The 288,358-nt window shown below is 43.8% G+C and overlaps 3 protein-coding genes and 1 pseudogene across 4 annotated transcripts; 1 reads left to right on the top strand and 3 right to left on the bottom strand.

The window, feature by feature from the left end:
* Positions 1-46,538: 46,538 nt before the first annotated feature.
* LOC106613861 (uroporphyrinogen-III synthase-like) lies at positions 46,539-58,846 on the bottom strand (annotated as a pseudogene). The gene is made up of 10 exons (XR_014394395.1): positions 58,574-58,846; positions 58,364-58,447; positions 55,790-55,873; positions 54,645-54,741; positions 54,385-54,459; positions 49,179-49,241; positions 47,519-47,602; positions 47,301-47,386; positions 47,075-47,173; positions 46,539-46,957 (listed from the first exon to the last, which is right to left on the bottom strand). The product of XR_014394395.1 is annotated as a uroporphyrinogen-III synthase-like (transcript).
* Positions 58,827-69,277, top strand: bccip (BRCA2 and CDKN1A interacting protein). The gene is given in 6 exon segments (NM_001140316.1): positions 58,827-59,589; positions 59,966-60,121; positions 60,372-60,464; positions 62,963-63,150; positions 64,267-64,435; positions 68,577-69,277. Coding segments are annotated over 6 exon segments (1,002 nt in total). The 5' UTR covers positions 58,827-59,364; the 3' UTR covers positions 68,748-69,277.
* On the bottom strand, positions 69,019-89,349 carry LOC106591983 (putative pre-mRNA-splicing factor ATP-dependent RNA helicase DHX32). Its single transcript, XM_082978773.1, has 13 exons — positions 88,702-89,349; positions 85,787-85,980; positions 83,413-83,542; positions 82,937-83,018; positions 82,461-82,624; positions 81,338-81,592; positions 81,068-81,161; positions 79,913-80,062; positions 76,352-76,543; positions 74,848-74,988; positions 71,069-71,259; positions 70,392-70,582; positions 69,019-69,738 (listed from the first exon to the last, which is right to left on the bottom strand). The coding sequence occupies exons 1-13, from the start codon at positions 88,987-88,989 to the stop codon at positions 69,546-69,548; spliced, it is 2,265 nt and encodes a 754-aa protein (XP_082834899.1). The 5' UTR covers positions 88,990-89,349; the 3' UTR covers positions 69,019-69,545.
* Positions 89,350-92,043: 2,694 nt separating this feature from the next.
* Positions 92,044-231,308, bottom strand: LOC123724405 (uncharacterized). The gene is made up of 4 exons (XM_082978772.1): positions 230,567-231,308; positions 221,403-221,476; positions 98,071-98,435; positions 92,044-97,846 (listed from the first exon to the last, which is right to left on the bottom strand). Exons 1-4 carry the CDS (start codon positions 230,595-230,597, stop codon positions 97,777-97,779), a joined length of 540 nt encoding a protein of 179 aa, XP_082834898.1. The 5' UTR covers positions 230,598-231,308; the 3' UTR covers positions 92,044-97,776.
* Positions 231,309-288,358: the final 57,050 nt, after the last annotated feature.

Genomic DNA, 288,358 nt, shown 5'->3' with positions numbered 1-288,358 from the left:
AGATAACATTCCTCTAGTCTGGGTACCAGTCCTCTAGTCTGGGTACCAGTCTGTTTAGATAACATTCTAATTGTCTGGGTACCAGTCTGTTTAGATAACATGCCACTAGTCTGGGTACCAGTCTGTTTAGATAACATTCCACTAGTCTGGGTACCAGTCTGTTTAGGTAACATTCCTCTAGTCTGGGTACCAGTCCTCTAGTCTGGGTAACAGTATGTTTAGATAACATTCCTCTAGTCTGGGTACCAGTCTGTTTAGATAACATTCCTCTAGTCTGGTTACCAGTCTGTTTAGATAACATTCCACTAGTGTGGGTACCAGTCTGTTTAGATAACATTCCACTAGTCTGGGTACCAGTCTGTTTAGATAACATTCCTCTAGTCTGGGTACCAGTCCTCTAGTCTGGGTACCAGTCTGTTTAGATAACATTCCACTAGTCTGGGTACCAGTCTGTTTAGGTAACATTCCACTAGTCTGGCTACCAGTCTGTTTAGGTAACATTCCACTAGTCTGGGTACCAGTCTGTTTAGGTAACATTCCACTAGTCTGGGTACCAGTCTGTTTAGGTAACATTCCACTAGTCTGGGTACCAGTCTGTTTAGATAACATTCCTCTAGTCTGGCTACCAGTCCTCTAGTCTGGGTACCAGTCCTCTAGTCTGGGTACCAGTCTGTTTAGATAACATTCCACTAGTCTGGGTACCAGTCTGTTTAGATAACATTACACTAGTCTGGCTACCAGTCTGTTTAGATAACATTCCACTAGTCTGGGTACCAGTCTGTTTAGATAACATTCCACTAGTCTGGGTACCAGTCTGTTTAGATAACATTCCTCTAGTCTGGGTACCAGTCTGTTTAGATAACATTCCACTAGTCTGGGTACCAGTCTGTTTAGGTACCAGTCCTCTAGTCTGGGTACCAGTCTGTTTAGATAACATTCCACTAGTCTGGGTACCGGTCTGTTTAGATAACATTCCACTAGTCTGGCTACCAGTCTGTTTAGGTAGAATTCCACTAGTCTGGGTACCAGTCCTCTATTCTGGGTACCAGTCCTCTAGCCTGGGTACCAGTCTGTTTAGGTAACATTCCACTAGTCTGGGTACCAGTCTGTTTAGATAACATTCCACTAGTATGGGTACCAGTCTGTTTAGATAACATTCCTCTAGTCTGGGTACCAGTCCTCAAGTCTGGGTACCAGTCTGTTTAGATAACATTCCTCTAGTCTGGGTACCAGTCTGTTTAGATAACATTCCACTAGTCTGGGTACCAGTCTGTTTAGATGACATTCCACTAATCTGGGTACCAGTCTGATTAGGTAACATTCCTCTAGTCTGGGTACCAGTCCTCTAGTCTGGGTACCAGTCTGTTTAGATAACATTCTATTAGTCTGGGTACCAGTCTGTTTAGATAACATGCCACTAGTCTGGGTACCAGTCTGTTTAGATAACATTCCTCTAGTCTGGGTACCAGTCTGTTTAGATAAAATTCCTCTAGTCTGGTTACCAGTCTGTTTAGATAACATTCCACTAGTCTGGGTACCAGTCTATTTAGATAACATTCCACTAGTCTGGGTACCAGTCTGTTTAGATAACATTCCTCTAGTCTGGGTACCAGTCCTCTAGTCTGGGTACCAGTCTGTTTAGATAACATTCTAATTGTCTGGGTACCAGTCTGTTTAGATAACATGCCACTAGTCTGGGTACCAGTCTGTTTAGATAACATTCCACTAGTCTGGGTACCAGTCTGTTTAGGTAACATTCCTCTAGTCTGGGTACCAGTCCTCTAGTCTGGGTAACAGTATGTTTAGATAACATTCCTCTAGTCTGGGTACCAGTCTGTTTAGATAACATTCCTCTAGTCTGGTTACCAGTCTGTTTAGATAACATTCCACTAGTCTGGGTACCAGTCTGTTTAGATAACATTCCACTAGTCTGGGTACCAGTCTGTTTAGATAACATTCCTCTAGTCTGGGTACCAGTCCTCTAGTCTGGGTACCAGTCTGTTTAGATAACATTCCACTAGTCTGGGTACCAGTCTGTTTAGGTAACATTCCACTAGTCTGGCTACCAGTCTGTTTAGGTAACATTCCACTAGTCTGGGTACCAGTCTGTTTAGGTAACATTCCACTAGTCTGGGTACCAGTCTGTTTAGGTAACATTCCACTAGTCTGGGTACCAGTCTGTTTAGATAACATTCCTCTAGTCTGGCTACCAGTCCTCTAGTCTGGGTACCAGTCCTCTAGTCTGGGTACCAGTCTGTTTAGATAACATTCCACTAGTCTGGGTACCAGTCTGTTTAGATAACATTACACTAGTCTGGCTACCAGTCTGTTTAGATAACATTCCACTAGTCTGGGTACCAGTCTGTTTAGATAACATTCCACTAGTCTGGGTACCAGTCTGTTTAGATAACATTCCTCTAGTCTGGGTACCAGTCTGTTTAGATAACATTCCACTAGTCTGGGTACCAGTCTGTTTAGGTACCAGTCCTCTAGTCTGGGTACCAGTCTGTTTAGATAACATTCCACTAGTCTGGGTACCGGTCTGTTTAGATAACATTCCACTAGTCTGGCTACCAGTCTGTTTAGGTAGAATTCCACTAGTCTGGGTACCAGTCCTCTATTCTGGGTACCAGTCCTCTAGCCTGGGTACCAGTCTGTTTAGGTAACATTCCACTAGTCTGGGTACCAGTCTGTTTAGATAACATTCCTCTAGTCTGGGTACCATTCTGTTAAGATAACATTCCTCTAGTCTGGGTACCAGTCTGTTTAGAAAACATTCCTCTAGTCTGGGTACCAGTCCGTTTAGATAACATTCCTCTAGTCTGGGTACCAGTCTGTTTAGATAACATTCCACTAGTCTGGGTACCAGTCTGTTTAGATAACATTCCACTAGTCTGGGTACCAGTCTGTTTAGAAAACATTCCTCTAGTCTGGCTACCAGTCTGTTTAGAAAACATTCCTCTAGTCTGGCTACCAGTCTGTTTAGATAACATTCCACTAGTCTGGGTACCAGTCTGTTTAGAAAACATTCCTCTAGTCTGGCTACCAGTCTGTTTAGATAACATTATTCTAGTCTGGGTACCAGTCTGTATAGATAACATTCCACTAGTCTGGGTACCAGTCTGTTTAGATAACGTTCCTCTAGTCTGGGTACCAGTCTGTTTAGGTAGCATTTCTCTAGTCTGGGTATCAGTCTGTTTAGATAACATTCCACTAGTCTGGGTACCAGTCTGTTTAGATAACATTCCACTAGTCTGGCTACCAGTCTGTTTAGATAACATTCCACTAGTCTGGGAACCAGTCTGTTTAGATAACATTCCACTAGTCTGGGTACCAGTCTGTTTAGATAACATTCCTCTAGTCTGGGTACCAGTCCTCTAGTCTGGGTACCAGTCTGTTTAGGTAACATTCCACTAGTCTGGGTAAAAGTCCTCTAGTCTGGGTACCAGTCTGTTTAGATAACATTCCTCTAGTCTGGGTACCAGTCCTCTAGTCTGGGTACCAGTCTGTTTAGATAACATTCCTCTAGTCTGGGTACCAGTCTGTTTAGATAACATTCCACTAGTCTGGGTACCAGTCTGTTTAGATAACATTCCTCTAGTCTGGGTACCAGTCCTCAAGTCTGGGTACCAGTCTGTTTAGATAACATTCCACTAGTCTGGGTACCAGTCTGTTTAGATAACATTACACTAGTCTGGCTACCAGTCTGTTTAGATAACATTCCACTAGTCTGGGTACCAGTCTGTTTAGATAACATTCCACTAGTCTGGGTACCAGTCTGTTTAGATAACATTCCTCTAGTCTGGGTACCAGTCTGTTTAGATAACATTCCACTAGTCTGGGTACCAGTCTGTTTAGGTACCAGTCCTCTAGTCTGGGTACCAGTCTGTTTAGATAACATTCCACTAGTCTGGGTACCGGTCTGTTTAGATAACATTCCAATAGTCTGGCTACCAGTCTGTTTAGGTAGAATTCCACTAGTCTGGGTACCAGTCCTCTATTCTGGGTACCAGTCCTCTAGCCTTGGTACCAGTCTGTTTAGGTAACATTCCACTAGTCTGGGTACCAGTCTGTTTAGATAACATTCCTCTAGTCTGGGTACCATTCTGTTAAGATAACATTCCTCTAGTCTGGGTACCAGTCTGTTTAGAAAACATTCCTCTAGTCTGGGTACCAGTCCGTTTAGATAACATTCCTCTAGTCTTCTGTACCAGTCTGTTTAGATAACATTCCACTAGTCTGGGTACCAGTCTGTTTAGATAACATTCCACTAGTCTGGGTACCAGTCTGTTTAGAAAACATTCCTCTAGTCTGGCTACCAGTCTGTTTAGAAAACATTCCTCTAGTCTGGCTACCAGTCTGTTTAGATAACATTCCACTAGTCTGGGTACCAGTCTGTTTAGAAAACATTCCTCTAGTCTGGCTACCAGTCTGTTTAGATAACATTATTCTAGTCTGGGTACCAGTCTGTATAGATAACATTCCACTAGTCTGGGTACCAGTCTGTTTAGATAACGTTCCTCTAGTCTGGGTACCAGTCTGTTTAGGTAGCATTCCTCTAGTCTGGGTATCAGTCTGTTTAGATAACATTCCACAAGTCTGGGTACCAGTCTGTTTAGATAACATTCCACTAGTCTGGCTACCAGTCTGTTTAGATAACATTCCACTAGTCTGGGTACCAGTCTGTTTAGATAACATTCCACTAGTCTGGGTACCAGTCTGTTTAGATAACATTCCTCTAGTCTGGGTACCAGTCCTCTAGTCTGGGTACCAGTCTGTTTAGGTAACATTCCACTAGTCTGGGTAAAAGTCCTCTAGTCTGGGTACCAGTCTGTTTAGATAACATTCCTCTAGTCTGGGTACCAGTCCTCTAGTCTGGGTACCAGTCTGTTTAGATAACATTCCTCTAGTCTGGGTACCAGTCTGTTTAGATAACATTCCACTAGTCTGGGTACCAGTCTGTTTAGATAACATTCTTCTAGTCTGGGTACCAGTCCTCAAGTCTGGGTACCAGTCTGTTTAGATAACATTCCACTAGTCTGGGTACCAGTCTGTTTAGATGACATTCCACTAATCTGGGTACCAGTCTGATTAGGTAACATTCCTCTAGTCTGGGTACCAGTCCTCTAGTCTGGGTACCAGTCTGTTTAGATAACATTCTGTTAGTCTGGGTACCAGTCTGTTTAGATAACATGCCACTAGTCTGGGTACCAGTCTGTTTAGATAACATTCCACTAGTCTGAGTACCAGTCTGTTTAGGTAACATTCCTCTAGTCTGGGTACCAGTCCTCTAGTTTGGGTACCAGTATGTTTAGATAACATTCCTCTAGTCTGGGTACCAGTCTGTTTAGATAAAATTCCTCTAGTCTGGTTACCAGTCTGTTTAGATAACATGCCACTAGTCTGGGTACCAGTCTGTTTAGATAACATTCCACTAGTCTGGGTACCAGTCTGTTTAGATAACATTCCTCTAGTCTGGGTACCAGTCTGTTTAGATAACATTCCACTAGTCTGGGTACCAGTCTGTTTAGATAACATTCCTCTAGTCTGGGTAAAAGTCCTCTAGTCTGGGTACCAGTCTGTTTAGATAACATTCCTCTAGTCTGGGTACCAGTCCTCTAGTCTGGGTACCAGTCTGTTTAGATAACATTCCTCTAGTCTGGGTACCAGTCTGTTTAGATAACATTCCACTAGTCTGGGTACCAGTCTGTTTAGATAACATTCCTCTAGTCTGGGTACCAGTCCTCAAGTCTGGGTACCAGTCTGTTTAGATAACATTCCTCTAGTCTGGGTACCAGTCTGTTTAGATAACATTCCACTAGTCTGGGTACCAGTCTGTTTAGATGACATTCCACTAATCTGGGTACCAGTCTGATTACGTAACATTCCTCTAGTCTGGGTACCAGTCCTCTAGTCTGGGTACCAGTCTGTTTAGATAACATTCTATTAGTCTGGGTACCAGTCTGTTTAGATAACATGCCACTAGTCTGGGTACCAGTCTGTTTAGATAACATTCCTCTAGTCTGGGTACCAGTCTGTTTAGATAAAATTCCTCTAGTCTGGTTACCAGTCTGTTTAGATAACATTCCACTAGTCTGGGTACCAGTCTATTTAGATAACATTCCACTAGTCTGGGTACCAGTCTGTTTAGATAACATTCCTCTAGTCTGGGTACCAGTCCTCTAGTCTGGGTACCAGTCTGTTTAGATAACATTCTAATTGTCTGGGTACCAGTCTGTTTAGATAACATGCCACTAGTCTGGGTACCAGTCTGTTTAGATAACATTCCACTAGTCTGGGTACCAGTCTGTTTAGGTAACATTCCTCTAGTCTGGGTACCAGTCCTCTAGTCTGGGTAACAGTATGTTTAGATAACATTCCTCTAGTCTGGGTACCAGTCTGTTTAGATAACATTCCTCTAGTCTGGTTACCAGTCTGTTTAGATAACATTCCACTAGTCTGGGTACCAGTCTGTTTAGATAACATTCCACTAGTCTGGGTACCAGTCTGTTTAGATAACATTCCTCTAGTCTGGGTACCAGTCCTCTAGTCTGGGTACCAGTCTGTTTAGATAACATTCCACTAGTCTGGGTACCAGTCTGTTTAGGTAACATTCCACTAGTCTGGCTACCAGTCTGTTTAGGTAACATTCCACTAGTCTGGGTACCAGTCTGTTTAGGTAACATTCCACTAGTCTGGGTACCAGTCTGTTTAGGTAACATTCCACTAGTCTGGGTACCAGTCTGTTTAGATAACATTCCTCTAGTCTGGCTACCAGTCCTCTAGTCTGGGTACCAGTCTGTTTAGATAGCATTCCACTAGTCTGGGTACCAGTCTGTTTAGATAACATTACACTAGTCTGGCTACCAGTCTGTTTAGATAACATTCCACTAGTCTGGGTACCAGTCTGTTTAGATAACATTCCACTAGTCTGGGTACCAGTCTGTTTAGATAACATTCCTCTAGTCTGGGTACCAGTCTGTTTAGATAACATTCCACTAGTCTGGGTACCAGTCTGTTTAGGTACCAGTCCTCTAGTCTGGGTACCAGTCTGTTTAGATAACATTCCACTAGTCTGGGTACCGGTCTGTTTAGATAACATTCCACTAGTCTGGCTACCAGTCTGTTTAGGTAGAATTCCACTAGTCTGGGTACCAGTCCTCTATTCTGGGTACCAGTCCTCTAGCCTTGGTACCAGTCTGTTTAGGTAACATTCCACTAGTCTGGGTACCAGTCTGTTTAGATAACATTCCTCTAGTCTGGGTACCATTCTGTTAAGATAACATTCCTCTAGTCTGGGTACCAGTCTGTTTAGAAAACATTCCTCTAGTCTGGGTACCAGTCCGTTTAGATAACATTCCTCTAGTCTTCTGTACCAGTCTGTTTAGATAACATTCCACTAGTCTGGGTACCAGTCTGTTTAGATAACATTCCACTAGTCTGGGTACCAGTCTGTTTAGAAAACATTCCTCTAGTCTGGCTACCAGTCTGTTTAGAAAACATTCCTCTAGTCTGGCTACCAGTCTGTTTAGATAACATTCCACTAGTCTGGGTACCAGTCTGTTTAGATAACGTTCCTCTAGTCTGGGTACCAGTCTGTTTAGGTAGCATTCCTCTAGTCTGGGTATCAGTCTGTTTAGATAACATTCCACTAGTCTGGGTACCAGTCTGTTTAGATAACATTCCACTAGTCTGGCTACCAGTCTGTTTAGATAACATTCCACTAGTCTGGGTACCAGTCTGTTTAGATAACATTCCACTAGTCTGGGTACCAGTCTGTTTAGATAACATTCCTCTAGTCTGGGTACCAGTCCTCTAGTCTGGGTACCAGTCTGTTTAGGTAACATTCCACTAGTCTGGGTAAAAGTCCTCTAGTCTGGGTACCAGTCTGTTTAGATAACATTCCTCTAGTCTGGGTACCAGTCCTCTAGTCTGGGTACCAGTCTGTTTAGTTAACATTCCTCTAGTCTGGGTACCAGTCTGTTTAGATAACATTCCACTAGTCTGGGTACCAGTCTGTGTAGATAACATTCCTCTAGTCTGGGTACCAGTCCTCAAGTCTGGGTACCAGTCTGTTTAGATAACATTCCACTAGTCTGGGTACCAGTCTGTTTAGATGACATTCCACTAATCTGGGTACCAGTCTGATTAGGTAACATTCCTCTAGTCTGGGTACCAGTCCTCTAGTCTGGGTACCAGTCTGTTTAGATAACATTCTATTAGTCTGGGTACCAGTCTGTTTAGATAACATGCCACTAGTCTGGGTACCAGTCTGTTTAGATAACATTCCACTAGTCTGAGTACCAGTCTGTTTAGGTAACATTCCTCTAGTCTGGGTACCAGTCCTCTAGTTTGGGTACCAGTATGTTTAGATAACATTCCTCTAGTCTGGGTACCAGTCTGTTTAGATAAAATTCCTCTAGTCTGGTTACCAGTCTGTTTAGAAAACATTCCACTAGTCTGGGTACCAGTCTGTTTAGATAACATTCCTCTAGTCTGGGTACCAGTCTGTTTAGATAACATTCCTCTAGTCTGGGTACCAGTCTGTTTAGATAACATGCCACTAGTCTGGGTACCAGTCTGTTTAGATAACATTCCACTAGTCTGGGTACCAGTCTGTTTAGATAACATTCCTCTAGTCTGGGTAAAAGTCCTCTAGTCTGGGTACCAGTCTGTTTAGATAACATTCCTCTAGTCTGGGTACCAGTCCTCTAGTCTGGGTACCAGTCTGTTTAGATAACATTCCTCTAGTCTGGGTACCAGTCTGTTTAGATAACATTCCACTAGTCTGGGTACCAGTCTGTTTAGATAACATTCCTCTAGTCTGGGTACCAGTCCTCAAGTCTGGGTACCAGTCTGTTTAGATAGCATTCCTCTAGTCTGGGTACCAGTCTGTTTAGATAACATTCCACTAGTCTGGGTACCAGTCTGTTTAGATGACATTCCACTAATCTGGGTACCAGTCTGATTAGGTAACATTCCTCTAGTCTGGGTACCAGTCCTCTAGTCTGGGTACCAGTCTGTTTAGATAACATTCTATTAGTCTGGGTACCAGTCTGTTTAGATAACATGCCACTAGTCTGGGTACCAGTCTGTTTAGATAACATTCCTCTAGTCTGGGTACCAGTCTGTTTAGATAAAATTCCTCTAGTCTGGTTACCAGTCTGTTTAGATAACATTCCACTAGTCTGGGTACCAGTCCTCTAGTCTGGGTACCAGTCTATTTAGATAACATTCCACTAGTCTGGGTACCAGTCTGTTTAGATAACATTCCTCTAGTCTGGGTACCAGTCCTCTAGTCTGGGTACCAGTCTGTTTAGATAACATTCTAATTGTCTGGGTACCAGTCTGTTTAGATAACATGCCACTAGTCTGGGTACCAGTCTGTTTAGATAACATTCCACTAGTCTGGGTACCAGTCTGTTTAGGTAACATTCCTCTAGTCTGGGTACCAGTCCTCTAGTCTGGGTAACAGTATGTTTAGATAACATTCCTCTAGTCTGGGTACCAGTCTGTTTAGATAACATTCCTCTAGTCTGGTTACCAGTCTGTTTAGATAACATTCCACTAGTCTGGGTACCAGTCTGTTTAGATAACATTCCACTAGTCTGGGTACCAGTCTGTTTAGATAACATTCCTCTAGTCTGGGTACCAGTCCTCTAGTCTGGGTACCAGTCTGTTTAGATAACATTCCACTAGTCTGGGTACCAGTCTGTTTAGGTAACATTCCACTAGTCTGGCTACCAGTCTGTTTAGGTAACATTCCACTAGTCTGGGTACCAGTCTGTTTAGGTAACATTCCACTAGTCTGGGTACCAGTCTGTTTAGATAACATTCCTCTAGTCTGGCTACCAGTCCTCTAGTCTGGGTACCAGTCCTCTAGTCTGGGTACCAGTCTGTTTAGATAACATTCCACTAGTCTGGGTACCAGTCTGTTTAGATAACATTACACTAGTCTGGCTACCAGTCTGTTTAGATAACATTCCACTAGTCTGGGTACCAGTCTGTTTAGATAACATTCCACTAGTCTGGGTACCAGTCTGTTTAGATAACATTCCTCTAGTCTGGGTACCAGTCTGTTTAGATAACATTCCACTAGTCTGGGTACCAGTCTGTTTAGGTACCAGTCCTCTAGTCTGGGTACCAGTCTGTTTAGATAACATTCCACTAGTCTGGGTACCGGTCTGTTTAGATAACATTCCACTAGTCTGGCTACCAGTCTGTTTAGGTAGAATTCCACTAGTCTGGGTACCAGTCCTCTATTCTGGGTACCAGTCCTCTAGCCTGGGTACCAGTCTGTTTAGGTAACATTCCACTAGTCTGGGTACCAGTCTGTTTAGATAACATTCCTCTAGTCTGGGTACCATTCTGTTAAGATAACATTCCTCTAGTCTGGGTACCAGTCTGTTTAGAAAACATTCCTCTAGTCTGGGTACCAGTCCGTTTAGATAACATTCCTCTAGTCTGGGTACCAGTCTGTTTAGATAACATTCCACTAGTCTGGGTACCAGTCTGTTTAGATAACATTCCACTAGTCTGGGTACCAGTCTGTTTAGAAAACATTCCTCTAGTCTGGCTACCAGTCTGTTTAGAAAACATTCCTCTAGTCTGGCTACCAGTCTGTTTAGATAACATTCCACTAGTCTGGGTACCAGTCTGTTTAGAAAACATTCCTCTAGTCTGGCTACCAGTCTGTTTAGATAACATTATTCTAGTCTGGGTACCAGTCTGTTTAGATAACGTTCCTCTAGTCTGGGTACCAGTCTGTTTAGGTAGCATTCCTCTAGTCTGGGTATCAGTCTGTTTAGATAACATTCCACTAGTCTGGGTACCAGTCTGTTTAGATAACATTCCACTAGTCTGGCTACCAGTCTGTTTAGATAACATTCCACTAGTCTGGGAACCAGTCTGTTTAGATAACATTCCACTAGTCTGGGTACCAGTCTGTTTAGATAACATTCCTCTAGTCTGGGTACCAGTCCTCTAGTCTGGGTACCAGTCTGTTTAGGTAACATTCCACTAGTCTGGGTAAAAGTCCTCTAGTCTGGGTACCAGTCTGTTTAGATAACATTCCTCTAGTCTGGGTACCAGTCCTCTAGTCTGGGTACCAGTCTGTTTAGATAACATTCCTCTAGTCTGGGTACCAGTCTGTTTAGATAACATTCCACTAGTCTGGGTACCAGTCTGTTTAGATAACATTCCTCTAGTCTGGGTACCAGTCCTCAAGTCTGGGTACCAGTCTGTTTAGATAACATTCCACTAGTCTGGGTACCAGTCTGTTTAGATAACATTACACTAGTCTGGCTACCAGTCTGTTTAGATAACATTCCACTAGTCTGGGTACCAGTCTGTTTAGATAACATTCCACTAGTCTGGGTACCAGTCTGTTTAGATAACATTCCTCTAGTCTGGGTACCAGTCTGTTTAGATAACATTCCACTAGTCTGGGTACCAGTCTGTTTAGGTACCAGTCCTCTAGTCTGGGTACCAGTCTGTTTAGATAACATTCCACTAGTCTGGGTACCGGTCTGTTTAGATAACATTCCACTAGTCTGGCTACCAGTCTGTTTAGATAACATTCCACTAGTCTGGGTACCAGTCTGTTTAGATAACATTCCACTAGTCTGGGTACCAGTCTGTTTAGATAACATTCCTCTAGTCTGGGTACCAGTCCTCTAGTCTGGGTACCAGTCTGTTTAGGTAACATTCCACTAGTCTGGGTAAAAGTCCTCTAGTCTGGGTACCAGTCTGTTTAGATAACATTCCTCTAGTCTGGGTACCAGTCCTCTAGTCTGGGTACCAGTCTGTTTAGATAACATTCCTCTAGTCTGGGTACCAGTCTGTTTAGATAACATTCCACTAGTCTGGGTACCAGTCTGTTTAGATAACATTCCTCTAGTCTGGGTACCAGTCCTCAAGTCTGGGTACCAGTCTGTTTAGATAACATTCCACTAGTCTGGGTACCAGTCTGTTTAGATGACATTCCACTAATCTGGGTACCAGTCTGATTAGGTAACATTCCTCTAGTCTGGGTACCAGTCCTCTAGTCTGGGTACCAGTCTGTTTAGATAACATTCTATTAGTCTGGGTACCAGTCTGTTTAGATAACATGCCACTAGTCTGGGTACCAGTCTGTTTAGATAACATTCCACTAGTCTGAGTACCAGTCTGTTTAGGTAACATTCCTCTAGTCTGGGTACCAGTCCTCTAGTTTGGGTACCAGTATGTTTAGATAACATTCCTCTAGTCTGGGTACCAGTCTGTTTAGATAAAATTCCTCTAGTCTGGTTACCAGTCTGTTTAGATAACATGCCACTAGTCTGGGTACCAGTCTGTTTAGATAACATTCCACAAGTCTGGGTACCAGTCTGTTTAGATAACATTCCTCTAGTCTGGGTAAAAGTCCTCTAGTCTGGGTACCAGTCTGTTTAGATAACATTCCTCTAGTCTGGGTACCAGTCCTCTAGTCTGGGTACCAGTCTGTTTAGATAACATTCCTCTAGTCTGGGTACCAGTCTGTTTAGATAACATTCCACTAGTCTGGGTACCAGTCTGTTTAGATAACATTCCTCTAGTCTGGGTACCAGTCCTCAAGTCTGGGTACCAGTCTGTTTAGATAACATTCCTCTAGTCTGGGTACCAGTCTGTTTAGATAACATTCCACTAGTCTGGGTACCAGTCTGTTTAGATGACATTCCACTAATCTGGGTACCAGTCTGATTAGGTAACATTCCTCTAGTCTGGGTACCAGTCCTCTAGTCTGGGTACCAGTCTGTTTAGATAACATTCTATTAGTCTGGGTACCAGTCTGTTTAGATAACATGCCACTAGTCTGGGTACCAGTCTGTTTAGATAACATTCCTCTAGTCTGGGTACCAGTCTGTTTAGATAAAATTCCTCTAGTCTGGTTACCAGTCTGTTTAGATAACATTCCACTAGTCTGGGTACCAGTCTATTTAGATAACATTCCACTAGTCTGGGTACCAGTCTGTTTAGATAACATTCCTCTAGTCTGGGTACCAGTCCTCTAGTCTGGGTACCAGTCTGTTTAGATAACATTCTATTAGTCTGGGTACCAGTCTGTTTAGATAACATGCCACTAGTCTGGGTACCAGTCTGTTTAGATAACATTCCTCTAGTCTAGGTACCAGTCTGTTTAGATAAAATTCCTCTAGTCTGGTTACCAGTCTGTTTAGATAACATTCCACTAGTCTGGGTACCAGTCTGTTTAGATAACATTCCTCTAGTCTGGGTACCAGTCCTCAAGTCTGGGTACCAGTCTGTTTAGATAACATTCCACTAGTCTGGGTACCAGTCTGTTTAGATAACATTACACTAGTCTGGCTACCAGTCTGTTTAGATAACATTCCACTAGTCTGGGTACCAGTCTGTTTAGATAACATTCCACTAGTCTGGGTACCAGTCTGTTTAGATAACATTCCTCTAGTCTGGGTACCAGTCTGTTTAGATAACATTCCACTAGTCTGGGTACCAGTCTGTTTAGGTACCAGTCCTCTAGTCTGGGTACCAGTCTGTTTAGATAACATTCCACTAGTCTGGGTACCGGTCTGTTTAGATAACATTCCACTAGTCTGGCTACCAGTCTGTTTAGATAACATTCCACTAGTCTGGGTACCAGTCTGTTTAGATAACATTCCACTAGTCTGGGTACCAGTCTGTTTAGATAACATTCCTCTAGTCTGGGTACCAGTCCTCTAGTCTGGGTACCAGTCTGTTTAGGTAACATTCCACTAGTCTGGGTAAAAGTCCTCTAGTCTGGGTACCAGTCTGTTTAGATAACATTCCTCTAGTCTGGGTACCAGTCCTCTAGTCTGGGTACCAGTCTGTTTAGATAACATTCCTCTAGTCTGGGTACCAGTCTGTTTAGATAACATTCCACTAGTCTGGGTACCAGTCTGTTTAGATAACATTCCTCTAGTCTGGGTACCAGTCCTCAAGTCTGGGTACCAGTCTGTTTAGATGACATTCCACTAATCTGGGTACCAGTCTGATTAGGTAACATTCCTCTAGTCTGGGTACCAGTCCTCTAGTCTGGGTACCAGTCTGTTTAGATAACATTCTATTAGTCTGGGTACCAGTCTGTTTAGATAACATGCCACTAGTCTGGGTACCAGTCTGTTTAGATAACATTCCACTAGTCTGAGTACCAGTCTGTTTAGGTAACATTCCTCTAGTCTGGGTACCAGTCCTCTAGTTTGGGTACCAGTATGTTTAGATAACATTCCTCTAGTCTGGGTACCAGTCTGTTTAGATAAAATTCCTCTAGTCTGGTTACCAGTCTGTTTAGATAACATGCCACTAGTCTGGGTACCAGTCTGTTTAGATAACATTCCACTAGTCTGGGTACCAGTCTGTTTAGATAACATTCCTCTAGTCTGGGTAAAAGTCCTCTAGTCTGGGTACCAGTCTGTTTAGATAACATTCCTCTAGTCTGGGTACCAGTCCTCTAGTCTGGGTACCAGTCTGTTTAGATAACATTCCTCTAGTCTGGGTACCAGTCTGTTTAGATAACATTCCACTAGTCTGGGTACCAGTCTGTTTAGATAACATTCCTCTAGTCTGGGTACCAGTCCTCAAGTCTGGGTACCAGTCTGTTTAGATAACATTCCTCTAGTCTGGGTACCAGTCTGTTTAGATAACATTCCACTAGTCTGGGTACCAGTCTGTTTAGATGACATTCCACTAATCTGGGTACCAGTCTGATTAGGTAACATTCCTCTAGTCTGGGTACCAGTCCTCTAGTCTGGGTACCAGTCTGTTTAGATAACATTCTATTAGTCTGGGTACCAGTCTGTTTAGATAACATGCCACTAGTCTGGGTACCAGTCTGTTTAGATAACATTCCTCTAGTCTGGGTACCAGTCTGTTTAGATAAAATTCCTCTAGTCTGGTTACCAGTCTGTTTAGATAACATTCCACTAGTCTGGGTACCAGTCTATTTAGATAACATTCCACTAGTCTGGGTACCAGTCTGTTTAGATAACATTCCTCTAGTCTGGGTACCAGTCCTCTAGTCTGGGTACCAGTCTGTTTAGATAACATTCTAATTGTCTGGGTACCAGTCTGTTTAGATAACATGCCACTAGTCTGGGTACCAGTCTGTTTAGATAACATTCCACTAGTCTGGGTACCAGTCTGTTTAGGTAACATTCCTCTAGTCTGGGTACCAGTCCTCTAGTCTGGGTAACAGTATGTTTAGATAACATTCCTCTAGTCTGGGTACCAGTCTGTTTAGATAACATTCCTCTAGTCTGGTTACCAGTCTGTTTAGATAACATTCCACTAGTCTGGGTACCAGTCTGTTTAGATAACATTCCACTAGTCTGGGTACCAGTCTGTTTAGATAACATTCCTCTAGTCTGGGTACCAGTCCTCTAGTCTGGGTACCAGTCTGTTTAGATAACATTCCACTAGTCTGGGTACCAGTCTGTTTAGGTAACATTCCACTAGTCTGGCTACCAGTCTGTTTAGGTAACATTCCACTAGTCTGGGTACCAGTCTGTTTAGGTAACATTCCACTAGTCTGGGTACCAGTCTGTTTAGATAACATTCCTCTAGTCTGGCTACCAGTCCTCTAGTCTGGGTACCAGTCCTCTAGTCTGGGTACCAGTCTGTTTAGATAACATTCCACTAGTCTGGGTACCAGTCTGTTTAGATAACATTACACTAGTCTGGCTACCAGTCTGTTTAGATAACATTCCACTAGTCTGGGTACCAGTCTGTTTAGATAACATTCCACTAGTCTGGGTACCAGTCTGTTTAGATAACATTCCTCTAGTCTGGGTACCAGTCTGTTTAGATAACATTCCACTAGTCTGGGTACCAGTCTGTTTAGGTACCAGTCCTCTAGTCTGGGTACCAGTCTGTTTAGATAACATTCCACTAGTCTGGGTACCGGTCTGTTTAGATAACATTCCACTAGTCTGGCTACCAGTCTGTTTAGGTAGAATTCCACTAGTCTGGGTACCAGTCCTCTATTCTGGGTACCAGTCCTCCAGCCTGGGTACCAGTCTGTTTACGTAACATTCCACTAGTCTGGGTACCAGTCTGTTTAGATAACATTCCTCTAGTCTGGGTACCATTCTGTTAAGATAACATTCCTCTAGTCTGGGTACCAGTCTGTTTAGAAAACATTCCTCTAGTCTGGGTACCAGTCCGTTTAGATAACATTCCTCTAGTCTGGGTACCAGTCTGTTTAGATAACATTCCACTAGTCTGGGTACCAGTCTGTTTAGATAACATTCCACTAGTCTGGGTACCAGTCTGTTTAGAAAACATTCCTCTAGTCTGGCTACCAGTCTGTTTAGAAAACATTCCTCTAGTCTGGCTACCAGTCTGTTTAGATAACATTCCACTAGTCTGGGTACCAGTCTGTTTAGAAAACATTCCTCTAGTCTGGCTACCAGTCTGTTTAGATAACATTATTCTAGTCTGGGTACCAGTCTGTATAGATAACATTCCACTAGTCTGGGTACCAGTCTGTTTAGATAACGTTCCTCTAGTCTGGGTACCAGTCTGTTTAGGTAGCATTCCTCTAGTCTGGGTATCAGTCTGTTTAGATAACATTCCACTAGTCTGGGTACCAGTCTGTTTAGATAACATTCCACTAGTCTGGCTACCAGTCTGTTTAGATAACATTCCACTAGTCTGGGAACCAGTCTGTTTAGATAACATTCCACTAGTCTGGGTACCAGTCTGTTTAGATAACATTCCTCTAGTCTGGGTACCAGTCCTCTAGTCTGGGTACCAGTCTGTTTAGGTAACATTCCACTAGTCTGGGTAAAAGTCCTCTAGTCTGGGTACCAGTCTGTTTAGATAACATTCCTCTAGTCTGGGTACCAGTCCTCTAGTCTGGGTACCAGTCTGTTTAGATAACATTCCTCTAGTCTGGGTACCAGTCTGTTTAGATAACATTCCACTAGTCTGGGTACCAGTCTGTTTAGATAACATTCCTCTAGTCTGGGTACCAGTCCTCAAGTCTGGGTACCAGTCTGTTTAGATAACATTCCACTAGTCTGGGTACCAGTCTGTTTAGATAACATTACACTAGTCTGGCTACCAGTCTGTTTAGATAACATTCCACTAGTCTGGGTACCAGTCTGTTTAGATAACATTCCACTAGTCTGGGTACCAGTCTGTTTAGATAACATTCCTCTAGTCTGGGTACCAGTCTGTTTAGATAACATTCCACTAGTCTGGGTACCAGTCTGTTTAGGTACCAGTCCTCTAGTCTGGGTACCAGTCTGTTTAGATAACATTCCACTAGTCTGGGTACCGGTCTGTTTAGATAACATTCCACTAGTCTGGCTACCAGTCTGTTTAGGTAGAATTCCACTAGTCTGGGTACCAGTCCTCTATTCTGGGTACCAGTCCTCTAGCCTTGGTACCAGTCTGTTTAGGTAACATTCCACTAGTCTGGGAACCAGTCTGTTTAGATAACATTCCACTAGTCTGGGTACCAGTCTGTTTAGATAACATTCCTCTAGTCTGGGTACCAGTCCTCTAGTCTGGGTACCAGTCTGTTTAGGTAACATTCCACTAGTCTGGGTAAAAGTCCTCTAGTCTGGGTACCAGTCTGTTTAGATAACATTCCTCTAGTCTGGGTACCAGTCCTCTAGTCTGGGTACCAGTCTGTTTAGATAACATTCCTCTAGTCTGGGTACCAGTCTGTTTAGATAACATTCCACTAGTCTGGGTACCAGTCTGTTTAGATAACATTCCTCTAGTCTGGGTACCAGTCCTCAAGTCTGGGTACCAGTCTGTTTAGATAACATTCCACTAGTCTGGGTACCAGTCTGTTTAGATAACATTACACTAGTCTGGCTACCAGTCTGTTTAGATAACATTCCACTAGTCTGGGTACCAGTCTGTTTAGATAACATTCCACTAGTCTGGGTACCAGTCTGTTTAGATAACATTCCTCTAGTCTGGGTACCAGTCTGTTTAGATAACATTCCACTAGTCTGGGTACCAGTCTGTTTAGGTACCAGTCCTCTAGTCTGGGTACCAGTCTGTTTAGATAACATTCCACTAGTCTGGGTACCGGTCTGTTTAGATAACATTCCACTAGTCTGGCTACCAGTCTGTTTAGATAACATTCCACTAGTCTGGGTACCAGTCTGTTTAGATAACATTCCACTAGTCTGGGTACCAGTCTGTTTAGATAACATTCCTCTAGTCTGGGTACCAGTCCTCTAGTCTGGGTACCAGTCTGTTTAGGTAACATTCCACTAGTCTGGGTAAAAGTCCTCTAGTCTGGGTACCAGTCTGTTTAGATAACATTCCTCTAGTCTGGGTACCAGTCCTCTAGTCTGGGTACCAGTCTGTTTAGATAACATTCCTCTAGTCTGGGTACCAGTCTGTTTAGATAACATTCCACTAGTCTGGGTACCAGTCTGTTTAGATAACATTCCTCTAGTCTGGGTACCAGTCCTCAAGTCTGGGTACCAGTCTGTTTAGATAACATTCCACTAGTCTGGGTACCAGTCTGTTTAGATGACATTCCACTAATCTGGGTACCAGTCTGATTAGGTAACATTCCTCTAGTCTGGGTACCAGTCCTCTAGTCTGGGTACCAGTCTGTTTAGATAACATTCTATTAGTCTGGGTACCAGTCTGTTTAGATAACATGCCACTAGTCTGGGTACCAGTCTGTTTAGATAACATTCCACTAGTCTGAGTACCAGTCTGTTTAGGTAACATTCCTCTAGTCTGGGTACCAGTCCTCTAGTTTGGGTACCAGTATGTTTAGATAACATTCCTCTAGTCTGGGTACCAGTCTGTTTAGATAAAATTCCTCTAGTCTGGTTACCAGTCTGTTTAGATAACATGCCACTAGTCTGGGTACCAGTCTGTTTAGATAACATTCCACTAGTCTGGGTACCAGTCTGTTTAGATAACATTCCTCTAGTCTGGGTAAAAGTCCTCTAGTCTGGGTACCAGTCTGTTTAGATAACATTCCTCTAGTCTGGGTACCAGTCCTCTAGTCTGGGTACCAGTCTGTTTAGATAACATTCCTCTAGTCTGGGTACCAGTCTGTTTAGATAACATTCCACTAGTCTGGGTACCAGTCTGTTTAGATAACATTCCTCTAGTCTGGGTACCAGTCCTCAAGTCTGGGTACCAGTCTGTTTAGATAACATTCCTCTAGTCTGGGTACCAGTCTGTTTAGATAACATTCCACTAGTCTGGGTACCAGTCTGTTTAGATGACATTCCACTAATCTGGGTACCAGTCTGATTAGGTAACATTCCTCTAGTCTGGGTACCAGTCCTCTAGTCTGGGTACCAGTCTGTTTAGATAACATTCTATTAGTCTGGGTACCAGTCTGTTTAGATAACATGCCACTAGTCTGGGTACCAGTCTGTTTAGATAACATTCCTCTAGTCTGGGTACCAGTCTGTTTAGATAAAATTCCTCTAGTCTGGTTACTAGTCTGTTTAGATAACATTCCACTAGTCTGGGTACCAGTCTATTTAGATAACATTCCACTAGTCTGGGTACCAGTCTGTTTAGATAACATTCCTCTAGTCTGGGTACCAGTCCTCTAGTCTGGGTACCAGTCTGTTTAGATAACATTCTAATTGTCTGGGTACCAGTCTGTTTAGATAACATGCCACTAGTCTGGGTACCAGTCTGTTTAGATAACATTCCACTAGTCTGGGTACCAGTCTGTTTAGGTAACATTCCTCTAGTCTGGGTACCAGTCCTCTAGTCTGGGTAACAGTATGTTTAGATAACATTCCTCTAGTCTGGGTACCAGTCTGTTTAGATAACATTCCTCTAGTCTGGTTACCAGTCTGTTTAGATAACATTCCACTAGTCTGGGTACCAGTCTGTTTAGATAACATTCCACTAGTCTGGGTACCAGTCTGTTTAGATAACATTCCTCTAGTCTGGGTACCAGTCCTCTAGTCTGGGTACCAGTCTGTTTAGATAACATTCCACTAGTCTGGGTACCAGTCTGTTTAGGTAACATTCCACTAGTCTGGCTACCAGTCTGTTTAGGTAACATTCCACTAGTCTGGGTACCAGTCTGTTTAGGTAACATTCCACTAGTCTGGGTACCAGTCTGTTTAGATAACATTCCTCTAGTCTGGCTACCAGTCCTCTAGTCTGGGTACCAGTCCTCTAGTCTGGGTACCAGTCTGTTTAGATAACATTCCACTAGTCTGGGTACCAGTCTGTTTAGATAACATTACACTAGTCTGGCTACCAGTCTGTTTAGATAACATTCCACTAGTCTGGGTACCAGTCTGTTTAGATAACATTCCACTAGTCTGGGTACCAGTCTGTTTAGATAACATTCCTCTAGTCTGGGTACCAGTCTGTTTAGATAACATTCCACTAGTCTGGGTACCAGTCTGTTTAGGTACCAGTCCTCTAGTCTGGGTACCAGTCTGTTTAGATAACATTCCACTAGTCTGGGTACCGGTCTGTTTAGATAACATTCCACTAGTCTGGCTACCAGTCTGTTTAGGTAGAATTCCACTAGTCTGGGTACCAGTCCTCTATTCTGGGTACCAGTCCTCTAGCCTGGGTACCAGTCTGTTTAGGTAACATTCCACTAGTCTGGGTACCAGTCTGTTTAGATAACATTCCTCTAGTCTGGGTACCATTCTGTTAAGATAACATTCCTCTAGTCTGGGTACCAGTCTGTTTAGAAAACATTCCTCTAGTCTGGGTACCAGTCCGTTTAGATAACATTCCTCTAGTCTGGGTACCAGTCTGTTTAGATAACATTCCACTAGTCTGGGTACCAGTCTGTTTAGATAACATTCCACTAGTCTGGGTACCAGTCTGTTTAGAAAACATTCCTCTAGTCTGGCTACCAGTCTGTTTAGAAAACATTCCTCTAGTCTGGCTACCAGTCTGTTTAGATAACATTCCACTAGTCTGGGTACCAGTCTGTTTAGAAAACATTCCTCTAGTCTGGCTACCAGTCTGTTTAGATAACATTATTCTAGTCTGGGTACCAGTCTGTATAGATAACATTCCACTAGTCTGGGTACCAGTCTGTTTAGATAACGTTCCTCTAGTCTGGGTACCAGTCTGTTTAGGTAGCATTTCTCTAGTCTGGGTATCAGTCTGTTTAGATAACATTCCACTAGTCTGGGTACCAGTCTGTTTAGATAACATTCCACTAGTCTGGCTACCAGTCTGTTTAGATAACATTCCACTAGTCTGGGAACCAGTCTGTTTAGATAACATTCCACTAGTCTGGGTACCAGTCTGTTTAGATAACATTCCTCTAGTCTGGGTACCAGTCCTCTAGTCTGGGTACCAGTCTGTTTAGGTAACATTCCACTAGTCTGGGTAAAAGTCCTCTAGTCTGGGTACCAGTCTGTTTAGATAACATTCCTCTAGTCTGGGTACCAGTCCTCTAGTCTGGGTACCAGTCTGTTTAGATAACATTCCTCTAGTCTGGGTACCAGTCTGTTTAGATAACATTCCACTAGTCTGGGTACCAGTCTGTTTAGATAACATTCCTCTAGTCTGGGTACCAGTCCTCAAGTCTGGGTACCAGTCTGTTTAGATAACATTCCACTAGTCTGGGTACCAGTCTGTTTAGATAACATTACACTAGTCTGGCTACCAGTCTGTTTAGATAACATTCCACTAGTCTGGGTACCAGTCTGTTTAGATAACATTCCACTAGTCTGGGTACCAGTCTGTTTAGATAACATTCCTCTAGTCTGGGTACCAGTCTGTTTAGATAACATTCCACTAGTCTGGGTACCAGTCTGTTTAGGTACCAGTCCTCTAGTCTGGGTACCAGTCTGTTTAGATAACATTCCACTAGTCTGGGTACCGGTCTGTTTAGATAACATTCCACTAGTCTGGCTACCAGTCTGTTTAGGTAGAATTCCACTAGTCTGGGTACCAGTCCTCTATTCTGGGTACCAGTCCTCTAGCCTTGGTACCAGTCTGTTTAGGTAACATTCCACTAGTCTGGGTACCAGTCTGTTTAGATAACATTCCTCTAGTCTGGGTACCATTCTGTTAAGATAACATTCCTCTAGTCTGGGTACCAGTCTGTTTAGAAAACATTCCTCTAGTCTGGGTACCAGTCCGTTTAGATAACATTCCTCTAGTCTTCTGTACCAGTCTGTTTAGATAACATTCCACTAGTCTGGGTACCAGTCTGTTTAGATAACATTCCACTAGTCTGGGTACCAGTCTGTTTAGAAAACATTCCTCTAGTCTGGCTACCAGTCTGTTTAGAAAACATTCCTCTAGTCTGGCTACCAGTCTGTTTAGATAACATTCCACTAGTCTGGGTACCAGTCTGTTTAGAAAACATTCCTCTAGTCTGGCTACCAGTCTGTTTAGATAACATTATTCTAGTCTGGGTACCAGTCTGTATAGATAACATTCCACTAGTCTGGGTACCAGTCTGTTTAGATAACGTTCCTCTAGTCTGGGTACCAGTCTGTTTAGGTAGCATTACTCTAGTCTGGGTATCAGTCTGTTTAGATAACATTCCACTAGTCTGGGTACCAGTCTGTTTAGATAACATTCCACTAGTCTGGCTACCAGTCTGTTTAGATAACATTCCACTAGTCTGGGTACCAGTCTGTTTAGATAACATTCCACTAGTCTGGGTACCAGTCTGTTTAGATAACATTCCTCTAGTCTGGGTACCAGTCCTCTAGTCTGGGTACCAGTCTGTTTAGGTAACATTCCACTAGTCTGGGTAAAAGTCCTCTAGTCTGGGTACCAGTCTGTTTAGATAACATTCCTCTAGTCTGGGTACCAGTCCTCTAGTCTGGGTACCAGTCTGTTTAGATAACATTCCTCTAGTCTGGGTACCAGTCTGTTTAGATAACATTCCACTAGTCTGGGTACCAGTCTGTTTAGATAACATTCCTCTAGTCTGGGTACCAGTCCTCAAGTCTGGGTACCAGTCTGTTTAGATAACATTCCACTAGTCTGGGTACCAGTCTGTTTAGATGACATTCCACTAATCTGGGTACCAGTCTGATTAGGTAACATTCCTCTAGTCTGGGTACCAGTCCTCTAGTCTGGGTACCAGTCTGTTTAGATAACATTCTATTAGTCTGGGTACCAGTCTGTTTAGATAACATGCCACTAGTCTGGGTACCAGTCTGTTTAGATAACATTCCACTAGTCTGAGTACCAGTCTGTTTAGGTAACATTCCTCTAGTCTGGGTACCAGTCCTCTAGTTTGGGTACCAGTATGTTTAGATAACATTCCTCTAGTCTGGGTACCAGTCTGTTTAGATAAAATTCCTCTAGTCTGGTTACCAGTCTGTTTAGATAACATGCCACTAGTCTGGGTACCAGTCTGTTTAGATAACATTCCACTAGTCTGGGTACCAGTCTGTTTAGATAACATTCCTCTAGTCTGGGTACCAGTCCTCTAGTCTGGGTACCAGTCTGTTTAGATAACATTCTATTTGTCTGGGTACCAGTCTGTTTAGATAACATGCCACTAGTCTGGGTACCAGTCTGTTTAGATAACATTCCACTAGTCTGGGTACCAGTCTGTTTAGGTAACATTCCTCTAGTCTGGGTACCAGTCCTCTAGTCTGGGTACCAGTATGTTTAGATAACATTCCTCTAGTCTGGGTACCAGTCTGTTTAGATAACATTCCTCTAGTCTGGTTACCAGTCTGTTTAGATAACATTCCACTAGTCTGGGTACCAGTCTGTTTAGATAACATTCCACTAGTCTGGGTACCAGTCTGTTTAGATAACATTCCTCTAGTCTGGGTACCAGTCCTCTAGTCTGGGTACCAGTCTGTTTAGATAACATTCCACTAGTCTGGGTACCAGTCTGTTTAGGTAACATTCCACTAGTCTGGCTACCAGTCTGTTTAGGTAACATTCCACTAGTCTGGGTACCAGTCTGTTTAGGTAACATTCCACTAGTCTGGGTACCAGTCTGTTTAGGTAACATTCCACTAGTCTGGGTACCAGTCTGTTTAGATAACATTCCTCTAGTCTGGCTACCAGTCCTCTAGTCTGGGTACCAGTCCTCTAGTCTGGGTACCAGTCTGTATAGTTAACATTCCACTAGTCTGGGTACCAGTCTGTTTAGATAACATTACACTAGTCTGGCTACCAGTCTGTTTAGATAACATTCCACTAGTCTGGGTACCAGTCTGTTTAGATAGCATTCCACTAGTCTGGGTACCAGTCTGTTTAGATAACATTCCTCTAGTCTGGGTACCAGTCTGTTTAGATAACATTCCACTAGTCTGGGTACCAGTCTGTTTAGGTACCAGTCCTCTAGTCTGGGTACCAGTCTGTTTAGATAACATTCCACTAGTCTGGGTACCGGTCTGTTTAGATAACATTCCACTAGTCTGGCTACCAGTCTGTTTAGGTAGAATTCCACTAGTCTGGGTACCAGTCCTCTATTCTGGGTACCAGTCCTCTAGCCTGGGTACCAGTCTGTTTAGGTAACATTCCACTAGTCTGGGTACCAGTCTGTTTAGATAACATTCCTCTAGTCTGGGTACCATTCTGTTAAGATAACATTCCTCTAGTCTGGGTACCAGTCTGTTTAGAAAACATTCCTCTAGTCTGGGTACCAGTCCGTTTAGATAACATTCCTCTAGTCTGGGTACCAGTCTGTTTAGATAACATTCCACTAGTCTGGGTACCAGTCTGTTTAGATAACATTCCACTAGTCTGGGTACCAGTCTGTTTAGAAAACATTCCTCTAGTCTGGCTACCAGTCTGTTTAGAAAACATTCCTCTAGTCTGGCTACCAGTCTGTTTAGATAACAATCCACTAGTCTGGGTACCAGTCTGTTTAGAAAACATTCCTCTAGTCTGGGTACCAGTCTGTTTAGATAACATTATTCTAGTCTGGGTACCAGTCTGTATAGATAACATTCCACTAGTCTGGGTACCAGTCTGTTTAGATAACGTTCCTCTAGTCTGGGTACCAGTCTGTTTAGGTAGCATTCCTCTAGTCTGGGTATCAGTCTGTTTAGATAACATTCCACTAGTCTGGGTACCAGTCTGTTTAGATAACATTCCACTAGTCTGGCTACCAGTCTGTTTAGATAACATTCCACTAGTCTGGGTACCAGTCTGTTTAGATAACATTCCACTAGTCTGGGTACCAGTCTGTTTAGATAACGTTCCTCTAGTCTGGGTACCAGTCTGTTTAGGTAGCATTCCTCTAGTCTGGGTATCAGTCTGTTTAGATAACATGCCACTAGTCTGGGTACCAGTCTGTTTAGACAACATTCCACTAGTCTGGGTACCAGTCTGTTTAGGTAACATTCCTCTAGTCTGGGTACCAGTCCTCTAGTCTGGGTACCAGTATGTTTAGATAACATTCCTCTAGTCTGGGTACCAGTCTGTTTAGATAACATTCCTCTAGTCTGGTTACCAGTCTGTTTAGATAACATTCCACTAGTCTGGGTACCAGTCTGTTTAGATAACATTCCACTAGTCTGGGTACCAGTCTGTTTAGATAACATTCCTCTAGTCTGGGTACCACTCCTCTAGTCTGGGTACCAGTCTGTTTAGGTAACATTCCTCTAGTCTGGGTACCAGTCTGTTTAGGTAACATTCCACTAGTCTGGGTAAAAGTCCTCTAGTCTGGGTACCAGTCTGTTTAGATAACATTCCTCTAGTCTGGGTACCAGTCCTCTAGTCTGGGTACCAGTCTGTTTAGATAACATTCCTCTAGTCTGGGTACCAGTCTGTTTAGATAACATTCCACTAGTCTGGGTACCAGTCTGTTTAGATAACATTCCTCTAGTCTGGGTACCAGTCCTCAAGTCTGGGTACCAGTCTGTTTAGATAACATTCCACTAGTCTGGGTACCAGTCTGTTTAGATAACATTACACTAGTCTGGCTACCAGTCTGTTTAGATAACATTCCACTAGTCTGGGTACCAGTCTGTTTAGATAACATTCCACTAGTCTGGGTACCAGTCTGTTTAGATAACATTCCTCTAGTCTGGGTACCAGTCTGTTTAGATAACATTCCACTAGTCTGGGTACCAGTCTGTTTAGGTACCAGTCCTCTAGTCTGGGTACCAGTCTGTTTAGATAACATTCCACTAGTCTGGGTACCGGTCTGTTTAGATAACATTCCACTAGTCTGGCTACCAGTCTGTTTAGGTAGAATTCCACTAGTCTGGGTACCAGTCCTCTATTCTGGGTACCAGTCCTCTAGCCTGGGTACCAGTCTGTTTAGGTAACATTCCACTAGTCTGGGTACCAGTCTGTTTAGATAACATTCCTCTAGTCTGGGTACCATTCTGTTAAGATAACATTCCTCTAGTCTGGGTACCAGTCTGTTTAGAAAACATTCCTCTAGTCTGGGTACCAGTCCGTTTAGATAACATTCCTCTAGTCTGGGTACCAGTCTGTTTAGATAACATTCCACTAGTCTGGGTACCAGTCTGTTTAGATAACATTCCACTAGTCTGGGTACCAGTCTGTTTAGAAAACATTCCTCTAGTCTGGCTACCAGTCTGTTTAGAAAACATTCCTCTAGTCTGGCTACCAGTCTGTTTAGATAACATTCCACTAGTCTGGGTACCAGTCTGTTTAGAAAACATTCCTCTAGTCTGGCTACCAGTCTGTTTAGATAACATTATTCTAGTCTGGGTACCAGTCTGTATAGATAACATTCCACTAGTCTGGGTACCAGTCTGTTTAGATAACGTTCCTCTAGTCTGGGTACCAGTCTGTTTAGATAACATTCCACTAGTCTGGGTACCAGTCTGTTTAGATAACATTCCTCTAGTCTGGGTACCAGTCCTCAAGTCTGGGTACCAGTCTGTTTAGATAACATTCCACTAGTCTGGGTACCAGTCTGTTTAGATGACATTCCACTAATCTGGGTACCAGTCTGATTAGGTAACATTCCTCTAGTCTGGGTACCAGTCCTCTAGTCTGGGTACCAGTCTGTTTAGATAACATTCTATTAGTCTGGGTACCAGTCTGTTTAGATAACATGCCACTAGTCTGGGTACCAGTCTGTTTAGATAACATTCCACTAGTCTGAGTACCAGTCTGTTTAGGTAACATTCCTCTAGTCTGGGTACCAGTCCTCTAGTTTGGGTACCAGTATGTTTAGATAACATTCCTCTAGTCTGGGTACCAGTCTGTTTAGATAAAATTCCTCTAGTCTGGTTACCAGTCTGTTTAGATAACATTCCACTAGTCTGGGTACCAGTCTGTTTAGATAACATTCCACTAGTCTGGGTACCAGTCTGTTTAGATATCATTCCTCTAGTCTGGGTACCAGTCCTCTAGTCTGGGTACCAGTCTGTTTAGATAACATTCTATTTGTCTGGGTACCAGTCTGTTTAGATAACATGCCACTAGTCTGGGTACCAGTCTGTTTAGATAACATTCCACTAGTCTGGGTACCAGTCTGTTTAGGTAACATTCCTCTAGTCTGGGTACCAGTCCTCTAGTCTGGGTACCAGTATGTTTAGATAACATTCCTCTAGTCTGGGTACCAGTCTGTTTAGATAACATTCCTCTAGTCTGGTTACCAGTCTGTTTAGATAACATTCCACTAGTCTGGGTACCAGTCTGTTTAGATAACATTCCACTAGTCTGGGTACCAGTCTGTTTAGATAACATTCCTCTAGTCTGGGTACCAGTCCTCTAGTCTGGGTACCAGTCTGTTTAGATAACATTCCACTAGTCTGGGTACCAGTCTGTTTAGGTAACATTCCACTAGTCTGGCTACCAGTCTGTTTAGGTAACATTCCACTAGTCTGGGTACCAGTCTGTTTAGGTAACATTCCACTAGTCTGGGTACCAGTCTGTTTAGGTAACATTCCACTAGTCTGGGTACCAGTCTGTTTAGGTAACATTCCACTAGTCTGGGTACCAGTCTGTTTAGATAACATTCCTCTAGTCTGGCTACCAGTCCTCTAGTCTGGGTACCAGTCCTCTAGTCTGGGTACCAGTCTGTTTAGATAACATTCCACTAGTCTGGGTACCAGTCTGTTTAGATAACATTACACTAGTCTGGCTACCAGTCTGTTTAGATAACATTCCACTAGTCTGGGTACCAGTCTGTTTAGATAGCATTCCACTAGTCTGGGTACCAGTCTGTTTAGATAACATTCCTCTAGTCTGGGTACCAGTCTGTTTAGATAACATTCCACTAGTCTGGGTACCAGTCTGTTTAGGTACCAGTCCTCTAGTCTGGGTACCAGTCTGTTTAGATAACATTCCACTAGTCTGGGTACCGGTCTGTTTAGATAACATTCCACTAGTCTGGCTACCAGTCTGTTTAGGTAGAATTCCACTAGTCTGGGTACCAGTCCTCTATTCTGGGTACCAGTCCTCTAGCCTGGGTACCAGTCTGTTTAGGTAACATTCCACTAGTCTGGGTACCAGTCTGTTTAGATAACATTCCTCTAGTCTGGGTACCAGTCCTCTAGTCTGGGTACCATTCTGTTAAGATAACATTCCTCTAGTCTGGGTACCAGTCTGTTTAGAAAACATTCCTCTAGTCTGGGTACCAGTCCGTTTAGATAACATTCCTCTAGTCTGGGTACCAGTCTGTTTAGATAACATTCCACTAGTCTGGGTACCAGTCTGTTTAGATAACATTCCACTAGTCTGGGTACCAGTCTGTTTAGAAAACATTCCTCTAGTCTGGCTACCAGTCTGTTTAGAAAACATTCCTCTAGTCTGGCTACCAGTCTGTTTAGATAACAATCCACTAGTCTGGGTACCAGTCTGTTTAGAAAACATTCCTCTAGTCTGGCTACCAGTCTGTTTAGATAACATTATTCTAGTCTGGGTACCAGTCTGTATAGATAACATTCCACTAGTCTGGGTACCAGTCTGTTTAGATAACGTTCCTCTAGTCTGGGTACCAGTCTGTTAAGATAACATTCCTCTAGTCTGGGTACCAGTCTGTTTAGAAAACATTCCTCTAGTCTGGGTACCAGTCCGTTTAGATAACATTCCTCTAGTCTGGGTACCAGTCTGTTTAGATAACATTCCACTAGTCTGGGTACCAGTCTGTTTAGATAACATTCCACTAGTCTGGGTACCAGTCTGTTTAGAAAACATTCCTCTAGTCTGGCTACCAGTCTGTTTAGAAAACATGCCTCTAGTCTGGCTACCAGTCTGTTTAGGTAACATTCCACTAGTCTGGGTACCAGTCTGTTTAGATAACATTCCTCTAGTCTGGCTACCAGTCCTCTAGTCTGGGTACCAGTCCTCTAGTCTGGGTACCAGTCTGTATAGTTAACATTCCACTAGTCTGGGTACCAGTCTGTTTAGATAACATTACACTAGTCTGGCTACCAGTCTGTTTAGATAACATTCCACTAGTCTGGGTACCAGTCTGTTTAGATAGCATTCCACTAGTCTGGGTACCAGTCTGTTTAGATAACATTCCTCTAGTCTGGGTACCAGTCTGTTTAGATAACATTCCACTAGTCTGGGTACCAGTCTGTTTAGGTACCAGTCCTCTAGTCTGGGTACCAGTCTGTTTAGATAACATTCCACTAGTCTGGGTACCGGTCTGTTTAGATAACATTCCACTAGTCTGGCTACCAGTCTGTTTAGGTAGAATTCCACTAGTCTGGGTACCAGTCCTCTATTCTGGGTACCAGTCCTCTAGCCTTGGTACCAGTCTGTTTAGGTAACATTCCACTAGTCTGGGTACCAGTCTGTTTAGATAACATTCCTCTAGTCTGGGTACCATTCTGTTAAGATAACATTCCTCTAGTCTGGGTACCAGTCTGTTTAGAAAACATTCCTCTAGTCTGGGTACCAGTCCGTTTAGATAACATTCCTCTAGTCTTCTGTACCAGTCTGTTTAGATAACATTCCACTAGTCTGGGTACCAGTCTGTTTAGATAACATTCCACTAGTCTGGGTACCAGTCTGTTTAGAAAACATTCCTCTAGTCTGGCTACCAGTCTGTTTAGAAAACATTCCTCTAGTCTGGCTACCAGTCTGTTTAGATAACATTCCACTAGTCTGGGTACCAGTCTGTTTAGAAAACATTCCTCTAGTCTGGCTACCAGTCTGTTTAGATAACATTATTCTAGTCTGGGTACCAGTCTGTATAGATAACATTCCACTAGTCTGGGTACCAGTCTGTTTAGATAACGTTCCTCTAGTCTGGGTACCAGTCTGTTTAGGTAGCATTACTCTAGTCTGGGTATCAGTCTGTTTAGATAACATTCCACTAGTCTGGGTACCAGTCTGTTTAGATAACATTCCACTAGTCTGGCTACCAGTCTGTTTAGATAACATTCCACTAGTCTGGGTACCAGTCTGTTTAGATAACATTCCACTAGTCTGGGTACCAGTCTGTTTAGATAACATTCCTCTAGTCTGGGTACCAGTCCTCTAGTCTGGGTACCAGTCTGTTTAGGTAACATTCCACTAGTCTGGGTAAAAGTCCTCTAGTCTGGGTACCAGTCTGTTTAGATAACATTCCTCTAGTCTGGGTACCAGTCCTCTAGTCTGGGTACCAGTCTGTTTAGATAACATTCCTCTAGTCTGGGTACCAGTCTGTTTAGATAACATTCCACTAGTCTGGGTACCAGTCTGTTTAGATAACATTCCTCTAGTCTGGGTACCAGTCCTCAAGTCTGGGTACCAGTCTGTTTAGATAACATTCCACTAGTCTGGGTACCAGTCTGTTTAGATGACATTCCACTAATCTGGGTACCAGTCTGATTAGGTAACATTCCTCTAGTCTGGGTACCAGTCCTCTAGTCTGGGTACCAGTCTGTTTAGATAACATTCTATTAGTCTGGGTACCAGTCTGTTTAGATAACATGCCACTAGTCTGGGTACCAGTCTGTTTAGATAACATTCCACTAGTCTGAGTACCAGTCTGTTTAGGTAACATTCCTCTAGTCTGGGTACCAGTCCTCTAGTTTGGGTACCAGTATGTTTAGATAACATTCCTCTAGTCTGGGTACCAGTCTGTTTAGATAAAATTCCTCTAGTCTGGTTACCAGTCTGTTTAGATAACATGCCACTAGTCTGGGTACCAGTCTGTTTAGATAACATTCCACTAGTCTGGGTACCAGTCTGTTTAGATAACATTCCTCTAGTCTGGGTACCAGTCCTCTAGTCTGGGTACCAGTCTGTTTAGATAACATTCTATTTGTCTGGGTACCAGTCTGTTTAGATAACATGCCACTAGTCTGGGTACCAGTCTGTTTAGATAACATTCCACTAGTCTGGGTACCAGTCTGTTTAGGTAACATTCCTCTAGTCTGGGTACCAGTCCTCTAGTCTGGGTACCAGTATGTTTAGATAACATTCCTCTAGTCTGGGTACCAGTCTGTTTAGATAACATTCCTCTAGTCTGGTTACCAGTCTGTTTAGATAACATTCCACTAGTCTGGGTACCAGTCTGTTTAGATAACATTCCACTAGTCTGGGTACCAGTCTGTTTAGATAACATTCCTCTAGTCTGGGTACCAGTCCTCTAGTCTGGGTACCAGTCTGTTTAGATAACATTCCACTAGTCTGGGTACCAGTCTGTTTAGGTAACATTCCACTAGTCTGGCTACCAGTCTGTTTAGGTAACATTCCACTAGTCTGGGTACCAGTCTGTTTAGGTAACATTCCACTAGTCTGGGTACCAGTCTGTTTAGGTAACATTCCACTAGTCTGGGTACCAGTCTGTTTAGATAACATTCCTCTAGTCTGGCTACCAGTCCTCTAGTCTGGGTACCAGTCCTCTAGTCTGGGTACCAGTCTGTATAGTTAACATTCCACTAGTCTGGGTACCAGTCTGTTTAGATAACATTACACTAGTCTGGCTACCAGTCTGTTTAGATAACATTCCACTAGTCTGGGTACCAGTCTGTTTAGATAGCATTCCACTAGTCTGGGTACCAGTCTGTTTAGATAACATTCCTCTAGTCTGGGTACCAGTCTGTTTAGATAACATTCCACTAGTCTGGGTACCAGTCTGTTTAGGTACCAGTCCTCTAGTCTGGGTACCAGTCTGTTTAGATAACATTCCACTAGTCTGGGTACCGGTCTGTTTAGATAACATTCCACTAGTCTGGCTACCAGTCTGTTTAGGTAGAATTCCACTAGTCTGGGTACCAGTCCTCTATTCTGGGTACCAGTCCTCTAGCCTGGGTACCAGTCTGTTTAGGTAACATTCCACTAGTCTGGGTACCAGTCTGTTTAGATAACATTCCTCTAGTCTGGGTACCATTCTGTTAAGATAACATTCCTCTAGTCTGGGTACCAGTCTGTTTAGAAAACATTCCTCTAGTCTGGGTACCAGTCCGTTTAGATAACATTCCTCTAGTCTGGGTACCAGTCTGTTTAGATAACATTCCACTAGTCTGGGTACCAGTCTGTTTAGATAACATTCCACTAGTCTGGGTACCAGTCTGTTTAGAAAACATTCCTCTAGTCTGGCTACCAGTCTGTTTAGAAAACATTCCTCTAGTCTGGCTACCAGTCTGTTTAGATAACAATCCACTAGTCTGGGTACCAGTCTGTTTAGAAAACATTCCTCTAGTCTGGGTACCAGTCTGTTTAGATAACATTATTCTAGTCTGGGTACCAGTCTGTATAGATAACATTCCACTAGTCTGGGTACCAGTCTGTTTAGATAACGTTCCTCTAGTCTGGGTACCAGTCTGTTTAGGTAGCATTCCTCTAGTCTGGGTATCAGTCTGTTTAGATAACATTCCACTAGTCTGGGTACCAGTCTGTTTAGATAACATTCCACTAGTCTGGCTACCAGTCTGTTTAGATAACATTCCACTAGTCTGGGTACCAGTCTGTTTAGATAACATTCCACTAGTCTGGGTACCAGTCTGTTTAGATAACGTTCCTCTAGTCTGGGTACCAGTCTGTTTAGGTAGCATTCCTCTAGTCTGGGTATCAGTCTGTTTAGATAACATGCCACTAGTCTGGGTACCAGTCTGTTTAGACAACATTCCACTAGTCTGGGTACCAGTCTGTTTAGGTAACATTCCTCTAGTCTGGGTACCAGTCCTCTAGTCTGGGTACCAGTATGTTTAGATAACATTCCTCTAGTCTGGGTACCAGTCTGTTTAGATAACATTCCTCTAGTCTGGTTACCAGTCTGTTTAGATAACATTCCACTAGTCTGGGTACCAGTCTGTTTAGATAACATTCCACTAGTCTGGGTACCAGTCTGTTTAGATAACATTCCTCTAGTCTGGGTACCACTCCTCTAGTCTGGGTACCAGTCTGTTTAGGTAACATTCCTCTAGTCTGGGTACCAGTCTGTTTAGGTAACATTCCACTAGTCTGGGTAAAAGTCCTCTAGTCTGGGTACCAGTCTGTTTAGATAACATTCCTCTAGTCTGGGTACCAGTCCTCTAGTCTGGGTACCAGTCTGTTTAGATAACATTCCTCTAGTCTGGGTACCAGTCTGTTTAGATAACATTCCACTAGTCTGGGTACCAGTCTGTTTAGATAACATTCCTCTAGTCTGGGTACCAGTCCTCAAGTCTGGGTACCAGTCTGTTTAGATAACATTCCACTAGTCTGGGTACCAGTCTGTTTAGATAACATTACACTAGTCTGGCTACCAGTCTGTTTAGATAACATTCCACTAGTCTGGGTACCAGTCTGTTTAGATAACATTCCACTAGTCTGGGTACCAGTCTGTTTAGATAACATTCCTCTAGTCTGGGTACCAGTCTGTTTAGATAACATTCCACTAGTCTGGGTACCAGTCTGTTTAGGTACCAGTCCTCTAGTCTGGGTACCAGTCTGTTTAGATAACATTCCACTAGTCTGGGTACCGGTCTGTTTAGATAACATTCCACTAGTCTGGCTACCAGTCTGTTTAGGTAGAATTCCACTAGTCTGGGTACCAGTCCTCTATTCTGGGTACCAGTCCTCTAGCCTGGGTACCAGTCTGTTTAGGTAACATTCCACTAGTCTGGGTACCAGTCTGTTTAGATAACATTCCTCTAGTCTGGGTACCATTCTGTTAAGATAACATTCCTCTAGTCTGGGTACCAGTCTGTTTAGAAAACATTCCTCTAGTCTGGGTACCAGTCCGTTTAGATAACATTCCTCTAGTCTGGGTACCAGTCTGTTTAGATAACATTCCACTAGTCTGGGTACCAGTCTGTTTAGATAACATTCCACTAGTCTGGGTACCAGTCTGTTTAGAAAACATTCCTCTAGTCTGGCTACCAGTCTGTTTAGAAAACATTCCTCTAGTCTGGCTACCAGTCTGTTTAGATAACATTCCACTAGTCTGGGTACCAGTCTGTTTAGAAAACATTCCTCTAGTCTGGCTACCAGTCTGTTTAGATAACATTATTCTAGTCTGGGTACCAGTCTGTATAGATAACATTCCACTAGTCTGGGTACCAGTCTGTTTAGATAACGTTCCTCTAGTCTGGGTACCAGTCTGTTTAGATAACATTCCACTAGTCTGGGTACCAGTCTGTTTAGATAACATTCCTCTAGTCTGGGTACCAGTCCTCAAGTCTGGGTACCAGTCTGTTTAGATAACATTCCACTAGTCTGGGTACCAGTCTGTTTAGATGACATTCCACTAATCTGGGTACCAGTCTGATTAGGTAACATTCCTCTAGTCTGGGTACCAGTCCTCTAGTCTGGGTACCAGTCTGTTTAGATAACATTCTATTAGTCTGGGTACCAGTCTGTTTAGATAACATGCCACTAGTCTGGGTACCAGTCTGTTTAGATAACATTCCACTAGTCTGAGTACCAGTCTGTTTAGGTAACATTCCTCTAGTCTGGGTACCAGTCCTCTAGTTTGGGTACCAGTATGTTTAGATAACATTCCTCTAGTCTGGGTACCAGTCTGTTTAGATAAAATTCCTCTAGTCTGGTTACCAGTCTGTTTAGATAACATTCCACTAGTCTGGGTACCAGTCTGTTTAGATAACATTCCACTAGTCTGGGTACCAGTCTGTTTAGATATCATTCCTCTAGTCTGGGTACCAGTCCTCTAGTCTGGGTACCAGTCTGTTTAGATAACATTCTATTTGTCTGGGTACCAGTCTGTTTAGATAACATGCCACTAGTCTGGGTACCAGTCTGTTTAGATAACATTCCACTAGTCTGGGTACCAGTCTGTTTAGGTAACATTCCTCTAGTCTGGGTACCAGTCCTCTAGTCTGGGTACCAGTATGTTTAGATAACATTCCTCTAGTCTGGGTACCAGTCTGTTTAGATAACATTCCTCTAGTCTGGTTACCAGTCTGTTTAGATAACATTCCACTAGTCTGGGTACCAGTCTGTTTAGATAACATTCCACTAGTCTGGGTACCAGTCTGTTTAGATAACATTCCTCTAGTCTGGGTACCAGTCCTCTAGTCTGGGTACCAGTCTGTTTAGATAACATTCCACTAGTCTGGGTACCAGTCTGTTTAGGTAACATTCCACTAGTCTGGCTACCAGTCTGTTTAGGTAACATTCCACTAGTCTGGGTACCAGTCTGTTTAGGTAACATTCCACTAGTCTGGGTACCAGTCTGTTTAGGTAACATTCCACTAGTCTGGGTACCAGTCTGTTTAGATAACATTCCTCTAGTCTGGCTACCAGTCCTCTAGTCTGGGTACCAGTCCTCTAGTCTGGGTACCAGTCTGTTTAGATAACATTCCACTAGTCTGGGTACCAGTCTGTTTAGATAACATTACACTAGTCTGGCTACCAGTCTGTTTAGATAACATTCCACTAGTCTGGGTACCAGTCTGTTTAGATAGCATTCCACTAGTCTGGGTACCAGTCTGTTTAGATAACATTCCTCTAGTCTGGGTACCAGTCTGTTTAGATAACATTCCACTAGTCTGGGTACCAGTCTGTTTAGGTACCAGTCCTCTAGTCTGGGTACCAGTCTGTTTAGATAACATTCCACTAGTCTGGGTACCGGTCTGTTTAGATAACATTCCACTAGTCTGGCTACCAGTCTGTTTAGGTAGAATTCCACTAGTCTGGGTACCAGTCCTCTATTCTGGGTACCAGTCCTCTAGCCTGGGTACCAGTCTGTTTAGGTAACATTCCACTAGTCTGGGTACCAGTCTGCTTAGATAACATTCCTCTAGTCTGGGTACCAGTCCTCTAGTCTGGGTACCATTCTGTTAAGATAACATTCCTCTAGTCTGGGTACCAGTCTGTTTAGAAAACATTCCTCTAGTCTGGGTACCAGTCCGTTTAGATAACATTCCTCTAGTCTGGGTACCAGTCTGTTTAGATAACATTCCACTAGTCTGGGTACCAGTCTGTTTAGATAACATTCCACTAGTCTGGGTACCAGTCTGTTTAGAAAACATTCCTCTAGTCTGGCTACCAGTCTGTTTAGAAAACATTCCTCTAGTCTGGCTACCAGTCTGTTTAGATAACAATCCACTAGTCTGGGTACCAGTCTGTTTAGAAAACATTCCTCTAGTCTGGCTACCAGTCTGTTTAGATAACATTATTCTAGTCTGGGTACCAGTCTGTATAGATAACATTCCACTAGTCTGGGTACCAGTCTGTTTAGATAACGTTCCTCTAGTCTGGGTACCAGTCTGTTAAGATAACATTCCTCTAGTCTGGGTACCAGTCTGTTTAGAAAACATTCCTCTAGTCTGGGTACCAGTCCGTTTAGATAACATTCCTCTAGTCTGGGTACCAGTCTGTTTAGATAACATTCCACTAGTCTGGGTACCAGTCTGTTTAGATAACATTCCACTAGTCTGGGTACCAGTCTGTTTAGAAAACATTCCTCTAGTCTGGCTACCAGTCTGTTTAGAAAACATGCCTCTAGTCTGGCTACCAGTCTGTTTAGGTAACATTCCACTAGTCTGGGTACCAGTCTGTTTAGATAACATTCCTCTAGTCTGGCTACCAGTCCTCTAGTCTGGGTACCAGTCCTCTAGTCTGGGTACCAGTCTGTATAGTTAACATTCCACTAGTCTGGGTACCAGTCTGTTTAGATAACATTACACTAGTCTGGCTACCAGTCTGTTTAGATAACATTCCACTAGTCTGGGTACCAGTCTGTTTAGATAGCATTCCACTAGTCTGGGTACCAGTCTGTTTAGATAACATTCCTCTAGTCTGGGTACCAGTCTGTTTAGATAACATTCCACTAGTCTGGGTACCAGTCTGTTTAGGTACCAGTCCTCTAGTCTGGGTACCAGTCTGTTTAGATAACATTCCACTAGTCTGGGTACCGGTCTGTTTAGATAACATTCCACTAGTCTGGCTACCAGTCTGTTTAGGTAGAATTCCACTAGTCTGGGTACCAGTCCTCTATTCTGGGTACCAGTCCTCTAGCCTGGGTACCAGTCTGTTTAGGTAACATTCCACTAGTCTGGGTACCAGTCTGTTTAGATAACATTCCTCTAGTCTGGGTACCATTCTGTTAAGATAACATTCCTCTAGTCTGGGTACCAGTCTGTTTAGAAAACATTCCTCTAGTCTGGGTACCAGTCCGTTTAGATAACATTCCTCTAGTCTGGGTACCAGTCTGTTTAGATAACATTCCACTAGTCTGGGTACCAGTCTGTTTAGATAACATTCCACTAGTCTGGGTACCAGTCTGTTTAGAAAACATTCCTCTAGTCTGGCTACCAGTCTGTTTAGAAAACATTCCTCTAGTCTGGCTACCAGTCTGTTTAGATAACAATCCACTAGTCTGGGTACCAGTCTGTTTAGAAAACATTCCTCTAGTCTGGGTACCAGTCTGTTTAGATAACATTATTCTAGTCTGGGTACCAGTCTGTATAGATAACATTCCACTAGTCTGGGTACCAGTCTGTTTAGATAACGTTCCTCTAGTCTGGGTACCAGTCTGTTTAGGTAGCATTCCTCTAGTCTGGGTATCAGTCTGTTTAGATAACATTCCACTAGTCTGGGTACCAGTCTGTTTAGATAACATTCCACTAGTCTGGCTACCAGTCTGTTTAGATAACATTCCACTAGTCTGGGTACCAGTCTGTTTAGATAACATTCCACTAGTCTGGGTACCAGTCTGTTTAGATAACGTTCCTCTAGTCTGGGTACCAGTCTGTTTAGGTAGCATTCCTCTAGTCTGGGTATCAGTCTGTTTAGATAACATGCCACTAGTCTGGGTACCAGTCTGTTTAGACAACATTCCACTAGTCTGGGTACCAGTCTGTTTAGGTAACATTCCTCTAGTCTGGGTACCAGTCCTCTAGTCTGGGTACCAGTATGTTTAGATAACATTCCTCTAGTCTGGGTACCAGTCTGTTTAGATAACATTCCTCTAGTCTGGTTACCAGTCTGTTTAGATAACATTCCACTAGTCTGGGTACCAGTCTGTTTAGATAACATTCCACTAGTCTGGGTACCAGTCTGTTTAGATAACATTCCTCTAGTCTGGGTACCACTCCTCTAGTCTGGGTACCAGTCTGTTTAGGTAACATTCCTCTAGTCTGGGTACCAGTCTGTTTAGGTAACATTCCACTAGTCTGGGTAAAAGTCCTCTAGTCTGGGTACCAGTCTGTTTAGATAACATTCCTCTAGTCTGGGTACCAGTCCTCTAGTCTGGGTACCAGTCTGTTTAGATAACATTCCTCTAGTCTGGGTACCAGTCTGTTTAGATAACATTCCACTAGTCTGGGTACCAGTCTGTTTAGATAACATTCCTCTAGTCTGGGTACCAGTCCTCAAGTCTGGGTACCAGTCTGTTTAGATAACATTCCACTAGTCTGGGTACCAGTCTGTTTAGATAACATTACACTAGTCTGGCTACCAGTCTGTTTAGATAACATTCCACTAGTCTGGGTACCAGTCTGTTTAGATAACATTCCACTAGTCTGGGTACCAGTCTGTTTAGATAACATTCCTCTAGTCTGGGTACCAGTCTGTTTAGATAACATTCCACTAGTCTGGGTACCAGTCTGTTTAGGTACCAGTCCTCTAGTCTGGGTACCAGTCTGTTTAGATAACATTCCACTAGTCTGGGTACCGGTCTGTTTAGATAACATTCCACTAGTCTGGCTACCAGTCTGTTTAGGTAGAATTCCACTAGTCTGGGTACCAGTCCTCTATTCTGGGTACCAGTCCTCTAGCCTGGGTACCAGTCTGTTTAGGTAACATTCCACTAGTCTGGGTACCAGTCTGTTTAGATAACATTCCTCTAGTCTGGGTACCATTCTGTTAAGATAACATTCCTCTAGTCTGGGTACCAGTCTGTTTAGAAAACATTCCTCTAGTCTGGGTACCAGTCCGTTTAGATAACATTCCTCTAGTCTGGGTACCAGTCTGTTTAGATAACATTCCACTAGTCTGGGTACCAGTCTGTTTAGATAACATTCCACTAGTCTGGGTACCAGTCTGTTTAGAAAACATTCCTCTAGTCTGGCTACCAGTCTGTTTAGAAAACATTCCTCTAGTCTGGCTACCAGTCTGTTTAGATAACATTCCACTAGTCTGGGTACCAGTCTGTTTAGATAACGTTCCTCTAGTCTGGGTACCAGTCTGTTTAGATAACATTCCACTAGTCTGGGTACCAGTCTGTTTAGATAACATTCCTCTAGTCTGGGTACCAGTCCTCAAGTCTGGGTACCAGTCTGTTTAGATAACATTCCACTAGTCTGGGTACCAGTCTGTTTAGATGACATTCCACTAATCTGGGTACCAGTCTGATTAGGTAACATTCCTCTAGTCTGGGTACCAGTCCTCTAGTCTGGGTACCAGTCTGTTTAGATAACATTCTATTAGTCTGGGTACCAGTCTGTTTAGATAACATGCCACTAGTCTGGGTACCAGTCTGTTTAGATAACATTCCACTAGTCTGAGTACCAGTCTGTTTAGGTAACATTCCTCTAGTCTGGGTACCAGTCCTCTAGTTTGGGTACCAGTATGTTTAGATAACATTCCTCTAGTCTGGGTACCAGTCTGTTTAGATAAAATTCCTCTAGTCTGGTTACCAGTCTGTTTAGATAACATTCCACTAGTCTGGGTACCAGTCTGTTTAGATAACATTCCACTAGTCTGGGTACCAGTCTGTTTAGATATCATTCCTCTAGTCTGGGTACCAGTCCTCTAGTCTGGGTACCAGTCTGTTTAGATAACATTCTATTTGTCTGGGTACCAGTCTGTTTAGATAACATGCCACTAGTCTGGGTACCAGTCTGTTTAGATAACATTCCACTAGTCTGGGTACCAGTCTGTTTAGGTAACATTCCTCTAGTCTGGGTACCAGTCCTCTAGTCTGGGTACCAGTATGTTTAGATAACATTCCTCTAGTCTGGGTACCAGTCTGTTTAGATAACATTCCTCTAGTCTGGTTACCAGTCTGTTTAGATAACATTCCACTAGTCTGGGTACCAGTCTGTTTAGATAACATTCCACTAGTCTGGGTACCAGTCTGTTTAGATAACATTCCTCTAGTCTGGGTACCAGTCCTCTAGTCTGGGTACCAGTCTGTTTAGATAACATTCCACTAGTCTGGGTACCAGTCTGTTTAGGTAACATTCCACTAGTCTGGCTACCAGTCTGTTTAGGTAACATTCCACTAGTCTGGGTACCAGTCTGTTTAGGTAACATTCCACTAGTCTGGGTACCAGTCTGTTTAGGTAACATTCCACTAGTCTGGGTACCAGTCTGTTTAGATAACATTCCTCTAGTCTGGCTACCAGTCCTCTAGTCTGGGTACCAGTCCTCTAGTCTGGGTACCAGTCTGTTTAGATAACATTCCACTAGTCTGGGTACCAGTCTGTTTAGATAACATTACACTAGTCTGGCTACCAGTCTGTTTAGATAACATTCCACTAGTCTGGGTACCAGTCTGTTTAGATAGCATTCCACTAGTCTGGGTACCAGTCTGTTTAGATAACATTCCTCTAGTCTGGGTACCAGTCTGTTTAGATAACATTCCACTAGTCTGGGTACCAGTCTGTTTAGGTACCAGTCCTCTAGTCTGGGTACCAGTCTGTTTAGATAACATTCCACTAGTCTGGGTACCGGTCTGTTTAGATAACATTCCACTAGTCTGGCTACCAGTCTGTTTAGGTAGAATTCCACTAGTCTGGGTACCAGTCCTCTATTCTGGGTACCAGTCCTCTAGCCTGGGTACCAGTCTGTTTAGGTAACATTCCACTAGTCTGGGTACCAGTCTGTTTAGATAACATTCCTCTAGTCTGGGTACCAGTCCTCTAGTCTGGGTACCATTCTGTTAAGATAACATTCCTCTAGTCTGGGTACCAGTCTGTTTAGAAAACATTCCTCTAGTCTGGGTACCAGTCCGTTTAGATAACATTCCTCTAGTCTGGGTACCAGTCTGTTTAGATAACATTCCACTAGTCTGGGTACCAGTCTGTTTAGATAACATTCCACTAGTCTGGGTACCAGTCTGTTTAGAAAACATTCCTCTAGTCTGGCTACCAGTCTGTTTAGAAAACATTCCTCTAGTCTGGCTACCAGTCTGTTTAGATAACAATCCACTAGTCTGGGTACCAGTCTGTTTAGAAAACATTCCTCTAGTCTGGCTACCAGTCTGTTTAGATAACATTATTCTAGTCTGGGTACCAGTCTGTATAGATAACATTCCACTAGTCTGGGTACCAGTCTGTTTAGATAACGTTCCTCTAGTCTGGGTACCAGTCTGTTAAGATAACATTCCTCTAGTCTGGGTACCAGTCTGTTTAGAAAACATTCCTCTAGTCTGGGTACCAGTCCGTTTAGATAACATTCCTCTAGTCTGGGTACCAGTCTGTTTAGATAACATTCCACTAGTCTGGGTACCAGTCTGTTTAGATAACATTCCACTAGTCTGGGTACCAGTCTGTTTAGAAAACATTCCTCTAGTCTGGCTACCAGTCTGTTTAGAAAACATTCCTCTAGTCTGGCTACCAGTCTGTTTAGATAACATTCCACTAGTCTGGGTACCAGTCTGTTTAGAAAACATTCCTCTAGTCTGGCTACCAGTCTGTTTAGATAACATTATTCTAGTCTGGGTACCAGTCTGTATAGATAACATTCCACTAGTCTGGGTACCAGTCTGTTTAGATAACGTTCCTCTAGTCTGGGTACCAGTCTGTTTAGGTAGCATTCCTCTAGTCTGGGTATCAGTCTGTTTAGATAACATTCCACTAGTCTGGGTACCAGTCTGTTTAGATAACATTCCACTAGTCTGGCTACCAGTCTGTTTAGATAACATTCCACTAGTCTGGGTACCAGTCTGTTTAGATAACATTCCACTAGTCTGGGTACCAGTCTGTTTAGATAACATTCCTCTAGTCTGGGTACCAGTCCTCTAGTCTGGGTACCAGTCTGTTTAGGTAACATTCCACTAGTCTGGGTAAAAGTCCTCTAGTCTGGGTACCAGTCTGTTTAGATAACATTCCTCTAGTCTGGGTACCAGTCCTCTAGTCTGGGTACCAGTCTGTTTAGATAACATTCCTCTAGTCTGGGTACCAGTCTGTTTAGATAACATTCCACTAGTCTGGGTACCAGTCTGTTTAGATAACATTCCACTAGTCTGGGTACCAGTCTGTTTAGATAACATTCCTCTAGTCTGGGTACCAGTCCTCTAGTCTGGGTACCAGTCTGTTTAGATAACATTCCACTAGTCTGGGTACCAGTCTGTTTAGGTAACATTCCACTAGTCTGGCTACCAGTCTGTTTAGGTAACATTCCACTAGTCTGGGTACCAGTCTGTTTAGGTAACATTCCACTAGTCTGGGTACCAGTCTGTTTAGGTAACATTCCACTAGTCTGGGTACCAGTCTGTTTAGATAACATTCCTCTAGTCTGGGTACCAGTCCTCTAGTCTGGGTACCAGTCCTCTAGTCTGGGTACCAGTCTGTTTAGATAACATTCCACTAGTCTGGGTACCAGTCTGTTTAGATAACATTACACTAGTCTGGCTACCAGTCTGTTTAGATAACATTCCACTAGTCTGGGTACCAGTCTGTTTAGATAGCATTCCACTAGTCTGGGTACCAGTCTGTTTAGATAACATTCCTCTAGTCTGGGTACCAGTCTGTTTAGATAACATTCCACTAGTCTGGGTACCAGTCTGTTTAGGTACCAGTCCTCTAGTCTGGGTACCAGTCTGTTTAGATAACATTCCACTAGTCTGGGTACCGGTCTGTTTAGATAACATTCCACTAGTCTGGCTACCAGTCTGTTTAGGTAGAATTCCACTAGTCTGGGTACCAGTCCTCTATCCTGGGTACCAGTCCTCTAGCCTGGGTACCAGTCTGTTTAGGTAACATTCCACTAGTCTGGGTACCAGTCTGTTTAGATAACATTCCTCTAGTCTGGGTACCATTCTGTTAAGATAACATTCCTCTAGTCTGGGTACCAGTCTGTTTAGAAAACATTCCTCTAGTCTGGGTACCAGTCCGTTTAGATAACATTCCTCTAGTCTGGGTACCAGTCTGTTTAGATAACATTCCACTAGTCTGGGTACCAGTCTGTTTAGATAACATTCCACTAGTCTGGGTACCAGTCTGTTTAGATAACATTCCTCTAGTCTGGGTACCAGTCTGTTTAGATAACATTCCTCTCGTCTGGCTACCAGTCCTCTAGTCTGGGTACCAGTCTGTTTAGATAACATTCCACTAGCCTGGGTACCAGTCTGTTTAGATAACATTCCACTAGTCTGGGTACCAGTCTGTTTAGATAACATTCCACTAGTCTGGGTACCAGTCTGTTTAGATAACATTCCACTATTCTGGGTACCAGTCTGTTTAGATAACATTCCTCTAGTCTGGGTACCAGTCTGTTTAGATAACATTCCTCTCGTCTGGCTACCAGTCCTCTAGTCTGGGTACCAGTCTGTTTAGATAACATTCCACTAGCCTGGGTACCAGTCTGTTTAGATAACATTCCACTAGTCTGGGTACCAGTCTGTTTAGATAACATTCCACTAGTCTGGGTACCAGTCTGTTTAGATAACATTCCACTATTCTGGGTACCAGTCTGTTTAGATAACATTCCTCTAGTCTGGGTACCAGTCTGTTTAGATAACATTCCACTAGTCTGGGTACCAGTCTGTTTAGATAACATTCCACTAGTCTGGGTACCAGTCTGTTTAGATAACATTCCTCTAGACTGGCTAACAGTCTAGGATGATCTACTTCCCATCCAGATCTTCTCTTTTATTATTTATTATCTAAATTGTCTACTTCCCATCCAGATCCAGAGGGTCTGATGCAGTCGCTAGAGGAGCTGCATTACCTCGCGGCATTGGACATCGATGGGAACCTATCAGAGGTCGGGATCATAATCTCTGAGTTGTCATTGGACGCTCAGATGGCCAAGGCTCTGCTGGCGTCCTGTGAGTTTGATTGTGTGAACAAGGTGGTGACCATAGCAGCTTTGCTATCAGGTATGTAGTTTACACTCTTATGACCTTTGGCCCATTTTAGTTTGATTCTATTTGATTCACTCAGGGTGGATTGCACCAACATGAATTAACTCTTAAACTGGGTTTAATCAAGGTTTATCTAGTCATGTTGTTGCACTGAACTTTAAACCTTGTTTTCAATAATCATAGTTCAATCTAATACTTCTTCTACACTGAATTTAATTTAGAAATCAAACCAAGATCAAATTTAATGTTGTTGCTCCATTGTTTTAGAAACAAATTTAAATTCAGTTTTGGGATTAAATCTAAACTGCCACTGTTTAAAAGTCATTTGTATGTCCTTTATTTTCTTTCTGATTAACCATTTTATCTCCTGTGGTTTATCATGTTCATTAAAGTCATTTGACAGAAAAGTGCAATTAATTTCATCCTTAGCCTGAAGTGAAAAGTCACTTTGCTGGCTAGCTAGCAATGACCAATTCTGGTTTGTTTCCATAGAATTACAACATATTGCTATGGTGAATCCATTAGGACACGTATCACTGATCATAGTTTAGTGCTTTAACCTTTAGATTAACTAATCCAGTCTTAAAATTAAGTGGTGCAACACATATTTGATGAACTATAAACGTATAGATTTACAAAATCTACATTAGGTCTAATCTAAAATGGATTTAAACCATGTTGGTGCAGAACACCCTCCATGTCTTGTAATGGGGTTAAACTCTCACACTTATGTTAACATCCATAAAGCCTTTATTACCGCTACTGAAGATATTAGAATATCCATCATAAGCAGTCCTAACAATTATGGACAACTACATCTGCATCTCTGACCTTGTGAATGTATAATCTGCCAGACAGTATGATCTGCCATATATTGAATAACTGAACATCACATTTGCACCTAATAAAATACTGATCACTTGGAGAGAGAGAGAGAGAAAAACAGTTTTACCTCAGCAGTATCCTTGTCTGTTATGAGCTCAGCCTGGTGAGAGGAAGGGATCTGTAGATCTGAATGATCCCGACTGTGGAAGAGTTTCTCTGCATCAGTGGAGCCAATGCTGGTCAACAATAATACATTTATCAGCTGGAGTAAAATCAGCATCGTAGTTGTTGCGGTGTGGTCTTGAAACGGGTCAGTTTGCTGGGGTGAGAGAGAGATAATGACCCACTGAAGAGCTAATCTTAAACCTCAACTAAATGTAAGGCTCCTTTCCAAAGTTACGCCCTTTTAACGTGACACACTTTGAAGTTTACAGAGTATGGACACTTTAATAAAGTACACCTATAGATGGCCCTTTGACTCGCAATACGCACTCAGCTGCGAAAGGTAAACACGGGGCTGCTAAATTAAAATGTCGGCCAAACGTGTGAGTAACGCTTCACTGGTTACTAATGGATACCGGGCGTTTTAACTGTTGGCCTTTCATCCCGACAGTAAAGGGCGGGAAAACAGCCGCGCGACTCCCGCCCAGGAACACACCTGTTTGGAACGCATGGCGCGCATCTCTCCTCCCAGCTGGATTTAAAAAAAATAACGGCCATAAATAAAAATCAATAATCACCATTTAAACATATTGTTATAGTCGTGGACTAATTGTTCACTATTTATTTTCAATAATTAAATTCATCATGCTCAATTCTCAAAGTATGCACCTTTTTTTAAATGTATTTAAAATGTATTTAACTAGGCAAGTCAGTTAAGAACAAATTATTATTTACAATGATGACCTACCTGGGAACAGTGGGGTTAACTGACTTGTTCAGGGGCAGAAGGACAGATTTTTACCTTGTCAGCTCAGGGATTCAATCTAGCAACCTTTCAGGTTACTGGTCCAACTCCTCTAACCACTAGCCTACCTGCCTCTAACCACTAGGCTACCAGCCTCTAACCACTAGGCTACCTGCCTCTAACCACTAGGCTACCTGCCTCTAACCACTAGGCTACCTGCCCCTAACCACTAGGCTACCTGCCCCTAACCACTAGGCTACCCGCCTCTAACCACTAGGCTACCCGCCTCTAACCACTAGGCTACCCGCCTCTAACCACTAGGCTACCCTCCTCTAACCACTAGGCTACCCGCCTCTAACCACTAGGCTACCCGCCTCTACCACTAGGCTACCCGGTCTAACCACTAGGCTACCTGCCTCTAACCACTAGGCTACCTGCCTCTAACCACTAGGCTACCACTAGGCTATAAATAATAAAATAATTGTCTCAATTTTTTACCATAAAAACAATACTTCTATCAGCTCAGTGTATTCACAAGTTTATAAGAGCATGATTTGATACATTCAGTGTCAACAAATAGGCATAAAGCATTACAATATCTCTGTGGTGCACAACAACACATGAGAATATAATAAATATACAGATGGTTACCGGGATCAAAATATGACATAAAAAGCCACAAATAATAGCAAATACTTCAGAGAGATAAAGCAATCCCAAAGGCTGCAATACCACAATCCATTTCAGAAGCTGATTGAGAAAGTGATGGGGGACGGATCAAGTTTTCAGGTTGGTTTGTGGTCCGTCTCGTCAGTCTGTCACTGTAGAGCCTTTGCTATCCCTGTGGCTAGGTGCTCAGCTGTAGGTTTGTATGCTGAGCAGCTAACCGATAGCCCCTCTGCTATCATGGCATCTGCTGTGGTGGGTCCTATGGCTGCAAACTGGAAGACAAAACAACACAACATTAAGTTCAGTTGTATTGGCAGTATAGTATCACAAGCTCAAAGAAGATATCCACAGTCACTTAAAGTTACATCGAAAAACTAGAAACGTTTTACCTTTATCCGCTTAAGTTGTTCACCTGACAGTCTTCTCACAGTTTCCAAGCAGAACTTGACTCCCGATGGGCTGAAGAAAGCAATGCTGGCTGGAACACCCTGTGTGTGGACAGAGCCCAAACCATGATGATTAGTGTATAACTGTTTCTGAACGATAACAACATCACAGCGTATATATCGGATAGTGTTTTGAGGGGAAAGTCCCGCTTGTTGATGCTTCCTGTACCTGCTCTGTAAAATGGTTCTTCAGGTTCTTCTCCAGGTCTGGATGTTGAGCTGTCTGATAAACCATCAGTGTGTCTAGAGGAACTCCTAAAAAAAAAACATCATGAAATGAATGTCACCTATGGTATTAGATACTACCTTGTAAATAGTACAGTATTCATGGGTATTACAAATATTAGTTATAATGCATTTAAGTAAGTCGTAATAGAGGAAACTTACCGTTTTCCCTCAAAGCAGTAGGTAAAACTTATCTTTTAATAGAACCACAGGGGAAGAAAAGTGGTAATATATTGGTGTCCTCTCCTATATCAAGCCAGAATGTAGGTATAGTTAGCCAGCTCAATATAATACAAAAATAAAAACGCAACATGCAACAATTTCAAAGATTTTACTGAGTTACAGTTCATATAACCAAATCAGTTAATTGAAATAAATAAATTTATGGATTTCACATAACTGGGAATACAGATATGCATCTGTTTTTCGCAGATACCTTTAAAAAAAACAGTTAGTGGCGTGGATCAGAAAACCAGTCAGTATCTGGTGTGACCAACGTTTGCCTCATGCAGCGCGACACATCTCCTTCACATAGAGTTGATCAGGCTGTTGATTGTGGCCCTTGGAATGTTTTCCCACTCCTCTTCAATTGGTGCGCGAAGTTGCTGGATATTGGTGGGAACTGGAACACTCTGTCGTACACGCCGACCCAGAGCATCCCAAACATGCTCAATGGGTGTCTTGTCTGGTGAGTATGCAGGCCATGGAAGAACTGGGACATTTTCAGCTTCCAGGAATTGTGTACAGATCCTTGCGACATGGGGCCATGCATTATCATGCTGAAACATGAGGTGATGTTGACTGATGAATGGCACAACAATGGGCCTCAGTATCTCATCACGGTATCTCTGTGCATTCAAATTTCCATCAATGAAATGCAATTGTGTTCGTTGTCCGTAGCTTATGCCTGCCCATACTATAACCCCACCGCCACCATGGGGCACTCTGTTCACAACGTTGACATCAGCAAACTGCTCGCTCACACAACGCTGTCTGCCATCTGCCCGATACAGTTGAAACCGTGTTTCATCCGTGAAGAGAACACTTCTCCAGCGTGCCAGTGGCCATCGAATGTGAGCATTTTCCCACTGAAGTCGGTTTCGACGCCAAACTGCAGTCAGGACAAGACCCTGGTGAGGACAACGAGCACGCAGATGAGCTTGTGAGGCCGGCTGGACGTACTGCCAAATTCTCTAAAACAACACTGGAGGCGGCTTATGGTAGAGAAATTAACATTCAATTATCTGGCAACAGCTCTGGTGGACATTCCTGCAGTCAGCATGCCAATTGCACGCTCCCTCAAAACTTGAGACATCTGTGGCATTGTGCTCTGTGACAAAACTGGCTTATCGTGGCAACGGAGAAATGTTCACTAACAGGGATGTAAACAAATGTGTGCACAAAATTTGAGAGAAATAAGCTTTTTGTGTGTATGGAAAATTTCTAGGATCTTTTATTTCAAGTCATGAAACGCGGGACCAACACTTTGCATGTTGCGTTTATATTTTTGTTCAGTGTAGTTGCAGTCAAAACTGTTCGCTGCTCTGGCACCCCAATGGTGGAACAAGCTCCCTCACGACGCCAGGACAGCGGAGTCAATCACCACCTTCCATAGACACCTGAAACCCCACCTCTTTAAGGAATACCTGGGATAGGATTAAGTAATCCTTCTAACCCCCCCCCCCCATAAAAAGATATAGATGTACTATTGTAAAGTGGTTGTTCCACTGGATATCATAAGGTGAATGCACCAATTTGTAAGTCGCTCTGGATAAGAGCGTTTGCTAAATGACGTAAATGTAAATGTAAATAACTGTCATACGTTCAAGGATGAGGCGCGAGAGAACGTCTGCAGTCCCAGTGTCCTCTCCCAGGGGGACCAGACCTAGGAAGAAAAACAGACAACTGAAATATAATACCAAACAGAAACCTACTTTTCATCTAATGACATGAATACATGTAGTAGTTTATGATATTAATACATGAAGTAGTTTATGGCATTAATACATGTAGTAGTTTGATATTAATACATGTGGTAGTTTGATATTAATACATGTAGTAGTTTATGACATTAATACATTAGTATTCATTATGACAGTAATACATGTAGTAGTTTATGACATTAATACATGTAGTAGTTTATGGCATTAATACATTAGTAGTTTATGATAGTAATACATGTAGTAGTTTATGACATTAATACATGTAGTAGTTTATGACATTAATACATTAGTAGTTTATAATATTAATACATGTAGTAGTTTATGATAATACATGTAGTAGTTTATGACATTAATACATGTAGTAGTTTATGACATTAATACATTAGTATTCATTATGACAGAAATACATGTAGTAGTTTATGATAGTAATACATGTAGTAGTTTATGACATTAATACATGTAGTAGTTTATGATAGTAATACATATAGTAGTTTATGATAGTAATACATGTAGTAGTTTATGACATTAATACATGTAGTCATTAAGCTACACATGAATGAACACCCTAAACATTCTTAGAAAGTGTTTTGGTGCAGATAACAAACAGTTCAATACACTCAAACTTTAGCTGAAACGTTAACAGAACAACCCTGTAATTCCTCCCCAATAATCAGAGGTAAACGGAACAGTACAGATACCAAGAGAGTATTGCACCTGCCACCTGCCCTCTATAAAGACAAGGCAGCAAGATGTCAGTAAACTGTCACTTGTGGAAAAGTCATTTCCAGCTGAATGCAGGCTAGTGGATAACATGGTCGACACGTTACTGTGACATCCAGGTGCCTGCCACACATACTATATCTAGTTCCATCTCATTAAAGGCTCACTCTGTGATATTTACATTTTTTTTATTACACTCAGCTGCCAGTATATTAGGTACACCATCCCGTTCACAAAAATGGTTCTCTCGTTACAGACAGTGAGTCGCGTGGCCGTGGCTTGCTATAATAAAGCAGGCAGACAGGCATCGATGCTTTCAGTTACTGTTCGATTGAACGTTAGAGTTGGGAAAAACAAGTTGCCTAAACGACTTTGAGCGTGTTATGGTCGTTGGTGCCAGACGCGCCGGTTCCCGTATCTCAGAAACGGCCGCCCTCCAGGGCATTTCAAGCACTACAGTGACTAAGGGTTTACCGACAATGATGCAACAAACACACAACATCCAGTCAGCGGCAGTCCTGTGGGTGAAAACAGCTCGTTGATTAGAGTTCGGAAGAGAATGGCAAGAATGGTGCATGCTAACAGGTGGGCCTCAAACAGGCAAATAACGCCGCATTTCACAACAGTGGTGTGCAGACCAGCATCTCGGAACGTGCAACTCTCTGTCCTTGTCACAGATGGGCTATTGCAGTAGATGACTAGGACTGTTGCAGTGACCTTATTACTGCCACACTGGCAGTCATGAGTCATGAACGCAGTAAATTTCCACGTGACCGTTGATGGACATGCTTTAGTAGTACCCAACCTGCTAACAGACCATCAAGGTCCTAATGGCCTGGAACTCAGGGCTCTACTGTCCCTTTATCAGGTCCTAATGGCCTGGAACTCAGGGCTCTACTGTCCCTCCATCAGGTCCTAATGGCCTGGAACTCAGGGCTCTACTGTCCCTCCATCAGGTCCTAATGGCCTGGAACTCAGGGCTCTACTGTCCCTTTATCAGGTCCTAATGGCCTGGAACTCAGGGCTCTACTGTCCCTCCATCAGGTCCTAATGGCCTGGAACTCAGGGCTCTACTGTCCCTCCATCAGGTCCTAATGGCCTGGAACTCAGGGCTCTACTGTCCCTCCATCAGGTCCTAATGGCCTGGAACTCAGGGCTCTACTGTCCCTCCATCAGGTCATAATGGCCTGGTACTCAGGGCTCTACTGTCCCTCCATCAGATCCTAATGGCCTGGAACTCAGGGCTCTACTGTCCCTGCATCAGGTCCTAATGGCCTGGAACTCAGGGCTCTACTGTCCCTCCATCAGGTCCTAATGGCCTGGAACTCAGGGCTCTACTGTCCCTCCATCAGGTCCTACCGGCCTGGAACTCAGGGCTCTATTGTCCCTCCATCAGGTCCAAATGGCCTGGAACTCAGGGCTCTACTGTCCCTCCATCAGGTCCTAACGGCCTGGAACTCAGGGCTCTACTGTCCCTCCATCAGGTCCTAATGGCCTGGAACTCAGGGCTCTACTGTCCCTCCATCAGGTCATAATGGCCTGGTACTCAGGGCTCTATTGTCCCTCTAACCACTCTGACATCAATGCAAATGGAATCACATCCAACACTTATCATTAAAACAGTTGGCCTATCTTACTTTTAAAACTCACCTCACTGTGATGATCAATTTGAAGAAAGAAGTTCAACAGTAGGTTGAAACAGAGTAAAACATGATTGTTGTGGATGTTGTTTCAAAGCTTAACACAACGAAAATGGACAGCGCTTTCTAAGGATATAAATTATTCAAAACATCCATACGCATATTAGAGCTTATGCATATAGGATTATGAATTTGTATTTGATTTTGAATAGCCTAGTAATGGGGATTTTAAAAATATTTTCATAATTAATTGGGCGACACATTACCTTTATAGCGTTACAGATTATCCCACCGGTATTCGTTTCCATCTCCTCCTCTCTCTCCTGTACTCCTTTCTCGAGCACGCAGACAGGCTGTCAACACTACAGACAACCACACCACTACAGACGACCACACCACTACAGACGACCACAGACGACCACAGATGACCACACCACTACAGACGACCACAGACGACCACAGATGACCACACCACTACAGACGACCACAGACGACCACAGATGACCACACCACCACAGACGACCACAGACGACCACAGCCCTACAGACGACCACAGCCCTACAGACGACCACAGCCCTACAGACGACCACAGCCCTACAGACGACCACAGCCCTACCGACGACCAGACCACTACAGACGACCACACCACTACAGACGACCACACCACTACAGACGACCACACCACTACAGACGACCACAGATGACCACACCACTACAGACGACCACACCACTACAGACGACCACACCACTACAGACGACCACAGCCCTACAGACGACCACACCACTACAGACGACCACAGCCCTACAGACGACCACACCACTACAGACCACACCACTACAGACGACCACACCACTACAGACGACCACACCACTACAGACGACCACAGACGTCCACACCACTACAGACGACCACACTACTACAGACGACCACAGACGACCACACCACTACAGACGACCACACCACTACAGACGACCACAGACCTACAGACAACCACAGACCTACAGACGACCACACCACTACAGACGACCACAGACGACCACAGACCTACAGACGACCACACCACTACAGACGACCACAGCACTACAGACGACCACAGCCCTACCGACGACCACACCACTACAGACGACCACAGCACTACAGACGACCACACCACTACAGACGACCACAGCCCTACAGACGACCAGACCACTACAGATGACCACACCACTACAGACGACCACAGACGACCACACCACTACAGACGTCCACACCACTACAGACGACCACACCACTACAGACGACCACAGACGACCCCACCACTACAGACGACCACAGACCTACAGACAACCACAGACCTACAGACGACCACACCACTACAGACGACCACAGACCTACAGACGACCACAGACCTACAGACGACCACACCACTACAGACGACCACAGCACTACAGACGACCACACCACTACAGACGACCACAGCACTACAGACGACCACAGCCCTACCGACGACCACAGCCCTACAGACGACCACACCACTACAGACGACCACACCACTACAGACGACCACACCACTACAGACGACCACACCACTACAGACGACCACAGCCCTACAGACGACCACAGCCCTACTGACGACCACACCACTACAGACGACCACAGCCCTACAGACGACCACAGCCCTACAGACGACCACACCACTACAGACGACCACAGCCCTACAGACGACCACAGCCCTACAGACGACCACAGCACTACAGACGACCACAGCCCTACAGACGACCACACCACTACAGACGACCACAGACGACCACAGCCCTACAGACGACCACACCACTACAGACGACCACACCACTACAGACGACCACACCACTACAGACGACCACACCACTACAGACGACCACACCACTACAGACGACCACAGCCCTACAGACGACGACACCACTACAGACGACCACAGATGACCACAGCCCTACATACGACCACAACCCTACAGACGACCACACCACTACAGACGACCACAGACGACCACAGACGTACAGACGACCACACCACTACAGATGACCACACCACTACAGATGACCACACCACTACAGATGACCACACCACTACAGATGACCACAGACCTACAGACGACCACAGCCCTACCGATGACCACAGACCTACAGACGACCACACCGGGTTCTCCTCCAATCAGCTAAAAAAAGGAAGAAGCAGTGGGCACTTCCATCACCAACACTGGACAAATGAGGAGTGGAACAAATTGCCTGGTTCAACGAATCACGGTTCCTGTTAGGTCATGCTGATGGCAGAGTCATGATTTGGTGTAAGTAGCGTGAGTCCATGGCCCCCATCCTGCCTGGTGTCAACGGTACAGGCTGGTGGCGGTGGTGTGATGGTATGGGGAATGTTTTCCTGGCACACGTTAGGTCCCTTGATACCAATTGAGCAACGGTTCCATTCCCCGGAGAATTCAGGCTGTTCTGGATGCAAAGGGGTGTCCTATCCAGTACTCGATGGTTGTACCTAATAAACTGGCCACTGGGTTTACAGTATATATCCCTGGTATTATTATTTTTTTTTATATAACTAGGCCTCCAAGTGACATATGACAAGATCCTCTCAGTGAAACAAAGGAGAGACATCACTTTAGAGACATGAAGGTGTTGTAAACTACAAAGAACTCCATGCTGAATAGAAGTGTTTAATGCCAGTAAGTTTACACAATGTTGGTGATCAATTACTCACCTAACGCTGCAGTAGCCTTCCCAACAACATAGATGGACTTGGCATTCCATTTGTCTTTTATGTCATTGTTCCACTCTATAATAGAAAACAGAAATTAAAACGAGTAGCTTACATACACTAACGCGTGTTGACTTTTGTCCATCTGAAAACGCATGAGACTAAGGCACAGGAGACCTATCCTCTCCTGACAATGACAATTTGTTGATGGGGCGGCATTTACAGTACATAGTTTATTAAAACTTCACATGACATCTACTCACGTTCCCTTCTTTCATCATCTTCAAGAGACATTCTGACTGCCTCCACTGCCCTCGGGCTGGTAAAAATCAGGCCGCCATGTTGTTCTGGCTGAAACAGCTGCAGTAGTAGAGAGAACAGCTGTATAACGACTACTAAACATAAACCAAACAGTACAAGGTTCAGTAACACTTTACTTGACACCCCCAGTGTCATAACACGTTATGACGCTGTAATAACCATATCATAATATGTCATAACAGCTGACTCATAACACTGTCATGACCCTTATATAATATATATATATATATCACACACACCTGTTAAATATATTGCGTTATTTTATGGATGGTTATAACACCTACATCAGAGTGTCAAAACCCACATTTATTCAAATGTGTTTTTCCCCGCCAAGAAGTTTCTTTTCGTTTTGAAAGTTTGTTTCGTTGTTGTTGTTGTAATAATTAATTTCTTTACAGTCGTGTTTTTTTTTCCCATCATATTTTAAATAACTTGCAGAAAATACACTATGACACTGTCAAGAAGCATTATGTCCATCATAATCCTACAAGCCAATAAAGCCAGGTAGGCCTATCACGTACACGCTCTTACGTCAATCAGTCAAAAAGGTGTCTTGTCCTGCTCCTGAAATCTGCTCCTGCGTTCATCCCAGTCATCAACAATAGAGAATTGTGGGGAGGTGCATGTCTGACTTCAATTTGTATGTAATTATAAAGATAATTTAATATAGTCAATTTCAGAAACTATTATATAACATAAACATACTGTTGACCAGTAGGCTATGGTGGAATGGAATGTTCTACCTTGTGTGGTAGGTTTAGTCAGTGTCCTAACCAGCCATAAAGTAACTACCTTGGTAGGTTTAGTCAGTGTCCTAACCAGCCATAAAGTAACTACATTGGTAGGTTTAGTCAGTGTCATAACCAGCCATAAAGTAACTACCTTGGTAGGTTTTATGGGTTTTGACACTCTTATGTAGGTGTCATAACCAGCCATAAAGTAACTACCTTGGTAGGTTTAGTCAGTGTCCTAACCAGCCATAAAGTAACTACCATGGTAGTTATGACGCTTGGTGTCCCAGTAAAATGTTACCAAGCTTTCGATCTTAAAAAATCAACACTTTGATGTATATATAAATGGTATTCACCTTGTCTGACAAAGTGTTCAAGGACACAAATGTAAAAGACAGCACAGGAATTAAGGTTGCTTTGTGTCCACGGGATGCCAGCTCCTGTAAATACAAAGTTGAGAGTTCTGTAAATCAAATCAAATCGATTTCACTGTTACACAGTCACCCATTATACATTTTGGTTATAACGTCCGAGAAGCCGGTGTTTCGAGGTTATATTGTGACGGGTGTTGTTATTGGCAAACCGTTCCAGTATACCCACCAAAACACCGGCTTTGAGGGAATTATCACTTTTACACAACGGGTTACCAACATATTCAAATAATGATTGACATATTTTCATTAAAAATATATATATTTTGATGAATTTATTCATACTATTTCATCCTTCCACAAGATATAGTCCTGACAGAAATCTAGGGTTGCTACCCGAGCCGGCTGGTCGTTCGTTCTATCGGTTCGGTTGCCAGAGACGCGACCCAGTCGTTCAGTCTTTTTGTTCTGTATCTATGGACGTGACCCAGTCGTTCAGTCTTTTTGTTCTGTATCTATGGACGCGACCCAGTCGTTCAGTCTTTTTGTTCTGTATCTGTGGACGCGACCCAGTCATTCAGTCTTTTTGTTCTGTATCTATGGACGTGACCCAGTCGTTCAGTCTTTTTGTTCTGTATCTATGGACGCGACCCAGTCGTTCAGTCTTTTTGTTCTGTATCTATGGACGCGACCCAGTCGTTCAGTCTTTTTGTTCTGTATCTGTGGACGCGACCCAGTCGTTCAGTCTTTTTGTTCTGTATCTGTGGACGCGACCCAGTCGTTCAGTCTTTTTGTTCTGTATCTGTGGACGCGACCCAGTCGTTCAGTCTTTTTGTTCTGTATCTGTGGACGCGACCCAGTCGTTCAGTCTTTTTGTTCTGTATCTATGGACGCGACCCAGTCGTTCAGTCTTTTTGTTCTGTATCTGTGGACGCGACCCAGTCGTTCAGTCTTTTTGTTCTGTATCTATGGACGCGACCCAGTCGTTCAGTCTTTTTGTTCTGTATCTATGGACGTGACCCAGTCGTTCAGTCTTTTTGTTCTGTATCTATGGACGCGACCCAGTCGTTCAGTCTTTTTGTTCTGTATCTATGGACGTGACCCAGTCGTTCAGTCTTTTTGTTCTGTATCTGTGGACGCGACCCAGTCGTTCAGTCTTTTTGTTCTGTATCTATGGACGCGACCCAGTCGTTCAGTCTTTTTGTTCTGTATCTATGGATGCGACCCAGTCGTTCAGTCTTTTTGTTCTGTATCTGTGGACGCGACCCAGTCGTTCAGTCTTTTTGTTCTGTATCTGTGGACGCGACCCAGTTGTTCATTCTAAATGGTCCATTGCCATACTGGCTGGCAACGTTCTTATCCCTTGCTTGCTAGCTAGCCAACTACGGCTAACTTACAGTCACATCCAAAAGCGCAGACAGAATAACAGCAAAGTAGCTGCATTTGCATTTGTTTAAGCTGTTTTCTAGTGACATTTATTTGTATACATCCATAACAATGAGGTAATGATCCACGATTTCACCTGGCATAGAAAATGTGCTCTCTCGTCAGGACACTGTTGTTCAGAGGAGCTAGCCAACAACACAGCTAAACACAATCACTTCATACTGAAGCTGGAAAGACTGCAAACTAGCTGCATTTCGTTTAGTTTTACCTGTTTGTACAGTATATATCCATAAAAATTATGCCAGCTGATTCATGATTTAGACTGGCTGAGAAACGCTGCATGCGAATCTACCTACCTCATCCCCATATTGTTTTTGTTACATTTTTTTGCTCTTTTGCACACCAGTATTTCTACTTGCACATCATCATCTGCACATCTATCACTCCAGTGTTAATGTGCTAAATTGTAATTACTATGGCCTATTTAATGCCTTACCTCCTCACGCCATTTGCACACACTGTATATAGACTTTTTCTATTGCGTTATTGACTGTACATTTGTTTATTCCATGTGTAACTCTGTGTTGTTGTTTGTGTCACACTGCTTTGCTTTATCTTGGCCAGGTCGCAGTTGTAAATGAGAACTTGTTCTCAACTGGCCTACCTGGTTAAATAAAGGTGAAATAAAATAAATAAATAAATAAAATTGCCTGTCTGTCTCGTTCCGAATCCCAACAAGTTCATTACTATGGGACAGCTGGAGATTGAATTTTGAAACAATGTTGCAAATGTCGGAAAGACAGACAACAAGGTTTATACAAAACATCCGCTGTTGAAAACTAAATGTTAGTCTAAAAGTAATGTGAGATAATGTCTAGATGCTTTTTATAGTGGAGATCAAGTTTATAAATTGCCTGGCTGGGCTGATGAGACAGTGGATTGCAGCAGTCAGATGGAACAGAGTAAATAGGCATTTTAACGTCATAGATTTAACCTGTTGGTAACTTGTGGAACAGACACCAGCGCTAAAATGCGGTTTTAACCAATCAGCATTCAGGATTAGAACCATCCGTTGTATAATGGATTATAACAGGTGTAGAGTATAATAGAATAGGATTGAATAGAACAGAATAGAATGCATATATCAATACAAAAGATGTTTCTCTACTGTACCTTGATGTAAGGATCTGGTCCAGAGCCTCCCTCTCTTGGTTCTTTCAGAAGCAGCACATGCATTTCGACAGATGACTCAGAGCCCTGTGGAATACAACTGAAATGTTAGTCAGCAACGAGGTCAATGATGAAAATCGGGAACACATTTAAAAAAAATCCACTCAATGCAGATTTACTGTATTTAGTAAGATTATAAACTGAATGACTGACCCTGTGTAGTAGTTTCAGAACAGAAGGTTGACGAGGGGTGTAACCCATAGAGGGCTAACGTTACACCCAGCGAAAGTCATATGTCGCCTACTGATAACAATGCTGTTGAGCCATGAATCAACTGTTTTCATTGCTTGGGACCATTTATCATTTAGAGGCATGCGGTGTTATTCAGTCAGCTGTAGAGCTCAGCTATTTCATGCATCAGCGTACTGTACGTCTTATGTACTTGCAATGCTGTTATGTTATGCAACACAATTCAAATATGGAGCTGTCACTTCTTGTGAGCGAAGGCGACACATTTACTTGGCTTCGTTGGCGCAACCATAAAACAATAACAACTGCACACACAATACTTATCATGCTTTAACTATTGAGCTAACTAGTTTTCGTTTTCAAGTCAACAGAAAATCAACAGAAACCGTAGACAATCAACAAAAATTGGATGTACACAAGCTCTTCCTCCAGCTGGCTTCATGGCTACTACTAAAAACGAGGAAATAGGGGACAACAAAATAGTCATGTTTTGTTAGGATAATACTTGAGTAATAACAATGAATGTTATCACTACAATTACAATTAGAGAAAGTAATCGTTTTTTTTCTTTCTTCTGGAACAGTTCAGTAAACAATATTCTAACATATTTTAAATATAATTTATATACAATATATATCCCTTTTTCATCAAAATGGTTTATTCCATTCTGCTGTCAGCATGAAGAAACGGGACGCCATTGCGGTTCTACACATGGACGTTCCAAGCATAGCGAAGCATGCAGCAATTGATCCAATATGGCCGCTACAGTGTCTCAGTTTCGCAGTACTCCAACTCCACTTTTAATCCTTCGCCGCACGCGTGGTATCTGTTTTGGCAGCATGGCTTCTTCAGCGAAAAGACGAGCAGTTGGAATGGGAGAAAATCCAGTTGATAGTGAGGATAACAGCTCTGACGAGGGATTGGAAGACGACGGTGATTCAGGAGAGAATGACAGCGGATCAGAAGAGGAGATTAATGAAGTACGATATATGTCTGTAGCGAACTGGCTACATTCCTGGCCTAGCAGGCTAGCTAGCACTGCCTAACGTGTTTAGAGGGGTTAGCAAGCTAGCTAGTTAGCTTTTTTAGCAAACAACTGTTGTTTATATCAAGCTAGCTAACAATGTTAAGTATGTTAGGGACATGCTGAACATAGCCAGTCGATAACTTCAGAGTTTTTAACTAGCTAAATAGTACAATTCATGGACTTTTACACACTTAAAACCATAAGAGTAATTTAGACAAACAAACAATCGATACTGTATTGACACTAAAACTGGCAGCACATTCCCCCTCCAGTCCAAAACATTGTCTCGGGATTCGGGACTTGTATTAAAAACGTTTATTTGTTTCCAGGAGGTCATTGTAGACTTTGAGGCCCATACCATTACTCACAATGACTACAATGGGGTGAAGAAACTCCTACAACAGCTGTTTCTGAAGGCTCATGTCAATACATCCGAGTTGACCGATCTCCTCATCCAGCAGAATCATATCGGAAGCGTCATCAGGGTAAGAAACAAGACGTGGTGCATCTTTCACATATCAGACCATCAGTAAATATGCGACATATTAAACTCCCGAAATATGCTCTCTTCAAATCAAAATGTATTCCTCACCTACATGTTTAGCAGATGTTATTACGGTTGTAGCGAAATGCTTGTGTTTCTAGCTCCAGTTTCCAACCCCACATCCAATGGAGAATAATTGTATATGAATTCAGTAGCATCATGTATGTCTTTGGCATGTTTTGTGATGTCAGCAAGCAGAGGTGCCAGAGGACAGTGATGATGACGAGGATCCAGCTGATGAAGTGTTTGGTTTCATCAGCATGCTCAACCTCACTGAGAGAAAGGTAGGTACGGTCAGATATAGGTTATCTATTTGGGGAGGCGGGTAGCCTAGTGGTTGGAGGCGGGTAGCCTAGTGGTTGGAGGCGGGTAGCCTAGTGGTTGGAGGCGGGTAGCCTAGTGGTTGGAGGCGGGGAGGCTAGTAACCGAAAGGTTGCTAGATCGAATCCCCGAACTGACAAGGTAAAAATCGGTCATTCTGCTCCTGAACAAGGCAGTTAACCCACTGTTCCCCGGTAGGCCGTCATTGTAAATAAGAATTTGTTCTTAACCTCTATGGGCTAGGTGGGACGCAAGCGTCCCACCCGTGGTGCACTCCATCAACAGCAGGTGCATTTCAAGAGCGGCAAATTTGAATCCAAATAAATGTCAAAATTCAAATTTTTCAAACATACAACTATTTTACACCCTTTGAAAGATAAACATCTCCTTAATCTAACCACGTTTTACGATTTCAAAAAGGTTTTACGGCGAAAGCATAAATTTAGAGTATGTTAGGACAGTACATTTACAAGAGTTGTGTGTAATGTTGTGCCAATTCAAAGACAGGCGTCACCAAAACCATAAATCAGCTAAAATCATGCACTAACCTTTTACAATCTCCAACAGATGACACTCCTAGGACATTGTGTTAGACAATGCATGCATTTTTAGTTCTATCAAGTTCATATTTATATCCAAAAACAGCTTTTTACTGTGGCGTTGATGTTCAGGAAATCGTTTCCCTCCAATAACCGGCATTAGAGTCAGCACCACAAATTAAATAATTAAAATTAGAAAACATTGGTAAAATATTATATTGTCATTTAAAGAATTATAGATTTACATCTCTTGAACGCAATCAACTTGCCAGATTTAAAAATAACCTTACTGGGAAATCACACTTTGCAATGATCTGAGCACTGCGCCCAGAAAAATACGCGTTGCGATACAGACTAGCCGCCATGTTGGGGAGATCTAAAATCGAAAATACTATGTAAATAATCCATTACCTTTGATTCTCTTCATCAGATGTCACTTCCAGGTATCACAGGTCCATAACGAATGTAGTTTTGTTCAAAAAAGCTCATCATTTATGTCCAAAAATCTCCGTCTTGTTAGCACATGATCTAAGCCCGCCGGACTTCACTTCATGAACGAGGGGAAAAAATATATTTACGTTCGTTCAAACATGTCAAACGTTGTATAGCATAAATCATTAGGGCCTTTTTTAACCAGAACATGAATAATATTCAAGGTGGACGAATGCATTCTCTTTTATAACGTATTGGAACGAGGGTACCCAACATGAACTCGCGCGCCAGGTGTCTAATGGGCCATCATCGTTCCATGGCTCTTGTTCGGTCAGATCTCCCTCCAGAAGACTCAAAACACTTTGTAAAGGCTGGTGACATCTAGTGGAAGCAATAGGAAGTGCCAAAATATTCCTCAGCCCCTGTGTTTTTCAATGGCATAGGTTTAAAGGTAATACAACACATCAGGTATCCACTTCCTGTCAGAAAATGTCTCAGGGTTTTGCCTGCCAAACCATTCAAACAGTTTTAGAAACTTTAGGGTGTTTTCTATCCATATATAATAAGTATATGCATATTCTAGTTACTGGGTAGGATTAGTAACCAGATTAAATCGGGTACATTTTTTTATCCAGCTGTGCAAATACTGCCCCCTAGCCCCAACAGGTTAACTGACTTGCCTAGTTAAATAAAAAAAATGTTTAAAAAAAATATATAGATAGATAGATGGATAGATCGATGGGAGGGGAGGCGGGTAGCCTAGTGGTTGGAGGGGAGGCGGGTAGCCTAGTGGTTGGAGGGGAGGCGGGTAGCCTAGTGGTTGGAGGGGAGGCGGGTAGCCTAGTGGTTGGAGGGGAGGCGGGTAGCCTAGTGGTTGGAGGGGAGGCGGGTAGCCTAGTGGTTGGAGGGGAGGCGGGTAGCCTAGTGGTTGGAGGGGAGGCGGGTAGCCTAGTGGTTGGAGGGGAGGCGGGTAGCCTAGTGGTTGGAGGGGAGGCGGGTAGCCTAGTGGTTGGAGGGGAGGGGAGGCGGGTAACCTAGTGGTTGGAGGGGAGGGGAGGCGGGTAGCCTAGTGGTTGGAGGGGAGGGGAGGCGGGTAGCCTAGTGGTTGGAGGGGAGGGGAGGCGGGTAGTCTAGTGGTTAGAGTGGAGGGGAGGGGAGGCGGGTAGCCTAGTGGTTAGAGTGGAGGGGAGGCAGGTAACCAAATTTAGTGATTTCATATATATATATATATGAAATCACTAAATTTGACACTTTCTCAACCAATGAGATGTTAAGAGATAAAAGATATTGTCGTTCACTCTTCTCTCTGTTTGAATCTGATATTTTAAAAGGTCGACCTTGAGGAAAGATCTGTTTTCCATAGACTTCAATGTAGTAGCCTACTTCCTCTTCCAGCCTACTGCTCTAGCCTGCATTTTGAACAATCACGGCAGTCTGGTGAATAAGGTCTATGGTGCTATGTTAATAACTGTGTTATGATCCGTTCACAGGGTGTCCAGTGTGTGGAGGAGGTAAAGGATCTGATCCTGGGTCAATGTGAGAAGAGTTGTCCCCATAGTGTGACGGACGATCTGGAGAAGGTCCTCAACGACACCAGTAAGCCTGTAGGACTGCTGCTCAGCGAGAGGTTCATCAACGTGCCCCCACAGATTGCCCTGCCCCTTCACAAACAGCTACAGTGAGTCTCTAACTCTAACCCCCCACATATCATCCTGCCCCTCCAAACAGCAGAGTCCAGTTACCTCCCCTTTCTCTCTGTTATCCCACCTGGGTCATGTTCATTAGGTCACAAAACCAAAGAAAACGTACTGAAACAGGGATGGACTACCTGGAGTTGTCCAATAAGAAACTATATATTTTTTTTGTTTTAGATTTAATAATGTTACAAAATGTTCTGTTGCATACCCTGCACACTGTACTACCAGCAAAACATGCTCTCAGATTACTGGACTGTCAGCAAGACATGCTCTCAGATTACTGGACTGTCAGCAAGACATGCTCTCAGATTACTGGACTGTCAGCAAGACATGCTCTCAGATTACTGGACTGTCAGCAAGACATGCTCTCAGATTACTGGACTGTCAGCAAGACATGCTCTCAGATTACTGGACTGTCAGCAAGACATGCTCTCAGATTACTGGACTGTCAGCAAGACGTGCTCTCAGATTACTGGACTGTCAGCAAGACGTGCTCTCAGATTACTGGACTGTCAGCAAGACGTGCTCTCAGATTACTGCGCTGTCAGCAAGACGTGCTCTCAGATTACTGCGCTGTCAGCAAGACGTGCTCTCAGATTACTGCGCTGTCAGCAAGACGTGCTCTCAGATTACTGCGCTGTCAGCAAGACGTGCTCTCAGATTACTGCACTGTCAGCAAGACGTGCTCTCAGATTACTGCGCTGTCAGCAAGACGTGCTCTCAGATTACTGCACTGTCAGCAAGACGTGCTCTCAGATTACTGGACTGTCAGCAAGACGTGCTCTCAGATTACTGGACTGCCGCTCAGGCGATGTACCATTGTGTTCACTGTCAATAACCTGCTAAGCATTATGGGTGTGCTACTGTAGATGAACCCTTCTAATCATGGTGATTTAATATGGACCTGCAATTATGTAACTGCTTGTCTCAGATATGGGTCACTTTGCACCGGATAAACAAATGCTAAAAATCATTGACATATTTATTTTTGTTTGTACAAAAGTAATTCCATGTATGTATTATTGTCTATGGAAAGAAGACAAACTGTGTGTCAGTACACTACCATAAAAACATGACCACATCATTGAATGTTCCAGGGAGGAGATGGCAGAAGCCCAGAGCAGCAACAAGCCCAGTGGGAAGTGTCATTACTGTCTGATGATCAGCAAGACCTATAAGGATCCCTCCAAGACCATCCCTGCCAGAGGAGCGCCGCCTAAAGACGAGCTCACGTTCCTCAACGCAGAGGAGGAGTTCTTCTATGAGGTACGTTTCTAACTTTTTTAAATTTATTTTTTATTTAACTAGGCAAGTCAGTTAAGATCAAATTCTTATTTACAATGACGACCTAGAAACAGTGGGGTTAACTGCCTTGTTCAGGGGCAGAACAACATATTTTTACCTTGTCAGCTCAGGGATTCGATCCAGCAACCTTTCAGGTTACTGACCAACCCCTCTATCCACTAGGTTACCTGCCACCCCTCCACTCTAACCACTAGGCTACCTGCCGCCCCTCCACTCTAACCACTAGGCTACCTGCCGCCCCTCCACTCTAACCACTAGGCTACCTGCCGCCCCTCCACTCTAACCACTAGGCTACCCGCCTCCCCTCCACTCTAACCACTAGGCTACCTGCCGCCCCTCCACTCTAACCACTAGGCTACCTGCCGCCCCTCCACTCTAACCACTAGGCTACCTGCCTCCCCTCCACACTAACCACTAGGCTACCCGCCGCCCCTCCACTCTAACCACTAGGCTACCTGCCGCCCCTCCACTCTAACCACTAGGCTACCTGCCTCCCCTCCACTCTAACCACTAGGCTACCTGCCGCCCCTCCACTCTAACCACTAGGCTACCCGCCGCCCCTCCACTCTAACCACTAGGCTACCTGCCTCCCCTCTACTCTAACCACTAGGCTACCTGCCTCCCCTCCACTCTGTCGTGACGTTGTATTAGTTAATGTGACGACTGTTGCTCATCGAATGATTAACGGTTTATAATTGCGTGATTAAATGAATTAAGCAATGAATCAAGCAATTATTAACTCATCAACCTGGGGCACCATGGGAACAGTATTTTGATTGAGTTTCTATTTCCCAAATTAACTCAAAGGATATCAGAATATCGATTTTACAACAGTCGCTAAATTAATCAATTTCCTCTACAGTCTCATTCTGAACGTCGCATAATCCGGGAATCTGCACGGACCCGGGCTTCACCAATGAGTTTACCACACCAATCTTAGTTGATTATTTATTTACTAGCAAGCTAAAATGATGATAAAAATACACATACACAAAACACAGTCTAGCTATTGATTAGGACTTAGTATAACGGGCCAACACACTATGGCGCATGTTACCCAAAATGGGGATTTAAAAGAGAGAGAAACCAAGAAAGTACACGAGAGAAATATACATTTGGGTTCATTTGTCAGCCATGCTTATTTAAACCTAGCCTTGCCCCGAACTGCTGCTCTTATGGGTCAGAATATAATGATGTAATTACGTGTTGGAGGTCTCAGGTGGGAAGCTCCGCGTGTGTCGTTTAGGCTTCTCAATGACGCACTTCTCCGGCGCAACTCTCTGGTTGTCCTCACGATGTCAGTGTCCTTCTTGGCTAAGTGGTCTGATCCCTCGCCCTTGATCTGAAAGGGGTCTTCTGAGGACAGACAGCTCTGTAGCTCAGAGCTCACAGCTTCGGACTCGAACGGTGTAGATACCACGATTCAATGGAGAGTGGAGGCTGGGTGGTTCGGCTTGAATTCACCCGCTTAGACACAGCTACTCGTCCGTAGCTCGTGTAGAAAAAGATTTCTTTGTCTTCAACCTTGTGTTTCGTTTTGGGGTTCGTTGACTTTGTTAGACCTTCGCTGCAGCTTGGGGTCAATTAGTCTCATATGTTAATTCTTCACTCTCCTGTCTTATACCATAGGGTCAGAAGTGGGCGTAACCGCCTTTAGGGCACTTCTCTGGGCGGACCAAGTTAAGGGGCAAGGCCTAGATTTGACTAAAATCCTATTTTAGACACTACCTTCACATCTCATCTTTACCAAAACATTCTCTTGATTTGGATATTTTCCACACAACGTACAATGTATAAACATCAGGCATATACTGGGAAAACTCTTAAAGGTACAATGTTTTCATAATAACGTCATCTCTTAACCTTTAATAACAATTCAAAAGTTACATACATTTTCATATTCCACCTCTCGTCATGACCACCGTTGTGGCTGACGGAAACCATTGTTCCAAAGTCCCTTTATTGCATGTTTTAATGTTCTGAGGCCAGTTCTCCATAGTGAGAGGACAAAGGAATTTCTCAGTGGCCTAAGGTTTATTATGGGCGTGAGGTGTCATAAAACCCCCCACATCTTCAGACCCCTAGATCTCTCCTCCTCTGTTGGGGGTTTGGGAGATAATCTGTAGGGTGGTGGTCTCCTGTACCCTGACCTGATCAGGACAGTCATGACAACTCTAACCACTAGGCTACCCGCCTCCCCTCCACTCTAACCACTAGGCTACCCGCCTCCCCTCCACTCTAACCACTAGGCTACCCGCCGCCCCTCCACTCTAACCACTAGGCTACCCGCCGCCCCTCCACTCTAACCACTAGGCTACCCGCCGCCCCTCCACTCTAACCACTAGGCTACCCGCCGCCCCTCCACTCTAACCACTAGGCTACCGCCGCCCCTCCACTCTAACCACTGGGCTACCCGCCGCCCCTCCACTCTAACCACTGGGCTACCCGCCGCCCCTCCACTCTAACCACTGGGCTACCCGCCGCCCCTCCACTCTAACCACTGGGCTACCCGCCGCCCCTCCACTCTAACCACTGGGCTACCCGCCGCCCCTCCACTCTAACCACTGGGCTACCCGCCGCCCCTCCACTCTAACCACTGGGCTACCCGCCGCCCCTCCACTCTAACCACTGGGCTACCCGCCGCCCCTCCACTCTAACCACTGGGCTACCTGCCGCCCCTACTTTAAGTATAATAATATATGCCATTTAGGTGTGCTGTTGGATTGTTTAAGGTACTTTTTGAAGTGGTAGGGTTTTAGATGGTTTTTTTTTTCGGAAGATGTGCAGGGACTCCGCTGTCCTGCCACCCTGCTGTCCTGGCACCCCAATGGTGGAACAGGCTTCCCCCCCTAAAGCTAGGACAGCGGAGTCCCTGCACTCAGAGAAGAGCTTGGACTGAGCTGAGTGAGAGCTGCCCTCCCGTACGGCCAAGAGACCAGAGGTGGCAGAACGGAGTACTCAGGTTGGGGTGTAGGGTTTGAGCAGAGCCTGAAGGAAGGGAGGGCCAGTTTCTCTTGCTGCTCCGCAGGCCAGCACCATGGTCTTGTAGTGGATGGGAGCTTCGACTGTACGCTAGTGGAGTGTGTGTCTGTGTGGAGGAGCAGGGTGACATGGGAGAACGTGGGAAGGTTGAAAACCAGGTGGGTTACAGCGTTCTGGATAAGATGCAGGGGTTTGACACAAGCAGGGAGCCCAGTCGACAGAGAGTTTCACTAGTCCAGGAGGGAGAGGACAAGGTATTTTGTTTCCACCCCACCAGCTTCCTACTGGTACTAGTCTTGGTGCCGCGGACGCTCCTTCACCTCCTCTACTTGGATCTTACAATCAGCTATTCAAGCAAAAGCTGGAACGTTCTCGTTTTCCCATCTTCCACAGCGGAGCACCACGAGACCTGGATATATCACTGTCAGGGTTGGGAGTCAATTCCATTTCAATTCAAATCAAAGTTTGTCACGTGTGCCGAATACAACAGGTGTAGACCTTACAGTAAAATGTTTACTTACAGGCTCTAACCAATAGTGCAAAAAAGGTATTAGGTGAACAATGGGTAAGTAAAGAAATTAAAAGACAGGCTATAAAAGTAGCGAGGCTTCATACAGACACCGGTTAGTCAGGCTGATTGAGGTAGTATGTAGATATGGTTAAAGTGACTATGCATATATGATGAACAGAGAGTAGCAGTAGCGTAAAAGAGGGGTTGGCGGGTGGTGGGACACAATGCAGATAGCCCGGTTAGCCAATGTGCGGGAGCCCTGGTTGGTCGGCCCAATTGAGGTAGTATGTACATGAATATGCATATAAGATAAACAGAGAGTAGCAGCAGTGTAAAAGAGGGGTGGGGGGGGCACACAATGCAAATAGTCCGGGTAACCATTTGATTACCTGTTCAGGAGTCTTATGGCTTCAGAAATTAAAGCCAATTATCAAATGTCCCAAATGAAGAGAATTGGCGCATTTCAACCCCCAACCCTGGTCACTATTCATAACTTCCTCTATTTATACTCGTTTTGAAGACTACTCAAGCTACACTTGGAGAGTTAAATGGCCCGTTTTTACTTGTCCCTTTCACTGCCTTAACCATTTGTCCATGTCTCCACTACAGCAAGCCACCATGAAGTTCCACTACTCAGTGCAGGAGGAGACGGACAGTGTTCTGAGTGGGCGGTGGTCCTTCGACGACGTCCCCATGAAGCCGCAGCGAACCGTGATGCTCATCCCAGCAGACAGGATGTCAGCCATCATGGACAAGCTCAAAGAATACCTGACCGTGTGACCAACCGTACTACGACACACACAGAATAAACTCTGGTAAACCACAGGACTGATGTCTTTTAAACAGCCCCTCGGGATCATTTTTTTTTTGCAAATGTAAAATTCAATACAAAACATCGAAAGGAAGGGACCACTGGAATAATTTTTGTTAAGCGGAGAATAATGTCAAGTCAATGTCATTGTTGTAACGGTTCCCTTTAGCCCAGCGGTTTTTATCTAGCTGTTTTTAGAGAAATGTATCTTTTGACAAAATAAGTCACGTTAGACATTGGTCATAGTTCAAAGCACTGTATTTACAGATTCATGTAAACATAGTGATGTTTTAACATTAACATTTCAGTGCAAACAATTTCTTGCAAAATGAAGTTGTGCATTTTTCTGTAAAGGAATATCAGATGTTTTGAGTTAAAACTGACTTGACTCTCTGGATTCATTTATATTCTATTAGAATATAGGCTAATTACGTACTGTAATATCAAATTACCAAGGCAGTTACCACCTGACTGAATTAAAGAAATGAAGAATACTGTACAGCAAGTCAGTCATTTGGCAGTTGATCTAACCCAGGGGTTTTATCACACCTCTCCTTGGTGACCCCTCCCTCCAGCCGATCCATATATTAGAACTATTCCACAGCTCACACACCTGATTCGGCTAATCAGTAAGTAAATCGGGTGACATAATTTAGAGCTACAACAACATTGTGAAAAGTCTGGGGGTCCCCCTGAGAAGCGGTTTGAAAACCACTGTTCTAATTAGCTGTGAAGGTCAGCGCAGCACTAAAACTCTCCACCAGAGGTCACTGTAGCACACATCTGTCATAAGACTGAGCCACTGTACTGCAGTCCTTATCCGCTTTACTGTTGATTGTCAGGGTCTGTTTCTTGTCTTTACGGCCAGATCTGTCCCGGTCCAGGATGTGCTGTAGTAGGTCTTTACTTTCACTAGGAGGCAGGTTGTAATAGAAATACTGTGGGGCCGTCTGGATGAACCTACAGAGAGAATACAATGCTAATATTATAGAGATACGGTGGGGTCGTCTGGATGAACCTACAGAGAGAATACAACGCTAATATTATAGAGATACGGTGGGGTCGTCTGGATGAACCTACAGAGAGAATACAACGCTAATATTATAGAGATACGGTGGGGTCGTCTGGATGAACCTACAGAGAGAATACAACGCTAATATTATAGAGATACGGTGGGGTCGTCTGGATGAACCTACAGAGAGAATACAACGCTAATATTATAGAGATACGGTGGGGTCGTCTGGATGAACCTACAGAGAGAATACAACACAACACTGACTGAACCATTGGGTGAGAAGGTTAGAGGGGAGGGGCCTCGGGGGTCATTGGGTGAGAAGGTTAGATGGGAGGGGCCTCAGGGGTCATTGGATGAGAAGGTTAGAGGGGAGGGGCCTCGGGGGTCATTGGATGAGAAGGTTAGAGGGGAGGGGCCTCGGGTCATTGGATGAGAAGGTTAGAAGGGAGGGGCCTCGGGGGTCATTGGATGAGAAGGTTAGAGGGGAGGGGCCTCTGACCTCATCCAATGCATTTTGAAAAAGAGGACATAAGAACGGACATGAGGAGTCAAAGGAAAATGCATTGAGAAAGAGCCTTGGTTTGGCCCATTGACTTACACTGCAGGGGAGATTTCAGAGACTATCCGGATACAGTTGTTTTCCGAGAGAGAATACTCATGGAACAGCACCCACTCTGGCAAACCCAATTGATGTGCTTTGGCCCCATAGCTGGAGGCAGGGTGGACCTGAGCCATGTGCCTGTTGGTCAACATGAAGTAGTTTCCTGAACCATCCACATCACAGGCAATCTAAAACAGGGATAAAGGAAGTTCATATTTGCCATTAAGCAAATTACTTCATGGAAAGTGACAGGACAGTGACTTCCATACAGGACACTGACTTCCATACAGGACACTGACTTCCATACAGGACACTGACTTCCATATACAGGACACTGACTTCCATATACAGGCCACTGACTTCCATACAGGACGGTGAGTTACAGGACAGTGAGTTCATTCAGATGTTTAATGTGTATGTGAGCCGTTCGGGAATTGAACCTCGGTGTTGCTAATGTAGCAGATTAGGATCTGCCAATTGCGCGGCCGAAAAAGCTAGCTTTCAATGGCGTGACCCGCTTCAGGAGGGCGGTCACGTATGCGATCCCTTCGGGAATTGAACCTCGGTATTGCTAACCTCGGGTTTGGAAGTGGAACCGGGAGGAAACGGAACACGCTTAAGCGAGCAGTGGGACGTCCTCTACACTAGCACAACAGTCTCCATTGTCCACCGACCTGCATAAAGAACCCTGCCAGCAGAGCTCTCTTGATGTTGAGTGTGTTGGTCTTGGTTCCGAAGGACGTCTCTGAGATGGGCAGCTCTATTCTCTTCAGGATGTCAGTCAACTCTGACCTGATGGCGTCTGCTGTCTGAAGGGCACGGTGGTTTAGATGGTAGTCCTGACACCACTTCTCTACGCTGAAGTCTGAGGGAATATTAGAATGACAGGAAGAAACATTCAGCTAGAAGTGAGGAGAAGAGAATAGAATAAAGTAGAATAGAATTAAATGTATACATACATATACAGTTAAAGTCTGAAGTTTACATACACCTTAGCCAAATACATTTAAACTCAGTTTTTCACAATTTAATCCTAGTAAAAATTCCCTGTTTTAGGTCAGTTAGGATCACCACTTTATTTTAAGAACGTGAAATGTCAGAATAATACTAGAGAGAATGATTTATTTCAAGTTTTATTTCTTTCATCACATTCCCAGTTGGTCAGAAGTTTACATACACTCAATTAGTATTTGGTAGCATTGCCTTTAATTGTTTAACTTAAGTCAAATGTTTCAGGTAGCCTTCCACAACCTTCCCACAATAAGTTGGGTGAAATTTGTCCCATTCCTCCTGACAGAGCTGGTGTTAACTGAGTCAGGTTCGTAGGCCGCCTTGCTCGCACACACTTTTTCAGTTCTGCCCACACATTTTCTATAGGATTGAGGTCAGGGCTTTGTGATGGCCACTCCAATACCTTGACAGTGTTGTCCTTAATCCATTTTGCCACAACTTTGGAAGTATGCTTGGGGTCATTGTCCATTTGGAAGACCCATTTGCGACCAAGCTTTAACTTCCTGACTGATGTCTTGAGATGTTGCTTCAATATATCCACAAAATTTCCCTTTCTCATGATGCCATCTATTTTGTGAAGTGCACCAGTCCCTCCTGCATCAAAGCACGCCCACAACATGATGCTGCCACCCCCGTGCTTCACGGTTGGGATGGTCTTCTTCAGCTTGCAAGCCTCCCCCTTTTTCTTCCAAACATAACAATGGTCATTATGGCCAAACAGTTCCATTTTTGTTTCATCAGACCAGAGGACATTTCTCCAAAAAGTACGATCTTTGTCCCCATGTGCAGTTGCAAACCGTAGTCTGGCTTTTTTATGGCGGTTTTGGAGCAGTGGCTTCTTCTTTGCTGAGCGGCCTTTCAGGTTATGTCAATATTGGACTCGTTTTACTGTGGATATAGATACTTTTGTACCTGTTTCCTCCAGCATCTTCACAAGGTCCTTTGCTGTTGTTTTGGGATTGATTTGCATTTTTCAAACCGAAGTACGTTCATCTCTAGGAGACAGAACGCTTCTCCTTCCTGAGCGGTATGGCGGCTGAGTGGTCCCATGGTGTTTATACTTGCATACTATTGTTTGTACAGATGAACATGGTACCTTCAGGCATTTGGAAATTGCTCCCAAGGATGAACCAGACTTGTGGAGATCTACAATTTTTTTTCTGAGTTATTGGCTGATTTCTTTTGATTTTCCCATGATGTAAAGCAAATAGGCACTGAGTTTGAAGGTAGGCCTTGAAATACATCCACAGGTACACCTCCAATTCACTCAAATGATGTCAATTAGCCCATCAGAAGTTTCTAAAGCCATGACATAATTTTCTGGAATTTTCCAAGCAGTTTAAAGGCACAGTCAACTTTGTGTATGTAAACTTCTGACCCACTGGAATTGTGATACAGTGAATTATAAGTGAAATAATCTGTCTGTAAACAAGTGTTGGAAAAATGACTTGTGTCATGCACAAAGTAGATGTCCTAACCGACTTGCCAAAACTATAGTTTGTTAACAAGAAATTTGTGGAGTGGTTGAAAAACGAGTTTTAATGACTCCAACCTAAGTGTATGTAAACTTCCGACTTCAACTGTAGAGGCATACAGCGCATTCGGAAAGTATTCAGACCCCTTGACCTTTTCCACATTTTGTTACTTTACAGCCTTATTCTATTTTTTTTTACCTCATCAATCTACACACAATACCCCATAATGAAAAAGCAAGAACAGGTTTTTAGAAAAAACTGAAATATCACATTTATATAAGTATTCAGACCCTTTACTCAGTACTTTGTTGAAGCACCTTTGGCAGTGATTACAGCCTCGAGTCTTCTTGGGTATGACACTACAAGCTTGGGACACCTGTATTTAAGGAGTTTCTCCCATTCTTCTCTGCAGATCCTCTCAAGCTCTGTCAGGTTGGATGGGGAGAGTCGCTGCACAGCTATTTTCAGGTCTCTCCAGAGATGTTAGATCAGGTTCAAGTCTGGGCTCTAGCTGGGCCACTCAAGGACATTCAGAGACTTGTCCCGAAGTCACTCTTGCGTTGACTTGGATGTGTGCTTAGGGTCATATTCCTGTTGGACGTTGAACCTGAGGTCCTGAGTGCTCTGGAGCAGGTTTTCATCAAGGATCTCTGTACTTTGCTCCGTTCATCTTTGCCTCGATCCTGACTAGTCTCCCAGTCCCTGCTGCTGAAAAACATTCCCACAGCAGGATGCTGCCACCACCATGCTTCACCGTAGGGATGGTGCCAGGTTTCCTCCAGACGTGACGCTTGGCATTCAGGGCAAAGAGTTCAATCTTGGTTTCATCAGACCAGATAATCTTGTTTCTCATGGTCTGAGAGTCTTTAGGTGCCTTTTGGCAAACTCCAAGCGGGCTGTCATGTGCCTTTTACTGAGGAGTTGCTTCCGTCTGGCCACTCTACCATAAAGACCTGATTAGTGGAGTGCTGCAGAGATGGTTGTCCTTCTGGAAGGTTCTCCCATCTCCACAGAGGAACTCTGGAGCTCTGTCAGAGTGAGCAAGGCCCTTCTCCCTCGATTGCTCAGTTTGGCCAGGCGGCCAGCTCTAGGAAGAGTCTTGGTGGTTCCAAACTTCTTCCATTTAAGAATGATGGAGGCCACTGTGTTTTGGGGACTTTCAATGCTGCAGAAATGTTTTGGTACCCTTCCCCAGATCTGTACCTCGACACAATCATGTCTCGAAGCTCTACGGACAATTCCTTCGAACTCATGGCTTGGTTTTTGCTGTGACATGCACTGTCAACTGTGGAACCGTATATGTACACAGGTATGTTCCTTTCCAAATCATGTCCAATCAATTGAATTTACCACAGGTGGACTCCAAGTTGTAGAAACATCTTAAGGATGATCAATGGAAACAGGATGCACCTGAGCTCATTTCGAGTCTCATAGCAAAGGGTCTAAATACTTACAGAAATAAGGTATTTCTGTTTTTATTTTTAATACATTTGCAAAAATCTCTAAAAACCTGTTTTCAATTTGTCATTATGGGGTGTTGTGTGTAGATTGATGAGGGGGGAAAAAACGAATACATTTTAGAGTAAGGTTGTAACTTAACAAAACGTGGAAAAAGTCAAGGGGTCTGAATACTTTCACAATGTGATGCTTTTTTGAGCTCAATGGATGTGACTGACTGTCTTTCTCCTTCTACATTTACATTTTAGTCATTTTAGCAGACGCTCTTATCCAGAGCGACTTACAGTAGTGAATGCATACATTTCATACATTTTTTTCTCCATACTGGTCCCCCGTGGGAATCAAACCCAGAACCCTGGCGTTGCAAACACCATGCTCTACCAACTGAGCCACACAGGACCTTCTCTGGCTGTATTTGAAGTAACTAACTTACATGTCTCTCTCTGGCTGTATTTGAAGTAACTAACATACATGTCTCTCTCTGGCTGTATTTGAAGTAACTAACATACATGTCTCTCTCTGGCTGTATTTGAAGGCGTTGTAGATGTTGATGAGGGTGAAGTGGTCTCCCTCAGGGTGCCGGAACTTTCTGTGACACTGTTGTACCTCTTGGGCCCTGCCAACAGGTGGCTCCAGGAAGCAGCTTGGCGCTAACGCAAAACAGACAGAATCAATAGGGTGGTTAGCATTGGTGCTAACGCAGACAGACAGAATCAATAGGGTGGTTAGCATTGGTGCTAACGCAGACAGACAGAATCAATAGGGTGGTTAGCATTGGTGCTAACGCAGACAGAGAATCAATAGGGAGTATAGCATTGGTGCTAATGCAGACAGAGAATCAACAGAGGTTAGCATTGACGCTAACGCAGACAGACAGAGAATCAATAGGGAGGTTAGCATTGGTGCTAAAACAGACATATCAACAGGGTTAGCATTGTTTGACCAAGCTACTCTCCCCGTATAGGTACCTTGTGGCTCATTGTCTGAGTGGGAGAAATAGCAGCCGTCTAGGCTTCAACTGCAAATGCTCAGAGACTAAACTATGTCCATATGGCAGATCAAACAGTCTGGGAGATTATACATTCAAAGGTCAGAGTCTAGACTATGTCCACATGGCAGATTATACTGTCAGGCAGATTATATATCCAAAAGTCAGAGACTAGACTATGTCCATATAGTAGATCATACTGTCTGGCAGATTATACATTCAAAAGGTCAGAGATGCCGATGTAGTTGTCCATAATGGTTAAGACTGCTTATGATGGATATTCTAATATCTTCAGTAGCGGTTATAAAGGCTTTATGGATGTTAATATAAGTGTGAGAGTTTAACCCTATTACAAGACATGGAGGGTGTTCTGCACCAACATGGTTTAAATCCATTTTAGATTAGACCTAATCTAGATTTTGTAAATCTACGTTCATAGTTCATCAAAGATGTGTTGCACCACTTAATTTTAAGACTGGATTAGTTAATCTAAAGGTTAAAGCACTAAACTATGATCAGTGATACGTGTCCTAATGGATTCACCATAGCAATATGTTGTAATTCTATGGGAACAAACCAGAACTGGTCATTGCTAGCTAGCCAGCAAAGTGACTTTTCACTTCAGGTTTAGGATGAAATTAATTGCACTTTTCTGTCAAATGACTTTAATGAACATGATAAACCACAGGAGATAAAATGGTTAATCAGAAAGAAAATAAAGGACATACAAATGACTTTTAGATTTAATCCCAAAACTGAATTTAAATTTGTTTTTAAAACAATGGAGCAACAACATTAAATTTGATCTTGGTTTGATTTCTAAATTAAATTCAGTGTAGAAGAAGTATTAGATTGAACTATGATTATTGAAAACAAGGTTTAAAGTTCAGTGCAACAACATGACTAGATAAACCTTGATTAAACCCAGTTTAAGAGTTAATTCATGTTGGTGCAATCCACCCTGAGTGAATCAAATAGAATCAAACTAAAATGGGCCAAAGGTCATAAGAGTGTAAACTACATACCTGATAGCAAAGCTGCGATGGTCACCACCTCGTTCACACAATCAAACTCACAGGACGCCAGCAGAGCCTTGGCCATCTGAGCGTCCAATGGCAACTCAGAGATTATGATCCCGATCTCTGATAGGTTCCCATCGATGTCCAATGCCGCGAGGTAGTCCAGCTCCTCTAGCGACTGCATCAGACCCTCTGGATCTGGGTTCGAAGTAGACAATTTAGACAATAGATAATAAAAGAGAAGATCTGGATAGGAAGTAGATAATCCTTTCATAATAGAAAATAAAAGAGAAGATCTGGATAGGAAGTAGATAGTCCTTTACATAATAGATAATAAAAGAGAAGATCTGGATAGGAAGTAGATAATCCTTTACATAATAGATAATAAAAGAGAAGATCTGGATAGGAAGTAGATCATCCTTTACATAATAGATAAGATCTGGATGGGAAGTAGATCATCCTTTACATAATAGATAAGATATGGATGGGAAGTAGATCATCCTTTACATAATAGATAATAAAAGAGAAGATCTGGATAGGAAGTAGATAATCCTTTACATAATAGATAATAAAAGAAGATCTGGATAGGAAGTAGATAATCCTTTACATAATAGATATTAAAAGAGAAGATCTGGATAGGAAGTAGATAATCCTTTACATAATAGATAATAAAAGAGAAGATCTGGATAGGAAGTAGATAATCCTTTACATCATAGATAATAAAAGAGAAGATCTGGATAGGAAGTAGATCATCCTTTACATCATAGATAATAAAAGACAAGATCTGGATAGGAAGTAGATAATCCTTTACATAATAGATAAGATCTGGATAGGAAGTAGATAATCCTTTACATCATAGATAATAAAAGAGAAGATCTGGATAGGAAGTAGATCATCCTTTACATCATAGATAATAAAAGAGAAGATCTGGATAGAAGTAGATAATCCTTTACATCATAGATAATAAAATAGATATCAGAGAAAAGACTGAGCAAAACACCTGTTTAACAAACTGACTTGTCAGTTGATGCTTTGGATTATGATCATATAGTATCTGTTCAGCTCCTCAAGAGATCGAGGGCCTTACTTTAACTGGTCACTCCATGTAGCTACAAAATAAAAACGGCACACATCAAAAGACATAAGAATACAGAATCAGTAGGAAACTCTATTCCTGAAAAAGAACCTGAGCTCCAAAAAGGTTGATCCAGGAATATAGCCTGGCGAGCCTCTTTACACCGTGGGATGTGTCCCAAGTGGTACACTATTCCCTTTATAAGGCGCTACCTTTTGACCAGAGTAGGGCGCTACCTTTTGACCGGAGTAGGGCGCTACCTTTTGACCGGAGTAGGGCGCTACCTTTTGACCGGAGTAGGGCGCTACCTTTTGACCGGAGTAGGGCGCTACCTTTTGACCAGAGTAGGGCGCTACCTTTTGACCAGAGTAGGGCGCTACCTTTTGACCAGAGTAGGGCGCTACCTTTTGACCAGAGTAGGGCACTACCTTTTGACCAGAGTAGGGCGCTAACTTTTGACCAGAGTAGGGTTGCTACCTTTTGACCAAAGTAGGGCACTATATAGCGAATAGGAAGCCATTTGGGATGCAGATGTCACTGTCCTCAGTTCTCCCCATGCAGGGACAGCAGGGTGGGTCAAGGCTCTCAGACAATGGTCCCTGGCAGGCCACTGTCAGCTCTACTAAAGCATGACTGACTGCCTCTAAACAGGACAGAGCACCGCATATAGCCCTCCATCAGACCACTATCCAGGACAAAACCCCTCCTGTAAACTGTACCACTCTATAGTTTCAGCTATGGTTGCAAAATTCTGCTAACTTTCCCAAAATGCCCAGGTTTCCCAGAATTCCTGGTTCGGAGGATTCCAGATATCCTGCTTATTCCCTCCTGATTTTCTGGAAAACCTGGGAATTTGAGGGAAAGTTGCTGGAATTTTGCAACCCTAGTTACAGCACAGATCACACAGGGTCAGATCCATTAGAATGACATATTATAACACATTTAATTAGGGTCTCTGTGGTCACCTCCCGTCCAGAGTCTAATAACCTGGACCCAGATACAACCAGGGTTTCTAGTCATGCTTCTGCATTGCTTTCTGTTTGGGATTTTAGGCAGAGTTTCTGTATAAGCAGTTGGTGACATCTGCTCATGTAAAAAGGGCTTTATAGATACATTTGATTGATTGGTAGTTTGGTTCAATTCCTTTTTTTCGTTTCCAGTACCACCAAGTACATTTTGCTCTGCCCGGAGTAGCCCTGAAGTACCCTCTCCTGTAAGCCTATGGTCTCATGAGTCTTCCCAAGTATCCTCCGGTGGACAGGCCAAGTATCCTCCGGTGGACAGGCCAAGTACCCCTGGTGGACAGGCCAAGTAGACCCGGTGGACAGGCCAAGTAGACCCGGTGGACAGGCCAAGTAGCCCCCTGGTGGACAGGCCAAGTACCCCCCGTTGGACAGGCCAAGTAGCCCCCGGTGGACAGGCCAAGTAGCCCCCCGGTGGACAGGCCAAGTGGCCCCCGGTGGACAGGCCAAGTAGCCCCCGGTGGACAGGCCAAGTAGCCCCCGGTGGACAGGCCAAGTAGCCCCCGGTGGACAGGCCAAGTAGCCCCCGGTGGACAGGCCAAGTAGCCCCCCGGTGGACAGGCCAAGTACCCCCCGGTGGACAGGCCAAGTAGCCCCCTGGTGGACAGGCCAAGTAGCCCCCGGTGGACAGGCCAAGTAGCCCCCCGGTGGACAGGCCAAGTAGCCCCCGGTGGACAGGCCAAGTAGCCCCCGGTGGACAGGCCAAGTAGCCCCCCGGTGGACAGGCCAAGTACCCCCCGGTGGACAGGCCAAGTAGCCCCCGGTGGACAGGCCAAGTACCCCCCGGTGGACAGGCCAAGTACCCCCCGGTGGACAGGCCAAGTACACCCCGGTGGACAGGCCAAGTAGCCCCCGGTGGACAGGCCAAGTAGCCCCCGGTGGACAGGCCAAGTAGCCCCCCGGTGGACAGGCCAAGTAGCCCCCCGGTGGACAGGCCAAGTAGCCCCCCGGTGGACAGGCCAAGTAGCCCCCTGGTGGACAGGCCAAGTAGGCCCTGGTGGACAGGCCAAGTAGCCCCCCGGTGGACAGGCCAAGTAGCCCCTGGTGGACAGGCCAAGTAGCCCCTGGTGGACAGGCCTAGTAGCCCCCAGGTGGAAAGGCCAAGTAGCCCCCGGTGGACAGGCCAAGTAGCCCCCGGTGGACAGGCCAAGTAGCCCCCCGGTGGACAGGCCAAGTAGCCCCCCGGTGGACAGGCCAAGTAGCCCCCGGTGGACAGGCCAAGTAGCCCCCCGGTGGACAGGCCAAGTAGCCCCCCGGTGGACAGGCCAAGTAGCCCCCCGGTGGACAGGCCAAGTAGCCCCCGGTGGACAGGCCAAGTAGCCCCCGGTGGACAGGCCAAGTAGCCCCCCGGTGGACAGGCCAAGTAGCCCCCGGTGGACAGGCCAAGTAGCCCTAGGGGTCCTAGCACCCCAGGATGAGAACCACTGTCCTACTATAGTACCATGTAGAATGTCTGTCTGGTAGGCTGACCTGGTCTGGTGATGAAGTCACAGTGTCCCAGCCCTGCAATCTTCATCCTCTTGAGGAAGAGGATGGTAGAGGTGAGGTTGGTCTCCAGGATCTGAGGGTATGTCTCTATGGGGAGTACTCTCTCCTCAGGGTACAGGCAGAAACACTTCCCTGGACAAACACAGACAGACGACGTTATTACCTCCGAAATCAATCAATCAATCAATCAATCAAAACACACACACACACACACACACACACACACACACACACACACACACACACACACAACCAGTCAAAAGTTTTAGAACACCTACTCATTCAAGGGATTTACTTTTTTTTAAACTATTTTCTACATTGTAGAATAATAGTGAAGACATCAAAACTATGAAATAACACATATGGAATCACGTAGTAACCAAAAAAGTGTTAAACAAATACAAATATATTTTATATTTATTTGAGATTCTTCAAAGTAGCCACCCTTTGCCTTGATGACAGCTTTGCACACTCTTGGCATTCTCTCAACCAGCTTCATGAGGTAGTCACCTGGAATGCATTTCAATTAACAGGTGTGTCTTGTTAAAAGTTAATTTGTGGAAGTTCTTTCCTTCTTAATGCGTGGGGGGGGGGGTCCCCAATGCTGGAAGGGGTGTCCCGAGTGAAAAAGACTTGGATCTAACCAACAACCGATGCAAGTCAACTAAATCACATCAAGGAGAGATGACAGGTAGTTAGTACCTGTCGGTCCAGTCAGCTGCTTCCTGACGTCAGTACCCGTCGGGTCCAGTCAGTTGCTTCCTGACGTCAGTACCCGTTGGTCCAGTCAGCTGCTCCCTGACGTCAGTACCCGTCGGTCCAGTCAGCTGCTTCCTGACGTCAGTACCCGTCGGTCCAGTCAGCTGCTTCCTGGCGTCAGTACCCGTCGGTCCAGTCAGCTGCTTCCTGACGTCAGTACCCGTCGGTCCAGTCAGCTGCTTCCTGACGTCAGTACCCGTCGGTCCAGTCAGCTGCTTCCTGACGTCAGTACCCGTCGGGTCCAGTCAGATGCTTCCTGACGTCAGTACCCGTCGGGTCCAGTCAGCTGCTTCCTGACGTCAGTACCTGTGGGTCCAGTCAGCTGCTTCCTGACGTCAGTACCTGTGGGTCCAGTCAGCTGCTTCCTGACGTCAGTACCTGTGGGTCCAGTCAGCTGCTTCCTGATGTCTGCCTGGCATCTGCTGATGGTTCGTAGTACTTCAGAGTTGGCCCTTATCCTGGGATTATACACCTGGTTGAAATAATACATTTTTAAAAAGGACAGGTTAGCCACAGCCATAGAGAGACATATTATAACTATTTAATAATGTCATTAATTAACTCATTTAATAGGATATCTATGGTCATAGCCTTGGCATACATTTCTAAACTAACATGCAATGCTTGTTTTATGGGGATTAAACTCACATATCTTTTCTCCACTCCTGCGTCGATGACAAAGTTAACAGAGTCCACAGCCCAGAACATGTCCTCTCCCTGGCTTGTGGAGAGGAAAACCCTCCGGCCCCTGGTCGTAACTGTTCCCCTACTCCCCATCCCCTCCCCCAGGAGAGAGGGTGCCCGACCCTGCCCAGGGCACAAGACCACGGGCACCAGCTCCCCCAGGCCTGCCCCCAGTCTGGTACCCTCTCTCTGGAGGACAGCACGGGCACAGACAACCTCCTGTGGGAGGGGCAACACAGTGTGAGAAGTGTTGACAGCACCATACGACTAGTCCTGTGTGGCTACTGGTTAGCATGGCCCCAAGGTCATGGGTTCAATTCCTGCAGGGATCACATGTCTAAAAAAAAATGGATGCACTCACTGTACCGCGAGTCTCTTAGGATAATAGTGTCTTCTACTTGACCATTACACCCCAGGCTGGATGGTTCAATGTGAGGGGAAGAGAGGGCTTTTATCATGTCATAAATAGTTAGCACATTTTGCTCTCAGACCCATCAATAGAAAAAGGCTGAGTTGACATCCCTATTGACAGGCTTTAAGCTAATTGTCATACATATATGGTCAAGGACAACAAGGCCTTTCAAAAACGCTTTGTCATTCCAACAGACCACTAGCCATCACAGTCAAACACACTAAAGCACATAAAAACAAAGGCAGACAGTGGCAGACGAGATGGGGGAAATTGTCTGGAATGTTGTTTTGCCATCTAAATTCAATTAATGCAAGTACACACCACACATGATTAAAACGAGATAACATTGTGACAGAAATTCTGCTTAAGGACAGGCCCTACTTAAGGACAGAGCTCCTACTTAAGGACAGAGCTCCTACTTAAGGACAGAACTCCTGCTTAAGGACAGAGCTCCTGCTTAAGGACAGAGATCCTACTTAAGGACAGACCTCCTGCTTAAGGACAGAGCTCCTGCTTAAGGACAGAGATTCTACTTAAGGACAGAGATCCTACTTAAGGACAGAGAGCTATGGCATGCCATCATTCAATACATAGCAGCACCAAAAACAAGCAAGTAATCGAGTTACGGACAAATACCGCACCATCATCGCTGTTGAACTGTGTAAATTGTCTCACCTGAGCTGAGGCCAAGAACAGCACCACATCTCCCTCCTCCTTGGTGCGGTGGATCTCCAGTACCAATCTTAGAGCAGAGTAGAAGTAGTCTTTACTACTACAGTTACTGTAGACCACCTCAGCTGGACAGAGGGCTTCCAGACTGACCACAGCGACGTTACTACCTGTAATGGCAGTGAACATTACTGTTAGTCCAGTCCGTGTTATCATTATATTGATAACTGAAACAGTCAGAATTCCGTTCCATGTTTTACTCATGTTCTAATGGAGTAACAGAGGTAGTGATCAATAAAGTATCCCCACAATGCTTTGAGTAAAGATCAATAAATAATATATCAGACGCCACAACCTCCATTCTTCTAATCATCTGATAACACAACAACGGGGACCATGTGTTATTCCCCCTGGGTTGTTACAAAGTGCATCTTTTCCCATGAAAAAAATGTATGAAACATATAGGAGGGTCGTTCCACTACCGTAGTGGGCCAGGAGCCTGTCTGTCATGGAGGACACAGTCAGAATCACCACCCTCAGGTCTGGTCTGTGGACCAGGATGTCCTGCACAATCACAACAACAAAAACTTTATTGACATGCAACAAACTGCTGTTACTAGGAATTTAACTTGTGTACACAGATTATTATTTTTTTTTAAACCCATCAAATCAGTGTAGATTAACATCAAATCAGCTGGTATTCCAGAGAGAATTTTTGATTTTCCCTCCCTCCCTCCCTCCCTCCCTCCCTCCCTCCCTCCCTCCCTCCCTCCCTCCCTCCCTCCCTCCCCTCCCTTCCTTCCTTCCTTCCTTGAGATCTGACTTAACATCTTGCTCACTCCTTAATCCTGCTTTCTGGAATAATACCCCTAGAATAGAAATCTATATAATCCAACAGATCCTATTATACTGAGTGCCACTTTTAAACAAAGGTCACAAAAGGTCATTCCCACCATACCTGGAGCAGTCCCAGCAGTATGTCTGTGCTGACGGTTCTCTCATGAGCCTGGTCGATGACGATGGCCCCGTAGTGCTCCAACATGGGGTCAGACATCATCTCCCTCAGTAGCAGGGCATCTGTACAGAACCTGGAGTGGACCAGAACTGAGTTAACTAATGATGCAGATGGTAACATCTTTCAATGTTCATCAATACACACTATGCACTCAATACCAGTACGGAGCGTGGAGACCAGAAGTGAGTGCCGATATACACCATATATACAAAAGTATGTGGACACCCTTTCAAATTAGTGGATTCGGCTATTTCAGCCACACCCGTTGCTGACAGGTGTATAAAATCGAGTACACAACCATGCAATCTCCAGAGACAAACATTGGCAGTAGAATGGCCTGTACCCAAGAGCTCAGTGACTTTCACCGTGGCACCGTCATAGGATGCCACCTTTCCAACAAGTCAATTCGTAAAATTTCTGCCCTGCTAGAGCTGCCCCGGTCAACTGTAAGTGCTGTTATTGTGAAGTGGAAACATGTAGGAGCTAAAACCAGCTCAGCCGTGAAGTGGTAGGTCACACAAGCTCGCAGAACGGGACCCCATGAGTGCTGAAGCGCTTAAAAATCGTCTGTCCTCGATTCCAACACTCACTACCGAGTTCCAAACTGCCTCTGGAAGCAACTTCAGCACAAGAACTGTTCGTCAGGAGCTTCATGAAATGGGTTTCCATGGTCGAGCAGCCACACACAAGCCTAAGATCACCACGCGCAATGCCAAGCGTCGATTGGAGTGGTGTAAAGCTCGCTGCCTTTGGACTCTGGAGCAGTGGAAACGCCTTCTCTGGCGTGATGAATCACGCTTCACCATCTGGCAGTTCGACAGACGAATCTGGGTTTGGCGGATGCCAGGAGAACGCCACCTGCCTGAATGCATAGTGCCAACTGTAAAGTTTGGTGGAGGAGGAATAATGGTTCAGGCCCCTTAGTTCCAGTGAAGGGAAATCTTAACACTACAGCATACAATGACATTCTAGACAATTCTGTGCTTCCAACTTTGTGGCAACAGTTTGGGGAAGGTCCTTTCCTGTTTCAGAATGACAATTCCCCCGTGCACAAAGCGAGGTCCATAGAGAAATGGTTTGTCAAGATTGGTGTGGAAGAACTTGACTGGCCTGCACAGAGCCCTGACCTCAACCCCATTGAACACCTTTGGGATGAATTGGAACGCAGACTGTGATCCAGGCCTAATCACCCAACATCAGTAACCGACCTCACTAATGCTCTTGTGGCTGAATGGAAGTCAGTCCCCGCAGCAATGTTCCAACATCTAGTGGAAAGCCTTCTCAGAAGAGTGGAGGCTGTTATAGCAGCAAAGGGGGAACCAACTCCATATTAATGCCCAGGATTTTGGAATGAGATGTTGGACGAGCAGGTGTTTACATACTTTTGGTCATGTAGTGTACATACTTGCATGCTACTTAGTATGTAGAGATGTATTGTCTATGGATGCTAGTGGTAGTAGTATGCTAGTGTGGTTATTGAGACATCTCCTTCAGCAGCATCTGTACCTGGAGCTCATCTGAGTTAACTAATGTCAGGGTTTTCATTTTTTTAATGTTTTTTTTTTTTACCCCTTTTTCTCCCCAATTTCGTGGTATCTAATTGGTAGTTACAGTCTTACCTCATCGTTGAAACTCCTGTACGGACTCGAGAGAGGTGAAGGTCGAGAGCCAAGCGTCCTCAGAAACACAACCCAACCAAGCTGCACTGCTTCTTGACACAATGCAAGATTAACCCGGAAGCCAGCCGCACCAACGTGTCGGAGGAAACACCGTACACCTGGCGACCATGTCAGCCTGCACTGCGCCCGGCCCGCCACAGGAGTCGCCCTCCCCTAACCCGGACGACGCTGGGCCAATTACACGCTGCCCCATGGGTCTCCTGGTCACAGCTGGCTGCATCAGAGCCTGGACTCTAACCCAGAATCTCTAGTGGCACAGCTAGCACTGCGATGCAATGCCTTAGAGCACTGAGACACTCGGGAGGTGTGTGTGTGTCTGTGTGTGTGTATATGTATGTGTGTGTGTGTATATGTGTGTGTGTGTGTGTGTGTGTGTGTGTGTGTGTGTGTGTGTGTGTGGTGTGTGTGTGTGTGTGTGTGTGTGTGTGTGTGTGTGTGTGTGTGTGTGTGTGTGTGAATGTGTATATGTGTGTGTGTGTGTGTGTGTGTGTGTGTGTGTATGTATGTGTGTGTGTGTGTGTTAGATCCAGACCTGAGAACAGTGTGTGTGTGTGTGTGTGTGTGTGTGTGTGTGTGTGTGTGTGTGTGTGTGTGGGAGATCCAGACCTGAGAACAGTGTGTGTGTGTTAGATCCAGACCTGAGAACAGTGTCAGTAGAACAGCATGTCTCCAGAGGGATGCTGTAACCCACTTCATGTCCAATGTTGACGTCCATCTCATCAGCCACCCTGAGGGCCAGGTCTACCGCCTGCTGTGAGTGGATCTGGGTAGACACTGCCATGCCGTGCTGGTACTGGGCCGACAGGCAGAACTCTGCACACCACTGGGGGATCTGACAGATGGAGACATTTTAGTTGATCATATAGAAATTCAATTTCAAACAATTTCTGCCCCACATTATTAAAAGGGTATTCATCCATCCAATCATTATGCATTCTAGTGAATCCACCAGAGTGACCTGACTCAAACACGGAGCCGGTGTCGACCTCGACGCGGAGCCGGTGCCGACCGCGACGCGGAGCCGGTGCCGACCTCGACGCGGAGCCGGTGCCGACCTCGACGCGGAGCCGGTGCCGACCTCGACGCGGAGACGGTGCCGACCGCGACGCGGAGCCGGTGCCGACCTCGACGCGGAGACTGTGCCGACCGCGACGCGGAGCCGGTGCCGACCGCGACGCGGAGCCGGTGCCGACCTCGAGCCGGTGCCGACCTCGACGTGGAGACGGTGCCGACTGCAACGCGGAGCCGGTGGCGACCACAACACGGAGCCGGTGTCACACTAGCTTCTACTAATTGTGTTATGCTAAACTGCTGTGGCAGCAAGTGACAGCTCTAGAGGATTAGTGCCTAACAGCTGGAGGCCAGAGGGAGGGAGGGAGGGAGAGGGAGGGATGGGGAAAGGGAGGGAGAGATGGGGAGAGGGGGGAGGGAGGGAGGAGAGGGGAGAGGGAGGGGGGAGGGAGGGAGGGAGGGAGGGAGGGAGGGAGGGAGGGATGGGGAAAGGGAGGGATGGATGGGAGAGGGAGGGAGGGAGGAGGGAGGGAGGGAGGGAGGGAGGAGGGGGGAGGGAGGGAGGAGGGAGGGATGGGGAAAGGGAGGGAGAGGGGCGGGAGGGAGGGATGGGGAGAGGGAGGGAGGGAGGGATGGGGAGAGGGAGGGAGGGAGAGCCTTAAGACCCATGTTATTCAGGGGATATTCACATTATTTGGTATTTTACGTTGTACACGGAGGATATTTTTGCAGAATTATGCCTGCAGTCTCAATTTGGTGTTTGTCCCATTTAGTGAATTCTTGGTTGGTGAGTGGACCCCAGACATCCCAACCATAGAGGGCAATGAGTTCTATAACTGATTCAAGTATTTTTTTATCCAGATCCTAATTGGTATGTCGAATTTGACGTTCCTTTTGATGGTATAAAATGCCCTTCTTGCCTTGGAGAAGGGCATTCACAGAGCCAGAGCCGTGAATGTGACTGTGGGTAGGGGACCTTCATAGCCATATAATCAATTTAGCCACAATCAGTGTCATTCTGCACCTAGGGACATTCCCTGTGTAGCACACAGGCAAAAAATACCAACAATCTTTTCTGAAGTTTATACTTGTAGTTCTAGAATCTAATTGAACTATGTTTTTGGTAGCACTGCAGGAAAGAGATCCCATGGACCTTGCATCAACTTCCCGAGTGGCACAGCGGTCTAAGGCACTGCATCTCAGTGCTAGAGGCGTCACTACAGACACCCTGGTTCGATTCCAGGCTGTATCGCAACCGGCCGTGATTGGGAGTCACATAGGGCAGCGCACAATTAGCCCAGCGTCGTCTGGGTTTGGCCAGGGGAGGCCGTCATTGTAAATAAGAATTTGTTCTTAAACTGACTTGCCTAGTGAAATAAAGGTAAAATAAAAAAGATTCTTCCCAGATCAAATGGATTTTTGTTTAAAACATATCTGGCCCAAACAGAGACACAGCACAGTGCACAACCCCTGGAATGAAGAGCCATATTCTCATAAACCATGTGCTCCTATTTCTGCTTTGGAAAACATCTAAATCAGATTACAGTGAGAGGGAGAGGCCATTCAATACTCCCATCTGTTCCTAGACTCAATGAACAACTGGGTTAGGTTGGGGGATGTGAACTACTAAATTGATGCATACATGACTAATGGCAATTGGGGTATTTACAGGTATTTGGTCATATTAAACCCATGATCTCAGTCATCATACGAAAGGAGTGGATTATTAACCAGGGCTAGCGAGATCAGATCTGGGACCAGGGCTAGTGAGATCAGATCTGGGACCAGGCTAGTGGATTCTGCTGTAAGTAAACAGAGTCATATCTAAAGTCATATGTGTAGCTTCAGGGTCTAAGACATAAGAGACTCTGTCCCAAATAGCATGATGTTCCCTGTGTAGTGCACTACTTTTGACCAGATCCTACAGGGTCCAGGACAAAAGTAGTGCACTACGTAGGGCAATAGGGTGCCATTTGGGACAAAAACACAGCTAATGGTATTAATATCAGGTTCCCTGCAGGCTGGAGCTATATTTATAAGGGTCCCAGTTGAGACTGATCTTCCCAATGCAGCCGGCTGGCATTTAACACTTTACAACAAGATCCTGGCAGTAGTTTCTTACTTGAATACTGTCACATTTTGATTCAATAACAACTCTATACTACCCTTATATGGAAAAACTCCAGTGTAAAGAATTATGATGTGGATGAGATCTGGAGAAGAAAAAAAAAGGTTCATAGCAGGACATTAAAAAGGTTTATAGGTAGCAGACTATGAAGTAGCTGACATGCGTTTTGTATGGAACTAATGTTTAATGTATGGCCTCATTGTTGCCTTATTAGATATCTTCCACGTGTCATCTATGGACTGTATGCTACTATACCAATTAACAAATTTGCAACAACAAAAAATACATCATTATATAAATACTAGATACTGTATTGGGAATCAAAGGGGAAATATTGTTATTCTTTATTATTATTGAAATTCGTTGAAAATTACATTTTAGATCTGAAAATTCTCGTATTAATTCCAAACTCACCTGTGTACTTTTCCCAGTTTTAGTTGTACCAGATACTATAACAAGTCGATTGTTCACCAGGATATCCAAAAATTCCTCTCTAGCTTTCCAAACAGGTAGAGACTTTCTCTCTTGCAGTAGTTTATAATATCGAGAGGAGAAGGGCAATCCATCAAATCGGTTCAGTTCCAGACCCTCTCCGAAGACAAAAGCTTCTTCTTCCAGACAGTCAGCAGTTTCCGAATCTGAACAAATCTCTTTCTCCGTCAAATGATTGTCCTGCTCGGACATGGTTGATCTGTCTGCCATGGCAATGATAGAGGATCCCGTCGAGAGCGCAACAACTGTTGGCTACAGATATAATCAAATGCACAGAGAACCGTTTATCCCAACAACAAAAAACCCGAACTCATCCATGTAACAATCCCCAACGTTGACTTGGAGTTTAACGTCTGATCCGAACAAGATTTCTGTTCATGTTTTGTTGACAAATGTGAAGAAATTTCAGGACAAACAACATGCATTTTTTGTTCATATGATTTCGGATTAAAACTCTTATTACCGTTTCGTGTCTGTCAATCCGCAGCGCACTGTTGCGCTATTGGTCAAAACACGTGGGTTGATTTGCATAGGCGACACGAGTCGCATGAACAAGAATTAATGTGCGCCTAAATATGATCAGGTGACCACTAGGCCTACTGTAGGCTAATAACCCTCTTATAATAATCGAATAATATTGACAGGGAGAGGGGGGGGGGGGGGGGGGGGGGGGGGTGCACCAGTGGAGGCTGGTGGAATAGCTGAAGGAAGGACGGGCTCATTGTAATGGCTGGAATGGAATTATTGGAACAGAGTCAAATGTTGTCTCCATATGTTTGAAACCGTTCCATTCCAGCCATAGAAACAAGAGGAAATAAAGTACAGATGTTTTTTTTTTATAGTGGACATCAAGTTAATGAATTGGCTGGCTGGCTGGCTGGACTGATGAGACAGTGGATGCGCAGGGAATTCTCAGAAGGAGAACCTACATTGGTTTACCCCTGATAAACATTTGTTTATTATGAATTACAATGCGTCTCAACCAATCACAATGCTTGTTTTGACAAACCCGTTGTTGGAGGCGTGGCCTTATGTTATCTCTGTTTGTCCACCCATGGCATAAAGTGTCATGTCACTTCATTAGTTATGTTACACTCTGTTAAATAGTTCACTGCTGGTTCTGCAGGCTGAAAGAGATAGATGTTATTGCATGTGATACCAAAGAGCCAATTTTTGTTAGAAAAAGGAATATGGAGTTATATTTTAGCTACTCAGACTATAGTCTGGAGTTATACCTTAGCTAATAGGACTATAGTAGTTATACCTTAGCTAATAGGACTATAGTCTGGAGTTATACCTTAGCTAATAGGACTATAGTCTGGAGTTATACCTTAGCTAATAGGACTGTAGTAGTTATACCTTAGCTAATAGGACTATAGTCTGGAGTTATACCTTAGCTAGTAGGACTATAGTAGTTATACCTTAGCTAATAGGACTATAGTCTGGAGTTATACCTTAGCTAGTAGGACTATAGTAGTTATACCTTAGCTAACAGGACTATAGTCTGGAGTTATACCTTAGCTAGTAGGACTATAGTCTGGAGTTATACCTTAGCTAGTAGGACTATAGTAGTTATACCTTAGCTAATAGGACTATAGTCTGGAGTTATACCTTAGCTAATAGGACTATAGTAGTTATACCTTAGCTAATAGGACTATAGTCTGGAGTTATACCTTAGCTAGTAGGACTATAGTAGTTATACCTTAGCTAATAGGACTATAGTCTGGAGTTATACCTTAGCTAATAGGACTATAGTAGTTATACCTTAGCTAATAGGACTATAGTAGTTATACCTTAGCTAATAGGACTATAGTCTGGAGTTATACCTTAGCTAATAGGACTGTAGTAGTTATACCTTAGCTAATAGGACTATAGTCTGGAGTTATACCTTAGCTGTTCTACCTTAGCTAATAGGACTGTAGTCTTAAATTAAATAATAAATAAATGAATGACATAGTATAAGGACTGTGGCTCTGGCCATCCCAGGTCATAGGCCTCTCCTTGATTTCTCACATCCTCTCTCCTCACCTCCTTCTCAAAATACAGAGGAGAAGAAGATTCCCCCTCGTGGTGGAGAGATCAAGGAAAGATTAATTGTGATGGAGTCCTATGTACTGTCTGTCTGTACTGTACTGTAGCTGACTTCACAACAACAACAGTCATGAAGAGATGTGATGTTTGTACTGTTTCCTGACTTCACTACAACAACAGTCATAAAGAGATGCGATGTCTGTACTGTTTCCTGACTTCACTACAACAACAGTCATGAAGAGATGTGATGTCTGTACTGTTTCCTGACTTCACTACAACAACAGTCATAAAGAGATGTGATGTCTGTACTGTTTCCTGACTTCACTACAACAACAGTCATAAAGAGATGTGATGTCTGTACTGTTTCCTGACTTCACTACAACAACAGCCATGAAGAGATGTGATGTCTGTACTGTAGCTGACTTCACTACAACAACAGTCATAAAGAGATGTGATGTCTGTACTGTTTCCTGACTTCACTACAACAACAGTCATAAAGAGATGTGATGTCTGTACTGTTTCCTGACTTCACTACAACAACAGTCATAAAGAGATGTGATGTCCGTACTGTTTCCTGACTTCACTACAACAACAGCCATGAAGAGATGTGATGTCTGTACTGTAGCTGACTTCACTACAACAACAGTCATAAAGAGATGTGATGTCTGTACTGTTTCCTGACTTCACTACAACAACAGTTATAAAGAGATGTGATGTCTGTACTGTTTCCTGACTTCACTACAACAACAGTTATAAAGAGATGTGATGTCTGTACTGTTTCCTGACTTCACTACAACAACAGTCATAAAGAGATGTGATGTCTGTACTGTTTCCTGACTTCACTACAACAACAGTCATAAAGAGATGTGATGTCCGTCTGACATTCAGATTATGTTCCTGAACAACTATGAAGACTTTGTCAAGCTGCTGTTAGAGAACGGAGCAGATCGTTGACTCAGAAACGAGTTGGTGTGGAGGTGCAACAGAAACGGCTTGAAAACGTTTTAAAAACGTTTTAAACATTTTGAAAAGAAAGGCAACTACTTCCTCTGTATTCATATACTCAACCTTTCTAAACAGGTTAGACAGTTTCACTATTTGTTAAGTGTTTCAAAATGAATGACGTAGTTTTGTTTCAAAGCATCATCCTTTTGTTGGAGGGGAAGAGCAGTCAACGGAGAACATTAGTCTGAGTTGTATAATAGACAAAAAAAAACAAGACCACTTTAGTGTTTAAAAAAACATTTTACTGATACTGATCAAGTGTTCAAAAGTTTGTGTGTATTGACATAGACACTAAAGTGTATTGACATAGACACTAAAGTGTATTGACATAGACAGTAAAGCGTATTGACATAGACACTAAAGCGTATCAAATAATTATCATACAAAAAGCGATCTGTCCATGATAACGTGTTGTGTTTACATGTAACATATTGTGTTTTCTATGTAACACAGACAAAAAGGAACTTTCAAACAGGACATACAGGTAGGACACAGGACAGGTACGGTAGGACACGGGACAGGTACAGTAGGACACAGGACAGGTACGGTAGGACACGGGACAGGTACAGTAGGACACGGGACAGGTACAGTAGTACACGGGACAGGTACAGTAGTATACGGGACAGGTACAGTAGGACACAGGACAGGTACAGTAGGACACGGGACAGGTACAGTAGGACACGGGACAGGTACAGTAGGACACAGGACAGGTACAGTAGGACACGGGACAGGTACAGTAGGACACGGGACAGGTACAGTAGGACACAGGACAGGTACAGTAGGACACAGGACAGTATACTGGGACACAGGACAGGTAGGACACAGGACAGGTAGGACACAGGACAGTAATACTGGTGTCATGGCAACAAGACTTTCAAACAGCAAAGTAAACAACGTAAAACTAGTGCAACACAATAGAAGGTCATAGTAAAACTAACTGATTATGAATCTATGGATCTCTGCCTCCAAAAGTCAAGAGATTAAATACTAGATAGACATAACAAAACATATCTGTTTTTCATCTAGATATTTGAGAACAAGTTCAACAGTGTGAATGAAAAGTTTTGAACAATACTGTCAATTACAGCCTTCACACTGTAATAAAAACCATACAATTATTTAATAAAATAGTCACCTCATATCTTCTGAGTTTTATGACATAAAGACAGGACTAAGACACATCTGGACTGTGTAATAACACATCTGGACTGTGTAATAACACATCTGGACTGTAATAACACGTCTGGACTGTGTAATAATACCTCTGGACTGTAATAACACGTCTGGACTGTGTAATAACACATCTGGACTGTGTAATAACACATATGGACTGTGTAATAATACCTCTGGACTGTGTAATAACACATATGGACTGTGTAATAATACATATGGACTGTGTAATAACACATATGGACTGTGTAATAACACATATGGACTGTGTAATAATACCTCTGGACTGTAATAACACATCTGGACTGTAATAACACATCTAGACTGTAATAACACATCTGGACTGTGTAATAACACATCTGGACTGTGTAATAACTAAAATAACGTTGGGACTGTGTAATAACACATATGGACTGTGTAATAACATATATGGACTGTGTAATAATACCTCTGGACTGTAATAACACATCTGGACTGTAATAACACATCTGGACTGTAATAACACATCTGGACTGTGTAATAACTAAAATAACATTGGGACTGTGTAATAACACATCTGGACTGTGTAATAACACATCTGGACTGTGTAATAACTAAAAGAACGTTGGGACTGTGTAATAACACCTCTGAACTGTGTAATAACACATCTGGACTGTGTAATAACACGTCTGAACTGTGTAATAACACCTCTGAACTGTGTAATAACACGTCTGAACTGTGTAATAACACCTCTGAACTGTGTAATAACACGTCTGAACTGTGTAATAACACCTCTGAACTGTGTAATAATACCTCTGGACTGTGTAATAACACCTCTGTAATAACACGTCTGGACTGTGTAATAACACATCTGAACTGTGTAATAACACATCTGGACTGTGTAATAACTAAAAGAACGTTGGGACTGTGTAATAACACCTCTGAACTGTGTAATAACACATCTGGACTGTGTAATAACACCTCTGAACTGTGTAATAACACATCTGGACTGTGTAATAACACGTCTGAACTGTGTAATAACACCTCTGAACTGTGTAATAACACGTCTGAACTGTGTAATAACACCTCTGAACTGTGTAATAATACCTCTGGACTGTGTAATAACACCTCTGTAATAACACGTCTGGACTGTGTAATAACACATCTGAACTGTGTAATAACTGTGTAATATCTTAATTAACGACACCTCAGTATAGCCACTCCACATTTGAGAACAGAAGTCAATCTGATTTAATCAGGCTAACATTGGCACAATGGCAAATTAAAAACCGGGGCCATGTTCAGCAGAACGCAACGTTTTGTAACATTCATTCACCCCTCTCTGACATGTAGAATAAGAAATCACTACAGCTCTATTTGTGGCATTTCTATCTGCAACGTTCGACAGCGTTTTGCTAGCGAACGTTGGCCCTGCTGTGCATAATAAGCAGTAATCAGTCGTGAGAGTTGAGAGTCAGTGTTGGAGGATTGTGGTTGTCTCAGTGGTGATACACAATCAGAGTAAAGTAAGTTAAAAACAACCTCGAAACCTTCTTTCACCAGGTACAAACAGCCAATGAATTACTTCCATGGCAAAATGAATGGTTTTCCACCTCTTAAAAGAGGTTTCTGTTTTGCTTATTAACCGTAGTGTTCAATTCCAATTACCACTTATTAGCCTTTCTGTTAGGTAGCCCTACTTCTGACTGACGGTGTGACATAATCCCACAATCAAGTGTTTATGTAGTGCTATGTAGTGTTTATGTAGTGCTGTGTAGTGTTTATGTGGTGCTTATGTAGGGCTATGTAGTGTCTATATATGTAGTGCTTGTGGGTGTTGAGATAACTCTTGGGTCGGCTGCTGAGTGTAAGGTTGTTGTATGGTTGGGGTAAGGTTGGTGTAAGGTTGGTGTAAGGTTGGTTTAAGGTTGGTGTACAGCTAGTTTAAGGTTGGTGTAAGGTTGGTGTAAGATTGGTGTAAGATTGGTTTAAGGTTGGTGTACAGCTAGTTTAAGGTTGGTGTAAGATTGGTGTAAAGTTGGTGTAAGATTGGTGTATAGCTGGTTTAAGCTTGGTATAAAGTTGGTGTATGGTTGTTCTAAGGTTGGTGTAAGGTTGTTGTAAGGTTTTTGTGAGCTTGGTGTAAGGTTGGTGTATGATTGATGTAAGGTTGGTGTAAGGTTAGTGTATAGCTGTTTTAAGGTTGGTGTGAAATTGGTGTGTAGTTGGTGTAAGATTGGTGTAAAGTTGGTGAAAGATTGGTGTAAGGTTGGTGTTAGGTTGGTGTAAAGTTGGTGTATGGTTGTTGTCAGGTTTGTGTTAGGTTGGTGTATACAATGGCTTGCAGAAGTATTCACCCCCTTGGCATTTTTCCTATTTTATTGCCTTACAACCTGGAATTAAAATTGGGGGGGTTGCATCATTTGATTTACACAACATGCCTGATGCAAATATTTTTTATTGTGAAACAAACAAGAAATAAGACAAAAAAGTGAAAATTTGAGCGTGCATAACTACTACTTTGTACCTTTTGCAGCAGTTACAGCTGCAAGTCTCTTGGGTTATGTCTCTATAAGCTTGGCACATCTAGCCACTGGGATTTTTGCCCATTCTTCAAGGCAAAACTTCTCCAGCTCCTTCAAGTTGGATGGGTTCTCCAGCTCCTTCAAGTTGGTTGGGTTCCGCTGGTGTACAACAATCTTTAAGTCATACCACAGATTCTCAATTGGATTGAGGTATGGGCTTTAACTAGGCCATTCCAAGACATTTAAATGTTTCCCCTTAAACCACTCAAGTGTTGCTTTAGCAGTATGCGAAAGGGCATTGTCCTGCTGGAAGGTGAACCTCCGTCCCAGTCTCAAATCTCTGGAAGACTGAAACAGGTTTCCCTTAAGAATTTCCCTGTATTTAGCGCCATCCATCATTCCTTCAATTCTGACCAGTTTCCCTGTCCCTGCCAGGGTGATGAGAGATGTTGGGTTTGCGCCAGACATAGCGTTTTCCTTGATGGCCAAAAAGCTACATTTTAGTCTTATCTGACCAGAGTACCTTCTTCCATATGTTTGGGGAGTCTCCCACATGCCTTTTGGCAAACACCAAAACTGTTTGCTTATTTTTTTCTTTAAACAATGGATTTTTTCTGGCCACTCTTCCGTAAAGCCCAGCTTTGTGGAGTGTACGGCTTAAAGTGGTCCTATGGGCAGATACTTCAATCTCCGCTGTAGAGCTTTGCAGCTCCTTCAGGGTTATCTTTGGTCTCTTTGTTGCCTCTCTGGTCCGTGAGTTTGGTGGGCGGCCCTCTCTTGGCAGGTTTATTGTGGTGCCATATTCTTTACAATTTTTAATAATGGTTTTAATGGTGCTCCACGGGATATTCAAAGTTTCTGATATTTTTTATAACCCAACCCTAATCTGTACTTCTCCACAACTTTGTCCCTGACCTGTTTGGAGAGCTCCTTGGTCTTCATGGTGCAGCTTGCTTGGTGGTGACCCTTGCTTAGTGGTGTTGCAGACTCTGGGGCCTTTCAGAACAGGTGTATATATACTGAGATCATGTGAAAGATCATGTGACACAGATTGCACACAGGTGGACTTTATTTAACTAATTATGTGACTTCTGAAGGTAATTGGTTGCACCAAATCTTATTTAGGGGCTTCATAGCGAAGGGGGTGAATACATATGCACGCACCACTTTTCAGTTTTTTATTTTTTAGATTATTAGTTCTTTTTTTCATTTCACTTCACCAGTTTGGACTATTTTGTGTGTGTCCATTACATGAAATCCAAATACAAATCTATTTAAATTACAGGTTTTAATGCAACAAAATAGGAAAAACGCCAAGGGGGTGAATACTTTTGCAAGGCACTGTAGTTGTTGAAAGATTGGTGTATGATTGGTGTAAGGTTGGTGTAAGGTTGGTGTATGGTTGGTGTAAGGTTGGTCAAAGATTGGTGTATAGCTGGTGTAAGGTTGGTGTATGGTTGTTGTAAGGTTGGTGTTAGGTTGGTGTATGGTTGTTGTAAGGTTGGTGTATAGTTGGTCAAAGATTGGTGTATAGCTGGTGTAAGGTTGGTGTCAGGTTGGTGTTAGCTTGTTGTAAGGTTGGTGTAAGGTTGTTATTGGTGTTCCTCAGGGCTCAGTCTCTCAGCATCAGTGCATACATAGTACGGTCACAGAGGGAGAAACAGCTGGCTGTATACTGTATGGAGGAAGACCTGCAGCAGGATTTACCAGTGATGCCGTTGTCTTACAACAGGTGGCGTCATACGCAACCCAAGTCCGTCAACCCAAGTGCAGAAGAAAGTCGCCCTATCTGATGTTTGTAGATGTCTTTCCCTTTGTTCTGAATCCTGTTAATTGAACGCCATGTTGGTCTTTACAACTTCCCAGATCTCCAGAGACAGGCTTTGTTAAGTTGGACCTTTCCCCTTGCTCCCTGTCCATCAAAACAGGTTAAAATATCTCCATGATTGAAATCAAATGGCTAAGAGTAGAAAAAAATAAAATAAACAAAGACTACAAATTAAATCCCAAGTGTCTGGCACAGTGCGCTGTGTGGTAACTAATTAATAAATACACAAAACATAAATACTTTACATACATGTACCTGAGCTCAGACCTATAGCACCTCTGACATCAGAGCACCAACGGAGGGGACTGACTCGCTGACATGCCAACCGCCCAACGGTCCGTCCCCATTATTCAAAACTCAGAGACACCACATCTTAAGGTTTCATAGTGCAAGTGAAATGTCTTTATCGTCTTAGAGAAAGAACGTCCTTTAATTCCCTTCAGTTTAGTCCAGCTGCTCTCAGCTGCTGAACTTGGCGTGAACGATCACACAAGGCTTAGGTAGTGTTGGGGGTTGCTTAGGTACAGATCTGGAGGAGAGGGAGATAGATGTTAAAAGTGCATGTTAAGTATCACATCCAGAAATTCACAAGTGACTGGTTAGAAAACGTAATCTTGGCATGAAAGGATAAATTGATTCATCTCAGAACGCTGAACGAAAATCTTCCTTGTCCAGCCAGTAACAGTCTGTCAAGCAAGACTATAAGTTGATTGATCTAATAGCTGGGTGTTGTCCAGAGTATCTGGGACGTACCTGTTGTGGTGTGGAACAGGTCTCAGCGGCCTGGGGACACCGGGGACAGGTACAGGGATGGGGACTCCGACAGCAATGGGGCTACGAATCAGATGACTGCTCCTTCCGGGGGAGTTAGGGTTAGGGCTAGCAGGCAAAGGCTTCTGGGTATTCCTGCCCAGGGGGTAGGTAGGTAAAGGCTTCTGGGTATTCCTGCCAATTGGGTCGGCAGATAGAGGCTTCTGGGTATTCCTGCCCAGGGGGTCTGCAGGTAAAGGTTTTTGGATATTCCTGCCCAGGGGGTCTGCAGTCAAAGGCTTCTGGGTATTCCTGCCCAGGGGGTCGGCAGGTAGGGGCTTCTGGGGTGGACTAGGCTTCTCCAACTCCTATTGAAGACAGACACACCGACCGCCAATCAAAACAATCAATGAATGAAGGAATCAGTCTATCAAGCAATCAAACCAACTCTTTATTGTCCCAATTGGAACATGTGTATAGTGGTATTCGGTTCAAAACTTAATCTGAACTGAAAGCTGATGGTATCAGTAGACTCAGATGAGCGTGTTGACTCACACACACCACCAGGGGGCGATCAAAGCCACCTAATTGTACCCCAGGTTTCATCTGAGCTCTGTCTGCCTGTATTATCACATCGACACCATCCCTCGTTCACCATGGCAGCCCTCCCTCCCAAGACAGACAGACAGACAGACAGACAGACAGACAGACAGACAGACAGACAGACAGACAGACAGACAGACAGACAGACAGACAGACAGACAGACAGACAGTATATATGCATCCTAAATGGTTCCCTATAGGGCCCTGGTCAAAAGTAGTGCACTACAAAGGGAATAGGGTGCCATTTAAGCCTCAGGGCATTTGATGAAGATCCGTCATGTGTTATTAATCTACTGCAGAAGGATGACATCATGATTTAAGTCTGGCTGTTACCTTCTGTACAGATGTTCCACATTCACACACACACTCAGACAGACACACAGACACACACACATACACACACACACAGACAGACAGACAGACAGACAGACAGACAGACAGACAGACAGACAGACAGACAGACACACGCACAGTTTCTCTAAAAAGGAAAGAGTGTTTACATACCCCATACAGTACCATACAGTACAGTATCATACAGTACCATACAGTACCATACAGTATCATACAGTACCATACAGTATCATAAGGTACCATACAATACAGTATCATACAGTATCATACAGTACCATACGATACAGTATCATACAGTACCATACAGTACAGTACCATACAGTACCATACAGTACCATACAGTACAGTACCATACAGTACCATACAGTATCATACAATACAGTACCATACAGTATCATACAGTATCATACAGTACCATACAGTATCATAGAGTACCATACAGTATCATACAGTACCATACAGTACCATACAGTACAGTACCATACTGTACCATACAGTATCATACAATACAGTACCATACAGTATCATACAGTACAGTACCATACAGTACCATACAGTACCATACAATACAGTACCATGCAGTACCATACTGTACCATACAGTACCATACAGTACAGTACCATACAGGATCATACAGTACCATACAGTACAGTACCATACACTACAGTACCATACAGTACCATACAGTACAGTACCATGCAGTATCATACAGTACCATACAGTATCATACAGTACCATACAGTATCATACAGTACCATACAGTACAGTACCATACAATACCATACAGTATCATACAATGCAGTACCATACAGTATCATACAGTACCATACAGTATCATACAGCACCATACAGTATCATACAGTACCATAAATTACAGTATCATAGAGTACCATACAGTATCATACAGTACCATACAGTACCATACAGTACAGTACCACACAGTACCATACAGTATCATACAATACAGTACCATACAGTATCATACAGTACCATACAGTATCATACAGTACAGTACCATACAGTACCATACAACACAGTACCATACAGTACCATACAGTACCATACAATACAGTACTATGCAGTACCATACTGTACCATACAGTTCCATACAGTACACTACCATACAGGATCATACAGTACCATACAGTACCATACAGTACCATACAATACAGTATCATACAGTACCATACAGTACAGTATCATACAGTACCATACAGTATCATACAGTACCATACAGTATCATACAGTACCATACAATACAGTATCATACAGTACCATACAGTACCATACAGTACAGTATCATACAGTACCATACAGTACCATACAGTACCATACAGTACAGTACCATACAGGATCATACAGTACCATACAGTACAGTACCATACACTACAGTACCATACAGTACCATACAGTACAGTACCATGCAGTATCATACAGTACCATACAGTATCATACAGTACCATACAGTATCATACAGTACCATACAGTACAGTACCATACAATACCATACAGTATCATACAATGCAGTACCATACAGTATCATACAGCACCATACAGTATCATACAGTACCATAAATTACAGTATCATAGAGTACCATACAGTATCATACAGTACCATACAGTACCATACAGTACAGTACCACACAGTACCATACAGTATCATACAATACAGTACCATACAGTATCATACAGTACCATACAGTATCATACAGTACAGTACCATACAGTACCATACAACACAGTACCATACAGTACCATACAGTACCATACAATACAGTACTATGCAGTACCATACTGTACCATACAGTTCCATACAGTACACTACCATACAGGATCATACAGTACCATACAGTACCATACAGTACCATACAATACAGTATCATACAGTACCATACAGTACAGTATCATACAGTACCATACAGTATCATACAGTACCATACAGTATCATACAGTACCATACAATACAGTATCATACAGTACCATACAGTACAGTATCATACAGTACCATACAGTACCATACAGTACCATACAGTACAGTACCATACAGTACCATACAGTATCATACAATACAGTACCATACAGTATCATACAGTACCATACCGTATCATACAGTACCATACAGTATCATACAGTACCATAAATTACAGTATCATAGAGTACCATACAGTATCATACAGTACCATACAGTACCATACAGTACAGTACCATACTGTACCATACAGTATCATACAGTACAGTACCATACAGTACCATACAATACAGTACCATGCAGTACCATACTGTACCATACAGTACCATACAGGATCATACAGTACCATACAGTACAGTACCATACAGTACCATACAATACAGTACCATACAGTACCATACAGTACAGTACCATGCAGTACCATACAGTACCATACAGTACAGTACCACACAGTACCATACAGTATCATACAATACAGTACCATACAGTATCATACAGTACAGTATCATACAGTACAGTATCATACAGTACCATACAGTGCAGTACCATACAGTACCATACAACACAGTACCATACAGTACCATACAATACAGTACTATGCAGTACCATACTGTACCATACAGTACCATACAGTACACTACCATACAGGATCATACAGTACCATACAGTACCATACAATACAGTATCATACAGTACCATACAGTACCATACAGTACAGTATCATACAGTACCATACAGTATCATACAGTACCATACAGTACAGTATCATACAGTACCATACAATACAGTACCATACAGTACCATACAATACAGTACCATACAGTACCATACAATACAGTACCATACAGTACCATACAATGCAGTACCATACAGTACCATACCGCACCATTCAGTACAGTACCATACAGTATCATACAGTACCATACAATACAGTACCATACAGTACCATACCATACAATACAGTACCATACAATACAGTACCATACATTACCATACAATGCAGTACCATACAGTAACATACAGTACCATACAGTCCCATACAGTATCATACAGTACCATGCAGTACCATACAGTACACTACAGTACAGTACCATACAGTATTATATAGTACCATACAGCATCATACAGTACAGTACCATACAGTATCATACAGTACCATACAGTACAGTACCATACAGTATCTTACAGTACCATACAGTACCATACACTTCCAGCAACTATAATTGTTCTTTGCTCAGTCATGTCACATGACCTAGATTGAAACCTTAATTGAAAGCTTTTTCCTCAAACCGTCATCTTTTCTTTTTATGTGAGATGGTCCAGCACCTTCCTCAGACAAAACTTTCATTTTCGTCTAATTCTCATGTCTGTATAAGGCTTAAAATAGAATCTTGCTTTGTTACATGATTTTACAAAACACAAACCCCTTACTATAGTGCAGTGGTATTCAACTCTGACCCTGCGAGGTCTGGGCCCTGCTTGTTGTCTGTTCTACCTGATCATTATTATCACTCACCTGGTGTCCCAGGTCTAAATCAGGCCCTGGTCATTAATATCACCCACCTGGTGTCCCAGGTCTAAATCAGGCTCTGATCATTAACATGGAACTAGTTAACATGGAACTAGTTAACATGGAGCTGGTTAACATGGAACTGGTTAACATGGAGCTGGTTAACATGGAACTGGTTAACATGGAACTGGTTAACATGGAACTGGTTAACATGGAGCTGGTTAACATGGAGCTGGTTAACATGGAGCTGGTTAACATGGAACTGGTTAACATGGAGCTGGTTAACATGGAGCTGGTTAACATGGAGCTGGTTAACATGGAGCTGGTTAACATGGAGCTGGTTAACATAGAACTGGTTAACTAAGAACTTATTAACTAGTTAACATGGAACTGGTTAACTAAGAACTCATTAACTTGTTAACATGGAACTGGTTAACATGGGACTAGTTAACATGTCCCTGGCAGATAGCAGATATAGGCAGTGCTGACAGGAGAAAGGGAACAATCAGGAGTGACATGGAGGTCTCAAACTGAGTTATGACTTTAGAATCTTCTGGAAATGATTTGGACGAGCGATAAAAACAGTCCCAGAAACAGAAATTTGTTTAAACTGAAAATAATCCCACATTGTTCGACAGTGCCAAATGCTAGTCCGTGGCCATAGCACACTGCCTGTTTGCAGTAATGACAGGATTTATTGTAAGCCTTATCTAAATGAAATACATTCTCATAATCAACGCCATGAGACATCATTTTCAGCAATATAAAAGTTATGGATTTTTCTACAAGAACGGCAGAATGCCTCTACACCAGTTGACTTACACCGTATTTGGCGCATTGGATTTTCCTGAACTCTTCAGAACTCAGAGGGGTCCTTTAGACCTTTTCTACGTAAAAAAAAGGCTTCTAAAAGGAAGACATAGAATCCTTAAAGGTTCTATGTAGATAATAAGGTTCTACCTCTATAAAGGGTTATATGTAGACAATACGGTTCTAACTCTATAAAGGGTTCTATGTAGATAATACGTTCTACCTCTAAAAAAGGTTCTATGTAGATAATAAGGTTCTACCTCTATAAAGGGTTCTATGTAGATCATACGGTTCTACCTCTAAAAAAGGTTCTATGTAGATAATAAGGTTCTACCTCTATAAAGGGTTCTATGTAGATAATACAGTTATACCCCTATAAAGGGGTCTATGTAGATAATAAGGTTCTACCCCTATAAAGGGGTCTATGTAGATAATAAGGTTCTAACTCTATAAATGGTTCTATGTAGATAATACGGTTCTACCTCTATAAAGAGTTCTATGTAAATAACACGGTTCTACCTCTATAAAGGGTTATTCTTCAGGGACAAAGGCTTGGAGAATCCTTTTTTCTAAAAGCGTACCTGCTGCAATCTCTTTTTATCACAAAAAGTTATGGATTTTTTGGCAAGAAGCAAGAGAGTGCATCAAAACCACTCAAGTCATCATATAGCACAGAAGTTTTCAGAACTTTAAATATGTAATATTCTCGTTACGACTTCCGCCGAAGTCGGTTCCTCTCCTTGTTCGGGCGGCGTTCGGCGGTCGACGTCACCGGTCTTCTAGCCATCGCCGATCCACCTTTCATTTTCCATTTGTTTTGTCTTGTTTTCCCACACACCTGGTTTACATTTCCCTCATTACGTGTCGTGTATTTAACCCTCTGTTCCCCCCATGTCTGTGTGTGAAATTGTTTATTGTCAGGTGGGCACGTTTCCGTCTGGTTTGCGCCGGGTTAGTTTTACACCCGTGCTTTGTAGCAGTCGGTACTTTGTACTTTGTTATTTGTACTTTGTGCTGCCTCACTTGTTCTTTGGGCATTCGTTTTGTGACGCGGTTGCGTTCTGTTATTATGATTGCCTCAGTAGTGCTTTGTCCACTCATCTCTGCTCTCCTGCGCCTGACTTCCATGCAACAGATACACCCACCCCTTGACAATTCTCTTGTTTTACTACTTTTCAGAACTCAAAATATATATTATTCTCTTGTTTTACTAGTTTTCAGAAGTCTAACTATCTAATATTCTCTTCGGTTACTAGTTTTCAGAACTCTGAACTTGATGTGCAAGGCCTTTTTAAAGCCCATGAACTATAAAAATGCTTTGCACGTCAAACATCTAACACGTCAATATGGATGAACGTAGGTATCTAAGGTCTTTTATATGGTAATAACGCAGTGCTATGGATGTCATGTTCCTCTGACAGCCTTATAGACTAATGACTGTACGGCCATACTAGACTATGCAAGTCTGCATTTACCACGAACCAAGGCTTAGGTAATGTAACCAAGCACTCTCCTTTAATCATGACTCAGAGAGAGAATGACCTACACAGACAGCCACACAAGGTCTCCGGGACAGTACATCAAACCCCTGCTGTATGGGGTACATCAAACTCCTTCTGTACCTTTGATCAGGTAGTGTTGGAGTCAGTGGGATGTTGATATCAGTTCGTGTAGGAGTCAGTGGGATGTTGATATCAGGTAGTGTTGGAGTCAGTGGGATATCATGTTGATATCAGGTAGTGTTGGAGTCAGTGAGATGTTGATATAAGGTAGTGTAGGAGACAGTGAGATGTTGATATCAGGTAGTGTTGGAGTCAGTGGGATGTTGATATCAGTTCGTGTAGGAGTCAGTGGGATGTTGATATCAGGTAGTGTTGGAGTCAGTGGGATATCATGTTGATATCAGGTAGTGTTGGAGTCAGTGAGATGTTGATATCAGGTAGTGTAGGAGTCAGTGAGATGTTGATATCAGGTAGTGTAGGAGTCAGTGAGATGTTGATATCAGGTAGTGTAGGAGTCAGTGAGATGTTGATATCAGGTAGTGTAGGAGTCAGTGAGATGTTGATATCAGGGAGTGTAGGAGTCAGTGAGATGTTGATATCAGGTAGTGTTGGAGTCAGTGAGATGTTGATATCAGGTTGTGTAGGAGTCAGTGGGATGTTGATATCAGGTAGTGTAGGAGTCAGTGGGATGTTGATATCAGGTAGTGTAGGAGTCAGTGATATGTTGATATCAGGTAGTGTAGGAGTCAGTGGGATATTGATGTTGATATCAGGTAGTGTTGGAGTCAGAGGGATATCATGTTGATATCAGGTAGTGTAGGAGTCAGTGGGATGTTGATATCAGGTAGTGTAGGAGTCAGTGGGATGTTGATATCAGGTAGTGTAGGAGTCAGTGGGATGTTGATATCAGGTAGTGTAGGAGTCAGTGGGATGTTGATATCAGGTAGTGTAGGAGTCAGTGAGATGTTGATATCAGGTAGTGTAGGAGTCAGTGAGATGTTGATATCAGGTAGTGAAGGAGTCAGTGAGATGTTGATGTTGATATCAGGTAGTGTAGGAGTCAGTGGGATGTTGATGTTAATATCAGGTAGTATAGGAGTCAGTGAGATGTTCATATCAGGTAGTGTAGGAGTCAGTGAGATGTTGATATCAGGTAGTGTAGGAGTCAGTGAGATGTTGATATATGGTAGTGTTGGAGTCAGTGAGATGTTGATATCAGGTAGTGTAGGAGTCAGTGAGATGTTGATATCAGGTAGTGTAGGAGTCAGTGAGATGTTGATATCAGGTAGTGTAGGAGTCAGTGAGATGTTGATATCAGGTAGTGTTGGAGTCAGTGAGATGTTGATATCAGGTTGTGTAGGAGTCAGTGGGATGTTGATATCAGGTAGTGTAGGAGTCAGTGGGATGTTGATATCAGGTAGTGTAGGAGTCAGTGATATGTTGATATCAGGTAGTGTAGGAGTCAGTGGGATATTGATGTTGATATCAGGTAGTGTTGGAGTCAGAGGGATATCATGTTGATATCAGGTAGTGTAGGAGTCAGTGAGATGTTGATATCAGGTAGTGTAGGAGTCAGTGAGATGTTGATATCAGGTAGTGTTGGAGTCAGTGAGATGTTGATATCAGGTTGTGTAGGAGTCAGTGGGATGTTGATATCAGGTAGTGTAGGAGTCAGTGGGATGTTGATATCAGGTAGTGTAGGAGTCAGTGATATGTTGATATCAGGTAGTGTAGGAGTCAGTGGGATATTGATGTTGATATCAGGTAGTGTTGGAGTCAGAGGGATATCATGTTGATATCAGGTAGTGTAGGAGTCAGTGGGATGTTGATATCAGGTAGTGTAGGAGTCAGTGGGATTTTGATATCAGGTAGTGTAGGAGTCAGTGGGATGTTGATATCAGGTAGTGTAGGAGTCAGTGGGATGTTGATATCAGGTAGTGTAGGAGTCAGTGAGATGTTGATATCAGGTAGTGTAGGAGTCAGTGAGATGTTGATATCAGGTAGTGAAGGAGTCAGTGAGATGTTGATGTTGATATCAGGTAGTGTAGGAGTCAGTGGGATGTTGATGTTAATATCAGGTAGTGTAGGAGTCAGTGAGATGTTCATATCAGGTAGTGTAGGAGTCAGTGAGATGTTGATATCAGGTAGTGTAGGAGTCAGTGAGATGTTGATATATGGTAGTGTTGGAGTCAGTGAGATGTTGATATCAGGTAGTGTAGGAGTCAGTGAGATGTTGATATCAGGTAGTGTAGGAGTCAGTGAGATGTTGATATCAGGTAGTGTAGGAGTCAGTGAGATGTGGATATCAGGTAGTGTTGGAGTCAGTGAGATGTTGATATCAGGTTGTGTAGGAGTCAGTGGGATGTTGATATCAGGTAGTGTAGGAGTCAGTGGGATGTTGATATCAGGTAGTGTAGGAGTCAGTGATATGTTGATATCAGGTAGTGTAGGAGTCAGTGGGATATTGATGTTGATATCAGGTAGTGTTGGAGTCAGAGGGATATCATGTTGATATCAGGTAGTGTAGGAGTCAGTGGGATGTTGATATCAGGTAGTGTAGGAGTCAGTGGGATGTTGATATCAGGTAGTGTAGGAGTCAGTGGGATGTTGATATCAGGTAGTGTAGGAGTCAGTGGGATGTTGATATCAGGTAGTGTAGGAGTCAGTGAGATGTTGATATCAGGTAGTGTAGGAGTCAGTGAGATGTTGATATCAGGTAGTGAAGGAGTCAGTGAGATGTTGATGTTGATATCAGGTAGTGTAGGAGTCAGTGAGATGTTGATGTTAATATCATGTAGTGTTGGAGTCAGAGGGATATCATGTTGATATCAGGTAGTGTAGGAGTCAGTGGGATGTTGATATCAGGTAGTGTAGGATTCAGTGGGATGTTGATATCAGGTAGTGTAGGAGTCAGTGGGATGTTGATATCAGGTAGTGTAGGAGTCAGTGGGATGTTGATATCAGGTAGTGTAGGAGTCAGTGAGATGTTGATATCAGGTAGTGTAGGAGTCAGTGAGATGTTGATATCAGGTAGTGAAGGAGTCAGTGAGATGTTGATGTTGATATCAGGTAGTGTAGGAGTCAGTGGGATGTTGATGTTAATATCAGGTAGTGTAGGAGTCAGTGAGATGTTCATATCAGGTAGTGTAGGAGTCAGTGAGATGTTGATATCAGGTAGTGTAGGAGTCAGTGAGATGTTGATATATGGTAGTGTTGGAGTCAGTGAGATGTTGATATCAGGTAGTGTAGGAGTCAGTGAGATGTTGATATCAGGTAGTGTAGGAGTCAGTGAGATGTTGATATCAGGTAGTGTAGGAGTCAGTGAGATGTGGATATCAGGTAGTGTTGGAGTCAGTGAGATGTTGATATCAGGTTGTGTAGGAGTCAGTGGGATGTTGATATCAGGTAGTGTAGGAGTCAGTGGGATGTTGATATCAGGTAGTGTAGGAGTCAGTGATATGTTGATATCAGGTAGTGTAGGAGTCAGTGGGATATTGATGTTGATATTAGGTAGTGTTGGAGTCAGAGGGATATCATGTTGATATCAGGTAGTGTAGGAGTCAGTGGGATGTTGATATCAGGTAGTGTAGGAGTCAGTGGGATGTTGATATCAGGTAGTGTAGGAGTCAGTGGGATGTTGATATCAGGTAGTGTAGGAGTCAGTGGGATGTTGATATCAGGTAGTGTAGGAGTCAGTGAGATGTTGATATCAGGTAGTGTAGGAGTCAGTGAGATGTTGATATCAGGTAGTGAAGGAGTCAGTGAGATGTTGATGTTGATATCAGGTAGTGTAGGAGTCAGTGGGATGTTGATGTTAATATCAGGTAGTGTTGGAGTCAGTGAGATGTTGATATCAGGTAGTGTTGGAGTCTGTGGGATATCATGTTGATATCAGGTAGTGTTGGAGTCAGTGAGATGTTGATATCAGGTAGTGTAGGAGTCAGTGAGATGTTGATATCAGGTATTGTTGGAGTCAGTGGGATGTTGATATCAGGTAGTGTAGGAGACAGTGGGATGTTGATGTTGATATCAGGTAGTGTAGGAGTCAGTGGGATACCATGTTGATATCAGGTAGTGTAGGAGTCAGTGGGATGTTGATATCAGGTAGTGTAGGAGTCAGTGGGATGTTGATATCAGGTGATATAGGAGTCAGTGGGATGTTGATATCAGGTAGTGTAGGAGTCAGTGGGATGTTGATATCAGGTAGTGTAGGAGGCAGTGAGATGTTGATGTCAGGTAGTGTAGGAGTCAGTGAGATGTTGATATCAGGTAGTGTAGGAGTCTGTGGGATGTTGATGTTGATATCAGGTAGTGTAGGAGTCAGTGGGATATCATGTTGATATCAGGTAGTGTTGGAGTCAGTGAGATGTTGATATCAGGTAGTGTAGGAGTCAGTGGGATACCATGTTGATATCAGGTAGTGTAGGAGTCAGTGGGATGTTGATATCAGGTAGTGTAGGAGTCAGTGGGATGTTGATATCAGGTGATATAGGAGTCAGTGGGATGTTGATATCAGGTAGTGTAGGAGTCAGTGGGATGTTGATATCAGGTAGTGTAGGAGGCAGTGAGATGTTGATGTCAGGTAGTGTAGGAGTCAGTGAGATGTTGATATCAGGTAGTGTAGGAGTCAGTGGGATGTTGATGTTGATATCAGGTAGTGCAGGAGTCAGTGGGATGTTGATGTTGATATCAGGTAGTGTTGGAGTCAGTGAGATGTTGATATCAGGTAGTGTATGAGTCAGTGGGATGTTGATATCAGGTAGTGTTAGAGTCAGTGAGTTGTTGATATCAGGTAGTGTTGGAGTCAGTGCGATGTTGATATCAGGTAGTGTAGGAGTCAGTGAGATGTTGTTATCAGGTAGTGTTGGTGTCAGTGAGATGTTGTTATCAGGTAGTGTAGGAGTCAGTGAGATGTTGATATCAGGTAGTGTAGGAGTCAGTGAGATGTTGATATCAGGTAGTGTAGGAGTCAGTGAGATGTTGATATCAAGTAGTGTTGGAGTCGGTGAGATGTTGATATCAGGTAGTGTTGGAGTCAGTGAGATGTTGATATCAGGTAGTGTAGGAGTCAGAGGATTGTTGATATCAGGTAGTGTTGGAGTCAGTGGGATGTTGATATCAGGTAGTGTTGGAGTCAGTGAGATGTTGATATCAGGTAGTGTAGAAGTCAGTGAGATGTTGATTTCAGGTAGTGTAGGAGTCTGTGGGATGTTGATGTTGATATCAGGTAGTGTAGGAGTCAGTGGGATATCATGTTGATATCAGGTAGTGTAGGAGTCAGTGGGATGTTGATATCAGGTAGTGTAGGATTCAGTGAGATGTTGATATCAGGTAGTGTAGGAGTCAGTGGGATGTTGATATCAGGTAGTGTAGGAGTCAGTGGGATGTTGATATCAGGTAGTGTAGGAGTCAGTGAGATGTTGATATCAGGTAGTGTAAGAGTCAGTGGGATGTTGATATCAGGTAGTGCAGGAGTCAGTGAGATGTTGATGTCAGGTAGTGTAGGAGTCAGTGAGATGTTGATATCAGGTACTGTAGGAGTCAGTGGGATATTGATGTTGATATCAGGTAGTGTAGGAGTCAGTGGGATGTTGATGTTGATATCAGGTAGTGTTGGAGTCAGTGAGATGTTGATATCAGGTAGTGTAGCAGTCAGTGAGATGTTGATATCAGGTAGTGTTGGAGACAGTGGGATGTTGATGTTGATATCAGGTAGTGTAGGAGTCAGTGAGATGTTGATATCAGGTAGTGTAGGAGTCAGTTAGATGTTGATGTCAGGTAGTGTAGGAGTCAGTGAGATGTTGATATCAGGTACTGAAGGAGACAGTGGGATGTTGATGTTGATATCAGGTAGTGTTGGAGTCAGTGAGATGTTGATATCAGGTAGTGTAGGATTCAGTGGGATGTTGATATCAGGTAGCGTAGGAGTCAGTGGGATGTTGATATCAGGTGATATAGGAGTCAGTGGGATGTTGATATCAGGTAGTGTAGGAGTAAGTGGGATGTTGATATCAGGTAGTGTAGGAGGCAGTGAGATGTTGATGTCAGGTAGTGTAGGAGTCAGTGAGATGTTGATATCAGGTAGTGTAGGAGTCAGTGGGATGTTGATGTTGATATCAGGTAGTGCAGGAGTCAGTGGGATGTTGATGTTGATATCAGGTAGTGTTGGAGTCAGTGAGATGTTGATATCAGGTAGTGTATGAGTCAGTGGGATGTTGATATCAGGTAGTGTATGAGTCAGTGAGTTGTTGATATCAGGTAGTGTTGGAGTCAGTGGGATGTTGATATCAGGTAGTGTAGGAGTCAGTGAGATGTTGTTATCAGGTAGTGTTGGTGTCAGTGAGATGTCGTTATCAGGTAGTGTAGGAGTCAGTGAGATGTTGATATCAGGTAGTGTAGGAGTCAGTGAGATGTTGATATCAGGTAGTGTAGGAGTCAGTGAGATGTTGATATCAGGTAGTGTTGGAGTCAGTGGGATGTTGATATCAGGTAGTGTTGGAGTCAGTGAGATGTTGATATCAGGTAGTGTAGAAGTCAGTGAGATGTTGATTTCAGGTAGTGTAGGAGTCTGTGGGATGTTGATGTTGATATCAGGTAGTGTATGAGTCAGTGGGATGTTGATATCAGGTAGTGTTAGAGTCAGTGAGTTGTTGATATCAGGTAGTGTTGGAGTCAGTGCGATGTTGATATCAGGTAGTGTAGGAGTCAGTGAGATGTTGTTATCAGGTAGTGTTGGTGTCAGTGAGATGTTGTTATCAGGTAGTGTAGGAGTCAGTGAGATGTTGATATCAGGTAGTGTAGGAGTCAGTGAGATGTTGATATCAGGTAGTGTAGGAGTCAGTGAGATGTTGATATCAAGTAGTGTTGGAGTCAGTGAGATGTTGATATCAGGTAGTGTTGGAGTCAGTGAGATGTTGATATCAGGTAGTGTAGGAGTCAGAGGATTGTTGATATCAGGTAGTGTTGGAGTCAGTGGGATGTTGATATCAGGTAGTGTTGGAGTCAGTGAGATGTTGATATCAGGTAGTGTAGAAGTCAGTGAGATGTTGATTTCAGGTAGTGTAGGAGTCTGTGGGATGTTGATGTTGATATCAGGTAGTGTAGGAGTCAGTGGGATATCATGTTGATATCAGGTAGTGTAGGAGTCAGTGGGATGTTGATATCAGGTAGTGTAGGATTCAGTGAGATGTTGATATCAGGTAGTGTAGGAGTCAGTGGGATGTTGATATCAGGTAGTGTAGGAGTCAGTGGGATGTTGATATCAGGTAGTGTAGGAGTCAGTGAGATGTTGATATCAGGTAGTGTAAGAGTCAGTGGGATGTTGATATCAGGTAGTGCAGGAGTCAGTGAGATGTTGATGTCAGGTAGTGTAGGAGTCAGTGAGATGTTGATATCAGGTACTGTAGGAGTCAGTGGGATATTGATGTTGATATCAGGTAGTGTAGGAGTCAGTGGGATGTTGATGTTGATATCAGGTAGTGTTGGAGTCAGTGAGATGTTGATATCAGGTAGTGTAGCAGTCAGTGAGATGTTGATATCAGGTAGTGTTGGAGACAGTGGGATGTTGATGTTGATATCAGGTAGTGTAGGAGTCAGTGAGATGTTGATATCAGGTAGTGTAGGAGTCAGTTAGATGTTGATGTCAGGTAGTGTAGGAGTCAGTGAGATGTTGATATCAGGTACTGAAGGAGACAGTGGGATGTTGATGTTGATATCAGGTAGTGTTGGAGTCAGTGAGATGTTGATATCAGGTAGTGTAGGATTCAGTGGGATGTTGATATCAGGTAGCGTAGGAGTCAGTGGGATGTTGATATCAGGTGATATAGGAGTCAGTGGGATGTTGATATCAGGTAGTGTAGGAGTCAGTGGGATGTTGATATCAGGTAGTGTAGGAGGCAGTGAGATGTTGATGTCAGGTAGTGTAGGAGTCAGTGAGATGTTGATATCAGGTAGTGTAGGAGTCAGTGGGATGTTGATGTTGATATCAGGTAGTGCAGGAGTCAGTGGGATGTTGATGTTGATATCAGGTAGTGTTGGAGTCAGTGAGATGTTGATATCAGGTAGTGTATGAGTCAGTGGGATGTTGATATCAGGTAGTGTATGAGTCAGTGAGTTGTTGATATCAGGTAGTGTTGGAGTCAGTGGGATGTTGATATCAGGTAGTGTAGGAGTCAGTGAGATGTTGTTATCAGGTAGTGTTGGTGTCAGTGAGATGTCGTTATCAGGTAGTGTAGGAGTCAGTGAGATGTTGATATCAGGTAGTGTAGGAGTCAGTGAGATGTTGATATCAGGTAGTGTAGGAGTCAGTGAGATGTTGATATCAAGTAGTGTTGGAGTCAGTGAGATGTTGATATCAGGTAGTGTTGGAGTCAGTGACATGTTGATATCAGGTAGTGTAGGAGTCAGAGGATTGTTGATATCAGGTAGTGTTGGAGTCAGTGGGATGTTGATATCAGGTAGTGTTGGAGTCAGTGAGATGTTGATATCAGGTAGTGTAGAAGTCAGTGAGATGTTGATTTCAGGTAGTGTAGGAGTCTGTGGGATGTTGATGTTGATATCAGGTAGTGTAGGAGTCAGTGGGATATCATGTTGATATCAGGTAGTGTTAGGAGTCAGTGGGATGTTGATATCAGGTAGTGTAGGATTCAGTGAGATGTTGATATCAGGTAGTGTAGGAGTCAGTGGGATGTTGATATCAGGTAGTGTAGGAGTCAGTGGGATGTTGATATCAGGTAGTGTAGGAGTCAGTGAGATGTTGATATCAGGTAGTGTAAGAGTCAGTGGGATGTTGATATCAGGTAGTGCAGGAGTCAGTGAGATGTTGATGTCAGGTAGTGTAGGAGTCAGTGAGATGTTGATATCAGGTACTGTAGGAGTCAGTGGGATATTGATGTTGATATCAGGTAGTGTAGGAGTCAGTGGGATGTTGATGTTGATATCAGGTAAGTTTGGAGTCAGTGAGATGTTGATATCAGGTAGTGTAGCAGTCAGTGAGATGTTGATATCAGGTAGTGTTGGAGACAGTGGGATGTTGATGTTGATATCAGGTAGTGTAGGAGTCAGTGAGATGTTGATATCAGGTAGTGTAGGAGTCAGTTAGATGTTGATGTCAGGTAGTGTTGGAGTCAGTGAGATGTTGATATCAGGTACTGAAGGAGTCAGTGGGATGTTGATGTTGATATCAGGTAGTGTAGGAGTCAGTGAGATGTTGATATCAGGTAGTGTTGGAGACAGTGGGATGTTGATGTTGATATCAGGTAGTGTTGTAGTCAGTGAGATGTTTATATCAGGTAGTGTAGGAGTCAGTGAGATGTTGATATCAGGTAGTGTTGGAGTCAGTGAGATGTTGATATCAGGTAGTGTTGTAGTCAGTGGGATGTTGATATCAGGTAGTGTAGGAGTCAGTGAGATGTTGATATCAGGTAGTGTAGGAGTCAGTGAGATGTTGATATCAGGTAGTGTAGGAGTCAGTGAGATGTTGATATCAGGTAGTGTAGGAGTCAGTGAGATGTTGATGTTGATATCAGGTAGTGTAGGAGTCAGTGAGATGTTGATGTTAATATCATGTAGTGTTGGAGTCAGAGGGATATCATGTTGATATCAGGTAGTGTAGGAGTCAGTGGGATGTTGATATCAGGTAGTGTAGGATTCAGTGGGATGTTGATATCAGGTAGTGTAGGAGTCAGTGGGATGTTGATATCAGGTAGTGTAGGAGTCAGTGGGATGTTGATATCAGGTAGTGTAGGAGTCAGTGAGATGTTGATATAAGGTAGTGTAGGAGTCAGTGAGATGTTGATATCAGGTAGTGAAGGAGTCAGTGAGATGTTGATGTTGATATCAGGTAGTGTAGGAGTCAGTGGGATGTTGATGTTAATATCAGGTAGTGTAGGAGTCAGTGAGATGTTCATATCAGGTAGTGTAGGAGTCAGTGAGATGTTGATATCAGGTAGTGTAGGAGTCAGTGAGATGTTGATATATGGTAGTGTTGGAGTCAGTGAGATGTTGATATCAGGTAGTGTAGGAGTCAGTGAGATGTTGATATCAGGTAGTGTAGGAGTCAGTGAGATGTTGATATCAGGTAGTGTAGGAGTCAGTGAGATGTGGATATCAGGTAGTGTTGGAGTCAGTGAGATGTTGATATCAGGTTGTGTAGGAGTCAGTGGGATGTTGATATCAGGTAGTGTAGGAGTCAGTGGGATGTTGATATCAGGTAGTGTAGGAGTCAGTGATATGTTGATATCAGGTAGTGTAGGAGTCAGTGGGATATTGATGTTGATATCAGGTAGTGTTGGAGTCAGAGGGATATCATGTTGATATCAGGTAGTGTAGGAGTCAGTGGGATGTTGATATCAGGTAGTGTAGGAGTCAGTGGGATGTTGATATCAGGTAGTGTAGGAGTCAGTGGGATGTTGATATCAGGTAGTGTAGGAGTCAGTGGGATGTTGATATCAGGTAGTGTAGGAGTCAGTGAGATGTTGATATCAGGTAGTGTAGGAGTCAGTGAGATGTTGATATCAGGTAGTGAAGGAGTCAGTGAGATGTTGATGTTGATATCAGGTAGTGTAGGAGTCAGTGGGATGTTGATGTTAATATCAGGTAGTGTTGGAGTCAGTGAGATGTTGATATCAGGTAGTGTTGGAGTCTGTGGGATATCATGTTGATATCAGGTAGTGTTGGAGTCAGTGAGATGTTGATATCAGGTAGTGTAGGAGTCAGTGAGATGTTGATATCAGGTATTGTTGGAGTCAGTGGGATGTTGATATCAGGTAGTGTAGGAGACAGTGGGATGTTGATGTTGATATCAGGTAGTGTAGGAGTCAGTGGGATACCATGTTGATATCAGGTAGTGTAGGAGTCAGTGGGATGTTGATATCAGGTAGTGTAGGAGTCAGTGGGATGTTGATATCAGGTGATATAGGAGTCAGTGGGATGTTGATATCAGGTAGTGTAGGAGTCAGTGGGATGTTGATATCAGGTAGTGTAGGAGGCAGTGAGATGTTGATGTCAGGTAGTGTAGGAGTCAGTGAGATGTTGATATCAGGTAGTGTAGGAGTCTGTGGGATGTTGATGTTGATATCAGGTAGTGTAGGAGTCAGTGTGATGTCGATGTTGATATCAGGTAGTGTAGGAGTCAGTGGGATATCATGTTGATATCAGGTAGTGTTGGAGTCAGTGAGATGTTGATATCAGGTAGTGTAGGAGTCAGTGGGATACCATGTTGATATCAGGTAGTGTAGGAGTCAGTGGGATGTTGATGTTGATATCAGGTAGTGTAGGAGTCAGTGGGATGTTGATATCAGGTAGTGTAGGAGTCAGTGGGATGTTGATATCAGGTGATATAGGAGTCAGTGGGATGTTGATTTCAGGTAGTGTAGGAGTCAGTGGGATGTTGATATCAGGTAGTGTAGGAGGCAGTGAGATGTTGATGTCAGGTAGTGTAGGAGTCAGTGAGATGTTGATATCAGGTAGTGTAGGAGTCAGTGGGATGTTGATGTTGATATCAGGTAGTGCAGGAGTCAGTGGGATGTTGATGTTGATATCAGGTAGTGTTGGAGTCAGTGAGATGTTGATATCAGGTAGTGTATGAGTCAGTGGGATGTTGATATCAGGTAGTGTTAGAGTCAGTGAGTTGTTGATATCAGGTAGTGTTGGAGTCAGTGCGATGTTGATATCAGGTAGTGTAGGAGTCAGTGAGATGTTGTTATCAGGTAGTGTTGGTGTCAGTGAGATGTTGTTATCAGGTAGTGTAGGAGTCAGTGAGATGTTGATATCAGGTAGTGTAGGAGTCAGTGAGATGTTGATATCAGGTAGTGTAGGAGTCAGTGAGATGTTGATATCAAGTAGTGTTGGAGTCAGTGAGATGTTGATATCAGGTAGTGTTGGAGTCAGTGAGATGTTGATATCAGGTAGTGTAGGAGTCAGAGGATTGTTGATATCAGGTAGTGTTGGAGTCAGTGGGATGTTGATATCAGGTAGTGTTGGAGTCAGTGAGATGTTGATATCAGGTAGTGTAGAAGTCAGTGAGATGTTGATTTCAGGTAGTGTAGGAGTCTGTGGGATGTTGATGTTGATATCAGGTAGTGTAGGAGTCAGTGGGATATCATGTTGATATCAGGTAGTGTAGGAGTCAGTGGGATGTTGATATCAGGTAGTGTAGGATTCAGTGAGATGTTGATATCAGGTAGTGTAGGAGTCAGTGGGATGTTGATATCAGGTAGTGTAGGAGTCAGTGGGATGTTGATATCAGGTAGTGTAGGAGTCAGTGAGATGTTGATATCAGGTAGTGTAAGAGTCAGTGGGATGTTGATATCAGGTAGTGCAGGAGTCAGTGAGATGTTGATGTCAGGTAGTGTAGGAGTCAGTGAGATGTTGATATCAGGTACTGTAGGAGTCAGTGGGATATTGATGTTGATATCAGGTAGTGTAGGAGTCAGTGGGATGTTGATGTTGATATCAGGTAGTGTTGGAGTCAGTGAGATGTTGATATCAGGTAGTGTAGCAGTCAGTGAGATGTTGATATCAGGTAGTGTTGGAGACAGTGGGATGTTGATGTTGATATCAGGTAGTGTAGGAGTCAGTGAGATGTTGATATCAGGTAGTGTAGGAGTCAGTTAGATGTTGATGTCAGGTAGTGTAGGAGTCAGTGAGATGTTGATATCAGGTACTGAAGGAGACAGTGGGATGTTGATGTTGATATCAGGTAGTGTTGGAGTCAGTGAGATGTTGATATCAGGTAGTGTAGGATTCAGTGGGATGTTGATATCAGGTAGCGTAGGAGTCAGTGGGATGTTGATATCAGGTGATATAGGAGTCAGTGGGATGTTGATATCAGGTAGTGTAGGAGTCAGTGGGATGTTGATATCAGGTAGTGTAGGAGGCAGTGAGATGTTGATGTCAGGTAGTGTAGGAGTCAGTGAGATGTTGATATCAGGTAGTGTAGGAGTCAGTGGGATGTTGATGTTGATATCAGGTAGTGCAGGAGTCAGTGGGATGTTGATGTTGATATCAGGTAGTGTTGGAGTCAGTGAGATGTTGATATCAGGTAGTGTATGAGTCAGTGGGATGTTGATATCAGGTAGTGTATGAGTCAGTGAGTTGTTGATATCAGGTAGTGTTGGAGTCAGTGGGATGTTGATATCAGGTAGTGTAGGAGTCAGTGAGATGTTGTTATCAGGTAGTGTTGGTGTCAGTGAGATGTCGTTATCAGGTAGTGTAGGAGTCAGTGAGATGTTGATATCAGGTAGTGTAGGAGTCAGTGAGATGTTGATATCAGGTAGTGTAGGAGTCAGTGAGATGTTGATATCAAGTAGTGTTGGAGTCAGTGAGATGTTGATATCAGGTAGTGTTGGAGTCAGTGACATGTTGATATCAGGTAGTGTAGGAGTCAGAGGATTGTTGATATCAGGTAGTGTTGGAGTCAGTGGGATGTTGATATCAGGTAGTGTTGGAGTCAGTGAGATGTTGATATCAGGTAGTGTAGAAGTCAGTGAGATGTTGATTTCAGGTAGTGTAGGAGTCTGTTGGATGTTGATGTTGATATCAGGTAGTGTAGGAGTCAGTGGGATATCATGTTGATATCAGGTAGTGTTAGGAGTCAGTGGGATGTTGATATCAGGTAGTGTAGGATTCAGTGAGATGTTGATATCAGGTAGTGTAGGAGTCAGTGGGATGTTGATATCAGGTAGTGTAGGAGTCAGTGGGATGTTGATATCAGGTAGTGTAGGAGTCAGTGAGATGTTGATATCAGGTAGTGTAAGAGTCAGTGGGATGTTGATATCAGGTAGTGCAGGAGTCAGTGAGATGTTGATGTCAGGTAGTGTAGGAGTCAGTGAGATGTTGATATCAGGTACTGTAGGAGTCAGTGGGATATTGATATCAGGTAGTGTAGGAGTCAGTGGGATGTTGATGTTGATATCAGGTAAGTTTGGAGTCAGTGAGATGTTGATATCAGGTAGTGTAGCAGTCAGTGAGATGTTGATATCAGGTAGTGTTGGAGACAGTGGGATGTTGATGTTGATATCAGGTAGTGTAGGAGTCAGTGAGATGTTGATATCAGGTAGTGTAGGAGTCAGTTAGATGTTGATGTCAGGTAGTGTTGGAGTCAGTGAGATGTTGATATCAGGTACTGAAGGAGTCAGTGGGATGTTGATGTTGATATCAGGTAGTGTAGGAGTCAGTGAGATGTTGATATCAGGTAGTGTTGGAGACAGTGGGATGTTGATGTTGATATCAGGTAGTGTTGTAGTCAGTGAGATGTTTATATCAGGTAGTGTAGGAGTCAGTGAGATGTTGATATCAGGTAGTGTTGGAGTCAGTGAGATGTTGATATCAGGTAGTGTTGTAGTCAGTGGGATGTTGATATCAGGTAGTGTAGGAGTCAGTGAGATGTTGATATCAGGTAGTGTAGGAGTCAGTGAGATGTTGATATCAGGTAGTGTAAGAGTCAGTGAGATGTTGATATCAGGTAGTGTAGGAGTCAGTGAGATGTTGATATCAGGTAGTGTAGGAGTCAGTGAGATGTTGATATCAGGTAGTGTTGGAGTCAGTGAGATGTTGATATCAGGTAGTGTAGGAGTCAGTGAGATGTTGATATCAGGTATTGTTGGAGTCAGTGGGATGTTGATATCAGGTAGTGTAGGAGACAGTGGGATGTTGATGTTGATATCAGGTAGTGTAGGAGTCAGTGGGATACCATGTTGATATCAGTTGGTGTAGGAGTCAGTGGGATGTTGATATCAGGTGATATAGGAGTCAGTGGGATGTTGATATCAGGTAGTGTAGGAGTCAGTGGGATGTTGATATCAGGTAGTGTAGGAGGCAGTGAGATGTTGATGTCAGGTAGTGTAGGAGTCAGTGAGATGTTGATATCAGGTAGTGTAGGAGTCAGTGGGATGTTGATGTTGATATCAGGTAGTGCAGGAGTCAGTGGGATGTTGATGTTGATATCAGGTAGTGTTGGAGTCAGTGAGATGTTGATATCAGGTAGTGTATGAGTCAGTGGGATGTTGATATCAGGTAGTGTTAGAGTCAGTGAGTTGTTGATATCAGGTAGTGTTGGAGTCAGTGGGATGTTGATATCAGTTAGTGTAGGAGTCAGTGAGATGTTGTTATCAGGTAGTGTTGGTGTCAGTGAGATGTTGTTATCAGGTAGTGTAGGAGTCAGTGAGATGTTGATATCAGGTAGTGTAGGAGTCAGTGAGATGTTGATATCAGGTAGTGTAGGAGTCAGTGAGATGTTGATATCAAGTAGTGTTGGAGTCAGTGAGATGTTGATATCAGGTAGTGTTGGAGTCAGTGAGACGTTGATATCAGGTAGTGTAGGAGTCAGAGGATTGTTGATATCAGGTAGTGTTGGAGTCAGTGGGATGTTGATATCAGGTAGTGTTGGAGTCAGTGAGATGTTGATATCAGGTAGTGTAGAAGTCAGTGAGATGTTGATTTCAGGTAGTGTAGGAGTCTGTGGGATGCTGATGTTGATATCAGGTAGTGTAGGAGTCAGTGGGATATCATGTTGATATCAGGTAGTGTAGGAGTCAGTGGGATGTTGATATCAGGTAGTGTAAGAGTCAGTGGGATGTTGATATCAGGTAGTGCAGGAGTCAGTGAGATGTTGATATCAGGTAGTGTAGGAGTCAGTGAGATGTTGATATAAGGTAGTGTAGGAGTCAGTGAGATGTTGATATCAGGTAGTGTTGGAGTCAGTGAGATGTTGATATCAGGTAGTGTAGGAGTCAGTGAGATGTTGATATCAGGTATTGTTGGAGTCAGTGGGATGTTGATATCAGGTAGTGTAGGAGTCAGTGGGATGTTGATATCAGGTGATATAGGAGTCAGTGGGATGTTGATATCAGGTAGTGAAGGAGTCAGTGGGATGTTGATATCAGGTAGTGTAGGAGGCAGTGAGATGTTGATATCAGGTAGTGCAGGAGTCAGTGGGATGTTGATGTTGATATCAGGTAGTGTTGGAGTCAGTGAGATGTTGATATCAGGTAGTGTATGAGTCAGTGGGATGTTGATATTAGGTAGTGTTAGAGTCAGTGAGTTGTTGATATCAGGTAGTGTTGGAGTCAGTGGGATGTTGATATCAGGTAGTGTAGGAGTCAGTGAGATGTTGTTATCAGGTAGTGTTGGAGTCAGTGAGATGTTGTTATCAGGTAGTGTAGGAGTCAGTGAGATGTTGATATCAGGTAGTGTATGAGTCAGTGGGATGTTGATATCAGGTAGTGTTAGAGTCAGTGAGTTGTTGATATCAGGTAGTGTTGGAGTCAGTGGGATGTTGATATCAGGTAGTGTAGGAGTCAGTGAGATGTTGTTATCAGGTAGTGTTGGAGTCAGTGAGATGTTGTTATCAGGTAGTGTAGGAGTCAGTGAGATGTTGATATCAGGTAGTGTAGGAGTCAGTGAGATGTTGATATCAGGTAGTGTAGGAGTCAGTGAGATGTTGATATCAAGTAGTGTTGGAGTCAGTGAGATGTTGATATCAGGTAGTGTTGGAGTCAGTGAGATGTTGATATCGGGTAGTGTAGGAGTCAGAGGATTGTTGATATCAGGTAGTGTTGGAGTCAGTGTGATGTTGATATCAGGTAGTGTTGGAGTCAGTGAGATGTTGATATCAGGTAGTGTAGGAGTCAGTGAGATGTTGATTTCAGGTAGTGTAGGAGTCTGTGGGATGTTGATGTTGATATCAGGTAGTGTAGGAGTCAGTGAGATGTTGATATCAGGTAGTGTAGGAGTCAGTGGGATATCATGTTGATATCAGGTAGTGTAGGAGTCAGTGGGATGTTGATATCAGGTAGTGTAGGAGTCAGTGAGATGTTGATATCAGGTAGTGTAGGAGTCAGTGGGATGTTGATATCAGGTAGTGTAGGAGTCAGTGGGATGTTGATATCAGGTAGTGTAGGAGTCAGTGAGATGTTGATATCAGGTAGTGTAGGAGTCAGTGGGATGTTGATATCAGGTAGTGCAGGAGTCAGTGAGATGTTGATGTCAGGTAGTGTAGGAGTCAGTGAGATGTTGATATCAGGTACTGTAGGAGTCAGTGGGATATTGATGTTGATATCAGGTAGTGTAGGAGTCAGTGGGATGTTTATGTTGATATCAGGTAGTGTAGGAGTCAGTGGGATGTTGATATCAAGTAGTGTTGGAGTCAGTGAGATGTTGATATCAGGTAGTGTTGGAGTCAGTGAAATGTTGATATCGGGTAGTGTAGGAGTCAGAGGATTGTTGATATCAGGTAGTGTTGGAGTCAGTGGGATGTTGATATCAGGTAGTGTTGGAGTCAGTGAGATGTTGATATCAGGTAGTGTAGGAGTCAGTGAGATGTTGATTTCAGGTAGTGTAGGAGTCTGTGGGATGTTGATGTTGATATCAGGCAGTGTAGGAGTCAGTGGGATATCATGTTGATATCAGGTAGTGTAGGAGTCAGTGGGATGTTGATATCAGGTAGTGTAGGAGTCAGTGAGATGTTGATATCAGGTAGTGTAGGAGTCAGTGGGATGTTGATATCAGGTAGTGTAGGAGTCAGTGGGATGTTGATATCAGGTAGTGTAGGAGTCAGTGAGATGTTGATATCAGGTAGTGTAGGAGTCAGTGGGATGTTGATATCAGGTAGTGCAGGAGTCAGTGAGATGTTGATGTCAGGTAGTGTAGGAGTCAGTGAGATGTTGATATCAGGTACTGTAGGAGTCAGTGGGATATTGATGTTGATATCCGGTAGTGTAGGAGTCAGTGGGATGTTGATGTTGATATCAGGTAGTGTTGGAGTCAGTGGGATGTTGATATCAGGTAGTGTTGGAGTCAGTGAGATGTTGATATCAGGTAGTGTAGAAGTCAGTGAGATGTTGATTTCAGGTAGTGTAGGAGTCTGTGGGCTGTTGATGTTGATATCAGGTAGTGTAGGAGTCAGTGGGATGTTGATGTTGATATCAGGTAGTGTTGGAGTCAGTGAGATGTTGATATCAGGTAGTGTAGGAGTCAGTGGGATGTTGATGTTGATATCAGGTAGTGCAGGAGTCAGTGGGATGTTGATGTTGATATCAGGTAGTGTTGGAGTCAGTGAGATGTTGATATCAGGTAATGTATGAGTCAGTGGGATGTTGATATCAGGTAGTGTTAGAGTCAGTGAGTTGTTGATATCAGGTAGTGTTGGAGTCAGTGGGATGTTGATATCAGGTAGTGTAGGAGTCAGTGAGATGTTGATATCAGGTAGTGTAGGAGTCAGTGAGATGTTGATATCAAGTAGTGTTGGAGTCAGTGAGATGTTGATATCAGGTAGTGTTGGAGTCAGTCAGATGTTGATATCAGGTAGTGTAGGATTCAGAGGATTGTTGATATCAGGTAGTGTTGGAGTCAGTGGGATGTTGATATCAGGTAGTGTTGGAGTCAGTGAGATGTTGATATCAGGTAGTGTAGAAGTCAGTGAGATGTTGATTTCAGGTAGTGTAGGAGTCTGTGGGATGTTGATGTTGATATCAGGTAGTGCAGGAGTCAGTGGGATATCATGTTGATATCAGGTAGTGTAGGAGTCAGTGGGATGTTGATATCAGGTAGTGTAAGAGTCAGTGGGATGTTGATATCAGGTAGTGCAGGAGTCAGTGAGATGTTGATATCAGGTAGTGTAGGAGTCAGTGAGATGTTGATATCAGGTAGTGTAGGAGTCAGTGAGATGTTGATATCAGGTAGTGTTGGAGACAGTGGGATGTTGATGTTGATATCAGGTAGTGTAGGAGTCAGTGAGATGTTGATATCAGGTAGTGTAGGATTCAGTGGTATGTTGATATCAGGTAGCGTAGGAGTCAGTGGGATGTTGATATCAGGTGATATAGGAGTCAGTGGGATGTTGATATCAGGTAGTGTAGGAGTCAGTGGGATGTTGATATCAGGTAGTGTAGGAGGCAGTGAGATGTTGATGTCAGGTAGTGTAGGAGTCAGTGAGATGTTGATATCAGGTAGTGTAGGAGTCAGTGGGATGTTGATGTTGATATCAGGTAGTGCAGGAGTCAGTGGGATGTTGATGTTGATATCAGGTAGTGTTGGAGTCAGTGAGATGTTGATATCAGGTAGTGTATGAGTCAGTGGGATGTTGATATCAGGTAGTGTTAGAGTCAGTGAGTTGTTGATATCAGGTAGTGTTGGAGTCAGTGGGATGTTGATATCAGGTAGTGTAGGAGTCAGTGAGATGTTGTTATCAGGTAGTGTTGGTGTCAGTGAGATGTCGTTATCAGGTAGTGTAGGAGTCAGTGAGATGTTGATATCAGGTAGTGTAGGAGTCAGTGAGATGTTGATATCAGGTAGTGTAGGAGTCAGTGAGATGTTGATATCAAGTAGTGTTGGAGTCAGTGAGATGTTGATATCAGGTAGTGTTGGAGTCAGTGACATGTTGATATCAGGTAGTGTAGGAGTCAGAGGATTGTTGATATCAGGTAGTGTTGGAGTCAGTGGGATGTTGATATCAGGTAGTGTTGGAGTCAGTGAGATGTTGATATCAGGTAGTGTAGAAGTCAGTGAGATGTTGATTTCAGGTAGTGTAGGAGTCTGTGGGATGCTGATGTTGATATCAGGTAGTGTAGGAGTCAGTGGGATATCATGTTGATATCAGGTAGTGTAGGAGTCAGTGGGATGTTGATATCAGGTAGTGTAAGAGTCAGTGGGATGTTGATATCAGGTAGTGCAGGAGTCAGTGAGATGTTGATATCAGGTAGTGTAGGAGTCAGTGAGATGTTGATATAAGGTAGTGTAGGAGTCAGTGAGATGTTGATATCAGGTAGTGTTGGAGTCAGTGAGATGTTGATATCAGGTAGTGTAGGAGTCAGTGAGATGTTGATATCAGGTATTGTTGGAGTCAGTGGGATGTTGATATCAGGTAGTGTAGGAGTCAGTGGGATGTTGATATCAGGTGATATAGGAGTCAGTGGGATGTTGATATCAGGTAGTGAAGGAGTCAGTGGGATGTTGATATCAGGTAGTGTAGGAGGCAGTGAGATGTTGATATCAGGTAGTGCAGGAGTCAGTGGGATGTTGATGTTGATATCAGGTAGTGTTGGAGTCAGTGAGATGTTGATATCAGGTAGTGTATGAGTCAGTGGGATGTTGATATTAGGTAGTGTTAGAGTCAGTGAGTTGTTGATATCAGGTAGTGTTGGAGTCAGTGGGATGTTGATATCAGGTAGTGTAGGAGTCAGTGAGATGTTGTTATCAGGTAGTGTTGGAGTCAGTGAGATGTTGTTATCAGGTAGTGTAGGAGTCAGTGAGATGTTGATATCAGGTAGTGTATGAGTCAGTGGGATGTTGATATCAGGTAGTGTTAGAGTCAGTGAGTTGTTGATATCAGGTAGTGTTGGAGTCAGTGGGATGTTGATATCAGGTAGTGTAGGAGTCAGTGAGATGTTGTTATCAGGTAGTGTTGGAGTCAGTGAGATGTTGTTATCAGGTAGTGTAGGAGTCAGTGAGATGTTGATATCAGGTAGTGTAGGAGTCAGTGAGATGTTGATATCAGGTAGTGTAGGAGTCAGTGAGATGTTGATATCAAGTAGTGTTGGAGTCAGTGAGATGTTGATATCAGGTAGTGTTGGAGTCAGTGAGATGTTGATATCGGGTAGTGTAGGAGTCAGAGGATTGTTGATATCAGGTAGTGTTGGAGTCAGTGTGATGTTGATATCAGGTAGTGTTGGAGTCAGTGAGATGTTGATATCAGGTAGTGTAGGAGTCAGTGAGATGTTGATTTCAGGTAGTGTAGGAGTCTGTGGGATGTTGATGTTGATATCAGGTAGTGTAGGAGTCAGTGAGATGTTGATATCAGGTAGTGTAGGAGTCAGTGGGATATCATGTTGATATCAGGTAGTGTAGGAGTCAGTGGGATGTTGATATCAGGTAGTGTAGGAGTCAGTGAGATGTTGATATCAGGTAGTGTAGGAGTCAGTGGGATGTTGATATCAGGTAGTGTAGGAGTCAGTGGGATGTTGATATCAGGTAGTGTAGGAGTCAGTGAGATGTTGATATCAGGTAGTGTAGGAGTCAGTGGGATGTTGATATCAGGTAGTGCAGGAGTCAGTGAGATGTTGATGTCAGGTAGTGTAGGAGTCAGTGAGATGTTGATATCAGGTACTGTAGGAGTCAGTGGGATATTGATGTTGATATCAGGTAGTGTAGGAGTCAGTGGGATGTTTATGTTGATATCAGGTAGTGTAGGAGTCAGTGGGATGTTGATATCAAGTAGTGTTGGAGTCAGTGAGATGTTGATATCAGGTAGTGTTGGAGTCAGTGAAATGTTGATATCGGGTAGTGTAGGAGTCAGAGGATTGTTGATATCAGGTAGTGTTGGAGTCAGTGGGATGTTGATATCAGGTAGTGTTGGAGTCAGTGAGATGTTGATATCAGGTAGTGTAGGAGTCAGTGAGATGTTGATTTCAGGTAGTGTAGGAGTCTGTGGGATGTTGATGTTGATATCAGGCAGTGTAGGAGTCAGTGGGATATCATGTTGATATCAGGTAGTGTAGGAGTCAGTGGGATGTTGATATCAGGTAGTGTAGGAGTCAGTGAGATGTTGATATCAGGTAGTGTAGGAGTCAGTGGGATGTTGATATCAGGTAGTGTAGGAGTCAGTGGGATGTTGATATCAGGTAGTGTAGGAGTCAGTGAGATGTTGATATCAGGTAGTGTAGGAGTCAGTGGGATGTTGATATCAGGTAGTGCAGGAGTCAGTGAGATGTTGATGTCAGGTAGTGTAGGAGTCAGTGAGATGTTGATATCAGGTACTGTAGGAGTCAGTGGGATATTGATGTTGATATCCGGTAGTGTAGGAGTCAGTGGGATGTTGATGTTGATATCAGGTAGTGTTGGAGTCAGTGGGATGTTGATATCAGGTAGTGTTGGAGTCAGTGAGATGTTGATATCAGGTAGTGTAGAAGTCAGTGAGATGTTGATTTCAGGTAGTGTAGGAGTCTGTGGGCTGTTGATGTTGATATCAGGTAGTGTAGGAGTCAGTGGGATGTTGATGTTGATATCAGGTAGTGTTGGAGTCAGTGAGATGTTGATATCAGGTAGTGTAGGAGTCAGTGGGATGTTGATGTTGATATCAGGTAGTGTAGGAGTCAGTGAGATGTTGATATCAGGTAGTGTAGGAGTCAGTGGGATATCATGTTGATATCAGGTAGTGTAGGAGTCAGTGGGATGTTGATATCAGGTAGTGTAGGAGTCAGTGAGATGTTGATATCAGGTAGTGTAGGAGTCAGTGGGATGTTGATATCAGGTAGTGTAGGAGTCAGTGAGATGTTGATATCAGGTAGTGTAGGAGTCAGTGAGATGTTGATATCAGGTACTGTAGGAGTCAGTGGGATATTGATGTTGATATCAGGTAGTGTAGGAGTCAGTGGGATGTTTATGTTGATATCAGGTAGTGTAGGAGTCAGTGGGATGTTGATATCAAGTAGTGTTGGAGTCAGTGAGATGTTGATATCAGGTAGTGTTGGAGTCAGTGAGATGTTGATATCGGGTAGTGTAGGAGTCAGAGGATTGTTGATATCAGGTAGTGTTGGAGTCAGTGGGATGTTGATATCAGGTAGTGTTGGAGTCAGTGAGATGTTGATATCAGGTAGTGTAGGAGTCAGTGAGATGTTGATTTCAGGTAGTGTAGGAGTCTGTGGGATGTTGATGTTGATATCAGGCAGTGTAGGAGTCAGTGGGATTTCATGTTGATATCAGGTAGTGTAGGAGTCAGTGGGATGTTGATATCAGGTAGTGTAGGAGTCAGTGAGATGTTGATATCAGGTAGTGTAGGAGTCAGTGGGATGTTGATATCAGGTAGTGTAGGAGTCAGTGGGATGTTGATATCAGGTAGTGTAGGAGTCAGTGAGATGTTGATATCAGGTAGTGTAGGAGTCAGTGGGATGTTGATATCAGGTAGTGCAGGAGTCAGTGAGATGTTGATGTCAGGTAGTGTAGGAGTCAGTGAGATGTTGATATCAGGTACTGTAGGAGTCAGTGGGATATTGATGTTGATATCCGGTAGTGTAGGAGTCAGTGGGATGTTGATGTTGATATCAGGTAGTGTTGGAGTCAGTGGGATGTTGATATCAGGTAGTGTTGGAGTCAGTGAGATGTTGATATCAGGTAGTGTAGAAGTCAGTGAGATGTTGATTTCAGGTAGTGTAGGAGTCTGTGGGCTGTTGATGTTGATATCAGGTAGTGTAGGAGTCAGTGGGATGTTGATGTTGATATCAGGTAGTGTTGGAGTCAGTGAGATGTTGATATCAGGTAGTGTAGGAGTCAGTGGGATGTTGATGTTGATATCAGGTAGTGCAGGAGTCAGTGGGATGTTGATGTTGATATCAGGTAGTGTTGGAGTCAGTGAGATGTTGATATCAGGTAATGTATGAGTCAGTGGGATGTTGATATCAGGTAGTGTTAGAGTCAGTGAGTTGTTGATATCAGGTAGTGTTGGAGTCAGTGGGATGTTGATATCAGGTAGTGTAGGAGTCAGTGAGATGTTGATATCAGGTAGTGTAGGAGTCAGTGAGATGTTGATATCAAGTAGTGTTGGAGTCAGTGAGATGTTGATATCAGGTAGTGTTGGAGTCAGTCAGATGTTGATATCAGGTAGTGTAGGAGTCAGAGGATTGTTGATATCAGGTAGTGTTGGAGTCAGTGGGATGTTGATATCAGGTAGTGTTGGAGTCAGTGAGATGTTGATATCAGGTAGTGTAGAAGTCAGTGAGATGTTGATTTCAGGTAGTGTAGGAGTCTGTGGGATGTTGATGTTGATATCAGGTAGTGCAGGAGTCAGTGGGATATCATGTTGATATCAGGTAGTGTAGGAGTCAGTGGGATGTTGATATCAGGTAGTGTAAGAGTCAGTGGGATGTTGATATCAGGTAGTGCAGGAGTCAGTGAGATGTTGATATCAGGTAGTGTAGGAGTCAGTGAGATGTTGATATCAGGTAGTGTAGGAGTCAGTGAGATGTTGATATCAGGTAGTGTTGGAGACAGTGGGATGTTGATGTTGATATCAGGTAGTGTAGGAGTCAGTGAGATGTTGATATCAGGTAGTGTAGGATTCAGTGGTATGTTGATATCAGGTAGCGTAGGAGTCAGTGGGATGTTGATATCAGGTGATATAGGAGTCAGTGGGATGTTGATATCAGGTAGTGTAGGAGTCAGTGGGATGTTGATATCAGGTAGTGTAGGAGGCAGTGAGATGTTGATGTCAGGTAGTGTAGGAGTCAGTGAGATGTTGATATCAGGTAGTGTAGGAGTCAGTGGGATGTTGATGTTGATATCAGGTAGTGCAGGAGTCAGTGGGATGTTGATGTTGATATCAGGTAGTGTTGGAGTCAGTGAGATGTTGATATCAGGTAGTGTATGAGTCAGTGGGATGTTGATATCAGGTAGTGCAGGAGTCAGTGAGTTGTTGATATCAGGTAGTGTTGGAGTCAGTGGGATGTTGATATCAGGTAGTGTAGGAGTCAGTGAGATGTTGTTATCAGGTAGTGTTGGTGTCAGTGAGATGTCGTTATCAGGTAGTGTAGGAGTCAGTGAGATGTTGATATCAGGTAGTGTAGGAGTCAGTGAGATGTTGATATCAGGTAGTGTAGGAGTCAGTGAGATGTTGATATCAAGTAGTGTTGGAGTCAGTGAGATGTTGATATCAGGTAGTGTTGGAGTCAGTGACATGTTGATATCAGGTAGTGTAGGAGTCAGAGGATTGTTGATATCAGGTAGTGTTGGAGTCAGTGGGATGTTGATATCAGGTAGTGTTGGAGTCAGTGAGATGTTGATATCAGGTAGTGTAGAAGTCAGTGAGATGTTGATTTCAGGTAGTGTAGGAGTCTGTGGGGGAGTCAGAGGATTGTTGATATCAGGTAGTGTTGGAGTCAGTGGGATGTTGATATCAGGTAGTGTTGGAGTCAGTGAGATGTTGATATCAGGTAGTGTAGAAGTCAGTGAGATGTTGATTTCAGGTAGTGTAGGAGTCTGTGGGATGTTGATGTTGATATCAGGTAGTGCAGGAGTCAGTGGGATATCATGTTGATATCAGGTAGTGTAGGAGTCAGTGGGATGTTGATATCAGGTAGTGTAAGAGTCAGTGGGATGTTGATATCAGGTAGTGCAGGAGTCAGTGAGATGTTGATATCAGGTAGTGTAGGAGTCAGTGAGATGTTGATATCAGGTAGTGTAGGAGTCAGTGAGATGTTGATATCAGGTAGTGTTGGAGACAGTGGGATGTTGATGTTGATATCAGGTAGTGTAGGAGTCAGTGAGATGTTGATATCAGGTAGTGTAGGATTCAGTGGTATGTTGATATCAGGTAGCGTAGGAGTCAGTGGGATGTTGATATCAGGTGATATAGGAGTCAGTGGGATGTTGATATCAGGTAGTGTAGGAGTCAGTGGGATGTTGATATCAGGTAGTGTAGGAGGCAGTGAGATGTTGATGTCAGGTAGTGTAGGAGTCAGTGAGATGTTGATATCAGGTAGTGTAGGAGTCAGTGGGATGTTGATGTTGATATCAGGTAGTGCAGGAGTCAGTGGGATGTTGATGTTGATATCAGGTAGTGTAGGAGTCAGTGAGATGTTGATATCAGGTAGTGTAGGAGTCAGTGAGATGTTGATATCAAGTAGTGTTGGAGTCAGTGAGATGTTGATATCAGGTAGTGTTGGAGTCAGTGACATGTTGATATCAGGTAGTGTAGGAGTCAGAGGATTGTTGATATCAGGTAGTGTTGGAGTCAGTGGGATGTTGATATCAGGTAGTGTTGGAGTCAGTGAGATGTTGATATCAGGTAGTGTAGAAGTCAGTGAGATGTTGATTTCAGGTAGTGTAGGAGTCTGTGGGATGTTGATGTTGATATCAGGTAGTGTAGGAGTCAGTGGGATATCATGATGATATCAGGTAGTGTTAGGAGTCAGTGGGATGTTGATATCAGGTAGTGTAGGATTCAGTGAGATGTTGATATCAGGTAGTGTAGGAGTCAGTGGGATGTTGATATCAGGTAGTGTAGGAGTCAGTGGGATGTTGATATCAGGTAGTGTAGGAGTCAGTGAGATGTTGATATCAGGTAGTGTAAGAGTCAGTGGGATGTTGATATCAGGTAGTGCAGGAGTCAGTGAGATGTTGATGTCAGGTAGTGTAGGAGTCAGTGAGATGTTGATATCAGGTACTGTAGGAGTCAGTGGGATATTGATGTTGATATCAGGTAGTGTAGGAGTCAGTGGGATGTTGATGTTGATATCAGGTAAGTTTGGAGTCAGTGAGATGTTGATATCAGGTAGTGTAGCAGTCAGTGAGATGTTGATATCAGGTAGTGTTGGAGACAGTGGGATGTTGATGTTGATATCAGGTAGTGTAGGAGTCAGTGAGATGTTGATATCAGGTAGTGTAGGAGTCAGTGAGATGTTGATATCAGGTAGTGTAGGAGTCAGTGGGATGTTGATATCAGGTAGTGTAGGAGTCAGTGAGATGTTGATTTCAGGTAGTGTAGGAGTCAGTGAGATGTTGATATCAGGTAGTGTAGGAGTCAGTGGTATGTTGATATCAGGTAGTGCAGGAGTCAGTGAGATGTTGATGTCAGGTAGTGTAGGAGTCAGTGAGATGTTGATATCAGGTACTGTAGGAGTCAGTGGGATATTGATGTTGATATCAGGTAGTGTAGGAGTCAGTGGGATGTTGATGTTGATATCAGGTAGTGTAGGAGTCAGTGGGATGTTGATATCAAGTAGTGTTGGAGTCAGTGAGATGTTGATATCAGGTAGTGTTGGAGTCAGTGAGATGTTGATATCGGGTAGTGTAGGAGTCAGAGGATTGTTGATATCAGGTAGTGTTGGAGTCAGTGGGATGTTGATATCAGGTAGTGTTGGAGTCAGTGAGATGTTGATATCAGGTAGTGTAGGAGTCAGTGAGATGTTGATTTCAGGTAGTGTAGGAGTCTGTGGGATGTTGATGTTGATATCAGGCAGTGTAGGAGTCAGTGGGATATCATGTTGATATCAGGTAGTGTAGGAGTCAGTGGGATGTTGATATCAGGTAGTGTAGGAGTCAGTGAGATGTTGATATCAGGTAGTGTAGGAGTCAGTGGGATGTTGATATCAGGTAGTGTAGGAGTCAGTGGGATGTTGATATCAGGTAGTGTAGGAGTCAGTGAGATGTTGATATCAGGTAGTGTAGGAGTCAGTGGGATGTTGATATCAGGTAGTGCAGGAGTCAGTGAGATGTTGATGTCAGGTAGTGTAGGAGTCAGTGAGATGTTGATATCAGGTACTGTAGGAGTCAGTGGGATATTGATGTTGATATCCGGTAGTGTAGGAGTCAGTGGGATGTTGATGTTGATATCAGGTAGTGTTGGAGTCAGTGGGATGTTGATATCAGGTAGTGTTGGAGTCAGTGAGATGTTGATATCAGGTAGTGTAGAAGTCAGTGAGATGTTGATTTCAGGTAGTGTAGGAGTCTGTGGGCTGTTGATGTTGATATCAGGTAGTGTAGGAGTCAGTGGGATGTTGATGTTGATATCAGGTAGTGTTGGAGTCAGTGAGATGTTGATATCAGGTAGTGTAGGAGTCAGTGGGATGTTGATGTTGATATCAGGTAGTGCAGGAGTCAGTGGGATGTTGATGTTGATATCAGGTAGTGTTGGAGTCAGTGAGATGTTGATATCAGGTAATGTATGAGTCAGTGGGATGTTGATATCAGGTAGTGTTAGAGTCAGTGAGTTGTTGATATCAGGTAGTGTTGGAGTCAGTGGGATGTTGATATCAGGTAGTGTAGGAGTCAGTGAGATGTTGATATCAGGTAGTGTAGGAGTCAGTGAGATGTTGATATCAAGTAGTGTTGGAGTCAGTGAGATGTTGATATCAGGTAGTGTTGGAGTCAGTCAGATGTTGATATCAGGTAGTGTAGGAGTCAGAGGATTGTTGATATCAGGTAGTGTTGGAGTCAGTGGGATGTTGATATCAGGTAGTGTTGGAGTCAGTGAGATGTTGATATCAGGTAGTGTAGAAGTCAGTGAGATGTTGATTTCAGGTAGTGTAGGAGTCTGTGGGATGTTGATGTTGATATCAGGTAGTGCAGGAGTCAGTGGGATATCATGTTGATATCAGGTAGTGTAGGAGTCAGTGGGATGTTGATATCAGGTAGTGTAAGAGTCAGTGGGATGTTGATATCAGGTAGTGCAGGAGTCAGTGAGATGTTGATATCAGGTAGTGTAGGAGTCAGTGAGATGTTGATATCAGGTAGTGTAGGAGTCAGTGAGATGTTGATATCAGGTAGTGTTGGAGACAGTGGGATGTTGATGTTGATATCAGGTAGTGTAGGAGTCAGTGAGATGTTGATATCAGGTACTGTAGGAGTCAGTTAGATGTTGATGTCAGGTAGTGTAGGAGTCAGTGAGATGTTGATATCAGGTACTGAAGGAGTCAGTGGGATGTTGATGTTGATATCAGGTAGTGTTGGAGTCAGTGAGATGTTGATATCAGGTAGTGTAGGATTCAGTGGTATGTTGATATCAGGTAGCGTAGGAGTCAGTGGGATGTTGATATCAGGTGATATAGGAGTCAGTGGGATGTTGATATCAGGTAGTGTAGGAGTCAGTGGGATGTTGATATCAGGTAGTGTAGGAGGCAGTGAGATGTTGATGTCAGGTAGTGTAGGAGTCAGTGAGATGTTGATATCAGGTAGTGTAGGAGTCAGTGGGATGTTGATGTTGATATCAGGTAGTGCAGGAGTCAGTGGGATGTTGATGTTGATATCAGGTAGTGTTGGAGTCAGTGAGATGTTGATATCAGGTAGTGTATGAGTCAGTGGGATGTTGATATCAGGTAGTGTTAGAGTCAGTGAGTTGTTGATATCAGGTAGTGTTGGAGTCAGTGGGATGTTGATATCAGGTAGTGTAGGAGTCAGTGAGATGTTGTTATCAGGTAGTGTTGGTGTCAGTGAGATGTCGTTATCAGGTAGTGTAGGAGTCAGTGAGATGTTGATATCAGGTAGTGTAGGAGTCAGTGAGATGTTGATATCAGGTAGTGTAGGAGTCAGTGAGATGTTGATATCAAGTAGTGTTGGAGTCAGTGAGATGTTGATATCAGGTAGTGTTGGAGTCAGTGACATGTTGATATCAGGTAGTGTAGGAGTCAGAGGATTGTTGATATCAGGTAGTGTTGGAGTCAGTGGGATGTTGATATCAGGTAGTGTTGGAGTCAGTGAGATGTTGATATCAGGTAGTGTAGAAGTCAGTGAGATGTTGATTTCAGGTAGTGTAGGAGTCTGTGGGATGTTGATGTTGATATCAGGTAGTGTAGGAGTCAGTGGGATATCATGATGATATCAGGTAGTGTTAGGAGTCAGTGGGATGTTGATATCAGGTAGTGTAGGATTCAGTGAGATGTTGATATCAGGTAGTGTAGGAGTCAGTGGGATGTTGATATCAGGTAGTGTAGGAGTCAGTGGGATGTTGATATCAGGTAGTGTAGGAGTCAGTGAGATGTTGATATCAGGTAGTGTAAGAGTCAGTGGGATGTTGATATCAGGTAGTGCAGGAGTCAGTGAGATGTTGATGTCAGGTAGTGTAGGAGTCAGTGAGATGTTGATATCAGGTACTGTAGGAGTCAGTGGGATATTGATGTTGATATCAGGTAGTGTAGGAGTCAGTGGGATGTTGATGTTGATATCAGGTAAGTTTGGAGTCAGTGAGATGTTGATATCAGGTAGTGTAGCAGTCAGTGAGATGTTGATATCAGGTAGTGTTGGAGACAGTGGGATGTTGATGTTGATATCAGGTAGTGTAGGAGTCAGTGAGATGTTGATATCAGGTAGTGTAGGAGTCAGTTAGATGTTGATGTCAGGTAGTGTTGGAGTCAGTGAGATGTTGATATCAGGTACTGAAGGATTCAGTGGGATGTTGATGTTGATATCAGGTAGTGTAGGAGTCAGTGAGATGTTGATATCAGGTAGTGTTGGAGACAGTGGGATGTTGATGTTGATATCAGGTAGTGTTGTAGTCAGTGAGATGTTTATATCAGGTAGTGTAGGAGTCAGTGAGATGTTGATATCAGGTAGTGTTGGAGTCAGTGAGATGTTGATATCAGGTAGTGTTGTAGTCAGTGGGATGTTGATATCAGGTAGTGTAGGAGTCAGTGAGATGTTGATATCAGGTAGTGTAGGAGTCAGTGAGATGTTGATATCAGGTAGTGTAGGAGTCAGTGAGATGTTGATATCAGGTAGTGTAGGAGTCAGTGAGATGTTGATATCAGGTAGTGTAGGAGTCAGTGAGATGTTGATATCAGGTAGTGTTGGAGTCAGTGAGATGTTGATATCAGGTAGTGTAGGAGTCAGTGAGATGTTGATATCAGGTATTGTTGGAGTCAGTGGGATGTTGATATCAGGTAGTGTAGGAGACAGTGGGATGTTGATGTTGATATCAGGTAGTGTAGGAGTCAGTGGGATACCATGTTGATATCAGTTGGTGTAGGAGTCAGTGGGATGTTGATATCAGGTGATATAGGAGTCAGTGGGATGTTGATATCAGGTAGTGTAGGAGTCAGTGGGATGTTGATATCAGGTAGTGTAGGAGGCAGTGAGATGTTGATGTCAGGTAGTGTAGGAGTCAGTGAGATGTTGATATCAGGTAGTGTAGGAGTCAGTGGGATGTTGATGTTGATATCAGGTAGTGCAGGAGTCAGTGGGATGTTGATGTTGATATCAGGTAGTGTTGGAGTCAGTGAGATGTTGATATCAGGTAGTGTATGAGTGAGTGGGATGTTGATATCAGGTAGTGTTAGAGTCAGTGAGTTGTTGATATCAGGTAGTGTTGGAGTCAGTGGGATGTTGATATCAGGTAGTGTAGGAGTCAGTGAGATCTTGATATCAGGTAGTGTAGGAGTCAGTGGGATGTTGATATCAGGTAGTGTAGGAGTCAGTGGGATGTTGATATCAGGTAGTGTAGGAGTCAGTGAGATGTTGATATCAGGTAGTGTAGGAGTCAGTGGTATGTTGATATCAGGTAGTGCAGGAGTCAGTGAGATGTTGATGTCAGGTAGTGTAGGAGTCAGTGAGATGTTGATATCAGGTACTGTAGGAGTCAGTGGGATATTGATGTTGATATCAGGTAGTGTAGGAGTCAGTGGGATGTTGATGTTGATATCAGGTAGTGTAGGAGTCAGTGGGATGTTGATATCAAGTAGTGTTGGAGTCAGTGAGATGTTGATATCAGGTAGTGTTGGAGTCAGTGAGATGTTGATATCGGGTAGTGTAGGAGTCAGAGGATTGTTGATATCAGGTAGTGTTGGAGTCAGTGGGATGTTGATATCAGGTAGTGTTGGAGTCAGTGAGATGTTGATATCAGGTAGTGTAGGAGTCAGTGAGATGTTGATTTCAGGTAGTGTAGGAGTCTGTGGGATGTTGATGTTGATATCAGGCAGTGTAGGAGTCAGTGGGATATCATGTTGATATCAGGTAGTGTAGGAGTCAGTGGGATGTTGATATCAGGTAGTGTAGGAGTCAGTGAGATGTTGATATCAGGTAGTGTAGGAGTCAGTGGGATGTTGATATCAGGTAGTGTAGGAGTCAGTGGGATGTTGATATCAGGTAGTGTAGGAGTCAGTGAGATGTTGATATCAGGTAGTGTAGGAGTCAGTGGGATGTTGATATCAGGTAGTGCAGGAGTCAGTGAGATGTTGATGTCAGGTAGTGTAGGAGTCAGTGAGATGTTGATATCAGGTACTGTAGGAGTCAGTGGGATATTGATGTTGATATCCGGTAGTGTAGGAGTCAGTGGGATGTTGATGTTGATATCAGGTAGTGTTGGAGTCAGTGGGATGTTGATATCAGGTAGTGTTGGAGTCAGTGAGATGTTGATATCAGGTAGTGTAGAAGTCAGTGAGATGTTGATTTCAGGTAGTGTAGGAGTCTGTGGGCTGTTGATGTTGATATCAGGTAGTGTAGGAGTCAGTGCGATACCATGTTGATATCAGTTGGTGTAGGAGTCAGTGGGATGTTGATATCAGGTGATATAGGAGTCAGTGGGATGTTGATATCAGGTAGTGTAGGAGTCAGTGGGATGTTGATATCAGGTAGTGTAGGAGGCAGTGAGATGTTGATGTCAGGTAGTGTAGGAGTCAGTGAGATGTTGATATCAGGTAGTGTAGGAGTCAGTGGGATGTTGATGTTGATATCAGGTAGTGCAGGAGTCAGTGGGATGTTGATGTTGATATCAGGTAGTGTTGGAGTCAGTGAGATGTTGATATCAGGTAATGTATGAGTCAGTGGGATGTTGATATCAGGTAGTGTTAGAGTCAGTGAGTTGTTGATATCAGGTAGTGTTGGAGTCAGTGGGATGTTGATATCAGGTAGTGTAGGAGTCAGAGGATTGTTGATATCAGGTAGTGTTGGAGTCAGTGGGATGTTGATATCAGGTAGTGTTGGAGTCAGTGAGATGTTGATATCAGGTAGTGTTGGAGTCAGTCAGATGTTGATATCAGGTAGTGTAGGAGTCAGAGGATTGTTGATATCAGGTAGTGTTGGAGTCAGTGGGATGTTGATATCAGGTAGTGTTGGAGTCAGTGAGATGTTGATATCAGGTAGTGTAGAAGTCAGTGAGATGTTGATTTCAGGTAGTGTAGGAGTCTGTGGGATGTTGATGTTGATATCAGGTAGTGCAGGAGTCAGTGGGATATCATGTTGATATCAGGTAGTGTAGGAGTCAGTGGGATGTTGATATCAGGTAGTGTAAGAGTCAGTGGGATGTTGATATCAGGTAGTGCAGGAGTCAGTGAGATGTTGATATCAGGTAGTGTAGGAGTCAGTGAGATGTTGATATCAGGTAGTGTAGGAGTCAGTGAGATGTTGATATCAGGTAGTGTTGGAGTCAGTGAGATGTTGATATCAGGTAGTGTAGGAGTCAGTGAGATGTTGATATCAGGTATTGTTGGAGTCAGTGGGATGTTGATATCAGGTAGTGTAGGAGACAGTGGGATGTTGATGTTGATATCAGGTAGTGTAGGAGTCAGTGGGATACCATGTTGATATCAGGTAGTGTAGGAGTCAGTGGGATGTTGATATCAGGTAGTGTAGGAGTCAGTGGGATGTTGATATCAGGTGATATAGGAGTCAGTGGGATGTTGATATCAGGTAGTGTAGGAGTCAGTGGGATGTTGATATCAGGTAGTGTAGAGGCAGTGAGATGTTGATATCAGGTAGTGTAGGAGTCAGTGGAATGTTGATGTTGATATCAGGTAGTGCAGGAGTCAGTGGGATGTTGATGTTGATATCAGGTAGTGTTGGAGTCAGTGAGATGTTGATATCAGGTAGTGTATGAGTCAGTGGGATGTTGATATCAGGTAGTGTTAGAGTCAGTGAGTTGTTGATATCAGGTAGTGTTGGAGTCAGTGGGATGTTGATATCAGGTAGTGTAGGAGTCAGTGAGATGTTGTTATCAGGTAGTGTTGGAGTCAGTGAGATGTTGTTATCAGGTAGTGTAGGAGTCAGTGAGATGTTGATATCAGGTAGTGTAGGAGTCAGTGAGATGTTGATATCAGGTAGTGTAGGAGTCAGTGAGATGTTGATATCAAGTAGTGTTGGAGTCAGTGAGATGTTGATATCAGGTAGTGTTGGAGTCAGTGAGATGTTGATATCGGGTAGTGTAGGAGTCAGAGGATTGTTGATATCAGGTAGTGTTGGAGTCAGTGGGATGTTGATATCAGGTAGTGTTGGAGTCAGTGAGATGTTGATATCAGGTAGTGTAGGAGTTAGTGAGATGTTGATTTCAGGTAGTGTAGGAGTCTGTGGGATGTTGATGTTGATATCAGGCAGTGTAGGAGTCAGTGGGATATCATGTTGATATCAGGTAGTGTAGGAGTCAGTGGGATGTTGATATCAGGTAGTGTAGGAGTCAGTGAGATGTTGATATCAGGTAGTGTAGGAGTCAGTGGGATGTTGATATCAGGTAGTGTAGGAGTCAGTGGGATGTTGATATCAGGTAGTGTAGGAGTCAGTGAGAAGTTGATATCAGGTAGTGTAGGAGTCAGTGGGATGTTGATATCAGGTAGTGCAGGAGTCAGTGAGATGTTGATGTCAGGTAGTGTAGGAATCAGTGAGATGTTGATATCAGGTACTGTAGGAGTCAGTGGGATATTGATGTTGATATCAGGTAGTGTAGGAGTCAGTGAGATGTTGTTATCAGGTAGTGTTGGAGTCAGTGAGATGTTGTTATCAGGTAGTGTAGGAGTCAGTGAGATGTTGATATCAGGTAGTGTATGAGTCAGTGGGATGTTGATATCAGGTAGTGTTAGAGTCAGTGAGTTGTTGATATCAGGTAGTGTTGGAGTCAGTGGGATGTTGATATCAGGTAGTGTAGGAGTCAGTGAGATGTTGTTATCAGGAAGTGTTGGAGTCAGTGAGATGTTGTTATCAGGTAGTGTAGGAGTCATTGAGATGTTGATATCAGGTAGTGTAGGAGTCAGTGAGATGTTGATATCAGGTAGTGTAGGAGTCAGTGAGATGTTGATATCAAGTAGTGTTGGAGTCAGTGAGATGTTGATATCAGGTAGTGTTGGAGTCAGTGAGATGTTGATATCGGGTAGTGTAGGAGTCAGAGGATTGTTGATATCAGGTAGTGTTGGAGTCAGTGTGATGTTGATATCAGGTAGTGTTGGAGTCAGTGAGATGTTGATATCAGGTAGTGTAGGAGTCAGTGAGATGTTGATTTCAGGTAGTGTAGGAGTCTGTGGGATGTTGATGTTGATATCAGGCAGTGTAGGAGTCAGTGGGATATCATGTTGATATCAGGTAGTGTAGGAGTCAGTGGGATGTTGATATCAGGTAGTGTAGGAGTCAGTGAGATGTTGATATCAGGTAGTGTAGGAGTCAGTGGGATGTTGATATCAGGTAGTGTAGGAGTCAGTGGGATGTTGATATCAGGTAGTGTAGGAGTCAGTGAGATGTTGATATCAGGTAGTGTAGGAGTCAGTGGGATGTTGATATCAGGTAGTGCAGGAGTCAGTGAGATGTTGATGTCAGATAGTGTAGGAGTCAGTGAGATGTTGATATCAGGTACTGTAGGAGTCAGTGGGATATTGATGTTGATATCAGGTAGTGTAGGAGTCAGTGGGATGTTGATGTTGATATCAGGTAGTGTAGGAGTCAGTGGGATGTTGATATCAAGTAGTGTTGGAGTCAGTGAGATGTTGATATCAGGTAGTGTTGGAGTCAGTGAGATGTTGATATCGGGTAGTGTAGGAGTCAGAGGATTGTTGATATCAGGTAGTGTTGGAGTCAGTGGGATGTTGATATCAGGTAGTGTTGGAGTCAGTGAGATGTTGATATCAGGTAGTGTAGGAGTCAGTGAGATGTTGATTTCAGGTAGTGTAGGAGTCTGTGGGATGTTGATGTTGATATCAGGCAGTGTAGGAGTCAGTGGGATATCATGTTGATATCAGGTAGTGTAGGAGTCAGTGGGATGTTGATATCAGGTAGTGTAGGAGTCAGTGAGATGTTGATATCAGGTAGTGTAGGAGTCAGTGGGATGTTGATATCAGGTAGTGTAGGAGTCAGTGGGATGTTGATATCAGGTAGTGTAGGAGTCAGTGAGATGTTGATATCAGGTAGTGTAGGAGTCAGTGGGATGTTGATATCAGGTAGTGCAGGAGTCAGTGAGATGTTGATGTCAGGTAGTGTAGGAGTCAGTGAGATGTTGATATCAGGTACTGTAGGAGTCAGTGGGATATTGATGTTGATATCCGGTAGTGTAGGAGTCAGTGGGATGTTGATGTTGATATCAGGTAGTGTTGGAGTCAGTGGGATGTTGATATCAGGTAGTGTTGGAGTCAGTGAGATGTTGATATCAGGTAGTGTAGAAGTCAGTGAGATGTTGATTTCAGGTAGTGTAGGAGTCTGTGGGCTGTTGATGTTGATATCAGGTAGTGTAGGAGTCAGTGCGATACCATGTTGATATCAGTTGGTGTAGGAGTCAGTGGGATGTTGATATCAGGTGATATAGGAGTCAGTGGGATGTTGATATCAGGTAGTGTAGGAGTCAGTGGGATGTTGATATCAGGTAGTGTAGGAGGCAGTGAGATGTTGATGTCAGGTAGTGTAGGAGTCAGTGAGATGTTGATATCAGGTAGTGTAGGAGTCAGTGGGATGTTGATGTTGATATCAGGTAGTGCAGGAGTCAGTGGGATGTTGATGTTGATATCAGGTAGTGTTGGAGTCAGTGAGATGTTGATATCAGGTAATGTATGAGTCAGTGGGATGTTGATATCAGGTAGTGTTAGAGTCAGTGAGTTGTTGATATCAGGTAGTGTTGGAGTCAGTGGGATGTTGATATCAGGTAGTGTAGGAGTCAGTGAGATGTTGATATCAGGTAGTGTAGGAGTCAGTGAGATGTTGATATCAAGTAGTGTTGGAGTCAGTGAGATGTTGATATCAGGTAGTGTTGGAGTCAGTCAGATGTTGATATCAGGTAGTGTAGGAGTCAGAGGATTGTTGATATCAGGTAGTGTTGGAGTCAGTGGGATGTTGATATCAGGTAGTGTTGGAGTCAGTGAGATGTTGATATCAGGTAGTGTAGAAGTCAGTGAGATGTTGATTTCAGGTAGTGTAGGAGTCTGTGGGATGTTGATGTTGATATCAGGTAGTGCAGGAGTCAGTGGGATATCATGTTGATATCAGGTAGTGTAGGAGTCAGTGGGATGTTGATATCAGGTAGTGTAAGAGTCAGTGGGATGTTGATATCAGGTAGTGCAGGAGTCAGTGAGATGTTGATATCAGGTAGTGTAGGAGTCAGTGAGATGTTGATATCAGGTAGTGTAGGAGTCAGTGAGATGTTGATATCAGGTAGTGTTGGAGTCAGTGAGATGTTGATATCAGGTAGTGTAGGAGTCAGTGAGATGTTGATATCAGGTATTGTTGGAGTCAGTGGGATGTTGATATCAGGTAGTGTAGGAGACAGTGGGATGTTGATGTTGATATCAGGTAGTGTAGGAGTCAGTGGGATACCATGTTGATATCAGGTAGTGTAGGAGTCAGTGGGATGTTGATATCAGGTAGTGTAGGAGTCAGTGGGATGTTGATATCAGGTGATATAGGAGTCAGTGGGATGTTGATATCAGGTAGTGTAGGAGTCAGTGGGATGTTGATATCAGGTAGTGTAGAGGCAGTGAGATGTTGATATCAGGTAGTGTAGGAGTCAGTGGGATGTTGATGTTGATATCAGGTAGTGCAGGAGTCAGTGGGATGTTGATGTTGATATCAGGTAGTGTTGGAGTCAGTGAGATGTTGATATCAGGTAGTGTATGAGTCAGTGGGATGTTGATATCAGGTAGTGTTAGAGTCAGTGAGTTGTTGATATCAGGTAGTGTTGGAGTCAGTGGGATGTTGATATCAGGTAGTGTAGGAGTCAGTGAGATGTTGTTATCAGGTAGTGTTGGAGTCAGTGAGATGTTGTTATCAGGTAGTGTAGGAGTCAGTGAGATGTTGATATCAGGTAGTGTAGGAGTCAGTGAGATGTTGATATCAGGTAGTGTAGGAGTCAGTGAGATGTTGATATCAAGTAGTGTTGGAGTCAGTGAGATGTTGATATCAGGTAGTGTTGGAGTCAGTGAGATGTTGATATCGGGTAGTGTAGGAGTCAGAGGATTGTTGATATCAGGTAGTGTTGGAGTCAGTGGGATGTTGATATCAGGTAGTGTTGGAGTCAGTGAGATGTTGATATCAGGTAGTGTAGGAGTCAGTGAGATGTTGATTTCAGGTAGTGTAGGAGTCTGTGGGATGTTGATGTTGATATCAGGCAGTGTAGGAGTCAGTGGGATATCATGTTGATATCAGGTAGTGTAGGAGTCAGTGGGATGTTGATATCAGGTAGTGTAGGAGTCAGTGAGATGTTGATATCAGGTAGTGTAGGAGTCAGTGGGATGTTGATATCAGGTAGTGTAGGAGTCAGTGGGATGTTGATATCAGGTAGTGTAGGAGTCAGTGAGAAGTTGATATCAGGTAGTGTAGGAGTCAGTGGGATGTTGATATCAGGTAGTGCAGGAGTCAGTGAGATGTTGATGTCAGGTAGTGTAGGAATCAGTGAGATGTTGATATCAGGTACTGTAGGAGTCAGTGGGATATTGATGTTGATATCAGGTAGTGTAGGAGTCAGTGGGATGTTGATGTTGATATCAGGTAGTGTTGGAGTCAGTGGGATGTTGATATCAGGTAGTGTTGGAGTCAGTGAGATGTTGATATCAGGTAGTGTAGAAGTCAGTGAGATGTTGATTTCAGGTAGTGTAGGAGTCTGTGGGATGTTGATGTTGATATCAGGTAGTGTAGGAGTCAGTGGGATATCATGTTGATATCAGGTAGTGTAGGAGTCAGTGGGATGTTGATATCAGGTAGTGTAAGAGTCAGTGGGATGTTGATATCAGGTAGTGCAGGAGTCAGTGAGATGTTGATATCAGGTAGTGTAGGAGTCAGTGAGATGTTGATATCAGGTAGTGTAGGAGTCAGTGAGATGTTGATATCAGGTAGTGTTGGAGTCAGTGAGATGTTGATATCAGGTAGTGTAGGAGTCAGTGAGATGTTGATATCAGGTATTGTTGGAGTCAGTGGGATGTTGATATCAGGTAGTGTAGGAGACAGTGGGATGTTGATGTTGATATCAGGTAGTGTAGGAGTCAGTGGGATACCATGTTGATATCAGGTAGTGTAGGAGTCAGTGGGATGTTGATATCAGGTAGTGTAGGAGTCAGTGGGATGTTGATATCAGGTGATATAGGAGTCAGTGAGATGTTGATATCAGGTAGTGTTGGAGACAGTGGGATGTTGATGTTGATATCAGGTAGTGTATGAGTCAGTGAGATGTTGATATCAGGTAGTGTTGGAGTCAGTGAGATGTTGATATCAGGTACTGAAGGAGTCAGTGGGATGTTGATATCAGGTAGTGTAAGAGTCAGTGGGATGTTGATATCAGGTAGTGCAGGAGTCAGTGAGATGTTGATGTCAGGTAGTGTAGGAGTCAGTGAGATGTTGATATCAGGTACTGTAGGAGTCAGTGGGATATTGATGTGGATATCAGGTAGTGTAGGAGTCAGTGGGATGTTGATGTTGATATCAGGTAGTGTAGGAGTCAGTGGGATGTTGATGTTGATATCAGGTAGTGTTGGAGTCAGTGAGATGTTGATATCAGGTAGTGTAGCAGTCAGTGACATGTTGATATCAGGTAGTGTTGGAGACAGTGGGATGTTGATGTTGATATCAGGTAGTGTAGGAGTCAGTGAGATGTTGATATCAGGTAGTGTAGGAGTCAGTTAGATGTTGATGTCAGGTAGTGTAGGAGTCAGTGAGATGTTGATATCAGGTACTGAAGGAGTCAGTGGGATGTTGATGTTGATATCAGGTAGTGTTGGAGTCAGTGAGATGTTGATATCAGGTAGTGTAGGAGTCAGTGAGATGTTGATATCAGGTAGTGTTGGAGACAGTGGGATGTTGATGTTGATATCAGGTAGTGTTGTAGTCAGTGAGATGTTGATATCAGGTAGTGTAGGAGTCAGTGAGATGTTGATATCAGGTAGTGTTGGAGTCAGTGAGATGTTGATATCAGGTAGTGTTGTAGTCAGTGGGATGTTGATATCAGGTAGTGTAGGAGTCAGTGAGATGTTGATATCAGGTAGTGTAGGAGTCAGTGAGATGTTGATATCAGGTAGTGTAGGAGTCAGTGAGATGTTGATATCAGGTAGTGTAGGAGTCAGTGAGATGTTGATATCAGGTAGTGTAGGAGTCAGTGAGATGTTGATATCAGGTAGTGTTGGAGTCAGTGAGATGTTGATATCAGGTAGTGTAGGAGTCAGTGAGATGTTGATATCAGGTATTGTTGGAGTCAGTGGGATGTTGATATCAGGTAGTGTAGGAGACATTGGGATGTTGATGTTGATATCAGGTAGTGTAGGAGTCAGTGGGATACCATGTTGATATCAGGTAGTGCAGGAGTCAGTGGGATGTTGATATCAGGTAGTGTAGGAGTCAGTGGGATGTTGATATCAGGTGATATAGGAGTCAGTGGGATGTTGATATCAGGTAGTGTAGGAGTCAGTGGGATGTTGATATCAGGTAGTGTAGGAGTCAGTGAGATGTTGATATCGGGTAGTGTAGGAGTCAGAGGATTGTTGATATCAGGTAGTGTTGGAGTCAGTGGGATGTTGATATCAGGTAGTGTTGGAGTCAGTGAGATGTTGATATCAGGTAGTGTAGGAGTCAGTGAGATGTTGATTTCAGGTAGTGTAGGAGTCTGTGGGATGTTGATGTTGATATCAGGCAGTGTAGGAGTCAGTGGGATATCATGTTGATATCAGGTAGTGTAGGAGTCAGTGGGATGTTGATATCAGGTAGTGTAGGAGTCAGTGAGATGTTGATATCAGGTAGTGTAGGAGTCAGTGGGATGTTGATATCAGGTAGTGTAGGAGTCAGTGGGATGTTGATATCAGGTAGTGTAGGAGTCAGTGAGAAGTTGATATCAGGTAGTGTAGGAGTCAGTGGGATGTTGATATCAGGTAGTGCAGGAGTCAGTGAGATGTTGATGTCAGGTAGTGTAGGAATCAGTGAGATGTTGATATCAGGTACTGTAGGAGTCAGTGGGATATTGATGTTGATATCAGGTAGTGTAGGAGTCAGTGAGATGTTGTTATCAGGTAGTGTTGGAGTCAGTGAGATGTTGTTATCAGGTAGTGTAGGAGTCAGTGAGATGTTGATATCAGGTAGTGTATGAGTCAGTGGGATGTTGATATCAGGTAGTGTTAGAGTCAGTGAGTTGTTGATATCAGGTAGTGTTGGAGTCAGTGGGATGTTGATATCAGGTAGTGTAGGAGTCAGTGAGATGTTGTTATCAGGTAGTGTTGGAGTCAGTGAGATGTTGTTATCAGGTAGTGTAGGAGTCAGTGAGATGTTGATATCAGGTAGTGTAGGAGTCAGTGAGATGTTGATATCAGGTAGTGTAGGAGTCAGTGAGATGTTGATATCAAGTAGTGTTGGAGTCAGTGAGATGTTGATATCAGGTAGTGTTGGAGTCAGTGAGATGTTGATATCGGGTAGTGTAGGAGTCAGAGGATTGTTGATATCAGGTAGTGTTGGAGTCAGTGTGATGTTGATATCAGGTAGTGTTGGAGTCAGTGAGATGTTGATATCAGGTAGTGTAGGAGTCAGTGAGATGTTGATTTCAGGTAGTGTAGGAGTCTGTGGGATGTTGATGTTGATATCAGGCAGTGTAGGAGTCAGTGGGATATCATGTTGATATCAGGTAGTGTAGGAGTCAGTGGGATGTTGATATCAGGTAGTGTAGGAGTCAGTGAGATGTTGATATCAAGTAGTGTAGGAGTCAGTGGGATGTTGATATCAGGTAGTGTAGGAGTCAGTGGGATGTTGATATCAGGTAGTGTAGGAGTCAGTGAGATGTTGATATCAGGTAGTGTAGGAGTCAGTGGGATGTTGATATCAGGTAGTGCAGGAGTCAGTGAGATGTTGATGTCAGGTAGTGTAGGAGTCTGTGGGATGTTGATGTTGATATCAGGCAGTGTAGGAGTCAGTGGGATATCATGTTGATATCAGGTAGTGTAGGAGTCAGTGGGATGTTGATATCAGGTAGTGTAGGAGTCAGTGAGATGTTGATATCAGGTAGTGTAGGAGTCAGTGGGATGTTGATATCAGGTAGTGTAGGAGTCAGTGGGATGTTGATATCAGGTAGTGTAGGAGTCAGTGAGAAGTTGATATCAGGTAGTGTAGGAGTCAGTGGGATGTTGATATCAGGTAGTGCAGGAGTCAGTGAGATGTTGATGTCAGGTAGTGTAGGAATCAGTGAGATGTTGATATCAGGTACTGTAGGAGTCAGTGGGATATTGATGTTGATATCAGGTAGTGTAGGAGTCAGTGAGATGTTGTTATCAGGTAGTGTTGGAGTCAGTGAGATGTTGTTATCAGGTAGTGTAGGAGTCAGTGAGATGTTGATATCAGGTAGTGTATGAGTCAGGGGGATGTTGATATCAGGTAGTGTTAGAGTCAGTGAGTTGTTGATATCAGGTAGTGTTGGAGTCAGTGGGATGTTGATATCAGGTAGTGTAGGAGTCAGTGAGATGTTGTTATCAGGTAGTGTTGGAGTCAGTGAGATGTTGTTATCAGGTAGTGTAGGAGTCAGTGAGATGTTGATATCAGGTAGTGTAGGAGTCAGTGAGATGTTGATATCAGGTAGTGTAGGAGTCAGTGAGATGTTGATATCAAGTAGTGTTGGAGTCAGTGAGATGTTGATTTCAGGTAGTGTTGGAGTCAGTGAGATGTTGATATCGGGTAGTGTAGGAGTCAGAGGATTGTTGATATCAGGTAGTGTTGGAGTCAGTGTGATGTTGATATCAGGTAGTGTTGGAGTCAGTGAGATGTTGATATCAGGTAGTGTAGGAGTCAGTGAGATGTTGATTTCAGGTAGTGTAGGAGTCTGTGGGATGTTGATGTTGATATCAGGCAGTGTAGGAGTCAGTGGGATATCATGTTGATATCAGGTAGTGTAGGAGTCAGTGGGATGTTGATATCAGGTAGTGTAGGAGTCAGTGAGATGTTGATATCAGGTAGTGTAGGAGTCAGTGGGATGTTGATATCAGGTAGTGTAGGAGTCAGTGGGATGTTGATATCAGGTAGTGTAGGAGTCAGTGAGATGTTGAAATCAGGTAGTGTAGGAGTCAGTGGGATGTTGATATCAGGTAGTGCAGGAGTCAGTGAGATGTTGATGTCAGGTAGTGTAGGAGTCAGTGAGATGTTGATATCAGGTACTGTAGGAGTCAGTGGGATATTGATGTTGATATCAGGTAGTGTAGGAGTCAGTGGGATGTTGATGTTGATATCAGGTAGTGTAGGAGTCAGTGGGATGTTGATATCAAGTAGTGTTGGAGTCAGTGAGATGTTGATATCAGGTAGTGTTGGAGTCAGTGAGATGTTGATATCGGGTAGTGTAGGAGTCAGAGGATTGTTGATATCAGGTAGTGTTGGAGTCAGTGGGATGTTGATATCAGGTAGTGTTGGAGTCAGTGAGATGTTGATATCAGGTAGTGTAGGAGTCAGTGAGATGTTGATTTCAGGTAGTGTAGGAGTCTGTGGGATGTTGATGTTGATATCAGGCAGTGTAGGAGTCAGTGGGATATCATGTTGATATCAGGTAGTGTAGGAGTCAGTGGGATGTTGATATCAGGTAGTGTAGGAGTCAGTGAGATGTTGATATCAGGTAGTGTAGGAGTCAGTGGGATGTTGATATCAGGTAGTGTAGGAGTCAGTGGGATGTTGATATCAGGTAGTGTAGGAGTCAGTGAGATGTTGATATCAGGTAGTGTAGGAGTCAGTGGGATGTTGATATCAGGTAGTGCAGGAGTCAGTGAGATGTTGATGTCAGGTAGTGTAGGAGTCAGTGAGATGTTGATATCAGGTACTGTAGGAGTCAGTGGGATGTTGATGTTGATATCAGGTAGTGTTGGAGTCAGTGGGATGTTGATATCAGGTAGTGTTGGAGTCAGTGAGATGTTGATATCAGGTAGTGTAGAAGTCAGTGAGATGTTGATTTCAGGTAGTGTAGGAGTCTGTGGGCTGTTGATGTTGATATCAGGTAGTGTAGGAGTCAGTGCGATACCATGTTGATATCAGTTGGTGTAGGAGTCAGTGGGATGTTGATATCAGGTGATATAGGAGTCAGTGGGATGTTGATATCAGGTAGTGTAGGAGTCAGTGGGATGTTGATATCAGGTAGTGTAGGAGGCAGTGAGATGTTGATGTCAGTTAGTGTAGGAGTCAGTGAGATGTTGATATCAGGTAGTGTAGGAGTCAGTGGGATGTTGATGTTGATAACAAGGTAGTGCAGGAGTCAGTGGGATGTTGATGTTGATATCAGGTAGTGTTGGAGTCAGTGAGATGTTGATATCAGGTAATGTATGAGTCAGTGGGATGTTGATATCAGGTAGTGTTAGAGTCAGTGAGTTGTTGATATCAGGTAGTGTTGGAGTCAGTGGGATGTTGATATCAGGTAGTGTAGGAGTCAGTGAGATGTTGATATCAGGTAGTGTAGGAGTCAGTGAGATGTTGATATCAAGTAGTGTTGGAGTCAGTGAGATGTTGATATCAGGTAGTGTTGGAGTCAGTCAGATGTTGATATCAGGTAGTGTAGGAGTCAGAGGATTGTTGATATCAGGTAGTGTTGGAGTCAGTGGGATGTTGATATCAGGTAGTGTTGGAGTCAGTGAGATGTTGATATCAGGTAGTGTAGAAGTCAGTGAGATGTTGATTTCAGGTAGTGTAGGAGTCTGTGGGATGTTGATGTTGATATCAGGTAGTGCAGGAGTCAGTGGGATATCATGTTGATATCAGGTAGTGTAGGAGTCAGTGGGATGTTGATATCAGGTAGTGTAAGAGTCAGTGGGATGTTGATATCAGGTAGTGCAGGAGTCAGTGAGATGTTGATATCAGGTAGTGTAGGAGTCAGTGAGATGTTGATATCAGGTAGTGTAGGAGTCAGTGAGATGTTGATATCAGGTAGTGTTGGAGTCAGTGAGATGTTGATATCAGGTAGTGTAGGAGTCAGTGAGATGTTGATATCAGGTATTGTTGGAGTCAGTGGGATGTTGATATCAGGTAGTGTAGGAGACAGTGGGATGTTGATGTTGATATCAGGTAGTGTAGGAGTCAGTGGGATACCATGTTGATATCAGGTAGTGTAGGAGTCAGTGGGATGTTGATATCAGGTAGTGTAGGAGTCAGTGGGATGTTGATATCAGGTGATATAGGAGTCAGTGGGATGTTGATATCAGGTAGTGTTGGAGTCAGTGAGATGTTGATATCAGGTAGTGTAGAAGTCAGTGAGATGTTGATTTCAGGTAGTGTAGGAGTCTGTGGGCTGTTGATGTTGATATCAGGTAGTGTAGGAGTCAGTGCGATACCATGTTGATATCAGTTGGTGTAGGAGTCAGTGGGATGTTGATATCAGGTGATATAGGAGTCAGTGGGATGTTGATATCAGGTAGTGTAGGAGTCAGTGGGATGTTGATATCAGGTAGTGTAGGAGGCAGTGAGATGTTGATGTCAGGTAGTGTAGGAGTCAGTGAGATGTTGATATCAGGTAGTGTAGGAGTCAGTGGGATGTTGATGTTGATAACAAGGTAGTGCAGGAGTCAGTGGGATGTTGATGTTGATATCAGGTAGTGTTGGAGTCAGTGAGATGTTGATATCAGGTAATGTATGAGTCAGTGGGATGTTGATATCAGGTAGTGTTAGAGTCAGTGAGTTGTTGATATCAGGTAGTGTTGGAGTCAGTGGGATGTTGATATCAGGTAGTGTAGGAGTCAGTGAGATGTTGATATCAGGTAGTGTAGGAGTCAGTGAGATGTTGATATCAACTAGTGTTGGAGTCAGTGAGATGTTGATATCAGGTAGTGTTGGAGTCAGTCAGATGTTGATATCAGGTAGTGTAGGAGTCAGAGGATTGTTGATATCAGGTAGTGTTGGAGTCAGTGGGATGTTGATATCAGGTAGTGTTGGAGTCAGTGAGATGTTGATATCAGGTAGTGTAGAAGTCAGTGAGATGTTGATTTCAGGTAGTGTAGGAGTCTGTGGGATGTTGATGTTGATATCAGGTAGTGCAGGAGTCAGTGGGATATCATGTTGATATCAGGTAGTGTAGGAGTCAGTGGGATGTTGATATCAGGTAGTGTAAGAGTCAGTGGGATGTTGATATCAGGTAGTGCAGGAGTCAGTGAGATGTTGATATCAGGTAGTGTAGGAGTCAGTGAGATGTTGATATCAGGTAGTGTAGGAGTCAGTGAGATGTTGATATCAGGTAGTGTAGAGGCAGTGAGATGTTGATATCAGGTAGTGTAGGAGTCAGTGGGATGTTGATATCAGGTAGTGTAGGAGACAGTGGGATGTTGATGTTGATATCAGGTAGTGTAGGAGTCAGTGGGATACCATGTTGATATCAGGTAGTGTAGGAGTCAGTGGGATGTTGATATCAGGTAGTGTAGGAGTCAGTGGGATGTTGATATCAGGTGATATAGGAGTCAGTGGGATGTTGATATCAGGTAGTGTAGGAGTCAGTGGGATGTTGATATCAGGTAGTGTAGAGGCAGTGAGATGTTGATATCAGGTAGTGTAGGAGTCAGTGGGATGTTGATGTTGATATCAGGTAGTGCAGGAGTCAGTGGGATGTTGATGTTGATATCAGGTAGTGTTGGAGTCAGTGAGATGTTGATATCAGGTAGTGTATGAGTCAGTGGGATGTTGATATCAGGTAGTGTTAGAGTCAGTGAGTTGTTGATATCAGGTAGTGTTGGAGTCAGTGGGATGTTGATATCAGGTAGTGTAGGAGTCAGTGAGATGTTGTTATCAGGTAGTGTTGGAGTCAGTGAGATGTTGTTATCAGGTAGTGTAGGAGTCAGTGAGATGTTGATATCAGGTAGTGTAGGAGTCAGTGAGATGTTGATATCAGGTAGTGTAGGAGTCAGTGAGATGTTGATATCAAGTAGTGTTGGAGTCAGTGAGATGTTGATATCAGGTAGTGTTGGAGTCAGTGAGATGTTGATATCGGGTAGTGTAGGAGTCAGAGGATTGTTGATATCAGGTAGTGTTGGAGTCAGTGGGATGTTGATATCAGGTAGTGTTGGAGTCAGTGAGATGTTGATATCAGGTAGTGTAGGAGTCAGTGAGATGTTGATTTCAGGTAGTGTAGGAGTCTGTGGGATGTTGATGTTGATATCAGGCAGTGTAGGAGTCAGTGGGATATCATGTTGATATCAGGTAGTGTAGGAGTCAGTGGGATGTTGATATCAGGTAGTGTAGGAGTCAGTGAGATGTTGATATCAGGTAGTGTAGGAGTCAGTGGGATGTTGATATCAGGTAGTGTAGGAGTCAGTGGGATGTTGATATCAGGTAGTGTAGGAGTCAGTGAGAAGTTGATATCAGGTAGTGTAGGAGTCAGTGGGATGTTGATATCAGGTAGTGCAGGAGTCAGTGAGATGTTGATGTCAGGTAGTGTAGGAATCAGTGAGATGTTGATATCAGGTACTGTAGGAGTCAGTGGGATATTGATGTTGATATCAGGTAGTGTAGGAGTCAGTGGGATGTTGATGTTGATATCAGGTAGTGTTGGACTCAGTGGGATGTTGATATCAGGTATTGTTGGAGTCAGTGAGATGTTGATATCAGGTAGTGTAGAAGTCAGTGAGATGTTGATTTCAGGTAGTGTAGGAGTCTGTGGGATGTTGATGTTGATATCAGGTAGTGTAGGAGTCAGTGGGATATCATGTTGATATCAGGTAGTGTAGGAGTCAGTGGGATGTTGATATCAGGTAGTGTAAGAGTCAGTGGGATGTTGATATCAGGTAGTGCAGGAGTCAGTGAGATGTTGATATCAGGTAGTGTAGGAGTCAGTGAGATGTTGATATCAGGTAGTGTAGGAGTCAGTGAGATGTTGATATCAGGTAGTGTTGGAGTCAGTGAGATGTTGATATCAGGTAGTGTAGGAGTCAGTGAGATGTTGATATCAGGTATTGTTGGAGTCAGTGGGATGTTGATATCAGGTAGTGTAGGAGACAGTGGGATGTTGATGTTGATATCAGGTAGTGTAGGAGTCAGTGGGATACCATGTTGATATCAGGTAGTGTAGGAGTCAGTGGGATGTTGATATCAGGTAGTGTAGGAGTCAGTGGGATGTTGATATCAGGTGATATAGGAGTCAGTGAGATGTTGATATCAGGTAGTGTTGGAGACAGTGGGATGTTGATGTTGATATCAGGTAGTGTATGAGTCAGTGAGATGTTGATATCAGGTAGTGTTGGAGTCAGTGAGATGTTGATATCAGGTACTGAAGGAGTCAGTGGGATGTTGATATCAGGTAGTGTAAGAGTCAGTGGGATGTTGATATCAGGTAGTGCAGGAGTCAGTGAGATGTTGATGTCAGGTAGTGTAGGAGTCAGTGAGATGTTGATATCAGGTACTGTAGGAGTCAGTGGGATATTGATGTGGATATCAGGTAGTGTAGGAGTCAGTGGGATGTTGATGTTGATATCAGGTAGTGTAGGAGTCAGTGGGATGTTGATGTTGATATCAGGTAGTGTTGGAGTCAGTGAGATGTTGATATCAGGTAGTGTAGCAGTCAGTGACATGTTGATATCAGGTAGTGTTGGAGACAGTGGGATGTTGATGTTGATATCAGGTAGTGTAGGAGTCAGTGAGATGTTGATATCAGGTAGTGTAGGAGTCAGTTAGATGTTGATGTCAGGTAGTGTAGGAGTCAGTGAGATGTTGATATCAGGTACTGAAGGAGTCAGTGGGATGTTGATGTTGATATCAGGTAGTGTTGGAGTCAGTGAGATGTTGATATCAGGTAGTGTAGGAGTCAGTGAGATGTTGATATCAGGTAGTGTTGGAGACAGTGGGATGTTGATGTTGATATCAGGTAGTGTTGTAGTCAGTGAGATGTTGATATCAGGTAGTGTAGGAGTCAGTGAGATGTTGATATCAGGTAGTGTTGGAGTCAGTGAGATGTTGATATCAGGTAGTGTTGTAGTCAGTGGGATGTTGATATCAGGTAGTGTAGGAGTCAGTGAGATGTTGATATCAGGTAGTGTAGGAGTCAGTGAGATGTTGATATCAGGTAGTGTAGGAGTCAGTGAGATGTTGATATCAGGTAGTGTAGGAGTCAGTGAGATGTTGATATCAGGTAGTGTAGGAGTCAGTGAGATGTTGATATCAGGTAGTGTTGGAGTCAGTGAGATGTTGATATCAGGTAGTGTAGGAGTCAGTGAGATGTTGATATCAGGTATTGTTGGAGTCAGTGGGATGTTGATATCAGGTAGTGTAGGAGACAGTGGGATGTTGATGTTGATATCAGGTAGTGTAGGAGTCAGTGGGATACCATGTTGATATCAGGTAGTGCAGGAGTCAGTGGGATGTTGATATCAGGTAGTGTAGGAGTCAGTGGGATGTTGATATCAGGTGATATAGGAGTCAGTGGGATGTTGATATCAGGTAGTGTAGGAGTCAGTGGGATGTTGATATCAGGTAGTGTAGGAGGCAGTGAGATGTTGATATCAGGTAGTGTAGGAGTCAGTGGGATGTTGATGTTGATATCAGGTAGTGCAGGAGTCAGTGGGATGTTGATGTTGATATCAGGTAGTGTTGGAGTCAGTGAGATGTTGATATCAGGTAGTGTATGAGTCAGTGGGATGTTGATATCAGGTAGTGTTAGAGTCAGTGAGTTGTTGATATCAGGTAGTGTTGGAGTCAGTGGGATGTTGATATCAGGTAGTGTAGGAGTCAGTGAGATGTTGTTATCAGGTAGTGTTGGAGTCAGTGAGATGTTGTTATCAGGTAGTGTAGGAGTCAGTGAGATGTTGATATCAGGTAGTGTAGGAGTCAGTGAGATGTTGATATCAGGTAGTGTAGGAGTCAGTGAGATGTTGATATCAAGTAGTGTTGGAGTCAGTGAGATGTTGATATCAGGTAGTGTTGGAGTCAGTGAGATGTTGATATCGGGTAGTGTAGGAGTCAGAGGATTGTTGATATCAGGTAGTGTTGGAGTCAGTGGGATGTTGATATCAGTTAGTGTTGGAGTCAGTGAATGTTGATATCAGGTAGTGTAGGAGTCAGTGAGATGTTGATTTCAGGTAGTGTAGGAGTCTGTGGGATGTTGATGTTGATATCAGGCAGTGTAGGAGTCAGTGGGATATCATGTTGATATCAGGTAGTGTAGGAGTCAGTGGGATGTTGATATCAGGTAGTGTAGGAGTCAGTGAGATGTTGATATCAGGTAGTGTAGGAGTCAGTGGGATGTTGATATCAGGTAGTGTAGGAGTCAGTGGGATGTTGATATCAGGTAGTGTAGGAGTCAGTGAGATGTTGATATCAGGTAGTGTAGGAGTCAGTGGGATGTTGATATCAGGTAGTGTAGGAGTCAGTGAGATGTTGATATCAGGTACTGTAGGAGTCAGTGGGATATTGATGTTGATATCAGGTAGTGTAGGAGTCAGTGGGATGTTGATGTTGATATCAGGTAGTGTTGGAGTCAGTGAGATGTTGATATCAGGTAGTGTAGCAGTCAGTGAGATGTTGATATCAGGTAGTGTTGGAGACAGTGGGATGTTGATGTTGATATCAGGTAGTGTAGGAGTCAGTGAGATGTTGATATCAGGTAGTGTAGGAGTCAGTTAAATGTTGATGTCAGGTAGTGTAGGAGTCAGTGAGATGTTGATATCAGGTACTGAAGGAGTCAGTGGGATGTTGATATCAGGTAGTGTAAGAGTCAGTGGGATGTTGATATCAGGTAGTGCAGGAGTCAGTGAGATGTTGATGTCAGGTAGTGTAGGAGTCAGTGAGATGTTGATATCAGGTACTGTAGGAGTCAGTGGGATATTGATGTTGATATCAGGTAGTGTAGGAGTCAGTGGGATGTTGATGTTGATATCAGGTAGTGTTGGAGTCAGTGAGATGTTGATATCAGGTAGTGTAGCAGTCAGTGAGATGTTGATATCAGGTAGTGTTGGAGACAGTGGGATGTTGATGTTGATATCAGGTAGTGTAGGAGTCAGTGAGATGTTGATATCAGGTAGTGTAGGAGTCAGTTAGATGTTGATGTCAGGTAGTGTAGGAGTCAGTGAGATGTTGATATCAGGTACTGAAGGAGTCAGTGGGATGTTGATGTTGATATCAGGTAGTGTTGGAGTCAGTGAGATGTTGATATCAGGTAGTGTTGGAGACAGTGGGATGTTGATGTTGATATCAGGTAGTGTTGTAGTCAGTGAGATGTTGATATCAGGTAGTGTAGGAGTCAGTGAGATGTTGATATCAGGTAGTGTTGGAGTCAGTGAGATGTTGATATCAGGTAGTGTTGTAGTCAGTGGGATGTTGATATCAGGTAGTGTAGGAGTCAGTTAGATGTTGATGTCAGGTAGTGTAGGAGTCAGTGAGATGTTGATATCAGGTACTGAAGGAGTCAGTGGGATGTTGATATCAGGTAGTGTAGGAGTCAGTGAGATGTTGATTTCAGGTAGTGTAGGAGTCTGTGGGATGTTGATGTTGATATCAAGCAGTGTAGGAGTCAGTGGGATATCATGTTGATATCAGGTAGTGTAGGAGTCAGTGGGATGTTGATATCAGGTAGTGTAGGAGTCAGTGAGATGTTGATATCAGGTAGTGTAGGAGTCAGTGGGATGTTGATATCAGGTAGTGTAGGAGTCAGTGGGATGTTGATATCAGGTAGTGTAGGAGTCAGTGAGATGTTGATATCAGGTAGTGTAGGAGTCAGTGGGATGTTGATATCAGGTAGTGCAGGAGTCAGTGAGATGTTGATGTCAGGTAGTGTAGGAGTCAGTGAGATGTTGATATCAGGTACTGTAGGAGTCAGTGGGATATTGATGTTGATATCAGGTAGTGTAGGAGTCAGTGGGATGTTGATGTTGATATCAGGTAGTGTTGGAGTCAGTGAGATGTTGATATCAGGTAGTGTAGCAGTCAGTGAGATGTTGATATCAGGTAGTGTTGGAGACAGTGGGATGTTGATGTTGATATCAGGTAGTGTAGGAGTCAGTGAGATGTTGATATCAGGTAGTGTAGGAGTCAGTTAGATGTTGATGTCAGGTAGTGTAGGAGTCAGTGAGATGTTGATATCAGGTACTGAAGGAGTCAGTGGGATGTTGATATCAGGTAGTGTAAGAGTCAGTGGGATGTTGATATCAGGTAGTGCAGGAGTCAGTGAGATGTTGATGTCAGGTAGTGTAGGAGTCAGTGAGATGTTGATATCAGGTACTGTAGGAGTCAGTGGGATATTGATGTTGATATCAGGTAGTGTAGGAGTCAGTGGGATGTTGATGTTGATATCAGGTAGTGTTGGAGTCAGTGAGATGTTGATATCAGGTAGTGTAGCAGTCAGTGAGATGTTGATATCAGGTAGTGTTGGAGACAGTGGGATGTTGATGTTGATATCAGGTAGTGTAGGAGTCAGTGAGATGTTGATATCAGGTAGTGTAGGAGTCAGTTAGATGTTGATGTCAGGTAGTGTAGGAGTCAGTGAGATGTTGATATCAGGTACTGAAGGAGTCAGTGGGATGTTGATGTTGATATCAGGTAGTGTTGGAGTCAGTGAGATGTTGATATCAGGTAGTGTTGGAGACAGTGGGATGTTGATGTTGATATCAGGTAGTGTTGTAGTCAGTGAGATGTTGATATCAGGTAGTGTAGGAGTCAGTGAGATGTTGATATCAGGTAGTGTTGGAGTCAGTGAGATGTTGATATCAGGTAGTGTTGTAGTCAGTGGGATGTTGATATCAGGTAGTGTAGGAGTCAGTGAGATGTTGATATCAGGTAGTGTAAGAGTCAGTGGGATGTTGATATCAGGTAGTGCAGGAGTCAGTGAGATGTTGATGTCAGGTAGTGTAGGAGTCAGTGAGATGTTGATATCAGGTACTGTAGGAGTCAGTGGGATATTGATGTTGATATCAGGTAGTGTAGGAGTCAGTGGGATGTTGATGTTGATATCAGGTAGTGTTGGAGTCAGTGAGATGTTGATATCAGGTAGTGTAGCAGTCAGTGAGATGTTGATATCAGGTAGTGTTGGAGACAGTGGGATGTTGATGTTGATATCAGGTAGTGTAGGAGTCAGTGAGATGTTGATATCAGGTAGTGTAGGAGTCAGTTAGATGTTGATGTCAGGTAGTGTAGGAGTCAGTGAGATGTTGATATCAGGTACTGAAGGAGTCAGTGGGATGTTGATATCAGGTAGTGTAAGAGTCAGTGGGATGTTGATATCAGGTAGTGCAGGAGTCAGTGAGATGTTGATGTCAGGTAGTGTAGGAGTCAGTGAGATGTTGATATCAGGTACTGTAGGAGTCAGTGGGATATTGATGTTGATATCAGGTAGTGTAGGAGTCAGTGGGATGTTGATGTTGATATCAGGTAGTGTTGGAGTCAGTGAGATGTTGATATCAGGTAGTGTAGCAGTCAGTGAGATGTTGATATCAGGTAGTGTTGGAGACAGTGGGATGTTGATGTTGATATCAGGTAGTGTAGGAGTCAGTGAGATGTTGATATCAGGTAGTGTAGGAGTCAGTTAGATGTTGATGTCAGGTAGTGTAGGAGTCAGTGAGATGTTGATATCAGGTACTGAAGGAGTCAGTGGGATGTTGATGTTGATATCAGGTAGTGTTGGAGTCAGTGAGATGTTGATATCAGGTAGTGTTGGAGACAGTGGGATGTTGATGTTGATATCAGGTAGTGTTGTAGTCAGTGAGATGTTGATATCAGGTAGTGTAGGAGTCAGTGAGATGTTGATATCAGGTAGTGTTGGAGTCAGTGAGATGTTGATATCAGGTAGTGTTGTAGTCAGTGGGATGTTGATATCAGGTAGTGTAGGAGTCAGTGAGATGTTGATATCAGGTAGTGTAAGAGTCAGTGGGATGTTGATATCAGGTAGTGCAGGAGTCAGTGAGATGTTGATGTCAGGTAGTGTTGGAGTCAGTGAGATGTTGATATCAGGTACTGTAGGAGTCAGTGGGATATTGATGTTGATATCAGGTAGTGTAGGAGTCAGTGGGATGTTGATGTTGATATCAGGTAGTGTTGGAGTCAGTGAGATGTTGATATCAGGTAGTGTAGCAGTCAGTGAGATGTTGATATCAGGTAGTGTTGGAGACAGTGGGATGTTGATGTTGATATCAGGTAGTGTAGGAGTCAGTGAGATGTTGATATCAGGTAGTGTAGGAGTCAGTTAGATGTTGATGTCAGGTAGTGTAGGAGTCAGTGAGATGTTGATATCAGGTACTGAAGGAGTCAGTGGGATGTTGATGTTGATATCAGGTAGTGTTGGAGTCAGTGAGATGTTGATATCAGGTAGTGTTGGAGACAGTGGGATGTTGATGTTGATATCAGGTAGTGTTGTAGTCAGTGAGATGTTGATATCAGGTAGTGTAGGAGTCAGTGAGATGTTGATATCAGGTAGTGTTGGAGTCAGTGAGATGTTGATATCAGGTAGTGTTGTAGTCAGTGGGATGTTGATATCAGGTAGTGTAGGAGTCAGTTAGATGTTGATGTCAGGTAGTGTAGGAGTCAGTGAGATGTTGATATCAGGTACTGAATGAGTCAGTGGGATGTTGATATCAGGTAGTGTAGGAGTCAGTGAGATGTTGATTTCAGGTAGTGTAGGAGTCTGTGGGATGTTGATGTTGATATCAGGCAGTGTAGGAGTCAGTGGGATATCATGTTGATATCAGGTAGTGTAGGAGTCAGTGGGATGTTGATATCAGGTAGTGTAGGAGTCAGTGAGATGTTGATATCAGGTAGTGTAGGAGTCAGTGGGATGTTGATATCAGGTAGTGTAGGATTCAGTGGGATGTTGATATCAGGTAGTGTAGGAGTCAGTGAGATGTTGATATCAGGTAGTGTAGGAGTCAGTGGGATGTTGATATCAGGTAGTGCAGGAGTCAGTGAGATGTTGATGTCAGGTAGTGTAGGAGTCAGTGAGATGTTGATATCAGGTACTGTAGGAGTCAGTGGGATATTGATGTTGATATCAGGTAGTGTAGGAGTCAGTGGGATGTTGATGTTGATATCAGGTAGTGTTGGAGTCAGTGAGATGTTGATATCAGGTAGTGTAGCAGTCAGTGAGATGTTGATATCAGGTAGTGTTGGAGACAGTGGGATGTTGATGTTGATATCAGGTAGTGTAGGAGTCAGTGAGATGTTGATATCAGGTAGTGTAGGAGTCAGTTAGATGTTGATGTCAGGTAGTGTAGGAGTCAGTGAGATGTTGATATCAGGTACTGAAGGAGTCAGTGGGATGTTGATATCAGGTAGTGTAAGAGTCAGTGGGATGTTGATATCAGGTAGTGCAGGAGTCAGTGAGATGTTGATGTCAGGTAGTGTAGGAGTCAGTGAGATGTTGATATCAGGTACTGAAGGAGTCAGTGGGATGTTGATGTTGATATCAGGTAGTGTTGGAGTCAGTGAGATGTTGATATCAGGTAGTGTTGGAGACAGTGGGATGTTGATGTTGATATCAGGTAGTGTTGTAGTCAGTGAGATGTTGATATCAGGTAGTGTAGGAGTCAGTGAGATGTTGATATCAGGTAGTGTTGGAGTCAGTGAGATGTTGATATCAGGTAGTGTTGTAGTCAGTGGGATGTTGATATCAGGTAGTGTAGGAGTCAGTGAGATGTTGATATCAGGTAGTGTAAGAGTCAGTGGGATGTTGATATCAGGTAGTGCAGGAGTCAGTGAGATGTTGATGTCAGGTAGTGTAGGAGTCAGTGAGATGTTGATATCAGGTACTGTAGGAGTCAGTGGGATATTGATGTTGATATCAGGTAGTGTAGGAGTCAATGGGATGTTGATGTTGATATCAGGTAGTGTTGGAGTCAGTGAGATGTTGATATCAGGTAGTGTAGCAGTCAGTGAGATGTTGATATCAGGTAGTGTTGGAGACAGTGGGATGTTGATGTTGATATCAGGTAGTGTAGGAGTCAGTGAGATGTTGATATCAGGTAGTGTAGGAGTCAGTTAGATGTTGATGTCAGGTAGTGTAGGAGTCAGTGAGATGTTGATATCAGGTACTGAAGGAGTCAGTGGGATGTTGATATCAGGTAGTGTAAGAGTCAGTGGGATGTTGATATCAGGTAGTGCAGGAGTCAGTGAGATGTTGATGTCAGGTAGTGTAGGAGTCAGTGAGATGTTGATATCAGGTACTGTAGGAGTCAGTGGGATATTGATGTTGATATCAGGTAGTGTAGGAGTCAGTGGGATGTTGATGTTGATATCAGGTAGTGTTGGAGTCAGTGAGATGTTGATATCAGGTAGTGTAGCAGTCAGTGAGATGTTGATATCAGGTAGTGTTGGAGACAGTGGGATGTTGATGTTGATATCAGGTAGTGTAGGAGTCAGTGAGATGTTGATATCAGGTAGTGTAGGAGTCAGTTAGATGTTGATGTCAGGTAGTGTAGGAGTCAGTGAGATGTTGATATCAGGTACTGAAGGAGTCAGTGGGATGTTGATGTTGATATCAGGTAGTGTTGGAGTCAGTGAGATGTTGATATCAGGTAGTGTTGGAGACAGTGGGATGTTGATGTTGATATCAGGTAGTGTTGTAGTCAGTGAGATGTTGATATCAGGTAGTGTAGGAGTCAGTGAGATGTTGATATCAGGTAGTGTTGGAGTCAGTGAGATGTTGATATCAGGTAGTGTTGTAGTCAGTGGGATGTTGATATCAGGTAGTGTAGGAGTCAGTGAGATGTTGATATCAGGTAGTGTAAGAGTCAGTGGGATGTTGATATCAGGTAGTGCAGGAGTCAGTGAGATGTTGATGTCAGGTAGTGTAGGAGTCAGTGAGATGTTGATATCAGGTACTGTAGGAGTCAGTGGGATATTGATGTTGATATCAGGTAGTGTAGGAGTCAGTGGGATGTTGATGTTGATATCAGGTAGTGTTGGAGTCAGTGAGATGTTGATATCAGGTAGTGTAGCAGTCAGTGAGATGTTGATATCAGGTAGTGTTGGAGACAGTGGGATGTTGATGTTGATATCAGGTAGTGTAGGAGTCAGTGAGATGTTGATATCAGGTAGTGTAGGAGTCAGTTAGATGTTGATGTCAGGTAGTGTAGGAGTCAGTGAGATGTTGATATCAGGTACTGAAGGAGTCAGTGGGATGTTGATGTTGATATCAGGTAGTGTTGGAGTCAGTGAGATGTTGATATCAGGTAGTGTTGGAGACAGTGGGATGTTGATGTTGATATCAGGTAGTGTTGTAGTCAGTGAGATGTTGATATCAGGTAGTGTAGGAGTCAGTGAGATGTTGATATCAGGTAGTGTTGGAGTCAGTGAGATGTTGATATCAGGTAGTGTTGTAGTCAGTGGGATGTTGATATCAGGTAGTGTAGGAGTCAGTTAGATGTTGATGTCAGGTAGTGTAGGAGTCAGTGAGATGTTGATATCAGGTACTGAAGGAGTCAGTGGGATGTTGATATCAGGTAGTGTAGGAGTCAGTGAGATGTTGATTTCAGGTAGTGTAGGAGTCTGTGGGATGTTGATGTTGATATCAGGCAGTGTAGGAGTCAGTGGGATATCATGTTGATATCAGGTAGTGTAGGAGTCAGTGGGATGTTGATATCAGGTAGTGTAGGAGTCAGTGAGATGTTGATATCAGGTAGTGTAGGAGTCAGTGGGATGTTGATATCAGGTAGTGTAGGAGTCAGTGGGATGTTGATATCAGGTAGTGTAGGAGTCAGTGAGATGTTGATATCAGGTAGTGTAGGAGTCAGTGGGATGTTGATATCAGGTAGTGCAGGAGTCAGTGAGATGTTGATGTCAGGTAGTGTAGGAGTCAGTGGAATGTTGATATCAGGTACTGTAGGAGTCAGTGGGATATTGATGTTGATATCAGGTAGTGTAGGAGTCAGTGGGATGTTGATGTTGATATCAGGTAGTGTTGGAGTCAGTGAGATGTTGATATCAGGTAGTGTAGCAGTCAGTGAGATGTTGATATCAGGTAGTGTTGGAGACAGTGGGATGTTGATGTTGATATCAGGTAGTGTAGGAGTCAGTGAGATGTTGATATCAGGTAGTGTAGGAGTCAGTTAGATGTTGATGTCAGGTAGTGTAGGAGTCAGTGAGATGTTGATATCAGGTACTGAAGGAGTCAGTGGGATGTTGATATCAGGTAGTGTAAGAGTCAGTGGGATGTTGATATCAGGTAGTGCAGGAGTCAGTGAGATGTTGATATCAGGTAGTGTAGGAGTCAGTGAGATGTTGATGTCAGGTAGTGTAGGAGTCAGTGAGATGTTGATATCAGGTACTGTAGGAGTCAGTGGGATATTGATGTTGATATCAGGTAGTGTAGGAGTCAGTGGGATGTTGATGTTGATATCAGTTAGTGTTGGAGTCAGTGAGATGTTGATATCAGGTAGTGTAGCAGTCAGTGAGATGTTGATATCAGGTAGTGTTGGAGACAGTGGGATGTTGATGTTGATATCAGGTAGTGTAGGAGTCAGTGAGATGTTGATATCAGGTAGTGTAGGAGTCAGTTAGATGTTGATGTCAGGTAGTGTAGGAGTCAGTGAGATGTTGATATCAGGTACTGAAGGAGTCAGTGGGATGTTGATGTTGATATCAGGTAGTGTTGGAGTCAGTGAGATGTTGATATCAGGTAGTGTTGGAGACAGTGGGATGTTGATGTTGATATCAGGTAGTGTTGTAGTCAGTGAGATGTTGATATCAGGTAGTGTAGGAGTCAGTGAGATGTTGATATCAGGTAGTGTTGGAGTCAGTGAGATGTTGATATCAGGTAGTGTTGTAGTCAGTGGGATGTTGATATCAGGTAGTGTAGTTGTCAGTGAGATGTTGATATCAGGTAGTGTAAGAGTCAGTGGGATGTTGATATCAGGTAGTGCAGGAGTCAGTGAGATGTTGATGTCAGGTAGTGTAGGAGTCAGTGAGATGTTGATATCAGGTACTGTAGGAGTCAGTGGGATATTGATGTTGATATCAGGTAGTGTAGGAGTCAGTGGGATGTTGATGTTGATATCAGGTAGTGTTGGAGTCAGTGAGATGTTGATATCAGGTAGTGTAGCAGTCAGTGAGATGTTGATATCAGGTAGTGTTGGAGACAGTGGGATGTTGATGTTGATATCAGGTAGTGTAGGAGTCAGTGAGATGTTGATATCAGGTAGTGTAGGAGTCAGTTAGATGTTGATGTCAGGTAGTGTAGGAGTCAGTGAGATGTTGATATCAGGTACTGAAGGAGTCAGTGGGATGTTGATATCAGGTAGTGTAAGAGTCAGTGGGATGTTGATATCAGGTAGTGCAGGAGTCAGTGAGATGTTGATGTCAGGTAGTGTAGGAGTCAGTGAGATGTTGATATCAGGTACTGTAGGAGTCAGTGGGATATTGATGTTGATATCAGGTAGTGTAGGAGTCAGTGGGATGTTGATGTTGATATCAGGTAGTGTTGGAGTCAGTGAGATGTTGATATCAGGTAGTGTAGCAGTCAGTGAGATGTTGATATCAGGTAGTGTTGGAGACAGTGGGATGTTGATGTTGATATCAGGTAGTGTAGGAGTCAGTGAGATGTTGATATCAGGTAGTGTAGGAGTCAGTTAGATGTTGATGTCAGGTAGTGTAGGAGTCAGTGAGATGTTGATATCAGGTACTGAAGGAGTCAGTGGGATGTTGATGTTGATATCAGGTAGTGTTGGAGTCAGTGAGATGTTGATATCAGGTAGTGTTGGAGACAGTGGGATGTTGATGTTGATATCAGGTAGTGTTGTAGTCAGTGAGATGTTGATATCAGGTAGTGTAGGAGTCAGTGAGATGTTGATATCAGGTAGTGTTGGAGTCAGTGAGATGTTGATATCAGGTAGTGTTGTAGTCAGTGGGATGTTGATATCAGGTAGTGTAGGAGTCAGTGAGATGTTGATATCAGGTAGTGTAAGAGTCAGTGGGATGTTGATATCAGGTAGTGCAGGAGTCAGTGAGATGTTGATGTCAGGTAGTGTAGGAGTCAGTGAGATGTTGATATCAGGTACTGTAGGAGTCAGTGGGATATTGATGTTGATATCAGGTAGTGTAGGAGTCAGTGGGATGTTGATATCAGGTAGTGTAGGAGTCAGTGAGATGTTGATTTCAGGTAGTGTAGGAGTCTGTGGGATGTTGATGTTGATATCAGGCAGTGTAGGAGTCAGTGGGATATCATGTTGATATCAGGTAGTGTAGGAGTCAGTGGGATGTTGATATCAGGTAGTGTAGGAGTCAGTGAGATGTTGATATCAGGTAGTGTAGGAGTCAGTGGGATGTTGATATCAGGTAGTGTAGGAGTCAGTGGGATGTTGATATCAGGTAGTGTAGGAGTCAGTGAGATGTTGATATCAGGTAGTGTAGGAGTCAGTGGGATGTTGATATCAGGTAGTGCAGGAGTCAGTGAGATGTTGATGTCAGGTAGTGTAGGAGTCAGTGGAATGTTGATATCAGGTACTGTAGGAGTCAGTGGGATATTGATGTTGATATCAGGTAGTGTAGGAGTCAGTGGGATGTTGATGTTGATATCAGGTAGTGTTGGAGTCAGTGAGATGTTGATATCAGGTAGTGTAGCAGTCAGTGAGATGTTGATATCAGGTAGTGTTGGAGACAGTGGGATGTTGATGTTGATATCAGGTAGTGTAGGAGTCAGTGAGATGTTGATATCAGGTAGTGTAGGAGTCAGTTAGATGTTGATGTCAGGTAGTGTAGGAGTCAGTGATATGTTGATATCAGGTACTGAAGGAGTCAGTGGGATGTTGATATCAGGTAGTGTAAGAGTCAGTGGGATGTTGATATCAGGTAGTGCAGGAGTCAGTGAGATGTTGATATCAGGTAGTGTAGGAGTCAGTGAGATGTTGATGTCAGGTAGTGTAGGAGTCAGTGAGATGTTGATATCAGGTACTGTAGGAGTCAGTGGGATATTGATGTTGATATCAGGTAGTGTAGGAGTCAGTGGGATGTTGATGTTGATATCAGTTAGTGTTGGAGTCAGTGAGATGTTGATATCAGGTAGTGTAGCAGTCAGTGAGATGTTGATATCAGGTAGTGTTGGAGACAGTGGGATGTTGATGTTGATATCAGGTAGTGTAGGAGTCAGTGAGATGTTGATATCAGGTAGTGTAGGAGTCAGTTAGATGTTGATGTCAGGTAGTGTAGGAGTCAGTGAGATGTTGATATCAGGTACTGAAGGAGTCAGTGGGATGTTGATGTTGATATCAGGTAGTGTTGGAGTCAGTGAGATGTTGATATCAGGTAGTGTTGGAGACAGTGGGATGTTGATGTTGATATCAGGTAGTGTTGTAGTCAGTGAGATGTTGATATCAGGTAGTGTAGGAGTCAGTGAGATGTTGATATCAGGTAGTGTTGGAGTCAGTGAGATGTTGATATCAGGTAGTGTTGTAGTCAGTGGGATGTTGATATCAGGTAGTGTAGTTGTCAGTGAGATGTTGATATCAGGTAGTGTAAGAGTCAGTGGGATGTTGATATCAGGTAGTGCAGGAGTCAGTGAGATGTTGATGTCAGGTAGTGTAGGAGTCAGTGAGATGTTGATATCAGGTACTGTAGGAGTCAGTGGGATATTGATGTTGATATCAGGTAGTGTAGGAGTCAGTGGGATGTTGATGTTGATATCAGGTAGTGTTGGAGTCAGTGAGATGTTGATATCAGGTAGTGTAGCAGTCAGTGAGATGTTGATATCAGGTAGTGTTGGAGACAGTGGGATGTTGATGTTGATATCAGGTAGTGTAGGAGTCAGTGAGATGTTGATATCAGGTAGTGTAGGAGTCAGTTAGATGTTGATGTCAGGTAGTGTAGGAGTCAGTGAGATGTTGATATCAGGTACTGAAGGAGTCAGTGGGATGTTGATATCAGGTAGTGTAAGAGTCAGTGGGATGTTGATATCAGGTAGTGCAGGAGTCAGTGAGATGTTGATGTCAGGTAGTGTAGGAGTCAGTGAGATGTTGATATCAGGTACTGTAGGAGTCAGTGGGATATTGATGTTGATATCAGGTAGTGTAGGAGTCAGTGGGATGTTGATGTTGATATCAGGTAGTGTTGGAGTCAGTGAGATGTTGATATCAGGTAGTGTAGCAGTCAGTGAGATGTTGATATCAGGTAGTGTTGGAGACAGTGGGATGTTGATGTTGATATCAGGTAGTGTAGGAGTCAGTGAGATGTTGATATCAGGTAGTGTAGGAGTCAGTTAGATGTTGATGTCAGGTAGTGTAGGAGTCAGTGAGATGTTGATATCAGGTACTGAAGGAGTCAGTGGGATGTTGATGTTGATATCAGGTAGTGTTGGAGTCAGTGAGATGTTGATATCAGGTAGTGTTGGAGACAGTGGGATGTTGATGTTGATATCAGGTAGTGTTGTAGTCAGTGAGATGTTGATATCAGGTAGTGTAGGAGTCAGTGAGATGTTGATATCAGGTAGTGTTGGAGTCAGTGAGATGTTGATATCAGGTAGTGTTGTAGTCAGTGGGATGTTGATATCAGGTAGTGTAGGAGTCAGTGAGATGTTGATATCAGGTAGTGTAAGAGTCAGTGGGATGTTGATATCAGGTAGTGCAGGAGTCAGTGAGATGTTGATGTCAGGTAGTGTAGGAGTCAGTGAGATGTTGATATCAGGTACTGTAGGAGTCAGTGGGATATTGATGTTGATATCAGGTAGTGTAGGAGTCAGTGGGATGTTGATATCAGGTAGTGTAGGAGTCAGTGAGATGTTGATTTCAGGTAGTGTAGGAGTCTGTGGGATGTTGATGTTGATATCAGGCAGTGTAGGAGTCAGTGGGATATCATGTTGATATCAGGTAGTGTAGGAGTCAGTGGGATGTTGATATCAGGTAGTGTAGGAGTCAGTGAGATGTTGATATCAGGTAGTGTAGGAGTCAGTGGGATGTTGATATCAGGTAGTGTAGGAGTCAGTGGGATGTTGATATCAGGTAGTGTAGGAGTCAGTGAGATGTTGATATCAGGTAGTGTAGGAGTCAGTGGGATGTTGATATCAGGTAGTGCAGGAGTCAGTGAGATGTTGATGTCAGGTAGTGTAGGAGTCAGTGGAATGTTGATATCAGGTACTGTAGGAGTCAGTGGGATATTGATGTTGATATCAGGTAGTGTAGGAGTCAGTGGGATGTTGATGTTGATATCAGGTAGTGTTGGAGTCAGTGAGATGTTGATATCAGGTAGTGTAGCAGTCAGTGAGATGTTGATATCAGGTAGTGTTGGAGACAGTGGGATGTTGATGTTGATATCAGGTAGTGTAGGAGTCAGTGAGATGTTGATATCAGGTAGTGTAGGAGTCAGTTAGATGTTGATGTCAGGTAGTGTAGGAGTCAGTGGGATGTTGATGTTGATATCAGGTAGTGTTGGAGTCAGTGAGATGTTGATATCAGGTAGTGTTGGAGACAGTGGGATGTTGATGTTGATATCAGGTAGTGTTGTAGTCAGTGAGATGTTGATATCAGGTAGTGTAGGAGTCAGTGAGATGTTGATATCAGGTAGTGTTGGAGTCAGTGAGATGTTGATATCAGGTAGTGTTGTAGTCAGTGGGATGTTGATATCAGGTAGTGTAGTTGTCAGTGAGATGTTGTTATCAGGTAGTGTTGGAGACAGTGGGATGTTAATATCAGGTAGTGTAGGAGTCAGTGAGATGTTGATATCAGGTACTGAAGGAGTCAGTGGGATGTTGATATCAGGTAGTGTAAGAGTCAGTGGGATGTTGATATCAGGTAGTGCAGGAGTCAGTGAGATGTTGATGTCAGGTAGTGTAGGAGTCAGTGAGATGTTGATATCAGGTACTGTAGGAGTCAGTGGGATATTGATGTTGATATCAGGTAGTGTAGGAGTCAGTGGGATGTTGATGTTGATATCAGGTAGTGTTGGAGTCAGTGAGATGTTGATATCAGGTAGTGTAGCAGTCAGTGAGATGTTGATATCAGGTAGTGTTGGAGACAGTGGGATGTTGATGTTGATATCAGGTAGTGTAGGAGTCAGTGAGATGTTGATATCAGGTAGTGTAGGAGTCAGTTAGATGTTGATGTCAGGTAGTGTAGGAGTCAGTGAGATGTTGATATCAGGTACTGAAGGAGTCAGTGGGATGTTGATATCAGGTAGTGTAAGAGTCAGTGGGATGTTGATATCAGGTAGTGCAGGAGTCAGTGAGATGTTGATGTCAGGTAGTGTAGGAGTCAGTGAGATGTTGATATCAGGTACTGTAGGAGTCAGTGGGATATTGATGTTGATATCAGGTAGTGTAGGAGTCAGTGGGATGTTGATGTTGATATCAGGTAGTGTTGGAGTCAGTGAGATGTTGATATCAGGTAGTGTAGCAGTCAGTGAGATGTTGATATCAGGTAGTGTTGGAGACAGTGGGATGTTGATGTTGATATCAGGTAGTGTAGGAGTCAGTGAGATGTTGATATCAGGTAGTGTAGGAGTCAGTTAGATGTTGATGTCAGGTAGTGTAGGAGTCAGTGAGATGTTGATATCAGGTACTGAAGGAGTCAGTGGGATGTTGATGTTGATATCAGGTAGTGTTGGAGTCAGTGAGATGTTGATATCAGGTAGTGTTGGAGACAGTGGGATGTTGATGTTGATATCAGGTAGTGTTGTAGTCAGTGAGATGTTGATATCAGGTAGTGTAGGAGTCAGTGAGATGTTGATATCAGGTAGTGTTGGAGTCAGTGAGATGTTGATATCAGGTAGTGTTGTAGTCAGTGGGATGTTGATATCAGGTAGTGTAGGAGTCAGTGAGATGTTGATATCAGGTAGTGTAAGAGTCAGTGGGATGTTGATATCAGGTAGTGCAGGAGTCAGTGAGATGTTGATGTCAGGTAGTGTAGGAGTCAGTGAGATGTTGATATCAGGTACTGTAGGAGTCAGTGGGATATTGATGTTGATATCAGGTAGTGTAGGAGTCAGTGGGATGTTGATGTTGATATCAGGTAGTGTTGGAGTCAGTGAGATGTTGATATCAGGTAGTGTAGCAGTCAGTGAGATGTTGATATCAGGTAGTGTTGGAGACAGTGGCATGTTGATGTTGATATCAGGTAGTGTAGGAGTCAGTGAGATGTTGATATCAGGTAGTGTAGGAGTCAGTTAGATGTTGATGTCAGGTAGTGTAGGAGTCAGTGAGATGTTGATATCAGGTACTGAAGGAGTCAGTGGGATGTTGATGTTGATATCAGATAGTGTTGGAGTCAGTGAGATGTTGATATCAGGTAGTGTTGGAGACAGTGGGATGTTGATGTTGATATCAGGTAGTGTTGTAGTCAGTGAGATGTTGATATCAGGTAGTGTAGGAGTCAGTGAGATGTTGATATCAGGTAGTGTTGGAGTCAGTGAGATGTTGATATCAGGTAGTGTTGTAGTCAGTGGGATGTTGATATCAGGTAGTGTAGGAGTCAGTTAGATGTTGATGTCAGGTAGTGTAGGAGTCAGTGAGATGTTGATATCAGGTACTGAAGGAGTCAGTGGGATGTTGATATCAGGTAGTGTAGGAGTCAGTGAGATGTTGATTTCAGGTAGTGTAGGAGTCTGTGGGATGTTGATGTTGATATCAGGCAGTGTAGGAGTCAGTGGGATATCATGTTGATATCAGGTAGTGTAGGAGTCAGTGGGATGTTGATATCAGGTAGTGTAGGAGTCAGTGAGATGTTGATATCAGGTAGTGTAGGAGTCAGTGGGATGTTGATATCAGGTAGTGTAGGAGTCAGTGGGATGTTGATATCAGGTAGTGTAGGAGTCAGTGAGATGTTGATATCAGGTAGTGTAGGAGTCAGTGGGATGTTGATATCAGGTAGTGCAGGAGTCAGTGAGATGTTGATGTCAGGTAGTGTAGGAGTCAGTGAGATGTTGATATCAGGTACTGTAGGAGTCAGTGGGATATTGATGTTGATATCAGGTAGTGTAGGAGTCAGTGGGATGTTGATGTTGATATCAGGTAGTGTTGGAGTCAGTGAGATGTTGATATCAGGTAGTGTAGCAGTCAGTGAGATGTTGATATCAGGTAGTGTTGGAGACAGTGGGATGTTGATGTTGATATCAGGTAGTGTAGGAGTCAGTGAGATGTTGATATCAGGTAGTGTAGGAGTCAGTTAGATGTTGATGTCAGGTAGTGTAGGAGTCAGTGAGATGTTGATATCAGGTACTGAAGGAGTCAGTGGGATGTTGATATCAGGTAGTGTAAGAGTCAGTGAGATGTTGATATCAGGTAGTGTTGGAGACAGTGGGATGTTGATGTTGATATCAGGTACTGAAGGAGTCAGTGGGATGTTGATATCAGGTAGTGCAGGAGTCAGTGAGATGTTGATGTCAGGTAGTGTAGGAGTCAGTGAGATGTTGATATCAGGTACTGTAGGAGTCAGTGGGATATTGATGTTGATATCAGGTAGTGTAGGAGTCAGTGGGATGTTGATGTTGATATCAGGTAGTGTTGGAGTCAGTGAGATGTTGATATCAGGTAGTGTAGCAGTCAGTGAGATGTTGATATCAGGTAGTGTTGGAGACAGTGGGATGTTGATGTTGATATCAGGTAGTGTAGGAGTCAGTGAGATGTTGATATCAGGTAGTGTAGGAGTCAGTTAGATGTTGATGTCAGGTAGTGTAGGAGTCAGTGAGATGTTGATATCAGGTACTGAAGGAGTCAGTGGGATGTTGATATCAGGTAGTGTAAGAGTCAGTGGGATGTTGATATCAGGTAGTGCAGGAGTCAGTGAGATGTTGATGTCAGGTAGTGTAGGAGTCAGTGAGATGTTGATATCAGGTACTGTAGGAGTCAGTGGGATATTGATGTTGATATCAGGTAGTGTAGGAGTCAGTGGGATGTTGATGTTGATATCAGGTAGTGTTGGAGTCAGTGAGATGTTGATATCAGGTAGTGTAGCAGTCAGTGAGATGTTGATATCAGGTAGTGTTGGAGACAGTGGGATGTTGATGTTGTGACTCTGATTAAACACACCGCTGTGACTCTGATTAAACACATCGCTGTGACTCTGATTAAACACAGCGCTGTTACTCTGATTAAACACACCACTGTTACTCTGATCAAACACACCGCTGTTACTCTGATTAAACACACCGCTGTAACTATAATCAAACACACCGCTGTTACTCTCATTAAACACACCGCCGTTACTCTCATTAAACACACCGCCGTTACTGATTAAACACACTGCCGTGACTGATTAAACACACCGCCATTACTCTGATTAAACACAACGCCGTTACTCTGATTAAACACACCGCTCTGACTCTGATTAAACACACCGCTGTTACTCTGATTAAACACACCGCTGTTACTCTGATTAAACACACCGCTGTTACTCTGATTAAACACACCGTTGTGACTCTGATTAAACACACCGCTGTTACTCTGATTAAACACACCGCTGTGACTCTGATTAAACACACCGCTGTTACTCTGATTAACCACACCGATGTTACTCTGATTAAACACACCGCCATTACTCTGATTAAACACACCACCGTTACTCTGATTAAACACAATGCCGTTAATCTGATTAAACACATCGCTGTGACTCTGATTAAACACATCGCTGTGACTCTGATTAAACACACCGCTGTTACTCTGATTAAACACACCGCTGTTACTCTCATTAAACACACCGCCGTTACTGATTAAACACACTGCCGTGACTGATTAAACACACCGCCATTACTCTGATTAAACACAACGCCGTTACTCTGATTAAACACACCGCTCTGACTCTGATTAAACACACCGCTGTTACTCTGATTAAACACACCGCTGTTACTCTGATTAAACACACCGCTGTTACTCTGATTAAACACACCGCTGTAACTATAATCAAACACACCGCTGTTACTCTCATTAAACACACCGCCGTTACTCTCATTAAACACACCGCCGTTACTGATTAAACACACTGCCGTGACTGATTAAACACACCGCCATTACTCTGATTAAACACAACGCCGTTACTCTGATTAAACACACCGCTCTGACTCTGATTAAACACACCGCTGTTACTCTGATTAAACACACCGCTGTTACTCTGATTAAACACACCGCTGTTACTCTGATTAAACACACCGTTGTGACTCTGATTAAACACACCGCTGTTACTCTGATTAAACACACCGCTGTGACTCTGATTAAACACACCGCTGTTACTCTGATTAACCACACCGATGTTACTCTGATTAAACACACCGCCATTACTCTGATTAAACACACCACCGTTACTCTGATTAAACACAATGCCGTTAATCTGATTAAACACATCGCTGTGACTCTGATTAAACACATCGCTGTGACTCTGATTAAACACACCGCTGTTACTCTGATTAAACACACCGCTGTTACTCTGATTAAACACACCGCTGTTACTCTGATCAAACACACCGCTGTTACTCTGATTAAACACACCGCTGTTACTCTGATTAAACACACCACTGTTACTCTGATTAAACATACCGCTGTGACTCTGATTAAACACAACGCTGTGACTCTGATTAAAAACAACGCTGTTACTCTGATTTAACACACCGCTGTTACTCTGATTAAACACACCGTTGTTACTCTGATTAAACCCACCGCTGTAACTCTGATTAAACACATCGCTGTGACTCTGATTAAACACACCGCTGTTACTCTGATTAAACACACCGCTGTTACTCTGATTAAACACACCGATGTTACTCTTATTAAACACCGCTGTTACTCTGATTAAACACACCGCTGTAACTATAGTCAAACACACCGCTGTTACTCTCATTAAACACACCGCCGTTACTCTGATTAAACACACCGCCGTGACTGATTAAACACACCGCCGTTACTCTGATTAAACACACCGCTCTGACTCTGATTAAAAACACCGCTGTAACTCTGATTAAACACACCGCCATTACTCTGATTAAACACACCACCGTTACCCTGATTAAACACACCGCCGTTAATCTGATTAAACAAACCGCTGTAACTCTGATTAAAGACACCGATGTTACTCTGATTAAACTCACCGCTGTGACTCTGATTAAACACACTGCTGTGACTCTGATTAAACACACCGCTGTTACTCTGATTAAACACACCGCTGTGACTCTGATTAAACACACTGCCGTGACTCTGATTAAACACAACGCCGTTACTCTGATTAAACACACCTCTCTGACTCTGATTAAACACACCGCTGTAACTCTGATTAAACACACCGCTATTACTCGGATTAAACACACCGCTGTTACTCTGATTAAACACACCGCTGTTACTCTGATTAAACACACCGCTGTTACTCTGATTAAACACACCGCTGTTACTCTGATCAAACACAGCCCTGTTACTCTGATTAAACACACCGCTGTTACTCTGATTAAACACACCACTGTTACTCTGATTAAACATACCGCTGTGACTCTGATTAAACACACCGCTGTGACTCTGATTAAAAACAACGCTGTTACTCTGATTTAACACACCGCTGTTACTCTGATTAAACACACCGTTGTTACTCTGATTAAACCCACCGCTGTAACTCTGATTAAACACATCGCTGTGACTCTGATTAAACACACCGCTGTTACTCTGATTAAACACACCGCTGTTACTCTGATTAAACACACCGATGTTACTCTTATTAAACACCGCTGTTACTCTGATTAAACACACCGCTGTAACTATAATCAAACACACCGCTGTTACTCTCATTAAATACACCGCCGTTACTCTGATTAAACACACCGCCGTGACTGATTAAACACACCGCCGTTACTCTGATTAAACACACCGCTCTGACTCTGATTAAACACACCGCCGTTACTCTGATTAAACACACTGCCGTTACTCTGATTAAACACACCGCCGTTACTCTGATTAAACACACCGCCGTTACTCTGATTAAACACACCGCCGTTAATCTGATTAAACACACCGCCATGACTCTGATTAAACACACCGCCGTTACTCTGATTAAACACACCGCCGTTTCTCTGATTAAACACACCGCTGTTACTCTGATTAAACACACCGCTGTTACTCTGATTAAACACACCGCTGTGACTCTGATTAAACACACCGCTGTTACTCTGATTAAACACACCGCTGTGACTCTGATTAAACACACAGCTGTGACTCTGATTAAACACACCGCTGTTACTCTGATTAAACACACCGCTGTTACTCTGATTAACCACACCGCTGTTACTCTGATTAAACACACCGCTGTTACTCTGATTAAACACACCGCCGTTACTCTGATTAAACACACCGCCGTTACTCTGATTAAACACACCGCCGTGACGCTGATTAAACACACCGCTGTTACTCTGATTAAACACACCGCTGTGACTCTGATTAAACACACCGCTGTTACTCTGATTAAACCCACCGCTGTTACTCTGATTAAACATACCGCTGTTACTCTGATTAAACACACCGCTGTTACTCTGATTAAACACACCGCTGTTACTCTGATCAAACACACCGCTGTTACTCTGATTAAACACACCGCTGTAACTATAATCAAACACACCGCTGTTACTCTCATTAAACACACCGCTGTTACTCTCATTAAACACACCGCCGTTACTGATTAAACACACCGCCGTGACTGATTAAACACACCGCCATTACTCTGATTAAACACAACGCCGTTACTCTGATTAAAAACACCGCTCTGACTCTGATTAAACACACCGCTGTTACTCTGATTAAACACACCGCTGTTACTCTGATTAAACACACCGTTGTGCCTCTGATTAAACACCGCTGTTAATCTGATTAAACACATAGCTGTGACTCTGATTAAACACACCGCTGTTACTCTGATTAAACACACCGCTGTTACTCTGATTAACCACACCGCTGTTACTCTGATTAAACACACCGCCATTACTCTGATTAAACACACCACCGTTACTCTGATTAAACACACTGCCGTTAATCTGATTAAACACATCGCCGTGACTCTGATTAAACACATCGCTCTTACTCTGATTAAACACACCGCTGTTACTCTGATTAAACACACCGCTGTTACTCTGATTAAACACACCGCTGTTACTCTGATTAAACACACTGGTGTTACTCTGATCAAACACACCGCTGTTACTCTGATTAAACAAAACGCTGTAACTATAATCAAACACACCGCTGTTACTCTCATTAAACACACCGCTGTTACTCTCATTAAACACACCGCCGTTACTGATTAAACACACCGCCGTGACTGATTAAACACACCGCCATTACTCTGATTAAACACAACGCCGTTACTCTGATTAAACACACCGCTCTGACTCTGATTAAACACACTGCTGTTACTCTGATTAAACACACCGCTGTTACTCTGATTAAACACACCGTTGTGACTCTGATTAAACACCGCTGTTACTCTGATTAAACACACCGCTGTTACTCTGATTAAACACACCGCTGTTACTCTGATTAAACACACCGCTGTTACTCTGATCAAACACACCGCTGTTACTCTGATTAAACACACCGCTGTTACTCTGATTAAACACACCACTGTTACTCTGATTAAACACACCGCTGTTACTCTGATTAAACACACCGCTGTGACTCTGATTAAACACACCGCTGTGACTCTGATTAAAAACAACGCTGTTACTCTGATTAAACACACCGCTGTTACTCTGATTAAACACACCGCTGTTACTCTGATTAAACACACCGCTGTAACTCTGATTAAACACATCGCTGTGACTCTGATTAAACAAAACGCTGTTACTCTGATTAAACACACCGCCGTTACTCTGATTAAACACACCGCCATTACTCTGATTAAACACACCGCCGTTACTCAGATTAAACACACCGCTGTGACACTGAATAAACACACCGCTGTGACTCTGATTAAACACACCGCTGTTACTCTGATTAAACACACCGCTGTGACTCTGATTAAACACACCGCTGTGACTCTGATTAAACACATCGCTGTGACTCTGATTAAACACACCGCTGTTACTCTGATTAAACACACCGCTGTTACTCTGATTAACCGCACCGCTGTTACTCTGATTAAACACACCGCCATTACTCTGATTAAACACACCACCGTTACTCTGATTAAACACACCGCCGTTAATCTGATTAAACACATCGCTGTGACTCTGATTAAACACATCGCTGTGACTCTGATTAAACACACCGCTGTTACTCTGATTAAACACACCGCTGTTACTCTGAATAAACACACCGCTGTTACTCTGATTAAACACACCGCTGTTACTCTGATTAAACACACTGGTGTTACTCTGATCAAACACACCGCTGTTACTCTGATTAAACACACCGCTGTAACTATAATCAAACACACCGCTGTTACTCTCATTAAACACACCGCTGTTACTCTCATTAAACACACCGCCGTTACTGATTAAACACACTGCCGTGACTGATTAAACACACCGCCATTACTCTGATTAAACACAACGCCGTTACTCTGATTAAACACACCGCTCTGACTCTGATTAAACACACTGCTGTTACTCTGATTAAACACACCGCTGTTACTCTGATTAAACACACCGTTGTGACTCTGATTAAACACCGCTGTTACTCTGATTAAACACACCGCTGTGACTCTGATTAAACACACCTCTGTGACTCTGATTAAACACACCGCTGTTACTCTGATTAACCACACCGCTGTTACTCTGATTAAACACACCGCCATTACTCTGATTAAACACACCACCGTTACTCTGATTAAACACACCGCCGTTAATCTGATTAAACACATAGCTGTGACTCTGATTAAACACATCGCTGTGACTCTGATTAAACACACCGCTGTTACTCTGATTAAACACACCGCTGTTACTCTGATTAAACACACCGCTGTTACTCTGATTAAACACACCGCTGTTACTCTGATCAAACACACCGCTGTTACTCTGATTAAACACACCGCTGTTACCCTGATTAAACACACCACTGTTACTCTGATTAAACACACCGCTGTTACTCTGATTAAACACACCGCTGTGACTCTGATTAAACACACCGCTGTGACTCTGATTAAAAACAACGCTGTTACTCTGATTTAACACACCGCTGTTACTCTGATTAAACACACCGCTGTTACTCTGATTAAACACACCGCTGTAACTCTGATTAAACACATCGCTGTGACTCTGATTAAACAAAACGCTGTTACTCTGATTAAACACACCGCCGTTACTCTGATTAAACACACCGCCGTTACTCTGATTAAACACTTCGCCGTTACTCAGATTAAACACACCGCTGTGACACTGATTAAACACACCGCTGTTACTCTGATTAAACACACCGCTGTTACTCTGATTAAACACACCGCTGTGACTCTGATTAAACACACCGTTGTGACTCTGATTAAACACATCGCTGTGACTCTGATTAAACACACCGCTGTTACTCTGATTAAACATACCGCTGTTACTCTGATTAAACACATCGCTGTTACTCTGATTAAAAACACCGCTGTTACTCTGATCAAACACACCGCTGTTACTCTTATTAAACACACCGCTGTAACTATAATCAAACACACCGCTGTTACTCTCATTAAACACACCGCTGTTACTCTCATTAAACACACCGCCGTTACTGATTAAACACACCGCCGTGACTGATTAAACACACCGCCATTACTCTGATTAAACACAACGCCGTTACTCTGATTAAACACACCGATCTGACTCTGATTAAACACACCGCTGTTACTCTGATTAAACACACCGCTGTTACTCTGATTAAACACACCGTTGTGACTCTGATTAAACACCGCTCTTACTCTGATTAAACACACCGCTGTGACTCTGATTAAACACACCGCTGTTACTCTGATTAAACACACCGCTGTGACTCTGATTAAACACACCGCTGTGACTCTGATTAAACACATCGCTGTGACTCTGATTAAACACAACGCTGTTACTCTGATTAAACACACCACTGTTACTCTGACCAACACACCGCTGTTACTCTGATTAAACACACCGCTGTAACTATAATCAAACACACCGCTGTTACTCTCATTAAACACACCGCTGTTACTCTCATTAAACACACCGCCGTTACTGATTAAACACACCGCCGTGACTGATTAAACACACCGCCATTACTCTGATTAAACACAACGCCGTTACTCTGATTAAACACACCGCTGTTACTCTGATTAAACACATCGCTCTGACTCTGATTAAACACATCGCTGTGACTCTGATTAAACACACCGCTGTTACTCTGATTAAACACACCGCTGTTACTCTGATTAAACACACTGCTGTTACTCTGATCAAACACACCGCTGTTACTCTGATTAAACACACCGCTGTTACTCTGATTAAACACACCACTGTTACTCTGATTAAACATACTGCTGTGACTCTGATTAAACACACCGCTGTGACTCTGATTAAAAACAACGCTGTTACTCTGATTTAACACACCACTGTTACTCTGATTAAACACACCGTTGTTACTCTGATTAAACCCACCGCTGTAACTCTGATTAAACACATCGCTGTGACTCTGATTAAACACACCGCTGTTACTCTGATTAAAAACAACGCTGTTACTCTGATTTAACACACCGCTGTTACTCTGATTAAACACACCGCTGTTACTCTGATTAAACACACCGCTGTAACTCTGATTAAACACATCGCTGTGACTCTGATTAAACACACCGCTGTTACTCTGATTAAAAACAACGCTGTTACTCTGATTAAACACACCGCTGTTACTCTGATTAAACACACCGCTGTTACTCTGATTAAACACACCGCTGTGACTCTGATTAAAAACAACGCTGTTACTCTGATTTAACACACCGCTGTTACTCTGATTAAACACACCGTTGTTACTCTGATTAAACCCACCGCTGTAACTCTGATTAAACACATCGCTGTGACTCTGATTAAACACACCGCTGTTACTCTGATTAAACACACCGCTGTTACTCTGATTAAACACACCGATGTTACTCTTATTAAACACCGCTGTTACTCTGATTAAACACACCGCTGTAACTATAATCAAACACACCGCTGTTACTCTCATTAAATACACCGCCGTTACTCTGATTAAACACACCGCCGTGACTGATTAAACACACCGCCGTTACTCTGATTAAACACACCGCTCTGACTCTGATTAAACACACCGCCGTTACTCTGATTAAACACACTGCCGTTACTCTGATTAAACACACCGCCGTTACTCTGATTAAACACACCGCCGTTACTCTGATTAAACACACCGCCGTTAATCTGATTAAACACACCGCCATGACTCTGATTAAACACACCGCCGTTACTCTGATTAAACACACCGCCGTTTCTCTGATTAAACACACCGCTGTTACTCTGATTAAACACACCGCTGTTACTCTGATTAAACACACCGCTGTGACTCTGATTAAACACACCGCTGTTACTCTGATTAAACACACCGCTGTGACTCTGATTAAACACACCGCTGTGACTCTGATTAAACACACCGCTGTTACTCTGATTAAACACACCGCTGTTACTCTGATTAAACACACCGCTGTTACTCTGATTAAACACACCGCTGTTACTCTGATTAAACACACCGCTGTGACTCTGATTAAACACACCGTTGTGACTCTGATTAAACACATCGCTGTGACTCTGATTAAACCCACCGCTGTTACTCTGATTAAACATACCGCTGTTACTCTGATTAAACACATCGCTGTTACTCTGATTAAAAACACCGCTGTTACTCTGATCAAACACACCGCTGTTACTCTTATTAAACACACCGCTGTAACTATAATCAAACACACCGCTGTTACTCTCATTAAACACACCGCTGTTACTCTCATTAAACACACCGCCGTTACTGATTAAACACACCGCCGTGACTGATTAAACACACCGCCATTACTCTGATTAAACACAACGCCGTTACTCTGATTAAAAACACCGCTCTGACTCTGATTAAACACACCGCTGTTACTCTGATTAAACACACCGCTGTTACTCTGATTAAACACACCGTTGTGCCTCTGATTAAACACCGCTGTTAATCTGATTAAACACATAGCTGTGACTCTGATTAAACACACCGCTGTTACTCTGATTAAACACACCGCTGTTACTCTGATTAACCACACCGCTGTTACTCTGATTAAACACACCGCCATTACTCTGATTAAACACACCACCGTTACTCTGATTAAACACACTGCCGTTAATCTGATTAAACACATCGCCGTGACTCTGATTAAACACATCGCTCTTACTCTGATTAAACACACCGCTGTTACTCTGATTAAACACACCGCTGTTACTCTGATTAAACACACCGCTGTTACTCTGATTAAACACACTGGTGTTACTCTGATCAAACACACCGCTGTTACTCTGATTAAACAAAACGCTGTAACTATAATCAAACACACCGCTGTTACTCTCATTAAACACACCGCTGTTACTCTCATTAAACACACCGCCGTTACTGATTAAACACACCGCCGTGACTGATTAAACACACCGCCATTACTCTGATTAAACACAACGCCGTTACTCTGATTAAACACACCGCTCTGACTCTGATTAAACACACTGCTGTTACTCTGATTAAACACACCGCTGTTACTCTGATTAAACACACCGTTGTGACTCTGATTAAACACCGCTGTTACTCTGATTAAACACACCGCTGTTACTCTGATTAAACACACCGCTGTTACTCTGATTAAACACACCGCTGTTACTCTGATCAAACACACCGCTGTTACTCTGATTAAACACACCGCTGTTACTCTGATTAAACACACCACTGTTACTCTGATTAAACACACCGCTGTTACTCTGATTAAACACACCGCTGTGACTCTGATTAAACACACCGCTGTGACTCTGATTAAAAACAACGCTGTTACTCTGATTAAACACACCGCTGTTACTCTGATTAAACACACCGCTGTTACTCTGATTAAACACACCGCTGTAACTCTGATTAAACACATCGCTGTGACTCTGATTAAACAAAACGCTGTTACTCTGATTAAACACACCGCCGTTACTCTGATTAAACACACCGCCATTACTCTGATTAAACACACCGCCGTTACTCAGATTAAACACACCGCTGTGACACTGAATAAACACACCGCTGTGACTCTGATTAAACACACCGCTGTTACTCTGATTAAACACACCGCTGTGACTCTGATTAAACACACCGCTGTGACTCTGATTAAACACATCGCTGTGACTCTGATTAAACACACCGCTGTTACTCTGATTAAACACACCGCTGTTACTCTGATTAACCGCACCGCTGTTACTCTGATTAAACACACCGCCATTACTCTGATTAAACACACCACCGTTACTCTGATTAAACACACCGCCGTTAATCTGATTAAACACATCGCTGTGACTCTGATTAAACACATCGCTGTGACTCTGATTAAACACACCGCTGTTACTCTGATTAAACACACCGCTGTTACTCTGAATAAACACACCGCTGTTACTCTGATTAAACACACCGCTGTTACTCTGATTAAACACACTGGTGTTACTCTGATCAAACACACCGCTGTTACTCTGATTAAACACACCGCTGTAACTATAATCAAACACACCGCTGTTACTCTCATTAAACACACCGCTGTTACTCTCATTAAACACACCGCCGTTACTGATTAAACACACTGCCGTGACTGATTAAACACACCGCCATTACTCTGATTAAACACAACGCCGTTACTCTGATTAAACACACCGCTCTGACTCTGATTAAACACACTGCTGTTACTCTGATTAAACACACCGCTGTTACTCTGATTAAACACACCGTTGTGACTCTGATTAAACACCGCTGTTACTCTGATTAAACACACCGCTGTGACTCTGATTAAACACACCTCTGTGACTCTGATTAAACACACCGCTGTTACTCTGATTAACCACACCGCTGTTACTCTGATTAAACACACCGCCATTACTCTGATTAAACACACCACCGTTACTCTGATTAAACACACCGCCGTTAATCTGATTAAACACATAGCTGTGACTCTGATTAAACACATCGCTGTGACTCTGATTAAACACACCGCTGTTACTCTGATTAAACACACCGCTGTTACTCTGATTAAACACACCGCTGTTGACTCTGATCAAACACACCGCTGTTACTCTGATTAAACACACCGCTGTTACCCTGATTAAACACACCACTGTTACTCTGATTAAACACACCGCTGTTACTCTGATTAAACACACCGCTGTGACTCTGATTAAACACACCGCTGTGACTCTGATTAAAAACAACGCTGTTACTCTGATTTAACACACCGCTGTTACTCTGATTAAACACACCGCTGTTACTCTGATTAAACACACCGCTGTAACTCTGATTAAACACATCGCTGTGACTCTGATTAAACAAAACGCTGTTACTCTGATTAAACACACCGCCGTTACTCTGATTAAACACACCGCCGTTACTCTGATTAAACACTTCGCCGTTACTCAGATTAAACACACCGCTGTGACACTGATTAAACACACCGCTGTTACTCTGATTAAACACACCGCTGTTACTCTGATTAAACACACCGCTGTGACTCTGATTAAACACACCGTTGTGACTCTGATTAAACACATCGCTGTGACTCTGATTAAACACACCGCTGTTACTCTGATTAAACATACCGCTGTTACTCTGATTAAACACATCGCTGTTACTCTGATTAAAAACACCGCTGTTACTCTGATCAAACACACCGCTGTTACTCTTATTAAACACACCGCTGTAACTATAATCAAACACACCGCTGTTACTCTCATTAAACACACCGCTGTTACTCTCATTAAACACACCGCCGTTACTGATTAAACACACCGCCGTGACTGATTAAACACACCGCCATTACTCTGATTAAACACAACGCCGTTACTCTGATTAAACACACCGATCTGACTCTGATTAAACACACCGCTGTTACTCTGATTAAACACACCGCTGTTACTCTGATTAAACACACCGTTGTGACTCTGATTAAACACCGCTCTTACTCTGATTAAACACACCGCTGTGACTCTGATTAAACACACCGCTGTTACTCTGATTAAACACACCGCTGTGACTCTGATTAAACACACCGCTGTGACTCTGATTAAACACATCGCTGTGACTCTGATTAAACACAACGCTGTTACTCTGATTAAACACACCACTGTTACTCTGACCAACACACCGCTGTTACTCTGATTAAACACACCGCTGTAACTATAATCAAACACACCGCTGTTACTCTCATTAAACACACCGCTGTTACTCTCATTAAACACACCGCCGTTACTGATTAAACACACCGCCGTGACTGATTAAACACACCGCCATTACTCTGATTAAACACAACGCCGTTACTCTGATTAAACACACCGCTGTTACTCTGATTAAACACATCGCTCTGACTCTGATTAAACACATCGCTGTGACTCTGATTAAACACACCGCTGTTACTCTGATTAAACACACCGCTGTTACTCTGATTAAACACACTGCTGTTACTCTGATCAAACACACCGCTGTTACTCTGATTAAACACACCGCTGTTACTCTGATTAAACACACCACTGTTACTCTGATTAAACATACTGCTGTGACTCTGATTAAACACACCGCTGTGACTCTGATTAAAAACAACGCTGTTACTCTGATTTAACACACCACTGTTACTCTGATTAAACACACCGTTGTTACTCTGATTAAACCCACCGCTGTAACTCTGATTAAACACATCGCTGTGACTCTGATTAAACACACCGCTGTTACTCTGATTAAAAACAACGCTGTTACTCTGATTTAACACACCGCTGTTACTCTGATTAAACACACCGCTGTTACTCTGATTAAACACACCGCTGTAACTCTGATTAAACACATCGCTGTGACTCTGATTAAACAAAACGCTGTTACTCTGATTAAACACACCGCCGTTACTCTGATTAAACACACCGCCGTTACTCTGATTAAACACTTCGCCGTTACTCAGATTAAACACACCGCTGTGACACTGATTAAACACACCGCTGTTACTCTGATTAAACACACCGCTGTTACTCTGATTAAACACACCGCTGTGACTCTGATTAAACACACCGTTGTGACTCTGATTAAACACATCGCTGTGACTCTGATTAAACACACCGCTGTTACTCTGATTAAACATACCGCTGTTACTCTGATTAAACACATCGCTGTTACTCTGATTAAAAACACCGCTGTTACTCTGATCAAACACACCGCTGTTACTCTTATTAAACACACCGCTGTAACTATAATCAAACACACCGCTGTTACTCTCATTAAACACACCGCTGTTACTCTCATTAAACACACCGCCGTTACTGATTAAACACACCGCCGGGACTGATTAAACACACCGCCATTACTCTGATTAAACACAACGCCGTTACTCTGATTAAACACACCGATCTGACTCTGATTAAACACACCGCTGTTACTCTGATTAAACACACCGCTGTTACTCTGATTAAACACACCGTTGTGACTCTGATTAAACACCGCTCTTACTCTGATTAAACACACCGCTGTGACTCTGATTAAACACACCGCTGTTACTCTGATTAAACACACCGCTGTGACTCTGATTAAACACACCGCTGTGACTCTGATTAAACACATCGCTGTGACTCTGATTAAACACACCGCTGTTACTCTGATTAAACACACCGCTGTTACTCTGAATAAACACACCGCTGTTACTCTGATTAAACACACCGCTGTTACTCTGATTAAACACACTGGTGTTACTCTGATCAAACACACCGCTGTTACTCTGATTAAACACACCGCTGTAACTATAATCAAACACACCGCTGTTACTCTCATTAAACACACCGCTGTTACTCTCATTAAACACACCGCCGTTACTGATTAAACACACCGCCGTGACTGATTAAACACACCGCCATTACTCTGATTAAACACAACGCCGTTACTCTGATTAAACACACCGCTCTGACTCTGATTAAACACACTGCTGTTACTCTGATTAAACACACCGCTGTTACTCTGATTAAACACACCGTTGTGACTCTGATTAAACACCGCTGTTACTCTGATTAAACACACCGCTGTGACTCTGATTAAACACACCGCTGTGACTCTGATTAAACACACCGCTGTTACTCTGATTAACCACACCGCTGTTACTCTGATTAAACACACCGCCATTACTCTGATTAAACACACCACCGTTACTCTGATTAAACACACCGCCGTTAATCTGATTAAACACATAGCTGTGACTCTGATTAAACACATCGCTGTGACTCTGATTAAACACACCGCTGTTACTCTGATTAAACACACCGCTGTTACTCTGATTAAACACACCGCTGTTACTCTGATTAAACACACCGCTGTTACTCTGATCAAACACACCGCTGTTACTCTGATTAAACACACCGCTGTTACCCTGATTAAACACACCACTGTTACTCTGATTAAACACACCGCTGTTACTCTGATTAAACACACCGCTGTGACTCTGATTAAACACACCGCTGTGACTCTGATTAAAAACAACGCTGTTACTCTGATTTAACACACCGCTGTTACTCTGATTAAACACACCGCTGTTACTCTGATTAAACACACCGCTGTAACTCTGATTAAACACATCGCTGTGACTCTGATTAAACAAAACGCTGTTACTCTGATTAAACACACCGCCGTTACTCTGATTAAACACACCGCCGTTACTCTGATTAAACACTTCGCCGTTACTCAGATTAAACACACCGCTGTGACACTGATTAAACACACCGCCGTTACTCTGATTAAACACACCGCCGTTACTCTGATTAAACACACCGCCGTTACTCTGATTAAACACTTCGCCGTTACTCAGATTAAACACACCGCTGTGACACTGATTAAACACACCGCTGTTACTCTGATTAAACACACCGCTGTTACTCTGATTAAACACACCGCTGTGACTCTGATTAAACACACCGTTGTGACTCTGATTAAACACATCGCTGTGACTCTGATTAAACACACCGCTGTTACTCTGATTAAACATACCGCTGTTACTCTGATTAAACACATCGCTGTTACTCTGATTAAAAACACCGCTGTTACTCTGATCAAACACACCGCTGTTACTCTTATTAAACACACCGCTGTAACTATAATCAAACACACCGCTGTTACTCTCATTAAACACACCGCTGTTACTCTCATTAAACACACCGCCGTTACTGATTAAACACACCGCCGTGACTGATTAAACACACCGCCATTACTCTGATTAAACACAACGCCGTTACTCTGATTAAACACACCGATCTGACTCTGATTAAACACACCGCTGTTACTCTGATTAAACACACCGCTGTTACTCTGATTAAACACACCGTTGTGACTCTGATTAAACACCGCTCTTACTCTGATTAAACACACCGCTGTGACTCTGATTAAACACACCGCTGTTACTCTGATTAAACACACCGCTGTGACTCTGATTAAACACACCGCTGTGACTCTGATTAAACACATCGCTGTGACTCTGATTAAACACAACGCTGTTACTCTGATTAAACACACCACTGTTACTCTGACCAACACACCGCTGTTACTCTGATTAAACACACCGCTGTAACTATAATCAAACACACCGCTGTTACTCTCATTAAACACAACGCTGTTACTCTCATTAAACACACCGCCGTTACTGATTAAACACACCGCCGTGACTGATTAAACACACCGCCATTACTCTGATTAAACACAACGCCGTTACTCTGATTAAACACACCGCTGTTACTCTGATTAAACACATCGCTCTGACTCTGATTAAACACATCGCTGTGACTCTGATTAAACACACCGCTGTTACTCTGATTAAACACACCGCTGTTACTCTGATTAAACACACTGCTGTTACTCTGATCAAACACACCGCTGTTACTCTGATTAAACACACCGCTGTTACTCTGATTAAACACACCACTGTTACTCTGATTAAACATACTGCTGTGACTCTGATTAAACACACCGCTGTGACTCTGATTAAAAACAACGCTGTTACTCTGATTTAACACACCACTGTTACTCTGATTAAACACACCGTTGTTACTCTGATTAAACCCACCACTGTAACTCTGATTAAACACATCGCTGTGACTCTGATTAAACACACCGCTGTTACTCTGATTAAAAACAACGCTGTTACTCTGATTTAACACACCGCTGTTACTCTGATTAAACACACCGCTGTTACTCTGATTAAACACACCGCTGTAACTCTGATTAAACACATCGCTGTGACTCTGATTAAACAAAACGCTGTTACTCTGATTAAACACACCGCCGTTACTCTGATTAAACACACCGCCGTTACTCTGATTAAACACTTCGCCGTTACTCAGATTAAACACACCGCTGTGACACTGATTAAACACACCGCTGTTACTCTGATTAAACACACCGCTGTTACTCTGATTAAACACACCGCTGTGACTCTGATTAAACACACCGTTGTGACTCTGATTAAACACATCGCTGTGACTCTGATTAAACACACCGCTGTTACTCTGATTAAACATACCGCTGTTACTCTGATTAAACACATCGCTGTTACTCTGATTAAAAACACCGCTGTTACTCTGATCAAACACACCGCTGTTACTCTTATTAAACACACCGCTGTAACTATAATCAAACACACCGCTGTTACTCTCATTAAACACACCGCTGTTACTCTCATTAAACACACCGCCGTTACTGATTAAACACACCGCCGGGACTGATTAAACACACCGCCATTACTCTGATTAAACACAACGCCGTTACTCTGATTAAACACACCGATCTGACTCTGATTAAACACACCGCTGTTACTCTGATTAAACACACCGCTGTGACTCTGATTAAACACACCGTTGTGACTCTGATTAAACACCGCTCTTACTCTGATTAAACACACCGCTGTGACTCTGATTAAACACACCGCTGTTACTCTGATTAAACACACCGCTGTGACTCTGATTAAACACACCGCTGTGACTCTGATTAAACACATCGCTGTGACTCTGATTAAACACAACGCTGTTACTCTGATTAAACACACCACTGTTACTCTGACCAACACACCGCTGTTACTCTGATTAAACACACCGCTGTAACTATAATCAAACACACCGCTGTTACTCTCATTAAACACACCGCTGTTACTCTCATTAAACACACCGCCGTTACTGATTAAACACACCGCCGTGACTGATTAAACACACCGCCATTACTCTGATTAAACACAACGCCGTTACTCTGATTAAACACACCGCTGTTACTCTGATTAAACACATCGCTCTGACTCTGATTAAACACATCGCTGTGACTCTGATTAAACACACCGCTGTTACTCTGATTAAACACACCGCTGTTACTCTGATTAAACACACTGCTGTTACTCTGATCAAACACACCGCTGTTACTCTGATTAAACACACCGCTGTTACTCTGATTAAACACACCACTGTTACTCTGATTAAACATACTGCTGTGACTCTGATTAAACACACCGCTGTGACTCTGATTAAAAACAACGCTGTTACTCTGATTTAACACACCACTGTTACTCTGATTAAACACACCGTTGTTACTCTGATTAAACCCACCGCTGTAACTCTGATTAAACACATCGCTGTGACTCTGATTAAACACACCGCTGTTACTCTGATTAAACACAACGTTGTGACTCTGATTAAACACCGCTGTTACTCTGATTAAACACACCGCTGTGACTCTGATTAAACACACCGCTGTGACTCTGATTAAACACACCGCTGTTACTCTGACTAACCACACCGCTGTTACTCTGATTAAACACACCGCCATTACTCTGATTAAACACACCACCGTTACTCTGATTAAACACACCGCCGTTAATCTGATTAAACACATAGCTGTGACTCTGATTAAACACATCGCTGTGACTCTGATTAAACACACCGCTGTTACTCTGATTAAACACACCGCTGTGACTCTGATTAAAAACAACGCTGTTACTCTGATTTAACACACCGCTGTTACTCTGATTAAACACATCGCTGTTACTCTGATTAAACACACCGCTGTAACTCTGATTAAACACATCGCTGTGACTCTGATTAAACAAAACGCTGTTACTCTGATTAAACACACCGCCGTTACTCTGATTAAACACACCGCCGTTACTCTGATTAAACACTTCGCCGTTACTCAGATTAAACACACCGCTGTGACACTGATTAAACACACCGCTGTTACTCTTATTAAACACACCGCTGTAACTATAATCAAACACACCGCTGTCACTCTCATTAAACACACCGCTGTTACTCTCATTAAACACACCGCCGTGACTGATTAAACACACCGCCATTACTCTGATTAAACACAACGCCGTTACTCTGATTAAACACACCGATCTGACTCTGATTAAACACACTGCTGTTACTCTGATTAAACACACCGCTGTTACTCTGATTAAACACACCGTTGTGACTCTGATTAAACACCGCTGTTACTCTGATTAAACACACCGCTGTGACTCTGATTAAACACACCGCTGTTACTCTGATTAAACACACCGCTGTGACTCTGATTAAACACACCGCTGTGACTCTGATTAAACACAGCGCTGTTACTCTGATTAAACACACCACTGTTACTCTGATCAAACACACCGCTGTTACTCTGATTAAACACACCGCTGTAACTATAATCAAACACACCGCTGTTACTCTCATTAAACACACCGCCGTTACTCTCATTAAACACACCGCCGTTACTGATTAAACACACTGCCGTGACTGATTAAACACACCGCCATTACTCTGATTAAACACAACGCCGTTACTCTGATTAAACACACCGCTCTGACTCTGATTAAACACACCGCTGTTACTCTGATTAAACACACCGCTGTTACTCAGATTAAACACACCGCTGTTACTCTGATTAAACACACCGTTGTGACTCTGATTAAACACACCGCTGTTACTCTGATTAAACACACCGCTGTGACTCTGATTAAACACACCGCTGTTACTCTGATTAACCACACCGATGTTACTCTGATTAAACACACCGCCATTACTCTGATTAAACACACCACCGTTACTCTGATTAAACACAATGCCGTTAATCTGATTAAACACATCGCTGTGACTCTGATTAAACACATCGCTGTGACTCTGATTAAACACACCGCTGTTACTCTGATTAAACACACCTCTCTGACTCTGATTAAACACACCGCTGTAACTCTGATTAAACACACCGCTATTACTCGGATTAAACACACCGCTGTGACTCTGATTAAACACACCGCTGTTACTCTGATTAAACACACCGCTGTTACTCTGATTAAACACACCGCTGTTACTCTGATTAAACACACCGCTGTTACTCTGATCAAACACAGCCCTGTTACTCTGATTAAACACACCGCTGTTACTCTGATTAAACACACCACTGTTACTCTGATTAAACATACCGCTGTGACTCTGATTAAACACACCGCTGTGACTCTGATTAAAAACAACGCTGTTACTCTGATTTAACACACCGCTGTTACTCTTATTAAACACCGCTGTTACTCTGATTAAACACACCGCTGTAACTATAATCAAACACACCGCTGTTACTCTCATTAAATACACCGCCGTTACTCTGATTAAACACACCGCCGTGACTGATTAAACACACCGCCGTTACTCTGATTAAACACACCGCTCTGACTCTGATTAAACACACCGCCGTTACTCTGATTAAACACACTGCCGTTACTCTGATTAAACACACCGCCGTTACTCTGATTAAACACACCGCCGTTACTCTGATTAAACACACCGCCGTTAATCTGATTAAACACACCGCCATGACTCTGATTAAACACACCGCCGTTACTCTGATTAAACACACCGCCGTTTCTCTGATTAAACACACCGCTGTTACTCTGATTAAACACACCGCTGTTACTCTGATTAAACACACCGCTGTGACTCTGATTAAACACACCGCTGTTACTCTGATTAAACACACCGCTGTGACTCTGATTAAACACACAGCTGTGACTCTGATTAAACACACCGCTCTGACTCTGATTAAACACACCGCTGTAACTCTGATTAAACACACCGCTATTACTCTGATTAAACACACCGCTGTGACTCTGATTAAACACACCGCTGTTACTCTGATTAAACACACCGCTGTTACTCTGATTAAACACACCGCTGTTACTCTGATTAAACACACCGCTGTTACTCTGATCAAACACACCGCTGTTACTCTGATCAAACACACTGCCGTTACTCTGATTAAACACACCGCCGTTACTCTGATTAAACACACCGCCGTTACTCTGATTAAACACACCGCCGTTACTCTGATTAAACACACCGCTGTTACTCTGATTAAACACACCGCTGTTACTCTGACTAAACAAACCGCTGTGACTCTGATTAAACACACCGCTGTTACTCTGATTAAACACACCGCTGTGACTCTGATTAAACACACCGCTGTGACTCTGATTAAACACACAGCTGTGACTCTGATTAAACACACCGCTGTGACTCTGATTAAACACACCGCTGTTACTCGTATTAAACACACTGCTGTTACTCTGATTAAACACACCGCTGTTACTCTGATTAAACACACCGATGTTACTCTGATTAAACACACCGCTGTTACTCTGATTAAACACACCGCTGTAACTCTGATTAAACACATCGCTGTGACTCTGATTAAACACACCGCTGTTTCTCTGATTAAACACACCGCTGTTACTCTGATTAAACACACCGCTGTTACTCTGACTAAACACACCGCTGTGACTCTGATTAAACACACCGCTGTTACTCTGATTAAACACACCGCTGTGACTCTGATTAAACACACCGCTGTGACTCTGATTAAACACAGAGCTGTGACTCTGATTAAACACACCGCTGTGACTCTGATTAAACACACCGCTGTTACTCGTATTAAACACACTGCTGTTACTCTGATTAAACACACCGCTGTTACTCTGATTAAACACACCGATGTTACTCTGATTAAACACACCGCTGTTACTCTGATTAAACACACCGCTGTAACTCTGATTAAACACATCGCTGTGACTCTGATTAAACACACCGCTGTTTCTCTGATTAAACACACCGCTGTTACTCTGATTAAACACACCGCTGTTACTCTGATTAAACACACCGCTGTTACTCTGATTAAACACACCGCTGTGACTCTGATTAAATACACCGCCGTGACTCTGATTAAACATACCGCTGTAACTCTGATTAAACACACCACTGTAACTCTGATTAAACACACTGCTGTGACTCTGAATAAACACACCGCCGTTACTCTGATTAAACACACCGCCGTTACTCTGATTAAACACACCGCTGGAAATCTGATTAAACACACCGCTGTTACTCTGATTACACACACCGCTGTGACTCTGATTAAACACACCGCTGTTACTCTGATTAAACACACCGCTGTGACTCTGATTAAACACACCGCTGTGACTCTGATTAAACACAAAGCTGTGACTCTGATTAAACACACCGCTGTGACTCTGATTAAACACACCGCTGTTACTCGTATTAAACACACTGCTGTTACTCTGATTAAACACACCGCTGTTACTCTGATTAAACACACCGATGTTACTCTGATTAAACACACCGCTGTTACTCTGATTAAACACACCGCTGTAACTCTGATTAAACACATCGCTGTGACTCTGATTAAACACACCGCTGTTTCTCTGATTAAACACACCGCTGTTACTCTGATTAAACACACCACTGTTACTCTGATTAAACATACTGCTGTGACTCTGATTAAACACACCGCTGTGACTCTGATTAAATACACCGCCGTGACTCTGATTAAACACACCGCTGTTACTCTGATTAAACACACCTCTCTGACTCTGATTAAACACACCGCTGTAACTCTGATTAAACACACCGCTATTACTCGGATTAAACACACCGCTGTGACTCTGATTAAACACACCGCTGTTACTCTGATTAAACACACCGCTGTTACTCTGATTAAACACACCGCTGTTACTCTGATTAAACACACCGCTGTTACTCTGATCAAACACAGCCCTGTTACTCTGATTAAACACACCGCTGTTACTCTGATTAAACACACCACTGTTACTCTGATTAAACATACCGCTGTGACTCTGATTAAACACACCGCTGTGACTCTGATTAAAAACAACGCTGTTACGCTGATTTAACACACCGCTGTTACTCTTATTAAACACCGCTGTTACTCTGATTAAACACACCGCTGTAACTATAATCAAACACACCGCTGTTACTCTCATTAAATACACCGCCGTTACTCTGATTAAACACACCGCCGTGACTGATTAAACACACCGCCGTTACTCTGATTAAACACACCGCTCTGACTCTGATTAAACACACCGCCGTTACTCTGATTAAACACACTGCCGTTACTCTGATTAAACACACCGCCGTTACTCTGATTAAACACACCGCCGTTACTCTGATTAAACACACCGCCGTTACTCTGATTAAACACACCGCCGTTAATCTGATTAAACACACCGCCATGACTCTGATTAAACACACCGCCGTTACTCTGATTAAACACACCGCCGTTTCTCTGATTAAACACACCGCTGTTACTCTGATTAAACACACCGCTGTTACTCTGATTAAACACACCGCTGTGACTCTGATTAAACACACCGCTGTTACTCTGATTAAACACACCGCTGTGACTCTGATTAAACACACAGCTGTGACTCTGATTAAACACACCGCTCTGACTCTGATTAAACACACCGCTGTAACTCTGATTAAACACACCGCTATTACTCTGATTAAACACACCGCTGTGACTCTGATTAAACACACCGCTGTTACTCTGATTAAACACACCGCTGTTACTCTGATTAAACACACCGCTGTTACTCTGATTAAACACACCGCTGTTACTCTGATCAAACACACCGCTGTTACTCTGATCAAACACACCGCTGTTACTCTGATCAAACACACTGCCGTTACTCTGATTAAACACACCGCCGTTACTCTGATTAAACACACCGCCGTTACTCTGATTAAACACACCGCCGTTACTCTGATTAAACACACCGCTGTTACTCTGATTAAACACACCGCTGTTACTCTGACTAAACACACCGCTGTGACTCTGATTAAACACACCGCTGTTACTCTGATTAAACACACCGCTGTGACTCTGATTAAACACACCGCTGTGACTCTGATTAAACACACAGCTGTGACTCTGATTAAACACACCGCTGTGACTCTGATTAAACACACCGCTGTTACTCGTATTAAACACACTGCTGTTACTCTGATTAAACACACCGCTGTTACTCTGATTAAACACACCGATGTTACTCTGATTAAACACACCGCTGTTACTCTGATTAAACACACCGCTGTAACTCTGATTAAACACATCGCTGTGACTCTGATTAAACACACCGCTGTTTCTCTGATTAAACACACCGCTGTTACTCTGATTAAACACACCGCTGTTACTCTGATTAAACACACCGCTGTGACTCTGATTAAACACACCGCTGTGACTCTGATTAAACACACAGCTGTGACTCTGATTAAACACACCGCTGTGACTCTGATTAAACACACCGCTGTTACTCGTATTAAACACACTGCTGTTACTCTGATTAAACACACCGCTGTTACTCTGATTAAACACACCGATGTTACTCTGATTAAACACACCGCTGTTACTCTGATTAAACACACCGCTGTAACTCTGATTAAACACATCGCTGTGACTCTGATTAAACACACCGCTGTTTCTCTGATTAAACACACCGCTGTTACTCTGATTAAACACACCGCTGTTACTCTGACTAAACACACCGCTGTGACTCTGATTAAACACACCGCTGTTACTCTGATTAAACACACCGCTGTGACTCTGATTAAACACACCGCTGTGACTCTGATTAAACACAGAGCTTTGACTCTGATTAAACACACCGCTGTGACTCTGATTAAACACACCGCTGTTACTCGTATTAAACACACTGCTGTTACTCTGATTAAACACACCGCTGTTACTCTGATTAAACACACCGATGTTACTCTGATTAAACACACCGCTGTTACTCTGATTAAACACACCGCTGTAACTCTGATTAAACACATCGCTGTGACTCTGATTAAACACACCGCTGTTTCTCTGATTAAACACACCGCTGTTACTCTGATTAAACACACCGCTGTTACTCTGATTAAACACACCGCTGTTACTCTGATTAAACACACCGCTGTGACTCTGATTAAATACACCGCCGTGACTCTGATTAAACATACCGCTGTAACTCTGATTAAACACACCACTGTAACTCTGATTAAACACACTGCTGTGACTCTGAATAAACACACCGCCGTTACTCTGATTAAACACACCGCCGTTACTCTGATTAAACACACCGCTGGAAATCTGATTAAACACACCGCTGTTACTCTGATTACACACACCGCTGTGACTCTGATTAAACACACCGCTGTTACTCTGATTAAACACACCGCTGTGACTCTGATTAAACACACCGCTGTGACTCTGATTAAACACACTGCTGTTACTCTGATTAAACACACCGCTGTTACTCTGATTAAACACACCGATGTTACTCTGATTAAACACACCGCTGTTACTCTGATTAAACACACCGCTGTAACTCTGATTAAACACATCGCTGTGACTCTGATTAAACACACCGCTGTTTCTCTGATTAAACACACCGCTGTTACTCTGATTAAACACACCACTGTTACTCTGATTAAACATACTGCTGTGACTCTGATTAAACACACCGCTGTGACTCTGATTAAATACACCGCCGTGACTCTGATTAAACACACCGCTGTTACTCTGATTAAACACACCTCTCTGACTCTGATTAAACACACCGCTGTAACTCTGATTAAACACACCGCTATTACTCGGATTAAACACACCGCTGTGACTCTGATTAAACACACCGCTGTTACTCTGATTAAACACACCGCTGTTACTCTGATTAAACACACCGCTGTTACTCTGATTAAACACACCGCTGTTACTCTGATCAAACACAGCCCTGTTACTCTGATTAAACACACCGCTGTTACTCTGATTAAACACACCACTGTTACTCTGATTAAACATACCGCTGTGACTCTGATTAAACACACCGCTGTGACTCTGATTAAAAACAACGCTGTTACTCTGATTTAACACACCGCTGTTACTCTTATTAAACACCGCTGTTACTCTGATTAAACACACCGCTGTAACTATAATCAAACACACCGCTGTTACTCTCATTAAATACACCGCCGTTACTCTGATTAAACACACCGCCGTGACTGATTAAACACACCGCCGTTACTCTGATTAAACACACCGCTCTGACTCTGATTAAACACACCGCCGTTACTCTGATTAAACACACTGCCGTTACTCTGATTAAACACACCGCCGTTACTCTGATTAAACACACCGCCGTTACTCTGATTAAACACACCGCCGTTACTCTGATTAAACACACCGCCGTTAATCTGATTAAACACACCGCCATGACTCTGATTAAACACACCGCCGTTACTCTGATTAAACACACCGCCGTTTCTCTGATTAAACACACCGCTGTTACTCTGATTAAACACACCGCTGTTACTCTGATTAAACACACCGCTGTGACTCTGATTAAACACACCGCTGTTACTCTGATTAAACACACCGCTGTGACTCTGATTAAACACACAGCTGTGACTCTGATTAAACACACCGCTCTGACTCTGATTAAACACACCGCTGTAACTCTGATTAAACACACCGCTATTACTCTGATTAAACACACCGCTGTGACTCTGATTAAACACACCGCTGTTACTCTGATTAAACACACCGCTGTTACTCTGATTAAACACACCGCTGTTACTCTGATTAAACACACCGCTGTTACTCTGATCAAACACACCGCTGTTACTCTGATCAAACACAACGCTGTTACTCTGATCAAACACACTGCCGTTACTCTGATTAAACACACCGCCGTTACTCTGATTAAACACACCGCCGTTACTCTGATTAAACACACCGCCGTTACTCTGATTAAACACACCGCTGTTACTCTGATTAAACACACCGCTGTTACTCTGACTAAACACACCGCTGTGACTCTGATTAAACACACCGCTGTTACTCTGATTAAACACACCGCTGTGACTCTGATTAAACACACCGCTGTGACTCTGATTAAACACACAGCTGTGACTCTGATTAAACACACCGCTGTGACTCTGATTAAACACACCGCTGTTACTCGTATTAAACACACTGCTGTTACTCTGATTAAACACACCGCTGTTACTCTGATTAAACACACCGATGTTACTCTGATTAAACACACCGCTGTTACTCTGATTAAACACACCGCTGTAACTCTGATTAAACACATCGCTGTGACTCTGATTAAACACACCGCTGTTTCTCTGATTAAACACACCGCTGTTACTCTGATTAAACACACCGCTGTTACTCTGACTAAACACACCGCTGTGACTCTGATTAAACACACCGCTGTTACTCTGATTAAACACACCGCTGTGACTCTGATTAAACACACCGCTGTGACTCTGATTAAACACACAGCTGTGACTCTGATTAAACACACCGCTGTGACTCTGATTAAACACACCGCTGTTACTCGTATTAAACACACTGCTGTTACTCTGATTAAACACACCGCTGTTACTCTGATTAAACACACCGATGTTACTCTGATTAAACACACCGCTGTTACTCTGATTAAACACACCGCTGTAACTCTGATTAAACACATCGCTGTGACTCTGATTAAACACACCGCTGTTTCTCTGATTAAACACACCGCTGTTACTCTGATTAAACACACCGCTGTTACTCTGATTAAACACACCGCTGTTACTCTGATTAAACACACCGCTGTGACTCTGATTAAATACACCGCCGTGACTCTGATTAAACATACCGCTGTAACTCTGATTAAACACACCACTGTAACTCTGATTAAACACACTGCTGTGACTCTGAATAAACACACCGCCGTTACTCTGATTAAACACACCGCCGTTACTCTGATTAAACACACCGCTGGAAATCTGATTAAACACACCGCTGTTACTCTGATTACACACACCGCTGTGACTCTGATTAAACACACCGCTGTTACTCTGATTAAACACACCGCTGTGACTCTGATTAAACACACCGCTGTGACTCTGATTAAACACACAGCTGTGACTCTGATTAAACACACCGCTGTGACTCTGATTAAACACACCGCTGTTACTCGTATTAAACACACTGCTGTTACTCTGATTAAACACACCGCTGTTACTCTGATTAAACACACCGATGTTACTCTGATTAAACACACCGCTGTTACTCTGATTAAACACACCGCTGTAACTCTGATTAAACACATCGCTGTGACTCTGATTAAACACACCGCTGTTTCTCTGATTAAACACACCGCTGTTACTCTGATTAAACACACCGCTGTTACTCTGATTAAACACACCGCTGTTACTCTGATTAAACACACCGCTGTGACTCTGATTAAAAACACCGCCGTGACTCTGATTAAACATACCGCTGTAACTCTGATTAAACACACCACTGTAACTCTGATTAAACACACTGCTGTGACTCTGAATAAACACACCGCCGTTACTCTGATTAAACACACCGCCGTTACTCTGATTAAACACACCGCTGGAAATCTGATTAAACACACCGCTGTTACTCTGATTACACACACCGCTGTAACTCTGATTAAACACACCACCGTTACTCTGATTAAACACACCGCTGTGACTCTGATTAAACACACCGCTGTTTCTCTGATTAAACACACCGCTGTTACTCTGATTAAACACACCGCTGTTACTCTGATTAAACACACCGCTGTTACTCTGATTAAACACACCGCTGTGACTCTGATTAAATACACCGCCGTGACTCTGATTAAACATACCGCTGTAACTCTGATTAAACACACCACTGTAACTCTGATTAAACACACTGCTGTGACTCTGAATAAACACACCGCCGTTACTCTGATTAAACACACCGCCGTTACTCTGATTAAACACACCGCTGGAAATCTGATTAAACACACCGCTGTTACTCTGATTACACACACCGCTGTGACTCTGATTAAACACACCGCTGTTACTCTGATTAAACACACCGCTGTGACTCTGATTAAACACACCGCTGTGACTCTGATTAAACACACAGCTGTGACTCTGATTAAACACACCGCTGTGACTCTGATTAAACACACCGCTGTTACTCGTATTAAACACACTGCTGTTACTCTGATTAAACACACCGCTGTTACTCTGATTAAACACACCGATGTTACTCTGATTAAACACACCGCTGTTACTCTGATTAAACACACCGCTGTAACTCTGATTAAACACATCGCTGTGACTCTGATTAAACACACCGCTGTTTCTCTGATTAAACACACCGCTGTTACTCTGATTAAACACACCGCTGTTACTCTGATTAAACACACCGCTGTTACTCTGATTAAACACACCGCTGTGACTCTGATTAAATACACCGCCGTGACTCTGATTAAACATACCGCTGTAACTCTGATTAAACACACCACTGTAACTCTGATTAAACACACTGCTGTGACTCTGAATAAACACACCGCCGTTACTCTGATTAAACACACCGCCGTTACTCTGATTAAACACACCGCTGGAAATCTGATTAAACACACCGCTGTTACTCTGATTACACACACCGCTGTAACTCTGATTAAACACACCGCCGTTACTCTGATTAAACACACCGCTGTTACTTTGATTAAACACACCGCCGTTACTCTTATTAAACACACCGCCGTTACTCTGATTAAACACACCGCTGTTACTCTGATTAAACACACCACTGTAACTCTGATTAAACACACCGATGTTACTCTGATTAAACACACCGCTGTTACTCTGATTAAACACACCGCTGTTACTCTGATTAAACACACCGCTGTAACTATGATCAAACACACCACTGTGACTCTGATTAAACACACCGCCGTTACTCTGATTAAACACACCACTGTTACTCTGATTAAACACACCGCCGTTACTCTGATTAAACACACCGCTGTTACTCTGATTAAACACACCGCTGTTACTCTGATTTAGGCATTCACATGTCCTAATATTTGGAAAGATTCCTCAGAAAACCAGGTGTTTTAATCGGCGTATTCTTACTTCAAATTTGACCTGACGCAGATTTAGATACGCAGAGAAAGGTGTTTAAATAACTAATGCCATTACTGCCATAATGAGTTTAATATAAATGATTCATGTGCGTGTAAACATACTCAATGAAAGGGTTTGAAATGGTTCTCTGCAACTCATTATGCAGGGTGCCAAACCAACATAGCCTACACACTCAAATCTACTTTCTTGCGCTAGCTTACTGAAGTGGTTTCCTCTTCTTCTGTGGTGCCCTTAGTTAGGACTTATCTTCTTATGTGGCTGAGATGTGAGTGTGTTTCCCAAACATGAAGAACAAGATTGAGTAAGAGGGAGAGAGTCAGGGAGAGAGGGAGAGAGAGTGGAGAATTGAAGAAGGAGAAGAATAAGAAGAAGGAGAAGAAGAAGGAGAAGAAGAAGGAGAAGAAGAAGAAGGAGAAGAAGAAGAAGGAGAAGAAGAAGAAGGAGAAGAAGAAGAAGGAGAAGAAGAAGAAGGAGAAGAAGAAGAAGAAGGAGAAGGAGAAGGAGAAGGAGAAGAAGGAGAAGGAGAAGAAGGAGAAGAAGAAGGAGGAGAAGAAGAAAAAGGAGAAGAAGAAGGAGAAGAAGGAGGAGAAGTAGAAGGAGAAGAAGAAGAAGAAGGAGAAGACTGTAGCCTTCGTCCCACATCTGACATTTAGGGCTGATATATGAAACACGTCCTGCTTCTTCAACAAGCCAGTCAGTAAAAATGTAAGCTCAACCCCCCAGTCAGTAATCATTCAACTCAACCACGCCAGCCAATCAGTAAACAATCCCCTAGGTCCAGTATAATCCTATGTATCCAACCTACAGTATAAGGGACTACTTACTGTGTGATGCAGCATGCATTAAGATAGTGTTGAGTAGAAGATAGGTCTGGTATTGAACCCCCTAGGTCTGGTATTGAACCTCCTACGTGTGGTATTGAACCCCCCTAGGTCTGGTATTGAACCTCCGAGGTCAGGTATTGAACCCCCTAGGTCTGGTATTGAACCCCCTAGGTCTGGTATTGAACCCTCTAGGTCTGGTATTGAACCCCCTAGGTCTGGTATTGAACCTCCTACGTGTGGTATTGAACCCCCCTAGGTCTGGTATTGAACCTCCTAGGTCTGGTATTGAACCCCCTAGGTCTGGTATTGAACTCCCTAGGTCTGGTATTGAACCATCTAGGTCTGGTATTGAACTCACTAGGTCTGGTATTGAACCCCCTAGGTCTGGTATTGAACTCACTAGGTCAGGTATGGAACCTCCTAGGTGTGGTATTGAACCCTCTAGGTCTGGTATTGAACCCCCTAGATCTGGTATTGAACTCACTAGGTCAGGTATTGAACCTCCTAGGTGTGGTATTGAACCCCCTAGGTCTGGTATTGAACCCCCTAGGTCTGGTATTGAACTCACTAGGTCAGGTATTGAACCTCCTAGGTGTGGTATTGAACCCCCTAGGTCTGGTATTGAACTCACTAGGTCAGGTATTGAACCTCCTAGGTGTGGTATTGAACCCTCTAGGTCTGGTATTGAACCCCCTAGGTCTGGTATTGAACCCCCTAGGTCTGGTATTGAACCTCCTAGGTGTGGTATTGAACCCCCTAGGTGTGGTATTGAACCTCCCAGGTGTGGTATTGAACCTCCTAGGTCTGGTATTGAACCCCCTAGGTGTGGTATTGAACCTCCTAGGTGTGGTATTGAACCTCCTAGGTCTGGTATTGAACCCCCTAGGTCTGGTATTGAACTCACTAGGTCAGGTATTGAACCTCCTAGGTGTGGTATTGAACCCCCTAGGTCTGGTATTGAACTCACTAGGTCAGGTATTGAACCTCCTAGGTGTGGTATTGAACCCTCTAGGTCTGGTATTGAACCCCCTAGGTCTGGTATTGAACCCCCTAGGTCTGGTATTGAACCTCCCAGGTGTGGTATTGAACCTCCTAGGTCTGGTATTGAACCCCCTAGGTCTGGTATTGAACCTCCTAGGTCTGGTATTGAACCTCCTAGGTCTGGTATTGAACTTCCTAGGTCTGGTATTGAACCCCCTAGGTGTGGTATTGAACCTCCTAGGTCTGGTATTGAACCTCCTAGGTCTGGTATTGAACCCCCTAGATATGATATTGAACCCTCTAGGTCTGCTATAATCATGTGTTTCTGGCCTACAGTTCATATACCATAGAATAACATATTACATCTCATTTGATAGGATCTCTGTGCCTTCAGAAAGTATTCAGACCCCTTGACTTTTTCCACATTTTGTTATGTTACAGCCTCATTCTAAAATAGATTAAATGACAAAATTTCCTCAGCAATCTACACACAATATCCCATGATCAGCATGGCAGGTTTTTAGAAGAAAAAAAACAGAAATACCTGATTTATTTATTTATTTAGTATTCAGACCGTTTGCTTTGAGACTCGAAAATGAGCTCAGGTGCATCCTGTTTCTATTGATCATCCTTGAGATGTTTCTACAATTTCAATAGAGTCCACCTGTGGTAAATTCAATTGATTGGACATGATTTAGAAATCCACACAGTTGACAGTGCATGTCAGAGCAAAACTCAGCCATAAGGTCGAAGGAATTGTCCGTAGAGCTCCAAGACAGGATTATGTCGAGGCACAGATCTGGAGAAGTGTACCAAAATAATTTTGCAGCATTGAAGGTCCACAAGAACACAGTGACCTCCATGATTCTTAAATGGAAGAATTTTGGAACCACCAAGACTCTTCCTAGAGCTGGCCGCCCGGACAAACTGAGCAATCGGGGGAGAAGGGCCACCTTGGTCAAGGAGGTGACCAAGAACCTAATGGTTACTCTGACAGAGCTCTAGAGTTCCTCTGTGGAGATGGGAGAACCTTCCAGAAGGACAACCATCTCTTCAGCCAATCAGGCCTTTATGGTAGAGTGGCCAGGTGGTAACCACTCCTCAGTAAAAGGCACATGACAGCCTGCTTGGAGTTTGACAAAAGACACATAAAGACTCTCAGACCACGAGAAACAAGATTCTCTTGTCTGACGAAACCAAGAATGAACTCTTTGGCCAGAATGCCAAGTGTCATATCTGGAGGAAACCTGGCACCATCCCTATGGTGAAGCATGGTGGTGGCAGCATCATGCTGTAGGGATGTTTTTCAGAGGCAGGGACTAGGAGACTAGTCAGGATCGAGGCAAAGATGAACGGAGCAAAGTACAGAGAGATCCTTGATGAAAACCTGCTCCAGAGCGCTCACGACCTCAGACTGGGGCGAAGGTTCACCTTTCAACAGGACAACGTGTGTAAATTGATGAGGGGAAAAAAACTATTTAATTCATATTAAAATAAGGCTGTAAAGTAACAAAATGTGGAAAAAGTCAAGGTGTCTGAATACTTTCCAAAAGCACTGAATAAACAGTACACTGTTTGATGCAGGATCCACTGCTGGATAGCTGCTCACTGAGGGCTATAGGAGAGAGAAACTTTAATACTCTTGCTTTTTCCGGGTTAAATAAATCCACACCCAAAGGGACAGTCAGGCTAGGACAGAGCCATATGGGTGGACAAAACATTAAGAACACATTCTCTTTCCATGACATAGACTGACCAGGTGAATCCAGGTGATCCCTTATTGATGTCACTTGTTAAATCCACTTCAATCGGTGTAGATGAAGGGAAGGAGACAGGTTAAAGAATGATTTTTAAGCCCGGCGACAATTGAGACATGGATTGTGTATGTGTGCCGTTCAGAGGGTGAATGGGCAAGACAAAATATGTAAGTGTCTTTAAACGGGGTATGGTAGTAGGTGCCAGGCGTAGAGTTGTATGTCATGTCTGTCATGGCTGTCATGACATTTTGTCAGACAGTTATTGTCCTGCAAAAGACTGCTGGTCTCACAGTAATTAACCATAATTAACATAAACACATTTAGTCATATCCAGGCCTCCATCATACAAGACACTGATACATGCCTTTGGACCTTTAACATTTAAAAAAGTCTAATAAATCTATTTAATTGTCACGTCCTGACCCTTGTAAGATGTCATTTTCTATAGTAGAGTAGGTCAGGGCGTGACAGGGATTGTTTTTGGGTGGTTTTCTTGTTATCTGTTTCTATGTTGTTTTTCTAGGTTTCTATTTCTATGTTGGGGTTGTTGGGATGATCTCCAATTAGAGGCAGCCGGTTCTTGTTGTCTCTAATTGGAGATCATATTTATGTAGGGGGTTTTTCCCATTTGTGTTTGTGTGTTTGTTATTTTCTCTCCGTCACGGTTTGTTGTTTTGTTGTTACAAGTATTTTGGTGTATTGCGAACGTTTCACGGAATAAATAAATATGGGGAACTACAACCACGTTGGTCCGATCCTTTAGACAACCGTGACATTAATATACACAACAAATCCATTATTTATATTTGTCAGGTCTAAAGAAACATGATGATATGAAAGAACATGTATTTCAGAAGAGTTGGCCAACTCTTTAATAAGTTATCTGGCTATGCTCCATGTCATAGGCTGTAGGACTGTTAACTTATTTGACAAGATATGCTTAGAAGTTCTCTGCCTTTATTTTATATGATTTTTATAGTAAGAAGAATATAATTGAACTCAGCTGAAAGGATATTTTGTTCCTATTTCTGAGCGAGTTTATGTTGAGCATAAAAGTTATAACTTGAAACAGGTCCAATACGCTAGACTTAGAGTTATTTGGCAGCTTTAGTTGCAAATTATACAAACTTTAGAACACCTTAGAAATCAAAACATATTCAGACTATTGATGATTTGAGAAAGTTGAAGGAAAAAGCTTGTGTTCTTGTTCCTTGCCTCAGGCTGCACAGCTGTTCTCTCATCAAGTGGTCATATTTTCACCCACAAGACTATTCTCAATTAAATTCTTGTCTTTACTAACATGCAAAATGAGTTTCGATTTAGAATGGCCCATTTATCAATGGGCAGGAACAGGAACAGGGGAAAAAGTATGTTTTACCTCATTTCTACCAGCATGTTAAATATGCAACCAGAGGGAAATAAACTCTAGACCACCTTTACTCCACACACAGAGACGCATACAAAGCTCTCCCTCGTCCTCCATTTGACAAATCTGACCATAATTCTATCCTCCTTATTCCTGTTTACAAGCAAAAACTAAAGCAGGAAGTACCAGTAACTCGCTCAATACGGAAATGGTCAGATGATGCGGATGCTACGCTACAGGACTGTTTTTCTAGAAACAGACTGGAATATGTTCCGGGATTCATCCAATGGCATTGAGGAGTATACCACCTCAGTCAACGGCTTCATCAAGAAGTGCATCGATGACGTCTTCCCCACAGTGACCATACGTACATATCCCAATCAGAAGCCATGGATTACAGGCAACATCCGCATCAAGCTAAAGGCTAGAGCTGCCGCTTTCAAGCAGCGGGACACTAATCCGGACGCTTATAAGAAATCCCGCTAAGCCCTCAGACAAAACATCAAACAAGAAAAACGTTAACACAGGATTAAGATTGAATCATACTATACTGGCTCTGACGCTCGTCGGATGTTGCAGGGCTTGAAAACTATTACGGACCATGAAGGGAAACCCATAAAAGCCTTTAACTTCTATGGGCTACGTGGGACGCGTCCCACCTGCGGGACACAGCCAGTGAAATATCAGGGCGGCAAATTCAAAAACAACAAAATGTCATAATTCAACTTTCTCAAACATACAACTATTTTACACCATTTTAAAGATACACTTCTCCTTGATGTAACGACATTGTCCGATTTCAAAAAGGCTTTACAGCGAAAGCAAAACATTAGATTATGTTAGGAGAGTACATAGACAAAAATAATCACACAGCCATTTTCCAAGCAAGGACATGTGTCAATAAAACCCAAAACACAGCTAAATGAAGCACTAACCTTTGGCGATCTTCATCAGATGACACTCCTAGGACATTATGTTACACAATACATGTATATTTTGTTCGATAAAGTTCATATTTATATCCAAAAACAGCATTTTACATTGGCGCATGATGTTCAGAAAATGTATTTCCACCAAAACGGCCGGTGAATGTGCACATCAATATGACAAAATATATAACAATTATTTAAAGAATTATAGATGGACTACTCCTGGATGCAACCGCTGTGTCAGATTTGAAAATAGCTATACGGAGAAAGCACATTTTTCAATATTCTGAGTACATAGCTCAGCCATCAGCTATTCAGACACCTGCCAAGTTCGGGGCAACCTAAACTCAGAATTAGTATTAGAAATATTCTCTTACCTTTGCTGATCTTCATCAGAATGCTCTCCCAGGACTGCTACTTCCACAAGAAATGTTTTTTTTGTTCGAAGTAATCCATATTTATGTACAAATACCTCCATTTTGTTCGTGCGTACAGATCACTTATCCAAAGGCATAACGCGCGAGTGCAGAACCAGAGACGAAAAGTCAAAATGTTCCATTACCGTACTTAGAAGCATGTCAAACGCTGTTTTAAATCAATCTTTATGGTATTTTTAACGTCAAATTGCGATAATATTCCAACCGGACAATAGCATATTCATTCAAGAAGAAAAAGAAGGAACGGCGCGCTCACGTGACCGTGCATATCCAATCCCTTTGTTGCCAGGCAGACCACTCAGTAACTGAGATCGTATTATCTGCCCAGTGACAGGAGAATTCTCAAACCACTTTCTGAAGGCTGTTGACAGCCAATGGAAGCCTTAGGAAGTGCAATGTCCCCCACAGACACTGTTGTTTCGATTGAGAATCAAAAGAAGAACTACAATTCTCAGACTTTACACTTCCTGCTTGGATTTTTCTCAGGTTTTTGCCTGCCATATGAGTTCTGTTATACTCACAGACACCATTCAAACAGTTTTAGAAACTTCAGAGTGTTTTCTATGCAAATCTACTAATAATATGCATATTCTAGTTTCTGGGCCAGAGTAGTAACCTGTTTAAACAGGTCAACATTCACAAAGCTGCGGGGCCAGATGGATTACCAGGACATGTACTCAAAGCATGCGCAGACCAACTGGCAAGTGTCTTCACTGACATTTTCCACCTCTCCCTGACCGAGTCTGTAATACCTACATGTTTCAAGCAGACCACCATAGTCCCTGTGCCCAAGGAAGCGAAGGTAACCTGCCTAAATGATTACCGCCCTGTAGCACTCGCATCGTTAGCCATGAATTGCTTTGAAAGGCAGGTCATGATTCACATCAACAGCATCCTCCCGGACACCCTAGACCCACTCCAATCCGCATACCGCCCCAACAGATCCACAGATGACACAATCTTAATCGCATTCCAAACTACCCTTTCCCACCTGGACAAAAGGAACACCTATGTGAGAATGCTGTTCATTGACTACAGCTCAGCGATCAACACCATAGTGCCCACGAAGCTCATCACGAAAGTAAGGACCCTGAGACTAAACACCTCCCTCTGCAACTGGATCCTGGACTTCCTAACGGTTCGCCCCCAGGTGGTAAGAGTAGGCAACAACACGTTCGCTACGCTGATCCTCAACACTGGGGCTCCTCAGGGGTGTGCACTTAGTCCCCTCCTGTATTCCCTGTTTACCCACGACTGTGTGGCCAAACACGACTCCAACACCATCATTAAGTTTGCTGACGACACAACAGTGGTATGCCTGATCACCGGCAACGATAAGACAGCCTATAGGGAGGAGGTCAGAGACCTGGCAGTATGGTGCCAGGACAACAACCTCTCCCTCAACGTGAGCAAGACAAAGGAGCTGATCGTGGACCACAGGAAAAGGCAGTCCAAACAAGCCCCCATTAACATTGACGGGGCTGTAGTGGAGCGGGTCGAGAGTTTCAAGTTCCTTGGTGTCCACATCACCAACCAACTATCATGGTCCAAACACACCAAGACAGTCATTAAGAGGGCACAACAACACATTTTCCCCCTCAGGAGACTGAAAACATTTGGCTCTTAAAAAGTTCTACAGCTGCACCATCGAGAGCATCCTGACCGGTTACATCACCGCCGGGTATGGCAACTGCTCGGCATCTGACCGTAAGGCGCTACAGAGGGTAGTGCGTACGGCCCAGTACATCACTGGGGCCAAGCTTCCTGCCATCCAGGACCTATCTACTAGGCGGTGTCAGAGGAAAGCCCCAAAAATTGTCAGAGACTCCAGTCACCCAAGTCATAGACTGATTTCTCTACTATCGCATAGCAAGCGGTGCCCCCCCCCCCCCCCCCCCCCCCACACACACAAGTGTTTTGCACACTGCTGCTACTCGCTGTTTATTATCTATATATAGTCACTTCACCCCTACCTACATGTACAAATTACCTCGACTAACCTTGTAAACATCCCTTCATATATCCCAGGCTGCTACAGCTGGTTCAGAACCATTCAGTGACGTCTTCATTGAGACATCAAGGAAAGGAAAAGGTGAATTCTATCAACAACTATACATTCCATATGTTGTGTGCATTTTGAAAGTTTCTCTGTGGATGTGTGTATGGAAGTCTTTGTTTCAGTGAAATTTCGATATAAAGTAATCTTCTTTTCCTAAACTGGCTCTTAAAATGTTTGTTTTTTATTACAAGCACTAGCTAGATGACTGGGCCTGGTTATATCATTACTAGGCACTAGCTAGATGACTGGGCCTGGTTATATCATTACTAGGCACTAGCTAGATGAATGGGCCTGGTTATATCATTACTAGGCACTAGCTAGATGACTGGGCCTGGTTATATCATTACTAGGTACTAGCTAGATGACGGGGCCTGGTTATATCATTACTAGGTACTAGCTAGATGACTGGGCCTGGTTATATCATTACTAGGCACTAGCTAGATGAATGGGCCTGGTTATATCATTACTAGGTACTAGCTAGATGACTGGGCCTGGTTATATCATTACTAGGTACTAGCTAGATGACTGGGCCTGGTTATATAATTACTAGGCACTAGCTAGATGAATGGGCCTGGTTATATCATTACTAGGCACTAGCTAGATGACTGGGCCTGGTTATATCATTACTCGGCACTAGCTAGATGAATGGGCCTGGTTATATCATTACTAGGTACTAGCTAGATGACTGGGCCTGGTTATATCATTACTAGGTACTAGCTAGATGAATGGGCCTGGTTATATCATTACTAGGCACTAGCTAGATGAATGGGCCTGGTTATATCATTACTAGGTACTAGCTAGATGACTGGGCCTGGTTATATCATTACTAGATACTAGCTAGATGACTGGGCCTGGTTATATAATTACTAGGTTCTAGCTAGATGACTGGGCCTGGTTATATCATTACTAGGCACTAGCTAGATGAATGGGCCTGGTTATATCATTACTAGGTTCTAGCTAGATGACTGGGCCTGGTTATATTATTACTAGGCACTAGCTAGATGACTGGGCCTGGTTATATCATTACTAGGTACTAGCTAGATGACTGGGCCTGGTTATATCATTACTAGGTACTAGCTAGATGACTGGGCCTGGTTATATAATTACTAGGTTCTAGCTAGATGACTGGGCCTGGTTATATCATTACTAGGTACTAGCTAGATGACTGGGCCTGGTTATATCATTACTAGGTACTAGCTAGATGAATGGGCCTGGTTATATCATTACTAGGTTCTAGCTAGATGACTGGGCCTGGTTATATTATTACTAGGCACTAGCTAGATGACTGGGCCTGGTTATATCATTACTAGGCACTAGCTAGATGAATGGGCCTGGTTATATCATTACTAGGTACTAGCTAGATGACTGGGCCTGGTTATATCATTACTAGGTACTAGCTAGATGAATGGGCCTGGTTATATCATTACTAGGCACTAGCTAGATGACTGGGCCTGGTTATATCATTACTAGGCACTAGCTAGATGAATGGGCCTGGTTATATCATTACTAGGTACTAGCTAGATGACTGGGCCTGGTTATATCATTACTAGGTACTAGCTAGATGACTGGGCCTGGTTATATAATTACTAGGTTCTAGCTAGATGACTGGGCCTGGTTATATCATTACTAGGCACTAGCTAGATGAATGGGGCTGGTTATATCATTACTAGGTTCTAGCTAGATGACTGGGCCTGGTTATATTATTACTAGGCACTAGCTAGATGACTGGGCCTGGTTATATCATTACTAGGTACTAGCTAGATGACTGGGCCTGGTTATATCATTACTAGGTACTAGCTAGATGACTGGGCCTGGTTATATCATTACTAGGTACTAGCTAGATGACGGGGCCTGGTTATATCATTACTAGGTACTAGCTAGATGACTGGGCCTGGTTATATCATTACTAGGTACTAGCTAGATGACTGGGCCTGGTTATATCATTACTAGGTGCTAACTAGATGACTGGGCCTGGTTATATCATTACTAGGTACTAGCTAGATGACTGGGCCTGGTCATATCATTACTAGGTACTAGCTAGATGACTGGGCCTGGTTATATCATTACTATGTACTAGCTAGATGACTGGGCCTCGTTATATCATTACTAGGTACTAGCTAGATGACTGGGCCTGGTTATATCATTACTAGGTACTAGCTAGATGACTGGGCCTGGTTATATCATTACTAGGTACTAGCTAGATGACTGGGCCTGGTTATATCATTACTAGGTACTAGCTAGATGACTGGGCCTGGTTATATCATTACTAGGTACTAGCTAGATGAATGGGCCTGGTTATATCATTACTAGGTTCTAGCTAGATGACTGGGCCTGGTTATATTATTACTAGGCACTAGCTAGATGACTGGGCCTGGTTATATCATTACTAGGCACTAGCTAGATGAATGGGCCTGGTTATATCATTACTAGGTACTAGCTAGATGACTGGGCCTGGTTATATCATTACTAGGTACTAGCTAGATGAATGGGCCTGGTTATATCATTACTAGGCACTAGCTAGATGACTGGGCCTGGTTATATCATTACTAGGCACTAGCTAGATGAATGGGCCTGGTTATATCATTACTAGGTACTAGCTAGATGACTGGGCCTGGTTATATCATTACTAGGTACTAGCTAGATGACTGGGCCTGGTTATATAATTACTAGGTTCTAGCTAGATGACTGGGCCTGGTTATATCATTACTAGGCACTAGCTAGATGAATGGGGCTGGTTATATCATTACTAGGTTCTAGCTAGATGACTGGGCCTGGTTATATTATTACTAGGCACTAGCTAGATGACTGGGCCTGGTTATATCATTACTAGGTACTAGCTAGATGACTGGGCCTGGTTATATCATTACTAGGTACTAGCTAGATGACTGGGCCTGGTTATATCATTACTAGGTACTAGCTAGATGACGGGGCCTGGTTATATCATTACTAGGTACTAGCTAGATGACTGGGCCTGGTTATATCATTACTAGGTACTAGCTAGATGACTGGGCCTGGTTATATCATTACTAGGTGCTAACTAGATGACTGGGCCTGGTTATATCATTACTAGGTACTAGCTAGATGACTGGGCCTGGTCATATCATTACTAGGTACTAGCTAGATGACTGGGCCTGGTTATATCATTACTATGTACTAGCTAGATGACTGGGCCTCGTTATATCATTACTAGGTACTAGCTAGATGACTGGGCCTGGTTATATCATTACTAGGTACTAGCTAGATGACTGGGCCTGGTTATATCATTACCAGGTACTAGCTAGATGACTGGGCCTGGTTATATCATTACTAGGTACTAGCTAGATGACTGGGCCTCGTTATATCATTACTAGGTACTAGCTAGATGACTGGGCCTCGTTATATCATTACTAGGTACTAGCTAGATGACTGGGCCTGGTTATATCATTACTAGGTACTAGCTAGATGACTGGGCCTGGTTATATCATTACTAGGTACTAGCTAGATGACTGGGCCTGGTTATATCATTACTAGGTACTAGCTAGATGACTGGGCCTGGTCATATCAAGTCAATATTTTCTTATATTTTTCAGGCCTCAGAAGAAGAAAAATGGATAGCTTTGTGTTTCTCAACTCTCCTCTCGTAACATCACATAGGATCACTTGAGTGGAGTTTCCTGTTTCCTCTGTGGATTACCAACCTGCCTCTGACCCCTGTAGTACTCTACAGGAACCCTGGGATGACTGCTGAGGAGTTATGTTGTTTTCTTCTGCCTTCACACCCCTCCACCCCTCTCTCTTCTGTTACCTCTTCCCCTCTCTCTATTTCCCTCTGCCTTTCACACCCCTCCACTCCTCTCTCTTCTGTTACCTCTTCTCCTCTCTCTATTTCCCTCTGCCTTCACCCCCCTCCACCCCTCTCTCTTCTGTTACCTCTTCTCCTCTCTCTATTTCCCTCTGCCTTCACACCCCTCCAGCCCTCTCTCTTCTGTTACCTCTTCTCCTCTCTCTCTGTTTCTACCTCTCTCTTTCTCTCTCTCTCTCTCTCTCACCTCTCTCCTCTCTCTCCTCTCTCTCTCTCACCTCTCTCTCTCTCTATTTCTCTCTCTCTATTTCTCTCTCTCTATTTCTCTCTATTTCTCTCTCTCTCTATTTCTCTCTCTCTCTCTCTATTTCTCTATTTCCCTCTTTCTCACCCCTCTCTCTCTATTTCCCTCTCTCTCTCTCTCTCTCTCTCTCTCTCTCTCTCTCTCTCTCTCTCTCAAGCTTCCTTCGCTGCTACCCGCCCCATGTCTGTAATGTCTGTCTATCTTTTGCTTCCTCAGTCACTGACCCTCCGTACAGGCCAGAGGAGACTGACCAAGCTAAGGTTTGTGTGTGTGGCCTACAGCCAGGCAGGGCCTAGCAGAGCACAGAAGCTCATCTTAAAAGCCATCCCAAACATCCCTCCTTTACACCCAGTCCAGTTTCCCTGTCTTCCAGGTTGGAGGGCTGATCTCCTCCTCTTCTCTCCCATGCCTTCTCCTCTCCTCTCCTCTCCTCTCCTCTCCTCTCCTCTCCTCCTCCCTCTCCTCTCCTCTCCTATCAACTCCCCTCCCGCCTCTCCTCTCCATCCTCTCCTCTCCCATCTCCTCGCTCCCCCCTCCCCTCCCTCTCTCCTCTCCTCTAATCTCATCTCCTCCCCTCTCCCGTAGGCTGATAAGAGTGGGTAGTTAGGAGACGGCTGGATGGTCACTGGTGGCTGGTTCTAACCACCCAGAGTTTGGGCTCACGTGGTCACCGTACACGTAGTCACCGTACACGTAGTCCCCGTACACGTAGTCACCGTACACGTAGTCCCCGTACACGTAGTCCCCGAACACGTAGTCACCGTACACGTGGTCACCGATCACGTAGTCACCGTACACGTGGTCACCGTACACGTGGTCACCGTACACGTAGTCCCCAAACACGTAGTCCCCGTACACGTAGTCCCCGAACACGTAGTCATCGTACACGTGGTCACCGATCACGTAGTCACCGTACACGTAGTCACCGAACACGTGGTTACCGTACACGTAGTCACCGAACACGTGGTTACTGTACACGTGGTCACCGTGCACGTAGTCACCGTACACGTGGCCACTGCTTTAGACTGACGCTGGTGATTTATGTGACTAATGTTCTGTTTGTCTCATCTGTCTGAGAAGACGTGGAAATAGATATATGAGATGTCATTTTCTCCCTTGTTTCTCTCCTCCCTCTCCTCCATTTTCTCCCTTGTTTCTCTCCTTCCTCTCCTCTATTTTCTCCCTTTGTTTCTCTTCTTACTCTCCTCCATTTTCTCCCTTGTTTCTCTCCTTCCTCTCCTCTATTTTCTCCCTTGTTTCTCTCCTTCCTCTCCTCTATTTTCTCCCTTTGTTTCTCTTCTTACTCTCCTCCATTTTCTCCCTTGTTTCTCTCCTTCCTCTCCTCTATTTTCTCCCTTGTTTCTCTCCTTCCTCTCCTCTATTTTCTCCCTTTTTCTCTTCTTACTCTCCTCTATTTTCTCCCTTGTTTCTCTCCTTCCTCTCCTCCATTTTCTCACTTGTTTCTCTCCTTCCTCTCCTCTATTTTCTCCCTTTGTTTCGCTCCTCCCTCTCCTCTATTTCCCCCCTTGTTTCTCTCAATATTTCCAAGACATTTTGATGTAAAGTTGCAGAAGTAGAGAGTTGTTTCCTGGGGAATAGAGAACAGCGCTTGTTCTTTCTTACCAGCCTTCCTGGAACTTACAGCGTCCCACTTAGACGTTAATGAAGCATAATGTTTGGCTTTATCTGAGAGAACAGTTATTGTAAAAAAAAAAACTGAGTGACTGAGTGTGTGTGCATTTTATTTCCTCATTTTATTACCGCCTCTCAATCCGTCTTGTGAATTCCTATAAAATGAGCAGATCACGATTCAAGTTGAGATGCTATCTGCTGTTCATCCAACAATCACTGTGTAGCGGATTTATCGCTGACCTCCATCACTGTTATATCTGACCAGGCTCCAACTCCATCACTGTTATATCTGACCAGGCTCCAACTCCATCACTGTTATATCTGACCAGGCTCCAACTCCATCACTGTTATATCTGACCAGGCTCCGACTCCATCACTGTTATATCTGACCAGGCTCCGACTCCAACACTGTTATATCTGACCAGGCTCCAACTCCATCACTGTTATATCTGACCAGGCTCCAACTCCATCACTGTTATATCTGACCAGGCTCCAACTCCATCACTGTTATATCTGACCAGGCTCCAACTCCATCACTGTTATATCTGACCAGGCTGCAACTCCATCACTGTTATATCTGACTACGCTCCAACTCCATCACTGTTATATCTGACCAGGCTGCAACTCCATCACTGTTATATCTGACTACGCTCCAACTCCATCACTGTTATATCTGACCAGGCTGCAACTCCATCACTGTTATATCTGACTACGCTCCAACTCCATCACTGTTATATCTCACCAGGCTGCAACTCCATCACTGTTATATCTGACCAGGCTCCAACTCCATCACTGTTATATCTGACCAGGCTCCGACTCCATCACTGTTATATCTGACCAGGCTCCAACTCCATCACTGTTATATCTGACCAGGCTCCAACTCCATCACTGTTATATCTGACCAGGCCCCAACTCCATCACTGTTATATCTGACCAGGCTCCAACTCCATCACTGTTATATCTGACCAGGCTCCGACTCCATCACTGTTATATCTGACCAGGCTCCAACTCCATCACTGTTATATCTGACCAGGCTCCAACTCCATCACTGTTATATCTGACCAGGCCCCAACTCCATCACTGTTATATCTGACCAGGCTCCGACTCCATCACTGTTATATCTGACCAGGCTGCAACTCCATCACTGTTATATCTGACCAGGCTCCAACTCCATCACTGTTATATCTGACCAGGCTGCAACTCCATCACTGTTATATCTGACCAGGCTCCGACTCCATCACTGTTATATCTGACCAGGCTCCGACTCCAACACTGTTATATCTGACCAGGCCCCAACTCCATCACTGTTATATCTGACCAGGCTCCGACTCCAACACTGTTATATCTGACCAGGCTCCGACTCCATCACTGTTATATCTGACCAGGCCCCAACTCCATCACTGTTATATCTGACCAGGCTCCGACTCCATCACTGTTATATCTGACCAGGCTCCGACTCCATCACTGTTATATCTGACCAGGCCCCAACTCCATCACTGTTATATCTGACCAGGCTCCGACTCCATCACTGTTATATCTGACCAGGCTCCGACTCCATCACTGTTATATCTGACCAGGCTCCAACTCCATCACTGTTATATCTGACCAGGCTGCAACTCCATCACTGTTATATCTGTTATATCTATTGAGAATGGCCGCTGTAGGCAGACCTGACTCTCAAGAGAAGACAGGCTATGTGCAACACTGCCCACAAAATGAGGTAGAAACTGAGCTGCACTTCCTAACCTCCTGCTCAATGTATGACCATATTAGAGACACATATTTCCCTCAGATTACACAGATCCACAAAGAATTAGAAAACAAATCCAATGTTGATAAACTCCCATATCTACTGGGTGAAATACCACACTGTTCATTTGTTATTGTTTATTTCACTGTTTTTCATTATCTATTTCACTTGCTTTGGCTATGGAAACATTTGTTTCCCATTCCAATAAAGCCCTTCAAATTGAAATTGAAATTGAAATTGAGAGAGAGAGAGAGAGAGAGAGAGAGAGGAGAGAGAGAGAGAGAGAGAGAGGAGAGAGAGAGAGAGAGAGAGAGAGAGAGACATTTGTAATGTCTTTATTATTTTGGAACTTCTGTGAGTGTAATGTTTACTGTTCATTTAGGTAGATGTAGAGGGGTAGAGGTAGAGGAGGTAGAGGGGGTAGATGAGGTAGAGGAGGTAGATGTAGAGGGGTAGAGGTAGAGGAGGTAGAGGAGGTAGATGTAGAGGGTAGAGGTAAAGGAGGTAGAGGAGGTAGATGTAGAGGGGTAGAGGTAGACGAGGTAGAGGGACTAGAGGTAGAGGTAGAGGAGGTAGAGGAGGTAGATGTAGAGGGGTAGAGGTTGAGGAGGTAGAGGGGGTAGAGGTAGAGGGGTAGAGGTAGAGGAGGTAGATGGGGTGGATGAGGTAGAGGTAAAGGAGGTAGAGGAGGTAGATGTAGAGGGGTAGAGGTAGAGGAGGTAGATGGGGAAGATGAGGTAGAGGTAGAGGAGGTAGATGTAGAGGGGTAGATGTAGAGGAGGTAGAGGAGGTAGAGGTAGAGGAGGTAGAGGAGGTAGATGTAGAGGGGTAGAGGTAGAGGAGGTAGAGGTAGAGGGGTAGAGGAGGTAGAGGAGGTAGAGGTAGAGGGGTAGAGGTAGAGGAGGTAGATGGGGTTGATGAGGTAGAGGTAGAGGAGGTAGATGAGGTAGAGGTAAAGGAGGTAGATGGGGTAGATGAGGTAGAGGTAGAGGAGGTAGAGGAGGTAGATGAGGTAGAGGTAAAGGAGGTAGATGGGGTAGAGGAGGTAGAGGAGGTAGATGTAGAGGTGTAGAGGTAGGGGAGTTAGAGGAGGTAGATGTAGAGGGGTAGAGGTAGGGGAGGTAGAGGAGGTAAAGTAGGTAGATGGGGTAGATGTAAAGGGGTAGAGGGGTAGAGGGGTAGATGTAGAGGGGTAGATGGGTAGAGGGGTGGAGGTAGAGGAGATGGAGGTAGAAGAGATATAACAACTAGTCTACACTATGTTAATATAACATCTAAAATAAAATTCCCAGCATACTAACTCCCTGTCAGAAACCTGAACACTGCTGTACTCTGGAATCTTAATAACAGTACAGCCAAACCCTAACCTTACTGCCGAAGAAGAAAGGAACACATGAAAGAGATTAAAAATAAATATTTTTCATCTATTCCAGACAAATACTTTAAGAGCAGGAATTGGTAGATGCAGCTGCTGGTATTAAATGTATGTCTAAGGCACCGACTGCAGGTGCATTCTACAGATAACGTTTCTGAAACGGATTGGAGTTTAGAGATGGCTTCTGTACAGCAATCCTTTCTTTCTATCATCCTGTCTCCCTCTCTCTTCTCTATTTCTCTCTCTATTTCTCCCTCTCCCAACATCTCTTTATCTCTCCTTCTCTCACCCTCTCTCTCTCTCTCTCACACACACCCCTCTCTCTCACACCCTCTCTTTCTCTCTCTCTCTCACACACCCGCTCTCTCTCTCACACACCTTCTCTCACCCTCTCTCTCTCTCTCCCTCTCACCCTCTCTCTCTCTCTCACACACCCCCCTCTCTCTCTCTCACACACACCCTCTCTCTCTCTCTCTCTCTCTCTCTCACACACCCTCTCTCTCTCACACACACCTTCTCTCTCTCTCCCTCTCACACACCCTCTCTCTCACACACACACCCTCTATCTCTCTCTCTCACACCCCCTCTCTCTCTCTCACACACCTCCCCTCTCTCTCTCTCTCTCTCACACCCTCTCACCCTCTCTCTCCAACACACACTGTCTCTCTCTCTCACCCTCTCACCCTCTTCCTCTCACCCTCTCTCTCTCACCCCCTCTCTCGCTCCCTCTCTCTCCTACACAGACAGCTCCTCTTGTTCGTGACTGTTCATGCATGACAGCATGGCTGGATGGAGAACATATTGTTCCATCAATCAAATCTCATTCTTCTCTCTAGCAGAACAGAACAGAACTGAGGATAGTAACTGACTGGCAGTCTACAAGCCTGTCTGTCCAGACACATGGACCAGTTGTGTAATAATTTAGACGGCCAGTCAGTTACTTAATTTGTCAAATACTCCTCCATACAGTACCATACAGTACCATACCATACAGTACCATACAGTACCATACCATACAGTACCATACCATACAGTACCATACAGTACCATACTATACAGTACCATACAGTACCATACCATACAGTACCACACAGTACCATACTATACAGTACCATACAGTACCATACCATACAGTACCATACAGTACCATACAATACAGTATCATACCATACAGTACCATACACTCTCATACAGTACCATACAGTATCATACAGTACCATACAGTATCATACACTATCATACAGTACCATACAGTATCATACAGTACCATACAGCACTATACAGTACCATACAGTACCATACAGTACCATACAGTATCATACAGTACCATACAGTACCATACACTATCATACAGTACCATACAGTATCATACAGTACCATACAGCACTATACAGTACCATACAGTACCATACAGTATCATGCAGTATCATTCCATACAGTACCATACCATACAGTACCATACAATACCATACAGCACAGTGTCATACAATACAGTACCATACAGTATCATACAGTACCATACCATACATTACCATACCATAGAGTACCATACATTACCATACCATACAGTACCATACAGTAAAATGCAGTATCATACAGCACCATACTGTATCATACCATACAGTCCATACAGTACCATACAGTACCATACAGTATCATACAGTACCATACCATACAGTACCATACAGTACCATACAGTATCATACAGTACCATACCATACACTACCATACAGTACCATACAGCCCCAAACAGTACTATAAAGTATCATACCATACAGTACCATACAGTTCCATACCATACAGTTCCATACAGTACCATACAGTACCATACAGTTCCATACAGTTCCATACCATACAGTACCATACAGTACCATACAGTACCATACCATACAGTACCATACAATTCCATACCATACAGTACCATACAGTTCCATACAGTTCCATACAGTACCATACAGTACCATACCATACAGTTCCATACAGTACCATACCGTACCATACAGTTCCATACATTAACATACCATACAGTACCATACCATACAGTACCATACAGTTCCATACCATACAGTACCATACAGTACCATACAGTTCCATACCATACAGTACCATACGTACCATACCATATAATACCATACAGTACCATACAGTACCATACCATGCAGTACCATACAGTACCATACATTACCATACCATACAGTCCCATACAGTATCATATTATACAGTACCATACAGTACCATACATTACCATACCATACAGTCCCATACAGTATCATATTATACAGTACCATACATTACCATACAGTATCATATTATACAGTACCATACAGTACCATACATTACCATACAGTATCATATTATACAGTACCATACAGTACCATACATTACCATACCATACAGTCCCATACAGTATCATATTATACAGTACCATACAGTACCATACATTACCATACCATACAGTCCCATACAGTATCATATTATACAGTACCATACGGTATCAAACAGTAGCAGAAACTTTTCAGTGAGGCCATTCTTCTGCCGGTGTTTGTCTATGGAGATTGCGTGGCTGTGAGCTCGATTTTATACACCTGTCAGCAATGGCTGTTGCTGAAATATCTTAATCCACTCATTTGAAGGGGTGTCCACATACTATGTTATATTTACTGTATAGTGTATGTAGATATCTTTGTTAGAACGAATACTATATTTCCCTTGATGCTGAACGTACCCCACTCTCCCCTAGGCAATCAACATACCCCACTCTCCCCTAGGCAATCAACATACCCCACTTTCCCCTAGGCAATCAACATACCCCATTCTCCCCTAGGCAATTCATATACCCCACTCTCCCCTAGGCAATCAACATACCCCACTCTCCCCTAGGCAATCAACATACCCCACTCTCCCCTAGGCAATCAACATACCCCACTTTCCCCTAGGCAATCAACATACCCCACTTTCCCCTAGGCAATCAACATACCCCACTCTCCCCTAGGCAATCAACATACCCCACTCTCCCCTAGGCAATCAACATACCCCACTATCCCCTAGGCAATCAACATACCCCACTTTACCCTAGGCAATCAACATACCCCACTCTCCCCTAGGCAATAGGGTGCTATTTGAGACAAAACCAGACTTTCTCTCCATGTCTGTTTCCAAGTCACACAGCTTTGGCCACAACCCCAGTGAAGCCCTAGCCGTAGGCGGAGGCAGAGGTACCACAAGTGTCACCAATTTGTCTCTCTTAGAAAAAACGCTAACATGTTGTTGTCAAAGCCAGAGTATGTGTGTGTGTGTGTGTGTACGTGTGTGTGTGTGTGTGTGTGTGTGTGTGTGTGTGTGTGTGTGTGTGTGTGTGTGTGTGTGTGTGTGTGTGTGTGTGTGTGTGTGTGTGTGTGTGTGTGTGTGTGTGTGTGTGTGTGTGTGTGTGTCGCCAGAGGAGGTTAGGGACTTACTGGTTTTTCTCCAGAGTTAGGAGCAGCTGTTCCTCCTCTGTTTCTATCAGTACCTTCAGAGATGCAGGATGGCCCTGAAATCACAACGGAAGAGGGCTATTACATGATGCCAATTACATCCAATCAAAGTTCATCGGTCACGTACGCAGGATTCGGCGAGGTGTAAACCAGGAATGAGATTGGTTACTTGGAACTACCTCGCAACATATCAACAAAGTCAACATAACAATATAACAATAACACAATAAGGCAATAAGTGGTGAGATAAACACATATTAAAAAGTCTAATATTATTATCAGATGAGCTTTTAGAGAGGAGACCCAGAGACGTCAAGTGGACGCACAGACACCCGGCTGGTGTTAAAGGAAGAGACACCCGGCTGGTGTTAAAGGAAGAGACACCCGGCTGGTGTTAAAGGAAGAGACACCCGGCTGGTGTTAAAGGAAGAGACACCCGGCTGGTGTTAAAGGAAGAGACACCCTGCTGGTGTTAAAGGAAGAGACACCCGGCTGGTGTTAAAGGAAGAGACATCCGGCTGGTGTTAAAGGCTTTAAGACACCCGGCTGGTGTTAAAGGAAGAGACACCCGGCTGGTGTTAAAGGAAGAGACACCCGGCTGGTGTTAAAGGAAGAGACACCCGGCTGGTGTTAAAGGAAGAGACACCCAGCTGGTGTTAAAGGAAGAGACACCCGGCTGGTGTTAAAGGAAGAGACATCCGGCTGGTGTTAAAGGCTTTAAGACACCCGGCTGGTGTTATAGGAAGAGACACCCGGCTGGTGTTAAAGGAAGAGACACCCGGCTGGTGTTAAAGGCTTTAAGACACCCGGCTGGTGTTATAGGAAGAGACATCCGGCTGGTGTTAAAGGAAGAGACACCCGGCTGGTGTTAAAGGAAGAGACACCCGGCTGGTGTTAAAGGAAGAGACACCCGGCTGGTGTTAAAGGAAGAGACACCCGGCTGGTGTTAAAGGAAGAGACACCCGGCTGGTGTTAAAGGAAGAGACATCCGGCTGGTGTTAAAGGCTTTAAGACACCCGGCTGGTTTTATAGGAAGAGACACCCGGCTGGTGTTAAAGGAAGAGACACCCGGCTGATGTTAAAGAAAGAGACACCCGGCTGGTGTTAAAGGCTTTAAGACACCCGGCTGGTGTTAAAGGCTTTAAGACACCCGGCTGGTGTTAAAGGAAGAGACACCCGGCTGGTGTTAAAGGAAGACATGGACAGCAACAGGCTCCTTGACTGTCTTGTCATGAGAGGCCTCGGACATTTATTTAATATTATTCTAAACATTTATTTAACATTATTCTAAGCTTTTGTGCTTCCAGAAGCTACCCAGCGCTATTCTGCTTCCAGAAGCTACCCAACTCTATTCTGCTTCGAGAAGCTACCCAGTGCTATTCTGCTTCGAGAAGCTACCCAGCACTATTCTGCTTCCAGAAACTACCCAACTCTATTCTGCTTCCAGAAGCTACCCAGCGCTATTCTGCTTCCAGAAGCTACCCAGCACTATTCTGCTTCCAGAAGCTACCCAGCGCTATTGTGATTCCAGAAGCTACCCAGCGCTATTCTGCTTCCAGAAGCGACTGGGTTTAAGGAGCCAATAAAGGATGCACTTCTTCTCAAATAATGAATTTGTTTGAAAGCCTTTTCAGCCCCTGATGTATCTCAGAGGCGCTGCATTGGGGATTAGCTTTATGTTTAAATACCGTTTGACATTAATCCTGAATCTCAGCCCCGACCCTCAGCACCTCAGAGTTATAGCTCTGTCTTTCTGTGTGTGTGTGTGTGTGTGTGTGTGTGTGTGTGTGTGTGTGTGTGTGTGTGTGTGTGTGTGTGTGTGTGTGTGTGTGTCTCAGCACCTCAGCTCTGTGAGGTGCCATGTGTCTGCTTTACTGTAATGAGAAATGGCCCTGAATCATACCTCACCCCCCTCTCTCTCTCCATCTTCTCTCTCTCTCCCTCTTTTTTCTATCTCGTTCTCTCACTTTCTCTCTCTCTCTTTCACTCTCTTCCTCCCTACCTTTCTCGATCTCTCTCTCTCTTTCTCTCTCTCTCTTTCTCTCTCTTCCTCCCTACCTTTCTCGATCTCTCTCTCTTTCTCTCCCTCTCCCTCCCTACCTCTCTCTCCCTTCCTCCCTACCTCTCTCTCTCTATCAGCCATAACTCTCTCTCTCCCTCCCTACCTCTCTATCTCTCTCTATCCTCCATACCTCTCTCCCTCTTCCTCCCTAACTCTCTCTCTCTCCCTCCCTCCCTACCCCTCTCTCTCTCCCTTCATACCTCTCTCTCTTTCTCTCTCTCTCTCTATCCTCCCTACCTCTCTCTCTCTCCCTCCCTACCTCTCTCTCTCTCTCTCTCTCCCTACAGCTCTCTCTCTCACTCGCATACATTCTCTCATTCTATCTCTCTGTATCGCACACACACACACACACACACACACACACACACACACACACACACACACACACACACACACACACACACACACACACACACACCCACACACACACACACACACACACACACACACACACACACACACACACACACACACACACACACACACACACACACACTCAATGTGAGGTCCCGTTTAGGTCAATGACTCAGGAGGTCAAGGGAAAGAGCAATGCCCTGTAGGCCAAGTCATCCATCCCTTTACCCACAGCTATATACTATATAGAGTAGTAGACTATATACCACAGCTATATACTATATAGAGTAGTAGACTATACACCACAGATATATACTATATAGAGTAGTAGACTCTATACCACAGCTATATAGTATATAGAGTAGTAGACTATATACCACAGCTATATACTATATAGAGTAGTAGACTATACACCACAGATATATACTATATAGAGTAGTAGACTCTATACCACAGATATATACTATATAGAGTAGTAGACTATACACCACAGATATATACTATATAGAGTAGTAGACTATATACCACAGATATATAATATATAGAGTAGTAGACTATATACCACAGATATATACTATATAGAGTAGTAGACTATACACCACAGCTATATACTATATAGAGTAGTAGACTCTATACCACAGCTATATACTATATAGAGTAGTAGACTATACACCACAGATATATACTATATAGAGTAGTAGACTCTATACCACAGATATATACTATATAGAGTAGTAGACTCTATATCTAGGGGAGATTATGCTAACGTTAGCTAGCTAGCTAAGACTGAGGGGAGAGCAGTAATTTAGCTAGATTACCTTAGCAGGTATTCTTGACAAACTTTACTGGTTAATTTACATTCTGTCTAAAGTGCATTTGACGACATCATAATGAAAAATTAAGTGGTTTCCTACTCATTATTTTCCTTCTGTAGCAATGTCATCATATTTCCAAGCCACTAAAGTGTCATTTAGATGAAACATTCACTAGCCTCCGTTAAATATGACTGGTCATCACTCAATCTTAAGGAGTCAGTATGGGTGAGAGGGTCTTGAGAACATTGATAACAATGGCGTGATGTGACCTGGGTGGCGAAAATGGCCTTCTTGTAACGCTCGTCGTAAAGATGGGACCAAGGCACAGCGGGAATGTGTATGCTCATCTTCTTTATTTAATGAGAAGAAAACGAAACAAAACACTTAATACAAAGAAACAACGATGAGAAACAGTCCTGTAAGGCACACAACTACACAAGGAACTACTACCCTCAAAAACCCATGAAAAAACACCCCTACTAAATAGGACCTTCAATTAGAGGCAACGAGAAACAGCTGCCTCCAATTGAAGCTCAAACCAATAAACTAAGCATAGAAATAGATAAACTAGACACAGAAATAGACTAACATTGAACATTGCCCAACAAACCCCCGAAACACATTAAACAAACACCCCCTGCCACGTCCTGACCAAACTACAGTAACAAATAACCTCTTTACTGGTCAGGACGTGACAGTACCCCCCCCAAAGGTGCAGACCACGGATGCACCTCAATCAAAAAAATTAAATAAATAAACACAAAAATAAACCCCAAAACAAAAATAATCCCAAACTAAAGGGAGGGAAGGGAGGGTGGCCACCATCACCGACGGTTCTTGTGCTACACCCCCCTCCCCCATCCTCCGACTATGGAGGTGGCTCAGGCTCTGGCCTTAGTCCCCAACCTAACCTGTCCACCCCCGCTGAAGGCTCAGGGCTAATGCGCGTCACTGGAGACCTCGGGCTGATGCGCGTCGCTGGAGACCTTGGACTGGAGGGCGACTCTGGCTGCGCAGGCTCCGGACTGGAGGGCGACTCTGGCTGCGCAGGCTCCGGACTGTAGGGCGACTCTGGCTGCGCAGGCTACGGACTGTAGGGCGACTCTGGCTGCGCAGGCTACGGACTGTAGGGCGACTCTGGCTGCGCAGGCTACGGACTGTAGGGCGACTCTGGCTGCGCAGGCTACGGACTGTAGGGCGACTCTGGCTGCGCAGGCTACGGACTGTAGGGCGACTCTGGCTGCGCAGGCTACGGACTGTAGGGCGACTCTGGCTGCGCAGGCTACGGACTGTAGGGCGACTCTGGCTGCGCAGGCCCCGGACTGTAGGGCGACTCTGGCTGCGCAGGCTCCGGACTGTGGGCCTTCTCTGCAGGCTCCGGACTGTGGGCCGTCTCTGCAGGCTCCGGACTGTGGGCCGTCTCTGCAGGCTCCGGACTGTGGGCCGTCTCTGCAGGCTCCGGACTGTGGGCCGTCTCTGCAGGCTCCGGACTGTGGGCCGTCTCTGCAGGCTCCGGACTGTGGGCCGTCTCTGCAGGCTCCGGACTGTGGGCCGTCTCTGCCGGCTCCGGACTGTGGGCCGTCTCTGCCGGCTCCGGACTGTGGGCCGTCTTTGCAGGTTCCGGACTGTAGGACGTCGCCGGAACCTCTGGACGGGGAACTGTCGCCGGAATCTCTGGACGGGGAACTGTCGCCGGAACCTCTGGACGGGGAACTGTCGCCGGAACCTCTGGACGGGGAACTGTCGCCGGAACCTCTGGACGGGGAACTGTCGCCGGAACCTCTGGACGGGGAACTGTCGCCGGAACCTCTGGACGGGGAACTGTCGCCGGAACCTCTGGACGGGGAACTGTCGCCGGAACCTCTGGACGGGGAACTGTCGCCGGAACCTCTGGACGGGGAACTGTCTCCGGAACCTCTGGACGGGAACTGTCGCCGGAAACTCTGGACGGGGAACTGTCGCCGGAAGCTCTGGACGGGGAACTGTCTCCGGAAGCTCTGGACTGGACAGGCACACTACAGGCCTAGTGCGTTGGGCTGGCTTTGGAGGCATCAGACTGGTAACACGCAACTCAAGGCCAGTGCGAGGAGCAGGAGCAGGACGAACTGGACTGGGCTGACGCACTGAAGGCCTAGTGCGTGGGGCTGGTACTGGAGGTACCAGACTGGAGACAGGCACCTCAAGGCTAGTGCGAGGAGCAGGAACAGGACATACTGGACTGGGCTGACGCACTGGAGGCCTGGTGCGTGGTGCTGGCTTTGGAGGCACCAGACTAGAGACACGCACCTCAGGGCTAGTGCGAGGAGCAGGAACTGGATACACCGGGTCATGAACAAGCACTGGAGATCTGGAGCGCACAGCCTGCACAACCCGTCCTGGCTGGGTGGTAATAGTAGCCCTGCGGAGTGCTGGCACAGGGCGAACTGGGCTGTGCAGAGGCCTGATGGCTGCCGTGCGTAGAGCAGGCGTAGGGTAGCCTGGGCCTAGGAGATGTACTGGTGGCCAGATGTACTGCGCAGGCATACTCCTACCTGGCTGTATGCCCAGTCTAGCACGGCACTTGCGAGGGGCTGGAATCGATCGCACCGGACTGTGCGTGCGCATGGGCAAGATCGTGCGCACTTCCGCTCTTCTGATCCTCTGCTCCCCATAATAAGCATGGGGAGTTGGCTCAGGTCTATTGCCTGGCCTAGCCACACTCCCCGTGTGCCGCCCCCCCCCCAAACATTTCTTGGGGGTGCCTCTCGGGTTTGCCAATCGGCGCGTATAATGCCTCGTAACGGCGCCGCTCCGCCTTGGCTGCCTCCAGCTCCTCCTTAGGGCGTCGGTATTCCCCAGCCTGGTGCCATGGTCCTGCCCCGTCCAAAATCTCCTCCCATGTCCATGATTCCAGATACCTCTGCTGCTCCTTCCGCCGCTGCTTGGTCCGTTGGTGGAGGGTAGTTCTGTCACGCTCGTCGTAAAGATGGGACCAAGGCGCAGCGGGAATGTGTATGCTCATCTTCTTTATTTAATGAGAAGAAAACGAAACAAAACACTTAATACAAAGAAACAACGACGAGAAACAGTCCTGTAAGGCACACAACTACACAAGGAACAACTACCCACAAAAACCCATGAAAAAACACCCCTACTAAATAGGACCTTCAATTAGAGGCAACGAGAAACAGCTGCCTCCAATTGAAGCTCAAACCAATAAACTAAGCATAGAAATAGATAAACTAGACACAGACATAGAAATAGACTAACATCGAACATTGCCCAACAAACCCCGAAACACATTAAACAAACACCCCCTGCCACGTCCTGACCAAACTACAATAACAAATAACCTCTTTACTGGTCAGGACGTGACACTTCTATTACACTTACAGTTTTTTACGATTGCTTACACACTAAAATGTAACTTTTCCCACAATTAGCAAAACCTTACACTCAAGGAGCAAAACACAAGGCTAGATTTGCACAACTGTAAGCACATTGTCAGCTTCACACTATTTGCAAAACATTACACACAGTGATTTGCAAAACACTAAACACACTTGTATACATCAGACACAGAAGTATATCATGATGTCCCTTCCTTGCAATTCCAAAGCACTGACTGTCAAATTACCACACCTATGAGCCAATCTGTTAAACACAGCCATCAGGTGCACAAACACATGATTGCTAAATTGTAGACACACCAATCAGGTTTAAGCACTAAAAAATGCAGCAGGTAGGTTCACCTGCCTTCAACCAAAATGGAAGGAGTCAGAAGAAGAGTGAGGGTGAGAGGAGGAGTACACAGAGGAGGAGAAGGAGGTAGAGGAAGAGGCAGAGGCCGAGCCAGAGGTCGAGGAAGACCTGAAGCAGGAGGAGAACGTGCACAAAGAAGAAGAGGACCAAACTTATCAAATGACATTCGTGCAACACTAGTGGACCATGTTGTGAACCACAGATTGACGCTGAGGGAGGCTGGACTGAGAGTTCAGCCAAATCTTAGCAGATATACAGTGGCATCTGTCATAAGGACTTTTCGACAGGAAAACAGGTAGAAGATCTGTCTACAGTTACAGTAATCAGCCGCTTATTGTATGCACCATATCAGCACTTGTGATACCCCTTCCTGTGACGTTGTACATTAAGTTACATGTATTATTCTCTACATAGGATTGAGGGTCGGTAACGACAAGGAGGAAGGGGGCCCATATTCACGCAAGAACAAGAGAGAGAGAGATAATAAACATGGTTTTGGCCAGTAATGCTATCAGGCTCAGAACTACAAGCCAACATTATCGGTGACCATGCCATTTTCAATAATGTCCATCAGGTCTCTCAGTCAACACTGGCACGCATCCTGAAAAGACATCAGGTTCAAATGAAACAACTTTATCGAGTGCCTTTTGAGCGGAATTCAGAGAGGGTCAAACGGCTGCGGCATGAGTATGTGGAGGTTTGTATTGTTCACTTTAGCACTGTGATGTTGCATACTGCACACATTACTTTTTTACATTGACTGTATACTAGACCTATCCTGAACTACACAATATTGTCTTTCATTGTATTTCAGGGAGTTTTGCAGATGGATGCTGAGAAAATCCTGCATGAATTCATATATATTGATGAGGCAGGGTTCAACCTCACAAAAGCAAGAAGGAGAGGCAGAAATATCATTGGCCACAGGGCTATAATCAATGTCCCAGGGCAACGTGGGGGTAACATCACCCTTTGCGCTGCCATTTCACAGCATGGGGTTCTCCTCCGTCATGCCAAAATGGGCCCTTACAACACACCTCACATTCACGCATTTTTGGACCGATTGCACCACATCGTCACAGCAGGTAATGAAATGCACCAGATGCAATACACTGTCATCTGGGACAATGTGTCATTCCACCGCTCTGCTTTGGTCTAGAACTGGTTTCAACACCATCCACAGTTGACAGTACTAAACCTTCCACCATACTCTCCATTTCTAAACCCCATGGAAGAGTTTTTCTCTGCATGGCGGTGGAAGGTTTACGATCTCCAGCCCCAGGCTCAGGTACCCCTCATTCAGGCCATGGAGGACGCATGTGACCAAGTCCACGCCGCAGCTGTGCAAGGATGGATTCCACATTCAAGACGGTTCTTCCCGCGTTGTCTTGCTAATGAGGATATTGCTTGTGATGTTGATGAAATTCTCTGGTGAAGAGATAATGTATAGTATGTTTACTGTAGTATTTTCTGTACAATATTGTCTGTTTTTTTCAGATTATTTTTTATGTTTGTTGTTGTTGTTATTTACTGTAATTGTAACCTGTACTGGATACAGTATTTTACGTTTGTCTGTTTGCTGAGTTAACAGTGTTATGCACACTACTGTAGTAGCATGAAAACTGGGACATGTTTTGTTGTGATTCTCCATGTTGATATGTTGACTGATTTGGGTATATGGAGAGAAATAAATGATATTTTCCTCAGTCTGCAGCATTGGTCTTGTGTAATGTTTGTTTAGTTGCACTTTCTCTGTGTACTTCATTTACAGTACTCTAATCACTGACAATTAGACTTGCTAAAAGTGTTTTAGGTTAGCAACAGCAGTGTGTAACTGGTTCAAAAAGATTGAAGTCATATGAAATGTGTGTGTTTCGTATGGTAACAAAATATTGTTTTTATGAAGTCGTGTATAGTTTTGACAAAAGTGTTCCATTTTGCAAATGATCTGAAGTGTTGTGCTACTTTGGTGTAGGGTTGTGCTAATTGTGTGTAGTGTTTTGACAAACCGGGCCCTGTTTTCAAAATTGTGCTTAAACAATTGAAAATTTGGTTAGCCTGGAACCCAAACTGACTATCGCCTCTGTTTCACTATTGTTTCTTCACTTTGATTCCAGACTGCAATTTCATAGCCAATAGGCATCTTATGTAGACCCGCCCTGGTTGATATTGACCTGTGATTGGAGCAGAGCGACTGGTCTCCATTCTTCTCCGACCAATAGGAGAGGTACAGTTGTGCCGTAGCGTTTCAGCTTGGCAGTAGCCCTCTGCTGATTGGTTGCAGTGAAAGGCTTCCCTGTGGATGAGAGAAGTAAAAACACATTAGAAGAAGTAATGAGACTTTGTTGACGTACTCACCCAATCACATTGAGTGTCTGTAGAGATTCAGCTCAGTAAACAAAGAAACTAACCTATAGAAACAACAAGATAGTGCTCACTTCAATGAGGAAACACATCCACTTGGATGACAGTTGACATACTCATCAATTCACATTTAAAGTGAGTGTATCAGTCTGGCGAACTGATATTGGTTTAACGTAGTTGGTAGCCTCGTTCTTTACTGAGCTGTTTTCCTGCAGACCCTTGTAAAGCAGATCTGTCATCCCATCCCCATTATAAAGACCTGGGGGGATACCATTGTAACAGTTTAATAGTAAGTGGTAGGACAGGGTTTGACACGACACTAACCCTGCAATACAGGATGTCACAATTACATGTAATTACTGGAGTCCTATCTGACAGATAGACCGTGGAAATAGCACCTTGTGTTGCAGCTGACAAGATAATGAAATAATAAAATGGCAGACATAAAAACCTCAGAGTTCTTTCAAGACATCTGTTTTTGTGCTTTTATATAGACTGTCAGTTAACACAAAGACCCTGGCACACACACACATCACACACAACACACACACACACACACACGCACACACACACACACACACACACACACACACACACACACACACACACACACACACACACACACACACACACACACACACACACACACACACACACCACACACACATCACTAATCACTAGTAGCATTTAGACATCATGGGATGAGCAGAAACATCAGTCTCCCTGGAAACCAGACCCATCCCCTCAACACAAGCTGATGTTCATTTCTGAGCATTCTGAGCCTGAATATTCCAAGCTTGGATTGGTCCTTGTATCTCTTGGGATTTAGGCCATAGGTTTAGGCCCTCTAAGCTTGGATTGGTCTCTTGGGGTTTGGGCCATAGGTTTAGGCCCTCTAAGCTTGGATTGGTTCCTTGTGTCTCTTGGGGTTTGGGCCATAGGTTTAGGCCCTCTAAGCTTGGATTGCTAGTGATCGCTGTGATAACATCATAGAGAAGTTGGGGCTTTCAAAGATTTGGTTATTCTCCTTCTGTGTGGTCTGCTTATCTACTTTCAGTCTCTGAAGAGTGTTCTGTTCTGTCTGTCTGAGTTAAGTGGGACCTAATGGGCCCTGTCCTAAGAGCTCTGGAGCTTCAGTCGATTATGGGTGGGCCACATTTTCCCCAAAATTCAATACCGGCCAGGCACTGTGTATCGCCTGAGGAGCTCGAGGAGGGTGAGGTGAAACAGAAGGGCAGCTATACTGAGTGTTTTGCCACTTAGGACTGTGACTGAGACAGCAATCTCCCTCTAAAATTTGATCATGAACTCACACACACACACACACACACACACACACACACACACACACACACACACACACACACACACACACACACACACACACACACACACACACACACACACACACACACACACACACACACACACACACACACACACAGGCTCCAGAATCCAATAGTAGGGTATTTAAAGACCATGCTAACAGGATCTCTACTAATCCAATAGCAGGGAACTTAAAGACCATGCTAACAGGATCTCTACTAATCCAATAGCAGGGTAGTTAAAGACCATGCTAACAGGATCTCTACTAATCCAATAGCAGGGTAGTTAAAGACCATGCTAACAGGATCTCTACTAATCCAATAGCAGGGTAGTTAAAGACCATGCTAACAGGATCTCTATTAATCCAATAGCAGGGTAGTTAAAGACCATGCTAACAGGATCTCTACTAATCCAATAGCAGGGTAGTTAAAGACCATGCTAACAGGATCTCTACTAATCCAATAGCAGGGTAGTTAAAGACCATGCTAACAGGATCTCTACTAATCCAATAGCAGGGTAGTTAAAGACCATGCTAACAGGATCTCTATTAATCCAATAGCAGGGTAGTTAAAGACCATGCTAACAGGATCTCTACTAATCCAATAGCAGGGTAGTTAAAGACCATGCTAACAGGATCTCTACTAATCCAATAGCAGGGTAGTTAAAGACCATGCTAACAGGATCTCTATTAATCCAATAGCAGGGTAGTTAAAGACCATGCTAACAGGATCTCTACTAATCCAATAGCAGGGTAGTTAAAGACCATGCTAACAGGATCTCTACTAATCCAATAGCAGGGTAGTTAAAGACCATGCTAACAGGATCTCTACTAATCCAATAGTAGGGTAGTTAAAGACCATGCTAACAGGATCTCTATTAATCCAATAGCAGGGTAGTTAAAGACCATGCTAACATCTCTACTACAGTAATCAGACTAGTGGGGAAATCGAAACCCAGGGCTGTGTCTAAAATGGCACCCTATAGGTCCTGGTCCAAAGTAGTGCACTATATAGGGAATGGGGTGGCATTTGGGAGGCAGACCAGGAGTGATATGATGGAAGTCATTCTGGAGATCCAGTGGCTTGTCTAAACACAGAACAGTTTATTGGCTCCATTTGTCTCAGTAAAAAACACTGTGAATCAAATGTTTGTTTGTTCTTCTGGCTAAGACTCTCTCTCAAAGACCATTTCCAGATGGCTGGGTTCCCTCTGTGTGTTTTGTTCTTTCGGCTAAGACTCTCTCTCAAAGACCATTTCCAGACCGCTGGATTCCTTCTGTGTGTTTGTTCTTCCGGCTAAGACTCTCTCTCAAAGACCATTTCCAGACCACTGGATTCCCTCTGTGTGTTTTGTTCTTCTGGCTAAGACTCTCTCTCAAAGATCATTTCCAGACCGCTGGATTCCCTCTGTGTGTTTGTTCATCCGGCTAAGACTCTCTCTCAAAGATCATTTCCAGACCGCTGGATTCCCTCTGTGTGTTTTGTTCTTCTGGCTAAGACTCTCTCTCCAAGACTGACCATTTCCAGACCACTGGATTCCCTCTGTGTGTTTTGTTCTTCCGGCTAAGACTCTCTCTCCAAGACTGACCATTTCCAGACCACTGGATTCCCTCTGTGTGTTTTGTTCTTCCGGCTAAGACTCTCTCTCCAAGACTGACCATTTCCAGACGGCTGGATTCCCTCTGTGTGTTTTGTTCTTCCGGCTAAGACTCTCTCTCCAAGACTGACCATTTCCAGACCACTGGATTCCCTCTGTGTGTTTTGTTCTTCCGGCTAAGACTCTCTCTCAAAGACTGATCATTTCCAGACCGCTGCATTCCCTCTGTGTGTTTTGTTCTTCTGGCTAAGACTCTCTCTCAAAGACCATTTCCAGACGGCTGAATTCCCTCTGTGTGTTTTGTTCTTCCGGGTAAGACTCTCTCTCCAAGACTGACCATTTCCAGACGGCTGAATTCCCTCTGTGTGTTTTGTTCTTCCGGGTAAGACTCTCTCTCCAAGACTGACCATTTCCAGACGGCTGAATTCCCTCTGTGTGTTTTGTTCTTCCGGGTAAGACTCTCTCTCCAAGACTGACCATTTCCAGACGGCTGGATTCCCTCTGTGTGTTTTGTTCTTCCGGCTAAGACTCTCTCTCCAAGACTGACCATTTCCAGACGGCTGGATTCCCTCTGTGTGTTTTGTTCTTCCGGCTAAGACTTTCTCTCCAAGACTGACCATTTCCAGACCGCTGGGTTCCCTCTGTGTGTTTGTGTGACTGACTGATTTGTTTTTGGTCATTATGCAGTCGGTCAGTCGGTCGGCTGTGTTTGTGTGTGGCCTTAGAGGAAGTGTGTGTGTGTGTGGGGGGGGGGCTTAGAGGAAGTGTGTGTGTGTGTGTGGGGGGGGGGGGGGCTTAGAGGAGGTGTGTTTCAGAGGGGGAACTGAAGGGATATTGACCGTCCGTCCACCTTGTCCTTGTTATCTCAGTCTACTTCTGCATCACATTTCAAACACAACCCATGGCAGACTAAACCTTTTCTGATTGTATGAACAGAGTAGAGGAATATATGTGTGTGTGTGTGTGTGTGTGTGTGTGTGTGTGTGTGTGTGTGTGTGTGTGTGTGTGTGTGTGTGTGTGTGTGGTGTGTGTGTGTGTGTGTGTGTGTGTGTGTGTGTGTGTGTGACCTACACAGTGTTAACAAAGCCTGACCGAGACATTTGAGTGGAAACGTTGCACAATAAAACTGTGAGAGCGTTCAACAGTCTGCAAATATGTGTATTTTTTTTAATCTATTTCTTTCTCTTCTCATGACTCAACCAAAATATTCTGAGTCAGCCAGCCTTGTTACCGAACCCCTGAAATTCCTCTGTCCTTTACTGTTAGCCAGCCTTGTTAACTAACCCCTGAAATTCCTCTGTCCTTTACTGTTAGCCAGCCTTGTTACCTAACCCCTGAAGTTCCTCTGTCCTTCACTGTTAGCCAGCCTTGTTAACTAACCCTGCAGTTCCTCTGTCCTTTTTTTAAACATTTTAGTCATTTTAGCAGACACTCTTATCCAGAGCAACTTACAGTAGTGAATGCATACATTTCATACATTTTTTTTTCTGTGCTGGCCCCCCATGGGAATCAAACCCACAACCCTGGCATTGCCAACACCATGCTCTACCAACTGAGCTACAGGGAAGGCACTGGATTCCTTCACTGTTAGCCAGCCTTGTTAACTAACCCCAACACTATGTCCTGACCTGTACTCCCCACCTGAACCAGCCTTGTTTACTCACCCCAACACTATGTCCAGACCTGTACTGAACCAGCCTTGTTAACTAACCCCAACACTATGTCCTGACCTGTACTGAACCAGCCTTGTTTACTCACCCCAACACTATGTCCTGACCTGTACTGAACCAGCCTTGTTTACTCACCCCAACACTATGTCCTGACCTGTACTGAACCAGCCTTGTTTACTCACCCCAACACTATGTCCTGACCTGTACTCCCCAGCTGAACCAGCCTTGTTAACTCACCCCAACACTATGTCCTGACCTGTACTGAACCAGCCTTGTTTACTCACCCCAACACTATGTCCTGACCTGTACTGAACCAGTCTTGTTTACTCACCCCAACACTATGTCCTGACCTGTACTGAACCAGTCTTGTTTACTCACCCCAACACTATGTCCTGACCTGTACTGAACCAGCCTTGTTTACTCACCCCAACACTATGTCCTGACCTGTACTGAACCAGCCTTGTTAACTAACCCCAACACTATGTCCTGACCTGTACTGAACCAGTCTTGTTTACTCACCCCAACACTATGTCCTGACCTGTACTGAACCAGCCTTGTTTACTCACCCCAACACTATGTCCTGACCTGTACTGAACCAGCCTTGTTTACTCACCCCAACACTATGTCCTGACCTGTACTGAACCAGCCTTGTTTACTCACCCCAACACTATGTCCTGACCTGTACTCCCCAGCTGAACCAGCCTTGTTAACTAACCCCAACACTATGTCCTGACCTGTACTGAACCAGCCTTGTTTACTCACCCCAACACTATGTCCTGACCTGTACTCCCCAGCTGAACCAGCCTTGTTAACTAACCCCAACACTATGTTCCAGACCTGTACTGAACCAGCCTTGTTTACTCACCCCAACACTATGTCCTGACCTGTACTGAACCAGCCTTGTTAACTAACCCCAACACTATGTCCTGACCTGTACTGAACCAGCCTTGTTTACTCACCCCAACACTATGTCCTGACCTGTACTGAACCAGCCTTGTTTACTCACCCCAACACTATGTCCTGACCTGTACTCCCCTGCTGAACCAGCCTTGTTAACTAACCCCAACACTATGTCCTGACCTGTACTGAACCAGCCTTGTTTACTCACCCCAACACTATGTCCTGACCTGTACTGAACCAGCCTTGTTTACTCACCTCAACACTATGTCCTGACCTGTACTGAACCAGCCTTGTTTACTCACCCCAACACTATGTCCTGACCTGTACTGAACCAGCCTTGTTTACTCACCCCAACACTATGTTCCTGACCTGTACTGAACCAGCCTTGTTTACTCACCCCAACACTATGTCCTGACCTGTACTCCCCAGCTGAACCGGCCTTGTTAACTAACCCCAACACTATGTTCCAGACCTGTACTGAACCAGCCTTGTTTACTCACCCCAACACTATGTCCTGACCTGTACTGAACCAGCCTTGTTAACTAACCCCAACACTATGTCCTGACCTGTACTGAACCAGCCTTGTTTACTCACCCCAACACTATGTCCTGACCTGTGCTGAACCAGCCTTGTTAACTCACCCCAACACTATGTCCTGACCGGTACTCCCCAGCTGAACCAGCTGTTGTCCATTTGTTCTATTTGTCTGTACTGAGAAAACCTCCAAAGCTCAACTCTGATGTGTATCACTTAGCTGATAACAAATACCTAATAACTGTTGAGTCTACCTGTTAGACAACTATGTAAACTAACACCAACACTGTCCACAGCCGTCCACGGTTTAAGGAACCCCAGCACTGCTGCCCTACATTCCCCAGCACTGCGCCCTACATTCCCCAGCACTGCGCCCTACATTCCCCAGCAGTGCTGCTCTACATTCCCCAGTACTGCTGCCCTACATTCCGCAGCACCGCCGCCCTACATTCCCCAGCACTACTGCCCTACATTCCCCACCACTACTGCCCTACATTCCCCAGCACTACAGCCCTACATTCCCCAGCACTACTGCCCTACATTCCCCACCACTACTGCCCTACATTCCCCAGCACTACATTTCCCCAGCACCATTCTCCTTCCCCAGCACTACTGCCCTACATTCCCCAGCAGTGCTGCTCTACATTCCCCAGTACTGCTGCCCTACATTCCGCAGCACCGCCGCCCTACATTCCCCAGCACTGCTGCCCTACATTCCCCAGCACTACTGCCCTACATTCCCCAGCACTACTGCCCTACATTCCCCAGCACTACTGCCCTACATTCCCCAGTACTACTGCCCTACATTCCCCAGCACTACTGCCCTACATTCCCCAGCCTTGCTGCCCTACATTCCCCACCACTGGTGCCCTACATTCCCCAGCACTACTGCCCTACATTCCCCAGCAATACAGCCCTACATTCCCCAGCACTACTGCCCTACATTCCCCACCACTACTGCCCTACATTCCCCAGCACTACATTTCCCCAGCACCATTCACCTTCCCCAGCACTACTGCCCTACATTTCCCAGCACTACCGCCCTACATTCCCTAGCACTACCGCCCTACATTCCCCAGCACTACAGCCCTACATTTCCCCAGCACCGTTCTCCTTCCCCATCATCCCAGCTGAACAGACGGCTTTGCTCTTCTGTCTGCACTGAGAAGCTCAACCGTGCACGGTGTTCATCATCACTGAGATAATAACTCAGACCAGAAGATACTAGCTCAGCAAACAGACTGTATAACTCATACTCCCGTCCAGCCTGGGCCAGCATGAGGAGAACCATGCATCATGGGAGGATAGGACTGTGTATGAGGTCATGTAGGAACTAACACAGACCAGCCTCTCTGCTGTAGCAGTCTGAGACAGCATCAGATAATGACAGGGGGAGGAGGACGAGACCTGTAACTCCACTGAGAATGGAAGAGAGGGAGACTGAGTAGAGACAACAAATAACATTCTCTTTCACTAGTCTCATCCTCCCCCCTTTGGTCCTAGAGCCACAGGAGGATCATAATAAACATGATGGGGTCAAATGTCAAGACAGGACCACCAGTCAGGGCAGATAGACAGTCTGAGAACTTCTTCTGTCTGTCTGTGCGTGTGTGTCTCTCTCTGTGTGTGTGTGTGTGTGTGTGTGTGTGTGTGTGTGTGTGTGTGTGTGTGTGTGTGTGTGTGTGTGTGTGTGTGTGTGACTAAATAGGGAATAGGGTGCCATTTGGTACTCAGACTAGGTTCACAACCACACTGGATTTAGTTCCTCACGGTATCAGAGGCTCTTTCTGAATAACAGTTTTGTCAACATAAAGAGTTTTATCTCTCACCTGTAAATAGTGTAGTAGCCTATAGTAATAGTAGGAGTAGTACACTGAGGTTGATTGTGGCAAAATAAGTAGGCTTGTTAGACAGTTATAGAAAACACTAGAAGTTATAGATGGTATAGAAGACACTAGAAGTTATAGAAGTTATAGAAGACACTAGAAGTTATAGAAGACACTAGAAGTTATAGAAGTTATAGAAGACACTAGAAGTTATAGAAGACACTAGACGTTATAGAAGTTATAGAAGACACTAGAAGTTATAGAAGACACTAGAAGTTATAGAAGTTATAGAAGACACTAGAAGTTATAGAAGTTATAGAAGACACTAGAAGTTATAGAAGACACTAGAAGTTATAGAAGACACTAGACGTTATAGAAGTTATAGAAGACACTAGAAGTTATAGAAGACACTAGAAGTTATAGAAGTTATAGAAGACACTAGAAGTTATAGAAGACACTAGACGTTATAGAAGTTATAGAAGACACTAGAAGTTATAGAAGACACTAGAAGTTATAGAAGACACTAGACGTTATAGAAGTTATAGAAGACACTAGAAGTTATAGAAGACACTAGAAGTTATAGAAGTTATAGAAGACACTAGAAGTTATAGAAGACACTAGACGTTATAGAAGTTATAGAAGACACTAGAAGTTATAGAAGACACTAGACGTTATAGAAGTTATAGAAGACACTAGAAGTTATAGAAGACACTAGAAGTTATAGAAGTTATAGAAGACACTAGAAGTTATAGAAGTTATAGAAGACACTAGAAGTTATAGAAGACACTAGAAGTTATAGAAGTTATAGAAGACACTAGAAGTTATAGAAGTTATAGAAGACACTAGAAGTTATAGAAGACACTAGAAGTTATAGAAGACACTAGACGTTATAGAAGTTAAAGAAGACACTAGAAGTTATAGAAGTTATAGAAGACACTAGACGTTATAGAAGACACTAGAAGTTATAGAAGACACCAGACGTTATAGAAGACACTAGAAGTTATAGAAGTTATAGAAGACACTAGAAGTTCAGGAAGTTATAGAAGACACTATATGTTATAGAAGACACTAGAAGTTAAAGAAGACACTAGACACACACATCCTTGTTTACTAACCCCAACACTATTTTCCTGTCTCAATCTAATGCGGCAAAAACTTTTAAGATCAGGTGAGGGAAAAAAATTTAAGTGTATGGAGAGAAAACACCACAGTACACTGTGCAGTGTTGGGTTCCAGCCTTGTTGGATTGGAGAGGGAGGAGAGAGTGTAAAGTTCATGTTGAGACCTTAGAGGGAAACATAGTCTTGGTAATGAAAAAACATGAGGATTCAATCATGTCAAAGCCAGATCAGAATGAATTGGTGTCGCATTAAACCTATGGGAGAGTAGAATGTGTAGAGGAGGAAACTTCGGCTTTGAAAGTGCAGGAAGTACATTTAGAATTATAATTTTAGTAATTTAGCAGACGCTCTTGCCCAGAACCACTTCCAGTTAGGGCATTCATCTTAAGGTAGCCAGGTAATACAACCACATATCAACCCAGTCGCAGTAAGGAAAAAACGTTTTCTATCAGCTCAGTCAGTGCTAGTCTTACTGCAAGAAAGGTACGACGGTAGGGTGGGTTTTACACATATGGAAGTGTGCTCTTGGTAGAGCTAATCTAATCAGATGGAAATCATGGAAATCATCACAACGCTTCAGTTCCTTTTGGAAAGTCTATGGTTGTGTTCAATGTTCCCTTTCAGGTTGTGTTCAATGTTTCCTCTCAGGTTGTGTTCAATGTTTCCTCTCAGGTTGTGTTCAATGTTTCCTCTCAGGTTGTGTTCAATGTTCCCTTTCAGGTTGCGTTCAATGTTCCCTCTCAGGTTGTGTTCAATGTTCCCTTTCAGGTTGCTTTCAATGTTTCCTCTCAGGTTGTGTTCGATGTTCCCTCTCAGGTTGTGTTCGATGTTCCCTCTCAGGTTGTGTTCAATGCTCCCTTTCAGGTTGCGTTCAATGTTTCCCTCTCAGGTTGTGTTCAATGTTCCCTCTCAGGTTGCGTTCGATGTTCCCTTTCAGGTTGTGTTCGATGTTCCCTCTCAGGTTGTGTTCAATGTTTATTCTCAGGTTGTGTTCAATGTTTCCTCTCAGGTTGTGTTCAATGTTCCCTCTCAGGTTGTGTTCAATGTTCCCTCTCAGGTTGTGTTCAATGTTCCCTTTCAGGTTGCTTTCAATGTTTCCTCTCAGGTTGTGTTCAATGTTCCCTCTCAGGTTGTGTTCAATGTTCCCTTTCAGGTTGCGTTCAATGTTCCCTCTCAGGTTGTGTTCAATGTTTCCTCTCAGGTTGTGTTCAATGTTTCCTCTCAGGTTGTGTTCAATGTTTCCTCTCAGGTTGTGTTCAATGTTCCCTTTCAGGTTGCGTTCAATGTTCCCTCTCAGGTTGTGTTCAATGTTCCCTTTCAGGTTGCTTTCAATGTTTCCTCTCAGGTTGTGTTCGATGTTCCCTCTCAGGTTGTGTTCAATGTTCCCTTTCAGGTTGCGTTCAATGTTCCCTCTCAGGTTGTGTTCAATGTTTCCCTCTCAGGTTGTGTTCAATGTTTCCTCTTGGGTTGTGTTCAATGTTTCCTCTGAGGTTGTGTTCAATGTTCCCTCTCAGGTTGTGTTCAATGTTCCCTCTCAGGTTGTGTTCAATGTTCCCTTTCAGGTTGTGTTCAATGTTCCCTCTCAGGTTGTGTTCAATGTTTCCCTCTCAGGTTGTGTTCAATGTTTCCTCTCAGGTTGTGTTCAATGTTTCCTCTCAGGTTGTGTTCAATGTTCCCTCTCAGGTTGTGTTCAATGTTCCCTCTCAGGTTGTGTTCAATGTTCCCTCTCAGGTTGTGTTCAATGTTCCCTCTCAGGTTGTGTTCAATGTTCCCTCTCAGGTTGTGGTCAATGTTTCCTCTCAGGTTGTGTTCAATGTTCCCTCTCAGGTTGTGTTCAATGTTCCCTATCATTCTTTTCAGCACTGAGAAAATGTAAGGTCGGTGTTAGGCTCTGCTCCTTCAGGGGGGCTCACAGGCAGAGCAATGAATCAATTATTATTACCAGTATTAATCAATTGAAGGCAGCTTTCGGCTGATGCAAACACTTAAGTTTCCTGTCTGAACTGGCTTTGCTTAATTAAATATATGGACTAGTTTGTGGACAGAGTCAGGGGACACAGAGTAAATATATGGACTAGTTAGGGGACAGAGTCAGGGGACACTGAGTAAATATATAAATATAGGGACTAGTTAGGGGACAGAGTCAGGGGACACTGAGTAAATATATGGACTAGTTAGGGGACAGAGTCAGGGGACACTGAGTAAACAGCCTGATGGTCCCAGTAGGAAGTGAAGAGGCTGGAAAGGGTGTTTTGGTGTTATAGTCCCTGTAATATTACTTTTACTTCCTGCTTTGTTCTTATGGGTAAACTTGCAGTGGCCCCCAGTCCACCCATTATCCCACCATTGACTTGAATGGGAGGCCTGTTCAATTCTGAGAATTGCTCATTGTGGGTTTCATTGGGAGATTAGCTCAATATCATGAAGAGCAGGATAGATGTTATATTTGGGGTCAGAAAGACATGACATATAAACGTTGGTGAAAGAGCAATGTCCCCTCTACTGGTGAATGGATCAGAAAAGTTCCTGTCCGCAGTGAAAACTGGTCGGTCTCAGCACCAGACCCAGTCCTCTGAGTGGTATGGTACCACTGACTCTGTTTCTGCCCATCTCTCTCTGTCTCTGTCTGTCTGTCTGTCTGTCTGTCTGTCTGTCTGTCTGTCTGTCTGTCTGTCTGTCTGTCTGTCTGTCTGTCTCTCTCTCTCTCTCTCTCTCTCTCTCTCTCTCTCTCTCTCTCTGGAAGCACATCAGTGGAGGCTCCTCAAAGGAGGAAGGGGAGGACCATCCTCAGTGAATTTCATGAAAATAGAAATAGTGAAACACTATAAAAGTTTTCCTTTATAGATACTAAATATATTTATGTCACCAAATAATTGATTAAATCACACTGTTTTGTAATGAAGGTCTACAGTAGCCTCAACAGCACTCTGTAGTGTAGCACCATGGTGTAGCCCGGAGGACAGCTAGCTTCTGTCCTCCTCTGGATACATTGACTTCAATACAAAACCTAGGAGGCTCATGGTTCTCACCCCCTTTCCATAGACTTACACAGTAACTGTAACAACTTCCCGGAGGATGTCTTCTAATCTGTCAGAGCTCTTGTAGCATGAACTGACATGTTGTCCACCCAATCAAAGGATCATATAATTAATATAGGGAAAGAAAAGGGAAAGGGAAAAGAGGATACCTAGTCAGATGTCCAACTGAATATATTCAACTGAAATGTGCCTTCTGCATTTAACCCAACCCCTCTGAATCAGAGTGCTGAAAGGATAAGTTTCCCTGTGGCTCAGTTGGTAGAGCATGGTGTTTGCAACGCCAGGGTTGTGAGTTCGTTCCCATGGGGGGCCAGTTAAAAAAAAATTAAAAAATCAGTGAAATGAAATGTATGCATTCACTACTGTTAGTCGCTCTGGATAAGAGCGTCTGCTAAATGACTTAAATGTTGGATAAGAGTGTCTGCTAAATGACTTAAATGTAAATAAGCTACTGTTAGATGAGCACTGCAGCTCATAAAATGTGGTGAGAAGTTCACTCAAAGAGAGAGAAAGACAATGGTTGAATGGTTTTGAACAAATTAAGGAGAAGCGAGAGAGACAAAGGTGTATTTTTTTCACACTCAATGAGCTTCTTGTTATTATTTTTTAATTGAACCTTTATTGAACCTTTACTTAACTAAGGGCGGCAGGGTAGCCTAGTGGTTGGAGCGTTGGACTAGTAACTGAAAGGTTGCAAGATCAAATCCCCGAGTTGACAAGGTAAAAATACTGTATGGCTTTCTGCCCCTGAACAAGGGGCAGGGGCCTAGGCCGTCATTAAGAATTTGTTCTTAGCTGACTTGCCTAGTTAAATAAAGAATTAATCAAAACTAGTCAGTTAAGAACAAATTCTTATTTTACATTGACGGACTACCCTGGACAAACCCTCCGCTAACCTAGACGACGCCGGGCCAATTGTGCGCCGCCCTAGCTAGAGAATGCAGCTAGCTAGTTTAGCATACTCAAACACCCCGCTCAAACAGAGAGGGATGCTATGTTAGCTAACTGGCTATGGCTATCCAACACTCAAACTTTTCCAAGGTAAGCTTTTGGTTTTATTAATTTATTGCCACCGGGACCCGCCAGTGTAACTGCTAAACTGCTTGCTGAGTGTACACTGTACTGCATGATTATAGCGGGTTTACTAACACATTAGTTCTAGTAGCTATGTTGACTATGACGTTAGCTAATAGGGTGTGTAGCGGTTAGCGGTTATGATATGAAGGTTTGGCTTGGAAAAGGTTTTCTCGCCTGCTCACAGACAGCTGATGTGTTGTGCACTGGAGTCCACAAGCAAAGGGAAAAGGTGAGAGGAGTAGAGAGCATAGATGCAAGTAGGAATTATCCAACAATCAAAGTGATCATGCTGTTTGTATGTGGCTGCTATGAAAGGGATCATTCTGTTTGTATGTGGCTGCTATGAAAGGGATCATGCTGTTTGTATGTGGCTGCTATGAAAGGGATCATGCTGTTTGTATGTGGCTGCTATGAAAGGGATCATGCTGTTTGTATGTGGCTGCTATGAAAGGGATCATGCTGTTTGTATGTGGCTGCTATGAAAGGGATCATGCTGTTTGTACGTGGCTGCTATGAAAGGGATCATGCTGTTTGTATGTGGCTGCTATGAAAGTGATCATGCTGTTTGTATGTGGCTGCTATGAAAGTGATCATGCTGTTTGTATGTGGCTGCTATGAAAGGGATCATGCTGTTTGTATATGGCTGCTATGAAAGTGATCATGCTGTTTGTATGTGGCTGCTATGAAAGTGATCATGCTGTTTTTATGTGGCTGCTATGAAAGGGATCATGCTGTTTTTATGTGGCTGCTATGAAAGGGATCTTGCTGGGATCATACTTTCATTTGTCTCTCGACCTGTGTGCACCTATGTTATGAACTGTCATTAATAGGCTAGGTTGTAGCAACCTCATGATGTGTACAAGGAAAACATGAATATCATGTAATAGCCTAAACCTATCAATGTTACATTGAACTGGGGTGAAAGGAATATGAATGACAGTCATCCAATATGCTGTAGTAGAAATAAGGCCATGCTCATAAAAAAAAGATTCATCCTCCCTAATCTTAAATGTCACCAACTGACCGCCACTGAAGCACACGTCAGTCTCTTCTTCTCTCTGTCATGGGAAGCACATGTTAGTCTCTTCTTCTCTCTGTCATGGGAAGCACATGTTAGTCTCTTCTTCTCTCTGTCATGGGAAGCACATGTTAGTCTCTTCTTCTCTCTGTCATGGGAAGCACATGTTAGTCTGACACCGGCTCAAAGAAGAGGCAACCCACCCGCAGCTACACCAGAAAGAGAAGGAGGGAAGGATTCAGCTATACTAGAAATAGGAGGGAAGGATTCAGCTATACTAGAAAGAGAAGGAGAGAAGGATTCAGCTATACTAGAAAGAGATGGAGGGAAGGATTCAGCTATACTACAAATAGGAGGGAAGGATTCAGCTATACTACAAATAGGAGGGAAGGATTCAGCTATACTAGAAAGAGAAGGAGGGAAAGATTCAGCTATACTAGAAATAGGAGGGAAGGTTTCAGCTATACTAGAAATAGAAGGGAAGGATTCAGCTGTACTAGAAATAGGAGGGAAGGATTCAGCTATACTAGAAATAGAAGGGAAGGATTCAGCTATACTAGAAATAGGAGGGAAGGATTCAGCTATACTAGAAAGAGAAGGAAGGAAAGATTCAGCTATACTAGAAATAGGAGGGAAGGATTCAGCTATACTAGAAAGAGAAGGAGGGAAAGATTCAGCTATACTAGAAATAGGAGGGAAGGATTCAGCTATACTAGAAAGAGAAGGAGGGAAAGATTCAGCTATATTAGAAAGAGAAGGAGGGAAGGATTCAGCTATACTAGAAATAGGAGGGAAGGATTCAGCTATACCAGAAAGAGAAGGAGGGAAGGATTCAGCTATATTAGAAAGAGAAGGAGGGAAGGATTCAGCTATACTAGAAATAGGAGGGCAGGATTCAGCTATACCAGAAAGAGAAGGAGAGAAGGATTCAGCTATACTAGAAAGAGAAGGAGGAAAGGATTTAGCTATACTAGAAAGAGAAGGAGAGAAGGATTCAGCTATACTAGAAAGAGAAGGAGAGAAGGATTCAGCTATACTAGAAATAGGAGGGAAGGATTCAGCTATACCAGAAAGAGAAGGAGAGAAGGATTCAGCTATACTAGAAAGAGAAGGAGGAAAGGATTCAGCTATACTAGAAAGAGAAGGAGAGAAGGATTCAGCTATACTAGAAATAGGAGGGAAGGATTCAGCTATACTAGAAAGAGAAGGAGGGAAGGATTCAGCTATGCTAGAAATAGGAGGGAAGGATTCAGCTATACTAGAAAGAGAAGGAGAGAAGGATTCAGATATACTAGAAATAGGAGAGAAGGATTCAGCTATACTAGAAATAGGAGGGAAGGATTCAGCTATACTAGAAATAGGAGGGAAGGATTCAGCTACACTAGAAAGAGAAGGAGAGAAGGATTCAGCTATACTAGAAATAGGAGAGAAGGATTCAGCTATACTAGAAATAGGAGGGAAGGATTCAGCTATACTAGAAATAGGAGGGAAGGATTCAGCTACACTAGAAAGAGAAGGAGGGAAAGATTCAGCTATAATAGAAATAGGAGGGAAGGATTCAGCTATACTAGAAATAGGAGGGAAGGATTCAGCTATACTAGAAAGAGAAGGAGGGAAAGATTCAGCTATACTAGAAATAGGAGGGAAGGATTCAGCTATACTAGAAATAGAAGGGAAGGATTCAGCTCTACTAGAAATAGGAGGGAAGGATTCAGCTATACTAGAAATAGGAGGGAAGGATTCCGCTATACTAGAAATAGGAGGGGAGGATTCAGCTATACTAGAAATAGGAGGGAAGGATTCAGCTATACTAGAAATAGAAGGGAAGGATTCAGCTATACTAGAAATAGGAGGGAAGGATTCCGCTATACTAGAAATAGGAGGGAAGGATTCAGCTATACTAGAAATAGGAGGGGAGGATTCAGCTATACTAGAAATAGGAGGGAAGGATTCAGCTACACTAGAAAGAGAAGGAGGGAAAGATTCAGCTATACTAGAAATAGGAGGGAAGGATTCAGCTATACTAGAAAGAGAAGGAGGGAAAGATTCAGCTATATTAGAAAGAGAAGGAGGGAAGGATTCAGCTATACTAGAAAGAGAAGAATGGAAGGATTCAGCTATACTAGAAATAGGAGGAGGGAAGGATTCAGCTATACTAGAAAGAGAAGGATGGGGCCACAGTGTGTCCTGACCCCTCCTGTCTCAGCCTCCAGTATTTATGCTGCGGTAGTTTGTGTCGGGGGGCTAGGGTCAGTCTGTTACATCTGGAGTATTTCTCTTGTCTTATCCGGTGTCCTGTGTGAATTTAAATATGCTCTCTCTAATTCTCTCTTTCTCTCTTTCTTTCTTTCTCTCTCTCTCTCGGAGGACCTGAGCCCTAGGACCATGCCTCAGGACTACCTGGCATGATGACTCCTTGCTGTCCCCAGTCCACCTGGCCGTGCTGCTGCTCCAGTTTCAACTGTTCTGCCTGCGGCTATGGAACCCTGACCTGTTCACCGGACGTGCTACCTGTCCCAGACCTGCTGTCCCAGACCTGCTGGAACCCTGACCTGTTTACCAGATGTGCTACCTGTCCCAGACCTGCTGTCCCAGACCTGCTGGAACCCTGACCTGTTCACCGGACGTGCTACCTGTTCCAGACCTGCTGTTTTCAACTCTATAGAGACAGCAGGAGTGGTAGAGATACTCTCAAAGATCAGCTATGAAAAAGCCAACTGACACTTACTCTTAATTTGCTGACTTGTTGCACCCTCGACAACTACTAGGATTATTATTATTTGACCATGCTGGTCATTTATGAACATTTGAACATCTTGGCCATGTTCTGTTATAATCTCCACCCGGCACAGCCAGAAGAGGACTGGCCACCCCTCATAGCCTGGTTCCTCTCTTCTTTTTCTTCCTAGGTTTTGACAACAGACAACAGAAACCAGCCTAGGCCACAGAAACCACCCTAGGCTACAGAAACCACCCTAGGCCACAGAAAGGACATCTAATTGTGAACCATGACTGGTTGATATCACCAGACACAACCTCAATAGAGATAGGATCTCTTATACAGACCACGTGAGATTCTGTGAAAGGAACTGAAGAGGATTTCAAAGCTTCCTTGTGACGGCAGGGTCTTGTTCAGTTCGTTGAAATTGTCCAATAAGAAAATCTCATTTTTGTTTTCCGTTGCGCAGCGTTTTCAAGCTGCTACAGTGTTGCCCTAATGAGCACAACCTCAAAACACAAAGGCAAACTGAGGAAACGGTATCAAAAGGAGGCCAAAGAGAAGTGCCGACTCAGCATAAACTGGGCTCCCGAGTGGCGCAGCGGTCTGAGGCACTATAGTACCTGATTCGAATCCAGGCTGTATCACATCCAGCCGTGATTGGGAGTCCCATAGGGCGGCGCACAATTGGCCCAGCGTCGTCCGGGTTTTGCCGGGGCAAGGCCGTCATTGTAAATAAGAATTTGTTCTTATAAACTTTACCTGCCTAGCTAAATATATATGAATAATATAAACAAGCAGGATGTATAGATAACATAGAAGAACAGCATTTAGTGGAGCCAACGATACAGTTTGTTTATGGAAGGCTTCAATACAATACATAGCCCGTATGCATAGATAACATAGAACAACAGCATTCATTGCAATGTAATCTCACAACCTAACCGGTTTTCTATATTTTTTGTTGCAGACCCTCAGAAAGCTTCTGGTCAAGCAGACTGACATTCAGTGGAACTTTCAGTAGTTCGATACGATTGGTTTAGAGCAGTAAAACACATAGCCAGAGTGCTTTAGTAAAAATCAAACAGGTTTTGATCATAACAACAGTAATATGATAATGAAAGATATTAATTAAACGTTGGGACGTTATGACATCATTACATACATCGTTTGTTTCATTTCTAATGACACCCATTTTTCACTACAATTATTATTTTTTTTAAATAATTTTATAAAAATGATGTTGCTTAATTATAATGTGTATTAATACTGTCGTTATGATAATCGCCAATCCATCTTGATGGTTGTTGGGTCTCTCAAAGTAAGGCAGTATGCTGGAAGGAGGGGGATCACGTACGTTCGGACCATTCATCCTTGGCTTCACTCAGTGACTACCCCTTTGAAGGATCTCATCTAACAGTTTCTGTAAAGAGGAAAGAGAAAGTACACATCATACATTGAGAATCTATTACTGTGGGCTATGCTATAGATCACGGTCATATTCCCCCTGTAAAACCCCATAGACTCCCTCCAGAACCCAACAAAACCCAAAGAAGACTAAAAACTAAAGTCAAGAGAACTCAACTCTCCACTATCTCTCTGCTTCAGATGGGAATCAATAGCCTTGTACCCATCCAGACATCCAGGCCCACAGTCAACTGGCTGTTTTTGGTACAATACTCAGGTTGTCTATAGTCTAGTATCTATTGAAGCAGAGGAGACTGAGGCTATGGATTGGTTCCCTGGTTCCCTGTGCTTTCTCAGGCTGCAGCAGAGTAGCATGGGTGGAGGTGGATGAGACTGGGTCTGTCTGCCTGCCTGTCTGTCTGCCTGTCTGCCAGCCATCAGCTCTACGATGGCTTTGCGGTGTGATTGCGACTGTGTACCTCACTCTCTTTTTCTCTCTCTGTCTACATCTCTCTCAAGGCCTTTTTGTTTGCCTGTGGACACTGGGCTCATACACCGAGAGAGAACAATGAGTCTGTTCAGTGACAGCCATAACCAGAGAGAGAGGAGAGGGCAGGAGCCCCCAGTGGCACTGCACCCAGAGACATTGCATTTTTTAATGTGAAATATCATGAATAACCATGCATAACAGCCTAATGAACAGAAACAACAGCAACAAAACATAGAGATGGAAAATGTAACGCTTCAGTGGGTCTTTGCAAGAGGATCCACAACAAGCTAAAAGTTGCTCCTCTCACTGTTACCAGTTGACAACAGTAAACAACAGTACAACAATGTGTTTGAGATTTTCAGCTTCAGACTCATTGGACTTGTGACTGATGTCAGCATTGACGTGTGTGTTCAAAAAAAGAATCACGACACATGTATTTGATTTCCTCGTCTTGTGATAAAAGGAATGATTGAAATGTAAATATATGTGAACAGGGCCCTCTAGTGACCACAGCAGGCAGCATGTGACATTGTGCTCAACAGGGGGACAAGCAGTGTTTTTCAGTTGGAAAACATGGAAGGACACGAGACCGAGGGACAAGCGATGGCGGTCATTTTGTTCAGTTTAAATATCTGCATCTCTAGTCCTACAATAACCAGTTACATGAATATGACCTTTGACAAAAGGAAATACATCATCTGTTTACTAGTCAGGGAAGAATCGATGTAAACCTGAGCATTAATCACCTCTGCTGAAAGGGTTTTATAGGCTTCCCAGGCCTAATCCTAACCAGTTATACGTCTCCCAGGCCTAATCCTAACCAGTTATACGTCTCCCAGGCCTAATCCTAACCAGTTATACGTCTCCCAGGCCTAATCCTAACCAGTTATACGTCTCCCAGGCCTAATCCTAACCAGTTATACGTCTCCCAGGCCTAATCCTAACCAGTTATACGTCTCCCAGGCCTAATCCTAACCAGTTATACGTCTCCCAGGCCTAATCCTAACCAGTTATACGTCTCCCAGGCCTGGTCACCTACGAAGGAGACTCCATTAACCTAGACCAGCCCTGTAGAGACCTGGTCACCTACGAAGAAGACTCCATTAACCTAGACCAGCCCTGTAGAGACCTGGTCACCTACGAAGAAGACTCCATTAACCTAGACCAGCCCTATAGAGACCTGGTCACCTACGAAGAAGACTCCATTAACCTAGACCAGCCCTGTAGAGACCTGGTCACCTACGAAGAAGACTCCATTAACCTAGACCAGCCCTGTAGAGACCTGGTCACCTACGAAGAAGACTCCATTAACCTAGACCAGCCCTGTAGAGACCTGGTCACCTACGAAGAAGACTCCATTAACCTAGACCAGCCCTGTAGAGACCTGGTCACCTACGAAGAAGACTCCATTAACCTAGACCAGCCCTGTAGAGACCTGGTCACCTACGAAGAAGACTCCATTAACCTAGACCAGCCCTGTAGAGACCTGGTCACCTACGAAGAAGACTCCATTAACCTAGACCAGCCCTGTAGAGACCTGGTCACCTACGAAGAAGACTCCATTAACCTAGACCAGCCCTATAGAGACCTGGTCACCTACGAAGAAGACTCCATTAACCTAGACCAGCCCTGTAGAGACCTGGTCACCTACGAAGAAGACTCCATTAACCTAGACCAGCCCTGTAGAGACCTGGTCACCTACGAAGAAGACTCCATTAACCTAGACCAGCCCTGTAGAGACCTGGTCACCTACGAAGAAGACTCCATTAACCTAGACCAGCCCTGTAGAGACCTGGTCACCTACGAAGAAGACTCCATTAACCTAGACCAGCCCTATAGAGACCTGGTCACCTACGAAGAAGACTCCATTAACCTAGACCAGCCCTATAGAGACCTGGTCACCTATGCTCAGTACACCCACCGGATCACTGAATTGAGACATGATATCTCTTGATTCAACAACAAATTAATCTGCCTAATACAATGTGGGGATGGAACCAAGGAGAGAGAAGGTAAACCGGCAGAGCAAAAAACCCTATTAGATGGAAGCCAGAAGAGAAAATAAAAGACAAGCCATTTTGAACAGAGATGTTAGTTATATAGGCTTCCACCTCTGTGGTCAGGACTAGGAGAGAGAGAGTGAGAGAGTGAGAGAGCGAGAGAGAGAGAGAGAGCGAGAGCGAGAGATGCCAGAATGAGAGATTGAGATGGAGGAACTCACTGCCTGGTTCTTAGCTGCATCTCCTTCTCTGTAATGGCTCTGAAAAGGTTATCTGGAAACACACACACACACACTACTGATTGTTAACAACAGTTTGAGAGAGATTTCCAATGTTAAGGTAGTCTCGAGTTTTTGCTCACCTGAGTTAGAATACCTCATGATAAGCTGCAGACCATAATCTTAACCAATAGAGTTCTTTTTATTTACCACCACAATGATCGTTATAAGGATAAGTCAAGAAGAAAATGCACATCCAGAGGCGAGGAAACTGAAATCCGTTTTACCTCATCTTTACCATCTGTGTAACCAGAGTAGACAATACTCTACACAGAGAGAGACACATATAAAAGTCTATATCACCTCTACTCACAGAGACACATAAACTCTATATCACCTCTAGTCTACACAGACACATAAAACTCTATATCACCTCTACTCTACACACAGACACACATATAAAACTCTATATCACCTCTACTCTACACACAGACACACATATAAAACTCTATGATCACCTCTACTCCACACAGAGAAACACATACAAGGCTCTCCCTCCCTTAGGAAAATCAGACCACAACTCTATCCTCTTGATTCCTGCTTATAAGCAAAAACAAAAACAGGAAGTACCAGTGACGCAATCAATATGGAAGTGATTAGATGAAGCGTGATGCTAAACTACAGGACAGTTTCGATAACACAGACTGGAATATGTTCTGAGATTCACTAGTATCAGTAGTGTCTATCAACACATCCCAACCGAAAGCCATGGATTACAGGCAACATCTGCACTGAGCTTTCAAGGAGCGGCCACCAAGAAATCCCGCTACAACCTCCGACGAGCCATCAAACAGGCAAATGGTCAATACAGGAACAAGATGGAATCCTACTACGCCAGCTCTGGCACTAGTCAGATGTGACAGTGCAAAATATCACGGGTTACAAAGGGAAACCTAGTCACAAGCTGCACGGTGACGCCAGCTAAATGCCTTTTATGCTCGCTTCTAGGCAAGAAACACTGAACCATGCATGAGAGCACCAGCAGTTCAGGATCGACTGTGTGATCACGCTCTCCATAGCCGATGGGAGTAAGACCTTTAAACAGGTTAACATTCACAAGGCTACGGGGCCAGATGAATTACCAGGACGGGTACTCAGAGCATGCGCTGACCAGCTGGCAAGTGTCTTCACTGACATTTTCAACCTCTCCCTGACCCAGTCTGTAATACCTACATGTTTAAAGCAGACCATCATACTCAATGTGCCCAAGAACACCAAGGTAACCTGTGCAACTGGATCCTGGACTTCCTGACGAACCGCTCCCAGGCAGTGAGGGTAGGCAACACATCCACCATGCTGACTCTCAACACGGGGCCCCTCAGGGGTGCGTGCTTAGTCCCATCCTGTACTCCCACAACTGTGTGGCCACGCACGACTCACACACCATTTTGCTGACAGAGGTAGGCCTGATCACCGACCCATAAGTTTAATAAATTGCGACAATAAAATAACAGACCTTATATTTTCAGAATACTAAAATAATGAAAAAACAATAACTTATGATCTACAGCAATCCTTTAAATGGACCAGAAAAAAGAAATGAAATACTTAGGATGCTTAAGTGATGAAAAAAGTAATTGTAACATGAGTTACTGACCGTAACTCAAAAGCAATACTGCCTGATGACTGAGGCTACAGAGGGCTATATGAAGGGAGAGTAATCAGGGTGGTGATGAGGTTCAGGTGTGCTTAACGATGGGGAGCAGGTGTGCTTAACGATGGGGAGCAGGTGTGCTTAACAATGGGGAGCAGGTGTGTGCAATGTGGGGTTGCCAGGACCGGTGGTTAGTAGACCGGCGACGTCGAACGCAGGAGTAGCCGTGTGTGAAGTCCTGACCATATTAAAATGTTCTTTTCTATGGTAGAGTAGGTCCGGATGTGACAGGGGGTGTTTTCTATGTTTTGTATTTCTATGTTCATGTTCTAGTTGTGTATTTCTATGTTGGTTTTGTTTGGGATGATCTCCAATTCCTCGTTGTCTTTAATTGGAGATCATACTTAAGTAGGGTTTTTTTTCCACCTGGTGTTGTGGGATCTTGTTTTTACACAGCTCTGTAAAGCCTGCAGAACGTGACGTTCGTGGTTTTTTGTTTGTTTTTATATAGTGTTCCGAGTTAAATATTTATCATGAGCACTCAACACGCTGCACCTTGGTCTACTGCTTACAACGAGCGTCACAGCGTGACACAAATATACAAAGATAACTATATTCCATTACTCAACAATACGAAAGCAGATTTAATTAAATTGAATAATCTTCCCATAAATCTTACAGGTATACTAAACCTCTTTAGAACGGCATGGCTGCCAAAGTTTTTATATTTATTGTCCGTAATACCAATTACCCCACCGAAGACATTCAGAGTATACTCAGCCTTAACAGACTTTATATGGGCAGATAAAACTCATATAATAAAATGGAAAGTTTTAGATACCCATAAGTCTGAGGGTTGTTTGAACCTTCCAGAGGTTCCAATTGTATCAACTTCCTACCCAAGACTTTTAATTGAAACATATAATTAAATGTATTAAAGAGGAACAATGGACACATAAAGATGAACATGTTCATCCACAGAGTCTTTCCACATGTCTGTTTTCAAAGGACGGAGCTAAGAACATCAACAACTTCATAGTTAAAAACACAAGAACAATGTAGAACACTAGAACAATATAGAACACTAGAACAATATAGAACAGAAGAACAATATAGAACACTAACAATATGGAACACTAGAACAATATAGAACACTAGAACAATATAGAACACTAGTCGTAGTGATGAGACCAAAACGCAGCAGGTATGTGTATGCTCATCTTGACATTTAATCAATTCAAAAAGAACACCAAAATAACAAAAGATCAACAAAACAGTCTGGCAAGGTACAAGGCTAAACACAGAACAATCTCCCACAAACACACCCAACTAATATAGGACTTCCAATCAAAGGCAACACCACACAGCTGCCTTCAATTGGAAGTCCACTCCAATTAACTCTACATAGAAACAGACACACTAGACTAAACATAGAATACATGAAAATCAAACAGTGCCCAAAAACCCCAGAATACTTAAATCAAATGCCCTTCTAGAAAAACACCACCCTGAACCACATAAAACAAATACCCTCTGCCACGTCCTGACCAAACTACAATGACAATTCACCCTTATACTGGCCAGGACATGACAACAATATAGAACACTAGAACAATATAGAACAGAAGAACAATATAGAACGCTATAACAATATAGAACCCTAGAACAATATAGAACACTAGAACAATATAGAACACTAGAACAAAATAGAACCTTAGAAAAAATGTGAAAACTAGAACAATATACAAAACTAGAACAATATAGAACACTAGAACAATATAGAACCCTAGAACAATATAGAACACTAGAACAATATAGAAGACTAGATAGAACCCTATAACAATATAGAACACTAGAACAATATATAACCCTAGAACAATATAGAACACTAGAACAATATAGAACACTACAACAATATATAACCCTAGAACAATATAAAACACTAGAACAATATAGAACACTATAACAATATAGAACACTATAACAATATAGAACCCTAGAACAGTATAGAACACTAGAACAATATAGAACACTAGAACAATATAGAACACTATAGCAATATACAACACTTGAACAATATAGAACACTAGAACAATATAGCTTGAAGAGATTGACTGACTTATCAGAGAGAGAGATCATTAACACTGTGCAAACACAGCACTTCTGCCTGCCAGACAAGATGACTACTGCCTGCCAGAGAAGATGACTACTGCCTGTCAGACAAGATGACTACTACCTGCCAGAGAAGATGACTACTACCTGCCAGAGAAGATGACTACTGCCTGTCAGAGAAGATGACTACTGCCTGTCAGAGAAGATGACTACTGCCTGCCAGAGAGATGACTACTGCCTGCCAGAGAGATGACTACTGCCTGCCAGAGAGATGACTACTGCCTGCCAGAGAAGATGACTACTGCCTGCCAGAGAAGATGACTACTACCTGCCAGAGAAGATGACTACTGCCTGTCAGAGAAGATGACTACTGCCTGCCAGAGAAGATGACTACTGCCTGTCAGACAAGATGACTACTACCTGCCAGAGAAGATGACTACTATCTGCCAGAGAAGATGACTACTGCCTGCCAGAGAAGATGACTACTACCTGCCAGAGAAGATGACTACAGCCTGCCAGAGAAGATGACTACTACCTGCCAGAGAAGATGACTACTACCTGCCAGAGAAGATGACTACTGCCTGCCAGAGAAGATGACTACTACCTGCCAGAGAAGATGACTACTGCCTGCCAGAGAAGATGACTACTGCCTGCCAGAGAAGATGACTACTACCTGCCAGAGAAGATGACTACTACCTGCCAGAGAAGATGACTACTACCTGCCAGAGAAGATGACTACTGCCTGCCAGAGAAGATGACTACTACCTGCCAGAGAAGATGACTACTGCCTGCCAGAGAAGATGACTTCTACCTGCCAGAGAAGATGACTACTACCTGCCAGACAAGATGACTATATTCACTACCACCTGGAAGATACAATTTTTTCACTGTGGCAGGCAGGTACAGTTTTTTTGCATTGATTTGCTTGAATGAGGTTTTCATATCCTGTATTAATTATCATACAGGAAGTGTGTCTTTGTTTTGACAATAGGCAATTCTCCAATGGATAATCCTTTATATCTCAATGCCATTATCATTGATCTGAGCCAAGGATGTAGTTTCACACTAGGACCAGCAGTGGGCAGTAAGCACTATGAAATCAGCATACTATCTGTGTTTTGCTTTCTTTTCCCATTAAAGGGACAATCTTCATTTCAAACAATAACAAAGGTACACCCCCGCCACTGTTTCGGTAAACAAATGAGGGTTGGGGATTGAGAAATGTAACCACTCTCAAATTCATAGACAGAGCTATGGATGCAAGGACTGACCATCCATGATATCAACATTTCAGTTTTAACCATCTTTTGAGGCTATACAGTGTTTGTTTACAATTACACTGTTTGCAAAGAAAGGATCTTTAAAAAAAACGTATATTTTAGGTTATGATGGGGTATGACAGTTGAACTAAGCTCACAGGTACATATAATTGATTTAAAAGTAAAAAAATCGATTTAGCGAATACAAATTGCCACTTTTAAAGCTGATATTCAGCAGGGAAATCTGTTGATGGAAACGCTGCATTGAGAGATAAACAAACTCATCACGTCTGAAGGTCAGGGCTGTCTGTGACGCCAATCATTTTTTTCCCATGAATAGAGAGACATATATGAAGAACAAAAAAAAAATGGAACAATATGAACAAACATGTGATTAGATATCTTGTTTCCGTTGTGTCATGTTATTTAGATATACAACGAGCCTGAGGGCCAAATGTGTGCAGACAGAAGAGAGCTCTGACTATGTGTGTGGCATACAGCCACTGCAGCTGCACAGGGACAATGGTTGTCATAGTGAAAGAGATGGTGTGTGTGTGTGAGAGAGAGAGAGAGAGAGAGAGAGAGAGAGAGAGAGAGAGAGAGAGAGAGAGAGAGAGAGAGAGACAGAGAGACAGAGAGAGAGACAGAGAGAGAGAGAGATGGGCAGAAACAGAGTCAGTGGTACCATACCACTCAGAGGACTGGGTCTGGTGCTGTGTCGTCCTCTATGAGAGACAGAGAGAGAAACAGTCAGTGGTACCATACCACTCAGAGGACTGGGTCTGGTGCTGTGTCGTCCTCTATGAGAGACAGAGAGAGAGAAACAGTCAGTGGTACCATACCACTCAGAGGACTGGGTCTGGTGCTGTAACGTCCTCTATGGTGCATCAGCGTCATCTCCTCTGGCTGGTGGTCGGAGCGCCTGTCCTCCCTCCTCTCTGCCGCCCGCCTCTCCATCTCTCTCAGTCTGCCCTGAGAGTGACTGATGAAGTGTGGTCTGGATCGCTCTAGAGCCTCCTGTATGTGGGCCAAAAGCAGAGATGTTTTAGTCCTTTAGTAGACACTCTTATCTAGACTGACCTACTATCAGTGCATTCAACTAACGTGATTACAACATCTATCTGCCCTGTGAAAGTGAGCTTCAGCAGGGGGCCGAGGGCACTGCCCTGAGGTACGCCTGGAACTGCTGATGCTGGCACACTTCATGTGGAGGGAGGCTGGCTAGGAGCTGGTACACTTCATGTGGAGGGAGGCTGGCTAGGAGCTGGTACTCTTCATGTGTAGGGAGGCTGGCTAGGAGCTGGTACTCTTCATGTGGAGGGAGGCTGGCTAGGAGCTGGTACTCTTCATGTGGAGGGAGGCTGGCTAGGAGCTGGTACTCTTCATGTGGAGGGAGGCTAGCTAGGAGCTGGTACTCTTCATGTGGAGGGAGGCTGGCTAGGAGCTGGTATTCTTCATGTGGAGGGAGGCTGGCTAGGAGCTGGTACTCTTCATGTGGAGGGAGGCTGGCTAGGAGCTGGTACTCTTCATGTGGAGGGAGGCTGGCTAGGAGCTGGTACTCTTCATGTGGAGGGAGGCTAGCTAGGAGCTGGTACTCTTCATGTGGAGGGAGGCTGGCTAGGAGCTGGTATTCTTCATGTGGAGGGAGGCTGGCTAGGAGCTGGTACTCTTCATGTGGAGGGAGGCTGGCTAGGAGCTGGTACTCTTCATGTGGAGGGAGGCTGGCTAGGAGCTGGTATTCTTCATGTGGAGGGAGGCTGGCTAGGAGCTGGTACTCTTCATGTGGAGGGAGGCTGGCTAGGAGCTGGTACTCTTCATGTGGAGGGAGGCTAGCTAGGAGCTGGCTAGGAGCTGGTACTCTTCATGTGGATGGAGGCTGGCTAGGAGCTGGTATTCTTCATGTGGAGGGAGGCTGGCTAGGAGCTGGCACTCTTCATGTGGAGGGAGGCTGGCTAGGAGCTGGTACTCTTCATGTGGAGGGAGGCTGGCTAGGAGCTGGCTAGGATCTGGTACTCTTCATGTGGAGGGAGTCTGGCTAGGAGCTGGTATTCTTCATGTGGAGAGAGGCTGGCTAGGAGCTGGTATTCTTCATGTGGAGGGAGGCTGGCTAGGAGCTGGTACTCTTCATGTGGAGAGAGGCTGGCTAGGAGCTGGTATTCTTCATGTGGAGGGAGGCTGGCTAGGAGCTGGTACTCTTCATGTGGAGGGAGGCTGGCTAGGAGCTGGCGCATGTTGTGTTACTATTGATTTCTCCCTCACAGAAATGTAGTGTGTGTTTTTTAGCCGGAGAGGAAAAATATACCAAGATACAATTGTCTGTCCCAGCATGCAACAATTCTGACTTGAATATTCTGAGAGATGAACTGGCCTGTTGTGAAAGCATTAAGCCTGGAGCCCAAGACAAGTCTTTCATCACAAAGTGTCATACTTGTATACATGAAGGAATGTTGGCTTTGTTAGTTTCCGGGTCAGTGTCAGAATTCAGGGGAATAAACCCAACATCAATCTGGGTTGTGTGATGTGTTGTTCTGGTGGTCTCACCAGGGTCTAGTCTGTTGTCATCAGTCCTGGGATGTGTGGTTCTGGTGGTCTCACCAGGGTCTAGTCTGTTGTCATCAGTCCTGGGATGTGTGGTTCTGGTGGTCTCACCAGGGTCTAGTCTGTTGTCATCAGTCCTGGGATGTGTGGTTCTGGTGGTCTCACCAGGGTCTAGTCTGTTGTCATCAGTCCTGGGATGTGTGGTTCTGGTGGTCTCACCAGGGTCTAGTCTGTTGTCATCAGTCCTGGGCAGCACACAACCACCAGTATCCTTCACTACAAGTGAGTGAGTGAGTGAGTGAGTGAGTGAGTGAGTGAGAGAGAGAAAAAATTATTTTTATATTTATTACATTCTACTATTTTACTATTATTTTACTACTATTTTATTGTTATTATTTTTATATTTAATTTTGTATTATTATTCACTGCCATTTTATATTATTATCTGTTATTGTTTATAATTGTATTACAATGTATATTGTATACATTGTTGCTTTGGCAATATTGACACAATGTTTTTCATGCCAATAAAGCAGCTTGAATTTGAAAAAGGAGAGGGTGTGTTGATTGCTCATTCTCTCTCAAACAATTTCAATAAACTTTATATAACAAAGTATTTATCCTTCCAATAACATTCTTTTACCTTTCAATCAAAAATGGGATTATAATCTGAACTCAAAACAATTATCTGATTATAAAGACCATTTCAGGAACAATTAACTTGACACAGAGACAGACAGAGAGAGACAGAGACAGAGACAGAGACAGAGACAGAGACAGAGACAGAGACAGAGAGAGAGAGAGAGAGAGGGGGGAGAGAGAGAGAGAGTGAGAGAGAATGAGACAGAGAGAGAGAAAGCGAGAGAGAGAGAGAGAGCGAGAGAGAGAGAGAAAGCTAGAGAGAGAGAGAGAGAGAGACCTTCAAGCAAGACACATTTTGTTTCTTTAATACCTACTCAAAAGTTAGAACCTAGCAACACTTCTGACATTTAAATCTCCTGATATTCTGTCAGGTAATTGTCTGAAGGATCGACATCTGTTATGAGCTATGCTCTGTGAAGGTCGTTAACGTCTAGGCAAAACTAAAAAAGCAACAATACCCAGTGTTTTCCCCCCCTCCGCTGACGTGGATGACCTTGAGTCCTGTGTAGAAAGGTCATGCGGTGTTGTCTTCCTCAGGCTCAGTTGTCTCTGGAGTTTGATATTGGCTATGACGGCGGCAGCATTGAGCGCCAGGACAGCCTCAGGAGACTGCTGATGTGACGGGGGTTCTGTAACACAGGACGCCTTTGTCAGACAGTTAGCTACAAATCAATATGCTTATTTGGATGACTTTAAGAAAAGAGTTGAAGTCGTGCCAACCAAGATCAATATACATAAAATGAAATGAATTATGTATTTTACTAAGTGACATAGAGAATGTATCACATGAGTAGGCCTATAGTCCTTGTTGGAATGAAATCCCCTTCATGTGAAAAAACATGAAAGAATTTTTACATTTAGAACACAACAATGACAAAATTACAGGATATGAGAGGCCTACGAAAAGGAGACCATCACCAAATACACTTTTCCTATTGTACTGCCAGTCCTGCTACATTTGCAACCAAACTACATCAAACATTTACTTTAAGCTGATGCGCCTCAGGCCTTGGTAATTAACGAATGGCACTCGTAATGATCCTGATTAAAGAATAATGAGAAATTTCACACGGGGAAGCGTGAGAGCACGAAGAAGGGAATAACTGCAGAGACAGCAGCAGAAAGCTCTCAGAGAGATCCACCATTACTTATTGAAGTGACAGTCTCTCTTTCAGACATGTTGTAGTACTACACCATAGACTGGAGTAATGTAGAACACAGTTAGATGCTCAGTAGTACTACACCATAGACTGGAGTACTGTAGAACACAGTTAGATGCTCAGTAGTATTACACCATAGACTGGAGTACTGTAGAACACAGTTAGATGCTCAGTAGTACTACACCATAGACTGGAGTACTGTAGAACACAGTTAGATGCTCAGTAGTATTACACCATAGACTGGAGTAATGTAGAACACAGTTAGATGCTCAGTAGTACTACACCATAGACTGGAGTACTGTAGAACACAGTTAGATGCTCAGTAGTATTACACCATAGACTGGAGTACTGTAGAACTCAGTTAGATGCTCAGTAGTACTACACCATAGACTGGAATACTGGAGAACACAGTTAGATGCTCAGTAGTATTACACCATAGACTGGAGTACTGTAGAACACAGTTAGATGATCAGTAGTACTACACCATAGACTGGAGTACTGTAGAACACAGTTAGATGCTCAGTAGTACTACACCATAGACTGGAGTACTGTAGAACACAGTTAGATGCTCAGTAGTATTACACCATAGACTGGAGTACTGTAGAACACAGTTAGATGCTCATTAGTACTACACCATAGACTGGAGTACTGTAGAACACAGTTAGATGCTCAGTAGTACTACACCATAGACTGGAGTACTGGAGAACACAGTTAGATGCTCAGTAGTATTACACCATAGACTGGAGTACTGTAGAACACAGTTAGATGCTCAGTAGTACTACACCATAGACTGGAGTACTGTAGAACACAGTTAGATGCTCAGTAGTATTACACCATAGACTGGAGTACTGTAGAACACAGTTAGATGCTCAGTAGTACTACACCATAGACTGGAGTACTGTAGAACACAGTTAGATGCTCAGTAGTATTACACCATAGACTGGAGTACTGTAGTACACAGTTAGATGCTCAGTAGTATTACACCATAGACTGGAGTACTGTAGAACACAGTTAGATGCTCAGTAGTACTACACCATAGACTGGAGTACTGTAGAACACAGTTAGATGCTCAGTAGTATTACACCATAGACTGGAGTACTGTAGAACACAGTTAGATGCTCAGTAGTATTACACCATAGACTGGAGTACTGTAGAACACAGTTAGATGCTCAGTAGTATTACACCATAGACTGGAGTACTGGAGAACACAGTTAGATGCTCAATATATTTATTCTTCTTATTCAAAGACATAACAAACTCTATAAATATATTCTGTTGTTATAATATAGAATACTGTTTAATTACTGTATTATTATAATATATAATGCTGTATAATACTGTATTATTATAATATAAAATACTGTATTATTATAATATAGAATACTGTATAATTACTGTGTTATTATAATATATAATACTGTATAATTACTGTATTATTATAATATAGAATACCGTATACTTACTGTGTTATTGTAATATAGAATACTGTATACTTACTGTGTTATTGTAATATAGAATACTGTATACTTACTGTGTTATTGTAATATAGAATACTGTATAATTACTGTTATTATAATATAGAATACTGTATAATTACTGTATTATTATAATATATAATACTGTATAATACTGTGTTATTGTAATATAGAATACTGTATACTTACTGTATTATTATAATATAGAATACTGTATACTTACTGTGTTATTGTAATATAGAATACTGTATAATTACTGTATTATTATAATATAGAATACTGTATAATTACTGTATTATTATAATATAGAATAATGTATAATTACTGTGCTATTATAATATAGAATACTGTATAATTACTGTATTATTATAATATAGAATACTGTATAATTACTGTATTATTATAATATAGAATACTGTATAATTACTGTATTATTATAATATAGATTACTGTATACTTACTGTGTTATTGTAATATAGAATACTGTATAATTGCTGTATAATGATATGGCTGTATTGTTAGGGAGTTGAAGCCAGACCAGGAGGGTGTGTGACTGTGTTATTGTAATATAGAATACTGTATAATTGCTGTATAATGATATGGCTGTATTGTTAGGGAGTTGAAGCCAGACCAGGAGGGTGTGTGACTGTGTTATTGTAATATAGAATACTGTATAATTGCTGTATAATGATATGGCTGTATTGTTAGGGAGTTGAAGCCAGACCAGGAGGGTGTGTGACTGTGTTATTGTAATATAGAATACTGTATAATTGCTGTATAATGATATAGCTGTCTTGTTAGGGAGTTGAAGCCAGACCAGGAGGGTGTGTGACTGTGTTATTGTAATATAGAATACTGTATAATTGCTGTATAATGATATGGCTGTATTGTTAGGGAGTTGAAGCCAGACCAGGAGGGTGTGTGACTGTGTTATTGTAATATAGAATACTGTATAATTGCTGTATAATGATATGGCTGTATTGTTAGGGAGTTGAAGCCAGACCAGGAGGATGTGTGACTGTGTGCTTTCAATCAGTTCCACTAAGTCTTGTATTATTTCTATCACATTAAGTAGTTCTTAATTCCCCTGGAATCCTCTCTCCCTCTCTGCCTTTCTCTCTGCCTGTGAAAAAAGGACAGGAATACAAAGGATGCGTGGGAAAATGAAAGATAGATAGAGGGAGAGAGAGAGAGAGAGCTAGAGAGAGAGCTAGAGAGAGAGTTAGAGAGTTAGAGAGAGAGAGAGAGAGAGAGAGAGAGAGAGATAGAGAGAGAGAGAGACCTAGAGAGAAAGAGCTATAAAGAGAGCGAGAGAGAGAGCTAGAGAGAGAGAGAGGAGAGAGAGAAAAAGCTAGAGAGAGAGAGAGAGAGAGAGAGAGAGTTAGAGAGAGAGAGAGAGCTAGAAAGAGAGAGAGAGGGAGAGAGAGACCTAGAGAGAAAGAGCTAGAAAGAGAGAGAGAGGGAGAGAGGGAATGTGTGGGTAGTAATGTGATAGGACCTCCTCTCTGCTTCAGGATAACAGTGCTGTCTGACAATGAGCCGCCGCTGATGCAGATACCCTGCAGTGAGGGTTTCATTTAAACTGAGGAGGAGAAATGATTCATCCCAATACAATAACAATACAGTAATATAATACGGTTCAATTATCCATCAAGGAAGACTGAGGACAAATCAAACCTGAGAGTGGTGAAGTGTGTTTGACCAATAAATACATGCTATAGTATCACACACACACACACACACACACACACACACACACACACACACACACACACACACACACACACACACACACACACACACACACACACACACTGTCACGTCCTGACCAGTATAAGGGGTTATTTGTTATTGTAGTTTGGTCAGGACGTGGCAGGGGTGTGTTTGTTTAGAGTGTTTCGGGGTTTGTTGCTATCTTCTGTTTTAAGAGGGGTGTTTGTTTAGAGGGTTTCAGGGTTTGTTGGGCTATGTTCTATGTTAGTATATTTCTATGTTTATCTAGTATGTTTGTTTTTCCTTCTTTTGATTTAATAAAGAATATGAGTATACACGTTCCCGCTGCACCTTGGTCCAATCCTTATGACGCCCGTGACAAAACTACCCACCAACAAAGGACCAAGCAGCGGGGTAAGGAGCACGATGAAGAAGGATGGACATGGGCGGAGATGAGGATGAGCATATCCAGGGCTATGGAGGAGTTAAGGGAGCCTGAGAGGCAGCCCCCAAAACATTTTTTTGGGGGTGGCACACGGGTAGTTTGGCTAGGCCAGGGTTGAGCCCTAAGCCAACTCCCCGTGCTTACCAGAGGCAGCGTGTTACTGGTCAGGCCCCGTGCTATGGGGTGATGCGCACGGCGTCGAGGCTGAGCATCCACAGGCCGGTGTGCTCGGTGCCAGCGTCCCGCATTTGCCGGGGGGAAGCGGGCACCCAGCCAGTACGGGTGGTGCCAGTCCTGCGCTCGAGACCGCCAGTGCGCCTCCACGGCCCAGTGTATCCTGTTCCCGCTCCCCGCACTAGCCCTGAGGTGCGTGTCTCCAGTCTGGTGCCTCTAAAGCCAGCACCACGCACCAGGCCTCCAGTGCGTCAGCCCAGTCTAGTACGTCCTGTTCCCGCTCCTCGCACTAGCCTTGGGGTGCATGTCTCCAGTCTGGTACCTCCACAACCAGCCCCACGCACCAGGCCTCCAGTGCGTCAGCCCAGTCCGGCCCACAGTCCGGAACCGAGAGACGGCCCACAGTCCGGAACCGAGAGAGACGGCCCACAGTCCGGAACCGAGAGAGACGGCCCACAGTCCGGAACCGAGAGAGTCGCCCTACAGTCCGGAATCGGCGCAGCCAGAGTCGCCCTACAGTCCGGAATCGGCGCAGCCAGAGTCGCCCTTCAGTCCGGAGCTCCCAGAGTCGCCCTTCAGCCCGAGGTCTCCAGCGACGTGCATCAGCCCGAGGTCTTCAGCGATGCGCCATAGCCCAGAGACTTCGGGAGGGGTAAAATGTAATAAGTATTTAGAGGGGGTGGACAGGTTAGGTTGGGGAGTAAGGCCGGAGCCTGAGCCACCTCCGTGGTGGGAGGTTGGGGAGGGGGGGGGTGTAGCACGGGAACCGTCGGTGACGGTGGCCACCCTCCCTTCCCTCTCTTTAGTTAGGATACATATTATTTTGGGGGGTTTTGGGGTTTATTTATTATTAATTTTTTTTTTTGTGAGGTGCGTCCGGGGTCTGCACCTTTGGGGGGGGTACTGTCACGTCCTGACCAGTATAAGGGGTTATTTGCTATTGTAGTTTGGTCAGGACGTGGCAGGGGGTGTTTGTTTAGAGGGTTTCGGGGTTTGTTAGGCTATGTTCTATGTTAGTATATTTCTATGTTTATCTAGTATGTCTAGTTCTATGTTTAGTTAATGGGGTTGACCTTCAATTGGAAGCAGCTGCTCCTAGTTGCTTCTAATTGAAGGTCCTATTTAAGAGGGGTGTTTTTCTGTGGGATTTTGTGGGTAGTTGTCTCCTGTTTTGTGTCTGTGCACCTGACAGGACTGTTTAGTGTCGTTCGTTGTTTTGTATACGTGTTTCTTTTGTTTTTCCTTCTTTTGATTTAATAAAGAAGATGAGTATACACGTTCCTGCTGCACCTTGGTCCAATCCTTACTACGCCCGTGACACACACACACACACACACACACAGAGACACAGCTGTACTGAGAAACTATATACATAGACAATGTTCTAATACAGAGACTGGTACAGTCAGTCCAGTGGAGACTGGTGGGAGGAGCTATAGGAGGATGGGCTCATTGTAACATCTGGAAACCACATGTTTGACTCCGTTCCATCGGTTCCATTCCAGCCTTTATAATGTCCTCCTACAGCTCCCCCCACCAGCCTCCACTGAGCCAGTCAGTCATATATAGTCATTTCCTATCAACAGCTCTGGGTACAGTGAGACAGTGACTCCTACCTTGGTGCTGGATGAGAGTGATAGCAGGAGGTTGGGGTTGGTTGCTCCTGGCGTCTGCCTGGTTTGGATGTCGTGTTAGATCTCCCTCTCTCTCAGTCGCTCTTCCTTCTGGTCTGGAGGACTCTGTCTCTGGGGGACACATCTCCCTGTCCCTGCCTGCTGGTCCAGTACCTCTTCCCTCTGGTCTGGAGGACTCTGTCTCTGGGGGACACATCTCCCTGTCCCTGCCTGCTGGTCCAGTACCTCTTCCCTCTGGTCTGGAGGACTCTGTCTCTGGGGGACACATCTCCCTGTACCTGCCTGCTGGTCTGGAGGACTCTGTCTCTGGGGGACACATCTCCCTGTCCCTGGCTGCTGGTCTGGAGGACTCTGTCTCTGGGGGACACATCTCCCTGTCCCTGCCTGCTGGTCCAGTACCTCTTCCCTCTGGTCTGAAGGACTCTGTCTCTGGGAGACACATCTCCCTGTCCCTGCCTGCTGGTCTGGAGGACTCTGTCTCTGGGGGACACATCTCCCTGTCCCTGCCTGCTGGTCCAGCACTGATGGAAGAGCTAGAAGATACAGTGTTTAATCTGCTGTTGCTGGTAGCAGTGTCCTTCACCCAGTCCCTCACTGGGTCAATATTAGAATTCTGGGTCTGGTTGGGAAGTCCCATGCTCCAATGCCTGGGTCCAGCTTGTGTAACAGTTACAGTCTCTGGGCTCCAATGCCTGGGTCCAGCTTGTGTAACAGTTACAGTCTCTGGGCTCCAATGCCTGGGTCCAGCTTGTGTAACAGTTACAGTCTCTGGGCTCCAATGCCTGGGTCCAGCTTGTGTAACAGTAACAGTCTCTGGGCTCCAAGGCCTGGGTCCAGCTTGTGTAACAGTTACAGTCTCTGGGCTCCAATGCCTGGGTCCAGCTTGTGTAACAGTTACAGTCTCTGGGCTCCAATGCCTGGGTCCAGCTTGTGTAACAGTTACAGTCTCTGGGCTCCAAGGCCTGGGTCCAGCTTGTGTAACAGTTACAGTCTCTGGCCTCCAAGGCCTGGGTCCAGCTTGTGTAACAGTAACAGTCTCTGGGCTCCAATGCCTGGGTCCAGCTTGTGTAAGAGTAACAGTCTCTGGGCTCCAAGGCCTGGGTCCAGCTTGTGTAACAGTTACAGTCTCTGGGATCCAAGGCCTGGGTCCAGCTTGTGTAACAGTTACAGTCTCTGGGCTCCAATGCCTGGGTCCAGCTTGTGTAACAGTAACAGTCTCTGGGATCCAAGGCCTGGGTCCAGCTTGTGTAACAGTTACAGTCTCTGGGCTCCAATGCCTGGGTCCAGCTTGTGTAACAGTTACAGTCTCTGGGATCCAATGCCTGGGTCCAGCTTGTGTAACAGTTACAGTCTCTGGGATCCAAGGCCTGGGTCCAGCTTGTGTAACAGTAACAGTCTCTGGGACCGGCCACGGCTCTGTCGCGTCAGTGTGACTAAACACATTAGCATAGCAGCTCACTGGTCTCCTGGCTCTATCCCGAGCCCATCTCTCTTCGCCTCCTCTCTCTCCACCAACCTTTTCTATGGCCGTCTCTTTGGAAGAGGGAGAAGGGGGGTTGATGAAAAGCATCAGGGTGGACTTCTGTATTGGCTTCCCTCCACCTCTGCTTCCCTCTGGGTCCCTAAGGGCAACTGTAGTGGTTGAGGTGAACTTGTTAGGAGTCACGAACAGAGCAGAGTTGTGCCTGTCTATCCTGTCCATAGATGATTCTAGAAGGTACTGGGAGGGAGGGGTACTCTGGAGTGACTCCATAGAGTTCATGGGTGAATTCATGGCTCCTTGTTGCCACGGGGAGTTGTGTTTGTATACTCCCTCTGTGTAACTGTGTGTGTACTCTGACGGCGTACTGCTGCTGTCCCCACCACTGGCATCCTGACCTGGGCTGTATACTCCCTCTGTGTAACTGTGTGTGTACTCTGACGGCGTATTGCTGCTGTCCCCACCACTGGCATCCTGACCCGGGCTGTAGCTCTCTCTGTGCTCTGTCACTTTTATGATGGTGGCTTTTCTCCTGTGAACCACTGTGCCCTGATCATTTGGTTGGTCACCTGACACAGATGAAACAGGGCTCTGCCTTCCGTTCAGTTGATTGACATGTTCAGAGTTCATCCTTCTGTGCTCGGTCACTTTCACTATGGTGGCGGTGGTTTTTCTCCTGAGGGTGACAGGGGTGGAGCTGGGGTCGTTGCCGGTGGGGTGGTGATGATGGACCTGGTCCTGCTGGGTGACAGAGGTGCAGGTGGTGGAGAGTCTGGCCTGGTTTGTGTGGTAGCTCTGGGGCCTGGGGGCTTTATATCCTGGGACCCTGTCCTCGTCAGAGTGGTAGCTCTGGGGTCTGGGGGCTTTATAGCCTGGGACCTTGGCCTCGTCAGAGTGGTAGCTCTGGGGCCTGGGGGCTTTATAGCCTGGGACCCTGGCCTCATCAGAGTGGTACCTCTGGGGTCTGGGGGCTTTATAGCCTGGGACACTGGCCTCGTCAGAGTGGTAGCTCTGGGGCCTGGGGGCTTTATAGCCTGGGACCCTGGCCTCGTCAGAGTGGTAGCTCTGGGGTCTGGGGGCTTTATAGCCTGGGACCCTGGCCTCGTCTGAGTGGTAGCTCTGGGGCCTGGGGGCTTTATAGCCTGGGACCCTGGCCTCGTCTGAGTGGTAGCTCTGGGGCCTGGGGGCTTTATAGCCTGGGTCCCTGGCCTCGTCAGAGTGGTAGCTCTGGGGTCTGGGGGCTCTAGCTCCAGGGAGGCTTGCCGTCCTGGAGATCTTCTTGGAGGCAATAGTGATGGAGGAGAAGGCTGGTTTAGTTGTCTTCAGGACCATGGTAGTACCTGTAGTGATCCCAGGGGCCGGGAGTAATACTACCCCAGCAGGAGAAGGTTGTGGAAGACTACTTTTTCTTTTGTGTAGAAAGGTTGCTCTGAAAGGCTCTGAGCTGGTTCTATAAAGAGTTAACTCAGCGTGTGAGGGTTTCTGTTGGATGCTGTTTGTCCTACATAGAGGATTGTTGCTCCTGTACGCTGCAGATTTGGTTCCAGAGGGGGTAACCTCAGTGTGTGAGGGCTGTTGGTTGTTGCTGGTTGTCCTGTGTAGAGGGCTCATCTTGGTAGGCTCTGAGTTATTGTTAGCCCCAGGGAGGGTGTTGGTAGACTGGGTAGGAGTCCCACTACCACTGAGGTGTGATGATGTCCTGTTAGCCCAACTTCTCCTCTGATCCTGCCAACCTAAAGACCTGTTGTCCCTCTCCCTTGGCATTGAGCTTTCCTTGCCTGAGACCTGTGGGAAAGGAGAAGAAGAGGGAGAAGAAGAAGAAGAAGAAGAAGAAGAGAGAAGAGAGAAGAAGAAGAGAAGGATAATAATAATGTAGATTAGGCATCTTCATAATGTGTTAGTTAAACCACTTCCTGTTTCAGGTGTCTTCATAATGTGTTAGTTAAACCACTACCTGTTTCAGGTGTCTTCATAATGTGTTAGTTAAACCACTACCTGTTTCAGGTGTCTTCATAATGTGTTAGTTAAACCACTACCTGTTTCTGGTGTCTTCATAATGTGTTAGTTAAACCATTACCTGTTTCAGGTGTCTTCATAATGTGTTAGTTAAACCACTACCTGTTTCAGGTGTCTTCATAATGTGTTAGTTAAACCACTACCTGTTTCAGGTGTCTTCATAATGTGTTAGTTAAACCACTACCTGTTTCAGGTGTCTTCATAATGTGTTAGTTAAACCACTACCTGTTTCAGGTGTCTTCATAATGTGTTAGTTAAACCACTACCTGTTTCAGGTGTCTTCATAATGTGTTAGTTAAACCACTACCTGTTTCAGGTGTCTTCATAATGTGTTAGTTAAACCATTACCTGTTTCAGGTGTCTTCATAATGTGTTAGTTAAACCACTACCTGTTTCAGGTGTCTTCATAATGTGTTAGTTAAACCATTACCTGTTTCAGGTGTCTTCATAATGTGTTAGTTAAACCACTACCTGTTTCAGGTGTCTTCATAATGTGTTAGTTAAACCACTACCTGTTTCAGGTGTCTTCATAATGTGTTAGTTAAACCACTACCTGTTTCAGGTGTCTTCATAATGTGTTAGTTAAACCACTACCTGTTTCAGGTGTCTTCATAATGTGTTAGTTAAACCACTACCTGTTTCAGGTGTCTTCATAATGTGTTAGTTAAACCACTACCTGTTTCAGGTGTCTTCATAATGTGTTAGTTAAACCACTACCTGTTTCAGGTGTCTTCATAATGTGTTAGTTAAACCACTACCTGTTTCAGGTGTCTTCATAATGTGTTAGTTAAACCACTACCTGTTTCAGGTGTCTTCATAATGTGTTAGTTAAACCACTACCTGTTTCAGGTTTCTTCATAATGTGTTAGTTAAACCACTACCTGTTTCAGGTGTCTTCATAATGTGTTAGTTAAACCACTACCTGTTTCAGGTGTCTTCATAATGTGTTAGTTAAACCACTACCTGTTTCAGGTGTCTTCATAATGTGTTAGTTAAACCACTACCTGTTTCAGGTGTCTTCATAATGTGTTAGTTAAACCACTACCTGTTTCAGGTGTCTTCATAATGTGTTAGTTAAACCACTACCTGTTTCAGGTGTCTTCATAATGTGTTAGTTAAACCACTACCTGTTTCAGGTGTCTTCATAATGTGTTAGTTAAACCACTACCTGTTTCAGGTGTCTTCATAATGTGTTAGTTAAACCACTACCTGTTTCAGGTGTCTTCATAATGTGTTAGTTAAACCACTACCTGTTTCAGGTGTCTTCATAATGTGTTAGTTAAACCACTACCTGTTTCAGGTGTCTTCATAATGTGTTAGTTAAACCACTACCTGTTTCAGGTGTCTTCATAATGTGTTAGTTAAACCATTACCTGTTTCAGGTGTCTTCATAATGTGTTAGTTAAACCACTACCTGTTTCAGGTGTCTTCATAATGTGTTAGTTAAACCACTACCTGTTTCAGGTGTCTTCATAATGTGTTAGTTAAACCACTACCTGTTTCAGGTGTCTTCATAATGTGTTAGTTAAACCACTACCTGTTTCAGGTGTCTTCATAATGTGTTAGTTATACCACTACCTGTTTCAGGTGTCTTCATAATGTGTTAGTTAAACCACTACCTGTTTCAGGTGTCTTCATAATGTGTTAGTTAAACCACTACCTGTTTCAGGTGTCTTCATAATGTGTTAGTTAAACCACTACCTGTTTCAGGTGTCTTCATAATGTGTTAGTTAAACCACTACCTGTTTCAGGTGTCTTCATAATGTGTTAGTTAAACCACTACCTGTTTCAGCTGTCTTCATAATGTGTTAGTTAAACCACTACCTGTTTCAGGTGTCTTCATAATGTGTTAGTTAAACCACTACCTGTTTCAGGTGTCTTCATAATGTGTTAGTTAAACCACTACCTGTTTCAGGTGTCTTCATAATGTGTTAGTTAAACCACTACCTGTTTCAGGTGTCTTCATAATGTGTTAGTTAAACCACTACCTGTTTCAGGTGTCTTCATAATGTGTTAGTTAAACCACTACCTGTTTCAGGTGTCTTCATAATGTGTTAGTTAAACCACTACCTGTTTCAGGTGTCTTCATAATGTGTTAGTTAAACCACTACCTGTTTCAGGTGTCTTCATAATGTGTTAGTTAAACCATTACCTGTTTCAGGTGTCTTCATAATGTGTTAGTTAAACCATTACCTGTTTCAGGTGTCTTCATAATGTGTTAGTTTATCTGAAACAGGAGGGTTCACTCATCATAATTATATAATGTTATGTTGTACCAACAAAAACGGTGTTGTGGTTGTTGTTGTGGTTGTTGTTGGGGTTGTTGTTGGGGTTGTTGTGGTTGTTGTTGGGGTTGTTGTTGTTGTTGTTGGGGTTGTTGTTGTGGTTGTTGTGGTTGTTGTTGGGGTTGTTGTTGGGGTGGTTGTTGTGGTTTTGGTTGTTGTGATTGTGGTTGGGGTTGTGGTTGTTGTTGTTGTTGTGGTTGGGGTTGTGGTTGTGGTTGTTGTTGTTGTTGGGGTTGTTGTTGTTGTTGTTGTGGTTGGGGTTGTGGTTGTTGTTGTGGTGGTGGTTGTTGTTGTTGTGGTTGTGGTTGTTGTTGTTGTGGTTGTTGTTGTTGTGTTTGTTGTTGTGGTGGGGGTTGTTGTTGTTGTGGTTGTTGTTGTTGTTGTTGTTGTTTTTGTTGTGGTTGTTGTTATGGTGGGGGTTGTTGTTGTTGTTGGGGTTGTTGTTGTTGTTGTTGTGGTTGGGGTTGTGGTTGTTGTTGTGGTGGTGGTTGTGGTTGTTGTTGTTGTGGTTGTTGTTGTGTTTGTTGTTGTGGTGGTGGTTGTTGTTGTTGTTGTTGTTGTGGTTGTTGTTATGGTGGGGGTTGTTGTTGTTGTGGTTGTTGTTGTTTTTGTTGTTGAAAGCCAACTCTGCCTTTCAGTGGTAACTTAAGCTTGCTGTTTGTACTGTTATCATATGACAGCCTCTCCGCATGCTCAACAATGGCTGATTGGTTTCTCTTGTCTTACTAACTTGGGGCATTTTATGTGGCACAACAACTGTGTGTGTCAGTGGTTAGTACCTAAGGCTTCTTCTTATTTGGCTGTCATATGATTGTCTCTCCTCATGCTTAACAACAGCCAGCAGACAGCAAGCAGAGCCAGCAGACAGCAAGCACAGCCAGCAGACAGCAAACAGAGCCAGCACACAGGAAGCAGAGCCAGCACACAGGAAGCAGAGCCAGCACACAGCAGGGCTAAAAGCCCATCCCCTCTTCGGATGTAACAATGAGCTACTAGCTATCTTGAACACAACTGTTGAAGCCGAGGATCTTTAGAAACATGTCCAAGCCTGAGCACTAAGAAAACAGTCCTGCATTCCAGACAGACAGAGTCAGAGGGTGTTTGTCATGTGGTGTATTGAGGCCCTGCGATAGCATCCGGTCTATGATACCTCTTCAAATAGTATCTTTATTAATCCCATAGCACATCCTTTACACAAACTACAGCCTGGGGTGGTCTAGTGGTTACTGGCACTGCCTTCAGAACAGATACATGCCAGGTTTGAATCCAACACACACCCTTCTAATGTGTCCTCTCTCCTTCATTTCCCATTTCTCTTCACTGCCTCTGGGGTGTTAGAACAGACAATGGACAACACAGTATCCATTATATGTACTGTATGTATACCCTTAAAGACATGTCCCAGATCAGTTACCTGGTGGTGAGTACTGAGAGAAGGAGCCTGATCAGTTACCTGGTGGTGAGTACTGGGAGAAGGAGCCTGGTCAGTTACCTGGTGGTGAGTACTGGGAGAAGGAGCCTGATCAGTTACCTGGTGTTGAGTACTGGGAGAAGGAGCCTGATCAGTTACCTGGTGGTGAGTACTGAGAGAAGGAGCCTGATCAGTTACCTGGTGTTGAGTACTGGGAGAAGGAGCCTGGTCAGTTACCTGGTGGTGAGTACTGGGAGAAGGAGCCTGATCAGTTACCTGGTGGTGAGTACTGGGAGAAGGAGCCTGATCAGTTACCTGGTGTTGAGTACTGGGAGAAGGAGCCTGATCAGTTACCTGGTGTTGAGTACTGGGAGAAGGAGCCTGATCAGTTACCTGGCGTTGAGTACTGGGAGAAGGAGCCTGATCAGTTACCTGGTGGTGAGTACTGGGAGAAGGAGCCTGATCAGTTACCTGGTGGTGAGTACTGGGAGAAGGAGCCTGATCAGTTACCTGGTGTTGAGTACTGGGAGAAGGAGCCTGATCAGTTACCTGGTGTTGAGTACTGGGAGAAGGAGCCTGATCAGTTACCTGGCGTTGAGTACTGGGAGAAGGAGCCTGATCAGTTACCTGGTGGTGAGTACTGGGAGAAGGAGCCTGATCAGTTACCTGGCGTTGAGTACTGGGAGAAGGAGCCTGATCAGTTACCTGGTGGTGAGTACTGGGAGAAGGAGCCTGATCAGTTACCTGGTGGTGAGTACTGAGAGAAGGAGCCTGATCAGTTACCTGGTGGTGAGTACTGGGAGAAGGAGCCTGATCAGTTACCTGGTGGTGAGTACTGAGAGAAGGAGCCTGATCAGTTACCTGGTGTTGAGTACAGGGAAAAGTAGCCTGGTCAGGAAGGCACCTCGTTCTGAGCCCCACAGTGTTAATGCTGGGTTGACTCCACTCCACTTTCTCCACCTCTCCCTCTGTGTGTCAAGAAACAATAACTTAGTCAGAAGGTTGCGTGTTTATATCACGTCGGGGTCATGTCATTTTAGGGGCGGCAGGTAGCCTAGTGGTTAGAGTGGAGGGGCGGCAGGTAGCCTAGTGGTTAGAGTGGAGGGGCGGCAGGTAGCCTAGTGGTTAGAGTGGAGGGGCGGCAGGTAGCCTAGTGGTTAGAGTGGAGGGGCGGCAGGTAGCCTAGTGGTTAGAGTGGAGGGGCGGCAGGTAGCCTAGTGGTTAGAGTGGAGGGGCGGCAGGTAGCCTAGTGGTTAGAGTGGAGGGGCGGCAGGTAGCCTAGTGGTTAGAGGCAGGTAGCCTAGTGGTTAGAGTGGAGGGGCGGCAGGTAGCCTAGTGGTTAGAGTGGAGGGGCGGCAGGTAGCCTAGTGGTTAGAGGCAGGAGCCTAGTGGTTAGAGCGTTGGGCCAGTAATCAAAAGGTTGCTAGATTGAATCCCCAGAGCTGACAAGGTAAAAGTTTGTTATTCTGCCCCTGAACAAGACAGTTAACCCACTGTTCCCCGGTAGGCCGTCATTATAAATAAGAATTTGTTCTTAACTGACTTGCCTAGTTACATAAAGGTTGTGACTCACTGTGACTCATAAACACCTTGACATTCCTCTGCTGACTTTATTAATAAAGGATGTTGGCGTTGTAGAGCGATGAGGTGGATCTTTCACCACCACCACCCTCTTCAGCGTCGAGTCATGACAACATGGGTTCATACACACACACACACACACACACACTGACGGAAACCCTGATTGGCTGGATCTCAACTTACTGATGATGTTACCACTCGTGATGGGACGGTTAGGAAGTCAGTATAACAGGATAACACAACAACAACAAAACGGGTTGTCACTAGTAACCACCAATGATGTACACTATAAACCCTGGGATTGAAACACCTGAAACCCCACCTCTTTAAGGAATACCTGGGATAGGATAAAGTAATCCTTCTAATCCCCCCCCCCCCCCAAAAAAAAAAATATATAGATGTACTATTGTAAAGTGGTTGTTCCACTGGATATCATAAGGTGAATGCACCAATTTGTAAGTCGGTCTGGATAAGAGCGTCTGCTAAATGACGTAAATGTAAATGTGATTGCTGATGCTATGTATTGGCCAACGGGTGGCCATTTTGGCTGTCCTCAGAAGAAGCTGCCCTTCATAGGAATGAATGGAATTATACAGTATTTCAACAACAAAAAAATTCAAGGACAAAATTACATGTATTTAAGTAACATAAGAACTTACAAAAAAAGTATTATATATTAATATATTATTTGATTTAGAATGTTTATGTTTAGCTCACATGGTATAATTTAAAAGTATGTATTAAAACCTCTAATAGTATAAGCCTGGGGAGGGGGCGGAAAATGTGGAATTTGGCCATTACCTACCATAGCCCATAGAAACGCATTGAATAACACATTCATCAATGACAAAAAAAGACAGTCAAAATATAAATCATAAGGAATAAGGTTTTTATAAGCGTCTGTCCTAAATTTAGGAGATATAAGAAAACTCAGGAAATAATATTCATATATTTGGACACGTATTAACACCTTGGTTTGTTGGCACAAAACTACCAAAACTACTACAGTGAAACTGCGAATGGCTCATTAAATCAAAATGCATTTTGATTTAATGAGCCATTCGCAGTTTCACTGTACCGGCCGTGTGTACTTAGACTTGCATGGCTTAATCTTCCTTCATTTTATAAACCGGTACCGAATTACCTTCAGGCGAGGCCCGTGTTTAAACCGGTACCCGGATTACCTTCAGACGAGGCCCGTGTTTAAACCGGTACCGGATTACCTTCAGACGAGGCCCGTGTTTAAACCGGTACCGGATTACCTTCAGACGAGGCCCGTGTTTAAATTGGTACCCAGATTACCTTCAGGCGAGGCCCGTGTTTAAACCGGTACCCGGATTACCTTCAGACGAGGCCCGTGTTTAAATTGGTACCCAGATTACCTTCAGGCGAGGCCCGTGTTTAAACCGGTACCCGGATTACCTTCAGACGAGGCCCGTGTTTAAACCGGTACCGGATTACCTTCAGACGAGGCCTGTGTTTAAATTGGTACCCAGATTACCTTCAGACGAGGCCCGTGTTTAAACTGGTACCGAGTTACCTTCAGACGAGGCCCGTGTTTAACCTGGTACCGGATTACCTTCAGACGAGGCCCGTGTTTAAACCGGTACCCGGATTACCTTCAGACGAGGCCCGTGTTTCAACCGGTACCCGGATTACCTTCAGACAAGCCCGTGTTTAAACCTGTACCAGGATTACCTTCAAGCGAGGCCCGTGTTTAAACTGGTACCGGGTTACCTTCAGACGAGGCCCGTGTTTAAACTGGTACCGGGTTACCTTCAGACGAGGCCCGTGTTTAAACTGGTACCGGGTTACCTTCAGATGAGGCCCGTGTTTAAACTGGTACCGGATTACCTTCAGACGAGGCCCGTGTTTAAACTGGTACCGGGTTACCTTCAGACGAGGCCCGTGTTTAAACCGGTACCCGGATTACCTTCAGACGAGGCCCGTGTTTAAACTGGTACAGGATTACCTTCAGACGAGGCCCGTGTTTAAACTGGTACCGGGTTACCTTCAGACGAGGCCCGTGTTTAAACTGGTACCCGGATTACCTTCAGACGAGACCAGTGTTTAACCTGGTACAGGATTACCTTCAGACGAGGCCCGTGTTTAAACTGGTACCGGGTTACCTTCAGACAAGGCCCGTGTTTAAACTGGTACCGGGTTACCTTCAGACGAGGCCCGTGTTTAAACGGGCCGACATCGGGAGGATGCAGTGGATTGAAACACAGCCCATACAAAAAAACAGACATCTCTAGCTTTCAACCGATATGCCCAAGCCATGGAGGGAGGGAGGGAGAGAAAGGTAGGAGAGAGAGAGAGAAAGAGAGGGGGGAGCTAGAGAGACAGAGAGAGATAGAGAGAGAGAGAGACAGAGAGAGAGAGAGAGAGAGAGAGAGAGAGAGAGAGCAAGAGAGAGAGAGAGAAGCAGAGAGAGAGAGAAACAGAGAGAGAGAAGCAGAGAGAGAGAGAGAGAGAGAGACAGAGAAAAACAGAGAGAGAGAGAAGCAGAGAGAGAGAGAGCGAGAGAGAGACAGAGAGAGGCAGAGAGAGAGAGAGAGAGAGACAGAGAGAGGCAGAGAGAGAGAGAGAGAAACAGAGAGAGAGAGAGAGAGAGAAGCAGAGAGAGAGAGACAGAGAGAGAGAGAGACAGAGAGAGGCAGAGAGAGAGAGAGAGAGAGAGAGAGAGAGAGAGCACAGACTAAACTTCTCGATCAAATAGTAAAACAGTCACTTTTGCAGGTGGGTGAAATGAGCCAATTATGTCAATACATCACAACCAAGCATGTGGATTGTCTCAAGTATCATTGATGACCATTCACGAAAAAAAAGGCAGCATCTGTTCACAATAAACTAGGTTATAGTCTGAAGAATCAATTCTATTAGTAAAACACAAGGTCTGATAATTATTCACATCACACAATGGTGAACATTGTTTCTATTGATACATTCTGGAGATGTCTTCATGACCCATGATGTGTCTTTCTCACATGAGATGTCTTCATAATGCAGGGTGATGGGTATCTTGTCACGTCCTGACCATAGTAAGATGTGATTTTCTATGGTAGAGTAGGTCAGGGCGTGACATGGGGGTGTTTTGTGTTTTTCTATGTTTTCTATTTCTATGTTTAAGTTCTAGTTTTTCTATTTCTATGTTGTTTTTTGGGGGGTTGATCTCCAATTTGAGGCAGCTGGTCATCGTTACCTCTGATTGGAGATCATATTTAAGTAGGGGTTTTTCTTCCTGGGTTTTGTGGGTGATTATATTTTTTGAGTAGTGTTTATTTCTCTCTGCGTCACGGTTTGTTGTGTTTGTTATTCTAGTTATTTGTGTATTGCAACGTTTCATGGAATAAATAAATATGTGGAACTACAACCATGCTGCACTTTGGTCTGATCCTTTAGACAGCCGTGACCCCTGGAAAATACCCTGTAAAATACCCTGTAAAATACCCTGTAAAATACCCTGTAAAATACCCTGTAAAAAACCCTGTCAAATACCCAGTAAAATACCCAGTAAAATACCCTGTAAAATACCCAGTAAAATACCGTGTCAAATACCCTGTAAAATACCCTGTAAAATACCGTGTAAAATACCCTGTAAAATACCCTGTAAAATACCCAGTAAAATACCCAGTAAAATACCCTGTCAAATACCCTGTCAAATACCCTGTCAAATACTCTGTCAAATACTCTGTCAAATACCCAGTTAAATACCCAGTTAAATACCCTGTAAAATACCCTGTCAAATACCCATGATGTGTCTCTCTCACATGAGATGTCTTCGTGACGCAGGGTGATGTGTCTCTCTCACATGAAATGTCTTCATGACGCAGGGTGATGTGTCTCTCTCACATGAGATGTCTTCATGATGCAGGGTGATGTGTCTCTCTCACATGAGATGTCTTCATGATGCAGGGTGATGTATCTCTCTCACATGAAATGTCTTCATGACGCAGGGTGATGTGTCTCTCTCACATGAGATGTCTTCATGATGCAGGGTGATGTGTCTCTCTCACATGAGATGTCTTCATGATGCAGGGTGATGTATCTCTCTCACATGAGATGTCTTCATGATTCAGGGTGATGTGTCTCTCTCACATGAGATGTCTTCGTGATGCAGGGTGATGTGTCTCTCTCACATGAGATGTCTTCGTGATGCAGGGTGATGTGTCTCTCTCACATGAGATGTCTTCGTGATGCAGGGTGATGTGTCTCTCTCACATGAGATGTCTTCATGATGCAGGGTGATGTGTCTCTCTCACATGAGATGTCTTCATGATGCAGGGTGATGTGTCTCTCTCACATGAGATGTCTTCATGATGCAGGGTGATGTGTCTCTCTCACATGAGATGTCTTCATGATGCAGGGTGATGTGTCTCTCTCACATGAGAGGTCTTCATGATGCAGGGTGATGTGTCTCTCTCACATGAGATGTCTTCATGATGCAGGGTGATGGGTCTCTCTCACATGAGATGTCTTCATGATGCAGGGTGATGTGTCTCTCTCACATGAGATGTCTTCATGACACAGGGTGATGTGTCTCTCTCACATGAGATGTCTTCGTGATGCAGGGTGATGTGTCTCTCTCACATGAGATGTCTTCATGATGCAGGGTGATGTGTCTCTCTCACATGAGATGTCTTCATGACGCAGGGTGATGTGTCTCTCTCACATGAGATGTCTTCATGATGCAGGGTGATGTGTCTCTCTCACATGAGATGTCTTCATGATGCAGGGTGGTGTATCTCTCTCAGATGATATGGCAAAGTCAAGGTTTTAATTCGACTATTATCTTCCGTGGGACTGCATCATATGTGTAATGGTGAACCACATTCTGTGTGTGTGTGTAGGGTTGCAAAATTACGGTAAATATCCCAAAGTTCCCAGATTAGCGAGGACTACCCAGCTGTTATGAGCGTGGGTGAAGACTTTTTTGACTATACATACCTACAGGTTTGATCACGTTGCCCTTGACAGGATTCTTCCGGAAGGTAGGGGTAATGGCCGGTTTTAGTCTCACCTGTAAAAAAAAATCACAACAAATACGGAATTTGACTGAAGGTCAAAACAAATGACATCACTTGTATGACACCCTTTAGTTCTTTATTGTTTTATTGTCCCCTAGTATCAGTCTACCCATTACATCATCATGAGGATCACATGAAACAACCAATGAGTACGTGTATCTACCACTACTACAAGGTGAGACATGAGGACATGTCTCTAGCACTACTACAAGGTGGGACATGAGGACGTGTCTCTACCACTACTACAAGGTGAGACATGAGGACATGTATCTAACACTACTACAAGGTGAGTCATGAGGACGTGTCTCTACCACTACTACAAGGTGAGACATGAGGACGTGTCTCTACCACTACTACAAGGTGAGACATGAGGACGTGTATCTAACACTACTACAAGGTGAGACATGAGGACGTGTCTCTACCACTACTACAAGGTGAGTCATGAGGACGTGTCTCTACCACTACTACAAGGTGAGACATGAGGACGTGTCTCTACCACTACTACAAGGTGAGTCATGAGGACGTGTCTCTACCACTACTACAAGGTGAGACATGAGGACGTGTCTCTACCACTACTACAAGGTGAGTCATGAGGACGTGTCTCTAACACTACTACAAGGTGAGACATGAGGACGTGTCTCTACCACTACTACAAGGTGAGTCATGAGGACGTGTCTCTACTTCTACTACAAGGTGAGACATGAGGACGTGTCTCTACCACTACTACAAGGTGAGACATGAGGACGTGTCTCTAACACTACTACAAGGTGAGACATGAGGACGTGTCTCTAACACTACTACAAGGTGAGACATGAGGACGTGTCTCTACCACTACTACAAGGTGAGACATGAGGACGTGTCTCTACCACTACTACAAGGTGAGACATGAGGACGTGTGTCTACCACTACTACAAGGTGAGACATGAGGACGTGTCTCTACCACTACTACAAGGTGAGACATGAGGACGTGTCTCTAACACTACTACAAGGTGAGACATGAGGACGTGTCTCTAACACTACTACAAGGTGAGACATGAGGACGTGTCTCTATATCTACTACAAGGTGAGACATGAGGACGTGTATCTACCACTACTACAAGTTGAGACATGAGGACGTGTCTCTACCACTACTACAAGGTGAGACATGAGGACGTGTCTCTAACACTACTACAAGGTGAGACATGAGGACGTGTCTCTACCACTACTACAAGGTGAGTCATGAGGACGTGTCTCTACCACTACTACAAGGTGAGACATGAGGACGTGTCTCTAACACTACTACAAGGTGAGACATGAGGACGTGTCTCTAACACTACTCCAAGGTGAGTCATGAGGACGTGTCTCTAACACTACTACAAGGTGGGACATGAGGACGTGTCTCTACCCCTACTACAAGGTGAGACATGAGGACGTGTCTCTACCACTACTACAAGGTGAGACATGAGGACGTGTCTCTACCACTACTACAAGGTGAGACATGAGGACGTGTCTCTACCACTACTACAAGGTGAGACATGAGGACGTGTCTCTACCACTACTACAAGGTGAGACATGAGGACGTGTCTCTACCACTACTACAAGGTGAGTCATGAGGACGTGTCTCTACCACTACTACAAGGTGAGACATGAGGACGTGTCTCTAACACTACTACAAGGTGAGACATGAGGACGTGTCTCTACCACTACTACAAGGTGAGACATGAGGACGTGTCTCTAACACTACTACAAGGTGAGACATGAGGACGTGTCTCTAACACTACTACAAGGTGAGACATGAGGACGTGTCTCTACCACTACTACAAGGTGAGTCATGAGGACGTGTCTCTACCACAACTACAAGGTGAGACATGAGGACGTGTCTCTAACACTACTACAAGGTGAGACATGAGGACGTGTCTCTAACACTACTACAAGGTGAGACATGAGGACGTGTCTCTACCACTACTACAAGGTGAGACATGAGGACGTGTCTCTAACACTACTACAAGGTGAGACATGAGGACGTGTCTCTAACACTACTACAAGGTGAGACATGAGGACGTGTCTCTACCACTACTACAAGGTGAGTCATGAGGACGTGTCTCTACCACAACTACAAGGTGAGACATGAGGACGTGTCTCTAACACTACTACAAGGTGAGACATGAGGACGTGTCTCTACCACTACTATAAGGTGAGTCATGAGGACGTGTCTCTAACACTATTACAAGGTGAGACATGAGGACGTGTATCTACCACTACTACAAGGTGAGACACGAGGACGTGTATCTACCACTACCACAAGGCGCATCAGTGTAATGGGAAGTTGTGAGTGACAAGCCAAAACGTTTAAAGCTAGCTACAGAGACAGACTGTAGCTGGTCTGGAAAATGCCAGATGAGGTGGTTCATTTTTAGCCCAGTGGGCCGGTGTTTTAGCGCAGAATGATCATTATCTGGCTAATAATGGGAGCCTCAAGTTAAAAAGTGGGCCGGTGTGGTGACCTCAAAGAAAACAATGAGCCAGTGTTTTAGAAATGCCCGGGCCGATTTCGGATCCTAGTCCGTCCCTATCTAGCTACATAGCTATCGCTAGCATAATTACATTATTTTAGATCCTAGTCCATCCCTAGCTAGCTAGAGTATATAGCTATAGCTAGCATAATTACATTATTTCAGATCCTAGTCCGTGGCTAGCTAGCTACATAGCTATAACTAGCATAATTACATTATTTCAGATCCTAGTCCATCCCTAGCTAGCTACATAGCTATAACTAGCATAATTACATTATTTCAGATCCTAGTCCATCCCTAGCTACCTACAGTATATAGCTATAGCTAGCATAATTACATCATTTCAGTTCCTAGTCCATCCCTAGCTAGCTACAGTATGAATGGGGGAGTCAAGTGTGTGTATGTGTGAGAGAGACTGTTTTAAAGGGAGTGTGTGTATGTGTGAGAGAGACTGTTTTAAAGGGAGTGTGTGCGAATGAAAAATGAATAACAAAACTATGTGTGAGAGAGACAGTATATAGCTATAGCTAGCATAATTACATTATTTTAGATCCTAGTCCATCCCTAGCTACCTACAGTATATAGCTATAGCTAGCATAATTACATAATTTCACTTCCTAGTCCATCCCTAGCTAGCTACAGTATATAGCTATCGCTAGCATAATTACATTATTTCAGATCCTAGTCCGTCCCTAGCTAGCTACATAGCTATAGCTAGCATAAATACATTATTTAAGATCCTAGTCCATCTCTAGCTAGCTACAGTATATAGCTATAGCTAGCATAATTACATCATTTTAGATCCTAGTCCATCTCTAGCTAGCTACATAGCTATCGCTAGCATAATTACATCATTTTAGATCCTAGTTCATCTCTAGCTAGCTACAGTATATAGCTATAGCTAGCATAATTACATTATTTTAGATCCTAGTCCATCCCTAGCTAGCTACAGTATATAGCTATAGCTAGCATAATTACATTATTTTAGATCTTAGTCCATCCCTAGCTAGCTACAGTATATAGCTATCGCTAGCATAATTACATTATTTCAGATCCTAGTCCATCCCTAGCTAGATACAGTATACAGTATCTAGCTATAACTAGCATAATTCCATTGGGAAAACAACACCACTGACTTTTCCCTACTACACACAAGCATGGCATCCAGTGGTGCATAAAGCTCTTTTACTGGCTGTGCCAATATCACACCGCACATAAACCTTTTGAGAACCAATTCCTGCTGAGTTAGTTGTTTTCAGACAATGCCAAAGCAACGCTCTCTCCCTGTACTGAACATCTGAGTTTGGACTACTAAAGGCTTTCTGCCTGTCTCTGTCTCTCTCTCTCTTCTTTCTGTTTGTCTCTCTCTCTCTCTCTCTCTCTCTGTCTCGGTCACCCAGGCACCTGGCAGCGTACACCATTTACCCCACAGCCAGCCAATCACACATTACTCTACCCAGAGGTCAAAGTGTTAGGAGAGGTAAATCAGGCTACCTTCTAAGTCTGGCCCAGACACTTTAACCTCTGTCTGTCTGAATGTCTGGATCCTATAGTATTGGTTTACAGTGTGCTTCTGCTTTCTCTTAGGGGTCCAAGCCGCGTTACTGTAAAGAACTTAGTGCCAACCATTCCTTTCACAACACAGCTCTCTTCTGCTACTACTTCCTACTTGTTCTTGTTCTTTTGCTGCTGCTGCATCACAGTGCCTAATAAGCACATGTGGGCGATGCATTCCTGAAGATGCAAGTCACTATAATCATTCAATTAATCTACAATAAATGACGTACACAAAGCTAACAACGAGGCTTTAAAGAATCACACACAAAGCTAACAACGAGGCTGTAAACAATCACACACAAAGCTAACAACGAGGCTGTAAACAATCACACACAAAGCTAACAACGAGGCTGTAAACAATCACACACAAAGCTAACAACGAGGCTGTAAACAATCACACACAAAGCTAACAACGAGGCTGTAAACAATCACACACAAAGCTAACAACGAGGCTGTAAACAATCACACACAAAGCTAACAACGAGGCTGTAAACAATCACACACAAAGCTAACAACGAGGCTGTAAAGAATCACATGCTCTAAATGGATTGAAACACCCTCCTGTAGGTTTACACTCCAACCCTGTTCCTGGAGATACCCTCCTGTAGGTTTACACTCCAACCCTTTTCCTGGAGATACCCTCCTGTAGGTTTTAACGCCAACCCTGTTCCTGGAGAGCTACCGTCCTGTAGGTTTTCACTCCAACCCTGATCTAGCACATCTGATTGTAATAATTAGCTGGTTGATTAGCTGAACCAGGTTAGTTACGACTGGGGTAGGAGAGAAAACCTACAGGAGTGTAGCTCTCCAGGAACAGAACAGCCCTGTTTGCAGCATGTCTTACCTGGCTGACTAGATTGACCTGAAGGTGTGGATGTCCGGGTCCAAGGGCTGGAGCATCCCTCAACAGGGCCCTTCTCTGGATGGGCAGCCAGCCCACTCTCACCGGAGTCAGAGAGCTGAGTTTAGCCTCCTCCTTCCCTGGAGCCTGCTTGATTATAGCCCTCTCCCAGCTACCGTTGTGGTCCGGGGCGGAGGACAATCCTGCCCTGAGGGACTCCTGGCTGCCCAGGGAACTGTCACACAGGCTGAGAGTCCCACAGGGGGAGAGGTCCCTGTCCCGGCTGCAGAGAGAGGGGGACGAGGGGAGGCCCTGGTAGTGGTGACGCAGGCCAGAGCCAACGGGTTCCTTGTGAAGGGTTGGCATCGACGCGGTCCTGTCGTAGAAAGGGGCCTGCACTTGATCTCTCTGCACTCGGTCAGGGTTTCCGAAATATCTCCCCTTCTCCATCCTCTCCAGCTCCTGTAAGAATCTGGCTAGATTCTGGCTACCTCCCTCGATGCCGCTCTGCGGGCGAGGGCTACGACCCAAATGAACCGTTGGACGGGACTCAACCTCTGGGCTGTCAGTGGGGCTTCCTTCAAAATAGTTCCCACTCTGCATCTTCTCCAACTCGTGCAGCCACTCATTCATCTGACGTCTTCCCTCGATGGCGCTGTGCGGCCGAGGGGTACGAGCAGGGGTAAGTCGAGGGGGAGATGGAGGTACAAGCTCTACGTTGGACACATGGCCAGGACTGCTGACTGGGCTTCCTCCTTTAAAATAGGTCTGACACTGCACTCTCTCCAACTCCTGCAAACACCTGTCTAGATTCTGGCTGTGGCTTCCTCCCTCGCTGGCGCTCTGTTGCCGAGGAGAGTTACGTCCCGTAAGACCGGTATGTCGGGGCACCACCTCCACTTCAGACATGAGTCCGTCCCAATAGGACGGTTCCCATGATCTTCTCCAGCCCGGATCCTGGCCCCTACGGGCCCCTAGGTGGGCAGATGGCACACGAAGATTCATCTCTCTGGGGCTAAGTTAACCAACAGCTCCCTGTCTCCGGTTTCAGACCGCTGGTTTTGGATAAAGCTCCTTTACATCAGCTATTAACGAGAAGGACCCTCTGGCTGGCCGGGTTACCAGGCACGCCAGAAATGTCTGGCCAGGAATCAGGGCCTACACGGCGGCAGGCAGTAGATTTAGATTATTAAGGAGCTGTTGGATATCTGGAAGCAAAAGAACCATCATACAGTATCATAATGTATTATTGATTAGGAAGCTCCAAGGAACCTATATAGACCTGCAGTGGAAATCAACAACTTCCTGGCTGAAGTAAACCACATTATCATCATAGTATAAAATAATGACACAAACAGAGATACTACATACTATTATTTACCAGAAGATCTTGGGAGTTAAGAGTGAAAATAAAAACAGAAAAGTTAAAGTAAAAAAAATATATAAATCCAACAACTCATCCATCCATATCATCCATCCATGGTGTTATTCATCCATCCATCTATTCCACCTTTCCCTTGTTGTTTATACTTTTTAGGTCGATCCATCTCTCTGTCAGGCAGTCAGGCATGGAGATGGCTCTCTCTGTGGGAGGGAGGGAGGGAGGGAGGGAGGGAGGGAGGGAGGGAGGGAGGGAGGGAGGGAGGGAGGGAGGGAGGGAGGAAGGGAGGGAGGGAGGGAGGGATGGAGATGGCTCTCTCTGTGGGATGTTTCTTAAACAAACAAAAGAGTTACAGAGCAGAGAGCCTGGGAGGAAGGGAGGGAGAAGACAGAGAGGCCTCTCCATGCCAACTCTACCCCACTGAATCAAAGCGGTGTGGGGGGGCTGTCTTAATCAATGTCATCAGCACCCAGTTGTTGGGGGTTAATTGCAATGCTCAAGGGCACAACGGGAAATTTTATCACCTTGCCGGCTCGTGGATAATCAATAACTTAGCAAAGTCACCCCAGTTAATCAATAACTTAGCAAAGTCACCCAGTTAATCAATAATTTAGCAAACTCACCCCAGGTATTCAATAACTTAGCAAACTCACCCAGTTAATCAATAACTTAGCAAACTCACCCCAGTTAATCAATAACTTAGCAAACTCACCCCAGTTAATCCATAACTTAGCAAACTCACCCCAGTTAATCAATAACTTAGCAAACTCACCCTAGCTAATCAATAATTTAGCAAACTCACCCTAGCTAATCTATAACTTAGCAAACTCACCCCAGTTAATCAATAATTTAGCAAACTCACCCTAGCTAATCAATAACTTAGCAAACTCACCCCAGTTAATCAATAATTTAGCAAACTCACCCTAGCTAATCAATAACTTAGCAAACTCACCCCAGTTAATCAATAACTTAGCAACAAGTTAGCCAGGCTTCTTCTCTGGAACTATTTCCATCCAGATCTCTAGCCCAGGTCTCTTACTTCTGTCTCTTCTTCTGATCATGTGGTGTGATGGCTGATGAACCATCGCTATCCTCAAGCCTCTGTGTCCCAGACATGTGATTCCTGCAAGACAGTGTCTGTTTCCCAAGTGGCACCCTGTTCCCTTTATAGTGCACTTCTTTTGACCAGAGCCTCATAGTAGTGCACTATAATGGGAATAGGATTGCATTTGGGATGCACACTGTGAGATAAACGGCTCAGTGGGATGCTTGGATAAGTAACTCTGACCGGCATGACGTCCCAAGACTTATTTGTGAACAACAGCAGCAATAGTCTAGAAGGTTCCGATGTCTCCCTTGTTCTTTGGAAGGAACCATAGAGATAAAACTAATTGCTATGTTTGGAATATTCAGAAATCGTTTTTTGTTCCTTGATGATTGTCATAGTAAACAGACCAGAGAACACATTATAATTCCCTGAATGTGCTTGGGCTTCTCTCCTCTCAGAGAACAAACTGACATCCTCTTCCTGCTTTAAAACAATAGACAGTTGTTTGTTGTCTACATGTATCACAGAAAAAGCAGCATGTCCTGCACCACATGTAACTAAATCCTGCAACCACATGCAAAGTATAAAGTGTTCATTTGAACAAGGTGAAAATGTAGAATGAGACTCAATGGGTGTTCCTTCCCTGTAGCTCTCACTCTGAGAGAGAGAGAGAGAGAGAGAGCGAGAGGGAGAGAGAGGGAGAGAGAGAGAGAAATAGAGAGAGAGAGACAGAG

This window comes from Salmo salar, chromosome 01 (genome assembly GCF_965601325.2).
Source record: "Salmo salar chromosome 01, fSalSal1, whole genome shotgun sequence".
Classification (NCBI taxonomy): domain Eukaryota; kingdom Metazoa; phylum Chordata; class Actinopteri; order Salmoniformes; family Salmonidae; genus Salmo; species Salmo salar.
This window is presented reverse-complemented; position numbering and strand designations above follow the sequence as displayed.

What these genes read in the sequence shown, in the direction of transcription:
- LOC106591983 (XM_082978773.1), bottom strand. Translation starts at nt 88,989, where the DNA reads ATGGCAGACAGATCAACCATGTCCGAGCAGGACAATCATTTGACGGAG. An exon ending in AAACTGGGAAAAGTACACAG is followed by an intron (nt 85,981 to 88,701) that starts GTGAGTTTGGAA and finishes TCCATCTGTCAG; the next exon opens with ATCCCCCAGTGGTGTGCAGA. An exon ending in TCTGAAATCTCCCCTGCAGT is followed by an intron (nt 69,739 to 70,391) that starts GTAAGTCAATGG and finishes TTCTCTCTGTAG; the next exon opens with GTTCATCCAGACGGCCCCAC.
- LOC123724405 (XM_082978772.1), bottom strand. Translation starts at nt 230,597, where the DNA reads ATGGAGACCAGTCGCTCTGCTCCAATCACAG. An exon ending in TCGCTCTGCTCCAATCACAG is followed by an intron (nt 221,477 to 230,566) that starts GTCAATATCAAC and finishes TTGTGATTTCAG; the next exon opens with GGCCATCCTGCATCTCTGAA. An exon ending in CCTGTTCCACACCACAACAG is followed by an intron (nt 97,847 to 98,070) that starts GTACGTCCCAGA and finishes CCTCTCCTCCAG; the next exon opens with ATCTGTACCTAAGCAACCCC.